At 40.3% G+C, this 250326-nt stretch overlaps 5 protein-coding genes and 1 pseudogene across 17 annotated transcripts; 4 read left to right on the top strand and 2 right to left on the bottom strand.

Annotated features, from left to right (window-relative positions):
* The first annotated feature begins 35527 nt into the window (after positions 1 to 35527).
* Positions 35528 to 82925, top strand: LOC139450588 (pericentriolar material 1 protein-like). 6 transcript variants are annotated; one of them, XM_071232349.1, is made up of 38 exons: positions 35528 to 35605; positions 37445 to 37642; positions 37915 to 38163; positions 38435 to 38599; positions 39382 to 39480; positions 43698 to 43793; positions 45469 to 45603; positions 46410 to 46595; positions 46864 to 46962; positions 47387 to 47480; positions 48418 to 48608; positions 48742 to 48901; positions 49716 to 49848; positions 49996 to 50169; positions 58818 to 59048; positions 60117 to 60329; positions 61141 to 61273; positions 61724 to 61805; positions 62196 to 62373; positions 62547 to 62668; positions 62832 to 63044; positions 63215 to 63297; positions 64198 to 64357; positions 65151 to 65817; positions 65919 to 65965; positions 66541 to 66721; positions 67742 to 67973; positions 68548 to 68646; positions 69053 to 69259; positions 69754 to 69939; positions 77482 to 77720; positions 77867 to 78002; positions 78127 to 78279; positions 78808 to 78941; positions 79102 to 79411; positions 79687 to 79791; positions 80103 to 80223; positions 80932 to 82925. In XM_071232349.1, the coding sequence occupies exons 2-38, from the start codon at positions 37499 to 37501 to the stop codon at positions 80943 to 80945; spliced, it is 6171 nt and encodes a 2056-aa protein (XP_071088450.1). In that variant the 5' UTR covers positions 35528 to 35605; positions 37445 to 37498; the 3' UTR covers positions 80946 to 82925. The 6 variants fall into 6 exon arrangements, with proteins under 6 accessions (XP_071088450.1, XP_071088449.1, XP_071088447.1 ...); XM_071232348.1 differs by having other exon boundaries at positions 38435 to 38653; positions 69754 to 69933; XM_071232346.1 differs by having other exon boundaries at positions 38435 to 38653; positions 79690 to 79791.
* LOC139450706 (uncharacterized) lies at positions 74903 to 76559 on the top strand (annotated as a pseudogene).
* A 10401-nt stretch (positions 82926 to 93326) lies between the features above and the next one.
* On the bottom strand, positions 93327 to 117427 carry LOC139450589 (BTB/POZ domain-containing protein 17-like). 4 transcript variants are annotated; one of them, XM_071232352.1, is made up of 2 exons: positions 117345 to 117427; positions 93327 to 94925 (listed from the first exon to the last, which is right to left on the bottom strand). In XM_071232352.1, the coding sequence occupies exon 2, from the start codon at positions 94920 to 94922 to the stop codon at positions 93651 to 93653; it is 1272 nt and encodes a 423-aa protein (XP_071088453.1). In that variant the 5' UTR covers positions 94923 to 94925; positions 117345 to 117427; the 3' UTR covers positions 93327 to 93650. The 4 variants fall into 4 exon arrangements, with proteins under 4 accessions (XP_071088453.1, XP_071088455.1, XP_071088451.1 ...); XM_071232354.1 differs by having other exon boundaries at positions 93327 to 94922; positions 117345 to 117414; XM_071232350.1 differs by lacking the exon at positions 117345 to 117427 and adding an exon at positions 106787 to 106958.
* A 108-nt stretch (positions 117428 to 117535) lies between these two features.
* On the top strand, positions 117536 to 125736 carry LOC139450074 (protein FRG1-like). Its single transcript, XM_071231715.1, has 8 exons — positions 117536 to 117688; positions 119139 to 119236; positions 119999 to 120124; positions 121038 to 121207; positions 122058 to 122162; positions 122789 to 122880; positions 123586 to 123696; positions 125519 to 125736. The coding sequence occupies exons 1-8, from the start codon at positions 117627 to 117629 to the stop codon at positions 125553 to 125555; spliced, it is 801 nt and encodes a 266-aa protein (XP_071087816.1). The 5' UTR covers positions 117536 to 117626; the 3' UTR covers positions 125556 to 125736.
* A 1396-nt stretch (positions 125737 to 127132) lies between these two features.
* Positions 127133 to 159545, bottom strand: LOC139449526 (DCN1-like protein 4). Of its 4 annotated transcripts, none has more exons than XM_071230957.1 (10): positions 159515 to 159545; positions 156120 to 156201; positions 151099 to 151247; positions 132661 to 132728; positions 132052 to 132125; positions 131320 to 131411; positions 129907 to 130015; positions 128591 to 128695; positions 128172 to 128274; positions 127133 to 127732 (listed from the first exon to the last, which is right to left on the bottom strand). In XM_071230957.1, exons 3-10 carry the CDS (start codon positions 151170 to 151172, stop codon positions 127671 to 127673), a joined length of 687 nt encoding a protein of 228 aa, XP_071087058.1. In that variant the 5' UTR covers positions 151173 to 151247; positions 156120 to 156201; positions 159515 to 159545; the 3' UTR covers positions 127133 to 127670. The 4 variants fall into 4 exon arrangements, with proteins under 4 accessions (XP_071087058.1, XP_071087057.1, XP_071087059.1 ...); XM_071230956.1 differs by lacking the exon at positions 159515 to 159545 and adding an exon at positions 158291 to 158313; XM_071230958.1 differs by lacking the exons at positions 156120 to 156201; positions 159515 to 159545 and adding an exon at positions 155594 to 155653.
* Positions 159546 to 159728: 183 nt separating this feature from the next.
* Positions 159729 to 247287, top strand: LOC139451133 (cytoplasmic dynein 2 heavy chain 1-like). 2 transcript variants are annotated; one of them, XM_071232929.1, is made up of 75 exons: positions 159729 to 159847; positions 160869 to 161099; positions 161898 to 162210; positions 162820 to 163083; positions 164666 to 164898; positions 165232 to 165480; positions 166093 to 166166; positions 168255 to 168408; positions 169038 to 169213; positions 169994 to 170189; positions 173086 to 173194; positions 174152 to 174300; positions 175475 to 175573; positions 176729 to 176868; positions 177914 to 178142; positions 179868 to 179995; positions 180774 to 181017; positions 181534 to 181683; positions 183524 to 183726; positions 184604 to 184759; positions 185468 to 185579; positions 186978 to 187148; positions 187426 to 187584; positions 188355 to 188578; positions 189002 to 189134; positions 189497 to 189727; positions 190131 to 190244; positions 191281 to 191558; positions 192820 to 192959; positions 193716 to 193834; positions 194862 to 195044; positions 195731 to 195954; positions 197030 to 197136; positions 198676 to 198890; positions 199249 to 199513; positions 201077 to 201284; positions 202243 to 202372; positions 202496 to 202651; positions 203313 to 203411; positions 204703 to 204863; positions 205419 to 205665; positions 206249 to 206400; positions 207196 to 207340; positions 207905 to 208175; positions 208665 to 208814; positions 209580 to 209812; positions 210529 to 210751; positions 211803 to 211945; positions 215330 to 215569; positions 217343 to 217480; positions 218976 to 219250; positions 219774 to 219897; positions 220202 to 220323; positions 221235 to 221448; positions 222034 to 222285; positions 224287 to 224307; positions 226382 to 226604; positions 227218 to 227381; positions 228512 to 228631; positions 228982 to 229116; positions 230087 to 230230; positions 237820 to 237975; positions 238495 to 238605; positions 239642 to 239846; positions 240476 to 240636; positions 240783 to 240908; positions 241026 to 241136; positions 241672 to 241827; positions 242389 to 242470; positions 242605 to 242798; positions 243515 to 243736; positions 244245 to 244460; positions 245726 to 245925; positions 246581 to 246779; positions 247092 to 247287. In XM_071232929.1, the coding sequence occupies exons 2-75, from the start codon at positions 160908 to 160910 to the stop codon at positions 247248 to 247250; spliced, it is 12921 nt and encodes a 4306-aa protein (XP_071089030.1). In that variant the 5' UTR covers positions 159729 to 159847; positions 160869 to 160907; the 3' UTR covers positions 247251 to 247287. The 2 variants fall into 2 exon arrangements, with proteins under 2 accessions (XP_071089030.1, XP_071089031.1); XM_071232930.1 differs by lacking the exon at positions 224287 to 224307.
* The last annotated feature ends 3039 nt before the right edge of the window (positions 247288 to 250326 follow it).

Raw genomic sequence — 250326 nt, 5'->3', positions numbered from 1 at the left:
CATAACAAATAACGTTAAAGGAGAGTATTGTATGCTCTAAGCCTTACAATTCGTACTGTAACGTGTTTTATAAATGTACATAAATTTATAACATTTAAAGCCATTAATTTTCTTATCTGTACTGTTAGTGAGGTAAATAATCATCGCTACCTCCACAACTGTTGAAATATATATATTTTTTTACTATGTATGACTCCTACTGGTCACTCTTCACATTGTTACATAGAAGAAACATCGCTATGTGTTTTCCAATATAATATAACCAGGAGACGAACACTGGTCGCGGAAAGGGACAACTACAGACATTTCATATTGCTTGGATATAGCGTGTGAGTAAATAGTGGTCACTACCTCCACAGCTGTCGTAATATATCTATTATTTTTACTATGTATGACTCCTACTGGACCATCTACACATTATTATATAAAAGAAACATCCCTATGTGTTTTCCAATATCAATTAAATGGGAGACGAACACTGGTCGCGGAAAGGGACAACTACAGACATTTCATATTGCCTGCATATAGCGTGTGGGTAAATAGTGGTCACTACCTCCACAGCTGTCGTAATATATCTATTATTTTTACTATGTATGACTCCTACTGGACCATCTATACATTATTATATAAAAGAAACATCCCTGTGTGATTTCCAATATCAATTTAATGGGAGACAAACACTGTCGCGGAAAGGGACAACTACAGACTTTTCATATTGCTTGCATATATAGCGTGTGGGTAAAGAGTGGTCACTACCTCCACAGCTGTCGTAATATATTGATTATTTTTACTATGTATGACTCCTACTGGACCATCTACACGTTATTATATAAAAGAAACATCCCTGTGTGATTTCCAATATCAATTAAATGAGAGACGAACACTGGTCGCGGAAAGGGACAACTACAGACTTTTCATATTACTTGTATATAGCATGTTGGTAAATAGTGGTCACTACCTCCACAACTGTTGAAATATATTGATTATTTTTACTATGTATGATCCCTACTGGACCATCTACACATTATTATATAAAAGAAACATCCCTGTGTGTTTTCCAATATCATTTAAATGGGGGACTAACACTGGTCGCGGAAAGGGACAACTACAGACTTTTCATATTGCTTTCATATATAGCGTGTGGATAAATAGTGGTCACTACCTCCACAGCTGTCGTAATGTATTTATTATTTTTACGATGTATGACTCCTACAGGACCATCTACACATTATTACAAAAAAGAAACATACCCGTGTCATTTTCAATATCAATTAAATGAGAGACGAACACTGGTCGCGGAAAGGGACAACTACAGACTTTTCATATTGCTTGGATATAGCGTGTGGGTAAATAGTGGTGGTCATTACCTCCACAGCTGTCGTAATATATCTATTATTTTTACTATATATGACTCCTACTGGACCGTCTACACAATATTATATAAAAGAAACATCCCTGTGTGTTTTCCAATATCAATTAAATGGGGGACGAGCACTGGTCGCGGAAAGGGACAACTACAGACTTTTCATATTGCTTGCACATAGCGTGTCGGTAAATAGTGGTCACTACCTCCACAGCTGTCGTAATATATTGATTATTTTTACTATGTATGACTCCTACTGGACCATCTACACGTTATTATATAAAAGAAACATACCCGTGTCATTTTCAATATTAATTAAATGGGGGACAAACACTGGCCACGGAAAGGGACAACTACAGACATTTCAAATTACTTGTATATCGCATGTTGGTAGATAATCGTTCCTAACCCCACAGCTGTTGTAATATATTGATTATTTTTACTATGTATGACTCCTTCTGGACCATCTATACATTATTATATAAAAGAAACATCCTTGTGTGATTTCCAATACAATTTAAACGGGAGACAAACACTGGTCGCGGAAAGGGACAACTACAGACTTTTCATATTGCTTGGATATAGCGTGTGGGTAAATAGTGGTCACTACCTCCACAGCTGTCGTAATATATCTATTAATTTTACTATATATGACTCCTACTGGACCGTCTACACATCATTATATTAAAGAAACATCCCTGTGTTTTTTCCAATATCAATTAAATGAGAGACGAACACTGGTCGCGGAAAGGGACAACTACAGACTATTCATATTGCTTGCATATAGCGTGTGGGTAAATAGTGGTGGTCATTACCTCCACAGCTGTCGTAATGTATTTATTATTTTTACTATATATGACTCCTACTGGACCATCTACACATTATTATATAAAAGAAACATCCCTATGTGATTTCCAATATCAATTTAATGGGAGACAAACACTGTCGCGGAAAGGGACAACTACAGACTTTTCATATTGCTTGCATATATAGCGTGTGGGTAAATAGTGGTCACTACCTCCACAGCTGTCGTAATATATTGATTATTTTTACTATGTATGACTCCTACTGGACCATCTACACATTATTATATAAAAGAAACATACCGTTGTCATTTTCAATATCAATTAAATGGGAGACGAACACTGGTCGCGGAAAGGGACAACTACAGACTTTTCATATTGCTTGGATATAGCGTTTGGGTAAATAGTGGTGGTCATTACCTCCACAGCTGTCGTAATATATCTATTATTTTTACTATATGTGACTCCTACTGGACCGTCTACACAATATTATATAAAAGAAACATCCCTGTGTGTTTTCCAATATCAATTAAATGGGGGACGAACACTGGTCGCGGAAAGGGACAACTACAGACTTTTCATATTGCTTGCATATAGCGTGTGGGTAAATAGTGGTCACTACCTCCACAGCTGTCGTAATATATTGATTATTTTTACTATGTATGACTCCTACTGGACCATTTACACGTTATTATATAAAAGAAACATCCCTGTGTGTTTTCCAATATCAATTAAATGGGAGACGATCACTGGTCGCGGAGAGGGACATCTACAGACTGTTCATATTGCTTGCATATACCAAGTAGGTAAATAATCGTTGCTACCTCCACAACTATTGAAATATATTGATTATTTTTACGATGTTTGACTCCTACTGGACCATCTACACGTTATTATATAAAAGAAACATCCTTGTGTGATTTCCAATATCAATTAAATGGGGGACGAACACTGGTCGCGGAAAGGGACAACTACAGACATTTCATATTGCCTGCATATATAGCGTGTGGATAAATAGTGGTGGTCATTACCTCCACAGCTGTCGTAATGTATTTATTATTTTTACTATGTATGACTCCTACTGGACCATCTACACATTATTATATAAAAGAAACATCCCTGTGTGATTTCCAATATCAATTTAATGGGAGACAAACACTCTCGCGGAAAGGGACAACTACAGACTTTTCATATTGCTTGCATATATAGCGTGTGGGTAAATAGTGGTCACTACCTCCACAGCTGTCGTAATATATTGATTATTTTTACTATGTATGACTCCTACTGGACCATCTACACATTATTATATAAAAGAAACATACCGTTGTCATTTTCAATATCAATTAAATGGGAGACGAACACTGGTCGCGGAAAGGGACAACTACAGACTTTTCATATTGCTTGGATATAGCATTTGGGTAAATAGTGGTGGTCATTACCTCCACAGCTGTCGTAATATATCTATTATTTTTACTATATATGACTCCTACTGGACCGTCTACACAATATTATATAAAAGAAACATCCCTATGTGTTTTCCAATATCAATTAAATGGGGGACGAACACTGGTCGCGGAAAGGGACAACTACAGACTTTTCATATTGCTTGCATATAGTGCGTGGGTAAATAGTGGTCCTTACCTCTACAGCTGTTGAAATATAATGATATTTTCTACTATTTATGACTCCTACTGGTCACTCTTCACATTATTATATCAAAGAAACATCCCTATGTGTTTTCCAATATCAATCAAATGAGAGACGAACACTGGTCGCGGAAAGGGACATCTACAGACTTTTCATATTGCTTGCATATAGCGTGTGGGTAAATAGTGGTCACTACCTCCACAGCTCTTGTAATATATTGATTATTTTTACTATGTATGACTCCTACTGGTCACTCTTCACATTGTTACATAGAAGAAACATCGCTTTGTGTTTTCCAATATAATTTAAACAGGAGACGAACACTGGTCGCGGAAAGGGACAACTATAGACTTTTCAAATTGCTTGGATTTAGCGCGTGGGTAAATAGTGGTCACTACCTCTACAGCTGTTGTAATATATTTATTATTTTTACTATGTATGACTCCTACTGGACCATCTACACATTATTATATAAAAGAAACATCCCTGTGTGATTTCCAATATCAATTAAATGGGAGACGAACACTGGTCGCGGAAAGGGACATCTACAGACTTTTCATATTGCTTGCATATACCGTGTGGGTAAATAGTGGTCACTACCTCCACAACTGTTGAAATATATTGATTATTTTTACTATGTATGACTCCTACTGGTCACTCTTCACATTGTTACATAGAAGAAACATCGCTATGTGTTTTCCAATATCAATTAAATGAGGGACGAACACTGGTCGCGGAAAGGGACAACTACAGACTTTTCATATTGCTTGCATATAGTGCGTGGGTAAATAGTGGTCCTTACCTCTACAGCTGTTGAAATATAATGATATTTTCTACTATTTATGACTCCTACTGGTCACTCTTCGCATTATTATATCAAAGAAACATCCCTATGTGTTTTCCAATATCAATCAAATGAGAGACGAACACTGGTCGCGGAAAGGGACAACTACAGACTTTTCATATTACTTGCATATAGCACGTGGGTAAATAGTGGTCACTACCTCTACAGCTGTTGAAATATAATGATAATTTCTACCATTTATGACTCCTACTGGTATCTCTCCACATTATTATATCAAAGAAACATCCCTATGTGTTTTCCAATATCAATTAAACGGGAGACGAACACTGGTCGCGGAAAGGGACAACTACAGACTTTTCATATTGCTTGGATATAGCGTGTGTGTAAATAGTGGTCACAACCTCCACAGCTGTTGTAATATATCTATTATTTTTACTATGTATGACTCCTACGGGACCACTATTTACCCACGCACTATATCCAAGCAATATGAAAAGTCTGTAGTTGTCCCTTTCCGCGACCAGTGTTCGTCTCCCGTTTAATTGATATTGGAAAACACATAGGGATGTTTCTTTGATATGATAATGTGTATACTGACCAGTAGGAGTCATAAATAGTAGAAATTATCATTATATTTCAACAGCTGTAGAGGTAGTGACCACTATTTACCCACGCGCTATATCCAAGAAATATGAAAAGTCTGTAGATGTCCCTTTCCGCGACCAGTGTTCGTCTCCCGTTTAATTGATATTGGAAAACACACAGGGATGTTTCTTTGATATGATAATGTGTATACTGACCAGTAGGAGTCATGCATAGTAAAAATGATAAATATATTACAACAGCTGTAGAGGTAGTGACCACTATTTACCCACGCACTATATGCAAGCAATATGAAAAGTCTGTAGATGTCCCTTTCCGCGACCAGTGTTCTTCTCCCGTTTAATTGATATTGGAAAACACACAGGGATGTTTCTTTTATATAATAATGTGTAGAGTGACTAGTAGGGGTCATGCATAGTAAAACTAATATATATATTACAACATCTGTGGAGGTAGTGACCACTATTTACCCACGCACTATATCCAAGCAATATGAAAAGTCTGTAGATGTCCCTTTCCGCGACCAGTGTTCGTCTCCCGTTTAATTGATATTGGAAAACACACAGGGATGTTTTTTATATAATAATGTGTAGAGTGACCAGTAGGGGTCATGCATAGTAAAACTAATATATATATTACAACATCTGTGGAGGTAGTGACCACTATTTACCCACGCGCTATATCCAAGCAATATGAAAAGTCTGTAGATGTCCCTTTCCGCGACCAGTGCTCGTCTCCCGTTTAATTGATATTGGAAAACACTCAGGGATGTTTCTTTGATATGATAATGGGAAGTGTGACCAGTAGGAGTCATAAATAGTAAAAATAATCATTATATTTCAACAGCTGTAGAGGTAGTGACCACTATTTACCCACGCGCTATATCCAAGCAATATGAAAAGTCTGTAGATGTCCCTTTCCGCGACCAGTGTTCGTCTTCCGTTTAATTGATATTGGAAAACGCAAAGGGATGTTTTTTATATAATAATGTGTAGAGTGACCAGTAGGGGTCATGCATAGTAAAACTAATATATATATTACAACATCTGTGGAGGTAGTGACCACTATTTACCCACGCACTATATGCAAGCAATATGAAAAGTCTGTAGATGTCCCTTTCCGCGACCAATGCTGGTCTCCCGTTTAATTGATATTGGAAAACACATAAGGATGTTTCTTTTATATAATAATGTGAAGTGTGACCAGTAGGAATCATAAATAACAGAAATTATCATTATATTTCAACAGCTGTAGAGATAGTGACCACTATTTACCCAAGCGCTATATCCAAGCAATATGAAAAGTCTGTAGATGTCCCTTTCCGCGACCAGTGTTCGTCTCCCGTTTAATTGATATTGGAAAACGCACAGGGATGTTTCTTTGATATGATAATGTGTATACTGACCAGTAGGAGTCATGCATAGTAAAAATGATAAATATATTACAACAGCTGTAGAGGTAGTGACCACTATTTACCCACGCACTATATGCAAGCAATATGAAAAGTCTGTAGATGTCCCTTTCCGCGACCAGTGTTCTTCTCCCGTTTAATTGATATTGGAAAACACACAGGGATGTTTCTTTTATATAATAATGTGTAGAGTGACTAGTAGGGGTCATGCATAGTAAAACTAATATATATATTACAACATCTGTGGAGGTAGTGACCACTATTTACCCACGCACTATATCCAAGCAATATGAAAAGTCTGTAGATGTCCCTTTCCGCGACCAGTGTTCGTCTCCCGTTTAATTGATATTGGAAAACACACAGGGATGTTTTTTATATAATAATGTGTAGAGTGACCAGTAGGGGTCATGCATAGTAAAATTAATATATATATTACAACATCTGTGGAGGTAGTGACCACTATTTACCCACGCGCTATATCCAAGCAATATGAAAAGTCTGTAGATGTCCCTTTCCGCGACCAGTGCTCGTCTCCCGTTTAATTGATATTGGAAAACACTCAGGGATGTTTCTTTGATATGATAATGGGAAGTGTGACCAGTAGGAGTCATAAATAGTAAAAATAATCATTATATTTCAACAGCTGTAGAGGTAGTGACCACTATTTACCCACGCGCTATATCCAAGCAATATGAAAAGTCTGTAGATGTCCCTTTCCGCGACCAGTGTTCGTCTTCCGTTTAATTGATATTGGAAAACGCAAAGGGATGTTTTTTATATAATAATGTGTAGAGTGACCAGTAGGGGTCATGCATAGTAAAACTAATATATATATTACAACATCTGTGGAGGTAGTGACCACTATTTACCCACGCACTATATGCAAGCAATATGAAAAGTCTGTAGATGTCCCTTTCCGCGACCAATGCTGGTCTCCCGTTTAATTGATATTGGAAAACACATAAGGATGTTTCTTTTATATAATAATGTGAAGTGTGACCAGTAGGAGTCATAAATAACAGAAATTATCATTATATTTCAACAGCTGTAGAGATAGTGACCACTATTTACCCAAGCGCTATATCCAAGCAATATGAAAAGTCTGTAGATGTCCCTTTCCGCGACCAGTGTTCGTCTCCCGTTTAATTGATATTGGAAAACGCACAGGGATGTTTCTTTGATATGATAATGTGAAAAGTGACCAGTAGGAGTCATAAATAGTAGAAATTATCATTATATTTCAACAGCTGTAGAGGTAGTGACCACTATTTACCCACGCGCTATATCCAAGCAATATGAAAAGTCTGTAGATGTCCCTTTCCGCGACCAGTGCTCGTCTCCCGTTTAATTGATATTGGAAAACACACAGGTATGTTTCTTTGATATGATAATGTGTATACTGACCAGTAGGAGTCATGCATAGTAAAAATAATCATTATATTTCAACAGTTGTGCAGGTAGTGACCACTATTTACCCACGCACTATATGCAAGCAATATGAAAAGTCTGTAGATGTCCCTTTCCGCGACCAGTGTTCGTCTCCCGTATAATTGATATTGGAAAACACACAGGGATGTTTTTTTATATAATAATGTGTAGAGTGACCAGTAGGGGTCATGCATAGTAAAACTAATATATATATTACAACATCTGTGGAGGTAGTGACCACTATTTACCCACGCACTATATCCAAGCAATATGAAAAGTCTGTAGATGTCCCTTTCCGCGACCAGTGCTCGTCTCCCGTTTAATTGATATTGGAAAACACATAAGGATGTTTCTTTGATATGATAATGGGAAGTGTGACCAGTAGGAGTCATAAATAGTAAAAATTATCATTATATTTCAACAGCTGTAGAGGTAGTGACCACTATTTACCCACGCGCTATATCCAAGAAATATGAAAAGTCTGTAGATGTCCCTTTCCGCGACCAGTGTTCGTCTCCCGTTTAATTGATATTGGAAAACACACAGGGATGTTTCTTTGATATGATAATGTGTATACTGACCAGTAGGAGTCATGCATAGTAAAAATGATAAATATATTACAACAGCTGTAGAGGTAGTGACCACTATTTACCCACGCACTATATGCAAGCAATATGAAAAGTCTGTAGATGTCCCTTTCCGCGACCAGTGTTCTTCTCCCGTTTAATTGATATTGGAAAACACACAGGGATGTTTCTTTGATATGATAATGTGAAAAGTGACCAGTAGGAGTCATAAACAGTAAAATTAATCATTATATTTCAACAGCTGTGGAGGTAGTGACCACTATTTACCCACGCGCTATATCCAAGCAATATGAAAAGTCTGTAGATGTCCCTTTCCGCGACCAGTGTTCGTCTCCCGTTTAATTGATATTGGAAAACACACAGGGATGTTTTTTATATAATAATGTGTAGAGTGACCAGTAGGGGTCATGCATAGTAAAACTAATATATATAGTACAACATCTGTGGAGGTAGTGACCACTATTTACCCACGCGCTATATCCAAGCAATATGAAAAGTCTGTAGATGTCCCTTTCCGCGACCAGTGCTCGTCTCCCGTTTAATTGATATTGGAAAACACTCAGGGATGTTTCTTTGATATGATAATGGGAAGTGTGACCAGTAGGAGTCATAAATAGTAAAAATAATCATTATATTTCAACAGCTGTAGAGGTAGTGACCACTATTTACCCACGCGCTATATCCAAGCAATATGAAAAGTCTGTAGATGTCCCTTTCCGCGACCAGTGTTCGTCTTCCGTTTAATTGATATTGGAAAACGCAAAGGGATGTTTTTTATATAATAATGTGTAGAGTGACCAGTAGGGGTCATGCATAGTAAAACTAATATATATATTACAACATCTGTGGAGGTAGTGACCACTATTTACCCACGCGCTATATGCAAGCAATATGAAAAGTCTGTAGATGTCCCTTTCCGCGACCAATGCTGGTCTCCCGTTTAATTGATATTGGAAAACACATAAGGATGTTTCTTTTATATAATAATGTGAAGTGTGACCAGTAGGAGTCATAAATAACAGAAATTATCATTATATTTCAACAGCTGTAGAGGTAGTGACCACTATTTACCCAAGCGCTATATCCAAGCAATATGAAAAGTCTGTAGATGTCCCTTTCCGCGACCAGTGTTCGTCTCCCGTTTAATTGATATTGGAAAACACAAAGCGATGTTTCTTTTATATAAAAATGTGTAAAGTGACCAGTAGGAGTCAAAAACAGTAAAAATAATCATTATATTTCAACAGTTGTGGAGGTAGTGACCACTATTTACCCACGCGCTATATCCAAGCAATATGAAAAGTCTGTAGATGTCCCTTTCCGCGACCAGTGTTCGTCTCCCGTTTAATTGATATTGGAAAACGCACAGGGATGTTTCTTTGATATGATAATGTGAAAAGTGACCAGTAGGAGTCATAAATAGTAGAAATTATCATTATATTTCAACAGCTGTAGAGGTAGTGACCACTATTTACCCACGCGCTATATCCAAGCAATATGAAAAGTCTGTAGATGTCCCTTTCTGCGACCAGTGCTCGTCTCCCGTTTAATTGATATTGGAAAACACACAGGTATGTTTCTTTGATATGATAATGTGTATACTGACCAGTAGGAGTCATGCATAGTAAAAATAATCATTATATTTCAACAGTTGTGCAGGTAGTGACCACTATTTACCCACGCACTATATGCAAGCAATATGAAAAGTCTGTAGATGTCCCTTTCCGCGACCAGTGTTCGTCTCCCATATAATTGATATTGGAAAACACACAGGGATGTTTTTTATATAATAATGTGTAGAGTGACCAGTAGGGGTCATGCATAGTAAAACTAATATATATATTACAACATCTGTGGAGGTAGTGACCACTATTTACCCACGCGCTATATCCAAGCAATATGAAAAGTCTGTAGATGTCCCTTTCCGCGACCAGTGCTCGTCTCCCGTTTAATTGATATTGGAAAACACATAAGGATGTTTCTTTGATATGATAATGGGAAGTGTGACCAGTAGGAGTCATAAATAGTAAAAATTATCATTATATTTCAACAGCTGTAGAGGTAGTGACCACTATTTACCCACGCGCTATATCCAAGAAATATGAAAAGTCTGTAGATGTCCCTTTCCGCGACCAGTGTTCGTCTCCCGTTTAATTGATATTGGAAAACACACAGGGATGTTTCTTTGATATGATAATGTGTATACTGACCAGTAGGAGTCATGCATAGTAAAAATGATAAATATATTACAACAGCTGTAGAGGTAGTGACCACTATTTACCCACGCACTATATGCAAGCAATATGAATAGTCTGTAGATGTCCCTTTCCGCGACCAGTGTTCGTCTCCCGTTTAATTGATATTGGAAAACACACAGGGATGTTTCTTTGATATGATAATGTGAAAAGTGACCAGTAGGAGTCATAAACAGTAAAATTAATCATTATATTTCAACAGCTGTGGAGGTAGTGACCACTATTTACCCACGCGCTATATCCAAGCAATATGAAAAGTCTGTAGATGTCCCTTTCCGCGACCAGTGTTCGTCTCCCGTTTAATTGATATTGGAAAACACACAGGGATGTTTTTTATATAATAATGTGTAGAGTGACCAGTAGGGGTCATGCATAGTAAAACTAATATATATAGTACAACATCTGTGGAGGTAGTGACCACTATTTACCCACGCGCTATATCCAAGCAATATGAAAAGTCTGTAGATGTCCCTTTCCGCGACCAGTGCTCGTCTCCCGTTTAATTGATATTGGAAAACACTCAGGGATGTTTCTTTGATATGATAATGGGAAGTGTGACCAGTAGGAGTCATAAATAGTAAAAATAATCATTATATTTCAACAGCTGTAGAGGTAGTGACCACTATTTACCCACGCGCTATATCCAAGCAATATGAAAAGTCTGTAGATGTCCCTTTCCGCGACCAGTGTTCGTCTTCCGTTTAATTGATATTGGAAAACGCAAAGGGATGTTTTTTATATAATAATGTGTAGAGTGACCAGTAGGGGTCATGCATAGTAAAACTAATATATATATTACAACATCTGTGGAGGTAGTGACCACTATTTACCCACGCGCTATATGCAAGCAATATGAAAAGTCTGTAGATGTCCCTTTCCGCGACCAATGCTGGTCTCCCGTTTAATTGATATTGGAAAACACATAAGGATGTTTCTTTTATATAATAATGTGAAGTGTGACCAGTAGGAGTCATAAATAACAGAAATTATCATTATATTTCAACAGCTGTAGAGGTAGTGACCACTATTTACCCAAGCGCTATATCCAAGCAATATGAAAAGTCTGTAGATGTCCCTTTCCGCGACCAGTGTTCGTCTCCCGTTTAATTGATATTGGAAAACACAAAGCGATGTTTCTTTTATATAAAAATGTGTAAAGTGACCAGTAGGAGTCAAAAACAGTAAAAATAATCATTATATTTCAACAGTTGTGGAGGTAGTGACCACTATTTACCAACGCGCTATATCCAAGCAATATGAAAAGTCTGTAGATGTCCCTTTCCGCGACCAGTGTTCGTCTCCCGTTTAATTGATATTGGAAAACGCACAGGGATGTTTCTTTGATATGATAATGTGAAGAGTGACCAGTAGGAGTCATAAATAGTAGAAATTATCATTATATTTCAACAGCTGTAGAGGTAGTGACCACTATTTACCCACGCGCTATATCCAAGCAATATGAAAAGTCTGTAGATGTCCCTTTCTGCGACCAGTGCTCGTCTCCCGTTTAATTGATATTGGAAAACACACAGGTATGTTTCTTTTATATAATAATGTGTATACTGACCAGTAGGAGTCATGCATAGTAAAAATAATCATTATATTTCAACAGTTGTGCAGGTAGTGACCACTATTTACCCACGCACTATATGCAAGCAATATGAAAAGTCTGTAGATGTCCCTTTCCGCGACCAGTGTTCGTCTCCCGTATAATTGATATTGGAAAACACACAGGGATGTTTTTTATATAATAATGTGTAGAGTGACCAGTAGGTGTCATGCATAGTAAAACTAATATATATATTACAACATCTGTGGAGGTAGTGACCACTATTTACCCACGCGCTATATCCAAGCAATATGAAAAGTCTGTAGATGTCCCTTTCCGCGACCAGTGCTCGTCTCCCGTTTAATTGATATTGGAAAACACATAAGTATGTTTCTTTGATATGAAAATGGGAAGTGTGACCAGTAGGAGTCATAAATAGTAAAAATTATCATTATATTTCAACAGCTGTAGAGGTAGTGACCACTATTTACCCACGCGCTATATCCAAGCAATATGAAAAGTCTGTAGATGTCCCTTTCCGCGACCAGTGTTCGTCTCCCGTTTAATTGATATTGGAAAACGCAAAGGGATGTTTTTATATAATAATGTGTAGAGTGACCAGTAGGGGTCATGCATAGTAAAACTAATATATATATTACAACATCTGTGGAGGTAGTGACCACTATTTACCCACGCGTTATATGCAAGCAATATGAAAAGTCTGTAGATGTCCCTTTCCGCGACCAATGCTAGTCTCCCGTTTAATTGATATTGGAAAACACATAAGGATGTTTCTTTTATATAATAATGTGAAGTGTGACCAGTAGGAGTCATAAATAACAGAAATTATCATTATATTTCAACAGCTGTAGAGGTAGTGACCACTATTTAACCAAGCGCTATATGCAAGCAATATGAAAAGTCTGTAGATGTCCCTTTCCGCGACCAGTGTTCGTCTCCCGTTTAATTGATATTGGAAAACACACAGGGATGTTTCTTTGATATGATAATGTGTATACTGACCAGTAGGAGTCATGCATAGTAAAAATAATCATTATATTTCAACAGTTGTGCAGGTAGTGACCACTATTTACCCACGCACTATATGCAAGCAATATGAAGAGTCTGTAGATGTCCCTTTCCGCGACCAGTGCTCGTCTCCCGTTTAATTGATATTGGAAAACGCACAGGGATGTTTTTTATATAATAATGTGTAGAGTGACCAGTAGGGGTCATGCATAGCAAAACTAGTATATATATATATATCACAACAGTTGTGGAGTTAGTGACCACTATTTTATCCACGCGCTATATGCAAGCAATATGAAAAGTCTGTAGATGTCCCTTTCCGCGACCAGTGTTCGTCTCCCGTTTAATTGATATTGGAAAACACGCAGGGATGTTTCTTTTATATAATAATGTGTAGAGTGACCAGAAGGAGTCATAAACAGTAAAAATAATCATTATATTTCAACAGCTGTGGAGGTAGTGACCACAGTTTACCCACGCGCTATATCCAAGCAATATGAAAAGTCTGTAGATGTCCCTTTCCGCGACCAATGCTGGTCTCCCTTTTAATTGATATTGGAAAACACATAAGGATGTTTCTTTTATATAATAATGTGAAGTGTGACCAGTAGGAGTCATAAATAATAGAAATTATCATTATATTTCAACATCTGTGCAGGTAGTGACCACTATTTACCCACGCGCTATGTGCATGCAATATGGAAAGTCTGTAGATGTCCCTTTCCGCGACCAGTGTTCGTCTCCCGTTTATTTGATATTGGAAAACGCAAAGGGATGTTTTTTATATAATAATGTGTAGAGTGACCAGTAGGGGTCATGCATAGTAAAACTAATATATATATATCAAAACAGTTGTGGAGGTAGTGACCACTATTTACCCACGCGCTATATGCAAGCAATATGAAAAGTCTGTAGATGTCCCTTTCCGCGACCAGTGTTCGTCTCCCGTTTAATTGATATTGGAAAACACACAGGGATGTTTTTGTTATATAATAATGTGTATACTGACCAGTAGGAGTCATAAACAGTAAAAATAATCATTATATTTCAAAAGTTGTGCAGGTAGTGACCACTATTTACCCACGCGCTATATCCAAGCAATATGAAAAGTCTGTAGATGTCCCTTTCCGCGACCAGTGTTCGTCTCCCGTTTAATTGATATTGGAAAACACACAGGGATGTTTCTTTGATATGATAATGTGTATACTGACCAGTAGGAGTCATAAATAGTACAAATAATCATTATATTTCAACAGTTGTGCAGGTAGTGACCACTATTTACCCACGCGCTATATGCAAGCAATATGAAAAGTCTGTAGATGTCCCTTTCCGCGACCAGTGTTCGTCTCCCGTTTAATTGATATTGGAAAACACACAGGGATGTTTCTTTGATATGATAATGTGTATACTGACCAGTAGGAGTCATAAATAGTACAAATAATCATTATATTTCAACAGTTGTGCAGGTAGTGACCACTATTTACCCACGCGCTATATCCAAGCAATATGAAAAGTCTGTAGATGTCCCTTTCCGCGACCAGTGTTCGTCTCCCGTTTAATTGATATTGGAAAACACACAGGGATGTTTCTTTGATATGATAATGTGTATACTGACCAGTAGGAGTCATGCATAGTAAAAATAATCATTATATTTCAACAGTTGTGCAGGTAGTGACCACTATTTACCCACGCACTATATGCAAGCAATATGAAAAGTCTGTAGATGTCCCTTTCCGCGACCAGTGTTCGTCTCCCATATAATTGATATTGGAAAACACACAGGGATGTTTCTTTTATATAATAATGTGTAGAGTGACTAGTAGGGGTCATGCATAGTAAAACTAATATATATATTACAACATCTGTGGAGGTAGTGACCACTATTTACCCACGCGCTATATCCAAGCAATATGAAAAGTCTGTAGATGTCCCTTTCCGCGACCAGTGTTCGTCTCCCGTTTAATTGATATTGGAAAACACACAGGGATGTTTCTTTGATATGATAATGTGTATACTGACCAGTAGGAGTCATAAATAGTACAAATAATCATTATATTTCAACAGTTGTGCAGGTAGTGACCACTATTTACCCACGCGCTATATGCAAGCAATATGAAAAGTCTGTAGATGTCCCTTTCCGCGACCAGTGTTCGTCTCCCGTTTAATTGATATTGGAAAACACACAGGGATGTTTCTTTGATATGATAATGTGTATACTGACCAGTAGGAGTCATAAATAGTACAAATAATCATTATATTTCAACAGTTGTGCAGGTAGTGACCACTATTTACCCACGCGCTATATCCAAGCAATATGAAAAGTCTGTAGATGTCCCTTTCCGCGACCAGTGTTCGTCTCCCGTTTAATTGATATTGGAAAACACACAGGGATGTTTCTTTGATATGATAATGTGTATACTGACCAGTAGGAGTCATGCATAGTAAAAATAATCATTATATTTCAACAGTTGTGCAGGTAGTGACCACTATTTACCCACGCACTATATGCAAGCAATATGAAAAGTCTGTAGATGTCCCTTTCCGCGACCAGTGTTCGTCTCCCATATAATTGATATTGGAAAACACACAGGGATGTTTCTTTTATATAATAATGTGTAGAGTGACTAGTAGGGGTCATGCATAGTAAAACTAATATATATATTACAACATCTGTGGAGGTAGTGACCACTATTTACCCACGCACTATATCCAAGCAATATGAAAAGTCTGTAGATGTCCCTTTCCGCGACCAGTGTTCGTCTCCCGTTTAATTGATATTGGAAAACACACAGGGATGTTTCTTTGATATGATAATGTGTATACTGACCAGTAGGAGTCATAAATAGTACAAATAATCATTATATTTCAACAGTTGTGCAGGTAGTGACCACTATTTACCCACGCGCTATATCCAAGCAATATGAAAAGTCTGTAGATGTCCCTTTCCGCGACCAGTGTTCGTCTCCCGTTTAATTGATATTGGAAAACACACAGGGATGTTTCTTTGATATGATAATGTGTATACTGACCAGTAGGAGTTATGCATAGTAAAAATAATCATTATATTTCAACAGTTGTGCAGGTAGTGACCACTATTTACCCACGCACTATATGCAAGCAATATGAAAAGTCTGTAGATGTCCCTTTCCGCGACCAGTGTTCGTCTCCCATATAATTGATATTGGAAAACACACAGGGATGTTTCTTTTATATAATAATGTGTAGAGTGACTAGTAGGGGTCATGCATAGTAAAACTAATATATATATTACAACATCTGTGGAGGTAGTGACCACTATTTACCCACGCACTATATCCAAGCAATATGAAAAGTCTGTAGATGTCCCTTTCCGCGACCAGTGCTCGTCTCCCGTTTAATTGATATTGGAAAACACACAGGGGTGTTTCTTTGATATGATAATGTGAAGAGTGCCCAGTAGGAGTCATAAATAGTAGAAATTATCAATATATTTCAACAGCTGTAGAGGTAGTGACCACTATTTACCCACGCGCTATATGCAAGCAATATGAAAAGTCTGTAGATGTCCCTTTCCGCGACCAGTGTTCGTCTCCCGTTTAATTGATATTGGAAAACACACAGGGATGTTTCTTTGATATGATAATGTGTATACTGACCAGTAGGAGTCATGCATAGTAAAAATAATCATTATATTTCAACAGTTGTGCAGGTAGTGACCACTATTTACCCACGCACTATATGCAAGCAATATGAAAAGTCTGTAGATGTCCCTTTCCGCGACCAGTGTTCGTCTCCCATATAATTGATATTGGAAAACACACAGGGATGTTTCTTTTATATAATAATGTGTAGAGTGACTAGTAGGGGTCATGCATAGTAAAACTAATATATATATTACAACATCTGTGGAGGTAGTGACCACTATTTACCCACGCGCTATATCCAAGCAATATGAAAAGTCTGTAGATGTCCCTTTCCGCGACCAGTGTTCGTCTCCCGTTTAATTGATATTGGAAAACACACAGGGATGTTTCTTTGATATGATAATGTGTATACTGACCAGTAGGAGTCATAAATAGTACAAATAATCATTATATTTCAACAGTTGTGCAGGTAGTGACCACTATTTACCCACGCGCTATATGCAAGCAATATGAAAAGTCTGTAGATGTCCCTTTCCGCGACCAGTGTTCGTCTCCCGTTTAATTGATATTGGAAAACACACAGGGATGTTTCTTTGATATGATAATGTGTATACTGACCAGTAGGAGTCATAAATAGTACAAATAATCATTATATTTCAACAGTTGTGCAGGTAGTGACCACTATTTACCCACGCGCTATATCCAAGCAATATGAAAAGTCTGTAGATGTCCCTTTCCGCGACCAGTGTTCGTCTCCCGTTTAATTGATATTGGAAAACACACAGGGATGTTTCTTTGATATGATAATGTGTATACTGACCAGTAGGAGTCATGCATAGTAAAAATAATCATTATATTTCAACAGTTGTGCAGGTAGTGACCACTATTTACCCACGCACTATATGCAAGCAATATGAAAAGTCTGTAGATGTCCCTTTCCGCGACCAGTGTTCGTCTCCCATATAATTGATATTGGAAAACACACAGGGATGTTTCTTTTATATAATAATGTGTAGAGTGACTAGTAGGGGTCATGCATAGTAAAACTAATATATATATTACAACATCTGTGGAGGTAGTGACCACTATTTACCCACGCACTATATCCAAGCAATATGAAAAGTCTGTAGATGTCCCTTTCCGCGACCAGTGTTCGTCTCCCGTTTAATTGATATTGGAAAACACACAGGGATGTTTCTTTGATATGATAATGTGTATACTGACCAGTAGGAGTCATAAATAGTACAAATAATCATTATATTTCAACAGTTGTGCAGGTAGTGACCACTATTTACCCACGCGCTATATCCAAGCAATATGAAAAGTCTGTAGATGTCCCTTTCCGCGACCAGTGTTCGTCTCCCGTTTAATTGATATTGGAAAACACACAGGGATGTTTCTTTGATATGATAATGTGTATACTGACCAGTAGGAGTCATAAATAGTACAAATAATCATTATATTTCAACAGTTGTGCAGGTAGTGACCACTATTTACCCACGCGCTATATCCAAGCAATATGAAAAGTCTGTAGATGTCCCTTTCCGCGACCAGTGTTCGTCTCCCGTTTAATTGATATTGGAAAACACACAGGGATGTTTCTTTGATATGATAATGTGTATACTGACCAGTAGGAGTCATGCATAGTAAAAATAATCATTATATTTCAACAGTTGTGCAGGTAGTGACCACTATTTACCCACGCACTATATGCAAGCAATATGAAAAGTCTGTAGATGTCCCTTTCCGCGACCAGTGTTCGTCTCCCGTTTAATTGATATTGGAAAACACACAGGGATGTTTCTTTTATATAATAATGTGTAGAGTGACTAGTAGGGGTCATGCATAGTAAAACTAATATATATATTACAACATCTGTGGAGGTAGTGAACACTATTTACCCACGCACTATATCCAAGCAATATGAAAAGTCTGTAGATGTCCCTTTCCGCGACCAGTGCTCGTCTCCCGTTTAATTGATATTGGAAAACACACAGGGATGTTTCTTTGATATAATAATGTGTATACTGACCAGTAGGAGTCATAAACAGTAAAAATAATCATTATATTTCAACAGTTGTGGAGGTAGTGACCACTATTTACCCACGCGCTATATCCAAGCAATATGAAAAGTCTGTAGATGTCCCTTTCCGCGACCATTGTTCGTCTCCCGTTTAATTGATGTTGGAAAACACACAGGGATGTTTTTGTTATATAATAATGTGTATACTGACCAGTAGGAGTCATAAACAGTAAAATTAATCATTATATTTCAACAGCTGTGGAGGTAGTGACCACTATTTACCCACGCGCTATATCCAAGCAATATGAAAAGTCTGTAGATGTCCCTTTCCGCGACCAGTGTTCGTCTCCCGTTTAATTGATATTGGAAAACACACAGGGATGTTTCTTTGATATGATAATGTGTATACTGACCAGTAGGAGTCATAAATAGTACAAATAATCATTATATTTCAACAGTTGTGCAGGTAGTGACCACTATTTACCCACGCGCTATATCCAAGCAATATGAAAAGTCTGTAGATGTCCCTTTCCGCGACCAGTGTTCGTCTCCCGTTTAATTGATATTGGAAAACACACAGGGATGTTTCTTTGATATGATAATGTGTATACTGACCAGTAGGAGTCATGCATAGTAAAAATAATCATTATATTTCAACAGTTGTGCAGGTAGTGACCACTATTTACCCACGCACTATATGCAAGCAATATGAAAAGTCTGTAGATGTCCCTTTCCGCGACCAGTGTTCGTCTCCCATATAATTGATATTGGAAAACACACAGGGATGTTTCTTTTATATAATAATGTGTAGAGTGACTAGTAGGGGTCATGCATAGTAAAACTAATATATATATTACAACATCTGTGGAGGTAGTGACCACTATTTACCCACGCACTATATCCAAGCAATATGAAAAGTCTGTAGATGTCCCTTTCCGCGACCAGTGTTCGTCTCCCGTTTAATTGATATTGGAAAACACACAGGGATGTTTCTTTGATATGATAATGTGTATACTGACCAGTAGGAGTCATAAATAGTACAAATAATCATTATATTTCAACAGTTGTGCAGGTAGTGACCACTATTTACCCACGCGCTATATGCAAGCAATATGAAAAGTCTGTAGATGTCCCTTTCCGCGACCAGTGTTCGTCTCCCGTTTAATTGATATTGGAAAACACACAGGGATGTTTCTTTGATATGATAATGTGTATACTGACCAGTAGGAGTCATAAATAGTACAAATAATCATTATATTTCAACAGTTGTGCAGGTAGTGACCACTATTTACCCACGCGCTATATCCAAGCAATATGAAAAGTCTGTAGATGTCCCTTTCCGCGACCAGTGTTCGTCTCCCGTTTAATTGATATTGGAAAACACACAGGGATGTTTCTTTGATATGATAATGTGTATACTGACCAGTAGGAGTCATGCATAGTAAAAATAATCATTATATTTCAACAGTTGTGCAGGTAGTGACCACTATTTACCCACGCACTATATGCAAGCAATATGAAAAGTCTGTAGATGTCCCTTTCCGCGACCAGTGTTCGTCTCCCGTTTAATTGATATTGGAAAACACACAGGGATGTTTCTTTTATATAATAATGTGTAGGGTGACTAGTAGGGGTCATGCATAGTAAAACTAATATATATATTACAACATCTGTGGAGGTAGTGAACACTATTTACCCACGCACTATATCCAAGCAATATGAAAAGTCTGTAGATGTCCCTTTCCGCGACCAGTGCTCGTCTCCCGTTTAATTGATATTGGAAAACACACAGGGATGTTTCTTTGATATAATAATGTGTATACTGACCAGTAGGAGTCATAAACAGTAAAAATAATCATTATATTTCAACAGTTGTGGAGGTAGTGACCACTATTTACCCACGCGCTATATCCAAGCAATATGAAAAGTCTGTAGATGTCCCTTTCCGCGACCAGTGTTCGTCTCCCGTTTAATTGATGTTGGAAAACACACAGGGATGTTTTTGTTATATAATAATGTGTATACTGACCAGTAGGAGTCATAAACAGTAAAATTAATCATTATATTTCAACAGCTGTGGAGGTAGTGACCACTATTTACCCACGCGCTATATCCAAGCAATATGAAAAGTCTGTAGATGTCCCTTTCCGCGACCAGTGTTCGTCTCCCGTTTAATTGATATTGGAAAACACACAGGGATGTTTCTTTGATATGATAATGTGTATACTGACCAGTAGGAGTCATAAATAGTACAAATAATCATTATATTTCAACAGTTGTGCAGGTAGTGACCACTATTTACCCACGCGCTATATCCAAGCAATATGAAAAGTCTGTAGATGTCCCTTTCCGCGACCAGTGTTCGTCTCCCGTTTAATTGATATTGGAAAACACACAGGGATGTTTCTTTGATATGATAATGTGTATACTGACCAGTAGGAGTTATGCATAGTAAAAATAATCATTATATTTCAACAGTTGTGCAGGTAGTGACCACTATTTACCCACGCACTATATGCAAGCAATATGAAAAGTCTGTAGATGTCCCTTTCCGCGACCAGTGTTCGTCTCCCATATAATTGATATTGGAAAACACACAGGGATGTTTCTTTTATATAATAATGTGTAGAGTGACTAGTAGGGGTCATGCATAGTAAAACTAATATATATATTACAACATCTGTGGAGGTAGTGACCACTATTTACCCACGCACTATATCCAAGCAATATGAAAAGTCTGTAGATGTCCCTTTCCGCGACCAGTGTTCGTCTCCCGTTTAATTGATATTGGAAAACACACAGGGATGTTTCTTTGATATGATAATGTGTATACTGACCAGTAGGAGTCATAAATAGTACAAATAATCATTATATTTCAACAGTTGTGCAGGTAGTGACCACTATTTACCCACGCGCTATATCCAAGCAATATGAAAAGTCTGTAGATGTCCCTTTCCGCGACCAGTGTTCGTCTCCCGTTTAATTGATATTGGAAAACACACAGGGATGTTTCTTTGATATGATAATGTGTATACTGACCAGTAGGAGTCATAAATAGTACAAATAATCATTATATTTCAACAGTTGTGCAGGTAGTGACCACTATTTACCCACGCGCTATATCCAAGCAATATGAAAAGTCTGTAGATGTCCCTTTCCGCGACCAGTGTTCGTCTCCCGTTTAATTGATATTGGAAAACACACAGGGATGTTTCTTTGATATGATAATGTGTATACTGACCAGTAGGAGTCATGCATAGTAAAAATAATCATTATATTTCAACAGTTGTGCAGGTAGTGACCACTATTTACCCACGCACTATATGCAAGCAATATGAAAAGTCTGTAGATGTCCCTTTCCGCGACCAGTGTTCGTCTCCCGTTTAATTGATATTGGAAAACACACAGGGATGTTTCTTTTATATAATAATGTGTAGAGTGACTAGTAGGGGTCATGCATAGTAAAACTAATATATATATTACAACATCTGTGGAGGTAGTGAACACTATTTACCCACGCACTATATCCAAGCAATATGAAAAGTCTGTAGATGTCCCTTTCCGCGACCAGTGCTCGTCTCCCGTTTAATTGATATTGGAAAACACACAGGGATGTTTCTTTGATATAATAATGTGTATACTGACCAGTAGGAGTCATAAACAGTAAAAATAATCATTATATTTCAACAGTTGTGGAGGTAGTGACCACTATTTACCCACGCGCTATATCCAAGCAATATGAAAAGTCTGTAGATGTCCCTTTCCGCGACCAGTGTTCGTCTCCCGTTTAATTGATGTTGGAAAACACACAGGGATGTTTTTGTTATATAATAATGTGTATACTGACCAGTAGGAGTCATAAACAGTAAAATTAATCATTATATTTCAACAGCTGTGGAGGTAGTGACCACTATTTACCCACGCGCTATATCCAAGCAATATGAAAAGTCTGTAGATGTCCCTTTCCGCGACCAGTGTTCGTCTCCCGTTTAATTGATATTGGAAAACACACAGGGATGTTTCTTTGATATGATAATGTGTATACTGACCAGTAGGAGTCATAAATAGTACAAATAATCATTATATTTCAACAGTTGTGCAGGTAGTGACCACTATTTACCCACGCGCTATATCCAAGCAATATGAAAAGTCTGTAGATGTCCCTTTCCGCGACCAGTGTTCGTCTCCCGTTTAATTGATATTGGAAAACACACAGGGATGTTTCTTTGATATGATAATGTGTATACTGACCAGTAGGAGTCATGCATAGTAAAAATAATCATTATATTTCAACAGTTGTGCAGGTAGTGACCACTATTTACCCACGCACTATATGCAAGCAATATGAAAAGTCTGTAGATGTCCCTTTCCGCGACCAGTGTTCGTCTCCCATATAATTGATATTGGAAAACACACAGGGATGTTTCTTTTATATAATAATGTGTAGAGTGACTAGTAGGGGTCATGCATAGTAAAACTAATATATATATTACAACATCTGTGGAGGTAGTGACCACTATTTACCCACGCACTATATCCAAGCAATATGAAAAGTCTGTAGATGTCCCTTTCCGCGACCAGTGTTCGTCTCCCGTTTAATTGATATTGGAAAACACACAGGGATGTTTCTTTGATATGATAATGTGTATACTGACCAGTAGGAGTCATAAATAGTACAAATAATCATTATATTTCAACAGTTGTGCAGGTAGTGACCACTATTTACCCACGCGCTATATGCAAGCAATATGAAAAGTCTGTAGATGTCCCTTTCCGCGACCAGTGTTCGTCTCCCGTTTAATTGATATTGGAAAACACACAGGGATGTTTCTTTGATATGATAATGTGTATACTGACCAGTAGGAGTCATAAATAGTACAAATAATCATTATATTTCAACAGTTGTGCAGGTAGTGACCACTATTTACCCACGCGCTATATCCAAGCAATATGAAAAGTCTGTAGATGTCCCTTTCCGCGACCAGTGTTCGTCTCCCGTTTAATTGATATTGGAAAACACACAGGGATGTTTCTTTGATATGATAATGTGTATACTGACCAGTAGGAGTCATGCATAGTAAAAATAATCATTATATTTCAACAGTTGTGCAGGTAGTGACCACTATTTACCCACGCACTATATGCAAGCAATATGAAAAGTCTGTAGATGTCCCTTTCCGCGACCAGTGTTCGTCTCCCGTTTAATTGATATTGGAAAACACACAGGGATGTTTCTTTTATATAATAATGTGTAGGGTGACTAGTAGGGGTCATGCATAGTAAAACTAATATATATATTACAACATCTGTGGAGGTAGTGAACACTATTTACCCACGCACTATATCCAAGCAATATGAAAAGTCTGTAGATGTCCCTTTCCGCGACCAGTGCTCGTCTCCCGTTTAATTGATATTGGAAAACACACAGGGATGTTTCTTTGATATAATAATGTGTATACTGACCAGTAGGAGTCATAAACAGTAAAAATAATCATTATATTTCAACAGTTGTGGAGGTAGTGACCACTATTTACCCACGCGCTATATCCAAGCAATATGAAAAGTCTGTAGATGTCCCTTTCCGCGACCAGTGTTCGTCTCCCGTTTAATTGATGTTGGAAAACACACAGGGATGTTTTTGTTATATAATAATGTGTATACTGACCAGTAGGAGTCATAAACAGTAAAATTAATCATTATATTTCAACAGCTGTGGAGGTAGTGACCACTATTTACCCACGCGCTATATCCAAGCAATATGAAAAGTCTGTAGATGTCCCTTTCCGCGACCAGTGTTCGTCTCCCGTTTAATTGATATTGGAAAACACACAGGGATGTTTCTTTGATATGATAATGTGTATACTGACCAGTAGGAGTCATAAATAGTACAAATAATCATTATATTTCAACAGTTGTGCAGGTAGTGACCACTATTTACCCACGCGCTATATCCAAGCAATATGAAAAGTCTGTAGATGTCCCTTTCCGCGACCAGTGTTCGTCTCCCGTTTAATTGATATTGGAAAACACACAGGGATGTTTCTTTGATATGATAATGTGTATACTGACCAGTAGGAGTTATGCATAGTAAAAATAATCATTATATTTCAACAGTTGTGCAGGTAGTGACCACTATTTACCCACGCACTATATGCAAGCAATATGAAAAGTCTGTAGATGTCCCTTTCCGCGACCAGTGTTCGTCTCCCATATAATTGATATTGGAAAACACACAGGGATGTTTCTTTTATATAATAATGTGTAGAGTGACTAGTAGGGGTCATGCATAGTAAAACTAATATATATATTACAACATCTGTGGAGGTAGTGACCACTATTTACCCACGCACTATATCCAAGCAATATGAAAAGTCTGTAGATGTCCCTTTCCGCGACCAGTGCTCGTCTCCCGTTTAATTGATATTGGAAAACACACAGGGGTGTTTCTTTGATATGATAATGTGAAGAGTGCCCAGTAGGAGTCATAAATAGTAGAAATTATCAATATATTTCAACAGCTGTAGAGGTAGTGACCACTATTTACCCACGCGCTATATGCAAGCAATATGAAAAGTCTGTAGATGTCCCTTTCCGCGACCAGTGTTCGTCTCCCGTTTAATTGATATTGGAAAACACACAGGGATGTTTCTTTGATATGATAATGTGTATACTGACCAGTAGGAGTCATGCATAGTAAAAATAATCATTATATTTCAACAGTTGTGCAGGTAGTGACCACTATTTACCCACGCACTATATGCAAGCAATATGAAAAGTCTGTAGATGTCCCTTTCCGCGACCAGTGTTCGTCTCCCATATAATTGATATTGGAAAACACACAGGGATGTTTCTTTTATATAATAATGTGTAGAGTGACTAGTAGGGGTCATGCATAGTAAAACTAATATATATATTACAACATCTGTGGAGGTAGTGACCACTATTTACCCACGCACTATATCCAAGCAATATGAAAAGTCTGTAGATGTCCCTTTCCGCGACCAGTGCTCGTCTCCCGTTTAATTGATATTGGAAAACACACAGGGATGTTTCTTTGATATAATAATGTGTATACTGACCAGTAGGAGTCATAAACAGTAAAAATAATCATTATATTTCAACAGTTGTGCAGGTAGTGACCACTATTTACCCACGCGCTATATCCAAGCAATATGAAAAGTCTGTAGATGTCCCTTTCCGCGACCAGTGTTCGTCTCCCGTTTAATTGATATTGGAAAACACACAGGGATGTTTTTGTTATATAATAATGTGTATACTGACCAGTAGGAGTCATAAACAGTAAAATTAATCATTATATTTCAACAGCTGTGGAGGTAGTGACCACTATTTACCCACGCGCTATATCCAAGCAATATGAAAAGTCTGTAGATGTCCCTTTCCGCGACCAGTGTTCGTCTCCCGTTTAATTGATATTGGAAAACACACAGGGATGTTTCTTTGATATGATAATGTGTATACTGACCAGTAGGAGTCATAAATAGTACAAATAATCATTATATTTCAACAGTTGTGGAGGTAGTGACCACTATTTACCCACGCGCTATATCCAAGCAATATGAAAAGTCTGTAGATGTCCCTTTCCGCGACCAGTGTTCGTCTCCCGTTTAATTGATATTGGAAAACACACAGGGATGTTTCTTTGATATGATAATGTGTATACTGACCAGTAGGAGTTATGCATAGTAAAAATAATCATTATATTTCAACAGTTGTGCAGGTAGTGACCACTATTTACCCACGCACTATATGCAAGCAATATGAAAAGTCTGTAGATGTCCCTTTCCGCGACCAGTGTTCGTCTCCCATATAATTGATATTGGAAAACACACAGGGATGTTTCTTTTATATAATAATGTGTAGAGTGACTAGTAGGGGTCATGCATAGTAAAACTAATATATATATTACAACATCTGTGGAGGTAGTGACCACTATTTACCCACGCACTATATCCAAGCAATATGAAAAGTCTGTAGATGTCCCTTTCCGCGACCAGTGCTCGTCTCCCGTTTAATTGATATTGGAAAACACACAGGGATGTTTCTTTGATATGATAATGTGAAGAGTGCCCAGTAGGAGTCATAAATAGTAGAAATTATCAATATATTTCAACAGCTGTAGAGGTAGTGACCACTATTTACCCAAGCGCTATATCCAAGCAATATGAAAAGTCTGTAGATGTCCCTTTCCGCGACCAGTGTTCGCTTCCCGTTTAATTGATAACGGAAAACGCACAGGGATGTTTCTTTGATATAATAATGTGTATACTGACCAGTAGGAGTCATAAACAGTAAAAATAATCATTATATTTCAACAGTTGTGCAGGTAGTGACCACTATTTACCCACGCGCTATATCCAAGCAATATGAAAAGTCTGTAGATGTCCCTTTCCGCGACCAGTGTTCGTCTCCCGTTTAATTGATGTTGGAAAACACACAGGGATGTTTTTGTTATATAATAATGTGTATACTGACCAGTAGGAGTCATAAACAGTAAAATTAATCATTATATTTCAACAGCTGTGGAGGTAGTGACCACTATTTACCCACGCGCTATATCCAAGCAATATGAAAAGTCTGTAGATGTCCCTTTCCGCGACCAGTGTTCGTCTCCCGTTTAATTGATATTGGAAAACGCAAAGGGATGTTTTTATATAATAATGTGTAGAGTGACCAGTAGGGGTCATGCATAGTAAAACTAATATATATATTACAACATCTGTGGAGGTAGTGACCACTATTTACCCACGCGTTATATGCAAGCAATATGAAAAGTCTGTAGATGTCCCTTTCCGCGACCAATGCTGGTCTCCCGTTTAATTGATATTGGAAAACACATAACGATGTTTCTTTTATATAATAATGTGAAGTGTGACCATTAGGAGTCATAAATAACAGAAATTATCAATATATTTCAACAGCTGTAGAGGTAGTGACCACTATTTACCCACGCGCTATATCCAAGCAATATGAAAAGTCTGTAGATGTCCCTTTCCGCGACCAGTGTTCGTCTCCCGTTTAATTGATATTGGAAAACACACAGGGATGTTTCTTTGATATGATAATGTGTATACTGACCAGTAGGAGTCATGCATAGTAAAAATAATCATTATATTTCAACAGTTGTGCAGGTAGTGACCACTATTTACCCACGCACTATATGCAAGCAATATGAAGAGTCTGTAGATGTCCCTTTCCGCGACCAGTGTTCGTCTCCCGTTTAATTGATATTGGAAAACGCACAGAGATGTTTTTTATATAATAATGTGTAGAGTGACCAGTAGGGATCATGCATAGCAAAACTAGTATATATATATATATCACAACAGTTGTGGAGTTAGTGACCACTATTTTATCCACGCGCTATATGCAAGCAATATGAAAAGTCTGTAGATGTCCCTTTCCGCGACCAGTGTTCGTCTCCCGTTTAATTGATATTGGAAAACACGCAGGGATGTTTCTTTGATATAATAATGTGTAGAGTGACCAGAAGGAGTCATAAACAGTAAAAATAATCATTATATTTCAACAGCTGTGGAGGTAGTGACCACAGTTTACCCACGCGCTATATCCAAGCAATATGAAAAGTCTGTAGATGTCCCTTTCCGCGACCAATGCTGGTCTCCCGTTTAATTGATATTGGAAAACACATAAGGATGTTTCTTTTATATAATAATGTGAAGTGTGACCAGTAGGAGTCATAAATAATAGAAATTATCATTATATTTCAACATCTGTGCAGGTAGTGACCACTATTTACCCACGCGCTATGTGCATGCAATATGAAAAGTCTGTAGATGTCCCTTTCCGCGACCAGTGTTCGTCTCCCGTTTATTTGATATTGGAAAACGCAAAGGGATGTTTTTTATATAATAATGTGTAGAGTGACCAGTAGGGGTCATGCATAGTAAAACTAATATACATATATCAAAACAGTTGTGGAGGTAGTGACCACTATTTACCCACGCGCTATATGCAAGCAATATGAAAAGTCTGTAGATGTCCCTTTCCGCGACCAGTGTTCGTCTCCCGTTTAATTGATATTGGAAAACACACAGGGATGTTTTTGTTATATAATAATGTGTATACTGACCAGTAGGAGTCATAAACAGTAAAAATAATCATTATATTTCAACAGTTGTGCAGGTAGTGACCACTATTTACCCACGCGCTATATCCAAGAAATATGAAAAGTCTGTAGATGTCCCTTTCCGCGACCAGTGCTCGTCTCCCGTTTAATTGATATTGGAAAACGCACAGGGATGTTTCTTTTATATAATAATGTGTAGAGTGACCAGTAGGGGTCATGCATAGTAAAACTAATATATATATTACAACATCTGTGGAGGTAGTGACGACTATTTACCCACGCGCTATATCCAAGCAATATGAAAAGTCTGTAGATGTCCCTTTCCGCGACCAGTGTTCGTCTCCCGTTTAATTGATATTGGAAAACACACAGGGATGTTTCTTTGATATGATAATGTGTATACTGACCAGTAGGAGTCATAAATAGTACAAATAATCATTATATTTCAACAGTTGTGCAGGTAGTGACCACTATTTACCCACACGCTATATGCAAGCAATATGAAAAGTCTGTAGATGTCCCTTCCGCGACCAGTGTTCGTCTCCCGTTTAATTGATATTGGAAAACACACAGGGATGTTTCTTTTATATGATAATGTGTATACTGACCAGTAGGAGTCATAAATAGTACAAATAATCATTATATTTCAACAGTTGTGCAGGTAGTGACCACTATTTACCCACACGCTATATGCAAGCAATATGAAAAGTCTGTAGATGTCCCTTTCCGCGACCAGTGTTCGTCTCCCGTTTAATTGATATTGGAAAACACACAGGGATGTTTCTTTGATATGATAATGTGTATACTGACCAGTAGGAGTCATGCATAGTAAAAATAATCATTATATTTCAACAGTTGTGCAGGTAGTGACCACTATTTACCCACGCACTATATGCAAGCAATATGAAAAGTCTGTAGATGTCCCTTTCCGCGACCAGTGTTCGTCTCCCATATAATTGATATTGGAAAACACACAGGGATGTTTCTTTTATATAATAATGTGTAGAGTGACTAGTAGGGGTCATGCATAGTAAAACTAATATATATATTACAACATCTGTGGAGGTAGTGACCACTATTTACCCACGCACTATATCCAAGCAATATGAAAAGTCTGTAGATGTCCCTTTCCGCGACCAGTGCTCGTCTCCCGTTTAATTGATATTGGAAAACACACAGGGATGTTTCTTTGATATGGTAATGTGAAGAGTGCCCAGTAGGAGTCATAAATAGTAGAAATTATCAATATATTTCAACAGCTGTAGAGGTAGTGACCACTATTTACCCAAGCGCTATATCCAAGCAATATGAAAAGTCTGTAGATGTCCCTTTCCGCGACCAGTGTTCGCTTCCCGTTTAATTGATAACGGAAAACGCACAGGGATGTTTCTTTGATATAATAATGTGTATACTGACCAGTAGGAGTCATAAACAGTAAAAATAATCATTATATTTCAACAGTTGTGCAGGTAGTGACCACTATTTACCCACGCGCTATATCCAAGCAATATGAAAAGTCTGTAGATGTCCCTTTCCGCGACCAGTGTTCGTCTCCCGTTTAATTGATATTGGAAAACACACAGGGATGTTTCTTTGATATGATAATGTGTATACTGACCAGTAGGAGTCATAAATAGTACAAATAATCATTATATTTCAACAGTTGTGCAGGTAGTGACCACTATTTACCCACGCGCTATATCCAAGCAATATGAAAAGTCTGTAGATGTCCCTTTCCGCGACCAGTGTTCGTCTCCCGTTTAATTGATATTGGAAAACACACAGGGATGTTTCTTTGATATGATAATGTGTATACTGACCAGTAGGAGTCATGCATAGTAAAAATAATCATTATATTTCAACAGTTGTGCAGGTAGTGACCACTATTTACCCACGCACTATATGCAAGCAATATGAAAAGTCTGTAGATGTCCCTTTCCGCGACCAGTGTTCGTCTCCCATATAATTGATATTGGAAAACACACAGGGATGTTTCTTTTATATAATAATGTGTAGAGTGACTAGTAGGGGTCATGCATAGTAAAACTAATATATATATTACAACATCTGTGGAGGTAGTGACCACTATTTACCCACGCACTATATCCAAGCAATATGAAAAGTCTGTAGATGTCCCTTTCCGCGACCAGTGCTCGTCTCCCGTTTAATTGATATTGGAAAACACACAGGGATGTTTCTTTGATATGATAATGTGAAGAGTGACCAGTAGGAGTCATAAATAGTAGAAATTATCATTATATTTCAACAGCTGTAGAGGTAGTGACCACTATTTACCCAAGCGCTATATCCAAGCAATATGAAAAGTCTGTAGATGTCCCTTTCCGCGACCAGTGTTCGCTTCCCGTTTAATTGATAACGGAAAACGCACAGGGATGTTTCTTTGATATAATAATGTGTATACTGACCAGTAGGAGTCATAAATAGTAGAAATAATCATTATATTTCAACAGTTGTGCAGGTAGTGACCACTATTTACCCAAGCGCTATATCCAAGCAATATGAAAAGTCTGTAGATGTCCCTTTCCGCGACCAGTGTTCGTCTCCCGTTTAATTGATATTGGAAAACACACAGGGATGTTTCTTTGATATGATAATGTGTATACTGACCAGTAGGAGTCATGCATAGTAAAAATAATCATTATATTTCAACAGTTGTGCAGGTAGTGACCACTATTTACCCACGCACTATATGCAAGCAATATGAAAAGTCTGTAGATGTCCCTTTCCGCGACCAGTGTTCGTCTCCCATATAATTGATATTGGAAAACACACAGGGATGTTTTTTTTTATATAATAATGTGTAGAGTGACTAGTAGGGGTCATGCATAGTAAAACTAATATATATATTACAACATCTGTGGAGGTAGTGACCACTATTTACCCACGCACTATATCCAAGCAATATGAAAAGTCTGTAGATGTCCCTTTCCGCGACCAGTGTTCGTCTCCCGATTAATTGATATTGGAAAACACACAGGGATGTTTTTGTTATATAATAATGTGTATACTGACCAGTAGGAGTCATAAACAGTAAAATTAATCATTATATTTCAACAGCTGTGGAGGTAGTGACCACTATTTACCCACGCGCTATATCCAAGAAATATGAAAAGTCTGTAGATGTCCCTTTCCGCGACCAGTGCTCGTCTCCCGTTTAATTGATATTGGAAAACGCACAGGGATGTTTCTTTTATATAATAATGTGTAGAGTGACCAGTAGGGGTCATGCATAGTAAAACTAATATATATATTACAACATCTGTGGAGGTAGTGACGACTATTTACCCACGCGCTATATCCAAGCAATATGAAAAGTCTGTAGTTGTCCCTTTCCGCGACCAGTGTTTGTCTCCCATTTAATTGTTATTGGAAAACGCACAGGGATGTTTCTTTTATATAATAATGTGTAGAAGGTCCAGTAGGAGTCATACATAGTAAAAATAATAAATATCTTACGACAGTTGTGGGGGTAGCGACGATTATTTACCCAAATGCTATATCCAAGCAATATGAAAAGTCTGTAGATGTCCCTTTTTCGCGACCAGTGTTCGTCTCCTGTTTAATTTATATTGGAAAACACACAGGGATGTTTCTTTTATATAATAATTTGTAAACGTTCTAGTAGGAGTCATAAACGATGCGGTTGTACGATGATTCAAAGGACGTGTGGCAACTATTTTCATGCAGAGAACATGACAGAAATCTGCAAAGAGAATGTATTTCAAACTTTAAAGGTCAACAGAGAGCTTGCTATTTTGGCACTTTTGTACGACGTTGCATATGTTTTGCATCACAGTGAGCAATATGACATGATAACAGTTGACCCGTGATTATCCAGGGTAGAATAGGTCTTGGGCAACCCATTCTTGCCCTAAAAGACGACTATGCTTGTCATAAGAGGCGACCAATGGGATCGGGTGGTCAGGCTCGCTGACTTGGTTGAAGCATGTCATCGATCCCAATTGTGTGGATGATGCTCATGATATCAATGACAAGAATAGGTTGTTGAAGACCTAATCTACCCCGGGGGTCTTCACGGGTATGATAAGTTTGTGTGAAGTATTACAGTGTAAAGGAACTGCTGGACATATAGAGCACCATATTGTGTTTACAGGCTGTTGTCAGGGATTCCGTAAATTCAGATCAACAACCCACTCAAAATACTGGACTCAACCCATGCCACTTCACTCAATATATTTTTGTAATACAAAAGAGTTGGCATTTCATTTAGTCGTGGTAGAATGGAGATTTAATATTTGAAACCTCATGCTGCGCTTTTGGTTCCAAATTCAATTTAGCATGGTTAAATCTACAGGTAACCTAGCTCTACATTGAAAACACAGTTTGTTTATGTCCTAAATATGATGCGCTGCCCTTTTGAAGCTTTTAGGTCAGGGGTATAAAAATATTTCTAAGTTCAAAACATGAAACAAGATACCGGTATATTTTCTGAGATAATCCACTTATCAAACTTTGCACTGCACCTCCTCTATTTTAGTATGGTAACTGTTCCCTAAAATTCAAAAGAATGCATGCAGTGCTTAAAATGTTTAAGTAGAAAAAATATAAGTAACCCAATGAAACACAGTTGTATTTTTTCAGAAAATCCAAAAATTGAAATCGAACCTCACACAGCACCTGTCCTATTGATACAAAGTTTGAGGAGAATCTATGCTGTAGTTTTCAAGTTATAAGTCACACTAGAAAATGTGCTCGGAAAGATTAAATCCCCGACCTTTTATGGTAAAGAAACCATTAATTTCAAGTAGGGCTCATGAAAATAACATTAAGGTTGCCTGACTGGCTAACTTAATTTTCTTGTGAACTATAACACATTATTCAGTTGACAAATATGAAACGAGAATATCATGTTAAAATTGTCACAAGATAGATATGATAAATACCCGAGTTCTGATATTAAGGATGTTCTGTAATATTTGTCATGCTTGTTATGATCCATTGTTGAAGTTCTGCAAGTGACAGAAACCCAATTGAGTTTGACTGTATTTCAAACAAAAGTAACATTCACTGAAACTTGAATACCAGATTTTATTCCTTGTATTTGGAAGTGTAAAAAGTGCATTAACACTGTCACACATGCTTTATTTATAAATTTAAGTTTAAAGCACAGATGAAATGAAATTAAGCCTTAAAACTAAGTCCCATACCACATTAAAACTTTTCACAGTTTGCAGTTATTGAGGCAATTAATTTGAGATATATTTGCAGTGGGGCTGGGACGAGTTCAAATTTACTACCCGGTTAGCCGATCCCCTATTACCCGGGTACCCACTGCAAGTCTCAAGAGTAGGTAACAAAATGTCAGATTGGATTTAATTGCAGTGTTAAATGGTAGTGTTTTCTATTTTGGAAACAGAACACAAACTCAACATATGATTGTTAGAACATAGAGACTTTCAACACATCCTTTTGTCTAAAATTGTGCATGATACACAAAAAATAATAACGGGTGGTATGAAATGATTTCACAAGGTTTGGTTGAAAAGTTCAGTGCCGCTTATTGTTAATGGCTAAAATGACAATACATGATCAAACTCGATTATTTACAGACCGCCGTCATTTAGTTGAAATATTGGTGAGTACTTCGTTAAACAACAACAAATAAACAAATCTGACACAACTAACCCAAAGGATCTAAGAGGCACGCGTGGATAACATAATATGCTAAAAGATATGTCTTGAGCCATATCGATTTTAATCATACTTGGTGGCAAACAAATTTTTGCATTCGCACTGTTAACACAACCACAATAAAACCGACCATAACCCACCTAAGAGACTTCCTGGCAGTTATAGTAAGCGATCTGTACGTTAATATAACAACAAGCCGACCTTCGACAGAAAACAAATGCGTAAACAGATCCGCCATGACAGTAGCACTGAGCGCAAGTAATTAATGGGAAGAGTCGCGTCCCTTGCAAGATGTATACCACTCGATAAACGTAGCGCTGTGGCCTGGTCTGGGAAAGGGACGTATACTGACTCGACCCCCAAAATTGACAGACACCCTCCCTCTGAGAAAACCGGAAGTGATGTAAAAATTGCCGCTGAACCAAACAACGTTCTGTCTGGATCCACTGAAAATAGTTCCCCTTAAAATACGTGATATCTAAACTGGCATGTCACCTCGATATATATCTTGATCACTGAAGTAGTAGAAGTGATTGATCCACATGTTTCATGATAAAACCTAATAATTGATTTTCACATTAAAACGTTGAAGGGCGCACTGGTGTATTCTTTCGCAGGCGTCCAAAATGGCGACGAATTCTGCAGCTCTGAACGCTGGTGCTTGATACCGTTTCGTGTTCTGAACACTTTCATTCAAGGTACATGACCCACCAATGATCAAAACAATGTTGTATTATGTGCCATTGATGTTCAAAAGGGATATTACTGTTGATGACATCAACTGCAGAAGATATTTTGTCTCCTCGTCTGAAAAATGCAGACATTCCAAAATGTGATCTGACATGCTCCATGTCAACCAACACGGGATTCAGCTTAACGGCAGTTGATGTGAATGTAACACACAAAAGCAATGCAATATTTTGTATTCAATTTGTAGTGATTTTGTTAAATTGAAATACGAATACTTTATTTCACGATAAATGTAAATAATGCCACACCAGACACTATTGTAAGCATACTAATCGCCTATGTCTGTTTGCATGTAGAATGATACACATGCAAGACGCCATTCGAGATCTATCGTTGCGGTCTCTATTTATATACATGGTAGCCATTTCTCATTCGATACTATTAGACATGTCAGATTGGGATCTACATTTGTGACACTCCGTGATACTAATTGCTAATCATAATACAAGCACTTGTTGAAGCAAGTATTAATAAAAGGGTACTGCACTTTACTGGGCACTCTTTTCGGATGTCAATAAGTACTGTGAGCAGTGGAGGATCAAACTCGCATTACCAGCATAAGACTAAAGGAAGTTGAAATCCTAGTCAACTCATTCTTTATAAGCAAAGCGATTGAGACAGTCTAATTAGCAAACACTTTACCACTACTGACAAATAATGACTGCTCATTTGCCTTGTGATCAGCACCTGATTGATTACCTTTCTGCACATGCACGGTAACCCCATTATTACTTAAAATGTTTTACATATTTACCTCAAATTACATTGGATTAATTCATTAAGATGGGCGAATCAATGAAGTCACTGATGCCGAAAACCTGATATATTTAGTTGCCTCTTATGATCATGATATAACCATTTAGATTCATAGATGTGTTAGGGAAAAATATATGACACTTAGAATCAATTTTCCTTCAGCAAGACTGTGTGTATTACAGAAGCACCATTAATCTTTTATGTATCTACAAGACTCATAACTACTGTTTTTTGTAAGGTTGTGATTCTCAAATTATTTATTGTCTGTGAAAATTTAGTATATATAGTATACACAATGGTTGTTAGGTGCAGATGTAACGAGAAAGAAAGGTCTTTAATTAAGAATATTATATCAGATTTTAGAGACAAATAAAATGTCATTTATATTTTAAAAGTCTCATTACACAGTATCCCATTCATTCCTTGCTCATAGTCATAGATTTTCTCTGGTATAGACTATCTTCTAGGGTAACCATGGTGACCCTGATGTTCTCATATAATATTATCATGATGTAAATTGATGTAAATAATATAGGGTTTTATGAGGTGCACAAATGTTGAGAATGGACGCAGAAAAAGAAAATACTGCTCCTCAAGGGATGCACATTAATATCCATTGTACCTACAGCGCATCAAGATCAGTTATGGGTGTCTGTCATTTCATCCATCAATCATGGCCACTGTCCACTGGATCCAATACATTCCAGGCTCTAATGTAATTATCAAAACGTACAGTACACTACACCATTTCGTTTTCAACAGAACCCTCATATTGCCAGCTTGGACCCTCAAAGTTCATTGGCAACCCCATTGTTGTAAGTCAAGGGAAAACTCTGAACAATATATACAACAACTTATTATGTGTAAATAATTGATTTGTTATTATGTGACAAGAGATCTGTTCACTTTTTGTCGCAAAATGTCAATTGACAGACTCAATGGCTATTAGCATAATATTAATAAGGAGAGACAAAAGTTGTGTTTTGTTGTGAATAGAACGTCTGATTTTAAACATATTTCTTGTATTTCAGCAGCTCTAAGGTTTGAGATTTCCTCAGTGAAAGGTATACCCAGGGTATGACTGGATGAATATGGCAACTGGAGGTATGCCATACTCAAAGAAGGACTCGAAACAGCGAAGTAACTGGCAGAGATCTACCAGCTATTCAGATCGAGATGATGCCCACAGTCTCAATAGTGTTCCAAATGATGTGCGCATTAACAACTGGGTATGTGATATTTGCATATTTATGTTGGTGGTGCTATGATCGAGCCACAAAGTTCCAGCAGCTTGTGTATTCAAAATGAATATGCGTATGAATAGTATGTGGATGGGTGACACAAGCAAAGAATGTACCAGCAGAGACCCTGATGATAATGCATGTCCCTGTCCTTTCAAAAGTTGATCAATGTCTCAGTCTATTCTCCTGTTGTTCATGATGCCTATCAAGATTTTATATCTGCCAGACCTTTTTAGACATTAAAATGATTTATTTTGTAGGACTTCTCTGATTGGCGACCTAATTCCCAATCTGTAGATGTAAAGCGTCGAAAGAAATCAAAAGGTAATCCTGAACGAGAACGTGAACAGTCACTTTCACTCGACTCCCCACCTCACAGAGAAGGTGAGAAGAAGCAGAGGACGCCGTCTACTTTTCCACGTACAAAGTTTACGCCATCCACACCTACACAACAGAGGGTTGCATTGGAGAATCTACGTCAACAGCTCACGTTTAGCGATTTTGATGATGTAAGTACACAAGACATGCAGATAGACCTCAGACAAGACATGAGGCTAATCCATAACAATGAAGTTCAGAGAATGTTTTCCTCAGTTTGAAGTCCAAATAAGAACCGTGTAGTTTGAGCTTATCAAGAATGTCTAAAGTTTATTATACAAACACATTGAACATGTTCTTTGTTTCTTGACAATCTTCTGATATAGTGTGCTTTAGGAACCCTGTTTTGTGAATTTATTTTTATTAAGCGTTCTAATCTTGTTGCTTTTGTGTGCTTTGTAGCAATGCAGCACTGATGGTGAACCAAACAATGAAAGAATAATGAACACACGGAAACGACATGGCTCCAACTACTCCCATCCAGAGAGTGGGAGTCGTGGAGATGGCAGTCGTGGTCAAAGTGGGAAGAGCACTGATGCTGCTGCTGCAGCTGGTGGTCACAGGGAGGTGAGGAGCAACAGAAATAACAACAGAGATGATGCAACTACCAGAGATATTGGGGTACGTAAGATGGGCAATGGCATTTCTCCCCAAAAATACACAACCTTGCAGAATATGGCATTAGAGAGAAGCAATAGGTTTTGCAGTCGATATGTATGATGACAATATTTTGCAATGGGGTGGGTAGGGTTAAACTGTTGTAACATGGCATTTCAATAATGCAGGAAACTTGTGAAAACTTTGAGGTACTGAGCATTTTATCACACTATTGTGTTGGAAGTGTTTTATGTCTTAAAGTATGAATATAAGTAATTTGTACATATTTTTGGGGTGACTGTTTTTAAGATGAGTTACCTAAAATGAGGGTCAGGTTGTTTCAATGTGTGTTCTGTGTGATTGTCACCATACCCTGACCATGCTGACAGCGTTGATTGTTCATGCTATCATCATGATCATGACTAGGTTATTTACAGGTCACCATGATGTGCCTTCAATATTGTTGAATGCATATCATAGTTTATAAAACATTTATTGACTCAAGCACAGGTGTAGTGTCAGATTAATGATTAAAAATGGGTGATGATTATGCTTATGGATTGTGAGATCTCCCATTCCAACCATAGTGTTCAACCTTTTACAGTTTGACACATTTGAACCACCAGATTTGTTTGCAGCAATCTGAATCCCATAACCAGAATGAATAAATGTTGGTATTCATGAATAACCATGAAAACAGCTGACTTTTTACGTAATTGATATTAGATACTGAATGGGATGCTCTCTTTCAGCCTGATAGCAACCAAATCGTTGGGCGACTAATGCAGATTCGAGACTACATCAAGCAGGCCAACTCAATGATGGACAACCTGAAGAAGAGAGGGGACCCTGTAAGTTGGAAAACCCATCTTATGAATACAAGTTGACACTGATGAATTTGATGAGAGTATATTTAGAGAATAAAGAGCTCTGAAGAATAACATATGATCTGTTTAGGCATACATAATCTGTGTCAAGTAGGTTATTCTATGTATTCCTTGTGTTATCCATATATATGTGAAATTTAAAAGTAAGAAAAATGTATGTTTGCAGCTCATGAGATGACAGCTTGGTCAATTTGTTGTTGTAACTAGGTGGCAAAACAAATTGAGATGTTATGATGGTGTGGCATTGTTTCCCCAATCATTGAAAACAATGGAACCACTGGCGTGAATTTGCCAATCAGTTTTTCAGTACTATGTCGCATTTGGATTTATGAAAAAGGTTGTTTTTTTCCCATCTCTTGTATAGCAATATGGTGAAAATATTGATATTACATCATCTGCATATGATATGTATTTACAATCGTCTACAAAACTGTTCACATTATCAATAAGGTTGATTACAAGTGTTCGAGGAATAACATGATAAATGGAATTATTAAACTTATCCTAACTCACACTATGCATACCTCATTTGTCGTTCGATCCTAAGTGGAAACATGACTAAACAAATCTCTACAGCTTCACCTGATCACACTCTAGCATCACCTTGGTCACCTCCCAACAATCTGGGTCATGCACGCTTTTCATATCGGTCGACTTACATGCACTGAACACATGATTTCCCCAGCCAACTATTCTCTTTCTAATCGTCATGGTGTAGTGATATGCAAATTGCAAGAGAATCTATTTGACTTTTTCTTTGTTCATTTTTTCTCTCTTTATTTCTTCTTCTTTGTCGTTTTTTCATCATGGACGAACAGTCTACTCATCTTCCCTCGTGTCTTACCTCCAGACGGGTCCTCTCTCCAGCCGACCAACACAATGTTTGTTCAGACTGTTGTGGACCCTGTGTCAAATGCATTGACTTGCCTGATGAATCCTTCAGTATTTACCTTCACAAATGTTGGCATCGAGGGCATAAGATGCTCTCTTAATCTGCTGAAAAAACGACAAATACAAAGAGAACTCTTGAGGAAGTCCCAAAAATCAGCAAAACTATCAACATCTTTGACAATAAGGGAAATGTCTAACCCCGCGCTTCCCATATTATCTGTTGACAACGGCAGTGCATCTGGCAGCTTTCTGACAGAAGAACTTTCCGCCTTGACCACTCAGCCCATCACAAAGAATGTAACCTCGTCAGCTATGGTGAACCAACCTTGGGGTTTGGATGTATGGAAAGTTCTGTCGTATTGGATCCGACCAAACCTGTATTTTTCTGAGTCGGCTGCGATGCCTCTAGCTTCTATGAAGCCTACTCTAGACCCCCTTTCTTCATCGCCCATGCCGAGGGTACTCGTATGACACCGCTTAACTGAAGTTCCATTCTGTCGAGCTACTATCCCTCTCCTTTATGTGATTTTTCTTCTCCTGATCGTTACAGACACAACCCTCGTAGCTCTGCTACTAATAGCAGATGACCTTCCCCAAAAGACATGCATTGCACGCTTTCTTCTACACACCGCTTGGGTTTCCCGTCTCTGCTTCTGGTTTGAAGTCGCCTTCTGTGACTGTACAAGATCATTTGGTGACACTAAAGTCTTCCACACAGATACTTCCTACTTCGTGGAATCCTATTGATTTAACCTCCATCCCAGCACAACAACTTCAGTCTCTCCTATAAGCTGGTACGTCAGCATGCCTCCCTCAGACTGGTCCTCCTAAGGATACAGTAACTTCTGTTCCAGCTTCTCTTCAACCTTATTTCACTGATAGTCGCACCTCCTCCTGTGCCAGTGGATGATTCAGTTGATCGTCATGCCTCCCCTGCTTCTTCCTCAGGTAGTTTGACACTGCAGATCCTTAATTTGGATTCCAGCTTCGAGGACTTCAACCAAACCTTCTGCAACTTCGCCAAATATTACACTCCCTCCCAGGCCAGTTTTAGAGGATATGGCTACAAATCTGGATAAAGCCTTTGCGTCTTTTCACCAGCTATACCATCAATTACAGTCTCGTTTTGTGTTTTGATGCTGGCACTCATGGCCTATCAGTTTCTGCTCCTGAATTAGACAGTGACCTAGTGACTTAGCGACAGGCACCTAAACGTCCGTTGTCCTTCTCTATGGTGAACGATAGAGAAGTGCACCTTGACATTACTATTCACCAAACTCTACCCCTGGTCTCCACTATTCTCTCGGCGACAGAGGCTCTTAACACAGTTTTGGATCATGCATCACGCTAGCTTGCTTTCGATGTGTTGATGGTCTTATCCAGGACAAGGTTACAGCCATTTTAGATCTTCTTGCTCATCACACAGGGTTAATTGAGTGAGGTTCATGCATTAGACGTCAACAGAGTTAGCTTCGATTGTACTTTACTTAGGAAAGTTTTTCTGGGCTTATGATGGAATTTTATTGCCAAAAATCAACTTTCTGGACAATCTGATTGGTTATTTACTATCCCGCCTTTGACGTCAATCTTGAAGACGTATCCTTGTGTCCCATATGTGCGCTTCAGATCTATCTTGTTGCGGCAAAACCTCTTCTGCGTTCCCGTAAGAGACTTTTTATCTCGCTTTCTGCTACAGCTGTTACGGAAGTTTCCCGTACCACAATTTCGGTTATTCTCCCAACTTATACTTTTGCTGGCCTACCTGCTCCAGTCGCTTCCAACCCTCACGAAACTCATGCTGTTGCCTCTACTGTGGCTTTGCACAACCTCCGTGACATATCTGTGACTGAAGTCCAAGTTCTGCATCAATTTGGGCCAATGGTTCTCACACAACAAGTCTCCAGGGCACATCGGCGCAGATAGGGCGAGATGTGTACCCGATCGAGTTCCTTGTACTACGTCTCTCTGTGGATACAATAAACCTTGCCTTGATTCTTTGAGTTTATTATAATATTTCGTGTTTTCCCAGACAGTTTCCCATTGGAGGATACATTCACTCACCTGCAGAGACTTTGGTCTTCATCTGGAAGTCCCTGTCCGGCACGGCCGGGTCCCGGTGTCACGATCCTCTATTCCACTAACCTGTGCTTTGGGCATGTGTTGAGGGGTATTTTGTGGATGTGGTTGATAGTTGCTCTTCTCGTCTGAACCTATCGATTCAAACCCTGAGGCATGATTGATGGTTTTGATGAAGCAATGCCAAGCTTGCTTGTCCTATTGTCCATTAGAGATAGTGAAAAAAAGCTTGCTTGTCCTATTGTCCATGGGAGATAGTGAAAAAAAGCTGGCTTGTCCTATTGTCCAAGGGAGATAGTGATTTCCCTGTCTCGTAGAGTTCATTTTCTGGATTCCATTTCCAAATCGATTATGAGTCGTACATTGTAATGTCTGGCTTTACATTTACACTCCTTTACATGTTACACGTTACACATAACGTGCCCCACTTCAACTGTTCAGGTATGAGGGTCACAACACTCTTTTGGAGTGTTTCTTCCCTGTCCTCAAGCTTTATGTTATGACTCAAGACGGTGTTACTTCATATGGTTCTGTATCACCATCCAACCATGGGATAAATGTATACTATGAGATAGGCTAAATATTAATTGTAAAATTATTTTTTTAAACTTACTCTATCTCACACACTATATGCCCACCCATTCATCCCCACATCACAAGAACTCTAGCCTATTAGCTCTAGAAAGAGAATGAGTTGGCTTGGGAAATCCAGTTTTCAGGATCGAAAAAAGTGCATGGTGTGAGATAGGGCAGGAAATTGGCACTAGTCCTGTAGTCCTTGCCTAACAGGGGCGGTCGGGTAGCCTAGTGGTTAAAGCACTCGCTCGTCATGCCGAAGACCCGGGTTCGATTCCCAACATGGGTACAATGTGTGAAGCCCATTTAAATACAATGTATTTAAAATTTACAATATGTCCAACCTTTTGTTACAACCGACTGTAATCAAAATTATCTCTTTAACCTTTTCACTTGAATGTAAGACAGCCATCAAGTACAAACTTAAAGGTAGATGGAGAGGTCTTGTTTTGTTGCAAGCTTTAAAAAGATTCCTTCAAAGAGTTTGTCTTGTTACATTATAGGATGACCTACAGAAAGCCAGTAAATTATCACAGGTGATCTCATCCCTCAAGGAACAAGAGTTTACATCACTGGACAACTTGCAGAAGCTCTGGGTTAGTAGTACAGTTATAATTGGTTGTGTTCATTTGTTATAGAAATCTTGTAAGGAAGACTTGGAAAAGTTGAAAACCCTTATAGACAATCTGAAAGAGCAGGAACGAGGCTACATGGGCCTGCTTCAGAGGACTCTGGTGAGTAGGGGAGGGTTATAGGGCAGAGTTCTATTGCAAGTAAATCTACCTTCTTTCATCCTTACATATATGACACTTTACCAAAGTTACTTGAAAGTCTTCCTGAAGAAAACTCTAAAAAGCATGAAATTATGAAGGGTTTGTTTAAGTTGATTTTGTTTTTATTTTATTTGGCATGAAGTTCTTAGGGTCAGTTGTTGAGTTTGAAAAAATAAATGTTAATTCTGATTAATTGCAGGATGTTAAATAGTTGAACTGGCATGTACATGTATTTACTTCTGAGGAGGCGTTCTACAAGGTGTTTACAATGGCCAAGAGCCTTCATACAATATCTTGTATGTAGCTGTTTTTTTAGTGTTAAAATAAGAATAAATTTCAACCTTTTTCTTTCTTTTCTTTCTTTCTTCTTTCTTTCTTTTTTTTTTGATTGTGGCTTTTGGCTTTGGTTGGTTGAATTTGTAAACTCAGAAGGTTAAGAAAGTGTCGCCTAACAGTATGAAGTATTGTGGGGGACATATTAGTTAACTGGTTATACTGGTTCAATAGAGAATACCTTGATCAAGTTTTCAAATCTAACTGCTGTTACTGGTTTTGTTCTTTGCCTTTTGTTGCAATGTTTTAATCATTGCTTATTTTGAGTCCAGAGACCCTTGATCATATGTGAGAAGTTATATGACATTATTTCCAGATTGATAAATCAATGTGTATATTCATTAATGTTTATAGTCATGAAAGGGGCAGTACGTTATCCGTAACCCCCCGAGCATACTCTGCTCTGCTCGCCATGTTCTGCAAGAGAAGTTTCTGCTCCAGTGAATACACTGTGGGTGCTTATTATTATTAATGACCAACATATTCTGAAAAATGAACACTTTTTGGTGCACTTTCATATTGTTTTGCATAATTATATAGATATGCTTCTACAATTGCAACAGTGTGGTGCATGACAAAATAGCTTTACACATCGAATTGACAGTGTCGCTAACTCTGTGTAGGGCTTCTCTGACAGCATGTTGAGCCATAAACCAATGTAAACAGTTTAGAATATTTTCTCACTGAAAGTTAAACATTTCTTGGCATAAGTTTATCTAAATGTGTAGACTCTTCAAAAACAAGTAAAAAAACATGCAATATCTTGAATGGACTGTGTTCAATGTGACAATGTGGCACTGGGCTGGTCGCAAGAAACTGTGGCTAGTAGTGTTCTGCAACGAGATTGGCTTCATACGACCAAGGCATTTATATGGTATTCTAGGCTTTGATCAACGCTGGCTTCTATTCTCATCAAGCTGACAATTGGTATCATCTGTAAGAAAAACACAGGTGGTTTCTCTTCAATCTGCCTCCAATAAAAACATGACTGGAGCCAGAATCTTCTGAGCAGTGCTTGGGTTGTTGGCTTCACTGTGCACAGCCCTATATTGTTTTTGTTTGAGATTTGAATCATGCACGAACTAAAGGTGTGACTTCACACAAAGAAAATATTTCATTCATGATTTAAGAACACCCAGAACAGTTGACATACAGGCACTTTACCTGTACTGTGTGTAATGCATTTATTGTTCTTTATCTTTTATTTGTTCATTGAATAAGAAGTGAAATGAGAAGGAAATTATCACTTGTAGTGTTAGAAAATGATCAATGTTGGTAATATAAAGCATGCAACCACATACAGGCAATGAGAGATGAGTCTGGGCTGCTGGAGAATGGAGCTGTAGCCAGAGCAGAGGCTGATGGAGGCAACAAGCGGGATTCAGATGACACAGCATCAGTTGATCTGGATGTTGACACTGATGCTTCTGAAACAACTGTAAGTACTTGTGTTATAGACGTAATGGGCCGTCTCCGTGGTCTAGTGGCAGAGTGCTGCCTGGAGAGCAGAAGGTCCGCTGTTCGATCCCCGGCCATGTCATACCAAAAGACGTTAAAAAGATGGTACTTGTTGTTACCCTGGCTGGCCCTTGGCATTAAGGGGCTAAAACAAGGACTGGTCTGCTCGGAGTCAGTATACTGTGTCTGAGTTGGGTATTCATGTTAAACCGTGGCATGGTATGTCAGAGGGTTAGCACTTTAAATCAGCATCAGTCCGGACTAGTACAAGCAGCCACAGACACACACATGCATGCACATTGCTATATAAGTGCAATAATCTTGGACGTGAGTTTCACCTCACCTATGGACATAATAATGGTTAAACACACAACCATGATTTGTTTATGGTTAGTGCATTTTGTCGAGGTTGGGGTTAAGTTTTTCGCTGTATTCAGTTTAGTAAGCATGGAAAGTGAGGTGTTTTAATTTATCTACGTGTCTTTTATCAATGGTTGACATGAGTTACACTGAGAAAAAATAACTGCACTAAGAGTTTTATCTGGAAAATAGTGAGGAAATTTGATCAATCATAGAAATGTTATGGAATTTGAGTTGTTGGGTAATTGGGTTGATTAAGATATTTGGGGGTAATAGGTGATTGTACAAAACAGTTATGTGGTATGGTTTTATCATCCTTTATCAAATCATCTGATAATTAAAACTAACGTACCAGTACTTGTGCTAGTTTAGTTATTTGAGTTAAGTAACACAGAAGTCTTAATGTTGGTGTTTTGTTGCATTAAGGAGAATACACAGAGTTCCTCATCACGTCCTCGCATTGAAGACAAACTTGGAGCAGATTCTGAGGCAGAGGAGAGTGGTGATTCCAATACTTCTCATGGAGATTCCGATAATATGGATAACACAGTTATTCAAAGTTTGTCTGGACGAAGATCAGACTGGGGTGGTGTTGAGGAGAGTGGCCAACAGGTGGGTGTAGGAAAAGAGCTATTTTAGAACATTATAGAGGCTGCTAAATTATGAACAGTTAAGTGATTGTTTGGTCCAGACTCCGATCTTTTCAGACCGCTGTCCTAAAGTAGGAATATTGGTGAGTGCTGCATTAAGCAACGAACTAATTAACCACTGAACTGATTGCTCACAGGCTGTTTGGATCAGCTACAAAGTTACACACATTCACTTACTAATTGCATGAAGAATTATGGGAAGTGATTTTTATTCAGTGGTTGTTTTTCAGATGGATGAGCAGCAAGCTTCTCTTGCCAGACAGGGAGAACTTGAGAGTTTGAGGAGACAAGAAGAGTTGCTCCAAATTCTTGTAGAAAAACAGGATCAGGTAGTTACAGATCAGTTCTATCCCAAACTGCAACTATTTTTCAAAATATATGCTGTGAGCATATTATAGAACATCATTTACTATCTACCATCCTTCCCTAAATATGTCATTCTTCTGTCGGGAATATAACACATATGACTCATATCAGTTCATGGGATTAAAACATATATTCATGTTTCCCTGGCATGATTAGGGGTGAAAAAAGTTTTCATATTTTCTCATAAACTACAATACCCAGAAAAACGAAACTTTAAGAGTATGTAAAAGTGAAGATGTTAATTATTTAAGTAAATAAAATCTCTGTAAGCATGGTAAGAAACTAATAACTCTTAAGGAGTTTATGAGAAGAAATGGATTTTGAAAATAACCAATGTATGGTTCTTAAAATGTTTTCGGATTGATTTGAATGAGATTTCCTTTTCAGCTGCAGCAGTTGCAGGACCGCCAAGAAAGTCTCTTGTCCATGAAGAATAAGTGTGAGAAGAAACTGGCCATGGCACAGGCCAAGGAAAGAGCAAGTTAGTTTGACTTGTCTTTGTATTTGTTTATTGTTCCCATGAGATGTGTGTTGATGTTACAGTATTGGCCAATCTCACATGGATGTGAAATCGCCGCGGAAACACGTAAAATCACGTTTTTTAAAACAGTAGTCCTCGGAAAAAAATCATCTTCCGCGTAAAAATTAAATCAATGATAAAAAAAAAAAAACTCAGAAAAATATGATCGAAAACTGGACAAGCATTGCGGATTGCCCTGTTTTCGATCAGAGCTTTCACCAGCTTAGTTTTTCGGACATCATACGTTTTCTATCACAAATACTTGCACTATAACGTGGGGTGTGGCGTCACACAGAAATTGTAAATACTCAGTCAGCTGATGGCTTGTTAATGTTGTTTTTAAGATAAAGTTGTCTTTTAGCCTGTAAGTGAATGAGATGTTTTACAGTTGTTCAAGTGATTAGCGAGAAAACTATGAATGTTTCTTCAGCGTCCAAAACCCCATAACATGGGGATATATGTTGTATTAATGTCTTATGTTTGCCCGATTTTTTAAAAGTGCTGATTTCACTTCGAAATTTTACTGCATCTGCCATCTTGTATATTTGACTTATTGACTTTTGCCTTGACTTATTACATTTTTTGGTGTGAATGTTGTCCAAACTGCACGAAATTGCTTGAAATGCAATCAAATGTTTAAAAAATTTCCCCCAGACCCTCCCTAGACTTTTCATCTTTTTCACATCCCTGAATCTCAGGAGGATTGAAATATAGTTTAAGACCAGATAAGGAAACATTCAATTGTTTGTCATTGAGCCTTTGCCAAATAGTCTCTACCAAATTTGCTCACATATTAGCCTTCAATGTTAAAACAAATGTAATTGGAAGGGTCCCTAATGAAAAGACATAGTAATAATTTGTAGATGTCCTTTTAACCTGTAGATGCATGTTGTTGCAGTTACGGACCCTGGTGCATTTGTAGCAGCTGTGTCCAGTGCTGCTCATCCGGAGGAATCTGAAGCCAAATCTAACATTGTTGGCTACCCTGAGTCAGAGACAGAGGAAGAACCTAGCAATGACCTTCTTCCGAAGGAGCTGCTTGAGCTGCGAAGACATCTAACAGTCCTCAAAAATGAACTAAAGGCAGAGGTGTGTAATCTGAATGCTGATTGACTGTTGTTCTGAAAATGTAGAAATTAATGTTACTACATTTTGACATAGTGACTGATTCTAAAATGTGATTTTTTTATAGGCTCATTATAAGAGACAACTTTCATTTCAGCCCAGTGACAGTGTTGAAGATGCTGAACCATCTATGGTTGCTGTTGGGGAGCAGATCCTCGAGGATAAACTCAGGGACTTGCAAGACAAGAAACAACGAATGGACAGTTTACTTAGAGAACTGCAGGGATTACGATCTCATAGGCTTGATCTGCTCCATGGTAAATGATTTACCAAAAGTGTTTTTCTGTGAACTTAAGTTATTATCCCACGTTTTGAAAAACGATGGGATATTACTATCAGCATGTCCATCTGTTTACCGTTTCCAGAGCAGAACTCCTAAACTGTTGAATGTTTCTTGTTGAAACTTGCTATACAGATCAGTCTAGTGGTGAATTGGTGCCTTTTGATGATTTGGGACATTGAACAGCATTATTTTTTCTTCACTTAACTGAAGGTATCCAATGGCAATGAGCCAAACGTTGGGGTATAAGTAGCCATACTCTGTTTCTGAATTGCACCAGACCAGGGGGATATGTCATTTTCATATATTATTATGTGGCTAGTTATCAAGTTATCCTTGAGGACAAATTATCACCAACCCCCTGTTATAGAGCGCATGTGATAGCATCTCATTTTACTTTTTCTTGTTTTCATTAGAAAAGAGAAGTATATATCCGAATATAATGAACAAAACTGACGTTTGTTAGAAAATATTAAAACCACACCATATAAACACCTTGCTCCAATACAACTTCAGAAAGGACATGCAAACAGCATTATGTGTCAATTCTTAATTTGAACCAATATGTTAACCCAGAAATATGTTAATAAACGAACTTAGTATGAAACCAACAAACAACCAATAAGTTATTATGAATGTTTGAATACCTAGCTGAAAAGCTATTAAAAGTGACAACTGTCCATACCTATCGAAAATATGTAGTTTTTTTGCTTTTGTTTTTGAATTCTTCTTCTCACTTGAGTTCTTAACAAAAGTCATTTCTCTAATAATTGTATTGTGTACTTTTACAGAATCGGATATGACAGAAGGGGCTTCAGAGCAAGTAGCTGTTCCTGAATCCTTGGCTGATGTGCCCGACATTGATCTCAGTACTGTTTCGCCTCAGGGTGCTCAGCAGTTGAGAGAAGCACAGGACAAATTGGGGTCAGTTCACATACCTGACAGTTATCACAGCTTTCGAAAACAAAGTCTACTGTTTACAGTCATGATGAACCAAACATATTGATGGTAAATGAATTATGGAGCCTCTGTGGGGCATCTTGATTATCATTTCTACTTTTAACATTTTAGTAAACTGCGTGAAGTTCGTGAGAGGCTGAACCAGCTGCGAGATTTGGTGTCCTATTACCAGACAGTGAAGGGTGAAGGTGACGTGGGAGCAGGTGGTGAAGGTGCAGAGCAGTCTTCAGCAACAGCATACAGTGACTATGGTGCCGACATGGACCCACAAGCTATGCTGCAACAGTAAGTTGATGACATCTCACTCAGTCAGTTATCCCCATGGGAGATAAGGTCTTCAGTAACCCTTGTTTATTGTAAGAGCCAACCAGTGATGGTTATAATGTGTGACCCAGAGGTGTACAGTATAACTGATGCTATGGTGGCATGATTTTCCATACTACCTTGTCATTAGTTACATATCCAACTTTTACATGCCACTCACAGATTCAAATGAGATGTCTTTATTACGAAGGGGTCAAATGGAGGCAGTAAGGTTTAATAGAATAAAAGAAATGGTTTTCAGGCAATGTTTTGGGTTTTTTTAAATAAAGTGCGGGCAGTGGTTGTTTTTTTCTTTTCATTTGTTGTTCAAACTAGTATGTTACCAAATAAACAGTTGTGTAACCAAATAAACAGTTGTGTATCATCAACCTGGGAAAGGGCCTCCCTACATAAATGTATTCACTGTAATACAGTATTTGACTACCATTGGACTTGGCTTCTTTTTTTTTAACTCTTTCAACACCGTAGGCCGGTTATCCGGCCAAGAAGCATTGAGTCCCAAGACACCGCAGGCTGGTTATCCGGCCAAGCCGTAGTCACATCAAAATAGTATATATTTTTATGGACCTACCTGTAATGTCATTCATTTATTAAATCTTTCACATTTCACAATGTCTGAAATTCATATTCCATTTCAATTTCACATTTTTTATCGTTAAATTAAAAATTTTTTCACTATTTCTCGCGATGTTATTGAAAATAAAATTCTCGGACACACATTTCGACAACGGGTCCACATCGAACACGCCAAAGAGGAAAATAAAGACGTTTTAAACAAATCTTTAAATATATTATACAAAGTAATAAATAAAATCAACAAAAATATATCTAAAAGTAATCAAACTTACATCTAAGTTATTATTTCTATCTTTTCGTGCGATCGCATGTATTGTAAGTCAAATGACATCTCGGCTTTCGTCGCCTTGAATTCTCGGCTCGGACACGATGTTTAATGCAAAAATATATGCATGAAAAATCTTTGTCACAGCTCGTAACCTAGCATGATACATTCACGAAGTTCCATATTTTTAATATATATCGTGATTTCCTGCTCAAAACGTTCAGAATAACACGATTTAACAAAATTCTTTCGCAAACTTCTGTAATTTATCGAACACGAGCTTGGTACCACAGCTGTATTCTCTTTCTGATTAAATCCTCCTTGGGGCACTTATTGCATTTTCCTTGCTCAAGAAAATCTACATGACATAGTTGTAACCATTTTCCTTTATAAAAAATGTTACCACACAAAAAACTTCGTTTTTTGTATGATATACGACCACCCTTACGGGGCCTCACCACCAATGGCGCCTCACGCCAGGGGGAGCAACTCTCACCCAAATCACTTTCCTTATGTCATCTGTAAGAGACAGACGTGTTGATTTTTCACACAAGACAAATAAGAGAAATCTATCGTTCGACAAGAACCATGGCTGACCAAACTGTATGTATGGTACATTTCTTTCATTGCAAAGGCGTAATACCTCGCATTGTGAAGATATAGAGTTGTAATTGACGCCACGTGCACGGTACCTTTGAATTCAAATGGCCGTAATGGCGTCCATATTGTAGTTCCACGGGCTGATACATGTAACACCAAGGCCATTAAGAAACGGCTTGGGGTTTTGTTATATCATACAGCATTGGTCTACAATTTTTTCCTTTACAAAACCCAAGGTGGTGTGTTAATTTATAAACTACACTTACCTTTTTTACGGGCTTTACACCTTAGCGCGTAACACGCCCCTTTGGTGTTATAATTATACTACGACATTGGCTATTAGTATCGCGTTACAAATTGCATTCTACATTACGCCTTTGCTTCTAGTTTCACAATTTATGCACGTATCTTTCCAATCTTTATATCGCACTGATACACGTTAATACCCTTCCCGCCCATCTCAGAAATTACGGTCTTGTTTACAAAGACCTTCAAACTGTGTACGGGTTGTTCTAAGACAGGCACGAACGCTGCCTGATATGTCTGGCGGAGGACATTGCCTTTACCCCCCAAAAGAGACAAGTTGACTTGTTCCACTTTAAAGAGGTCTATTAAAGGCCGGGGTAGATATCAGATCTACTAAGACATCCCCCCCTCCCCATCTAAAAAGGGTAAAAAAGCTGCCGAGATTGTCTCCCCCACTCCCTCTCCGGGGGCCGGGGGAGAAGGCTCGAGGGTCCCCGTAGTAAGCACTGCACCCTCTCCTGCACTGTCTTTGGCAGACTGTTCTGTGTTACTTAAGTCGCCGATGGCGTCCGTGATGGAGGAGGTGAAGTCTCGGCTCCGGCAGGAGCTACGGGCTGAGCCTTCCCCGTTGTCGGCGCCGGTCGCGGCTTCGAGATCTGTGTTATGCCCGGCGTCGGCCGAGGCAGGCCACTTGATCTCGGGGACGATCCGAGACCGGGCTTCGGCTCCCACTCGAGGTCGCTCCCCAGCGGAGGGGTGGCGGGCGCCGGCCCGTGCACTACCGACGCACAATTTTCCCTAGCGGAGCCAGACGCCTCTTCCGAGGCCGAGGCTTTCACTAGTGGATACCTAGCCCGGTGCCAGGTGGGTTCCCTTGAACCTCCGGCACCTCGGCAGGGGGACTCGGCATCGGGCCGGGTGCAGAGGCACGTGCGGGACAAGATTGTCCAGGTACTGCCTCAGGTGGCTGCGCCCATGCCAGAGTCGGAGACACCCAACTTGACTAAGGTCAAGCAGGGCTGGCGGTTGCCCCCCTTTTCCCGCGTGCGGTGCGGAGTTGAAGGCTGCTTACATATGCTTCGAGGAGCAATATCATAATGCATGCCAACAGCTCCGTGTGTCCGTACACTCCGCGTATCTGTCGGCTGTACAGAGGGAGTTAGCGGGAGAGGGGCCGGTCGACTCTTCGGAGTTGGCCGCGCAACTAACGGAAGTTCAGTTATCTTACGCGGGACGCTATTCGTAGCTGTCCTCGCAGATGATGTGCGCTGTTATGGGCATGCGCAGGCGGTGGATGTCGGTATCTAAATACTCGACTTACACACGCCAAGACCTACTTGCTTTGCCGTATAAGAGGGTGCCACCCTCTTCCCTGGGGCTCAGCAGGTGGTCCGAGAGGCCGCTCAATTGTATACTTCCATCAAAAACTCATAAGGCCATGTTGGAGGTACCAAGCGTTAAAACCGCGTAAGCAGGCCTCTCCAATTGTTCCCTCCTACGCTAACGCACGGGTCAGACGTCCACACCTGCTTGGAAGCCGCCGCTTCCTTCAGTTATAAGGGCGCCGGGAGGAGCAAGAGAGGCACGGGCCGGGGCAAGGCAGCTGGTCGAGACCAACAGCTTATTCGCGGGGCTGGGAACGATGAGTTCCCATTAGCGCCCGAAGAGCCCCGGGTGAACCCACAGTCGCAAGTTATCGAACTGTCGACAGCTAGGGTCCACTGCCTCCAGCCGGATGTCCCCGTAGGCGGCCGACTGGAATTGGAGACAGTTACATCACAATCCCCGGACCCCATCCATTTTAAGGGATGGCCATTTGCCTCGGTGGAAACATCATCCGCCCCTCCCCTTCTCCGGGATAAAGCACACTCCGGTGCCTGCTACCCGAGAGAAGGCGGAATTCCTCCTTGCCGAGGTCGACGCACTTATGAAAGCTGCAATCGAACCGGGTCCCGAGGGACAGGAAAGCGAGGGTTTCTACTCGACTTGTTTCCTAGTCACCAAACAGTGATCTCACCTGTCGAGACAGGAGAATGGCTAACGTCAATAGACTTAAATACGCATATCTCCACATACCAATACACCCCGAGTTCAAGAAATACCTGAGGTTTTCTTTCGACGGGAGGTGTTATCAGTTCAGGGTTCTACCATTCGGGATCTTCACGGCCCCGAGGGTGTTCACCAAGCTGATGTTGATTCCCGCCCAAGTGGCCAGGTCAAAAGGTCGGTTCTGCCATCCGTACCTCGACGACTGGTTACTAAGAGCTCTATCGCAATCCCTGAGTCAGATAGCTACACAACAAGTGATAGATATTCTGATCACTCTAGGGTGGATGGTCAATATCAAGAAGTCAGATCTGAGCCCCACTCAGAATCTAGTCTTCCTAGTGGCTAATTTCAACACGGTGAGAGGACGTGTATCTCTGTCACAAGATATCAAGTCCCTTAAGCGCAAGTCACACTGCTCGTACATAGCTCCAGTTACTGGACAACATGGCGGCTACAGTGGATTTGGTCTGGCGGGGCGCTTGAGAATGAGTCCCAGAATGACTGTGCTCGAGACTCCGTAGTGGCTCATTACACACCTCCAGTGGTGGACCGAGGTCAGGAATCTGTCCTGGGGGCTCCCCCTCGACACTCCCGTTCCGTCTCTCACAGTTCAAACAGACGCGTCACTCTCCGGCTGGGGAGGCGTTCTGAATGATCACACTGCCTCGGGACTATGGTCCCAGCAGGAGATCAAACTGCATATCAATGTGCTAGAACTGAGAGCGGTCAGGTGGGTGTTCCAACGCTTCCCGGGTCTGCTTCGTGGCCAAGTGGTTCGTCTAGAGATGGACAACCAAACGGCGATGACTTACATCCGGAAGCAGGGGGGAACGGCGTCTCCGTCGCTTCGACGAAAGACGTGGCAGTTCCTACAATAGTGCGACTCTCACGATATCAGGGTGCTACCTGTTTATCTCCCGGGGGTGGACAACGTCCGTACGGACACTCTGTCTCGCCGGATCCTCGCTCCTCACGAGTGGAGGCTCGACCCGGGGATATTCGGGATTTTCTCCCTGTTATACAGGCCGTTACAGGTGGATCTGTTTGCGTCTGTGATGAATCACCAGACACCAACGTTCTGCTCCCGAGTCCACGACCCGAGGTCGGTGGCACCGGACACCTTCCAGCTAGATTGGACGGACAGAATTCTGTGGGCATTCCCCCCAGTACCTCTGATTTCCAAGGTCCTGTCTCAGCTAAGCACCCAGCCTGCGCGACTAATTGTGCTCCTGGCACCTCTTTAGTCGGCGCAGAGTGGGTTTCAAGTAATACTCAGGTTTCTGGCTCAGCCTCCTGTTATATTACCTTTATGACCGGACCTCCTATCCCAGAACGGGGACCTCCACCCGAATCCCAGGATTCAATGGGTGGCTTGGCCACTGTCAGGAATCGCCTCCAGAAGAACGGTATTCCTGCACGAGTTGCAGACACAATACTGGCTTCGCGGAGGGATTCGACAAACGTTCAGTACGATAGATAGGCCTGCTATGCGCCCTGGTGTGTCGATAGAGGGATTGCAGATCTTTTTTTCTGCAGATCTCGTATCCGTGCTTGAGTTTCTCCAGTCGCGACTAGACGACGGCCTGGCCGCATCAACAGTCCGGGGGTACTCTACAGCTATCGCAGCTTTTCACGTCACTGTTGACGGGGCACTTCTGGGTGCACACCCATTAGTGCAGCGCTTTTTAGCAGGTGTGGACAGGATCAGACCGCCAGTACGGCGGATCAGTCCCCCTTGGGACTTGTCAATCATTCTCGATTGGCTGTCCGGTCCTTCCTTTCGGGATCTGTCGTTTCTCTCTCTTCAGCTGTTGAGCTGGGAGACGGCGTTCCTTGTGGTGGTAACGTCCGGCAGACGGGTAGGCGACATTCGTGTTATGTCAGCCGATCCCGAAATAACTGTCTTCCATGCGGTCGATAAATATCACCGGGACAGAGTCAGTTTTCGACTACCGGACTCTTACCGTCAAAGGGTTGCACACGCTTCCACGTGAACGGCTCCTATTGAGCTACCTGCTCTTTCACAGCCTTCCTCGTCGGGGACCACTGCAAGACATGCTCATGTCTTGGATGTCCGCACGACTCTCAAGGCCTATATCAGCAGAAATATTGGTGTCCGTAAGGATAACCAACTATTTTGCTGTAACGGCGGTAGGAAGGTTGGCTCACCTGCGAGTAAACAATCTATCTCGAGGTGGATAGTTTCAACCATTTGTACAGCGTATACGCTTACAGGCAGGGACCCCCCTACCAGGTTGAAGGCTCATTAGGTTAGAGCAGTGGCTGCGTCAAAAGCGTACGCCGCGGCTCTGCACATTGAGCAGATCTGCTCCGCGGCTATTTGGAGCCAGCCGAGCACGATTCATCAAACCTTACCAACTCGACAAACACTCAAGCGAGCGTACTCGGTTTGGTCAGTCAGTTCTCCGAACGGGGCAAAGTTCTAATCTCTAGCCGATTGAGCATTCGAGATTTTAGACAGTCCTCCGGTTATACTGCTCAGTAATGGTCCGGATTTTATCTTCTGCGGTCGATAAATATCAGTCCTTACTACTCGATAATACTCGTATTTTGCGCACGTGCTCCTTCGATCCACGGGTACCCTCTGGCCTAGCTCAGCGCTGGTTATGGTCTCTCGTGATCTACGCCCCTATATCACTTGTTCAAAAAAAGTGTGGGGGTGGGAGGTGTTTCGAGTTCTCAACTTATGACAAGCCGCAAAAACAGGCTTTATCATAATATATGGTCGACCACGCCCTGTCTCTAGCCCACGCCTTTCGACGGTGGTGCCTCACGATAAGGTTGCTTCCATTTATTGAACTCAATATTTTATTCTGTTGAATAATCAAATACGATGTATTTATTTACGCCTGTTGCTGACGGATGCCACTTCCTAGATTATCTTTGGGAGTCTGTCCTGATGCAATAAGTGCCCCAAGGAGGATTTAATCAGAAAGAGAATTTTACAAACCTGTAGAGGTTATGAATTCTCTGATGAAATCCTCCTTGGGGCACGGCCACCCACCTCCCCACATTCCGTCAGCATTTGACATATGGAAAGTGATTTGGGTGAGAGTTGCTCCCCCTGGCGTGAGGCGCCGTTGGTGGTGAGGCCCGGTAAGGGTGGTCGTATATCATACAAAAAACGAAGTTTTTTGTGTGGTAACATTTTTTATTAAGGAAAATGGTTACAACTATGTCATGTAGATTTTCTTGAGCAAGGAAAATGCAATAAGTGCCCCAAGGAGGATTTCATCAGAGAATTCATAACCTCTACAGGTTTGTAAAAATTTGATTGGCTGCCTTAGGTCACGTGCTCAAAATTGACCAATCACGAAACTTGTAGCAGATTTCAGCAAGAAAGCGTCATTAGAAACCAATTTTAATCCAATGAAATCGCTTGTTATAACTACGGAAAAAAAAACAGTCGATGTTACGAGCGTGTAGATGAAGGAATAAGCTTTCCAGCGATGTGTCATATGCCATTCTTCGACGAACGTGTTATTCATACGAAACCTCGAAAACGGGGGTATTTCTTCATTTTACTGAGCGGACAGTCGCTGTTATCGGGAAATGGGTGATGACAGAAACTATTTATCATTCTTTTTTAAAGGGGAAGTGTACACGCAAAAATCACTTTCTTTTTCTAAACAAAACGCAATTTTAGAATTAGTTAGTATCTGTGTTTGAAAATATACACTCATTTTTTTTCACAGTGAAAGTAGGAAGCTCACAATAGTGTGAAAGTGATATGCCGTTATGAGGCCTTCGTTTTACGAGCGAAATAGGCCTGAGTTATCCCCCTTAGATTATGACGTAATTGGTGCCAATTCAACTGGGTCCCTGTCTATTCTCAACGCAAAAGATATCAAGGACCAGTTTGCGGTAAAACAACATGGTCTATGACACACTCCGGCGCAGTGGTGACTCAGCATAACACAATTCTGGCTGGCATCTGAGATGCTAGAATCACAAAACTGTACCTACACCACGTGAAGCGGCTCTAACAAAGCATGATGACGTCATAATGTTTATCAATTGGCACCAATGACGTCATATTGCAAGGGGCATAAGCCATGGTGTTTTTGTTATGGAAATAGAACACTTGGTAAATGTGAAAAATATAAATCGTTTTAGTGCAATAAATATGTTAATTAAATATGATGTTTTTATATTTTTGTCTATGATACTTCTATGTTAACACTTTTAATGTGGAAAAAGTACAAGAAAAAATGGTTCATTTCCGTGTGAACTTGCCCTTTAAATGATTTTCCAATTACATAAACAATGAAAATTAAACAGAAATAGGTACGTGGATATTATGAAATCATATATTTGCAGAAAATCGTCAAGTTTTCGCTTCCTTGGTCCTTAATCTGGATGTTAACAACGTGTTAGCATACATTTTTTATTTACAACGAATTTAATTAAGTTGTACATGCATTATTTTAAATAATGTGAAAAACATAACTTTCATATTTATAAACCATAGGATCAGACCTTTCAAATGGTGTATAACATGTAGTAGCAAATATATTTTACAAGCAGGTATTTTCTATGATAAATGTTGGCTTCATCTATCACACAAGAGTCTCTGGGAACTCGGTGTCCCAGCAGTAAACACTTCTGGTTGACTGGTGTTGAAAGAGTTAAAATGGAAATAAAAACAAAACGTGCCTGAGAACCAAGACTATTTTATTTCTTTAGCCTAATGGACTCCCAGAAAATTTGGAACCCAGACCATTTATCTGTTCACATTTTCAAGTCTGTATTGCCTGATTGCTGCTGTTGTCTCTGTGATGAACATTACTGGTTAAAATGTTTTGGTAAGATGATAATATGTCCTATATGCCACCTGTGTCTGTTGTGATAGACTGCTGCAGCAAGTTGGTCATGAAAGAGGTGACCGAGGTGGCCGAGCTTTGACAACAGATGCAGCAGGTGTGTTTGGAGCTGGTCAGATTCTTGTCAACCTGCCTCCAGGACCAGCTCTAGAGGAACACTCAGATGAAGAGAATGCATCCGATTCAGAGTCAAACAAGGAATCTCAGCTGTCCAGTCTTGGGCCATGGGGGGATGACCCTGAAATACAGGAAAAAGTTCAGTAAGTGTAGCTGACATTTCACATAATTTTTTTATTGATTTGTTGTGACAACAGGCATATAAATGTTAGCTGTTAGTGCTAGACCCATGGGCAGGCACTTCATGGTTGTCTTGTAAATGTGAACATTTGTCAAGTCTGTGAGAATGTCGATGTATCGCAGAGTTATCTCCCTTAACTGTGGTATCTATTGATTGTGGTTTCTGGGTAATCAGCACTATTTATCTCACCTTACATTAAAATACCAGCTTCTGATTGGTTAAGGAGCAGGCAGTTATTTTCCATGCAGCCTGTACATGTAGTCTCCTGAGGAATCCATAGGAGCACACATCTTTGGTAACTTGCATATCTGGAATAAGTATTGCTGAGTTGAAGAGAACTGGAGTACTTCGGTTCACTTGTGTCGTCTGCTATGAGTTTTTCTAACTCATTGAAACTGCAAACATATATTCAAGACCAGTATGAATAAATGTCAGTAAGATAAATTGAATTGACAACTTACAATGTGCACTAAGTAGCAGAAAAGATTGCTTGTTATGGACTTTGTTTTGCTGACAACCTTTACTCCTCACACAGCCATCACTAGTTACTTATGTTAATGCATTCAACTGTTCCACTTTTCATGGGATATTAAATACAGTTTTTACATATATATGCCCTGTGAGGATTGCAGGTTAGAATAGATCCCCAACAACCTATGGTAGTCGTCAGGGGCAACCAAATGGATTGGGTGACTTTGTATATTATCATCATACTCCAGTGGTGTGTATCACTATATTGTCTGGTTCATACTCAATTGTTTACAGGTTGTCATATTGCTGAGTGCAGCATTAAACCTGAAATACTGTTCAATGTGGCATTAAAACCAACTCACTCTTAAGATTGATGCAGGTGGAATAAATAAGCCATGAAAAAAATGCTTGAAGCTTGTAATGTCAGTGAAATGTACTTTTTTAATGTTTAGTCTTCTTAGATCTGTGTGAGTCCTATACATGCATTTAATCTATAAGTACCTATTGACATGTATTGTAAAATAAATATGATGCTTATAATTGATAATCTTGTGTCCAGGAAGCTACGTGCTGCTAAAGAGAAACTGCGTCAGCTGCAAGATATTGTAGCAATGGTGCAGCAGTCTCCCAGTGGTGCCGCAGATATACCAACCACCGTGATGGAGTTGGCTGCCAGTGAAGAAGGCGAAGTCATCTCCCAAGTTGCTCAGATGAACGACCATAACATGTCTGTCAGTGAAGGAGAGATCCCAACACAGGACAAACACTCACAGTAAGTAACTTCCCGGGTTTTGTTTTGATATTTCATGCTGTAAGTATATTACCTGAATGAAATTCTGCATCAGAGAGCTTTGTTATCCCCCCGGCAAATAATGCGGGGGGATATAGCGATCAGCCAGTCTTGCCGTCTGTCTGTCCATCCGTAATCATTTCCTTTTCCGGGGCAGAATTCGAAAACCATTCAGTGTATTTGATCGAAACTTGGCAAATCTATCAGGCACATACTGAAGTGGTGCCTTTTGATATTTGGGGATTTTTCTAAAAAAAAAATTTTTTTAATTTTTATGGAATGAAGTTGGACATAGACTCAATTGGGGAACGGGTTCGTTTCCGGGGCAAAATTCGAAAACCATTCAGTGGGTAAACAATGTATGCTTCTTAAAGTACATTCAACTGTTGACTCATTACATACAGAATTGCACATTTACTAGTGGTTACTTTACAGACAGCTGTCGGGGGGATATGTCATCTTTCTGATGACTCTTTAAAATATTTATGGTACCTGCATGTGACAATGGGTGGGGGTAAGACATGTACAAAGAACATTCTGTGTAAGAATGTCAGTTTTGCATTTCAGTAGTTAATCTTAGGTTTGTCATGACCTTCAAAACTCAAATAACAAAAACTGATACCAACAGTATAGGAATTTGAAGTTATGTTCATGCTTGTCTGTTTCTCTCAGCCGTGAATTGTGTGAAGCCCATTCTCGATATCCCCCAATGAATAGTGTCAAAATCAGTGTTAAATATACAAACTTGTTTTCTCGGTTGTGGCTTAGAACTTATTCTGAATGTTTATTTTAGAAGAGAAGAAGCAAGACAACTGTCTACAATTGAGCAGCAGAGAGAGGAACTGCTGGGTTTGCGTGAGGAGCGAGAGAGACTGATGGCTGTCCACTCAGCACTTCAGAGTCTCCAGGAGCAGTTCCAGTTGGCGGTGTGTATTGTGTAACACCTGTTGATCAATGTCCAAGTCTCACAAGGACACTAAAAGGCTTTCATTTTTGCAGTAAGGTCTTGAAAGGTCATCAATTTGAATCTGCCTTGAAAAGGCCTATTTAGCATCCGTAGTTGTTAATCGATTAAATATATTACACATGTTTTTCTCTCATTATGTTGCAAAAGAGGTCTGTAAGGTGTTATTGAATATTATAACCCTGGTATGTTTTAATAGTGTAATTGGATGTATAATAAATACTGTATGAATGTCCTAATAATCTGTTCGAAAACAAATCAGAGTCATACTTGAACCCTTGAGTAGTGTGTGTGTGTGATCTTTGCCTTGAAAGGACCTTCAGTTTACCTAGAATGTTCATCCTCATGAAATATGTTCTGTTTAGGAAACTATGTTCAATGTCTTTTGGTCACAAACAGCTTATATGTTCAGGAAAACGAGGAACCCGATGCCAAGAGACAGGGTAAAGATGGTCGAGGAGCAGGTCCATCAGGCAGTGCACCAATGGTTACCTGTAAGTTAGTAACACGACAGAGGAGAGCATGTATCTATATGTATTGATGTGTTTTCTGGGGATAAATGCAAAGAAAGGACTGACAATACTTATGTGAGTTATTTTTGAAGACCTTGATTTGTCTTGTATGGTATCCAACCTGATTATGATCTTTGGTTCATCAGCTACATTCCCATGCTCATGGGTTTCGCCTATGGTAAACATCTATCAACATCATTACTTAAGACTTTCCTCTTAAATTAAGCTGGGTACTATGATATAATTATGTGATATCGTATAACTGCAATACTGTTGCTGGTGACTCAATTCACTGATTTGTAATCATGACACTGTGGAAGATTAATGATTGCACTGGTAAATACAAAGTTTAGTATCTGCTTTTATTTTTAGTTGCCTCAAATGATGAGCTATACAGCAAAATGAGAAAACAAAGAATCCTGCGAGAGGAACTGCGACAAAAGAAAAAGGAGTTGGAGGCAATTATGAGGAAGGATAGAAACAAGAAACAGTACTTCCGTAATCAGGATAACCATAGTGATACAGTCTCTTACTCAACTGATGCATTTGCGTGAGTTTACCACCCACTTTCTATGTTTTGTGTATTCCTATAGAAAAACTTGCTTTGTAAAAGTTTGTAGTCGATTACCTTACCTTTTCTTACAGTTTCGTGTATGTATGAAATAGCCAGAAGCCGAATACACTCTGTGTTTACTTGTGTTAATAGTATATCTTTCAATTCAGTGCCAGTGCCAGTGCTGATGCCACAATGGCAACATGGGGTGGTTCAACTGTAGATAATCTAGGAAGCATCACAGAGGATGAAGATGGCAATGACCCAGAGGCTGGACAGGAGGACGATGATGGTGAGATCTCCATTCTAACTCCTCTGACTGTAAATTGATGGATTGCTGTCGGTGATCTGTGTCTGTTTTTGAAATATTGTGGTATTGTCTCAAAGTATGTGCTTGATATGATGTATTGATGCCTGGATGTTGTTTCTGAAGTTGAATATGTTATTGTGCCCAGGATACCCAAGTGATGGCATAGTGCAGGTTGAGGAGGAAGAAGAGGAAAATGACTCTGATGGAACCTACACTATTGAAGATGATGCCAGACAAAGGAGGTCTGAGAGATCCCATCGCTCTAAACAGCAGAGTGCTCGTCCGAAGCTGACAAAGGCATCCGTCATTGCAGCAGGAGGAGGACATGGTTGTCCCAGACCAATGAGGAAACAAGAAGGTAAGGGTCAGAATGACTTTACCACCTGGATTATAGTTCAATTGTGGTACTTTGTCATCTTCAAGACCTGATAATCTGAAAGTTCAGGGCAGTCTTAATCCCAACATACTCACAGGTATTCCTGATTGTTCATAGGTTTCTGTTCAACTTGAATGACTCATTCCTTTCAGAATCTGTACGACCAAAACAAGCAACACGAGTGCAGAAGAAAAAGGGCAAACTTGGAAAGAGAGATGTTCGAGTCAAACAAGAAGTGAGTTCCTGAATTTCACATTTTACATATGATATTATTTTGCATGAAAGTTTCTTTGATATTTCTTCATAAGGTATTAATCTATTTGCATCATATGTACAAAACCTTCAGCTGTAAGTAGCAAGGTACCTGGTATAATCATAATTATTATATCTGTCTTTGCCCCAAACCCCAACATATTATTTTTGGCTTAGTTCCCCTCGTCATCAGTGTTTCCTTCCTATTCCAAGCCATGACATAAAAATTGCTCATCAGCTTAACTGCTGCCCTATACTGTTTTGAAATTTGTCATCTTTTATTTTTTTTTATGGAAATATTTTCGACTTAGTCTCAAACAAGGGTAGGGGCCATAACTTAAAAATCGTTCAAGAGTTTTCTACTAAATTGCACATGTATATTGCTCATCGGCTTCACTGGTGCCATTTGCTATTTTGAAATTTTCTAAATTTTATTTTATTTTGTTTCAAAGGTAACAATTTTGACTTAGTCTCAAACAACTCTAGACTTTATTTTCAAGCCTTAACTCTCAAACTAATAAATATTTTTGCATGAAACTATACATGTGCAATGACCATATGCCCAACTATTACCTTTTCATATTTTTAATTTTTTACAATCTTTTAATTTGGTTTCATGGAAATAATTTGGTCTCAAACAAGTCTCAAACAAGTAGCGTTTCTTTTCTGCCAAAACTGTACAGTTAATGAATATTTTCTGCAATTATCTTTCTAGACTATGATTTGCTATTATTGTTGTTCGGATTTGCAACACATTTACAGTAACAACTTGAACTAATGTATCAACAAAAAGGAAGGGGGAGACATGTTTTTTAATATAAACACATTCTAGTATTAAAGTTAATTTACTTTTTAAGTCGGGGTGTTATGCTGTAAATTTTAGAATTACCGGTCAGCTGAGGAGATAGTTCAGGAGGAGGAGCAGAGTGGTCAGAGTCTGGGGATGCTGCAACAGCAGCTCGAGCGAACATCTCAGATGTGTCAGGCTCTTCTCCTGGACCAACAATCTGCCAGCCCCTCACAGGGAATGATGTCGCCATCAGGTATTTGAAAGTTCAAGATAATGTCTCACATAAGATAACCTTGTTTTAAGTAAGGATAGACCCATGTTTTGATCATTCACTTATCAGGGCTTATTCCACAAAACAATCTTAGTGCTATGACTGTTGAAAGTCCCATACCGTAACAAATTTGCGATAGTGGAAGTGCTTAGGTCACTTGGGGAACGACAAAGCCATCAGCGCTATGATGGTCATACCTCAAATAATTTAACATAGACTTACGACAGTCATTGAGCTAACTTTTCTCGAACGGACCCTCACATTTGGGAATTTCCGGAGCACAATTTGAAAACCGTGAAATGAATTTCATCCAAACTTGGTACATGTATTAACCATTTTTCACTGTTTCTATCGAAATAAAGTTGACGTTTCTCGGGCAGAACTAAAATACTATTCAACATTTTTCATCCAAAATTGGTACATATATTAATCAGGTGCTAAACTGGTGCCTTTTGCTAATTTAGGAATCTTAATATATATTTTTTACAAAATTCCTCTTTCTGCGGCAGCAAGTTTGACTTTGACTCTGTTCATCGTGGTGTTTGCCAGAAATAAAAATACGAAGTTCCAAATCCCAATTCCATGGTATTGTTTCTTGTATATGGACAGACAGATTTGAAAGAAATTCTCTCATCAAGTTGAACTTAAAGTAACAGTCAGATGATTTGTTCTTTCAAATTTGTTTGGCCTGGGGGGATTTGTCATCTTCTGACAAGCTATTGGTTAAAGCATTACATATGTGACATTGACCCAACATTCACCTTTACCTCTTCAGGTTTTTCTGTACCTATGCGTGGAGGGAACCTCATGCCTGACATGTTACAACAGCAAATCCAACAACAGCAGCTGATGCTGTGCCTGAACCAGTGCTACCAACAGTTGGGAGTACAGCAGGTGGAGATGCAGAACATCCAGCAACAACTACAAGGTCTTACCCTCCAGGTGACCGATTCCTGCCCCCAGTCTAACCCGCAAATCAACGATGGACAGGAAAACCAGCGACCAAGCCCGTCACAGACATCACGACTCACTACACCAATGACCACTTCATTTTCAACCATTCCAAATAGCACTGCCAGCATCAATATGCATTCTTCCCGACAGACAACATTCACCCTCAACCCTCACTTTCCCTCGAACTTCTCCTTCACGCGCCATCCTGGGGGCAGACAAGCCAACTACTACAATGAGGAACGGAAATCACATAGTCCACAAACTGATATGAGGCCCAGTGATCGCCAGAGTACAAGCAGTGAAACTCACTTCAACAACTTGCGTCCTGTCCCTCCACCGAGGATTGACTCGTACCTACAGTCAGAGGATAGATCCTACTTGAACCAGCAACAGAACAACTATCTCAGCACTGGACGCAAAGACAAAAACACAGATGCGTCCAAAGCTCCCAGACTCAACTTACAAGATATGCTCAACTCCCGCAAAGTGTAAGTAATTTGCAGTCATTCATATTTCATTTGTGCGCTTTGGGGTATAGTGGTGAACTAACAAATGTCATTTTGTTTAATATGTTTTCCATTATTTGCAGAAAACAACATGCAACGCAAGGACAGTCCACAGGAGTGTTTGAAACAGGTAATTACAAAAGTGACAATATTCCACAAATCTGAGGAATTCAGTGAACTTAACATGCTTAAAACAGCTGTAAACTGTCCAATCAGTTTTTCCCCAAGCTTTACTAGCATTAATCTAGTCATTGTCAAAATTAACCCAGATTTATGAGTGTTGTTATTACTCATATCAAAGTGTTCGCTCGTCACGCCGAAGACCAAGGTTCGATTCCCGACACGGGTACAATGTGTGAAGCCCATTTCTGGTGTCACCCGCCGTGATATTGCTAGAATATTGCTAAAAGCGGCGTAAAAACCATACTCACTCACTCACTACTCATATCAAAGAACAAAGAGTCTTGGAAGAGTATTAGTTTACTTAATGAAGATCAGGATGTATAACCCTGCTGACAGTTTGTCATTGCTCGGAGATGGTATGGATCATTGTTCGTGCTGTCAACCACTTACTTGATAATTTACAGGCTTCTGTGATATATCTGGAATATTATTCTCTTGGAAGTAAAACCTGATTCACTCTCTACCAAATTAAGTGTCAAAGTTCAGCTTTGACGTTTGTCTATTCCTTACTACTGTTTACAGTTGACGGTATGCATCGCTACTCTTCACCCAATCAAACTGCTGGCACTGCTGATCGTCTAGGAAGCAAGTACCGGCCAGGTTTGAGTGCTGGCATCAGTGGTGCAGGGTTCCATGACAACACTAGTCTCTCCAGCATTCTGTCCACTCGCATGTCAGATGCTGGACAATCAAGGAATACAAGGTATCTTGTGGGAATAATGATGCAGTTCTACATTGATGTTGTTACTGGGAAAAGCCCTTTAGGGATTCCAGGTTACAATAGGTCCCCAACAACCTCAGGACCCCTTGACTTTAATGCTTCATTTCGAACACGAAACATTATGTTTGGGAAACTATCCATGAGAAGTATATATGTTTAAGAACAACTTCCTCTTTCAGATGGGTCAGAAATTATTCTTTATTTTCTCAAGTCAACAAAAGTTATCTGCAGCACAGTTGTCATTTATGTTTTATCCCCTTATAATGCATATAATGCAGGAGAATATAGTCATCATCTGGTCTGTCTGTCAGTCTGTCCATTCATAGTGGTGTGTTTGTCCAGACCATATCTTTAAAACTAATAGATATTCTTTCATGAAACTTTGCACACACAAAGACCAGGCTGTCAATTGGTGCCTTTTGCTATATATAGGGATTTTTTTCATTTTTCATTTTTCTGTTTCCATACAACAAGTTTGTGAATTTGAATTAGTTCATAGTGGTGTGTTTGTCTGGACCAAATCTTTATCACTAATAAGTATTCTTTCATGAAACCTTGCAAACACCAATACGAGGTTGTCAATTGGTGCCTTTTGCTGTTTAGGGGTTTTTAGAATTTATTTTTCTTCCATTTCCATGACAACAATTTTGACTTTGTTCATATTGGTGTGCACCTGACATAGAAATACAAAGTTCCAAATCCTAATTCCATGGTATTGATTTGTACCTCAGTAACTACTCTTGTATACGTACAGACAGATCTAGGTAGAAATTCTCTCATTAAGTTGAACTTACTGTAACAGTGGGATGATTTGTTTGTTTGAATCTATTGGGGGCTGGGGGGATTTGTCATCTGTTGATGACTCTCGTATGGTAAAAGTGGTAATCCTTATTCCTTCCTGAATTTTTAAAGTCTTGGACTTATGTTAATTTTGAACACTTGGGTCTACTGACTGTTACTGTTAGTTCAGTCAAGCCAAATGATCAGAACAATCTTTTCCAGGGATGGGGATGCTGGTGGTGATCTATCACTGTTTGAAGCACTGAGGGAAACCATCTACTCGGAGGTAGCAACCCTTATCTCCCAGAATGAGAGCAGACCACACTTCCTTATCGAGTTATTCCGCATCCTACAGGTGCTTAACTCGGACTACCTGCGACAACGTGGCCTCTATGCTATACAGGATCTTGTGTCTAAGACACTTACAGAAGAAAACAGTGACTCTTATGCTGCGGTAAATATCAACATTTACAAATAGTGTAGTTTATGGTTGAGGTGAAATGGGGTTTACCGTCGCGTCAAAGATTATTGCACTTATATTGAGACGTGTGTGCTTGGGTGGCTGCTACTCTTCCGGACTGATGCCAATTTTAAAGTGCTAGCCCACCGAGATAGCATGTCATAGTTTAACATGAATACCGTGCGTGCGTGCATGCCTACTGAGATACCATGCTTCTTTTTAACACAGATACCTCATTCAAACACAGTATACTAACTCTATGGAAAACCAGTCCTTGTTTTACCCCCATAATGCCGAGCACCAGACAGGGTAAAACAAGTACCATATTTTAATGTCTTTTGGTATGAAGCAGCAGGGGATCGAACCCCGGGCCTTTCACTCTCTGGGCGGACACTCTACCACTAGACACTGAAGCGGTCAGTGTAGTTTATAACTCATCACAGTTGTGTATTCATGTGCCAAGTGTAAAGTATTTCTTGACTTTGATTTAGGAGTAATGATTATCTTGACAGTGGTAAATTCTTATCTTCACTTATAGACAATTTTATGGACAACGATATATTTGTAGCCACCACCACCATGGTTGACAGCCACAGCAGGAAATTGTACACCTTCAGAACTGACTCCCAGCGAAAGTCTTGCCACCTCGGATGATGAAGACGTTAAGGTTAGTACAAAAAATTAAAAATAACACTTTCAAAATTGGAGTATGGTTTGTGGTTTTACGTGCGCAACTTGGGACTTGGAACATCAAAACTGCTATTGTTATTAATGAGATACTCTTTACTACTAATATCAGTGTTACATGCTTCATTCTGTAGCATAGAGCTACTGATATTTCCTCCTCCGATTGTCTTAGCTAGACTTAACATGTTTGCATGTCATTAAAAGGCATTGCACAGAATTATTCTGTCTGATGTGACAAGAGTTTGGATCTATCAGTTGGACAATATTGTTCTGTTTTGCGCTATGATTACTGATGATTTCTAAAGTTAATCCGTTTGATATCCTGAGTTGCAGCAATCACGACTCCATGTTATTTGAGTCATTTGGGTATGTTCTATTTTCATTAGGCACGACTCCGAGAACGTGTTGCTATGGTTCAGAGAAGCAAACGTCCTGGCCTATTGATGGAAGCCAGTGGTGCTCTTAGGAATGGAACATTTGACTATGCAGAGAAAGTTGAAAACACTAGCTCCCTTTCAACGCCGTCTACCAGCCTTTGGGATTCCCCTTTCGCGCAGGATTCACTAGGCGATACTGTCATTCATTTTGACAAGGTAAGTGCGTCAGTTTATAGATTGCTTGGCATTGTTTGGTGTTTAATAATGAATTATCTAACCTGACATTAAAGAAACCGAACAGAAATACTTATGAGCTGTTTTCTGCAGGGGATAATATTTGGGGTTGTTCTAAGGAGCTGGGATCAAATAAAGTCCAAGTTTGAGCAACTTGTGTGAGAGTATTTCAACACAAAATATGATGACACTGTGGTTTACTGTAATTTCATGATTATTCGTTTATCTAGCCTCAGAGCTTTACATCTTGCATGAATAACTCTGATCAATGGTTCGTCAGCCTTGAAATGGGCAGCCATGTGTTCTGTGGTTCTTCATTTTAACTCTGAACAGTTTGCTGGACAAAATATCAGCTTGGAACTCCCCTAAATTTTATAGAAGCATGAGAAAGGGATTTTCTGTTTTCTATTATACCTACAACTACAGAAAGATGTGTTTGTGAAGCAAACAATGTACCGAATATTTGTGTTCACTAGGCCTTGGAGAAGATGAGAGAGTATGAGAAGCTGAAGGCAGAGAGTGAAAGGGCAAGAGGTGTGTTGAGTGACAGTGAAGCTGTGAGAGGACGAGATGGACGACCATCACTCACAGACCACTTGCAAGCTAATGGTGGCACCATGGACCAAGGCAGTGAGAGCTCAGTGTCAGACATGCCGGTCAGTGTTAGTATCATTTTTCATTCTGGAGACTGTCCATATATTTTTTTATGTATGCATGCCAAAAGAGGACAAAGGATGTTTAATGTAAAACATTTCATTTGCCTGATCTTATTCATGTGCAGTACAAATATTTTTATCATGATTTCTCCTTCAGCGTTACATGGCAATATGGTTGGAATAGTGCCAACCACAAAGTGATGCTATTGCATTTTTATCACTTTGATAAATCAGCATTATGTTTGGATAACAGGTTTAGGAAAAGACTCATTTTGATTTTCTCAGATATTGTTTATATCAAATGTTCCTCAAAAGTTAGAGCCTGGTTATTTACAATGCCAACAGCTGCATTTTCACTGCACTGAATTTTCTGACAATGTTTAGTATTCATGGGTAGTGGAAATATGTGAACTACCGTATATCGCTGTGTATAAGGCGAGTTTTTCGTACCTAAAATGAGGGGGCTAAGAAGGGGGGTCGTCTTATACACGGAGTCGAAGATCTCACATTTTTTTCCACTGACGATGTCAACTGGCGTCCGATAGCCAGCCCAGCATTTGACAATACAACTTCGCATTTCGTCCTAAATAACTGTTCAAATAATTATTTCCCATACATAAACATGATTTGTATCTCTTTTCCTTGAATAAAGTTTAATAATTTCTGCAAATAAAGTGGAAATGACCCTCACCTCGATGCAGATTGTCAAACCAGCTGACACGGTAAAACAATCAACATCCGTGAGTAGAGAGACGGAAGTACCGGTAATCATTTGCATATTGCACATGTGACCTAACATGTGATAACCGGTGAAGCTGAAATCAATTCCCGCTGTTTTTACAGTTGTATTAACAAGTGTTGGAGACGGTGTGTACAAGTGATTGTGGAATAAACACACTGAATGTGAAGCAAACATAAGCCTAGTTAGTTACAACATAGTTAATTGGCGATTAAATTACTCACCATTGTCTCTTATATGTTATTACTTCATAAATGAATTTTATTTTACGGGCACCAATTTGGTGTTGTACCGTGTAAACACAAAATGGCGACGTGTGCCGGAGTTACAGACGCGACCTATCATTGTAGAAAAAAAACAACGCAAGATAAACATATTTTTATTGCATATATAAGGTTTGTGTGCGCACTTGTGATATGTGCGAAATACGCATCAGTCGGAAAGCGCACATTAAATCTCCAAAGTAACTAACTAACTAATTTTTTAACTTATCCTGCATTACTCCGTATTGCATTTACTGCTGTCTTTGACAGAGAGACGAACTGTGTGAGATCCAGCTGCTGAAGAAAATTGTTTCCATCTGTCCAGGAAGCAGCGCCCCCTCCCACACAGTCGGCACGTGACCCGGAAGACATGACGTCATGTCAAAACACATAACTGCTTTGTCAACCACATGGATCGGACGTGAACTGTATCCCTCAGTGGAATTATTAAAGCTTTATTGGTCCTGACTTTCTATCGTTTACTACGACAAAAGTCTGCTGTGTTGTTTCTTGTTACCTTTGCCTTCATTATATTGTTAATTGGTAACGTTTCTCGCTCGGGTTGTGACTCTCGTCACGGCCTTTCCGAGCGTATTGTTGTTTCCCGCCATTTTGGTTCCCGCCATTTTTTCCCGCCCTTTTGCGATTCACTACGTGTCCACGTACTTTCGTGTTTTGTGTCTTGAATTCGCTCTATGGTTGGAGTTTTACATTAAGCTTTTGGCGTGTTTGAAGCGTAATTGTTTAAGCGTAATTGTTTGCTCTTATTAACTTTGTAACAAGAATAAGTTATGTTGAGTTACATTATGTTTCACGTTGTGTGTTTACACATCGTTATGCTTTTGCTTCAATTCCAGTATGTCTCGCTGCTCTCGCTGCCGCGGGAATAAATCTGGACGGGACCCCCACCCCTGCTGCCTGGACTGTACAACCCCCTGTACCCTCACAGAGCGTTGCAGTTATTGTAGTCCCCTGTCGCCAGTCTCCTTCACCGCCTACCTACGAGTGTCTCGGAGACGCTTCACCCAGCGTGTGCGTCGGCACTCCAACATGCCATCCAACGTAGAGTCTGCCTCCCATGGCACGACATCCGACCGTACACGGTCTCCTACACCACCCTTACCATCGCCTGCTTCGACATCCTCGTCTGCAGCATCGCCCGTTTCGGGTTTCCTGTCACCTCTACCATCTACGTCGACAACACCGGCGCCTCCGATGTATCCGACGTATCCGGCGCCTCCGATGTATCCGGCGCCTCTTGGTCCGGCGCCTCATGTCTTCGATGTTTCCGGCGCCTCTGATGTCTCTGGCACCTCCGATGTATCCGGCGCCTCTGACTACTTCGGCGCCTTTGACTTGTGCTGCGCCTCCTACTTATGGACATGCCCTTCCGTCATCGTTTATGGATCCATCTTGGATGCAAGCTTGGATGCAGTCATTGTTTGCGCAAGCTCCACCCACCTCAGCGGCGCCGACGGTGCCTCCTGCGACGCCGGCGACGCTGACGGCCCCGACTACTGTTACTTCGATTCCTGCGGCCCCCTCCACATCGGGTGCTCATCGGTCTCGAACATCGTACACCTCGTCGCCTCCGACTGTTTCTCGGCACTCGTCCAAGTCAGCTCGTTCCCGTCGTCGCTCTCGTAGTCGCTCACCAGTACATAGACGACGACGTCGTTCCTCCTCCTCGGAAGGATCATTTCGCCCAGATTATGACCTTCCATCGCCCGAGATTGATACACACTTGGGCCTATCACAGGTTGCTGATTGGTTGGCGGACCGTTTGGCCTCCGTCGCTCCCTCCCCGGGCTCCGATGTGAATCAAAAGTCGACGATTTGGTCTAATCCGACTTCACTACCACCCGACCCAATGTTGACTGACCTGGTTACGGCGTTGGACGAGGACTTCGCTAAGTTGTCCCTCACGCCGTCGTTCAAGGCTCCTCGTTTCCGGCGGGATGATTTCCCCGTCCACTCCTTCGACGTGACCGACGGTGCACATATCCTTGACGAGGACTTACATCGAATGACCGGGTCTTCCCAGTCCGTCACCATACGTATGCCGGACTCCCGACTCGCTTTCGTAGAAACGGAACTGCGGCGTACTTTGAAGCCACTATCTACACTTGCCTCTTCTGCCAGAGCCATTGACCAGGATCTCGCTGAATCCAATCCTAACAGGATCGACCACCTTCGCACGGTTATGACATTCCAACTTCGCCAGATCGATCACTTGCGCAATCACCTGAGAGCTGCGCTTGCGGAGATCACCACTACTCGACGGTTGGGTTACTTGACTTCCACGGACTGGGATTCCGAATTCAAGCGTTCCTTACTACGACAACCTTGGTCGGGTCCTACCCTTTTTAATGGTGCTATCTCCGCTACCCACGCCCGAGTCTCCAGCTTCGCCAGGGATGAAACTGCTCTCAGAGCCTTGGAGCATGTCACACACCAATCAGCGGCCAAATCCTCCAAAGGCAACTATAAACCACGCCGTTCCTCCCTCAAGGTCGCCTCCAAACATACCTCGCCCTTTCGTGGCCAGACAGGGCGTGGTCGTGGTAGATCCCGTGGCACCTACCAGCCCCGAAGGGATCGTCGCCCCGGCAAGGGTGCCGATTCCACCTCAAAGCGTTGACCGGCGGGACCTCAACGACTGGGACCTCCCACCCCCAGCCGTTCCGGTCACCGACACACCTGTAGGTGGGAGACTAGGCCGGTTTTGGAGAAACTGGTCCATACTGGAGGACCCGTTCGTCACCAACGTCCTCCGTCAGGGGTACCGGCTCCCATTGGCTGCGCTGCCTCCTCTGACGTCTACTCCGTCAACAGCCGCTTATTCACCCCACCAACTTCGGCCCCTTCACGACAGCATCGTTTCCCTACTGCAGAAGGAGGCCATAGAGATCGTACACGACCCGGCTCGACACCCAGGATTTTACTCTCCGGTGTTTCTGGTGCCCAAGAAGGGGACCACCAGCTGGCGCATGATACACAATCTCTCCACTTTCAACCGGCACTACCTGGAACGTCCTCCCTACTTCCGAATGACGACGTTGCGACTGCTCAGAACGAGAATCTCAGCTGGCGATTCCCTGATCAGCCTCGACATCCAGGATGCCTATCTTCATGTACCCATCCACCCCAACGACCGGCGCTTCCTCAGGTTCTTTTTCAATGGTACCCATTACCAGTGGGCGGTCCTACCATTTGGAATTTCAACGGCCCTGTGGCTTTTCACACGGATCACCCGACCGGTCGCCGCCTACCTACACCTGAGGAACATCAACTTCGATCCATACATCGACGATTGTCTCCTCAACAATCGGGACTCGGCGTTGCTACTGCGTCACAGGGATTTTACCCTGCGGCTCTTCAATCAGTTGGGTTGGATCGTCAATCAGACGAAGTCGGAGCTGACCCCATCGTTCCGTCTGCAGTTTATCGGGGGCCTGTTTCTCACGGATCAGGACCTCCTTCAAGTCCCCAGAGCCAGGTGGTTGAAAATCCTCGCTCATCTCTTCCCTGCCCTCCAACAGGCTCGAACTCTCCGCCAATGGCAGGTTTTATTGGGTCTCCTTACGTCGGCTCAAGACCTGACTGCCAGAGGTCGCCTCCAACTCCGTCCAATTCAACGGTTTCTCGCACCCTTCATCCGGCAGCAGGATCCGGAGTCCCTCATCGTTCTCCCAGTCCACCTCCACCCCTTCCTCCGATGGTGGACGGTGGAATCGAACGTCTGCGGCGGCGTCTCCTTGACCGTGCTACAGCCCTCCCTCCACCTGTTCGTCGACGCATCCAAACAGGGTTGGGGGGGCTCATCTGGGGACTCAAACAGTTGCAGGGCTGTGGTCCGGAGATTGACTCCACTGGCACAGCAACAACCTCGAACTCGAAGCTCTCATACTGGCCGTCTCCCACTGGCAGAGCATTCTCCGTCACGCCCAGTTGACCATCTCCTCGGACAACATCACCGTGGTGTGGTGTCTGAGGAATCAGGGTACTCTCCACTCTCAGTCCCTGCTCAACCAGACCTTCCGATTCTTCGACCTGGTGGACCGCTTAGACCTGCAATTCCTTGTTCAGCACATTCCAGGTTGCAAGAATGTTCTGGCAGACGCTCTGTCCAGACCGGACAAGGTGGCTCCCACCGAATGGCGACTCCACCCAGAGATCTTCACAGTTCTTTGTCAAACGATCGCCTCTCCAAACATCGATCTGTTCGCCACGTCTCAGAACTGTCAGCTGCCGACTTACATCTCGCCGGTCCCGAATCCGGCCGCTGTAGCAGTCGACGCCTTCAGTGTTCCCTGGGAGGGATTAAGCGCGTACGCTTTTCCGCCTCCGGTTCTCCTTCCCAGGGTTCTTCAAAAGATCCAGGCCACTCGACACTTGACACTGATTTTGGTCGCGCCTTGGTGGCCGGCCAGAAGTTGGTTTGTCTACCTCCGAAACGTCGCCAGAGACAACCCTCTAGAACTGCCAGCGTGGTCCAACCTGCTGCTACACCCACACAGTCGGTTGCCCCACCCAAGTCCCGCTCGGTTTCATCTGCACGCCTGGCTCATCTGCAAAAAGCCCTAGGAGCCAAGGGCTATTCGACTAGAGCGGCCAAGGCTATTGCTTTCGCCCATCGTCCATCTACACGGGGACTATATGATGATAAATGATCCTCGTTCCAGGCGTTCTGCTCTGACAAGCATCAGGATCCGATGACGGCATCACCGCAGTTCCTGGCTGAGTTTCTTCTGTACTTGCGCAGCACGCGTCGATTAAAAGGCTCTACCATCTCCACGTACCTGGTCGCCATTAACTCCGTCCTTGCCATCCCGGACGACCGGAGAATGACGAAAATTCCCGAACTCCAGGCGTTTCACTCGACGACCAGAAAGCCAAGTTCAGACCACCTGCGTGGGATCTCAATGTGGTCTTAAAGGCTCTTCGGGAGGCTCCCTTCGAACCACTCCACACGTCTTCCTTTTACGACTTAACGAAGACAGTGTTTCTACTGGCCTTGGCTACGGCCGCCCGGGTTAGTGAGCTCCACACCCTCGACGTCTCTCGGGTCCGGTTCGAACGCGGGACTCATGGAGCAGTTCATCTTGGGCTGTGCTGGGACTTCATCGCAAAGAATCAACTCCCCGGACAGCCTGATAGATCCTTCACCATCCCTCCCCTTTCGTCGATTGTGGGTGCCGACGACGTGGAGGAGCTTTTATTATGCCCAGTTAGGGCCCTGAAGGTTTTCCTGCGACGGTCTAAAGCCTGCCGTAAGTCTAGGAAACGCCTTTTCCTACCGGTTTCCCCTTCGTCGCTGTCGGAGGTCAGCCGGAATACTATCTCCCTGTGGCTCCGGGCGGTCATCCTCCAAGCTTATAAAGTCGCCGGATTGGACCCCCCCAAGGCTAACAACCCCCACGAGATTCGGGCGGTCGCGTCTACCATGGCTCTGCACAGTAACTGTTCCCTCAAATCGATCATGGAAGGCTGTTTTTGGCGATCCGACACCGTTTTCGCCAACCACTACCTCCGTGATGTAGCCTTGGAAGATGTCGCCGGCGTTCATAGCTTTGGTCCCCTGGTGGTAGCTCAACAGGTCACCAACCCCCGACGCCACTGATTCTCCGTTACCCTGAGCGGGGCCCGTCGAACTCTCTGGTGTTTATCACCCCAGATTAGAGGGCTCTACTGCGTTCCGCATTCGCTCTTAGGTCAGTTCTAGTTTTGGCATTCCCGCCTCATACTATTTCTGTCATTTCGGGTTCCCTCTTTTGCATCGACTCTCGTTTCCTTCGACAGGAATGGTCGCTGGTGTTCCGGTCATCTCTTGTCCCTGCGGTGCGATTTCATCGGACCTTTGTCGAGGGTTTTCTTCTGGCTCACATCTGAAGGTATGCCCACCGGCCGTGCCGTCTGATAAAGATGCAATACGGAGTAATGCAGGATAAGTTAAAAAATTTAGTAAAATCTAAATATTTTTTACATTTGTATACTTATCCTGCATTACGAAGTCTAAGTGCCCCCCCTGCGCTCCGCTTCCTCCCCACGAAGTTTCCGATGTTATGTTAAAGCAGTTATGTGTTTTGACATGACGTCATGTCTTCCGGGTCACGTGCCGACTGTGTGGGAGGGGGCGCTGCTTCCTGGACAGATGGAAACAATTTTCTTCAGCAGCTGGATCTCACACAGTTCGTCTCTCTGTCAAAGACAGCAGTAAATGCAATACGCAGTAATGCAGGATAAGTATACAAATGTAAAAAATATTTAGATTTTACTAAATTTGTGATGTCCGTGTGCGAAATACGCTACAGTCGGCAAGAGCACGTTAAATCTTCTACCGGTATATCAGTCAGACTTGTGATGTGTTTCATTCCAGGTCGCCTTATACACGGAGTATAGCTTTTTGGGTTGATTTTTAAGGCGTGTACAGGGGGGTCGTCTTATACGTGGGGTCGCCTTATACACAGCGATATACGGTAATTGGTGTGAGTTTTAAATTGCTTCTTCCTACACCACTGTATATGTTACTGTTGTATTATTCAGTACCCACGGATTGACACTAACCAGCTGGACCAACAGATAAAAAGCATTATGACTGAGATCATGCCAGTGATTAAAGAGCATATGGATGATGCCTGCTCCCAACAGTTGCTGGCATACATCAAGCGTCTTGTGCTCTCTCTCACAAGGCAGCATGATAATGGACAGGAGTTTGCTCGATTCTTCCACAGACAGCTGGGATCTATACTCCAGGACTCCATGGCTAAATTTGAGGGCCGCAGGTAAGGTTGATGATACTCAAACTATTTACTGTCAACTGTGATAATAGCTGAAGTATTGGTGACTAGCGTTAAATAGAAATTGATTACTCATGCAAAACATTTCAACGTTCATGGACTGATTGATGTTTTGTTTTTGCTTCATTTAGAATGCGGGAATGTGGAGAGGAAATGCTAGTGGATATGTCAGAGGTTCTTTTCAATGAACTGGCTTTCTTCCGGCTCATGCAAGATCTGGATGAACCAACCATAGCAGACAAGATCCGAACAAATGCATGGTTTCAGGTCAGTAACAGCCTTTCTCTTTGTGGCTCTGAAAAAATTCTTCATTTGTCTTTCGATGCAGAGCGTCATCTGTTGCATTAGTTGTCCACTCATTCAGGTATCATGAATTGTGTTTGATTTGCAGTCTGTCTCTGATAAGTCTGCCTCCAGCAAGAAAATGGCAATCCTTGTGGGTGAGGAATCTGATGGTAACGAGAGCAGTTCAGAGCCTACAGATGATGACCGTATTCCTTCCACACTCAGGATGACCACAAATGAAGAGGAGGATCTGGGAAAGGTAACCACAGACATTGTTTCTTTGTGTGATGCTGCTTGTGATAGTCACGGGGCATGGGTGGCCCAGTTGTCTACGGCGCCACGATTCATTCAAAGTTGCGTCCCTTTGGCACGCCATAAACCTATGATTGTGGGTTCGAATCCCAGTTCCCCCCAATTATGTTTCTAGGTTTGTCAGCACCATACCCATGCTCATGGGTATCACCGAAATGGTTAACGTCTGAGACCTGCATCACTTCGGGCTTTCCTCCCACATTAAGCTGACACGCCAAGATATAACTGGAATAATGTTAAAAGCGGCGTTAAACCCAACTCACTCACTGACTGTGATAGTCACTCTCTTCATTCCAGTGCTAGCTTGTGGTAGTAGCTTGTTATTACTAGGAGGTTAAGAGCATTGTTGGAGCAAATGGCTTTTGGCATTCAGATTTTTAGAGGTACATGGTATGTTCATTATAATAATATCGAACAGCTAAATGTTTCAGTTGGTGAAACATTAACTTTGTTGATAAGGATGTTGATATTACAGGACCGGGATGATGAGCTGGCTAGTGAGATGCCAATACAGGATGCAGAGGAGAAGGATGAAGATCCGGAATCCCCATACAAAGCTGCAGGACTGCAGATAGAGCTGGCTGTTAGTGAGACCAAACCATTTACCAGGTCAGTTACCACCATGATCAGTTCTGAAAACAAAATACAAGGGGAGGCAGGATCAAAACGTTTTGAGTCGGGCTAGCTCAACTTTATAAGAATGTTGACAGTTTTTTTATTTTGTCATGGGAATTTCATTTATTTTTGCATTCTTCTTTGTTTCTTACAGAATTGGAAGTGATGAAGATGAGGATGAAGCAGATGAGTCGCAAAGTATGGAGGACCCATCTGAGACTGCTGTGTCTCGGGATAACAAACTGGAGCATTCACAGCCAGTTCACGAGTCATCAGCTAGTGGAGAATCCGAGAGTCAGCAGAGAGAAGCAGAATCAACTCCTGTGAAGGAGAACAATGCTACTGCAGAAGAAGAGAAGGAGGCTGACACACAACAACAGCCAGAGACATCAGAGGCAGATGGCACAGTAACAGGGGGGACAACTCCAGTAAAGATAGATGCATTACAAGAGGAGGTCAGCCAGGTACCTGATCTCTCACTACTTTGTGGCTGTAGAATAGCCAAGTGTGAACTCTGAATATAAGGGTTTGATTTACACATATCTGCAAAACTATTCTTCATATGAACCGTTATGGCTTCTATTAAGTGAATAACAACTTACTATACATGGTTATGGAGTATTATATAGGAAGTAATGTTCAACAGTTCTACAGCTAGCTAAAATGTTAGTCTTGTTTCCCTGTATCAGACTAAATCTGTCTGAGTGGACCTTCCTGTTAAGTACATTTTGTCTACCAGCAGGTTGAAGGTCATGTCAATGGTGAAGTGCACATTAATGGAGATGTATACATTGAGGACATCTGTCTGGAGGACCTTCCTGCCGCACTCACAGTTGGCAGTCCAGTAAGATTGTTTTCTTATTAACCAAGTATTTTAAAGTGTTGACTCGCTTCAGCAAAGATCCATGTTCAATTCCTGACATTAGTACAAATTGTGATTCTGTGTCTTGTGCTATAGAAATTTATTTATTATTATTTAACCAATGGCTCAGTGACTGAACGAGTAGAAGATCATGTTTATATTATATTGCAACATACATTAAATACTTTTTTATCACTTAATACTTGTTATGCAATGTATATATGGATTGATGTATTCAGTAAAACAGACTATGTTTGCAAGCCAAAACTGGATGTGTATGGATTGTATTTCAGGCTGACCTTGAAGAGAGGTTAGAAGAAGAGCAGAAGCTTACTACTGGTGCTGCCGGTATTCTAACAACGATGGAGTCTTCCACAGAGCTGGTTGGAGACGGAAGCGCCCTAAAAGAACCAGGTACCAATATTGTCCAGTTCTGACTCCCGTACCTCTGCATCTGTTAGGAATAAACACAGTACATTCTTTCGTGCTCTTTGATCAGTTACTTCTTTCTGTATGTGTGTTTGTAAATAGTACGCTACTAAGATGGCAGGATATTTGTTTTATGAAGTGCTTTTGATGTAGGGTTGTTTTGCTGATGATTTTCTAAATGATATCCTCAGTTCTTACACTGTCAGTATATCACATTGTATTGCAACTATTGTTGCTTGTCCCACCACACTGGGAATCCTGGGTAGTATTGGTCTTGGTGGACAGCCTCAATGATTTGGTTGATTGTGTGTCTTTGTACCCAAACAGAATGGGATGTTCATAATATTATTAACATGATTAACTGGTCCAGATTATTTACAGGCGATATTTTTTAAGTTATATTATGTACAGCATTAAGCAACAAAGAAACAAAAGTAAGTAACAAAATATTGTAGCTCCAGTATGAGGTATGACATTGCAATGCACTATTGTCATTTTTTATTTTGTTTATTCATATAGTCGTGCTATTTGAACCTGATATTCTCCAAAATTACCATCTGTGCTTGTTTGTCTTTTGTGTCCAGAGTATGATGAGTAATTACATATTCATTGCAACCATGTTGTTATCTTTTTTCATAAACGTAGATATGGCAGTACAGGTTCTAAATCCTGTCCTATTTATTTCTGTTTTAGAGAGTGAAGCATAACAACATCATTCTACTGATGGAAGACTTCAACATCAGCAGTCAACACATTTTCACGTTCACCACTTACTGATTAGACAATACTGTTGTTGTTACTGTTGTGACTATCAGCATATGCTGACAACCATGTTTACCACTACAATCACATCCAAGCCAAACTGAAGCATTACTGAGTTGCCTGTCCATTGATACTGGCCTCAGTTTCACACAGGCCGTAGTAACACAGCCTCACTGTGATCTAACTCACCAACTGCTGATGAGATGTAGGTTGCATTGTTATTCCATCCATCATTGTTGTTTTCTTGTTGATATAGATGATGTTTCATAGCTTTATATTTTCAGGATTATGTAATTTATTTTATGCCAATTAACAAGTTATATATTTTGCCAGTTAGTAATTGTATGCTGAAAAACAGCTTTAAAACATACCATTATCATGATTATCATGCTATAGAAGTCACCACCACATAACACATTGGAAAATCAAAGTCAGGACAGTTAGTAAATCAAACAATGAATAGCTGTGTTATCTTTTCAAACTGCTACCTACAGTAAAGCATTTAAATTAACAGGTTGACCAGTGTAAGTATTTAGTGTGTGCTCCCAACCCACCTTGACACAGCCACCAAACACAATGATAGATCATGCACTTGTCTCTGATATTACAGTGTGCTGTGTAAACCACTTCAGGGTCTCATCTCTATCATTCATACTATGTCCATGTTTCCAGCCCTACCAGGTTCAGTAGTAGTTCATCTCTATCTTGTACCAATGCTATATGCAGTCGGCTTTTCATTATCTCAAAGTTTTTGAAATACTAAGGTTTTTTCTGTGCCATGTTTTTGGTTGACTTATAATCAGGAATGCAAAAACCTGAAACATTTACAAGTCCTGGTTACATATAGCAACACCTGCTATTAATCCTGAAATTCTGCTGGTTGTTATACCTTTAACAGGAGACAAATGACACCTCTAGTTGGCTAGTGCCAAATTAAAAACCTGGTAATCCCTTGTGAGTAAGTTCAAAGTTAATGTTGCATCAGCAATATTCAGCCAATATTGTCACAATGAAAAAAACTAATCCTATGTACGTTACATGACATTACAGATAATTTCAAAATTTACTGAAAGGTTTGAACATTAGATAAGAAATACATGGGTTTTTTTCATCACGCCTGTTCCTCTGCTATGCAAGACCCTATTCTCTGTTTATAAATTGATCTGTAACTTTAGAGATAATGAGAGATGACTGTAAATCCAAACCTATCCACATGAACATTATCGTTCCTAATGTAAAATTGATTTATTTCAAAACTATCAGATATTGGTTAATGATCACCAATAATCCTCTCTCCTGGCTTGTCCCCATACATTTGTCACTGGAGTGAGATGTTATTTGTACACATGCTATTATCAGGCAGTGAGGTAAATAGGAAAGTGTAATGGTTGAAGACAGGTATCAAGTAGCAACTGAAGTAACACATATTTTGCAGATGAAATGAAATAACAAATTGTGACTATACAAAGCTTTGCTTGTCAATTATTGAATTGCAGCTGGTTTGAAAGGATGCAAGACCTGTTGAATGGGAGATGAAAGGTACCATCAGTTAATGACATTGACACTGTAAGCCGATGAACCATAACTTTCCTTGTATATTTTGATCCCATCTAACTATTGTCCTAGTGCTATGGTACATAAACCTGCATGTTGTCTTTGAAATCTCCAGCATTAAAATGTAAGAATGTCAGCTGATGAGAAGTGACATGAAGTGGACCAAACTGAGGAAAGTGTCTGTGATTTCTGCCTGTGATTGTGAGGACAGGGAGTTCCCCAAGGGACGCTCTCTGTTGCTGAGCATAAGTGTATAGTGACTGAGAAGAGGGCTGATGAGAGATGTAGGCAGCAGGCCACAAAGACTGCCCATGCTGTAACTGTGATGTGCTTTGCCACTGTTTTATCAATAAACTGATATAGCATCATAATTTAGTTGTATTATTTTTGTCAAATGAAGATGCACAGGTGGCCCATGTGTCTAACATGTCTAAGGCAGCACAAGTTTGCTGTGAAGAGTAGCATCCCTTAGTCATGCCAGAATCCAGTGATTGCTGGTTAGAATCTCAGGTTCACTCTGATTTTGATTCTTGGTCTGTGAGTACCATATCTCCTTCAGTGGTAGAAACTAACATTTTTGGTCCACTAGTCCTTACAATGATAACATATAGCAAAACCCTTAAAAATGGCAAATTTCTTCTAGTCCTTATGATCCCTTAACTAGTGGGCAGTTTGGCCAGGACTACAAGACTAGTGCCAATGATGTGATGTAACTGCAGTACCCATGGGGATTCCGGTCCATAGCAACCTATGATAGTTGTAAGAGGTAACTAAATGGATTGGGTGGGCTGACTTGGATAAGAAGATTGCATGTCTTCATTCCCTGATGGTCTGGATCCTTCCTTGCAATATCAATCACTGATTTGTCTGGTAATTTCTTGATTATTTATAGCTGGGGAGTTGCTGAATGTGGCATTAAACAAACATACTGTTCAAAGCAGCATGAAACCAAACTCTCTCATTACTGGTATATTTTGTAAGTTTAGAAATGGATTGTGATTGAATTACAGCTGGTTTATGTGCAACCTATTTTTGGTTGGATAATAAACCTCAAACAGACACTTGCATCCTTATGCATATAGCAACCTATGATCATGGGTGTGAGGCCTGGTTCACCCTGAGTATGTTTCTAGGTTTGTCAACACCATTCATGCCCATGCTTGTGGGTTTCACCAAAGTGGTAACATCTTAGACATGCATCGCTTTCTTCCTGCATCAAGCTGATATGCCATGATATAACTGAAATACTGTTCAAAACGGTTATAAACCACACTGATGTATTGAGAGATGTGATTGTCATGGTGTATATTGTTCAACCGACAAAGTGTGTCATGAGATTTATGAAAGTACTGGTACTATTGCAGACTCTATTTTTTTAACAGGTGTCTGTTGTACAGTCGTGCCCCGCTTATACGGACTTCAGATATCCGGAAACCTCGGTTCCCGGACGATTTTCATTCAAAACGAAATAATTACTATATAAATTTACCCGTATATACGGAAATTCAGTTTCCGGAACCGGACGGTCATTTTCATACACAAAACACTGAAATGCACACAAAATTGTCTCACTTATCCGGACAATACACTTCCGCTGGTGGTAATTCTTTGATTCGTGAGAAGTCAATTAACCAAGTGACACATTATTGTTTAAAATTCAAACCTCAAAATGTGGTAAAGTTAAAACTTCCATGACAGACTTTTTGAAACGTGTATGAATAAAGATTGAGTGGATGTATCTGTTTGTTCTGTCATCTGTCATGAATAATTGAAGGGAAGTAACTCTTCCAGTAAGAAGCTGGTTTCAGTTATACGGAAATTCGTTTATACGGACGAATTGTGAAATGATGCAAGTGTCCGTATAAACGAGGCACGACTGTATACAAACACAAACTACCATATTCGACGTAAAAAGCACCCAATATTAGAAATAGGGGGCTCTTATTAGAATATTATTTTGGTGGAAAAAAGAGAGTTGAAAGATAAATTCCGTGGTTTATGCTGACACACTGAAATGTTTATATGCCACAGATACATTTTTCCAGAATTTAACTGCCCATAATTAAGAATGCATATTACACACGAGTGCGTATTATACGCAAATAAATAAGTCTTGTGTACATTGATCAATCGGAAGGAGTGCTAATTAGGATTGTTCACTAGCTAATATATTAGCAATTATCGCGGTTAGCGCTTACAAGAGCGGGGCGCTTATTATGTCGAATACAGTAATTATTTCATCTGTATAGTGATGCATGCGTGTGTATTTTTGTGTGTGTGTCTGTCTGCTTCTGCTAGTCTGGACTTATGCAAATTTTATAGTGCTAGCCCACTGAAATACCATGCTGCAGTTATAACAGGGATAATCCAATCAGACACGTTACACCTACACAGAGATGGCCTGTCCTTGCTTTGTCCCCATAATGCTGAGCACAATGCAGGGTAACAGCAAGTACCATCTTTTAATGTTTTTGGTAAGAAGTGGCCAAATGCTCTTATCCACAACACCACAGAGGCAGTATGCACACACACTGAAGAAGGTTTATAAAAGGTGAAGGGTTGTTGGGATTCTGAATCATGACACGAGTAGATTCACCCCATTATAATCAGGTCATACATTCTAACCACACAATTTTTATTAGCTCTCTGGCAGAGTAGGACCTGACTGATCACATGTCCAAAGGTATGTATCATACTACCCACCATTGAAATCCCTGACCCAAGACTCTGATTAGCAAGAGGCTGGTGTGAAGTAAAGGGACACGGCTGGTCCAGTTTGCTGTTAAGACTTGTGATCCTCAGGTGTGCCAGAATTGTATGATGATGAGTTTGAATCTCAAATTTGCCCTGATTATGTTTCTAGGTTTGTCAGCAACATACCTATGCTCATGGGTTTCAGCAAGTTGTTTGTCTAACTACACCTGTAGTACTTTGAGCTGTCTTTCCACATCAAGCTGACAGGCCGGGATATAACTGAAATACTAAAAATGGTGTGAACCAAACCAACCAACCTCACTGTGATATGCCTGCGAAAAGGCAGACTGGAGCAAGTACATTCAAACATTAACTCCATGTATTCAAAGATGAGGATACAAGGTGAGTTGAGGGTTGCTTGTAGTTTCAATAAAGAATATTTTTCTGAATATATTTGGTTATCTTCTTTAAACAATGCGACCCGTAAAGATTCCAGGGTAGAATAGGTCTTCAGGAACCCATGCTTGCCGTAAATGGTGACTATGCTTGTTGTAAAAGGCGACTAACGGGATCGGGTGGTCAGGCTCGCTGTCTTGGTTGATACAAGTCATTGATCCTAATTGCGTGGATCGATGCTCATGATATCAATCACTGGATTGTCTGGTCCAGACTCGATTATTTACAGACCGCGGTCATATAGCTGGAATATTGCTGAGTGCGGCGTTAAACAACAAACCAACCAACCTCACTGTGATATGCCGGGGAAAGGGCAGACTGGAGCAAGTACATTCAAACATTACCTCCATGTATTCAAAGATGAGCATACAAGGTGAGTTGAGGGTTGCTTGTAGTTTCAATAAAGAATATTTTTCTGAATATATTTGGTTATCTTCTATAAACAATGCAAAGCAAAACCTCTGAGGTAACAGTTTATTCTGTCAATGGCAGCATGAAATGAAATGACAAGGGTGAAGCTGTACACAGGTCACAGACAGGGGAACTTAAGAGATATACAGTATCAAGTAGGCAATTAAATACAAGGTGTGTTATGTACATTACATGAGGTATACTCAGGCTTGCTGAAATCTGGCACAGTATTATGGTGATATGACCAGGTGTAGACACTGACACTTCAATACGTCAGGACGAGTATCTTTCTCAAAATTTGTAGTCTGAACTAGTTTCATTACACAAGTCTGATCATCCTTGATATCCAGTGTATCATATTTCAATTCAGTTATTACAATAACCTGCACCCATCCCCTACCATAGCTTTTTGGGGGGCCCAATTTGAACAACAGTCCTGAGAATTTCCCTTGGTAAATGTTCCCAAACTCCCCTAAAAGTTTTTCTGTTCTACCAAAAATTTAAAATTACTGTATTTGACGTAATAAGCGCCCAGGGCGCTCTCAAAATTAGAAATAGGAGGCTCTTATTAGAATATTATTTTTGTTGAAAGATAAATTTCGTGGTTTATGCTGACAGCCTGCAATGTTTATATACGACAGATACATTTTTCCAGAATTTAATTGCCCATACTTAAGGGTGCATATAACACTCGAGTGCGCATTAAATGCGAATAAATAAGTCTTGTGTACATTATTAGAGCGGGGTGCTTATTACGTCGAATACGGTATCTCAGGAGCAAATGAAATTCTGTGTTTGGACAGCAATATGAGCAATTTAGATGCTATTGTGACAAATGGGTCAAGGGTATTAATCCTGATATGATGGAGATATGATACACTGGATAATTGAGGCTGTAGTCTGATGGGGACAGGCTGAATGCACCTGATGAAAACAACATTGGATAATGAAATTACAGGAACCAACACAGGAAAGGACTGTCTGATGTAAGGCTTTGAACACAATGGGCTATCCAACTCTATTCAGAGAAGAATAGATAATATGTCCTATGTTATCGTAACAGATGATCTCCAGATTACAACTGGAATGACTTGATTATTTGGCCCAGAACCATGTTTAGGTGACACTTTTTTTAATTTTTCGATTTACAGATTTGACAGACAAGAGCCAAAAGCCACAATCAATAAGTAAGACAAGTTTCAATTTATTTTTATTGAACTGACAGTTTCATCTTTAATCCATTAGCAAATAAAAAGATACAACTAATAAAAATCATAAAGGAAATAAGAAATGATAACCTTTTTATAAGAATTAATCTAATTATATGTTACCATATTAACAATACACAAAGCGTTCTCGTTCCACAAAGCGATCTGAACGCTAAGATGATCGTAGCCTCATACTTTAACATAAGCTTACAATAGTCGTAGTGCTGAGATCGCTTTGTTGAACGGGGCCCTGAACTATAAAGAACATTAGCTTTAGGGTTTTTTCCAACTTAAATGGCTGACCCATACTCTCATGCCAAATATATTAAAAATACTGAGCTCCATATATTTTAACCTTTTTTTCAACCAACACATGGTAATTCGTAAGCAAATATCTTTTAACAGAATACGTGAAAATGTGGCTCAAGTGAGAGAATATTGCTTGGTGGAAAAGCAGACAAGCAGATTCGAAAATCTGGCGATAAAAGAATGGCAGGCTTATTTACTGCAGAACCGAGATAAACCAAAAATATCAGCTTTTTGTAACTGATATAAACTAATATTGTGCTAGGGATAAGTGTAAGAATTATTCAATTACCGGTATATTGTTCATCCATTTCATACAAAAACATTTTTGTGTATCTTTGGTTGTTGCTCTCAAATTGTAAAAAAAATATCAACATGAAACATGTTTTGTCAAGTAAATTATAAGGTGACTACTAAAATAATCACTATGACATCGTGCTTTTCACCAGTCATATGGTTGAGTTTCATGGCATTTAGCCAAAAGTCAGCAAGCTACTTCACCAAAAATTAAGGCTGAAATATACTTGAAGAGTTGTTCAGATCATTTAGTTCTGAAAGGGGAAATTCCAGTGGCCAGTCCTCATCTGTCTGCACAACAAAACAATAACATTGATCAATACACGGTCAGTGCATCAACATAAACCCATCCTCAGTCTTCCAGGGTACTATATCTCCATTCAATCAGATAAATACCCTGGACCAAGTCACCACTTTGTTTGAAGCCCATTCAAATGACACAACATAAATAATTCCTTTTCAATGAAATACTTTCCTGAGTGAGAGAAAGTTTGCTCTGAGTTAATCGTAAGAAAGATAGCAGTAGTGACATCACTTCCACAACAAATCTTTGGTGGAAAATGGGTCCAGGGTATTTATCCTGATAGAGACCCTGGATAACAGAGGATGGGTTAAACCATGCAGACGATATTGCACGGCTATGTCAATAAATAAATCAGACAGATGACTGAACAGAATGCAATAAATACTATACTACTCAAAAGAAGTTAAGGATCAACTGATTCTTTCATATTACAATAGTTAATCTCTCATGACATGACAGATTAACTTTACCAATATGAAAGAATCGGGTGATCCTTAACTTCTTTTGAGTAGTATATATACATAAATATGTAGCACCTCAGAGCACTGAACAAGAGCTGGAAATCACAAATCTGTCATGTCGCTCTTTAACATGGAATCACAAAGACTGATGTCTTTTGTAAAAGGACAAAATTGTCCCAATTAAAACAAAGTTATTAATATCAAGTTGTTGTCTCCTACACTCTTCAAAGAAATATATAACTGTAGCCCCATACCAAAAGCATTTGCCGATGAGTCTGTTTTATTTTTCTTTCCGCTTATTAGAATCGCAACATATTTGCTAAAGAATTTTACTTTCATCGACCAAAAGTTGCTGAATTGAATTCAAACCAGTCAAGAATTAATACTGGCATTTGATTTACCAAACTTAAGTCATTTAGAAAACCCAGTCATAACTAATTTTACTTTGGAATGTTGGTTTTCGCATGCTCCCTAGGACCAATCTATGTGCTAGGCACATACTATTGAACATTCATAACATTTAACAATAATCGGATGCTTCCTGAATTCTGTAAGCTAATAAATACTAAATGATCAATTTCTGCACGTTTTGTACAAGTCATACATAATGTGGTACAGTCTGGTACACACAGGTAAGTCCTGCTTCCAACAGTGTGTGATTACAAACTAAGTATGCCTTTGTACCTGTCGTATCTTCGATCACTAATCTAATTCAAGGTACAGGTTGTCCACAGTTCTATCTAACATATCTGCTGATTCACCAGTGACCAAACTACAAAGATGGGTGAAATATTTATACATAGCAATTATCATTTTGCTTTGAGTGTGTTTGGGTAGACATCAATTTGAACAATTTCTTGGTTAAATCATGATCACGGGCATATGTGTCCGGCTAGCCTAAGGGTTGCACATCTGTCCAGAACATTCTGACGCCTTTGACAACTGCGCCACCAAATAACCCCGACGACATCTACCACTCTTTTTTTGCCGCTTACATGTCGGCCTAGAAAATTGGTAAGACTAGATTTGTTTTTTGTCGGGCCTTAATTAGTTGGGTTTTTTTTATGAAAAACTACCTGCTCCTGTATACAATGGTATAAATATCTTCAGCATCTTCATCAATGAATTGCTGCTCCTAATAATAGTGTTTGCACTTTCCACAAAAAATATATTGTGGCTACTGATAAATTAAAAACAAACTTACCTTACAATTTTAAAAATATAAATAGAAACAATGTTGCAATTACACTAAAAATATAATTTTGTATTTGAATGAAATAAAAATATAAAAGAAACCAACATTTTGTACAAAATGTCAGTTGTCCAGCTAATTTTCTGTCAAACTATTATGAAAGGATTTTTTAAATTTATCATTTATCATTACAAAACTGACTGACGTGTTGAATGCTGAAGTTATACCTCAAACTTATACCAACACTACATTCAATGTCGTGCCAAGATAAAACATTTTTCAATTATCAAAAGTTTGTAAACCTACCAAAAAGAAAGTAAATTCCTTAGCTGAAGAGATTTACTAAAAATCTTAATCAATAAGCAAACAACATAGGGTTAGGCATATAGAAATAGAAACAATGTTGCAATTACACTAAAAATATAATTTTGTATTTGAATGAAATAAAAATATAAAAGAAACCAACATTTTGTACAAAATGTCAGTTGTCCAGCTAATTTTCTGTCAAACTATTATGAAAGGATTTTTTAAATTTATCATTTATCATTACAAAACTGACTGACGTGTTGAATGCTGAAGTTATACCTCAAACTTATACCAACACTACATTCAATGTCGTGCCAAGATAAAACATTTTTCAATTATCAAAAGTTTGTAAACCTACCAAAAAGAAAGTAAATTCCTTAGCTGAAGAGATTTACTAAAAATCTTAATCAATAAGCAAACAACATAGGGTTAGACACAGCCACTCATCCATTGACATGAGTGAAAATACAGGGACAAGTTGTTTAAACTACAAAATCTATTTTGTTCACAGACAACACCAGTCTGAATGCTCTGTGGACCAGATGGATATGAACAATGTTGTATCCCTTGACCTTGGGACTGTTTAAGATGTGCAACCATTTCTCAACAGAATGACCCAATGAAATGTTGAAAACATGACATCAGAATACTAAACATGCACAAATGCAGACGGTGCTAATAATATCATATAAATCACAGGAAAATCATAAACTCTCACCACATGAAGCATGGAATGTGTATAAAGCTTGATCCCGTGTTTTGACCCACGACTTCATGAATGTTTGGTAAATACAATCGTAGAAATGAGCTATATTCAAGAATAGTCCAGTAAACCTTATTTCACTACAGTATTTCCTTGATTAAATACCTGGGCAATATTTTTTTCAGACACTCTTTACCCCCGGCTTTTAATCACAAAGATAATAATGGGGAAAATTGCATGCACTAAAACATAAAAAACTAGCCTGTGTTTAATCGAGACCCCAGCATTTATTCGAGGCCTGGTGTTTACTTGAGGAACTATGGTAATCTTCAGAGTTTGTAGCTTGTCCAGCTTGAAAAAAAAAAGATTACTATGTTTACATAGTCTGTCAGTATTGTTCAGTTTGTGATGCTTAGAGAACTGGTTCAGAATTTTAGCCCTCATATGCTACTAGTCAATGAGGACTACCATCATTTGATTTACACTTGTCCTCAGCACAATTTAGTAGCCTCAGGCTGGCAGACCAGCATGAAGGTTGTGAATAATGTTAATAGACTTGTTCCATCTTTTTGAGGCTGTGACAAATATTCAACACAAGTTTTGAACCGCTTTGAAGTTTTATCACAGATTGTCAGCTTGATCTGGAAGAAAGCCCGAAGTGATGCACATTTTAGACGTTTACAACTTTGGTGGAACCCACGAGAACAGGTTGGTGCTGACAAATCTGAACTCTTCTAGTAAAAACATGATCAGCGCAAACCTTTGATTCGAACCCACAATCAGGTTTCTGGCAAGTCTAAGGCCCTATACTCTTCACAAAAAATTGCTGCGTCTAAGACTGCTGGGTCACCCGTGCCCCCTAAAATGTACGTGAAGACATGTTGTTACCATATCAGAATGTTATAAATCATGTTATATAGACTACTGAGTCTTGATACATTGTTATAAATGATTGTTACAATTTAAATTGATATGCCATTGGAAGACTTGTTCTTACAAATTCATGAAATAAAGCCAAAATGTTTTGTCACCATTTTTTTCTTCAATTTTAGGAGTTTTAGGAGGTACAAGAACTAAAACCCTATCTCTCTACCAAGACTCAAGACAATACTTACTAAGAGCATCTCCTAGCATCCTATTGTCTTAACATCTTAATATCAATCCACATCTATTTACCATTTTTCAACCGTATTAAACCTAATAAAAGCCTCAACCCTTTCATCGCTTCCATGAAACATTGACATTGATATCATTTACATTTATCATTGATGCCATGTAAGTCTGGCAAACCCTCTTAACTGTTAAAAATATCTACATTTATGGAAGGGACACTACTCCATAACAATGGCGTATTCAACCCAAAATTTCTAAAAGCCTTAAAATTTTCACTTGTAATTGTACCATCTGGGCTGTCCTGTTCAATGAATCTCCTCCAAATGTTAATGTCAGAATAATATCATTCAGGTTACACTATCAAACGTGTAGCCTGGAGCTGCAATAAATAAATAAATAATTCATGACGCATAAATAAATACACTAGCATAATGATATAGTCATACATTGTCATCTTCAAGTGTAATTCGGCTGTAGCTAGCAGAGATTCTAACTGTACCCAGGTCTTGTTAACAAGTCAAACAAATCATTGGTCATGTAAACATGTCCGGCAAATCAAGAATTCAGCAGAATTTATCATGAACCTGGTTATCTCGAAATAATGTCGAAATATTGAATAACCAGAGTTCATTATAGAGATGTAACATTCTGTAGCTTACATTTCATCTTTAAACTGTTGTTTTTGGAGGCCATGAATACTATTAGCATCAGTAGTTCTTCAGCAACACATTCATAATTACTATTGATGAATGCATGTACCTATATTGGGACTCTGACAGTTGCAAAGAGGAGCAAACTGTTTGTTATGTCAACTCCTTAGCTATACAGCTATACAAGTTCTTTCAAAATCAGCAAATATGTAATTACTAATACAAAAAGGACATTAATTGAAATAATATCACCTAAATCTGTTTCTGGCAACCCTTCATTACAAATGTATTTGATATGACTTGAGTTGCCTCTGTGGGAAGAAATTGATCATATTCCACTATGAAATATGAACAGACTCACATCGATAATTACTGCTCCCACGTGTTACAAGTAACTGTACCCATAACACATGAGTCAGGAGATAGGTACCTCTCTGATAAGGTACACCATCCTTGTCACAAGCTGCTAAAATAGGGGTCAGGAGTAAGTGAGTGTGTTTTGTTTTATGCCACTTTTAGCAATATCACAGCAGAGGACACAAGAAAAGGTTTTCATTGGGATCAGGAGATTGGTGCCACTATGGATAGGTACCTCATCCTTGTCACAATAGTTACTAAAATGGGGATCTGATGGCTACAATGGCTGCTGAATGTGGACAATCCTTTCACCAAACCCTTATGTTGATCAGTTCTCACACTTATAGACCCCTGGTTTGCCTGCTCCAGAATAAAACCTCCTGGCAGGTCAATGTCATATTCTGAAACATGTCTAAATATGGTGTAGAGTAGCCACATTGTTACTAATGTCTTCATGAGACTACAAGCAGATCACAACTGTTCATATACTAATAACCAGTAATGCTATTTTTTAAAAGGACAAATTAGAAATTTGAAACTCTACTCATCGATATTAGAAGTATATTCCAATTGTTCCTATATTTATTACCAGCAATGTTATTTCTGAAACAGACAATCAGTAATTTGACACTCCATGTCTATTTTGGTACTTGTTTGATGATGACCCCCATTGCCTTTGCCTCCTCCGAGGTCGGGAGCACCACATTCATACTAAGACTGTTGCCACGGGAACAGACATAGGTGTCCGACCTCTCCACTTGTATGACCTTCTCTTCTTCATCACAGATGACGAGCGTTGCCTGGATCCTAGCCTCGCCGTTGATGAGGGCCGACTCATGAGCGTAGATCTGTATTGTCCATCCCTCATTGTTTGTGTTTGTCTTTCTGTACGTGATCTTCCACTCTCCGTCTCTGTTGTCTGAAGGCACAGGACCAACGGACGTACGGACATCCACCTGAATTCCAAACCTGAGCGTGTTCTGCATTCGGACTGTATCCACAGTCAGATCGGTGTAATCCCGAGGCAAGAAATATGGCTTCACAAAAGAGATTTCAAGTTGACTTTGCGCTGGACAGAGAGACCGGTAGCGGTAGGCTTGACTGATGAGGTCCTGAAGTTGGGACTTACACTGCTGATCATCAAGGTCAAGGTCAGCATCAGTTTCGATCTTATACAGCTGGTCGACCAGCATCTGTGGGAAGCGGATCAGAGGAAGGAGTTCCTTGGCGTAGTCCGAAAAGTTGGGCACATGGTTCTCATGAAGCAGCCAGTTCCTCACAGCTTTGTAGAGATGGAACTCGCTCGATACGACTAGATCCGAGTTGTGTAAAATGTCCGACACAAACTCAATGTCCATGTTGTACCACTCCGGCAGCATGAGCAGCGTCTCCATGTTCCAGGCTATCGTCTTGGAACACTGGTCAATCAGCTCTTCCATGTTGAGAGCCTTGGCCCATGAGTACCAGTTCAATGCATTCCGGACCTTGGGTGAGCGTGTGTTGTCCACCATGTAGCGTGTGCACAACTGTTTCAAGGACAACACACTGTACTTGTCAGCCAGACAGAGGATTCCCACGGCAGAGTCCACACTGATGTTCACTTCCGCTGTGTACAGGAAGCGGAGGAAGCGGTCAAAGTGTTGCTGGCATTCCGGGCTTTCGTTCAGCTCCACTTCTGGTTTAACAGGCTGGGTCCATCTGCTCTCGTACAACATGGCCCGGAACACCTCACTGGACTTGGCCAGCACAAACTTGTGTGCGTAGTAGGTGTCTTTCCCTATTTTGAGCTGGACGTCACTGAGCGCCTCCTGGTTGTAGAACTGTGACACCCCCTTGATGAAGTCCCCCTCGTCCCGCAACACGTAGTTGTCATGCTGCTGCAGCATCCCCGGGGAGGACTCACTCTCCATCTTCTGAAACAGAACATGGTCATGTAAATAAAATAAAAACTTTTATGCATTTGATTGTCTAACCAAGCAGTTGGGGGTGGGGGATCGGGTTTCCATAAACCAAACAAAAATAAGACCACGCCCACTAATTGACAACTAATTCCAGAGTGGCTGATAACAGAATGGGTACGTCTTGTTTTGCATTATTGCACTGGACGATGTCACTGATTTTGTACTGTTTGTTGTTAATGATTAAATAAAAGTTATTACTGTTGACATGTTTATTTATAAAAATTGACATATGTTTTTACATAAACATCAAAAATGGTGTGGACACATTGCATAAATCGACTTCGCAGATCTAAACAGTATTCATACTGGTTTATACACTGAAACCAATGCCAAAAAAATAAATGAGGTCAATTCTTAATTAATTCTCTGCATGTTAGGCTAAAAAAATAATAGTCTTGGTTCTCAGGCACTGCCCACATAAAGTTCATTGCATGATTTGTTTTTGTTTCTGTTTCAGTTTTTTGTGTGCATTGTGTTCAAGTATTAGGATTTTTATAATTTTTTGTAAAAGGAAATAAAAACAAAACGTGCATCAGACTTTATGATGATGTGGGTGGTGCGTGAGAACCTAATCTCATTAAAATCAGATCTTAGTTCTCGCTGTCGCTAAACAAAGATCTGAGGACATCCCATTACGGGTCACGTCAGACCGACCTTTCACAAACTCTGACCGACCAATGGAATTACTGACAAGAAGTCAACATTAGCCAATCAGAAGGCAGCTTTCTCGTGCTTTACGGCACTAATTTAAAATTGGCGACTACGCTTCGAAACATATTTTGACAAATTCTCGCTTAAAAATTTGAAACCTGAACAAAAGAACATTCTAGAATGGCTAATACATGGTCTAGATTGTATAGATTCAGTCGTTGAGCCCGTAACTATTGTTCGGAATATCCCGTTTTAACGTTTTCGAGGCTGCATGATTTATAATCACATTCTGACTGTCACTTTCATAATCTGGTAAGCGACGCTCTGATTGGTCGGATGAAAGGTCGTTCTGGCGTGAACCCTATTGGATGTCCTCAGATCTTTGTTTAGCGGTAGCGAGAACTAAGATCTGATTTTAATGAGATTGCCTGAGAACCAAGACTATTATTTTTTAGCCCTCGGAACATTTCATTTCCATTTGAATCAGACCACCTCCCAGTGGTATGTTTTATCCAGTGTAAGACTTAAGCTCCTGACTACTGAATCTCTCTGAGAGTATACTCTTGCTGGCTTAGTGGAAAATTCATGAAGAAATACTGAACTTATTACTTGAATGAAACTTGATGAAACAGTTGAATGAGTGAATGTTGACCGATTAATATCCAGACCAGGCAGATCAGGAAGTAAGGGGATGGTACCGAGGCCTGGGGATTGGGGATAACATAGTTCGCCTTTTAAAAATATTTTCTTATCCCCAATCCCTAATCCCCTGGCCTTGGTACCATCAGGTTGTGTTTTTCCATTATGACCACGAAGATTAATCAATTTTGAAATCATATTTCAAATTCTGTTATGTATCTCTAATGAATCGACTTGAAATGGGTAGAATATTACAGTTTTCATGTTCCAGCTGTCACACTGGTTAGAGAAAAATCAATTATAGATCTGCTTTGGAAATGTAGCTTGGCTGAGGAGCAAAGGCACACACACACATACACGCACACACACACATGCACACACACTCGCACTCACACACACGCGCACATGCACATACATGCACACACACACACATGCACGCACATGCACACACACATGTACACACGCATACAGACACACGCACACACCCACTCTCACGCACACGCACACGCGCACACACACACACACACACACTATTAACATATTGAAAGATCTTATCAAAAAGAAAAAAATCTTACCAAGCATTTCAGATCTTTAAAACTTACAGAACTAGTATACAGTTCCATGATCCGGAATGATAAAATGGATCTGGGTGTTTAAATGTTCATGTCCAATGTGTGAACTGCCCACTTAAGGCATCCAATGTGTGGAACTGCCGATCTAATGGTACCTTTTGTCACAACGTAAACCTCTCCCTTTACCTCCGGCAGTCACCAAGACAAATTGTACATGACTTTATCAATGACTCCTGTCACAATCATTGTGGGTGTCCATTACAAGCCATATATCATCCGACAGGCTGCCTGCCAGAACGTCAGCTGATCATCAGCTGATATGGTGTTGGTTACATTCAATGAGCACTTACAGATTCCTCTTCTCAACAGAAACCCATAAAACCTTTTGTCATCGGCGACTCCTGGGCAATTGTGTGTGTTCAACAAAATTTATGTCAAGGGTACTTGTTGCTTATAACAGTGTATACTTAACATATGTTATTAGGTCAGACCAAAATAATTTATTGTTTGACAAGCCCATCTAATATTTTGCTAACGTAAACACAAACTGTATTTTATTGAATTATTTTCTTCTTATTCATTTTGGGGTTGGTGGGGAGTATTTATTTCATAACCTTAATTCAGCCATGAGTGAGGATGGTTTTACGCCGTTCTTAGCAATATTCCAGCAATATCACGGCAGGGGACACCAGAAATGGGCTTCACACTTTGTACATGTGGGGAATCGAACCCGGGCCTTCAGCATAATGAGTAAATACTTTAACCACTATTCTAACCCACCCCCCCAAATAAACCCTGAAATCATGTTAAATTTTCCTTTAAATGCATATGTGCATATTCTGTTAAACAAGAAATAATATCATGTGTATATAAGAATTAATATCAGTCTAGCCTCTAGATTCTCTTCAGCTGGTAAACAAGACTCCAATTATGCAAAATAAAGACAGAAATCATTTCTTCAAGAAAATTGCGTTTCCTGCGATACAATGCAGAGGGATCGATTTGGCTGATCATCTAAATGTGAGCTTTGTGCTACACATATCGGATTCCTCTGACAAGGAAACACACAGAAGCCACAGCTATTGACCCTGCTTCAAACACTGAGTGTCTAAGTCTAATAAACTACAACTTAAAGGATTAGGGTTATCCGACCTGAGAGAATTAATGTTGTAAGTTCCAAGCAATATTCATTGATATTGAGCAACTTTAAACATTAATTCACAAAGGAAGTTAATCCATAATCCTGAGTGCAAGTAGGTTAATATTTTTATCACCCATAGTCATTTTACTGAGAGAATGTTGAAAAATCTGTCCGCATTAGAAATTAGCACTAGTCCTGTAGTCTTTGCCAAACTGCCCAATAGTTAAGGTATCACAAGGACAAGTAGAAATTTGCTACCGGTATTTTATGGGCTTTGCTATATGTTATCATCATAAAGACTAGTGGAATAAAACAGTTAGTTTCTACGGCTGTATGTGTTTCAGTCTCAAGATGAAACATCGGATCAGTTACTCTATTGTTTGAACAATGGCATAGGAAATTTTTTGTGATGTCATGAACAATAGATATGCATTTACATGCAACAGTGCATTCACATGACGACATGTTGTTATGGGCTTCTTTGTAACAATGTAAACAATTGGAACAAATTAGCAAATCAGCATGAAACAAAAGTTATAATATTCATATTGAGAATTATTAAATATCACCTATATCCATGTCCTATGGTTAATATTCACCCTCTACCAGAGGCACACCCACTATACACATATTCACTACAGGACCTTGAACAATGGCATTAGTACATATATATGCGTGAATGAATAGAGTTCATGTGCATTGAAAAATGATGTCATCCACAAGCATAGCTCTGTGGAGAAGACCCTGTGTACAAAGGAAGATATGCATGGGTGACAAGCAACAGTCTCAGCAATTGAAAGCGCAAACAACGGCTGACATCATCGTTGTAGCAGACTAGGGCTGGGACAAGTCCAAATTGACTACCCGGGTACCCGACCCCCTATACCCGACCCTACCCGGGTACTTGCTGTAGGTCATAAGTTGGGCACAAAATATTCAATTGGGAATTGTTTTACTGGAGCCCTGGCAAAAAGTGTTTAGATAAAGTATAAAACGATCTGATTGTACATACACTGAAGTTGAGTGAAACTTTGTCTTAACTCAAACATTTTAAAGTCAGAAGGAATGTGTGCATAGTCAAAAAGAAATGCGAACATTAGCATGATTAGCGACTGTACTAGTGTAACCATGAAATTTAATGTCATTGTCATTTAAGCGTATATCACATGAGAAACCATGGGTCTGGGTAGTCCTGTGGGTACCCGGGTCCTACTCAGGACCCACCCGACCCGAGTACCCGAGTTACCTATCCAAGCCCTATAGTAGACCATGGAAAGAAAGTCAGTGTTTGGGTTCTCTCGTACATCACTGATGACCTTTTGACATAAGTTACTTGAAGCTGTACTTGAGACTTTCTTGATGTGGAAACTAAACAGTCATTAAGGACTTAACTGATTTATAAGTTCTTGAGGTTTTGTTTAGTTTGGAGAAACATACATTAAACAGATTATTTCTGAATACTTACTCCGTCTCACAAATCGCTAGCTTACATATTTAATTTTACCTTGTGCTTGGCATTAAGGGGATAAAACAAGGTGAGGTGTGGTGAAATGGGGTTTAACGTTGCGTCCAAGATTATTGCACTTATATAGAGCGATGTGCATGCACATGTATGTGTGTGTGGGTGTGTGACTGATGCCGATTTATAGTGCTAGCACACTGAGATACCATGCCGCAGTTTAACATGAATACCCCACTCAGACACAGTATACGGACTCCGAGCCAACCAGTCCTTGTTTTAGCCCCTTAATGCCGAGCGCCAGACAGGGTAACAACAAGTACCATCTTTTAACGTCTTTTGGTATGACGCGGCTGGGGATCGAACCCCGGACCTTCCGCTCTCTGGGCTGATGCTCTACTATTAGACCACGGAGGCGGTCCGGGATAAAACAAGGACAGGTTGGATTGGAGTCAGTATACTGTGTCTGGGTTGAGTATTAATGTTAAACGGTGGTGTGTTATCTCAGTAGGGTAACATTACGAAATCTGTATAATTCGGATGAGTAAGCAGCCACACACACATGCATACCTGTTGCTATGTAAGTAAAATAATCTTGATTGCCATTTCACCTCACCTCACCTCACCTCAGCTCACCTGTTCAATACAGAATTTATTCATGACATAAATTATATCCATATGACTTTGTGAAACAGAAACTGTATGTAACGTATCTGAATGAATAAATGCACCCATCATATATGTTTTAAGCTCCCCTATAGACAGTGAGATTTTAGCACAATCTCCCCCCTTATCAACATGGGGGCACGGGTGCCCAGTTGTCTAAGGCACTGCGATTCACTGTGCAAGATTGCGTCCCTTGGGCACGCCAGAAACCTATGATTGTGGGTTCAAATCCCGATTCGCCCCGATTCATCACTTCAGGCTTTCCTCCCACATTCAGCTGACACGCCGTGATTTAACTGGAATACTGTTAAAAGCGGCGTTAACCCAACTCACTCACTCACACCCTTATCAACACACTTCTAAAGATGGAAGCCCTTTCTACTCATGTATAATTGTCAGCCAACACCTCATTTTGTCAAAAGACTACTGCTTTAGAATATTTGCCTGCAGTGAAAACAAGTTCTTTGAACTTCACGCCAAGTTAAACATTGTTCTGATGCTCAAGTATGTTGATGCAGTTTGGAGAGTGTCGGGGCCACATCCTTCTTGGGGCATACTAATGTATGAAGAAAATTAACTGAATCATTGAGTGTTATGTTTTCAGCAAAACAAACTAATAAACAGACTACCACATTGTCTCCTATATATTTGCATTTTTCAAGCATGTTGTATGTCAAGTGCACTTGAAATCCCCACTAGGCCATACCAATTCATCTAGGTACTTGTTTTACAGATTTTGATAGTGAATGCGGAGGGAAATAAATTTATAGACAACAGTGCTTCATACTTTGGAGGGGAAGAGGTAGCCCAGTTGTCAAACTTCAAAGGTGATGCAATTTGCTGTGCAGAGTTGCATCCCTTGGGCACACCAGAAAGCTATGATTGTGTGTTTGAATCCTGGCTCACCCCGATTATGTTCCAAGGTTTGTCAGCACCATACATGTGCTCGTGGGTTTCACCAAAGTGTTAAATGTCTAAGACCTGCATCACTTTGGGCTCTCGTCCGAACTTAAACTGACATGTCGTGATATAACTGGAATAATGTAAAAACGGCGTTAAACCCAACTCACTCGCACAGAAAAAGTGCTATCTCTTTACTTCAGGCGACATCAGGATCAGGTGAAAAATCATAGCCAAAATATTAATGTAACTTAATTTTGAGATAAATGACTAATAGACACAAATATTTCCTGTTACAAATCTTTTGGGGGGAAAATGACTAAAAGGTGACAATTGAATCTTTAAAATTAGTCATTAAACTGGCCTTACAATATATATCTGGACAGTAGTGACTTTACAAATGTCCCCTTTACAAATGTGCCGTGTACCTTCTAGATGAGAGGATTCATGCCCAGATACATTAACTGTGTGCTTATTGGTAGTACTACCACCACCCCGAGTCTGTTACATTTCACAGGTAATTGATGTGATTAAAGTTTAATTCAACATAACAGTCCTAAAGATAACATTACAGTAAAACCTGGGTTATAGTCACCATACTGTACTCAATGAAATCAAAAGAATAAACACATTTATGAAATAATTAATAAGGAGGACAAAGTAATTTCCTTCGTTTCAAACAAGACCATCCAGAAAGCAGGGTTTCTGACAAAAGGGTCCAGACTGTCAGGGACCAGAGTGACAGGATCTAGACTACCAGGGTCCACAGTCACAGGGTCTAGACTACAAGGGTCCACAGTACCAGGGACCAGATTATCAGGGTCCAGAGTGACAGGGTCCAGACTATCAGGGTCCACAGTACCAGGGACCAGATTATCAGGGTCCATAGTCACAGGGACCAGACTATCAGGGTCCACACTACCAGGGACCACATTATCAGGGTCCAGAGTGACAGGGTCCAGACTATCAGGGTCCAGACTGCAAGGGTCCATAGTCACAGGGTCCACAGTCACAGGGTCCAGACTATCAGGGACCAGAGTGATAGGGTCCAGACTATCAGGGTCCACCATCACAGGATCCAGACTACCAGGGTCCACAGTCACAGGGTCTAGACTACAAGGGTCCACAGTCACAGGGACCAGACTGCAAGGTTCCATAGCCACAGAGTCCACAGTCACAGGGACCAGACTATCAGGGTCCAAAGTCACAGGGACCAGAGTGACAGGGTCCAGACTATCAGGGTCCACACTACCAGGGACCAGATTATCAGGGTCCAGAGTGACAGGGTCCAGACTATCAGGGTTCAGACTGCAAGGGTCCATAGTCACAGAGTCCACAGTCACAGGGAGCAGACTATCAGGGACCAGAGTGATAGGGTCCATAGTCACGGTCCATAGTCACAGTCCACAGTCACAGGGACCAGACTATCAGGGTCCAAACTCACAGGGACCAGAGTGACAGGGTCCAGACTGCAAGGGTCCATAGTCACAGGGACCAGACTATCAGGGTCCACACTACCAGGGACCTGACTAAAGAGGTTTCACTGTAAACCCTAAGGATATACATCTTCTACATGCCACTACCGAGGCATTAGTTAAATACACCTGTCGTGGTAATTACAGGTAGACTAATGGCTGTTACCTGGGTCAGCTGGAAGGTCATCACTTCAAGTATCATTAATTACCTGGCCAGATAACACACAGCAGCCTGCAATAGCCACCAGTACACTGAATCATGTCTGCAAGTATTACCTCCAGGCAGCTGAACATGTCAACAGGGTTGAAGGAAGTATTTTTAAATATGGGGAAGTGTTTGTATTAATAGTTTCTATTGAAAATGTGAAACAGATTCTTGGTGGAAATTAAATCATAAAATGAATTACTGCAGTGAATCTACTTGATCAAGTTAGCACAAAAAGAGAGTTCCTTCTTTTGATGGCAAGTTTCTTGTGTGAAACCAGTGTCACATTCCTTTGTTTTTGCTGACCCAGTAGTTGAAATATTCAAATCTTTTCATATACATAACAAAGTCAGCCTGGGAAAAGCTTATAGCCCCAAAGTCATCTGCTTCATTTTCTAAAATACATTTTTCACAGAAATAATCATGACAAAAAGCATATATTTTAAAATCAAACATTATATTAAGGAGACAAAATTAAATGTCAGGCTTCCTTTTTTAAACAAATGTTTCAACAGGTGCATATCAATCTGTACTAGACCTTCAACTCAGCCGGGGATTATTGTTAGACACAGACACATGCAGACACACGCAGACACACACATCAATTGCTCAGTCCCTCAGTCTAAGAACTATTAAAGAATTTATATGAAGACTAGAGTAATCTTACTAGTTCACTGATTAACTTCATGATGGAGCCGATGCCACTGCCAAACCTTGGTAAGAAGAACGCCAATGCAAGGTAACCAACAACTTTACTCTGTGTTGCAGTTCATGATCTGCATATTGTTATGCATGTTCTCCTTTCTTTTGTTCCAATAATAGTCTCTCATGGTATCTGACAACACCAGAACAATACCAGGAGGTGTAGCTATGAGTCACACCCTAGACTGAATCATGTTCTCTTCTCATTATATGAATGACAATATTTGACCATCATATTAACACAAAAAAAGTATGAAAAGAAAGAAGTAAAAAATCAAAAATTATTTTGATACCATTGAAACAAATAGACTAGTTTAAGCACCTACTGTTTATTTGTCACTTTAGTAAACAAGCCTTGAAGCAAGCCTAAGCTTTACCTGTCACATGAAGAACACTGAAATGTAGAATGACATCTGATGTCACTGTATTGCCCATTCGTACACCAAAGAACTTTTCTTTAACTGGCTACTCTGTCTTTTAGTTGCTACATAAACAACTCATACACGTGTCAACTAGTCAATCTGCTTAGGCATTCAACACTGACATACAAAGGTGATCCTCCATACAAAGCCTGTTATGAGTACCTGGGTGGCTCACTGCTACAACACATCAACACATGCTAGAGTAATGAACTCTGGAGACTCACGGCTCACTGCACCGGTCCCACCCTAGAAGTCTGTAGTAGCTAGTTTCACACAAATCAGACTAACATTAAACACTCAAAGTATAATTCATAACCTTAAATGGCAACAAAGACAGACACTTAAATTTTTCTGAATAATTACTGAAGACTGGAGAGGTGTGTCTGGACTTGATACTGATACTATTAAAAACTGTGAAAATATTTTTAAGAAAAACACCTTGCAACAATGTAATTTTTGTGGCAGATAAAAACATTTTCTCAACAATTTTTCAAATTCTTTTTTTATATATAAATACTGTTACTGTCACATTTTAGTTCCAAAATGACGGATTTGACCATTAATAGACCTTTTTCAATATGGCAGCTGTGTTTAACTATAGGTTCAGTAGATTTAGGGGTCACCCATTGGTGGGAACAAGCATTGTGAAGTTTCAGCTCAATTGGTCCAGTGATTTCTGAGCTGATGATGTTTACAGTGAAAGGATATGTATTTTAAGACAATTTAGAAGCATGTCAAACTGAAAAAAGTCTGATAAGGTTCATATCTAAAATATCTTTTAAAAAAAAACATATATGGGACCAATCATGAGACACCATATTTGACGTTGTAAGCGCCCAGGGCGCTCACAAAATTAGAAATAGGGGCTCTTATTAGAATATTATTTTGGTGGAAAAAACAGAGTTGAAAGATAAATTTTGTGGTTTATGCTGACAGCCTTAAATGTTCATATACAACAGATACCTGGTATATTTTTCCCGAATTTAATTGACCATAATTAACAGTGCATATAACACACGAGTGCGTATTATACGCGACTAAATAAATCTTGTGTACATTGATCAATCGGAAGGGGTGCTATCTAGGATTGTTCACAAGCCAATATGTTAGCAATTATCGCTGTTGGCGCTTATTAGAGCGGGGCGCTGATTACGTCGAATGCGGTAAGAGACTTAAAGGTAAAAAATCACATTTTGACTTCTTTTTTTTTTATTTTTAAAACTGCAGTATCTTAGGATCACAGAAATTCAATTAATGAGCTACAATTCATATTTGCTACAGAGATGCATAGCATCAAACATTTGGACTGACTTTCTGCAAAGTCCCATTTTCAGACTTATAACTGTTTTTGTAACCATTGCAGTTTATAGATAATGTCTCATTAAACACTGTTAAATAAAAGTATATTTTGATGCTGAAATGTCTTGCAATAATGTTTGATTACATAACCGACAAACAAGCGAAAAATAAGATATTTTCTTACAGTCTGCACACATGGCGATTTTTATGGAAGTAAGTTGACATCAAACATCTTTATGACGTCACAGTACAATTGTATCCTAGAACCAATAAAGTATGTTTTCTCATGGTGAGTCACATAATTTGATATATAGTAAGGTTAAAGTGCAAAGGTCAAATCGAGATGAAAAACAATACTAAATCTATTTGTAGAGAAATGGCCATTAATATTTTTTTTCGATATGCCTGCCATATTCAGTTGGTTTGTTGTTTAACGCTGCATTCAACAATATTCCACCTATATGATGGCGATCTGTAAATAATCAAGTTTGGACCAGACAATCCAGAGATTAATTCTGATCTTCATGGGTCACCATATTCAGATTTGAATCTCTTGAACAAAATGGATGTCATCATTAGTGAAACGTGAAGTTTCAGCTTCACTGACTCTGATTAGAAGATGCTGACGACACATCAAATTCACGATGGACGATGGAAACACTGGCCACTTGAATTTCAGTCAGATGAGCAAATATTGTAGGCCATGCTATTCTGCATACCACATGCTTGCTGCATACAAATCTTCATAAACTTACCATAGCTAGGATAATTCATACAAAGTTTCAGCTTCATCACGTCCAACATATGACCATTAACACCAGACAGTCTGATGATGGATAGGTGAGGTCAAAATTTGAAATTGTTTGTTTTGCACATTTATTTTTTAAACAAATTCAGCCACAACAAAAAAAATAATTAGATCAACATTATATTTTCTTTGCCCAATTGCGACAGATTAGAGAAGTACAAGCTCAACACTTTTTAAATAATAATTGATCAATTTGTTTTTTAACAAAGAAAACTTTGTGGTCCTGTGAACAACGCAAGTTAAGGAATGGTCTCAGAGAATATTTGGATGGGTGACCGTGTTCGGCATCTTGACTACTGAGAGTTTCTAGGGCTTCGGTCCTGCCCCACACTGAAGCACATGTACATGTGGTGTATCCTTGTGGGTGACTTTGTGACTTTGTTCGAAATGTGTCTCTGTTGACCTAGCAGTGAATGGGTACACAGTAGGATGAGAATGTAATGTGACTGTTAACTTTTGAGCACCTCACAGGCAGCCTGGGTTGTATACTCCCCAGGGAGCTGAGAATGAAAATCAAGTGATCCAAAGGCCGGGTAATAATGGTTTCAAGCACTATAAGTATTCAATATATAAGTGGACTTATTATCATTATTATTGTAATTTATTTCTTCATCATCATCATCATCATCATCATCATTAGTATTATTTATACATGTCTTCTGTGTCTTCTACCAATATGTCCATCTACCAATGTCCTACCTCTCTATCCATATACCTGTGTCCCGCTACCTGTCAATCCATCTGCCATCAGCCTGACATCCATCTGTCTCTATGACATGTCCTACCTCTGATATAACACAGACACGATGTGAAAACCTGCAGTCACCGTCCCCCTGTTCAGCTGTCACTGTAAGTTCCACTGTACAAATCTCACCTGTAAGACCACTGCCGTCCCCCGATCAGCTGATAGTGAGTCAGAGAGCAGCACGTCTTCCGTCTCATCTCCCTCAGTTTCTGTTGGTCTAGGGGGCTGGGCTTCAGCCATCTTGGCAGTGTTTAATTACTGATTCAGTCAGAACGTGACGAGCAGACGACCCACTGGGCTAGTTCGGCCACTACCCGTGGAGAGGACATGATGTTAGTCAGCCAAAGATGCTAATCTACGGCTATCACAGAGCTGCATCGATCATCCATGACGGCCTAACCAGGTCACGTCACGGTGGTTTGGTTACAGTAACAATACAGTAGAACCAGGTGTCTATACCTGCATCATAGTATTACCATTAATCGATCCGAGTCACTGGTGGCCTTAATTGTCTGATTCGGGGCTTTACAAACACTTCATTGCACCAATATTGGAAGGGAGACTGTCTATCATATGTTTGTTGCCTAAACTTGCCTTACCGAGAAACTGAGGCACAATGTCCAAAGATTTCTACTACAACTGATTTCAATTTTTTCAGTTTTAGAAATTGATACTTAATTACCTCAAATGACTTGAAATAATATCGAACAATTAAATAAAAAAAACTTACTCAATACATTTATTGTGTTCTTGTTCTTTTGGAAAATATAATAAAAAGAACTTGTAATGAAAGTTCAGACAAATGGCAATATAATGTTTCAAAGCAAGTTCTTCAAAGAAACATTACCTATTTCATTATTTTACTTTTGCTACATATTTGGGGAATCTGGTCTTTAAAAACCATGTTAGACAAAAGTATATATCTTTTGTCTAACAAAAACTACAACTCATAACTTCAAATTCAATTAGAAATGATTAATCTTTTATTAAGAGGCTACACTTATAAAAGTTACAATAATGTCAATTAATAACAGGTTAAAAAGAATGTTTTTGCTTTAATGAATCTTGCTAATCACAAAAGGGGCGGTCGGGTAGCCTAGTGGGTAAAGTGTTCGTTCGTCATGCCGTAGACCTGGGTTCGATTCCCTACATGGGTACAATGTGTGAAGCCCATTTCTGGTGTTCCCCGCCATGATGTTGCTGGAATATTGCTAAAAGCCGCGTAAAACAATACTCACGCACTCTAATCATGAATGGCCTTGACACAAAAGTGTCTAACACACCATCAATCATCACCTACTACTAGGCACTCAAAGTGACTGTGAGTTTCACGGACGATGTATCATCACAACATCACGCAAACTTAACAACATCTGTCAATCTAAACAAGGAGGAATTTCTCGGTCAGCTACGTTTACATAGCAAGGCGTAATAGCTGTAATAGCTGACCCACTGACCCTCGATGCTGTTGTCATGGTTACCAGGTGTTGTCACGACAAGTTAGTACTCGAATCAATATGTATGTGTTGTTTGCTTAAGTTTCATCGCGAGGAGGTGTTTGATGTGACTGGACCTGTCTGGATTAATCATGTATAATGTGTTATTGGTCCATCAATCTTGGCCTTAACAGCAAGTTGAACAATCGTTGTCATTCTGCGGAACCTACAGTTACCCATGGGCCATAACATATTGGCGATGCAATTATCTCATATTATGTACATAAACTTTATATACATATTTTGAACAGACCAATGATTTTTATTTGGTAGATAAGCCTTAACCAATTACTGCAAAAGTAAGTAAGCAAAAAAACACAGCACTATTTTGGATAAATAAAAAGTGGTAATAAATCTGTTTAATTCTACCTAATCATTTCATAAACGACCATCATCCAGCTCTTTTCAATAACATTTTCCCCACCCCCTCCTCCCCACCTACATCAATATATAAACAGAAATTCGTTTTTTATCATTTTTTATGAACCTGACACCTCAAATCTTTACATATATTCTCATAAGGAAATGTACAAAACGTATTGCTACTACAAGACATTTTTTGTCGTTTAACAGAGATTTACTGACTTTTGCAAAAGAACTTTGTTTGTAATTTTGTATTTATAAAAGATTTACTTCCCTTACAGTTTTTATTTTGGTACCTGCCTCTATTTGGCAAAAAAATATATAAACATACAAAAATGAATTCATCTAGCTCTGTAAAATGTTTGGCCATATTTCATAAACATTTCAGTAATTCAATTTATCACTACCAAATGCGATCTTATTCTCACATCATACTTCAAAGATTTTCTGCTACCAAGAAAAATAAAAAAACTATAAAATAATACAATTCTGACAGTACAGTAAGTACCTGATCAAGTGTAACAGATACATTAACATAGAAACACTTTTTCTTTTCTATGACATAGATATGTTCTCCTTCAAAGATTTGTCAACCTGATTTTCCAGTCTGCTGCCCTGTCGTCAAGGTATGCAAGAATGTACCTCAACCAAAAACAAACAAGCAGTAACCTGGTTAAACTGGATTCAACTGCCCACAGAAAGATTCAACTGAACCATGGCCAACTCAATACACATTCAGTACAGATAATTCATGTAGGAACACCCAATTCTTATCACAGACGACTTAGTCTATGATTATCATATCCTTTGACACTGAATATAGAACATTATGAATATGTATTTGGGAACTGGACTGTTTCTGTTCATCACAATGGTTGCCAAATGATATTCCGTCCTTCTCTGACCCACTATGTAGATGTTTATGTGTCAGTTGGTGCAGGCATAATGGGAAGACGAGCGCTAATTTTAACACTAGTTCATCGTCTGTGTGGGTCAACGATTGAAAGTGGGCCATCACAACGAAAAAATTGTGTGACTTACATCAGCAAGGAACTGGGTTACCTCTAACAATGAAAACTAGGTACAATACAAGAGTGCTACGTGTTATATACTCACTGCCAAAAGAAACGCCAACCATAGAAACATATTGAGAAGAATGTATGTTAAGAAGAGATGTTTCAATGTGTACCAATTTATGACAAACTAACAATCAGCCAAGTGTTACCACACAGTGACTTTTTTCTTGTTGCGAAATGCTGCACGTGATTTCCATACTGAACACACTAATCCTACACGAGACAAATGGTGCATCTCGAGTCATGGATCTATGACGTCACATGTGATGCGTTCATCAGCGTTGATTCACACAACATACCAGTATGTTCATTTGTGCATCAAACAATCTAATATCTCTTGAATATGAGTAATTCTCCATATATTAACCAACATATATGTTTTTTTTGTCGTTTTGACCTATTGATGTCATTAATCATTACTCTAATCATGCTAATAAGTATTCCCACATACCAAATTACTTGTCGAAAACTTGGTTCAGTTTTGAATTATTAATATGAACATAGATCATTATTATAATACAAGTTGTCGATGTCATATCATATCTAACTCATCACCTGAGTTTATTCAATCAATAATTGTGGACGATGTGACCACAATTTGAATAATATCAGTGAAAAATTTGCCGTAATAACTCAACATTGTATGAGTCTGTTCAATCGATAATGGTTCTGATAACTTAGTTGGCCCCTGAATGAACATGCAATGAAGTGAGTGTATATGAATAATACATCATAATTAGAGTGAAAACATTGTGACAGTATCTAAACATCAAATGAGTTTGTTCAATCAATAGTTTATTGTAAAATGAAACACGAATGAGAAAATTCAAAATATTTGTTTACCAACATGGGATCAATTCTGCAAATAACACTGATTCAGGCCAACATCCTTATATTAGACTCTATGAAAACACACTTGTCTTATCACCAAGCAGCCCTATTTATATTAAAATAATTGCATTTCCAGATTTTTATTAATATTTTCCCTTCCGAAGCTACGCTTTTTTATGTAATCCATCTTGACGACCAGCCATGTTTAAGTTTGAAACCATGGATGAGTGTCATTGCTTTTACATTGTATAATAATTAATTAAGGTTAAGGTATTTGGGAAATCAAAACAAAAACAAAATTAAAATTTAACCTTCTGATTTTCCTTCTTAAAAAGTTATGAGAAACACAAATATTTTACTCTTTTTTTAATTCTTTTTTTTAATAACTTTTTATTTCTGTTGCATTTTTACACATGAGCTATACAATGTAATACATAGGCAGTAAACAAAAGTTGAGAACAGAATTATTGTGTGGGAAATAAAAGATGACAAGATGACCAAAAGTTGTAGAATTTATCGATACTATTACTTATGAGAGCTGTGTATTTTGTAAGCATGTAATATTTGTAAATCTCTTTTTTTTTTAAACTGGAAGTTCGGTACCTTTTTTGAATATCTATATTTAAAAATTACGAATTTGCAAAGTAAGAAAATTACATTTAAATAGGATCAATGAATAACACAAATATTGAATATATAGCCTACAAGCAACAAATTCTAGACAGCCTTCAGCATCTGATTTGGTAAAGTAGGACGGTAATCACATCAGTTACGTTTTTTCCCAGCTGGAACTAATCGTATATGATATATGTGCTTACAGATTACCTGATTTACATAACTATTTGGATTACACCTGGGTACCGCATAGCTACTGGGGAGAAAGCAGCTGTATCAATATGAGTTTGATCCCACTACACTTCAATGGTTATATTTATTTATAACCTACCATGCAGGTATAGAATACTGGATACTCTGTGAATCATCTTCCATTCATAGTTGGCAAATATCAGTGGTATGGCACCTTCAGTGTACATATTTGTTGTCATAATACATTGACATGAAAACTGTATGTCAGTAGAGGGTTCCAAATAGTTCCCATGTTTATTCAGTCAAGGAAAATTAATGTTGCACTTTGTCCAAGTACTTTCAGATGTTATGGTTTAAAATGCTTAAATGTTACATTACATTATAAAAGTATCATATTCATAAAAGTATATTACATTTAAGTATTATTGTATTCAGGGCAGGGACAGGTGACACAGGTACTCGGGTCAGGTGGGAACTGAGTAGGACCCGGGTCCCCAAAGGACAACCTGGACCCGTGGTTAGTCATGTGACATATTGTCTAAAGACAAAAATATAACTCTGTGAATACACTACAGGTCACGAATGTTCACATTTCTTTCAGACTATTCACACATTCCTTCTGAAACATAATTTTAAATAAAGATAAAGCTTCAGTCAACTTCAGTTATGCATGACCAGATCGTTTTATAGTGAACCTAAATACTTTTTTTGCCAGGGCTCTGGTCAAACAATTCCCTATGAGACATTTTGAACCAATCTCTTAAGACCTACAGCGAGTACCCGGGTTGGGTCGGGTAATAGGGGATTGGGTACCCGGGTAGTAAATCTGGATCCGACCCATCCGTAATTGTATTTGTTTTAACCAATATGTGATATTTACACTGTAGCAGTATCTGAAAAAGGTAACTTTCATCATATTTCTTTTACCATTTAATTTTGCAATATTCAAAATGACACTGGGCTGTGTGCAATTTATCGAACTACCTGAAGAAGCTCTATATCTACAATCTTGTGTGTAAAGATGACTCTCCTGTAAATAAAACCAGACAATTCCAGACATTCCGCACACAAGTCCTGACACAATGCTCAATCTGGAGACATGACACTTGATATATATGCCACACACCTTGGAGGCCTGGAACACATCAAAGGCTCTCATTACCTGACTGACACTTATGGGGACATTGGAAATACTATTTAGGCCAGGCTAATGTTGTATCTCGTTTTACGGATTTTCTAGGTTAATATACAAAGTTTAATCTTTTACCATTGCTGAATTACAAAGAGAAAAGTGATGGTTGAGTTTTGAGTCAGAGACCATATACCGATCGGTATATGGTCTCTGTTTGAGTGCAGGATCTTACTAAGATGAATATTATAAGGGTAACGGTATTTTTCAGGGCATTATCATTTGCAGAAGCCCGAGGTCTTCCATTAACTGCCTGATGACGGAGAGCAGCTGAAAAGACAGGGGGCTTCTGCAAATTAAAAGGGCCTTGAAAAAATAGCGTTACCTGCATAATATCTAAAACAGATAGAATTTGGTATCAAATAAATATAAACAACAATATCGGTTTTGAAACATTTACTGCAGTCAACACACAATGAATGTCACTCATCCACTTTTACAAATATGTAAATGTCACAGAACAGACCAGATCAGACATCACTATTAAACATCAGTATGACGTCACCTAACAACGGGCGTGATAATGGCCTGTTGTCATGCAATATGAGGGCATTATCAAGCTACAGTGTCCTGCTCATCTCTGATAACATGCGGGCGGTTTAATGATAATTCTATCCATTTTAGCTATAATTATACATATTAAAGTCTTTAAAAGAAATAAAATGATTTGAAACAAGCTTAACTTGAGCTAAAGTTTTCATGATATATGTTTGATACTTTTGACAAATTAAAGTTGGGTCATGTACAAAACAAAACGGTCTTGGCTGCCATAAAAGAAACTATTACATTTGCTGATGCATTGTTCAGTGTCTTTAATTTCATGACTCAAACACTTGGAATGGATTTGCTATAACTTTGTAGAGGGACCAGGTGTTATAAGGGACATAGGATTGAAAATGTTCACTGAGAAAAATCATCAAAAAGTACATCAAATATTCTGTACATTTAAAATATGTCACATTTCGGGGGGGAGGAGGAGAGAGAGACACAGAGAGAGAGAGAGAGAGAGAGGGGGGGGGGGGGGAGGGGGGGGAGGGGGGGGGGGCACAGACATTAGGTCACCATTCTTTACTTTCATATACACACATAACGCATACATGGCAGTGGAATTCCCTCTGCACATATCATCATCATCATGCCAGACAGGCTTGGTAAGTAAACAATTGACACAGTAAACAATGTATCTATCAACATCAAAGTTTATCACACAACACAGAGACATCAATTGAATGAATCAGCATGATGGTGTCTATCCACTGCAAACAAATTCTACAGGTCTCAAATTCCCGACTTGGAATGAACAGTATTTGTTCCAATATTTTATTCATGTAGTGACAACATGGCACGCAATAAAATAAATATATAATCAGCTATACAATCAGATCTCATAAAGAGTGACTGCCAACATGGCTAAATGAACAATGAGTCAAGACGAATTTCTTTTTAATTGAGCTGAGTCCTTGATGGAAAACTGTAAATTCTTAAAATGTAAATGCAAAATAAAATGAAAACCTGAGATTCTTCAACATTAAACATTAAAATATTTATTTATTTTATTTATTTATTTGCCCTATTTTCTAATTTACCTCAGATAAAACTGTAAAAACATAAAATAAGAGAATCCGCTCTGTTACAAACGCTATGCACGATGGCAGATCACACAACAGCATTTCTGCCAGACTTGCATAATAAACACAAATAACAAATAAACATACATATATAAACCATACAAACCCTTTTATGAAGCCTTAACCAGTGTCTTCAGAAAATCTTGCATACCAAGTACAAGAAAGTGCTCCAAAACCACAAACCTCATAGGGTATAGCAATTTCTATGGTCCATACACCCTTCATCACTTAAGCGATATGCAGTCAATATTATCCAATACAACACACTCAATAGTAAAGAAATAAATTTCATGCTCTATTGTATTCCAACCTTATACGCAAGACCTTTATCATTACCTGCAGGGACGAATCAATGCTCTTTCAACCAGCATCAATATATTAGCTTGATCACACTAGAGCAATTGGTGATGGGTGAATGGCTGGATGAACTAGATTCAATTCGTGATAGGCTTCATGTGCAAACATCATTAAAAAGGTGTTTCTCTCTCCGAAAGATACTGCAATGAATATGAATATTTGTACAAGACACTTCTATGCTTGATATCCATATAATCAATTGCTGAGTGAGAAACTGTGTATGGATTTACAGTGGTGTTTGCCTTATTCCAGCCATATCACGACAGGGGCCTTTATGGCTACGAACTGTACCCACATGGGAAATACACCCTGGTCTTTGAATATGAAGCAAGTTAGGGCTGGGACGAGTCCAAATTTACTACCCGGGTACCCGCTCCCCTATTACCCGACCCTACCCGGGTACCCACTGTAGGTATCAGGAGATGTCTCAAAATGTCCGATTGGGAACTTTTTTTAGCATAGCCCTGGCAAAACTTATTTAGATACATGTATTAAACAATCTGGTCATGCATACACTGAAGTTAACTTAAGTTATGTCTTTATTCATCCATATGACAAATCAGAAGGATTGGGTGCATAGTCAGAAAGAGAAACCAACATTAATGACTTGTAGTGTAACCATGGAGTTCCAGATAATTTTAGTCATTAGACAATATATCACATGACTAAACACGGGTCCGGGTAATCCTGTGGGTACCTGTGTCCTACTCAGTACCCACCCGACCCGGGTACCCGAGTTACACATCCCAGCCCTAAAGCAAGTGTTTGGTCTCTAGTCTACCCCATTACCTCAGATTCTGAGGGGAAAAATCAGATATCATTGTTTTTCAAAGATAAAGGTTGAGTTAAACTTTTCCTGTCAGGTATATATAATCTTAGGTTTCTGGACCTCAAACACCTATACAGTCTGGACCTCCTCAGTCTGGAAACCTCACTCTCAGCACAAATTCTAGACAACTGATCAATTTGACATGTGTTGATGGTTCTGAAAACTGTTTTCCCTCGGTTTTAAGGAAAGTGTATTGTCTAGATTGCCAAGGTTGTAATAGGATGTGTTTCATCCAGATTGCCAATGTTGTATTAGTACATGTAGTGTCTGGATTGCCAAGGTTGTATTAGGACGTGTACGTCTGGATCAACAAGGATGTTTGGATATGTAGTGTCTTGGTTAACAAATTTGTATTAGGATGTATCATTCAGATTAACAAGGTTGCATTTGGATGTGTACTGTCTTGATTAACAAGGTTATATTAGGATGTTTAGTGTCAGGATTAACAAGGCTGTATTAGGATGTATTGTCCAGATTAACAAGGTTGCATTAGGATGTGTAGTATCTGGATTGACAAGGTTGTGTACTGTCTGGATTAACAAGGTTATATTAGGATATGTAGTGTCCATCATTATTTTTGTAATCAGCATGTGAATTTATGTAATTACATTTCATCTTTGTTTCCTCTTCATTCCATGTATTCTGCTAACAGATTCACTTGGGCAATTGGCAAAACAACATAATATTTCAGTCATTTTACAATTTTTTCCCCGTCAGATTGACAAACAGTTATTGAGAAGTTTCAAAGGGTTTAAAAACATCACAACAGACTAATTGTACTGGGACTAGAAGCCCAAATATAAACAAAATATACATTGACCTTTATTTTCTTTTAATCCTTTCATTTTCGCTGACTGAGTGATGAAATAGAGCATAATAATGTTTGGAATTTGTTATCATAATATAATAAATGAAACAAAATAATTGTAAAATCACTCAAATATTTTGTCATTTTGTAAATTGTCTAAGTGAAAATTTCAGTCATGTTACACATTGACTGTACCATATATGGTTCCACTAACCGTTCAAAGGGCACTATGTAAAAAATAGTCTGAAATCTTATATAGGTTAATTAGAATACCATATTCAACATATTAAGCACCCTGCTTCAATAAACACCCCTTGCCAAATTTCAGGCCAATCTTTAAATAATCCCTATTAAGACCAAAATAGGCAGTCCTATATTTTCTAGTGTATATTGCAGAAGTCAGTAGCTTAGAAGGGGTATGTAATAACAATGTAACTATATCATCTACATTTCAGCTAACATGGATCACTACCGCTCAATGTCTGAAAACAAATTTAATGTGTGTTGTATATGGCTTAAACAAGCCCCCTCCCCTCACCCTTTGTCAACTTTCTAAGTGAGTGAGTGAGTATGGTTTTACGCCGCTTTTAGCTATATTCCAGCATTATCACGACGGGGGACACCAGAAATGGGCTTCACACATTGTACCCTTGTCGGGAATCGAACCCGGGTCTTCGACGTGACGAGCGAACACTTTAACCACTAGGCTACCCGACTGCCCCAAACTTTCTAAGAGTCCAGGGCACTTATTACAGTGAATATGCTACATAGATTTCAATGTCCACATAATGACTTCATACAATGTTCAAATATCAAGAAATATAGAAACATATCTGCAACTTGTTTGAATCTCATATCGTATGAAATTATTAATATATATATATTACAATGATTCATGTCTGTGGCACCTGTCATTTGAGAATATATTTGAGTTTGTGATGATGTCATAATTATTTCAGGCAAAGACATTACATTTCAGGATGTTTGAACTTCAATATCAAAACCAAAATTCACTTTTGTTCGTTTATCTAATTAAACATATGTGATGGTTCAGTGACATTGTTTATGAACCTTTGGATTATTGTTTGATTGATCTAGTTAGGCCCTGCTTGAATTCAAAACCTAGTCATAATATGTGCATATGTTGCGAAGTCGTTGTCACATGGCTGTACTACTGAACTCAATGCACTGTGGATACCGTATTACCAGCTGATTACTGTTACATATGAATGGAAAAAAATCAATCTAAAACATTATCTAAAAAATAAGAACAATTTCATATGATAAATGTTCATTAACTTACATTCGAGATGAATGAACTGACAACTTCAGATTTTCTTTGTTAGAATTTCCCCTCTCAGTGACATCATCTTCTCTTCATGTGCGCAAAAAACACGCTGTAGTATGATAACAACAAAAGCACTAACCACCTGTCAAAAAGTCACGTGGTCTGTTTGTTTACTTCCGATTGTCATCAGAACGAGAAAACGCGAGATGAAACATGGCTGCGCCCATGGATGACGCTTAACCTAAATATTTTAATCAAATATACGAATACTGATCTAACTTTACATTGGTCTTACACATGGCTGATTCCTACTCTAAGGTTAAAGGTGGAAAACTAAAATTGAAAGGTCACAAGGAAAAGTGAGTTGATATCGGAGGCACTACAGTAATAAAGCGGGGCTTTGCGTGTGTTGAATGTTTTTCGAATCGTACAGAAAACGAATTCAGTTTTCGCTCATTTTCAGAACGTAAGCTAATCTAGCGTACACGTACTGTACACAAATACTGCCCCGTAGACCAAATAAGGCTAGACGTACATATGCATGGTTTGTAAGATAGTATATTACGGTTTCTAAATTACTTGGTTATTGTGTATATTGGTCGAATTTGACAGCCGACTGGACTGGTGGTCGGAGTGTTAGGAAATGATTTGTGTGTTGTGGGTTTTCGGACGCTTAAGAAACAGTCGTAGTTTTCTCTCTAATCTTATGAACAACTGTTAAACATATCATTCACTTATAAATGACAACAACTCTTAAAAACATCTGAGTATTTACAATATCTGTATGATGCTACAACCCCTGTTTGATGTACAAAAACCTACGATCCGACGATACGTCATCCCACACTGAGGGTGATGGCTGCTGCTAATGCTAACAACCCTTGTAGTGCCAAGCCAAGACTCAATGTTTTTAACACACTGCACTGATATAGCAGGAACGTTACTGGTTAAAATGTAAAACAACTAGTTCAACCATGTCTATATTAGACCATGGTAGACCACATGTTCTTTATTGGATATTGTATCATAATTGTCAGGGAGCTGCAATGGGGTCAGACAGTCTAGACATAACTCTCCATGTAGGATCATGTTTTGACTGTCAAACCCCATCTCGGCTCTCGGCTATATCTGGCTGTAGCTGTCATCTTCACACGACTAGAACATTGCCCATGCTCTTTATTGAGTAAGTTCAAACAGTGGTTTGCCTGGTTCAGCCTTAATTATGTCCAGGTAACCATGGTAACAGTAATTTTGCTTGAATATTGCAGGCTGTGTCATTCTAAACAACATTCACACTATCAAAGGAAGATTATGACCTTTGCCCATGGGTAGGAAATGTCTTGTCCAGCAAAAATAACAAGTTTGATACATCAATTATCATGATAATGTGTGCTTGTTGATTTTGTTTTGCATTCTTATTTGGGTACAACGATGTACAAAATTCTGTTAATCATCATGATCTTGTAATCAGTAATGAATAAACATGAGTTAGAGTCTGAAATAGTTTTGGTTACCTGATAACTTTTAAACTACCATGACTATAATACCAGATCATGTCATGTGTCAAAATGATCATTGTTACTCTGTGGGATTTGTGTAGAGGAACATGTGGAACTTTTGACAATGATGTAATTCATTTGATTTACCTCCCTTAGGACTTCTTCATTGTTATCACGCGATTGAATTGGCTCTTACTACTCATGAAAAATATGGTACTTTCATGCACTTTACAAGAAATACAGCAGAAAGTGAATTGCATGATTGAATCTCCTGAATTATTCAAAACTGTTTAATTGATGTGTTTCTCAGGCACAAGAAACACAGGAAACGTAAGCATGCTGATGGAGAGGGAGGTGCAGGGGGAAAGAAGGTTCATCCGTCACTCACTGAGGACACCACACGTCATGGTAGGGGGTACCTTTAGCCACACTTTTCTGTTTTATGGTTTATTAATGTTTGCAAGCTAACTAGCATGATTGGTTTTGGATGGACAAATTGAAAACAAATTTGTCTTTCAGCCATCGGAGCCATGGACCCGTGAAGATTACAGGGTAGAATAGGTCTTCAGCAACCCATGCTTGCCGTAAAAGGTGACAATGCTTGTCGTAAAAGGCGACTAACGGGATGGGGTGGTCAGGCTCGCTGAGTTGGTTGATACATGTCATTGATCCCAATTGCGTGGATCTATGCTCATGATGTCAATCACTGGATTGTCTGGTCCAGACTGGTACACAAAGTATGTGATCTAGACTACCAGTTGTCAGACCTTCATTTTTTGTGGAAGCCTCGGTGGCTGAGTGGGTTTGGTCACTGACTTTGTGTGCAGGTGATTGAGTGCCTTACTCTGAGAGTGTGGGTTTTAATCCTGGATGGGACTCCACCCCGAAAAGTACGAGAATTTGTAGTTTATTGAGAAAGTGTTACCCCTGATAACACCTTACAAATGTATGTATCTCAGCGTGTTGTAAATTATATTTAGTATGATTGTTTGAGTTGGTCAATTCATGGTAAAAACAATTGCTAATTGTATTTTATATCATATAGAGGGTTTTGAATATTTAAAAAGTAATATATGTGTAGCATGTTTTCTATTTCCTGGTATTAGTTATCCCATTAGATGAATCTTTTAGTTTTACATACTGTAAGAAAAGCTACTGGTTTGTTCCCAGGTGGCTGGTGGATTGTGGAAAAATTTGAAGACATCACAGGAAACATTGCTATTGAGATTGGGGTGCAGACATACATGAACGCCCTTGACAATGGAAGGCTCAATCTTGGCCCCGTCAGAGATACAGGTAAACACGGATCCCTCCTGGACATGCCTGCTAGATATTTACTGCCTAGGCAAAACAAATATGTGTGTTTCCCAGCCAACTCTCAAAACTATAATTTAACACAATATTTTGCAAACCAATGTGTTTTGTTTCTGTCATCACACTGATAAGAAAACCTGATTTATCATTAACCATGGTAACTTTCAGTGTTTATCTGAAAACTTACAACAATGTCACAATAATATAAATATCAAATATTGATGTAGGATTCATTATGTTTGTCACAGTCTTCTGTTTGATAAAGCTGGCAAGATAGATGCAGTATTTGATGGTGATAACCTAGTTTATGTACTCCATTAACTACACAATTATGGGATTAACTATGGGAGTTGCGTCCCTTTGGGGTGGACTGCCTCCGTGGTCTAGTGGGAGAACGTCCGCCCAGAGTGCGGAAGGTCCGGTGTTTGTTCCCCGGACGCGTCATACCAAAAGACATTAAAAGATGGTACTTGTTGTTACTCTGTCTGGCGCTCGGCATTAAGGGGCTAAAACAAGGACTGGTCGTCTCGGAGTCCGTATACTGTGTCTGCGTGGGGTATTCATGTAAAACTGCGGCATGGTATCTCAGTGGGCTAGCACTTTAAATCGGCATCAGTCCGGACTAGTACAAGCAGCCACACACACACACACACGTGCATGCATGTTGCTATATAAGTGCAATAATCTTGGACGTGACATTAAACCCAATTTCACCTCACCCTTTGGGGTGCCAGATGCTTATGATCATAGGTTTAAATCCCAGATTCGTCCTGATTGTTGGTGTGTCTGCACCAAACATATTGTGGGTTTCGCAGAAGTGGTACATTTCTCAAAGTCTTAGCTTTATCATGTATTTGGAGTGTAACTGTTACCATTCCCTCCTTTCTTTCTTCAGGGGATGCTCCAGATGCCACCGAGATTCTGACAGCCATTACTTTGGGGGATTCAAAGATTGCACTGAAGTCAGGTTATGGAAAGTATCTCAGTATTGACCCAGAAGGTCGGGTAACAGGGAAATCAGATGCTATTGGTAGCAGAGAACAGTGGGAACCTGTGTTCCAAGAGGTGAGATTTGTGGGTTTGAAGTGTATCCCTTATCTGTATCTAGGATGTTTTAACTTTAGTTCTGACTTGTATCATGTGTCAAACTTATGCCATATTAATTCATGTTTAGTATCCGTAATAAGAATTATCTGTTCAGGTATATTATGTAGGAATCAGCAGGTCCCTATTTCTCAGATTGCTGCTTTGTCATGTGACTTGGAATTTCCAGGCAGCACCATCAGTGGCTATTATGACTTATGTCCCTTCTATGTCCCTCCTATTGACCAATCAGATTCCATCTCTCTTATTACTTGCATTTGCTTCAAACAACATGGTGGTGCCCAGTCAAGACAATCTGATCGATAATCATGATCTTTATTGTAATAAAACAGAGTTTACCCCACAAACTGCATCAAATCTCTTGAGCACCTTGATTAAACACATGAACAAATTTGCAAAATATCTTATGATGCCCAGTTGGTGGTACTCATGCTTTGCATAACCTGCAATTGACCGAAATCTGCATGTTGAAATCCAAATTGCTTACAAACCGGATATCTAGTTGGTTACACGATTTAGATTGGACTATGCATAGACTTGTTAGTCCAGCCAAAATGTAAGCCTAGTTTGGTAAGGGTTGAAACTGTACTTCTATAGTCAGTGGACGCCCTTGCCTCGGGAAGATGTGTTTCAGTCTGAGTAAGTTATCAGCACAATACCCCTGCTTATGGATTTCATCAAGGTAGTAAACATCTAAGTTCTGCATCACTGGTCTGTCCTCCTTCAAGCTGCCACGCTGTGACATAACAACTTTTAACAACTGTGAACCTGTGTGATTTGAAAATGTGGTGATTGTGATATCTGTTTACAGGGTAAAATGGCCATTAACGGTTTCAATGGCTGCTTCCTATCAGCGAATGATGATGGTGAAGTAATGTGTGAGAGTCGCAAGGCAGGGCCTGAACAGATGATCAAGGTTAGAGGTTATTCTTTACTGAAACATGCTTAAAACGATAGATCAAGTCATGTACTATTTATCATGTGATAAGTGTAGTGTTTGTAGTTTCAATGTATGTACACAAGACCGCACATTTCTTAATTTATGGTAAACAGATTTTTTAAATGTTAATGCTGTTTGAAATTTTTGCAGTAAGTCATACAGTATTAACTTTTTAAACTAACATGATAACAATTGATCAAATGTATTATATGTACCCTCGGGCAGAGAACATAAGTAAATATGTAATACATATATACAGTACCGGTAGACCAATTTTGTACTTGGCCAGATGTATGCCAGTTTTAGTGCTAGCCCGCTAAGATACCATGCAACAGTATAACATGGATACATCACAATATACCGACTCCAACCAGGCCTTGTTTTATCCCCCTAACGCCAAGCGCTAGGAAGGGTAACAGCAAGTACCATCTTTTAACTTCCTTTGGGTAAGACTTTGGCCAGAGGATTGAACCACCGAGCTTCCAATTTCCACACAGGAAAACGCTTTTCCCTCACCACTCGGTTATTTTGATAAATATATTGTCTGCTTGCATGTGGATTTTCTGGGTACATGATTGTAAGCTGAAAATATATCATTTCAGATCCGATCTTGTGCAGAAAGTGAGGAGGACCCACTGGGTAATATTCCTAAGGAAGAACGAGGTTCACTCAAGGACTCGGAGGTCAACTATGTGTGAGTACCCATGTGCAGTGTGCAGGACCTGTTGGAGTTATCTCCCCTCAATGCTCAGTCTGTTTACCATGTTTACATCACCAGTTCTGTTAGGTTTGCTTTTCTGCTCATTACATCCTTGTGTGACCTTAATTAAGTACAGACTAATGTAGACAGATTGATACAGAAACGAAAGTAAGAGATTAAAGAAATGTGATATGAAATAGAAACCGAAAGGTTTTGCAATTTGGGCGTTCATAGCCTCAGCTGTGTTAAGGTCTGTCTAGCATTTTCTTAGTGATGAAATGTGGTTTGTGCAATGTCATGAATACCCAGTGTAAACCACATGCATTATTGTCCCCACGGCCATTTCATTGACTTTGTGTCCTTGCACCCCCACAGCATTGGATGTTGCTTGATTATTTACAATGATATAAAATTATTGCTGGCCATCATAACAAAGCTGTAATATTGATGAATGATGTTAAAACAATTAGTAATTTGGCAACCTGCACTGTAACCTCAGGCAGTCATCAACTATTTGATTGGTTGATGTGATTAGACAAATAGTCACCGATGAGGTGGTTTGACTAATACCAGTTTGAACAGACACCACTTTCATTTGTTTTACTTTCTTCTCATTGTCAGTTTATTTATCATGTTTACTGGCATTGGGCTGGTATTATGTTCACAGACTGAGATGAAATGTTTATGTTGTTAATCCAGGAAGAAGTTCCAGAGTTTCCAGGACCGGCGCCTGAGAGTGACAGAAGACAGTGTTAAAGCACTTAAGACGGCCAGACAAGATGGAAGTCTGCACGAGACCATGCTGGACAGGTGGGTTCTCATAGATTGTGGTAGCTGCAATAGGTGAGGTGGGTGGTTCGGGTGTTGGCTCACCACCTAAACCCTGAGTTTGATTCCCAAAATGGGGTATGTGATGTGGCTGGAATATTGCCAAATGAGATGTGACCTCTCATTCACTGAGGTGCATTTCCATGCACTCACACATGATGGTGAAAAGGCAGATATGGCACAAGGGGGTGCAGGTTGTCTCTTGACACCTCTTTGCACACGTCTCCACCAGGGATCCGGAAACGGTCATATGCGCCGGACATGTCTGATTGGGAATCTCAAATGTCCGATTTAAAATATTGCTTACCGGACATTTTATTTTTTCTGTCCGGACATTTTAAAAAACAAACAACGCTACCATCAGGGTCCAAATAATTGATGAGCGTTATCATATCCCTTCAGCGAATTCAGGTGAATAAACAGGTAAAACAAACTTGGTCAATATAAAAGTATCAAATTTGATATAAGACATCACTAGACATGATGATTTACCATTTAAAATGTATTTCCTGCTCTCCAAGGCAATGTTTTATATGTAGAGATTAAGATTACCGTGTGTATTTTCTCGTAAACTAAGCCGGAAATAGCAATCAGCTGTGCACACGTTTCCTCCCAATCTAAAAGGTGATTCAGTTAAAACGTACCCAATGATCTCAAAGAATTTTGAGACTCTCCACCCATCTCCAATTGATCAGACCAGACTTGTTGCTGTTTTTGAATGTTCACATTTCCAGTGGTATGCCCACATGATGGAAGTTTTATCATACTTCCTGTTGTCATGCTTGGCATCATATCAGTTACTGATGTATATGGAAGATGTGATTAATTTTATAAACCTCCAGTGACGACATCCTATTGTTCTTCAGTGAGTTAAATCTCATAATCAGGGATGTTGTAATATCCCTGGGATTTTATGAGCTATCCAAGGCATATTTCCTGCATAATGTGTTATGATATCCCAGGTATTTTATTAATACAACTTCCGTTTACATTGTAACATATGAATGTTTCTCGCTAGAAATATATTTTGCATTTGAACACAATGTAATGAAATGTGAAATAAAATGACAAATGTTTTCTTTATATTCACGTGGATCGAACACGCAGCCTTCATATCTGTAGCCCAGTGAGGCTACATAGGCACTGTTAAATCACAGTGCTTTTTAGACGGTCTGATTCAAGTACCGTACGCCAGCAACAGATATTTTACGCCCATTTCCTAAGGTTTATGGAAAGAGTGTTTGAAACACACAAAAAGTTGATAAATGTTGTTTTGTTTCTTTTTTCGGTTTAAAAGTTAGATAAAACACTTCCACTCAGGTTTTTATGATATTCAAAACCCTTATCCTCAGGAAAAAAACCTAATGCCTCTCAGTTTTATCCCGTAAATGTGGGTCATCTAAAACAAAACTTCGGACGTGCTTCCTCACACACATATCTTGGTGTCAAAAACCCAAATGTGATTTATTTCATATACTACTGGTACTGACCATCAATCAGCTGAGAAGTCATGTTGAATCCTGAGTAGATAAAACACATGGTCTTTCTGTTATCGTTTATTACATCAATATGTCCAGTCAGACCCTGTTGTGTTGAATTCAGATGTGTCAATCTAGCAGCAGAGCAAGCTAGTTAACATGGTAAAGAACCTAGCTCATCTGGGGGATTGGATGAGATGCTTCTACTCCTCAGACAGTAATAATGTGTCAAACTATTTCTCTTGTTGCCAGGAGTTTGAGTACTTTGACTGTATCTGTTTCTCTTTCATCATCGTTAAAGGATTTTTTTCTGACATTTTTTTCAGGCGAGAGAAAATGAAGGCCGACAGATACTGTAAATAAACTGCATGGACCGATTCTTGATGCGTATCATAGTTTGACACAGGCAGCTGAATTCATTCTTGAAGACAAGTCTGGGAGTACACTGTAGATAGTTCATCTGTACATATGAAGTGGTCATCCTGATCAACCTTATCACCTGTGTATCTGTAATTTGTGTTTCAATAAATATTGTTAGTCACAAGCTGTGTTCTGTTATTCATTGCAAGAGTGGGTACAAGGTCATTTAATCTCATTTTCATCATTACCGAGGGACACTCGTACGGAAGCCTTTTAGGGCCATTTGTTTTTTGTTTTTTTTTCGATACTATCTTGAAATTTCAAATTCATTATTACTTTTATGTGTTTTGACATGTTCATTCGTAGTATGTGATGGTTATTAAAATTACTATTTTCATACTTTAAGGCGTACCGACCTATCATTATAATACGGAAGCCTTTTAGGGCCATTTGTTTTTTTGTTTTTTTTCGATACTATCTTGAAATTTCAAGATACTAAGTTGAAATTTCAAGATACGAAGTTGAAATTTCAAGATTATTCACTTCAAACGTATTTTTACATCTTAGGATGTCATTTGTTTTTTTAATTTTTTTCGATACTATCTTGAAATTTCAAGATACTAAGTTGAAATTTCAAGATACAAAGTTGAAATTTCAAGATACTAAGTTGATATTTCAAGATTATTCACTTCAAACGTATTTTTACATCTTAGGATGTTAAAAACTTATTATCTTGAAATTTCAACATAGTATCTTAAAATTTCAAGAAAGTATCTTGAAATTTCAACTTAGTATCTTGAAATTTCAATATAGTATCTTGAAATTTCAACTTAGTATCTTGAAATTTCAAGATAGTATCGAAAAAAATAAAAAACAAATGGCCCTAAAAGGCTTCCGTACACTCAGGCAGCAGTCTATTTCTTTCCTGGCAGTATTTCATGGTTTTGCAAGAAAAAGAATATATGTAGGATTTTTTAATTTCAGCAACAAAACTGAATGTGTGGTGTTTTATTTGATTTTGTTTTGTTTGTTTGGAGTCACCAACATTCCTGCAGTAACATGGCAGCCAGTAAATAATCAATCAGGGAAAATCAGTCTTCAACATTATAATCCATTAGAGTATGACAACACATAGTCAATCAAGATCATGTTAAGATCCGGGTCAGAATTGGTCTTAGCAACCCATGCCTGACTAACAGGATCTGGCTCACTGACGTGGTTGATGCATGTCATCATATCAAAATTGCGTAGATCAATTATGTCAATCACTGATTGTCTTGTCCAGCCTTGATGATTTACACGCCGTTGACATAAAGCTGGAATATTGCCGAGTGCTCGCGTTGAACAACAATCGATCCTGAATCTGATCATTCAACTGATCCAATTTTGCTGGCCTTTACAACAAACAGAAGAGTGTTGGGGACCTTGTAACACCCTGGTCTCCCATTACATTTGTCACTTGTAGGGTTTCCTGTAAGTACGTAAAATGTCCCCCATAAAAACAATAGTATGGTCCATTAAATCATCCTCCATTCCATCACAGACAGCATTGCAAACAACAAAATTCAAGTTTGGTGTGATTTTGTAGTTATTAAACCTTGAACATTTACAATAAAAGTTGTAAATAACATGTATGGTTTAAGAAATCTTATGCTCCTATTCACTGGCATTGGTACCAGTGATAAAATATCTTTCACTCTCTTGCCCCAAACCCCATCCCACCCAACCCCACCCCTTACCAGATCATGTTAATATCAACAGAGTGATTGCTCAGTACAAGTCTCCCAGGAACATGGACAACCTGTAACAACAGCACCGTTGCCATGGTTACAAGACATGGAATAAAGCACAAGTAGCTGGATGGGGTGACCCGACAGTCATAATCACACTGCGGGCAAGATCATGTTCGTAATGCCTTGCAGCAGGTCACATGACCAAAGGATTGCATTGCTTCATTGACCAACTGTGGTGGCAAGTGAAAGACAAACACATCTGCAAACATTCATCCGTTGCCATGGAGACCCGACACACAAGTTTATGTTTCTCCACATATTGTCAAATCAGTGTAAAACATCTGTCGATGACACATCTAGCACTCTTGACTGAAGCCATCCAACCTCAACTTGACATCTTGTTTTGTTCACGAAGCCATTCTACAAACTCATCCAGTAAAACTGGCCCTGGAATGAAAAGAAACAGTCTAATTAAATCTATGGAAGAGTCTTACACTATGAACTACCCACACAATTCAGCATAAAAGTTTATCACAGCACAGGAATTAGGAGCTAAATTATCATTGTATCCTTCTGCCCCATCAGATATGAGTAATGAAAATTGACTTTTGTACAGGTTAAAACTCCTGTGAATACAGTCTCAGACAAATTACCAGAAGTGTTCAAGAGATGGCGTTTTGCTTCATCATCATCATCATCATCATCATCAACATTGTATTTTAATGCATTAATGTCATCAGAGGAAACATGCAAATGGCCAAACCACATATTAAGTCGGGAACAAAGTTTGGTCGATCCTGTCTTGTCGTTTTATTTATCACACTAACTGGCTTAAACAACCTAGTCCTGACTGGTTGAAAACTTGTATGTTTGGATTGTAACTCACATGCCCCGTCTTCGTCATAGTTGGCAAGATCTGGGGCTATGGACCTGCTGAACTCAAGAATGTTACACCATTGGTCCTTATTGATTACTTTGTACTTGGATTGCTGAAACAAATAGTAGCACATCACTTACAGGCCATCAGTAGAAGTTGACACAAAGAAACTTGCACATTGAGAACCACAATAATGTGTTCACAATAATTAAAAGATTCACCAAACAGTCCATAACGCATATTTGTTATAAAATTTGAAGCTCAACATGGATGTGAAACTTATATCTTTGCCATTTTAATCATAACCCTCTTCCACATGGTCTCCATATGTACAATGTCAGCTATTACATGTAAGACATTCAATCATTCAATCTGTTCTGTAGCCACTAAAATCCTCATCCTCATCCTCATCCTCATCGTCGTTGTACCTCAAGAAACTGGTGAAAGGACCCGTACAAACACCAGTGTTTTCCAAGGAGCAGAGACAACATTGCCTTGGCCGTCTCAATGTCCATACTTCTCTGATCTTTTTCCTGCAAGACATGTGACAGTGATTAGGATATATCTACTGAAACTTCATATTACCTGTACCTGGTATTCCAGAATAAAGCTTTAGTTTCACCCCATATGCATTTATTCTGAATGTTAGTAAATGCATTTCTAGATGGCTGTGTTTGCCCCACTGAACTCACACACATCATCTTTCCTTGTGAATATCATGTTGATCTAACTCAGCTGTGGGAGTGAGTTTGGTTTAACACAGTATCTTAGTTACATCACAGTGTCAACTTCCTGTGGAATGAAGTTTGAAGGGGTGCAGGTCTTAAATGTTTACTTCTTTGGTGAAACCCACAATCATGGGTATGGTGCTGACAAACCTAGAAACATGCTCAGGACAATCTGGGATTCAAACCCTCCATCATAGATTTCTGCTTTTCATAAGCGTCACACAGCAAACAATCTCATTAAAATCAGGTCTTAGTTCTCGCTACCGCTAAACAAAGATCTGAGGACATCCCATTACGGGTCACGTAAGACTGACCTTGCGCAAACTTGACCGACCAATGGAATGACCAATCAGAAGGGAGCTTTCTCGCGCTTTACGGCACTAATTTCAAATTGGTGACTACGCATTGAAACATATTTTGAAATCTGAACAAAAGAACATTCTGGAATGGCTAATAGATGGTCTAGATTGTATGGATTCAGTCGTGAAACCCGTAACTATCGTTTGGAGTTAAAGTTTTTGAGGTTGCATATGATTAGAAATCACATTCCGACTGTCACTTTCATAATCTGGTAGGCAATGCTCTGATTGGTCGGATGAAAGGTCGTTCTGATGTGACCACTAATGGGATGTCCTCAGATCTTTGTTTAGCGGTAGCGAGAACTGAGGTCTGATTTTAATGAGATTGCACAGCAAATTGTGGTGCTTTAGAAGAATAAGCCACCTGTTCCCCATCTAACTGTAGTGTGTGAACTATTGCCAGTTAACTGTTTCACCCGACTCACTTCAACAAGTGAAGATTAAGTTCCCAAGACATCATAACATGCATCCCTGATGAATTTTCAAACATAATCAGGAATGAGTGACCATGGTTACATGTGTCATAAGCAAGGAGCATATAATCTAAGAGCTGAAAGTTGTTGCATACCTGTACACACCTTATTAATTCATTTCCGATTCATTGATTCTTTCCTATCCAATAAACTACCATCCAGTAATAATGTCGAGGAAACATACCCTGGCAAAGTCAAATGCAAAGCGGTAGATATTCTTGAAATGTACAGTATCATCCAGAAGAGACTTGAGGTAGTCGAGTTTCTGTTGCACCTTTTGAATACTGTCACACCTGTAGAAACATAGCAGCTGATAGAATCCTTCAGACAACTTGTAAAATAAACAACCCTTATTACATTTAAATATAGAACAGGTAAAACCATAGAAACTATGTCAAGGTGGCATGTTCGAACTTTGAATTTTGGTCAACTAAATGGTGACCTATAAACAGTACTTGAAAAAGCTGCCTGCTAGGCATCAGTATCAGTATACTTCACGACGAGCAGTAATTATGCAAGTTTCCTATCCCATATGTCAATAACACTGACATGAATTTCAAATTGAAGTTTCAGTCACCTCTATTGTAAGCTTGTGATTTGTGCTGTGTAATAATGCTACTGAGGAGCTACTGGTCTGCCTGATCTTCAAACAATCTTTTCATGTCCTTTTCCACACAAACTGTATTTACCTTAGGGGTGAAAGGATACATCGGTGCATCATGAGTTTTCATGTAATGATACGATATATGATACATTTTTTTCTGTATCAATACACTTGTGAAAATAAATTGCTTACTACTTAATGACACCCACCCCCACCCCAATATTTTTGTTTGTCAAATATTGCAAAATGTCTTGGAATTAACGTTGCAAGTTGACCACTAAAATACGAACATGAATCTACAGCTAGCTTTTCATTTAGAACCTGCTCTGAAATATCAGTAGTTTTTCAAAGACGTTTTCACGAGATTGGATGTAAATATGCGTATTGCGATACATATCGCATCATGACCTATTTATCTTGATATGTATCGTATCGTGATATGTATCATATCGTGACCCTACTGTGTTGTTTCACCCCTTATGTACCTTCAGATCAAGAACTGACAAAGCAGGATCTAAAGGGCATTTTTGCACAGTACTAAGCAATCCGTCACCTGACTTCGACAGAGTAGGTGAGTGAATGTTTATTAACACTTTTTTCAGCAAATTCAAGCTATATCATGGTGGCCAGTTGGTTGTAAATGCCGGGTAATTATATCTGGCCTGGCAAACCAGCGACAAATGGATGAGCAATGATCTGTGTCATTGGGTAGGTGAGCTGCAGTCAGCCAGGACACAGCCTGACCAACCAATCACTCTTAACCAAGCCATGATGACAAGCATTAGGTACATGTGATGTATTCTGACTGAAGCCTCACAACCTCTTGCAATAGAAACAGCTGTCGGTGAATACATTTCTTGCCACATCAAGACGGCAAAATGTTCCAATGTGACCGACAGCAAAGACAACAGACCTCACTTCACCACAATGAAACAAACTCATCCAAACTGGTGTGACATGAAGAGAAGATAAAGTAATGGCTGTGCCACTCACTGTAATGATGTCATTCCCTGCAGCCATTCTTCCAAGGTGAAGAAACCCATATTCTTAGCCTGAAGCTTCCAGGCTAGAGACAGCATCACAATCTGGAAAATAACACACAATAATTACTTTAGACTAACATATAGTCTATGAAATCTTATATTACACAATACACTTCTCTCCTCTAAAATTAAAACAAATAATTTTCCTGATGCTGATTTCATGAATGAGCAGGCTGGAGCTGGCTAGACTTGCTTTTATATATATATATATATCTTGATGGGTTTTGTTTTGATAAAATAAACATATTCTAGTCATGGTGCAGGACTATAATTACTTGATATATAGAGGATATTCATTCATTCATTTCCATATTAGCTCAGCAATTATCAGTAACACATTCATAACAAGTTCATACAAACACATTCTTTTCCAGGATGCATACGAGACCACAAAGTATACACACATGTATACTACTCAACTTCTGGTATGGAAATTTCTATTATGCTATGACCCTGATGATACCAAACTGACTTTAGAATAATTTGGATGTCATTGGCCCAATAAGTCTTTCATACTTCTGTATCCTTTTCAAATGTTGAAAATATTTTGAATAGTGCTAAGAGTGTTTTGAACGCTGCGATGAACTTCCAGGCAAACAGACCACAACATAAGTTCACTTGAGTTTCAGTCTGGTGAGCTCAAAACTAACATTCCAAAGTCCATATCTGAATAGAAACCTACATTTTCTGGTTCAACACCAATATCTTCACAGAATTTCTCCATGCCTTCCGGACCAATACTATCTTCGTCTGGACCTGATGTACATATAAACATTATGCAATGTCACAGAAAACACATCAAATTCAGTCAACACAGGTCAGATTTACTGGTCTGCAAAAATAGTCATAACAAACAAAATCCTAACCTTTGAAGCCATTGTAATTGATGTGCATGCGAAGAATAAATGATGGAGCGACTCAAATGCTTTTTTCTGCCACACAGAACAGTCTTACAGTTACGTCATGACTGTCAGCTTAACGTAGACAGAAAGAACAAAGTGGAGCTGGTCTAAGATGTTTACCACTTGGGTGAAACCCATGAGCACAGGCATGGTGTTGACAAACCACATGATAATTGATTTAACGAGTTGACTCTGCTTGAGAAATAGTTCTGATTGTAATAATAGTATGAAGAAAGAAGTAAGACACAAGAAGCAGTTTTTTTACAATACATTGCAGCAATTGCAGTCAAAAAGGAAAACACATCACATTAATAATCAACATGTTAATCAAGACTCAGCACAATGTAGGAAGTAATCAATTATTATTAATGTCATATTTGGGTTAATACCTGTATACTCTTGGAACCATGTGGTACATTTCTTGACATTGAAGGCACTCTCTGGCTCACGTCTTGACCTGCAAGAACATTGTAAATTGGAGATTATTGACAATGTTGTCTGTAGGACTTATTTCAGTATCACAATAATAAAAGATCACAAGTCATCTATACCTAGAAAATAACTTTTGCATTTTGCAAACAATCCATGATCTCCTCCCCATTATGGGAAGGAAACCTAGAAAAGGTTCTGCATTCAAGTCAGTTTCTCTACATGTTGAACTGTACTATGTAATACATGTTGTGAACTGAGAAATGTCAATATCATAAAATTATGTGTATCATGTTTATTATGTCATCATATTGTGTGGGTGAGTGTTTATGATGTCATCAATTTGTGTGCACTGACTCTGATGTCATTATGTTTAATGTGTATGTCTGTGATGTCATCACATCACGTGTATTATTCTATGATGTCATAAAATTGTGTGTATTTCTCTATGACATGTTCACAGATGTGTATTTCTGTATGACATCATCATTACATGTGTATTTATCCAAGTCTGTGAACAATTTTCTGCCATCAATCACATGCTGAATTTTAATTTCATAACTTTATGTTTATTTGACCAAGATGACAATATCATGCACATGTCCATATCTTAACTTCTATATTTTCTATGCTCCAATCCAATGGTAATGATCAAATTGTATTGATGAAACAGTTGTCAATGATGTCATCACTTGGTGTGTAGTTGTCAGTGATGCTAGTGATGGTCTTCGGATTACTGAATCCATCACATATGACGAGACATTACCAAATTTGAAAAACATCTTCTGGACAGTTTGGATGAAGATAAGTCAATGTCCTAGAAAATACACTGATCAAAAACACTGAAAACACTGTTACATTTCAAGGGTAGACATATATTGTTCATGTAAAGAATCTTTATATTGAACGTTTTGAAGCTTGGATTGTCCTTGCAAAACAATCAAATAAACATTTCACAGAGTTCATTCAGAGCCACAGATAAGCTGTGTATTTGCATAACATACCCCCCCACCCCCACCCCCCAAAAATATTCAAAAACCCAATGACTTTCAATTAACTTGGATACAGAAATGCATGCATTAAATGAAAAACTCAAATGTATAAAACAGCACAAGAAAATACCCAATGAAGCTTTTTCAGCATGTGTACAAAGGAGCTAATTTTCAAAACACAATTACAAGCTAATTTACTTTCCGAGTTAAACCTATATATTGAGAACAGTTATATACATCTAAAACATTATTTACTTTTTTTTAAATCTTTAAATGTTCACTACTTTTGGGAAAAAAAACAAAAAAGTGATGAATAGATGAGTGAACAAATATTGGTTACCCAATGAAAAATGTAATAACCCAATTAAAATAAAAACCCTAGAGTAAAAACTCAAATTGCTCAAGAAGTTATCAGGAGCTCTGTTCATACTAAACTTAATCCAATAAAAATATAAGGCAATCATCATACCTTTCAAAGCTACCCTTTTATTTCATGCAAATTATTAGAACATTCTTATTTAATGTCTTTGTCAAAATGACTGTTTGTACATTCAATTACACCATAGAAATATTCAAGTCCACACACCAGTTTTTCAATATTATTTAGTTGCCAGTCGTTTTTAAAGCCAAGTTGAATGTTACATCATTACAATGTACTATTATTACAGCCTTGTTTGGAATACTGAAGAACATGTGCCACAGTAGTATTGTTTTGATAGCATAAATACTACGCATAAGAATAACAACTTTCTTGTTTATCCTCACAAGCTGAGCAAATATCTTTTGAGTTTAGAAAATTTTGCTCGATTACATAATGTAAACTAACTACTATCAATCAAATGTTCAATATCAGCACAGCTGGTTATGGAAAGTAGAGTATATCACTTCTGAATGAGAATGATGGTGTATTTCAATATGAATGTCCTGATGGAGCTTGTCATTAGTCTGCAGGCAGTGGTAAGTATACTTAAAAAACAATTCCAAATGGCTTTTTAAATCTTATTTATTGGAAATGGGTGAACACAGTTGAAGACAGTGTCAATTACTCCTTATTCTATTCTTCATTTTTCAGATTGCACTTATCATGCTTATTGGAGCGGAGCACTTAACAACGGAGAATGCTGTACATCATTACATGTGCAGTGTTCGAAATGAAGCATGATCGTCAAGTGGTGCTTGTCACTCTCCTTATGCGAGCTGGACAAATTCTTTGGTAAAATTATCAACATTCTGCAGTAAATTACAAAATTCTGCAGTAAAAACAACCATTTTCCCCTAAAAAATTTATACAAAACTCATTTAAAAAACCCCCTCTAATCCAAATCTGAAGTGAAATGATTCCCCAAACTGTCATAATAAACAGTTATCATTGGATGAAATACACAATTATACAAACAAATATGCATTGTGTCACAGATATTTGGTTTGGGTAAGATGTAAATATGGTTTATGTAGTCATAATTCCACGAGAACATTTAAAAGTGAGAATTATTTATTTCAAATTTCATTTTATTGCAGGATTTATATTTTGTATGTTTGAATCACATGGTAAATGTCTGGGTATCATTAGAGCAAAAATTGATAGAAAAGCTTGAAAAAAGAAGAAGCAAATTAGTGTCTTGACTGATAAAATAACAGTTCAAGATTCAGAGAGTCTCTAGGTTCAAATACTATAGGAGCAATTGTCAAGGACCCCAAGACCCCCTTAATTTCGAACACTGATGTTACAAACATCATCATTCCAACATTTGCGCTTTTCAGATCCTGAGATGTCAGAGAAACCAAAATTGTCATTGACACCTCCAGCGTACTGATATCCGGCACATACAAACATTAATCAATCTCACTTACTAACAGAAGCAGTTTGCTTATCAGATGAACTTTCCAGGCTTGAAGTGTAAACTGACTGGTACTTCATGATATTTCTATAAATTAGTAATCAAATTCATCAACAGCAGGGATCTTTACATTGATCAAACCATGATTAATAATCCTTGGATCAAAAGTGACATGAATGTAATTTTTAAAAGTATAGGTCCAATCACTGTTCTGATTTGAAACCACTGAAGTCACATTAATATTTGGGCTGGAAGTGTTCAATGTAATGATGAAAGTCAAGGGTTCCTCATCATAACCCTCATATGAAAAGCAAAAGATTGAAAAGGCCTCTAGATACCAGTGGCTATTTCTTGTGTCCAAACTAAAATTGTCAGGAAATATTGGAAGAGTAGTTCAACTGTCTGTATGAAGGTTTGACACCTAGTGTGAAATTGTGGTCAAAATAAAAACATAGTTTTATACAGTGTTCCCGCTGGCTATTGAAAGTGACAGTCCTGGAGGACTGGCAACTCTAAAAATTACCAGTCCCCCAGTAGTTTTTGTCAGTGGCAACTTTCAACAAATAAAACAATTTATTACTTGCCCGTGAAGATCACCCGTTTAATAAACATACAGCTGTATTACACATTGTGTAATACCAAAACGCGTGCTTATGTACTCTCGGAACACGTTTCACGAACAAATATTGAAAGCTCTCAACATCCCTTGGCTTATTCAACGACATTGCGTGTGGAGATGATAGATCACTGAGAGGAGCTTATGCACACTCGATGACCCCAGCAACCTTGTTGCTAGGTTGACGTCACATGGCATTGTTTCGCTGTAGGATCTTGCAACACAATTCCACAAATTACGTCATCGGTATTGTGACGTGATTGTAAACTTTGAGGTGCAAGGCCCCGTTCCACAAGGCGATCGTATGGTAGCGCAACGACAGTCGGTCTAAGTTAAAGTATATGAGTTGCGATAACCTTAACGCTACGATAATTTTGTGGAACGGACGCCTGAATTCTAAAGGTGGACCGTTGGATGGTATAAAAGTCATACATTTCAACTTTTGACGTATTTGAAGTATTACTGTGTTAAACTCAGTTGGATTATGCCGTGGATCGTGTAGGTGTCAGCCTATTTACACTCAACAGTATAATTCTAAAAACGTTATAAATAGCAAGTAATAAATAAAATACTAAACTCGCTCCCGTGTAAAACCAATTTTATGAAACTCGTGAATAGCCGTGGTATCTGACTCGCTTTCGCTCGTCAGATACCAGAACTATTCACTCGTTTCATAAAATTGGTATTACACGGTAGCTTGTTTAGTATTCTATATGTATGAAAATTCCTGCTTTTAATTCTTTCAACATCATGTTCAATTCATCTCTGAAGTATCTTAGTTAGATCAACACATCATTCACACAAAGTGCAGTCACAATTTTCTCTTTTAAATATTTCGAGAAAAAGTCGCTTCAAATATATATTTAACCTCGAAGCAAAGCGAAATATTATTCCTTTGCACTAAAATAGACAAGAGGAAACCCGATGGTATCAGAAAAGCTGTAAAATATACCTATAAATGAGAATATTGCTGATGTTTTTTGTTCAACAACTAAGATTTATGAGGTACTTTATTTGCCAGTCCACAGGGACTGGCAGTCACATGAATTACCGGTTCAAACCTAATTTTACCAGCAAAACACTGGTAATTACCGGTAAACGGGAACACTGTTGATAACAACATGTCTACAACATTCATTAGAAGAGAAAGACCTGATTGTGATGAATATGATGTAGGTAAAGCCAAATAAACATTTGATGATGATAATTCCAACACATGATAGCCTTCAACACTCTTCATCAACAGGACATTCTCAGATCTACTGCGTCATATTTAGGGCTAGACTTTAGTGTGATTTGTTGGTCAATGAACAGCACAGAGAAGTAATGACAACAATGACTCATGTATCACAGCAGTGCAAACAGCAAAGTGAATAAATAGAGTGTAATAAATTGGTCATATTGGCAGTACTAGTGAAACAGCGGATAAAAATACCTCTTTTCCAGACTATCTACCAGACTATGGAACAACACCTTCATATTTGATGGACTTGGTACAGTTTCAGTACCAACCTGTTCGAAGCCTCAGACCTGCTAACAAGCTCTGACAATTTGCTTCAACTTTCAAATTAAAGCCTTTTGGTTCCAAATCCTTAATTATTATTATACAGTTATTGAGTTTGGTTTACCTTTGAAAAGTATTGCAGTTTGTGCAGTTTGTGACGACTGGGCCACCAGTGCTCCCAAATAACATGCAACACAGCTTTTGGGACAAAGCGCATGAACTTGATGGAAAAGCCTATTCACCACATGGTTACTCTTTCTTGGTGCTATTTTCTACCACCTTAAAATGACTTGTAATTTTGAGAACCACAGACAATGGGTCAATCTCATTAAAATCAGATCATAGTTCTCGCTACCGGTAAACAAAGATATGAGGACATCCCATTAGGGGTCACGTCAAAACGACCTTTCATCCAACCAATGAGAGTGTCGCTTACCAGATCATGAAAGTGACAGTCGGAATGTGATTTCTCATCATGCAGCCTCGAAAACTTTAAAAACAGGGTATTCCAAACGATAGTTACGGGCTTAACGACTGAATCTATACAATCTAGACCATATATTAGCCATTCGAGAATGTTCTTTTGTTCAGGTTTCAAATTTTTAAGTGAAAATTTGTCAAAATATGTTTCGAAGCGTAGTCGCCAATTTGAAAGTAGAGCCTTAAAGCACGAGAAAGCTGCCTTCTGATTGGCTGACTTCTTGTCAGTAATTCAATTGGTCGGTCAGAGTTCGCGAATGGTCAGTTTGACGTGACCCGTTATGGGATGTCCTCAGATCTTTGTTTAGCGGCAGCGAGAACTAAGATCTGATTTTAATGAGATTGACAATGGGTCAACAGATTCTTTACTACTGTCAGACATAACTTAGCAGGACTGTAGTTCAAAGAACAGAAAACTTCCATAACTATCAGCTGACTATACCAATACGACTTGTATAATATATTTGCTTTTATTTCAGATTAAAATATTTTGTTTGATCTAAACCATCTCGAATAACAATCATTATGAGGAACATGTGCACCAAACTTAAATGTCATCATTCAAGTGGATGTTTTTAGGACTAAATGTTTAAAGCACTGCAACAAAATTAAAACTAACAAACGAATCACACATGATCTTTGGTACTGTCATTGTGGAAGTACTCATACCAAGGTTCACAGTGTTAGAAATTTGCACTAGTCCTATAGGCCTTGCCAAACTGCCCAATAGTTAAGGTATCAAAAGGACGAGCAGATATTGGCTATTTTTAAGGGTTTTGCTATATGTTATCATCATGAGGACCAGTAGACTAAAACAGTTAGTTTCTATCGCTGGTTCAGATATATTGGTCAGGCAGTTTCAAAGGCAAAAATGGTGATGACATGAGTATGATAAAAAGACTACACCCTTTGAAATAACCTCACAACCCTAGATGTGCTATAGAGTATAACAAAATGTATCTAACCTCATTAACATGTTAAAGTCAGATATTGATTAGCACAGCTGAACAGGAGAATTTCACATCTGGTTTGCCATTATTAGCAATCTACAACAAAAGTAGTCCACTGGAACAGAGAAATGTTTACTCTAGTTAGTCAAACTGATTGCTGAACTGTTTTTCATTCACTTATTACCATTAATACATTTTGGTTGTATGAAACTGTCAGAATCCATCTACAGGGCACCGAGAAACTAAATATAAACAAATAGGCTCTTAGAATTGTCCTTCAATAACAATGCTTGAAAAATAAGATCGACACGTTTCACCAATGGATGTGAATTTAAACCTGACGATAATATAATACACAATTAGCAAACCCATGTATCCAAGGTCTTAATTCAGCATCAATTTTCAAAATACTATTTGCTAAATTTGGTAGTAGCTCAGTCTGACCGCTAAAACTGACTTCATTACTCTATGAGAACAAACCTAAATTAACCAGTCATGGAAGTTAAACACAAACCAATTGGTAAGCAATATTTATGTGTCCCTTAATAAGACACAAAATTTACATCAGTCTGTATATTGTCGATATTACCAGATTACAGATTTGTCTACAGAAACATAGGATTATATAATTGCCTGGCAACCATTATCGGAAATGGTTTAGTTCATCAACATTTGAACAAAGTTTGTTCACTGCCGCTTGATCTAAACAAATTTAACTCTTGTTTATGGTTTTGATAAATGCTTTTTTTGGTCAATTTTCTGAGTGCTCAAAGTGCCTTTTACAGCAAACAAAGTATGACTCAGCTATCACAATATGTATTGATGAGGTAAACGCAGTGACATCTATTTATAAATATCCCTGCATCATCAGATAAACACCTGTCAGTTTGTGCACAAGTGAAGTACCATGTAAACACAGTGGAAACAGTTTCTCTCGAGCCAGCCAGATGGGGTTGCTTGTCAAACGTGTTCCTTGCCCGGTTGAAAACAGACTTACCCTGCTCCTTGACGCAAATTACCATGATACTCAAACTTCCCACTGTATGAAATTAGGTTACAAAGTGGACTTGCACACTAACAAGCTTATCAACAAGCGTTTGACTAAAATATTTATTTGAAGCACTAAAACGAGGATCAAACCAAACACTATTGTCATAGGTCAGAGAGATCTGGCAAGCATCAGTTAAGCAGTTAGGATGTTCAATGGTTCATCTGTTCACAACTTACTGAAAATAGATACCTCATGAAACATTCATTCCTTCTCTACCTAAACATATTCAGGAATTTCAGTCTGTGCCATCAATACTGGAACATTACAAGCCTGGATAAGTCATATTTTTATGATATGTTCATAAACTTTCAGCAGGCAGGTCCCAGCAAACTCATACTATATTCACTGCTATTTTAACCATGATACATGCATCTCAAACTCGAAGAGCCAATTCCCGGTTGTCTAGAACTGAATTATCAGTCCTTGGTGTTAAAAATATCTCAAAACTTACCCTAGTAAGTCAAACTCAAATCTTTTAAAAGCACTGCTTAGAATTTGTATAATCTGAATAAAATGCATACAGATGCATAAATGGAAGTATGACAAATACTTGTTTTTATTTCCTATTATATAAATGTTATTTACCTAACATGCACAATGTACTCTGTTCACTTTCTGTTGTCTGATGGCTAGGTCAGACTGTCATAAGGTCACACTCGATGTGTCGAACCCAGGATAAGTCAAACCATTTACCCTGTCCCCAGGGCCCCGTTCCACAAAGCCATCTTAGCGCTAAGGTGATAGTAACTCCCATACTTTAACACTGGCTTACGATAGATTGGTGCTTCAGTCTTGTTTTAAAATGCATACACTACACATTGGTTTCATTCCATCGCTTCATTCGATTCTGACTTAAATTAAAGGTAGTGTGATACTGACAGGAAAACGGGATCATAAACATGATACAGAAGCATTATTTACCGTATTCGACGTAATAAGTGCCAAGCTCTAATAAGCGCCCACGGCGATATTTGCTAATATATTGGCTAGTGAACAATCACAATTAGCACCCCTTCCGATTGATCAATGTACAAAAGACTTATTTATTCTCGTATAATACGCACTCGTGTGTTATATACACTCTTAATTATGGGCAATTAAATTCTGGAAAAATATATCTGACGCATATAAACATTTCAGGCTGTCAGCATAAACCACAAAATTTATCTTTCAACTGTCATTTTTTTCACCAAAATAATATTCTAATACGAGGCCCCTATTTCTAATTTTGAGACCGCCCTGGGCGCTTATTACGTCGAATACAGTACTATTGTTTTAACTGGCATGACAGATCAAGTATAGTAATACGAAAGAATCAGGTGGTCGTCAGCTTCTTCTTGAGAAGGATAATACATCACGAACATGCCACGTAACAACATTAACCCTTCAGCACTGGCTGAAAAGTTCATCTTTACTATAGGTCTGTGTTTAAAACAGAAAATGATAGTAACACTCAGTCGAACCATAATTCTTTGAACTGAAGACATTTCTGTTGTAAAACCTACCACATACTCCCTGTTGGTAGAGTCACAGTCTACAATCCACAGAACGACAATCCACAACACAATCCACTGAACAACAATCCTCTGGGCTGTACCAATGTTTACATATCTATACCATCATGTCAGGTTCAGGAAGTAGACAATTCTCTTGTACAGTAACGGTACACTGAGTACTACTCAACATCAGTGAGAGTTATACCCCGGAGCAGGTGTTCATCCTTGTGTTCACTGCTACATATGGCTGTATCAGCCCTGAGGGTATACCACTATACCACTATACCACGATATATCCTTACACCACTGTCTATACGACCATTTCACATCTGGAGCTGGTCCACCAAATTCTGTTCTGGTCGCTCACAGCAGGGCACCTGCACCCTGCATGCTGTCACTACCCTACTCCTGCTGCTGTTCCTTGTGATGGTGTACTAGGCTAAACCTGGGCACTCTGCCCAATGCTTCAGTATCCAGGAGATACCTTGCACTATCTGAATACCATCTGTGTGCTGGCTGTGACTGTTCAAGCATTAGCTAACAGACAATTACAGTGCCGAGCTGCACACTCCAGTCAAAGTACATCAAGCAGGTAGACAGCCCCTCTGACAAGGAGCATGCATAGAACAGAAGAAGAAAACTAGATGCAGACAGCTAGTGTAAGTGGTGAAAATGATACCACCACAAGCAAGCCCTTATCACGGCACCACCACTACAATGATGCATATATATATACCAATCCTGAGGCTCCCACTTGGTTGGATCTACAACCTGTAACTGGTCTTATGGTGCAGTCCCAAGTTTGTAACTGTGTAAACCCTATGTTGTTAGCGCTGTTCACCCACCACTATGACCTTTCACTGACCCATCACTGACAATGCAGTGGGTACAGCTGATTTCAAGTCAGCTTGAACTAATAACCTTCTATTAGTATTACCCACACTGACATAATGTCCACTGGGAAATGGCCCATATGCTGGGAAATCAACAACACACCTTCATACACTTTACGGCAAATTCGCACGGGATACCCTTCACATGATCCACTGGACAGACATATTTTATAACTCACAAAAAACTTGCCTTTACACTAGCATTATTAACTTTTTAAACTGTGGTAATTCCAATATGGTAGATCTGCCTTATAGCAAAACATTGGATGTAGGCGTTATAATGAGGAGGTTGGAAAGCAGTGGCAGAGATGTAACTTAATACACATACCAGCTGTAAAGGGGAATGGAGGGATATCTAAGAGGGACAGGGAGGGGGGAGAGAGGGAAGAGAGATGGGAATCAACACTTGCAAGAAAACCAATGATACAATTTGAACATCTCTGATACACACATAATAAGCTTAAAAGAAAACTATGGATGCATGGCACAAATCTGCGCATAGAAAGTGGAAAGGGAAAGATAGACTTACATGGATCTATGTGCCAGCTTGGCGTCAGCCCACATCAGCTGACTAGTATTTACATACACTATGTGTTGTCAGGTATCAACTGTTGCTTGGTCATACTGACCCAGCTTGACCCCAGGTCACAGGTCATCTTCAGTCAAGAAACTTAACCACCAGCACTGATTCTATTGTACTAATGACTACCAGGCATATGAAAGTCAGCAGCCTAGGACGGCCAAGCTTGGGCGCCTTCACATTTTCCGAATCATTAATATGATTAGTTGTTTAGTTTTGTTCAATCTGCCAAAATGAATTCCCATTATCATAAATCATGGGTTTTTATGTAATCACAGTGAAACAATGTTACTGTCAGTGATCATGTGCACCATCCTAAACAAATGTCTTGTCAAATATTGGCTAAAACTATTGATCAAATAGATAGCACATAAGGATTATAGGGTTTGTTTTTTTTCTTTGTTTTTCTCTTATTGTTTATAACAAGAAGTACCTGTAAGATAAAATGGGCTTCTGCCCAGGATAGAATAAAGCCTATGACATATAGCACAACTTATCAGTACATTTTAATTTTTTTTTTATGGATATGATATACTTCTCACTCACACATTCACTCTAGTAATACACATATACTGCATACATCAAGTATGCATAAACTATTAAAGCTTATATATCATATTGCAGTGCTGGAAAGTACATGGTCTCTAACACTAATGTCTTAAGTATAAAACTGAAATTAAAATGAAAGCTGCTACGATAACAATTATAGTTGATTGTATTGAAAATAATTCTGAAAGACTTCCTTAGACTAGTAAACTGAGACTATTAAGATTGTGAGAATCATATAGGATACAACAGTATTAGAAATAAACCTTTTACTGGTAGCCATGGGCTTATAAACGTTTCTCAGTAATAGAATAGTGTAGAATGCCAAACTCACAGAAAACATAGCATTTTACCTTCCCAGTGAAAGTTGTTTTTATACAGTTCTTTGTAAATTTGTATTCATTTGGATAACTTCTGGATGAAGGAATTAACCCATTATTTATGAAACAGCTTGGTCAGAAATGTAGTGGGGATTTTTTATCAGGGTTAATTGAAATTTGGATATATGCAGCACTGAATCACCATAGACATTTTAGATGAACTGGGAAATGTTTGCAACAGATAACAAAAAAAGATAAAGAAAATAAAACAATTAATATGTCATGACCAGTGTTGAGTTTAAAGGAAGCCATCAAGCAATATCAAAGGCTGGACGACCTTTAGTAACACATGACCTAAATATGTCACAATGGAATTCACATGACACCAGCGTTGTTACAAACACAACATGTTGACTGAATGCATCTTGCAAAGCAACGTAGAAAACTGATGCTAAAAATAGCAAACTACCATTAGCCTGGTTTGGGATTCAGAAAAAATATACATTCTGGATTCAGCAAATATATACATTCCATATCATGATGCAGGACAAGGATAAAAGCAGTACTTGGAATTAAAAATCATAGGCTTCCTCTGAAACACATCAATAACAACACAACAACATGGTAACTATAGCATCCCTCAAAGTTTGATATATTAAAGTAGTCTCCCGGCTGAAATCAAGACTATTGTTATTTTCTTGGTTGCCCAAAATAACAATTTTCAGAAGACAACAAAATTTCGTAACAATGGAGCCAAATATAGAATGAAAAAAAAAAACACCCACAATACAACTCATTCTTCAGATTAATTTCATATGAAGGGCTGCATGGGAATTAACACATCACCAAATTATTTGTTAATACTCAGTCACAGTAGAAATCAGGAGTAAATCTGTCCTCTGACATGTCTGAGAACAAAGGAAAGTCTCCCACCAACGAAACCAGTAGACCGGAGAAAATGTGTAAATCACTGATGCATCTAAATCACCCAATTTGCACCCAACTTTATGCCCACATGTTGCCTGTAAATCAGGTACATGTTAATACCTGTCATATACTGATATACATAATGATCATTTTTTCATAAACACTGCAATTCATCCATGAAAGTGCTGACAAGCTGATAGTTAAACTTTCTTTTTTGGTAACACAGTGCATGAAAAAAGCACCTGCCCGGGAGCCCTTGGCTACTCTCTTTTAATTCTGGCTGGTGAAGTATGTGAGTGAGTATAATTTAATGCCGCTTTTAGCAATATTCCAGCAATATCACGCCGGGGACACCAGAAATGGGCTTCACACATTGTACCCATGTCAGGAATCGAAGCCGGGTCTTCGGCGTGACGAGCAAACGCTTTAACCACTGGGCTACCCGGCCGCCCCTTCTGGCTGGTGACCACAAAAATCTAGATAGCCGACTGACTAGCTTACTTTTCTATGCAGTGAGCTATTAACACATGAACTTTCTCCCCATCTCGAAAAGAACATGTTCATTTGAAAATTGGGGCAGTCGGGTAGCCTAGTGGTTAAAGCATTCGCTCGTCACGCCGAAGACCCGGGTTCGATTCCCGACATGGGTACAATGTGTGATGCCCATTTCTAGTGTCCCCCGCTGTGATATTGCTGGAATATTGCTAAAAGCGGCGTAAAATCATACTCATGCACTCATTTGAAAAATGAGTCTGATTTCTCAAAACAAAAATATAGTTGTTACTAAGTTGTCACAACCTACTTGAAAAAGACAGCTTTCTTTATTTGTAAGTATTTTGTGTTTCCATTGTCTATTGCTCAGACATATCAATTGATATTGACTCAGACTGATTTCCCAACCTTATTGAAACTTGACACAAATGATCATTCTCTGCTACCAGATTCTTGCTTGTATTGGTAGGGTAAAAACTAGTGTATACTTAAATCTACAATTGGCTTATAAACAAGTATCTAGCAGAGCCAGGCTGGCTATTTCTGTTGGAACATTATTCCACACACTGAATACATCAACATCTGCACAGGTCAAAGCTAAAATGACCCAATATTGATATGACAAGTTATGTCACCCATTGGTAACAATAAACAATATATCCAAACCATGCAATTCCATGGAAAATCCCTATATATACGTCTTAATGATATAACTTTGCTGTGAACAACCACCAAGTCTCAGGATTGTGGAGTGAGTGAGTGAGTGAGTGAGTGAGTGAGTGAGTGAGTGAGTTGGGTTTAACACCGCTTTTAGCAGTATTCCAGTTATATCACGGCGTGTCAGCTTAATGTGGGAGGAAAGCCCGAAGTGATGCAGGTCTCAGACATTTACCACTTCGGTGAAACCCACAAGCACGGGTATGGTGCTGTCAAACCTAGAAACATAATTGGGGAGAACCGGGATTCGAACCCACAATCATAGGTTTCTGGCATGCCCGAGGGACGCAACTCTGCACAGCGACAACTGCCCTTAGACAACTGGGCCACCCGTGCCCCCTCAGGATTGTGGAAATAAGTGTTCATACCATGACCTTAACAGTACAGATAGTCTGCACTAGGTGACACATCTTGGAGGGATCCTGTGTATTTGATTTACCGGTAAGTCCCAAATACTCCTAATCATATTTTCAAGGAGTCCTATTTGATGAAAAGCATTTTTTTCAGTAAGTTCTAGTTCATACAACATTCACTAATCAGAATGGAACCATGGAAACAGCAATCATTTATATTTTTAATGTAACATTTTGACATCAACAGAACTAACTATTCATGAAGCTATTCTTGGTGATCAATATCACATAGATCCAACGTTCATGAAAGATGAAACCCTGTGACACTGAGGGGCATCCCGGACTCCTTCAGGATTACTGCTGTAGTACCGGGTATTTGAATCTAGGGATCCCCCATATCTTTTGACCATTCTGTCCAGCATTACACACTAACAGTTTTAGTCCACTAGTCCTTACGATAATAACATGTAGCAAAACCCTTAATAAGGGCAAAAGTCTACTGGTCCTTATGATACCTTTACTATTGGACAGTTTGAAAAGGACTATAGGACTAGTTTCTAAGGCTGCTGTCACTGTAGAAAAAAACAAACCAGAATTGGTTCAGGGAATTTGTCATTATGTTAACAGAATTGAGCTATAATACACCAGACGTTCAAGGATGGGTTCACGTAAATATTTTATTTCGAACATTCCGCCCCTGATTACCCATGGGGTGTTTTTGTCCCCCCGAAACTGTGGAAACACATTGCTAACATCATACATCATATACCTGATCATGTATGCAACACCAACAGAAGCTTTTGTCTGTTCACCCAGCTTAGAAAGACTGGAAAATACTTAACATGCTTAATGGATGAAAAACAATAAGCACAATGGATATTTGTTACAGCAAGACACAAGCAAATTGATATCATTTGTAAAACAAGGCTAACACTGTGATAAAACTGTGCCGTTGCTGAAACTTTCTGATGCAATAGATACAGCTGCTTTGCACTCAGCAAGTCTATATACAGCTTGTTATGAGACTCATTAGTTGGTAAGGATTAAAGTAGTGTCAGAAACAAAACTGAAAATGGTTTCAGTGGATTTATCTTCGATATAAGCATCATCCTAAATCCCCCAAAATGTGTTACTGATTCAACTTTACTCATAAAAATATCATGAACTGATATACTTCCACCTTGATAACATTAATCAGTTGACAGTGACGAATGTTGGTCAACAGCTGCCTGGTAACAGGGATCATCTCAAATGTTTCGATGACTCAAATGATACCAAAACTGTATCTCTGATTTACTCTCTCATCTGGGTTCATCTGGTGACCTTCACACTCCACATATTATCACACCATTTTTCAATTAACCTTTGGTTTTCTTCCTGTCAGTTTGTTATGTAACTTTTGAAACAACCCCTACTTTCGAGACTGCATCAAATACTGTAGGTAGGAATCGTGCAAGAATACTAAAAACAGTTGTGAAGAGCTTACACATTACTATACATAACTATCACACTATTTCATGATGTAAATATATCAAAAATTAGTTCTGATTAATCACAGGGGGATAAACATTAACATTTATTATAGTTTCAGTTTGTTTCCGTAGTTTCTCAAAGTCATTATTATATAGCAGTGAACAAATCAATATTTATCTGCTTAATAGTTGCCATCTACCTAATGGTAAAGTGGTAGTCCTCGAGGAGGTCTCAGTAGTCCTTCCTCAATATTACTTGTCTCTGACCAGTGGACTTATGTCAATTTCGAACCTTGCATAGAAATTTTTCTGATCATATTTCAGTTTGCTTATGCAAATTTCTACTGGCAGTGTCAATGATTGGTTAAAGCAAAGACATGCCCAGGTGCAATTCCCAACAATTAGTGAAGCCCATTTCTGATGTCCTTCACCATGATATTGATGGAATATGGCTAAAAACAGCATAAAACCATCCTCACACATTTTAGTGACTGAGTTTGGTTTTACGCCGCTTTTAGCAAAATTCCTATGTTACGGCAGGGACACCAGAAATGGGCTTCACACATTTTACCCATGTGGAGAATTGAACCCGGCACCCTCAGCGAGATTATCTAACGCTTTAACGACTAGGCTACCCGACCACCGCCACACTTTTGAAAGGGGCAAGCACTGTTACCGTATTCGATGTAATAAGCACCCCGCTCTAATAAGCGCCCATGGCGATATTTGTTAATGTTCACAAAACTTATTCATTTGTGTATAATACGTGTGTTATATAGATCTTTAATTATAGAAATTAAATTCTGGAAAAATATATCCGTCGTATATAAACATTTCAGGCTGTCAGCATAAACCACAAAATTTACGATCTTTCAACTCACCAAAATAATATTCTGATAATAGCCCCCTAGTTCTAATTTTGAGAGCTTCCTGGGCGCTTATTATGTCGAGTACGGTAATTTTTATTTTCAATAGTGATCAAGTAGCTAAATGTTGAGGACACCTTCCATTAACATGTAACTTGGTTTCCCATGTACATTTGATCAAATCTTTAGATGCATATGGCAGAGTTCAGGGCAATTGACAGAACTAGTCTTGTTGGCTTGAAATCCTTCTCCCAATGTGTCCAATTAACCTGTTTCTTTAATAATCAGCCAGTAAATTAAATTTTGGGCTGAAAATATGTTTATATATATAAAAAGTTACACTAGTGTTTTTTATTTATCACTGATTTGTAAAAGTGGTATGAGAAAGCGCCGTAGCATTATAGTTCACTTCAAAATTTCAAATCATTCAAAACATTAAGAAGACTCAACCTACAAAGATATATCAAATTGTTTTTGCTATCGTATCCAAGGATTTATCTCAGCATTCTCAGCCACAGAAAGTCAGCTAAAAGTCCACAAATGTCAGTAGAACTTCCCAAACTGGAATAAAGATTTCCTAATTCAGGTTATCATTATGTCTTGTCACAGCTTTGCAAGGTGACACATATCTCACTGATAACAGGGCAAAGTAGAGAGAACTACTTTTTAAATGCAATGCTAACATAAATAAGTTAAGAAGATAAGAATCCAATTATAGACCAAATTTCTTTGCCCAATTGGCCTGCCATAGGCACTTAGTTTGGAATCCTATATAAATCAATGCATGAGAACATTCCTGTAATCACTGTTTGTTTTTTATTTGTTGCTTATTCTGTACTCAGCTATATTCTATTTCTATCTATATGACAAATACCTGTAAATAAACAAGTCTGGTGTAGACAAACCAATGATTGGTATGATTGGTAAATTCTATCTGAGGTGAGGTGAGGTGAGGTGAGGTGAGGTGAGGTGAGGTGAGGTGAGGTGAGGTGAGGTAAAATGGGGTTTAACGTCGCGTCCAAGATTATACACTTATATAGCGACGTGCATGCATGTGTGTGTGTGGCTGCTTGTACTAGACCGGACTGATGCTGATTTATGATGCTAGCCCACTGAGATACCATGCCGCAGTTTAACATGAATACCCCACTCAGACACATTACACTGACTCCGAGTCGACCTGTCCTTGTTTTAACCCCTTAATGCCGAGCACCAGACAGGGTAACAACAAGTGCCATCTTTTAACATCTTTTGGTATGACGCGGCCGGGGATCGAACCCTGGACCTTCCGCTCTCCGGGTGGACGCTCTACAACTAGACCACGGAGGCGGTCAATTCTAACTGAGAAGTCTCACAGGGTAATCAGAAAGTACAACATTGAAGCAATCATATCAGGCAGACTCTTTCAGCAAGTGAGGACCATACCTTGGCCACAGTCACACAAAGCAATGACACACGAATGGAGAAATGGCAAAAACAGCGATACTTGTCTGTGAAAAAGAATGTGACGACTCCATCACGTATCATATCTTCGTGTTTTAATAACACACACTCATCGTGGTAATGGTTAACAGAAGTAAAGCCTCTTAAAACAAGAGTGCACAACAACCCCCACATGAATTTTTGTAACAAATTTATGTTTTCTTTGTATTTTTTTATGAAGCTCCATAAAAAGGGGCAGCAACTCTGTCAAAATTAGTCGAAATGAAACGGGACTGCCATATGCGTATCATCAACATGTCGACATCTTGTGTGTAGAGTATCAGGGATATTCTTTGGAAACTGTAGGAGGAGTTGATTTCACAAGCTTAGTACCCTCTCTCACAATTAGGCAAATGAAGCTCCATAAAACAGGGGCAGTAACTCTGTCAAAATTAGTCGAAATGAAACGGGACTGCAATATGCGTATCATCAACATGTCGACATCTTGTGTGTAGAGTGTCAGGGATATTCTCTGGAAACTGTAGGAGGAGTTGATTTCACAAGCTTACTACCCTCTGTGGGACGGACAGATGGACGGACATAATCCCCCTTCGGCCATTCTGGCCTGGTGGGGGATAAAAATTATTTTTAAAAAACAAAAAAAATATTCTCTGTTTGGGTATATGTCCGAACACAAGGCAATAGAATTGAGAATGCGGGTGCTAGATATGTCATGTGATCAGATCGCAGGAGTCGTGTAGCACGGGATTGCAGTGGTGGGTGACCCATGATCACAGTGGTGATTTGGTGATGTGTGGGATGTGTTGGGGTGATTGGTGACACTTCCCCTACACCAAGAGGGAAAGGAAGATAGATAACTCACCACATGTTGACCCGAGCTCGTTTAGCATGTGATTCTTCTACTGGAGGGGAGCGCCTTCGCCTGCGAGTCGGCATCGTACACAAGCTATCTTCACCGCAGTCCTCACTCAAGGGAGGTAATCCACAGCTTGACCGACCTTCACTCAAGGTCTGTAAAGGAAATACGTTTCTGGACTTAACTTTGAAAAGTCAACAACGGTTAAGTTGGTGTGGTGCACAGCGCCTTATCATGTTCATGTTGCTTTATATTGCCATGGGTCATTGATCCCAGAAAGAAATTACCTTCCTTTTCTGAGAAATCTGTAGTAGTGAGACAATTCACATACGCATCCCCTTATTTTTTACATCTCAACACAAGTATTGATCACAATGTAAGTAAAAAGTATTGATTCTTACCTTAAATGTATTATTTAATAAATGTTAAACCAAACTAGTGAAAATGAGTAGTGAAAACGTAAATATTTTTATCCGTTGTGCCATATTTGACACTGCCAACTGTAAATTGTTAGTGTGACAGGTATTTGACCATCCTGTCTATGAAAAAGATGTCTCACACACCACAGATAAGTGAGTGAGTGAGTGAGTATGGTTTTACGCCGCTTTTAGCAATATTCCAGCAATATCACGGCGGGGGACACCAGAAATGGGCTTCACACATTGTACCCATGTCGGGAATCAAACCCAGGTCTTCGGCGTGACGAGCGAACGCTTTAACCACTAGGCTACCCGACCGCCCCACCACAGATAAGAGCACATGCATGGATCAAGATACATATCAGATTGTGAGCCAGGTATCGTGATACATATCTGATAGTTAGTGTATCGTCCTAGCCCTAGTATTCTGATACCCTAGCTGCTCAATAGTACTGTAATCTGACACATCATAAACAAATCAGTCTGAAAATACTTGGTATATATTACAAGATATTGGACAGAATTTAGCTCAAATTGTTAATCATTACAGCCAAAGAATTTTCAACAGGCTCCTCACCATGTCCACATCGTATACTGTATAGGACAACATTCAACACTCAGGTCCATAGTAGAATGGCAGCTTTTAACTACCATTTCAAGATATGACGGTATCAGATCAACTTACATCATTGTTGCATAAACAGAGAAATCAGCTGACTCAGGTCAAACTAAGGGATTACTGGTTTACATGGGTGTAAAGTTCATGTAATGCTGTCAATGGAAACTATAGCAAACATCATAATCTGCATATTAACAATGGTCACATTTGATGACTATATGCAAATCATAACTCTGAATTATGTATCAATACACATACATGATAATCATCATATCAAGTTGGCTATCACTCAAGAGGAAAACATTCGGTTACTATTGTGGTTTAACAGAGAATGACGGAAACATATTGATCCGACACAAAACTCCCTTTTGAAATATGTGGTATGCAAACTATGCTTAACATTAATCTTTGATGCTCTGTAGATTGTTTTGTGCTTCCCAAGGATCATTCATATCAAGGGCAGAACCAGCATTTTTAAAATGGAAGGGTAAAAAATATCAAAATCCTCTCTCAGTGGAGAGTTTACTGCCTACAACATACCACATTTGGCTTGTAAAAGGGGAGGCGGGTGAAGGGTGCAAGGGAGTCCGGACTCCCTGGATTCCCCCTATGGATCTACCTATGCATATTACACTACTCAAAAGAAGTTAAAGAACACCCAGTTTATTTCAAAAGACTATAGCAAATCTGTCGTGGCTAGTGGATATTGCAACATACAGCCTTCCAATAGTGGACAGTCTTTGCCAAAGACTTTGAGTCTACTAGGCCAAACATGGCTTTTAACATCATTTTCAGTAGCTTTACCGTTATTATATGGACAATTATTAGCTGGGCTTACTGGTCTGAACAGAATTTTACTAAGCTCAGGATTTGGTCTAGTGGCCAAAGTTGTAGTGGGGGGGTATTCTTTAACTTTTTTTTAGTGAGTGAGTGAGTATGGTTTTATGCCGCTTTTAGCAATATTCCAGCAATATCACAGCGGGGGACACCAGAAATGAGCTTCACACATTGTACCCATGTCGGGAATCGAACCCGGGTCTTCGGCGTGACGAGCGAACGCTTTAACCACTAGGCTACCTGATATATATATACATATATATACCTAGTAATGTCGTGCCCCGCTTATACGGACTTCAGATATCCAGAAACCTCGGTTCCCGGACAATTTTCATTCAAAACGAAATAATTACTATATAAATTTACCTGTATATACGGAAATTCAGTTTCCGGAACTGGACGGTCATTTTCATACACAAAACACTGAAATGCACTCAAAATTGTCTCACTTATCCGGACAATACACTTTCGCTGGTGGTAATCCTTTGATTCGTGAGAAGTCAATTAACCAAGTGACACTGAGTTACGTTTGAGACGAGCTTGTTTATTGTACATGTAATCCCCTTCGATAAATATGGCGTCTGTGGAGGTCAGAGGTCAAAGTTGACCTTGATTACGTATTACGAGAACATGATGAGGCATTGTTTTATATCTAGTGATTAAGATTACCTTGTGTATTTTCTCGTAAACTAAGCCAGAAACAGCAATCAGCTGTACACATGTTTTCTTGGAATCGACCGGTGATTCGGTCAGGACACACCCAATGATATAACTTTATAGGATTTTTAATGCAAGGATCGGCAACAATTGTATCTGAAACTATTTTTTTATTATCAGGAATAATATATTATTTTCTTAATTATATGCAGCCTTTACTAAACATATTTAAAATAATAATAACCCTAAGCGAAGCAGCTGATCGCTATTCCCGGGTATTATTTTTTACATGGAACCAGTCTGACCAGTCACCGTCAAGGCTCACGCACACGTGATCGCGTGATCGCGTGATCGCGAGAATTTCATGTTGACATAGAATCGTCAAACTAAAACAAATATGACTCTTAATGAGTCACAGTATGTAATTTATGATATATGTATCCATTCTCTGTCAACTAAAGTTCGTTTCAAGGCGTCAATAGCGGTATTCTGACCGTGGTTGCTGTTAATAATGGTGAGTTGTGCGATCTTTCGATCGCTTCACACACGATTTCGCCGAAATTAATAAAAACATTATTATAAGGAATCATGAGTTGCATAATTGAAGGGAAGTAATTCTTCCAGTAAGAAGCTGGTTTCAGTTATACGGAGATTCGTTTATACGGACGAATTGTGAAATGACGCAAGTGTCCGTATAAACGAGGCATGACTGTATATATGTAGGACTCATATGTAGGTAGGACTCTGATCCGTGGTGGATTCAAAGATCTATGGCAGATTCCTCAAATTGGGCAGATCTGATGGCATATACTCAGATCTATGTCAGATTATCATAAAATATTAATAATTCGCAATTTCTATAGCGTAAACGTTGTGAATTCTCTTGATTATTTTTTATCATTTCCCCTTTGGCACAGCATTGTCAGGGGTAGGGATTGCATATCAGTACTTTTCTTAAAAAGGTTCCCTGAAGTTTCATCATAGAAATAATTTTCTTAGACCTTCAGCACCATCCTCTCATTAGCCGGAGTTGAAAAATCCTGCATATTTTCAAGCTTCCCTTCTATGGATTCAGAGCCTTAACATAGTAATATCATGGATTTCATCAAAATCATCTAAAAATTTCAGCATTAGGGTCTTTTTCGATTCTGGCTTCTTCCTCTGCCAGCATGAATTCCCATTAGAAAACCTTCATTTTCCATGGTGCCGTGTCATCATTTTGAAATGATCAGAGTGTCTATCAGTAATAGATGAAAAATGTATATGACATCACAGTCGTGACGTCATCTCAAGCATGACGTCTTACAACATTTGAACTGATTATCCATTCATGGATAAGACATTGTTTCAAACATGACATCATATAACAATGAGAATCTGCCACGGATCTGAGAATATTCCACAGATTAGAGTTCTGCAATAGATCTGAGTCGGACATATATACTTTTACATGAATACTTCATGCCAGCGTTCGAAATATTTTAAAACCCAACAAGACCGTCGGGCAGGTGACCCATTAGTGCTGCATTCCCCTCTTCAAAGTTTCCTGTTCGCATTCAGACATTATAAATACTGAAAAATTGCAACAACAAAAATAAAAGAGAAAAATCTCATATTGATTCAGTTGAAATAATGCGACCAATTACTTGAGAATCTACAGGGAGTTATAATAAAACTGAATACGTAAGTAGTTTTACATTTATGTGCCAGACAGTAGGGCAGGTGAAGGAATATTTCATGCAGCCTGCCAGAAACGTTACCAGCCATGCGCAAGCGGGCAGGCATTTACTTTGACACTGCTTCATGCCAATGTTGTGCAAATTCAGTGTATATAACATCTGCTTGCAAAGTATATTTACTGTGAACAGCTTTTATCTGAAGAAAGTCAAGTACATTGTAGTACTAAGGGCCTTCCCTCATTGATGGAGGAAGATTCTTCCTCATTTCAATAAGTTCATTGATAACTTACATGTTCAATATAAACGGTATGTTCAAACAGACGTGGATTTTCATAACTGACATGGCAGAATCTCACCTTCCTTTTCATGAGTCACTTAAACTAACCTATTAACTGCCTGAAGAATGCAAAACATATTCTCAAGGTTAAGTATTTGATAAGGACTGATAGGAACTGATTAGGGCTCTTTGCACAACTGTGATTGTCTACAACTGTCATGTCATCAGTGTAATTACTAGTCTGCGACTTCAGGCACGTGTCTCGAGCCTGTGTCTATTAAAATGTCTTATGGTCCAGTAAGATCGGCTTGTACTAGTCTTTTGCTGAGACACATATCTACTGAATATAAGCTCACAGAACAACTTGGGACACAGACTGAAGTTCTGATAAGCAACTGGTAAACTTCATCAACATGAAAAATGATTATATAATTATAATTATAATATAAAACTAAATTTACATTTATTTGTCATGTTAGTGACTTGATAATTGTCAATTTATTGTTGACAGCAGTAAAGACAGCATGAATTCAACTGACCAGTGTGTTGAAAGTATCATACAGGGACTTGTTCTCTCCTCCTTGCTCCAGTGTGCCAGTCGCATGCACTACAGCAGCATACCTGAAACATAAATGGAGGAATATAGACTACAGTCAGTTCTGGCTGTAGGTGGGATCATAGAGAAGCTGCTTATGTTGAGAACAACCTCCAAGCTAGGTTGGTTGGTTTGTTGTTTAATGCCACACTCCGCAGTATTCCAGCTATATGACGGCAGTATGTAAATAATCGAGTCTAGACCAGATAATCCAGTGATTAATATCATGAGCATCCATCCCTCCAACTGGGATACGATGACATGCATCAACCAAGTCAGCGAGTCTGACCACCCGATCCCATAGTCACCTCTTACGAAAAGCATGGGTTGCGGAAGACCTTTTCAATACCCAGGTCATCACAAGTCCTACTGATAATGATTCCAAGAACCATGCCTGGGCTCATCATGGTCAAAGGTTTGGGGCAAATTTGAAACAGAAAACTGCTGCGTAGGAAGAGTAAATAAATATCTAGTAACTATTATCAAAAAGGTTTAGTTTCATTGATGTTTGAACTAAGATTATTCACTACCGCTTGATTTCAGAATACAAATTTATATATGTTTTTTTTCTTTTTTTCATCATTTTGATGATGGTAAAGTAGCCACACTGGACAGCATCACTATTTGAAAAATAGCATGATAAAGCTCAAAATGAACAGAAGAAATTACTACGCTTGTTTTTGAAAAGTTTAATATGATTAAATCTCGACAGTGACTATCAAAGCATTCCATAAACATTAAAAAACACTGGACATCAACATTGAAAAAGTACTCAAAATAGAAGTTCCAAAACAAGTGTGACAACCTTACCCTTGACATCCATCATGTCCACATTTCAACAAACACGTATTGTATAACTTTGGCCATTAAAAATTACATTTACTTATGAAATTATTTAATTGAAGATGTTATAAGGGATCAATCCCCTCAAACTCTGCTAGCAAAGCGACAAAAAAGTGTGCTAAAAATCATGCGCAAGGTGTCCAGTATACTGTATTCTTGCCGTAACATGTTGTCAAAGCCCCACACATTCATAAAATTCAACATGTGACAATACATTATAACTTGCAGAAACATAATATGTTTTTTCAAAGGAAGTATCGGTGTGCATGCAATTAGTTCCCTGTAGAATGTGTGATAGGTGCATTACCACTTTGATCTCCATGATATTAAATGCATATAAAAAATTCATGGAAAAATGTCAAAAATCATAATTTGGGCAGGATAAACATAACAGCGAAATTTTTGGCTAAAAAACGTAACAGTTGGCAGCTTGGAAATATTACAAAAATTTGAATGTGTTTTCAGAGCGTGTCAGTATACATTTTAAATATGTTATGAAGTTATCTATACACAGTTTCCAACTAATCATGGCAAATAAATAAATATTTAACATTTTCCTGGGTGACAATGTCATATAAAATATCCCTCCACATTCCATTTGTCTAGGAAATGTATAAAAAAATATCCTACTTGCAACTGTGGGAATCCATGTGAGAATACAATTGTAGCGAATCCTACAGTCAACAGTTTACTACCATTATATTGACGGAAATTTTCTTAAAACTTTACATGATTGTTATTGACAACTGTGAACCTTCATCATGTTCAGTTAATGTCATAATGTAGTTCTGAGTTATGGATTCATGTGGCAAAACATAGATAAGACAAAATAATCTGAACTAAAATAATCATTATTTCAAAATAACTAGTTTACAGTTGATCACATTATTAGCTCCTATCCCTTATTTACCCTGTCCTTAGATATGATGAATTTTGTAAATGTTTAGAGGGTCATACATGGCCATTAGTCAGCTGGTCCTAAGGCTAGTGAATGTCTGCAAGGAAATGTTTCATAAACTACTAGTAATTAGTAATGAGCTAAGGACTAGTTAGTCCAAACTCATGGTGTTTTGTCATGGCCTCAGGATTTCAAATCAGTTCATTTTCTAGGACATCTGACGGATTGTTATTTAAAATGTCCTGAAGATATTTTTCAAATTTGTTAATTATATAGAATAGAAGAAAGCAGTCTTTCACTGTAGCCACTAGTCTTAAGACGAGTCTAGTGCAATGACTTTCAGTCCTGTAGGCATTGCTGACATAAGTCCATACCTTAACATTAAGATCTGCTGAAAAGATGTATTTCTAGAGACATGTTCAGACCAGTCGACTCCAAGGGTTTTGGCTCAGATTGAGAATGTCTTATCAAAAATTGATAAAATCATGAAACTATCCAACATGTCTCAAGCATAATCACTGCAGCCTGTATACAAGTTAATATTTAATGAATGGTTGAGGCACTAGAATGTCAGGCCAACAAAGTTGTGATAGTTAATGGCCAATTCTTTTCATGAGAAACTATAATATTTCTAAACAAAATACTTTAAGGAAATAGTTTTTGGATAGTCACTCATTACTTTCCATGGTGGTAGGCAGTGATGGATTACATTGTGTCTGCTCATTAACATGATTAGACTATCAGCTGCAGCCAGTGAGGATAGCAATTTATCATTCTAGTTAATATAGTTAATCGATCAAAGACAGTATAAGTCATAAATAACCCAGTTCTCTCTTTTTTTTTTTTTTAAATAATATTTATGCTATCAGGAGTCAGAAGGTTCATAATTGAGGCTGACAAACAAATAGTTGTTGCAACAGTGGGTTTGAGATCTGAAGTATGTTTAGCTTTGCTGTTTCTCCCTTATCCCTTAAGTTTACTCATTCTGTGTCAAAATATTCATCAACAGTGTATTCAGACACAAATCAATAATATATTCACATATTCACTATAGATAAAAGACTCATATTTAGAAGTGACATCAACAGCTACTTCACGTATGTGCTTTGATGCACATAATAAGTAACACACTACAATAAAGATACCCAAGTGTTGCTTGGATCCTGTAGTGACAAACTCGCATGCAAAAGGGGTTGTATCCGCGTTCATTGTCCACTTAAGCGGAATGTTAATTTACAGCTCAATGTCGACAGTTTTTTTCTAAAGAGAGTCTTTAAACGTTTAATGCTTCACATTTGGTTCACTGCAACAACGAAAGTAAAACACAGTTGGTTTGATGTGAAAAAGGAATTTGTGCAAAAAGACATTTTCAATTAATAAAATTGTTTGACTATGTCGTTGACAGCAAAAGCAAATGACCCCCGTCGAAGGGTCAGGTCAAACTATAAACCTAATTTCTTGCGTTAAATGATTTTGCAAAATACCGACGATTCGCTGTAAAACGGACGGATATTCTATAGTGCTGTTAGCATATTCACCTAAAACACACTTCAACAAATTATTTGAAATATTTGAGAAAAACACAGAGCTAAGCTTACTTGGCAGATCTCTAGCGTGCGTAACAGGAAGACTATCACTGCGCATGACGGACAGGAACATAGTCCAATGTTTACATTTTGAAACAAATCGTTTCATTGGCTTGTCGGAAAAACATTTCTACACGCCATTGGTCGAAAGAATTTAACCAATCAGAGGAACCGGTACATAGTTGTTGTAGTATCCAGCGGCATACCTACGCTTGGTGTTGCTGTCATTCACAGATGTCTGACTAAACCTGAAGAATTGAAGTTATTTTCAGGACTTTTGGTTTGTCAGCAACGCAAACACTTTTATTCATATACCTGGAATCAACAATTGTATCATCAGCACAGGTATTAGCCTTGTTGTAGTAATCTATCATTGCCAAACCGGGTTTGAAACACTGTTATAGCATAAAGCTGCTTGGTCACCCTTTCACTGTAGAAAGGCAAATACTAAATTAAGAAATATTTACGAAAATTCTGAATTAATTTTGAATTGTTTCTTTCCACATCATTGACTTGAATAATGTGCATCACATATTTGAGTCTTTATTTCTTTATTGTTTAATACTATTATTTTTCTTGTTGATAATGTCAAAAAGATGGATACAGATTGTCAAATGTTGCCAAAAGGCTATTGAACCTTGTTTCTTAAAGACAATGCTGCTCTTATATCATCCTACTGTCTAGACAAGGTAATTACCCTGTGTGATATCGAGAAGGTGTCATTCTTCAATTAGTCATCAGCTACTGCTCAGTTGTAATAGATAGTCAAAATTGAATAACCAAGCAGGTTAAGTGTTGTTTCGATTGTTTCAGTTAGGTGATAGATCTACTTAATCCAGTTATGCAATACCTGCAATTGTGCCACAGACTGAGGCAATGAAAGATATCCACGAGGGACATACATATGTTAATATTTTGATGGTCATAGACAACACGTATCCAAGGTTTGTGTTGTTACCAGGATAATTATTTTATTTGAAAGTTCTTGGAAGTAGCTTGAATCAGAGGCCATATAGTAGATGGTCTCTGCTTGAATGTTACAGTCCTAACTGGTACCTGTAGCTATTAACATTAAAATAAATAGTTACTAACATACAGTTAAATATTGTAATATTGTGTTAAAGGCTCTGCTTTTTGTCAATTATTTTGTTAGGTTACTTCATAGCTTATTTGCCCAAACAGCTCTATTTGATAAACTAATGTACACCTTGATTGGACAGAAAATAATTAATGTAGCTTAGGTATTTGAGCAGTTTAGTGGAAAAATAAGTTGAAATCTATATATCTTGTGTCTCTTGTGAGAGTTGTATAAAAAAATTACCTTGTATCACTGGAGAAAGTAAAGCTTATCATTTCATGGTTTCAGATAAGATGATCTTATGACTGTGCAGACAATTTCATCAAAATGCCAGGTGACTCAAGAAAAGAATTTATCTTGGCAACAACAGCCAATTATTTCTCCCTGTCTTTGGAGAATGTACAGTCATTGCAGAACGCTTCAGCTCTAAACACATTCCTCGACGATGGCAATGCTTCCATCTTGGCTGCTAAGATTGATGCAAGAGGGGGAAGGAAGTCGGTTGATTTTCAAAACAGAGTAAGTGAATAATGAATGATGCAGAGATCCAGATTAGCTGCGTATCTGCGTAAAAAAACGCATCAGAAATGCAGAAATACGCAGTAAAATAATATCCAAGCGTATCAAATACGCAACGAACATTACAGATACGCTACAAAAGTAAAACTTGTGCGTATATACAAAATATTGTGAAGTAACCCTGCGTATTCGATTGGCAAATCAACAACTTATTTTGAAATTATAAACGGGCATTCCGTCAACCTTGCCAAACTCCACGATGACAGTTACATCATGATCAATTGCCATCACACTTTCTTGTGGAAGTATCGTGGTATTTTTGAGTCCTATAAAGCTCTCGAACCCACACATCACCAGTTTGCAGGGACTAGATGAATAGTGTTTTTAAATATTTAACTTAAATACCCACATGTGTAAAAACTAGTGGGTAACAGAAATTTGAATACCCAGATAGAATAGCTGATACGCAGTGATTTTAAAATGCATGGGTAAAATACCCACAACACCAAAAGCTTATCTGGAGCTCTGATGATGTGTACGCTACATACGTTTTTAATTTTATTTTTCATGATCAAGATCCTTATGTTTGATAGCCATGGGAACATGTCCGTATTCATTTTGTATCCATCTGATACTTGTCAAATTCAGGAAGGTCAAGTGACATGTCTTTGTGGACTACCACCTTTACCAGTAGGCTCATGGTTATTCATATCATTATTGCAGGATAGTGGAAAACAAAATTAATTTCTAACCCTACTCTGAGGGTAATTTCATGATAATGTTATATATATCATCCAGGTTGAACCAAGTGAAAACAAGGATCAAGTGATTGTTTTCTTCAAAATCCGTCCTGATGTGATCACTCCTGACAACATTCACAGCAATATTGTGGTGTCCTCCATGGTGGAATCCCCACTCAGCACATTGTTCCATGTTGTGCAGAAAGTGTATGCACCTCTACTACTTCAAGATGGCAAGTGGTCGCAAAACCTTGACCCCAAAGTTCAGAGTCTGTTATCTGACCTTGAGGCAGGCCTTGGCAGTGCTATCAGGAAGCAAGATCCTTCTGCCCGTAGCAGAGCTGGTGATGGTGGTGAGGAAAGTCTTGGAAGTGAGTATGAAATGCCAGGTCGATATGACTTAAATTTGAATTTTCCATGATATTAGGACATTTTTCAGTTGCTATATTGATTTTGTTTGTTAATGCAGCGTTAGAAATTGGCACTAGTCCTGTAGTCGTTGCCAAACTGCCCAATAGTTAAGGTGTCATAAGGACTAGTAAAAATTTGCCATTTTTAAGGGTTATGCTATTTGTTATCATTATAAGGACTAGTGGATAATTTATTTAGTTTCTACCGCTCTAATGATACCACAGAGTGTATCCCAGTCAGTGTACGCAATATATTTTAAAGTTTTGGATGAGTTATGCATGAACTTGAGCAAGTTCTACCCTGTTACTGGACATCAAAGCATGTGTAGAGCAGGCAGCCATAAAGCTATGATACATGCTGCACATGTCAAGCAAGGAATATTGTCATTCATGCAGTATAGGCTGAGTGCTTATTCCTTCTCTCTGGAGCCAGGACTTTGCCTGATTATTTGTTAAAACTAGAGACTTCACTGCCTGGCGGCCATATGTATTCACGGATGATGAAGGGATGTAATTAATACTAGCCACGAAGTGATACTATTGTTGATGTCATTTTGCATTAATTCACAGGCATTCTTAGCCCAGTGGAGGAATTTCAGTACTGGGATGACATGTCAAGATCGGCATCAGGCAGAGATGCGAAAGACCAAGCTGCCAACTTCTGTGATTTGTTCAAGCCTATTTCAAAGGAATATGGTGGACTGGATGCCATGTCTTTACAGGATGCACTAGAACTGGTGGAAATTACCCAGGATACACTAGATGATGTGTGGAAACAGACCGACTTTGATCCCTACCCAGAGGCTCGCATGAGGCATCTCATGGATATCATTGGTAAATTGATAAAGCAACAGTTTCATTCATTTCATACACATGTATTTGTTGCATGGTTGTTTCAACATTCGAATGCCAGGGTTAACCCAGAAATCGATACATACAGAACTAAATTGTGAAACCAGTAAATGACCACACACGATCAGTGAATAATCAGTGAATTATATTGAAACATACAGTTTTAGGTTTACAATCAAACAAGGCAGTACACTGGGTCAAGTGAGAGTCAGCAGCAGTAAGTAACAGGCTGTAGAATTATAGTCAGTGCACTTATGAATGTTCAGAATTTTGGCACTGTCGAATGTCTGAAAAAAGGCCAGTCTCTGGGCTTTGGATCCCAAACAGTGTTGGAAGCTAGCAGGAATTCAGTGTTTTAAATAGGTATCCAATCTGCATTTGACAAGTAGATAAGACTCTAGCCAATGTTACATAGGTACAGCCAGCCTTCTAGAAACTGTCCCATCCAAAGCATGCCTTGTCCATGTATACAAGGCGGTGCTCTAACTTCCACTAGCTGCCTCCGACTAGCTGTCCCTTTATATTTACAGACGAACCAAACCTGGTATAATTTCACAGAGCATTTGTGAATCATTTCAACCTTAATTATACCTCTTATTGGTCTCTCCTCTTCTCTCCGCTCGACTGGTCTCTCCTCCCCTCTCCTCTGGCTTCACCTCCTCTTTTCTCTTCTCTTCTCTCCACTGGTCACTTCTCCTCTACTCTCTTCTAAAATGGTCTCCTCCTCTCCTCTGGCCTCTCCTCCTCTCCTCTGGCCTCTCCTCCTCTCCTCTTTGGTCTCTCCTCTCCTCTAATGGTCTCTCTTCTCTGGTCTCTCCTCTCCTCTAGCCTTTACTCGTCTCCTCTAATGGTCTCTCTTCTCTGGCCTCTCCTCCTCTCCTCTGGTCTTATCCTCTCCTCTCCTCTGGTCTCTCCTCTCCTCTCCTCTGGCCTCTCCTCTCCTTTCTACCCTCTACTCTAATGGTCTCTCCTCTCCTCTGGCCTCTCCTCCTCTCCTTTCTATCCTCTATTCTAATGGTCTCTCCTCTCCTCTGGCCTCTCCTCCTCTCCTTTCTATCCTCTACTCTAATGGTCTCTCCTCTCCTCTGGCCTCTCCTCCTCTCCTTTCTATCCTCTCCTCTAATGGTCTCTCCTCTCCTCTAGTCTCTCATCCTCTCCTCTCCTCTTTGGCATCTCCTCTCTGGCCTCTCCTCTAATGGTCTCTCCTCTCCTCTGGTCTCTCCTCTCCTCTCCTCTAATGGCCTCTCCTCTCTAATGGTCTCTCCTCTCCTCTCCTCTAATGGTCTCTCTCCTCTGGCCTCTCCTCTCCTCTGGTCTCTCCTCTCCTCTCCTCTAATGGTCTCTCCTCTCCTCTAATGGTCTCTCCTCTCCTCTGGTCTCTCCTCTCCTCTAATGGTCTCCCTCCTCTGGTCTCTCCTCTCCTCTGGTCTCTCCTCTCCTCTAATGGTCTCTCCTCTCCTCTAATGGTCTCTCCTCTCCTCTGGTCTCTCCTTCAGTCAATAATATAAACTTCAAATTTAGATTAGAATTTGTCTCACATTCAATGAATGTTGATGTATTTCAGCTGGCTCCATTGGTCGGTATGTCCAGAGGAAACTGTCTGATGAAGATTTGTGGACAGGTCACTTTAGTAGTATACGCGAGGACATGCGATCTGGCATCACTGTGTGCGAGAGATGGCTAGGTGTTTGTGAGACACTCACGGTGCAGTTCTGGCGCCGATATGGTCCTAATCCTTGGAAAGGAGAACGCTTCATTCCAGAGAACATGAAGAAACTGGTCGTACGTCTGGAGGAGGTAGGCTAAAGAAGGATGTGCTGCTGATGTAAAACATCCCAGTTTGCCGTTAGCATTTACTGTTCTTAAAAGTTACTAATGGGATCAGGTGGTCAGGCTCACTGACTTGGTTGATGTCATTGTATTCTAATTGCATGGATCTATGCTCATGATATCAATCACTGGATTCCCTTGTCCAGACTTGATTATTAAAAGAATGCTGTCATATAACTGGAATATTGTTGAGTGTGGCATTAAACAAACAAACAAAAATTTATCTTCTTACCAACAAATAGAAATCTGAATTAACAACAGCATGATCTGATTATTGAACTATACATTGTTTCTGTGTAGATTCTGACGCTCCGGACAGTTCATGAACAGCTGTTGAGGTTGCTGGGTGGGCAGGATGAGAAAGAGTTGCGAACAGCGGATGCCTTTTCACCATTCCTGGGTTTGAATCCACTTCAGTACAACCCCTACACACAGCCATTGTGGGCAGCAGCTGTAGCTCAACATGAGAGGGCAATGGCGCCAGCAGAACAGAAACTAGCAGGGAAACTCCGGACACAGTTCCGTGCACTGGATGGTAATCCTCAGCAGGTTGGTACCGAAAGACGTTCAGTCACAGTCTTCCTTCATTGAGGGTCCAATAATTTCTACATCATGGATCGACTGGAAAAACGTGTTCACAAAGATAGACTTATCATGCTTTGTAAAGAGTCTGAACTAAAATGATGTTATCTTGCTCTTTACTCTTTTTAGAGTTGTCATGAACTCAATTCGTTATTTTATTCAGTGGCAGACTTCTATCAATTTCATGCCATGAAATCTCCTTAAATGGTTAAAATTTGGGGTTTTAGGATATTGGAAGCCCACCATGTTTTTTTCCCTTAAATACTAAGCCAATAGTAGTTGGTTAACAAATGAGACTATTGTAGTCACAGTTTTGTTGTACACTCATGTATCAACCCAAGCACCATCCCATCCATCCCAATAGTAACTGATCCCTTTGAATAATATATAGAGATGACCATTCCTTTTTCATGTTTTTCAAGATGAGAGAGACATGCACATTTCCTGATTCTGTTGAATATACTTAAATATGATGGTATCTAATGAATATTTAGGCTGAAATAATGTTTTAATGTTTTGGTTATCTAAAAAAGTGTTCCTATTAAAGACTTGTTATGATTGCACACTGCAATGTTTCAGATGCTGAGAGAGTTTCAACGATACAAGGATCTGATCCGTAGGCCCACTATCAGCAAGGAAATGGTGTCGGAAAGGTAGAAACCTTGCACATTGTTTCAATTCTTTATGTTATATCTTTTTATGTGGATTACGAGTCCCCAGAACTAGAATTGGTATCGCCCTTGCTTCCACTTAAGCCGGAGATTCTGCTGCTGCTTCTGCCTAATCAGTCACCGAGCCATTATCTACACCTTCTCAGGCAGTGCCACCCTTGATGTCAGCATCAGTGCCTGCGCCACCCGACTCCAGCACCTGCTGCTTTCAACAGGGGTATGGTCTCCTGCTCCACCTTGCTTCCCAAAAGCACTTACAGTGTACTCGCAGACGACAATGTTGTGGTTGCACTTGCTGCGGTCGCTCCTTTGTCGGGGTCTGGTCACAGCCCGCCTCCATTCCTCCAGATCCTATGCTCAAGGATATGATCACTGCACTGGATGAAGATTTCACTTGGCTCTCCTCACTCCAGCCTTCAAGGTGCCCAGGTACAAGAGGGAGGACTTCCCCATCCACGCTTCTCAGGTGGCTGACTGTGCTCACATCTTGGACGAAGACCTAAATCAGATGACGGGGTCCTCAAAACCTACCACTCTCAAGATCCCTGATACCTGCATGGCATTCATTGAGACAGACATTAGACACTCCTTTAAAGCCTTGTCTGCTCTGGCATCTTCATCTCATGCCATAGATCAGGATCTGACTGAGATGAACATCAGCCTAGTGGATCATCTCCAGACACCCATCTATTATCAACAGAAGCAGATTGACCATATGCAGAACCTGCCCTGGCCAAGATTACTGCTACTCGACGTCAAGGCTATCTGGCCCTCATCAACTGGGATTCCGAATTCAAGTGCAGACACCTCAGCCAGCTCCGGTCTACGCCTTCCTTCTTCAATGGCCAGATATCGACACCCATCCCCGGGTCTCCAGTTATGCGCGAGATGTGATGCCCCAATAGGCACTAGAACATGTCTCCTAGATTTTGGCTCAATGCTCTTCTCAGACTGGCAATTACTGTGCTTGTAGCTCCTCCCTGATTGACCAAGCTCCAGACCAATCACCTTTTCGAGGGAAGGGGCGTGGAAAAAGGAAGTCCCGAGGCTCTTTATCAACTCTGTCATGGCAAGTTCCAAGGCAGTGGTGGGGACAGGAAGGGGAAACAGTGAACGCCTGGACAACCATGACTTGGCTTTGACTACGGCATCGCGGTTTAGCAAGCTGCATGCACGAGACATCAACAGGGTCTGATTTGAGAGCAGGGCCCCATTGAATCAACTCCTTCACCATCCCAACTCTTTCCCCGATTGTGGGCGTAAAGATGAGAAGGATGAGAGTTTTCATCCACCGCTCCAAGAGTCTAAGTGGTGCCTAGAAACGACTTTACCTTCCGTCTCCAAGACATCCATGGCTGAAGTCAGCTGCAATACCATATCCCTATGGTTATGCGCCATCATCCTTCAGGCGTATGAGGCCGCTGGCCTTGATCCTCCATGATGGCTCTCCACAGTAATTGCGCAATCCGATCCATCATGGAAGAATGCTTTTGGAGATCCGACAGTCTTTGCAAGCCTATACCTGAGGCTGTATTACTATGTTCAAGGGGCCCACCTGTCACAAAGCTGCCTCCCCCCAATGTCTTCCAATGTTACATTCAAGTTGTAATGTGAAGATATGTGACGTCATCACGTCCGTTGTCACATGGGCGCTGTGTGATTGGGTCTGCCTCACAACTGATTAGAACAACATCTTTTACAGCTGGACCTCACACAGCTTTGTATTTCTGTCAAAGGAAAGCAGTAAATGCATTAAGGAGTAATGCAGGATAAGTATACAAATGTAAAAAATATTAAAATAGTTATGTAATGATGTTAAACTGCAGCATCGTACCTCAGTGGGCTAGCACTATAAAATTGGCATAAGTCTGGATTAGTACAAGCAGCCACTCACACACACACACGTGTGCATGCACGACTCTATATAAGTGCAATAATCTTGAAATTGACATTAAACCCCATTAATCCTCACTTCACACACACCCACAAAAAAATGAATTGTTGAGTACTTTCTTTGTATCATTTTCTTTCTATCACTGTGGTTAATGATGAGATTGATTTGGTTGCCAGGGAGACACTGCTAGGTCAGCTGACTGTCAACATCCGGCAAATCAGCGAGGACTTCAACAATCGTACTGGAGGGCGTGGCAAGGGAATGCCCAAGGGGAAGAACCTCCCTGATGTCGTCAACAGTATCATATATGTCAGGCAACTCGAGGCTAAGGTTTGTCTCGCATCAAATACTTGCCGCAACATTAATAGATATTTTGTAATGACCATTATAAGCTTTTCGATCACTGTTGTCACAACGCAAGACACATTACATGCTAGAAATAGCTGATTTGCATTTATATTGTGAAAGGAGTTCATATGCTGCTTGGTTTAAGTTAAGTCATTGTATGGTATCGCCTACGTGGTCTGTGGTACGATCCTCGGACATGTCATTTCAACTTACCTCACTGTATGTCTGAACTGCTGCAGTGTTCAAAGTTCTTGCAACTCACTGTGCAAAGTTGCATCCCTTGGCTTCACCAGGATCTGCTGGCTATGAATATGAATCCAGGATTTGTCCCAATTATTACCCTTGGCTTGTCAGTAGCAGATCACCCTTGTTTATGGCATACAACGTGAACCACTTTGTTTTTCCTCCCACATCAAGCTGACAAAGCCATGATATAACTGAAAGGAGACATTATTCGATACTTTATTGAACCTCTGTAGGTGCATTGTTGAGCAGCTGGTCAGAAAGTGAAAAAGGTATTCATCACACATAGGTCACTCACTCAGACACCTGCAAACTTTGACTCACTTAAATAGGATACCACTGACTACCAGTAATTATTTACTTTGTAGGTTGATGAGACGAAACAAGTAGCTGAGGCCCTTCTTGGTGATCTGACCGGGTTTGAGAAGTTCCGTCGGGATGCTATAGAGTTACGTGATGAACTTGAGAGCTGGAGGAAAGATCAGTTTGATGAGTGGACCCGGGATATACAAGCTCTGGTAGAGGACACCAGGCAGCCACTAAGGTGTGTGCAGGGTTCATCATCCAGCAGCTGGCTCAGTCGACTAAGATACAGCAATTATCTGCCAGAATTCTAAGATCATGGGTTCGAATCCTATATTCGACAGATTATGACTATTGGTTAGTCTGCACCATTAAGATGATCGTAAACGTGAATGTGAAGGACCTCACTTCAGGATTCTCCCCACATTAACCTTAGACACAATAATGTCACTGAAATACTGTACAAAGCAGCATTAAACCCTACTCATGCACTCGTCTGACAAATCTGTTCATTTAAGACTAACCAGTTGTACCTTGTGGTACCTTGTGGTAAGTTGTTTGTTGATCACCGTGATCATCCTGAAAACTTTGAATTGATTACCCAAACTGGTCCAGTGATATCAGTGAAAATGAAAGATTATTAAAAAATAGAACACATGATTTGATCATTTTAGAGTGAGTATGGTTTTTACCCCGCTTTTAGCAATATTCCAGCAATATCACGGCTGGGGACACCAGAAATGGGCTTCACACATTGTACCCATGTGGGGAATCGAACCCGGGTCTTTGGCGTGACAAGCAAATGCTTTAACCACTAGGCTACCCCATCGCCCCCCATTTAATTAGACAATAACATGGACAGATGGATAAGGTTTGGTGGTGTTTAGTGAAGTTTTATTGCACTGGAAGATTTGTTAATCTCACCTTGAGATGATGACTTGTTGATTCAAACATTACTTGAAGGGGGCTTTAAAAATATCCTTTCCTGCCAAGTTGTGACATTGTGTAATTTGTCATTCAGCTTGGAGACGAATGGTCGACTCATGGAGTTGAACCAGAGGGATGGTAAACTGCGGGTGAACTACAGTGATCGCCTGGTTACACTGCTGCGTGAAGTGAGGCAACTGTCGGCCATTGGGTTTGCCGTGCCAGCCAAGATTCAGCAGGTGGCCAACACAGCGCAGAAGTTCTACCGTCATGGAGTCATCCTGAAACAGGTAGGTCAATAAGACATTTTACCATATATGTTTCTGTGCATGATTTGACTTAAACATGCATCATATATGCAAATACCACACATGTTGGTTAATAAATATTCAAGAGATATTAGATTGGTTCGATGCACGAACGAACATACTGGTATGTAGCTGATGCATGACTGCATCACATGACGTCATTGATCCATGACACGAGATGCACTATTTGTCTCGTGCAGGATTAGCGTGTAAAGTTTGGAAATCATGTGCAGCATATCGTGAGTTTTGTCATTAAGTGGTACACATTGGAAACATCTCTTCTCAACATACATGCTTATCTATATGTTTCTGTGGTTTGCGTTTCTTTTGGTTGTGAATATACATAGAGGTTATCAGGCGAGTGTGTTTGGGGATGGTAAATATCCTTTATCATATAATGGGTAGGTTTCTCGGCAGGATAAAGCCAATGGATAAAAACGATATCCGTTGGGGTCATATGCGGATAGAGATGCAAATATCAAAGGTCAAGTAGGGACTACTTTCAGTGTTTATAAACAAACATGGAGTCGCACTTGTCATTCGTCGATCGAGTCAGAATTAACCATCGTGAATCTGGATAAACTACAGGGATAATTGATACAATTATTAAAAAAAACAGTCTTATATACTGAAAGTCAGTGTCGAACTGTGACGTAACTAAGGAATTTTATAAGTTTGGGCAACTTTGGAGATATAAATTTCGAAACAATTTTGCGAGGGCACTAGGCCTAGCCGAGCGGGATCAGAAGCCATATCTGTGCTTGTAGACCTCTGCGGCTTGAAACTTTTTCCACAAATAAAAATAGTTGGGTTTAGGCGAAATATGTATGAATTGTTACCTTGTTTCGTTTTGGCACTGTGTATACATCTGACTATACTTCTTAACGTTAGGACAGAACAGGCCGACTGTGAACAATCACTGGCCGTGATGTCTCATAGACTAGGGTTAGAGTAGCTTCCCTTTGACAAAGGGCAGTTACTCTAGCGGACAGACCGATGGATTGTCGAGAAAGGCAAGTTAAAACAATTGTTGTTTTGCGTATATGTTGCTTCGCCACTGTATAAGAAACAGATTTCAGTTGGAACTATATTGGCTACTGTCACTGTCCGACTGACACATCACCTACCCTGTGACGTAATAAATATTAATGCGCGCATTCCGGGAAAACTCGCAATGTTTAGGTAATGTTTGTGAGTGAGGGGAAGCGATTTTCAAGCACAGAATTGAAGAATGACATTATATGATAAAGAGGTTATCACGCTTGTGTGTTTAGGGATGGTAAATATCCTGTATTAGGAATAAACACTATGTATTTAGCTCGCCAAGGCTCGCTAAATACAATGTTTATTCCTAATGCAGGATATTTACCATCCCCAAACACACTCGCGTGAGAACCTCTATGTATTAGGAATAAACATTGCATTTAGCGAGCCTGTTTATCATATAATGTCATTCTTCAATTCTGTGAAATCACTTTCCATCTCTCACAAACATTACCGAAACATTGCGAGTTTTCCTGGAATGTGGGCATTAATATTTATTATGTCACAGGGTAAGTGATGTGTCAGTCAGACAATGACAGTAGCCAATATAGTTCCAACTGAAATCTGTTTCTAATACAGTGGCAAAACAACACATACGAAAAACAACAATTGTTTTTACTCGCCTTTTGCGGCAATGATTTGCCTGTCCGCTAGAGTAACTGCCCTTTGTCAAAGGGAAGCTACTCTAACCCTAGTCTATGAGACGTCACGGCCACGGTCAGATGTTGTTGACAGTCGGCCTGTCCTGTCATAACGTTAGAAGTGCAGTCAGATGTACACACAGCGACAAAACGAAACAAGGTAACAATTCGAACATATTTTGACCAAATCCAGCTATTCTAATTTGTGGGAAAGGTTTCAAGCCACAGAGGTCTACAAGCACAGATATGCCCCGCTTGGCTAGGCCTAGTGCCCTCGCAAAATTTTATATCATATTTATATGAAATGCCTTAGCTACATCACAGTTAGACACTGATTTTCAGTATATTAGACTGTTCTTTTGATAATGATAGCTATTATCCCTGTAGTTTCTCCAGATTCCCGTTGGTTAATTCTGACTAGATCGCCGAATGACAAGGGCAACGCCATGTTTGTTTATAAACACTGAAAGTAGTCTTTGATATTTGCATCTCTATCCGCATATGACCCCAAAGGATATTGCTTTTATCCATTGGCTTTATCCTGCCGAGAAACCTACCCATTATATGATAAATAGTATTATCTAACACTGGTTTGCCTTGATTATGTTTCTTGGATTGTCACCAACAAACTGTTGCTCCTGGGTTTCGCTAAAGTAGTGGACGCTCTGCATTATTCTGGGCTTTCCTCCCACATGAAGCAGATGGGCTTTGAAATAACTGAACTACTGTTCAAAACAGCTTCATGCCAAACAGACCGCCTCCGTGGTCTAGTGGTAGAGCGTCCGCCCGGAGAGCGGAAGGTCCGGGGTTTGATCCCTGGCCGCGTCATACCAAAAGACGTTAAAAGATGTTACCCTGTCTGGCGCTCGGCATTAAGGGGCTAAAACAAGGACTGGTCCGCTCGGAGTCAGTATACTGTGTCTGAGTGGGGTATTCATGTTAAACTGCGGCATGGTATCTCAGTGGCCTAGCACTATAAATCGGCATCAGTCCGGACTAGTACATGCAGCCACACACACACACACACACACGTACATGCACGTCGCTATATAAGTGCAATAATCTTGGACGCGACGTTAAACCCCATTTCCCCTCACCTCACCAAAGCAGCTTCATGCCAAACAGACACACTCACTGTTGATTCCAAGAGGTTACATTTGGTTACATCTATGTCCTGTGCTCTCATCTGGCAGGTTGCCCACTTCTACAACACCATCGACCAGCAGATGATCGCCAGCCAGCAGGCCATGATGTTGGAGTCTGCTCTCGCGTTTGAGAAACTTGTCAAAAATCCTAAAACAGGTAAAATAAGATTCATTGATCTTTACTTAACATTGTTTCCACAGCTCTAATGTCTTTTAAACATGGGTACATCATTTGTGCCTGATGAAGGAGCAAGAAGTAGCTCTGAAACGTCGTTCAGAGAATAAAAGAAGTTGCTATCCATAAAAAAGTGTCATGTGTTCATGTTATCCCAACTAAATGCCTATCAAAGACTTCATCATTTGTGCTGATATGTTCAGTTTGAAAGAAAAGTGAGTTGGCAGGACTTCTTGCTATTATTGGTGACACATGAGACTCCTCAGAAGTTGTGGCATGAAATAGTTCCCTTTATTGAATCTGTGTAGGATGCCTGGATTTCCCAGTGGTTGCAGGTACAGGTGCAGTTCCCTGATGGGTACAATGTGTAAAGCCAGTTCTTAGGGATTGGAAAATTGCTCAAAGTAGTGTTAAGTCATACTCAGACAGTTGGGAACAACGAGGCAGTCATGTAGCCTGGTAATTAAAGTGTTCACTCGTCATGCCGAAGACCCGGGTTCGATTTTCAACATTCGCACTCTCACTCACTCACTCACTCATTCACTCACTCACTCACTCACTCACTCACTCACTCACTCACTCACTCACTCACTCACTCACTCACCCACCCACCCACCCACTCACTCACTCACTCACTCACTCACTCACATCAGGATCAGCTTTTACATGCAGTACACCATTTAGCCAGGAATTTAACATACATTGAGATTATAACATGAGTGTATGTGTCAAACACAATCGAGTGTCAGAATTTGGTGTTCATGGTGTTTTTGGCAGGCTCTAAGTCCAAGGGCGATACTCACTCGCTCACTCACTCACATCAGGATCAGCTTTTACATGCAGTACACCATTTAGCCAGGAATTTAACATACATTGAGATTATAACATGAGTGTATGTGTCAAACACAATCGAGTGTCAGAATTTGGTGTTTTTGGCAGGCTCTAAGTCCAAGGGCGATGGTGTCCAGGTGACCTGGGACAACCCGGAGGAGCTGGAGTCGTACATCAAGAAGCTCCAGGCATCTGCCGACAGACTGACCACGGAGAACAGGAAGCTCCGCAAGTCTCACAACATGGTCTGTGAAAAGGTATGTCCCATTGTGGAGCAGCTTTTGGATTCTGTGATGCTGCTAAGTGAATTGTAAAATTATTCATTGTTTTCTGGAATGGACGGTATATCAAATGTATTGTGGAACTCATTATATCATGGGGGACACGGGTGGCACGGGTGGCCTAGTCGTCTAAGGCGCTGCGATTTGCTGTGCAGAGTTGCGTCCCTTGGGCATGCCAGAAACCTATGATTGTGGGTTCGAATCGCGGTTCGCCCAGATTATGTTTCTAGGTTTGTCAGCACCATACCTGTGCTCGTGGGTTTACCGAAGTGTTAAAAGTCTAAGACCTGCATCACTTCGGGCTTTCCTCCCACATTAAGCTGACACGCCGCAATATAACGTGAATACTGTTAAAAGCACCGTTAAACCCAACTCACTCACTCATTATATCATGGAGTTTCAATGTAGAAGAGTGATGTCAATACCATGACTTTGAGCTTTGATACCAGTTAACTCTGACCTATGTGGATTCCCTTGGTTAGAATAGATCTTAAGAAGTGTCTTGTTTGCCCAAGTGTGACTAAATTGGATTGGGTGGTCAGGTTCTGAAACATTAAACAAGAACTGTCCACCAGATCAAGCAAGAGCTGTTGCTTTGAGGCAAAACTGGTAACATTTAATTTAAGAATTGACTTCAATTATTTCTGTGTTCATGGAGATAGGAACAAAAAATCTGGTGTGCACAGTCTTTTTCACGTTTATGACTCCATAAATGCAAAAACATTTTGAAGTCAATTCTTATTAATAAATATGTCCACAACAAACTTCACAGTCTGTTTGTGTGTGTTAATGAATAAATAAGCAATGTTGACAACAATAAGAAATCAGTGACATCGTTCAGTGCAATTTTGCAACACAAACCCCACCCAGTTGTCTGTTATTGGGCATGACCCAATTGTTTTGTTTTTTCAGTTGATGACATAATCCCAAAAGAATTTGCTTGGTTCGTCAGTCAAATGCCACAGAATCACCTGCAATTTCTTTATAAAAACTTACCTTTTTACGATTCATTTCCAGATTTCAGTAACTGCAGTAAGTGTTACAATAACTGTATTGATTGCTTATAGATTTGTAATAACTAATAACAGTGAAGTAAAGTTTCTTTGTTAAAATGATGGGTAACTGATATGTCTCCTTGCTTTTGATACAGGTTCAGAATCTGATGTCGGTGGATCTACTGAGACAACAACAGAAGTGGAAGGATGGACTTATGGACATACGCCACCTCATGGCTAGCCTTGTCCAGCAGGTCAGTCTGCAGGATAGTTGTGTCAGCTCTTTTTTGTAAAAGTCAGAAAATATTTTGATTTTGGGTTTCGAAACTTCTTTATTCACCCTGATTATAATCTTTGGTTTGTCAGCACGATACATGTACTCCTGGGTTTCATCAAAGAGTTAATTGTCTGAACACCTGCATCATTTCAAGCTTTCTTCTACCATTAAAGCGGAAATGCTTGGTATAACTGAAAGACATCAGTGGCATCAAACCTAATTTGGTCACTAGACCCATTCAATGGTTGATATTTTCCTTGAAGAAATAAATTGTGTGAATACTGTGTACTCGTAGTAAGATGCAATGTGGTATGACCGGTGGATTCAGTCTTCAACATGACTACGTGCCAGTGGCCAAACATGGGAAGTTAAAATTTTGATAGTTGACATCTCTACATTCTTGACCTTGTGTATAATTACAAACATACGTAAAATAAATCACAACCCTAGTTAACACATTACATTCATTTCCATTTAGAAAATTTGTCACAATATGGCTGAAATATTGCCGATGTGATGTTATATTAACTTACTCACTCACTCATTAAGAAAATATTCAGCAGCTTACAAAAACATTAAGAGCTATCTCCTTTAAATCTCTATCAAGTTCCCTTGAAATCTACCAAAATAGGAAAAGGATGGATGTGGTAGACTTGACTTCGTGTAGAGTAAATCTAGGAAATATGAAGATTTGTAAGATAAAGATTCTCGGACTGTAATACAGAACACTCTAATCAAAATAGTGCTTTAACTAATCACAATACTATTGTAATAGTTCCAATGCCTAAAATAGCCACCCCTACTTATATGCCATGGGATAAAATCTGTTACTTGTCATCATGTTAAGTAGCATCTAAGGACGGTCTGATTTTTCTAAAATAGGCTCAGTATTATGTGCTGATACTATTTATCAAATATTGTCACCTCATTCGTTGCATGTTTGTAAAGCAAATGAAAAACATTATTTTCTCTAGTGTGTTATGTCATCAAGAGTTATCTACCTTTGAAACTGTCATATGAGAATGATCTCCCTTGCATTTAGCCACCCAATCAAATGATCTGTTAGATCTTGGTAGTCCTATGGATGGATGTGAACCACTCCTAATGCAGCAATTATTGCATACCCTGACAGGGTTTCTCCAGTGAGAACATGAAGCCATGGAAGGCCCACTGGGACAGGCAGATGTACAAAGCCCTGGAGCACCAGTACCAGATTGGTCTGGAAGCCCTCAATGAGAACCTGCCGGAGATTAAAGTGGAACTTACATATAGGTAGGTGAATGATGGTTGGTTTGTTGTTTAACGCCGCACTCAGCAATATTCCAGCTATATGGCGGCGGTCTGTAAATAATCGAGTCTGGACCAGACAATCCAGTGATTAATATCATGAGCATCGATCCACGCAATTGGGATCGATGACATGCATCAACCAAGTCAGCGAGCCTGACCACCCAATCCCGTTAGTCACCTTTTACGACAAGCATAGTCACCTTTTACGGCAAGCATGGGTTCCTGAAGACCTATTCTACCCCGGATTTTTACGTGTAGTAGGTGAATGAAATGAAAATTGAAAATGTTAGGTATTATTCTGAAAGCATACCATAAAGTCTTGCTTTCGTTAATCTAGTTATTTCAATTAGGCTGTTGCTTTTTGTAATTTCTGTAAAAGGATATCCCTAGTTGTAACATGAGATTGGATGATCATAAGGCACTACCTGGTTGATAGAGTCTCATGATGCAACAGTGTGGTTCATTGCTTGTGCTATCAACCACTGGTTTGCAAAACAGTTATACTCACTCACTCAATCTTATTATAAATCCTTATTCCCAAATACATCTTCACATTTACTTCACATATTTTATTATCCTTGTCACGAAGTGGAAGGGGGATATATGAATGGGTGCTGTCAGTCCTTCCGTCCGTCCGTCCGTCCGTCCATCACGTTTTGTTTCCGGAACAGAACTTACAAAGCATGAGAGATATCTTAATCAAACTTGGCACATAGATAGATCTAGCGGTGAACTTGTGCCTTTGGATATTTTGGGATTTTTGAAAATATATTTGTTGAGTTTCCATGCAACAACTTTAACTTAGACTGAAAATGGTGGTGTTGGCAGGGAGTATTTCATGCTTGTTTTATTTTTTGTTAATCTTAAAGTTTTCCTTTGTGTTGTTTTAACTAACAGCTAATGTTCAACCCCTGTATAGTTTGCTCAGGAGATAAGTCTCATGAAGTGTCATTCTGTTGTGATTGACGTCGACTGTCACAGTATTCTAATGGTCAGGAGTAATAGTAACGGTCCTCTTCCACCACAGACAACAACGCCTCCAGTTCCGTCCACCATTTGAGGAAGTGAAGGCCAAGTACTTCAGAGAGCTGAAGAAATTCATCAGCATTCCAAACAACTTCAAGGGTGTTGGTGAATCAACAGAGAATCTCATCTTCCCTGCTATGATCGACCGCAACGCTGAGGGTTTTGTCACCTGTTACAAGAAGGGCAATGCCCTCCTACACCGGCTTCATACAGTCATGGACCAGTTTAAGGTAGACAAATCACTACGACATAATGCATTTTGCCAAACTTGCTGGTAAATCATCTAACAGTAGAATTATAAGCAGGATGTCACTGACATAGGCACATGTTTGAGAACTACAGATCACACTATCTTGATGCTGGTTGCCTATTGAGCCACTTGTCTGACGTCAGAGACAAGTAACATTCCTTTCAGTCTAGCAAGGTTAAAGTTAACTAAGTTGAAACAGAGCTCCAGATAAGCTTTTGGTGTTGTGGGTATTTTACCCATGCATTTTAAAATCATTGGGTATCAGTAATTCTATCTGGGTATTCAAATTTCTGTTACCCACTAGTTTTACACATGTAGGTATTTAAGTTAAATATTTAAAAACACTGTTCATCTAGTCCCTGCAAACTTGTGTCGTGTGGGTTCGAGTGCTTTATAGGACTCAAAAATACCACAATACTTCCACAAGAAAGTGTGATGGCAAATGATCAAGATGTAACTGTCATCGTGGAGTTTTGCAATGTTGAAGGAATGCCCGTTTATCATTTCAAAATAAGTTCGCTAATTCGCTAATTGAATACGCAGGGTAACTGCACAATATTTTGATGATACACACAAGTTATATTTTTGTAGCTTATCTGTAATCTGGTAATGTTCGTTGCGTATTTGATAAGCTTGGATTTTATTTTATTGCATATTTCTGCATTTCTGATGCGTATTTTACGCAGATACGCAGCTTATATGGAGCTCTGGTTGAATGCAGTTTGTGTTGTGACAGCCATTGAGTGTCTGTGGTTGTGTGCAGGACTGGGTGGTGCTGGGGAGTCTGGACCTGGATCAGTTTGTGTTGTGACAGCTATTGAGTGTGTGTGTTTGTGTGCAGGACTGGGTGGTGCTGGGGAGTCTGGACCTGGATCAGTTTGTGTTGTGACAGCTATTGAGTGTGTGTGTTTGTGTGCAGGACTGGGTGGTGCTGGGGAGTCTGGACCTGGATCAGTTTGTGTTGTGACAGCCATTGAGTGTGTGTGGTTGTGTGCAGGACTGGGTGGTGCTGGGGAGTCTGGACCTGGATCAGTTTGTGTTGTGACAGCCATTGAGTGTGTGTGTTTGTGTGCTGGGGAGTCTGGACCTGGATCAGTTTGTGTTGTGACAGCCATTGAGTGTGTGTGTTTGTGTGCTGGGGAGTCTGGACCTGGATCAGTTTGTGTTGTGACAGCCATTGAGTGTGTATGGTTGTGTGCTGGGGAGTCTGGACCTGGATCAGTTTGTGTTGTGACAGTCATTGAGTGTGTGTGGTTGTGTGCTGGGGAGTCTGGACCTGGATCAGTTTGTGTTGTGACAGCCATTGAGTGTGAGTGTTTGTGTGCTGGGGAGTCTGGACCTGGATCAGTTAGTGTTGTGACATCCATTGAGTGTGTGTGTTTGTGTGCTGGGGAGTCTGGACCTGGATCAGTTTGTGTTGTGACAGCCATTGAGTGTGTGTGTTTGTGTGCTGGGGAGTCTGGACCTGGATCAGTTAGTGTTGTGACAGCCATTGAGTGTGAGTGTTTGTGTGCTGGGGAGTCTGGACCTGGATCAGTTAGTGTTGTGACATCCATTGAGTGTGTGTGTTTGTGTGCTGGGGAGTCTGGACCTGGATCAGTTTGTGTTGTGACAGCCATTGAGTGTGTGTGTTTGTGTGCTGGGGAGTCTGGACCTGGATCAGTTTGTGTTGTGACAGCCATTGAGTGTGTGTGTTTGTGTGCAGGACTGGGTGGTGCTGGGGAGTCTGGACCTGGATCAGTTTGTGCTGGACAACCTGGTGGAGATCTCTGACTGGGAGAAGAACTTCAAGGCACTCAAAACTCGGGGAAGAGATGCAGAGAAGCTCCCCAGGTAACACTGTCATGTGTCTTGTCCTATTATCTACAGCAGGGGCCACAGGCTGTAGCATGCTTGACCAACATATGCCTTCTGGGACCAGTAATTGTAACCGCACTGTGCCAACATAACTTACATGGATTTCTTTCTGGCAATATCTGCAAATTTTCATATCACTTATTAAATGAATCATTATGATTTTGCCCCATTTGGATGTCTGTTGTTCATATTCTTCATTTTTGTGTAAACAACTTCATTTGAGGATCCACTGTTTATATATGTTTTGCTAAAATTTGCTTGGGTAGGTTAAATAAAAATTTAAAATGAAGTAATGGAGCAGTTTTGTATTTGGTTTTTTTGGTGGGTTGAAAAACAAATATGCTTGTTCTGTTTAAAGTGCAGTTTGATACATGTTTGATACATATTTGCAGTGGACTGATAGTTGTATACAATGCAATTGATCAATTATTTGTAAGGTTTCTGGCACCTAATGGTTGATGGATGTGTGAAATGTACTGGGCTGTTGACTGTCCCTAAACTGACTTAGGCTTCACTGATATGGTTACCATCTTAGCCTTTGGACACCCTTTTTGTCTTCAGGGTTGTTCTGTTTTAGGTTGAGGGTAAGGGGCCCATTAAAATTGAAAAAACATAAGCCTGGTAAAACTACTTCTATGATTTACAAAAGTGGTAGATACATCACTTTCCAGTAAGCTCATGTGCTGTGATACAACTGAAACACAGCTGAAATCAGGGTTAAACCCACCCCACTCACTCACTCACTCTGTTACAGTCAGATCAAGGTGGACTGCATCACCGTGAACACCACACCGGTGAAGGCTGTAATCGATGATCACATCCAGCGACTGTTTGATGCCCTGCTCAACTCCCTTAGGAAATCCATCGCAGCTGATGTCACCCAGATAGACTCCTTCCTCAACACAGCTATGGAGACCCTGTCCAAACGTCCCAACACTGTGGAGGAGATTGGCGATGCCAACTCCAAACATGCAGAGTTTGCCAAGAGTAAGAAAGAGGTATGTGACAATGTCCTTTGTGTCAGAATAGCTGGCTCTGTTGGGATTCCAAATAATTAGGTCACCAGCTCCCCATGGCTGATGAACTGATTAATGAGAATTAGATTGTGACAGTATGTGACCAGTCTGATTGTGTCATTGTTGCTCATGCTATCAACCACTGGTCTGCTCGACCTAGGCTTGAATAGCCATAGGCTGCCACTACATGTCTTGAATAGTGCTGACTGCGGCATCAAATAATATTCACCACTCACCCACAAGTGTCTTGCAAACACTGACTGCTTTGTTTTGAAGTATTGTGTTTGTTAAAGGAATGAACTATTTTACTGTCAGTTTGTTTCACAATCATTATGTGTTTAATGTTAAGCTCTTCTTCATGCATAAGATGCTGAGTAGTACATGTTTTTTCATCAAATACCTTCATGAAAAAACTACTCAAGACTTTTTCCATTCAGAAAAAATACACATGCATCTTTTCAATGTATGCATGCACTGATGTGATTTCTTTCCTCACAGATACAGCCCCTGTTTAACAAGACAGAGTCTAAGAACAAGCTACTGCGGTCAGTGGCTGGGGGTGGCGTGGAGTCACTGGGTCAGCTTCAGGGGCGGTGGGACAAGTTCGAGCTGATGATGGAGAGCCACCAGCTGATGGTCAAGGAACAGGTCAGTTACACATCATGGTAGATGCATGAATTCAGAGTTTATGGTGTTTGGGGGTGTAGAATGGTCATGAGCTATATAAAGCGCCACAGTTTCTTGGTCTGTGATCAGCGCAGTACTGTGCTTTTTGATGGTGATATAGCTGAAGTAATTTTGCTACTGTGACGTTATTTTACATCTTATCTCTGGGGTAGGTGGAAGGGATCCTCCATGCTACTCTATTGACAGTAGCAGGTGACCTCGCCTAGGTGAACACTACTAAGCTGACTGTCGTTCATTATTCTCCTTCTTATATCTGGGGGTAGGTGGAGTAGGTGGAGGGCATCCCTCATGCTACTTTGACGTTATTCTACATCGTATTTCTGGTGTAGGTGGAGGGGATCCTCCATGCTACTTTGACGTTATTCTACATCGTATTTCTGGTGTAGGTGGAGGGGATCCTCCATGCTACTTTGACGTTATTCTCCTTCTTATTTCTGGGTAGGTGGAGGGCATCCCTCATGCTACTTTGACGTTATTCTACATCGTATTTCTGGTGTAGGTGGAGGGGATCCTCCATGCTACTTTGACGTTATTCTCCTTCTTATTTCTGGGTAGGTGGAGGGGATCCTCCATCCTACTTTGACGTTATTCTCCTTCTTATTTCTGGTGTAGGTGGAGAGGATCCTCCATGCTACTTTGACGTTATTCTACATCGTATTTCTGGTGTAGGTGGAGGGGATCCTCCATGCTACTTTGACGTTATTCTACATCATATTTCTGGGTAGGTGGAGGGGATCCTCCATGCTACTTTGACGTTATTCTCCTTCTTATTTCTGGTGTAGGTGGAGGGGATCCTCCATGCTACTTTGACGTTATTCTACATCGTATTTCTGGTGTAGGTGGAGGGGATCCTCCATGCTACTTTGACGTTATTCTACATCATATTTCTGGGTAGGTGGAGGGGATCCTCCATGCTACTTTGACGTTATTCTCCTTCTTATTTCTGGTGTAGGTGGAGGGGATCCTCCATGCTACTTTGACGTTATTCTACATCGTATTTCTGGTGTAGGTGGAGGGGATCCTCCATGCTACTTTGACGTTATTCTACATCATATTTCTGGGTAGGTGGAGGGGATCCTCCATGCTACTTTGACGTTATTCTCCTTCTTATTTCTGGTGTAGGTGGAGGGGATCCTCCATGCTACTTTGACGTTATTCTACATCGTATTTCTGGTGTAGGTGGAGGGGATCCTCCATGCTACTTGACGTTATTCTACATCATATTTCTGGGTAGGTGGAGGGGATCCTCCATGCTACTTTGACGTTATTCTCCTTCTTATTTCTGGTGTAGGTGGAGGGGATCCTCCATGCTACTTTGACGTTATTCTACATCGTATTTCTGGTGTAGGTGGAGGGGATCCTCCATGCTACTTTGACGTTATTCTACATCATATTTCTGGGTAGGTGGAGGGGATCCTCCATGCTACTTTGACGTTATTCTCCTTCTTATTTCTGGTGTAGGTGGAGGGGATCCTCCATGCTACTTTGACGTTATTCTACATCGTATTTCTGGTGTAGGTGGAGGGGATCCTCCATGCTACTTTGACGTTATTCTACATCATATTTCTGGGTAGGTGGAGGGGATCCTCCATGCTACTTTGACGTTATTCTCCTTCTTATTTCTGGTGTAGGTGGAGGGGATCCTCCATGCTACTTTGACGTTATTCTACATCATATATCTGGTATAGGTGGAGGGGATCCTCCATGCTACTTTAACCTTTCCTACATCTTGTTTCTTGGGTAGGTATAGTGGGTCTTCCATGCTACTTTGACGTTATCCTACATCTTGTTTCTGGTGTAGGTGGAGGTGATGAAGAGCAACGTGGACTCCAGGGTCAAGGCCTTCCAGCAGGAGGTGGAGAAGTTCTCGGCCCGCTGGCACCAGCTGAAGCCCGGCGACGATGCCCTGGAGGGCGACCAAGAGAAGTGTGAGCAGGCCGTCCAGGTCATCAACGAGAAGAAGCAGGAGTTTGAGGAACTGATGGAGTCCAAGACAAAACTCATGTGAGTGTTGCAGTGACTTGTGCTTCTTCCAAGGAAGACATGTTCTGAGTTTAGGGTGGTCCAATCTAGCAACATACCCATGTTTGTTGTTAGAGGTGGTTAAAATAGAAATTCCCTGGATGGCCACTATGTCATATGAGTGGAAAAGTTCTATGAAATACTGAAGACAAGTGATGTGAATTTGCAGATTTAGAGTTGTCATAGGATGTGGCTTGACATGCAAGGCATTTACCACCAGTAAATCACTATGATTGAAGATGTTGTGACAATGATTATCATTGTCGCTCACTCCTGCTGTCAGTATTCATCTGTTCACACAGCAGAGAATGGGTACCAAGTAGGCTGATATGGTCATGTGTTTGCAAACCTTCTGGTGCTGTACATACAGGTCGGATGTATAATCCCTGGGTACCTGAAAATAGAACATAAATGTCCATTTACATGTTAAATGGAGTTGAAAAATATGATGCACTTAGTGAGTGAGTGAGTCTGGTTTAATACCACTTTTAACAGTATTCCAGTCATATCACGGCGTGTCAGCTTAATGTGGGAGGAAAGGCCCAAGTGATGCAGGTGTCAGATGTTTACCACTTCGGTGAAACCCACGAGCACGGGTATGGTGCTGACAAACCTAGAAACATAATCGGGGCGAACCGGGATTGGAACCCACAATCATAGGTTTCTGGCGTGCCTAAGGGATGCGACTCTGCACAGCGAATCGCAGCGCCTTAGACGACTGGGCCACCCGTGCCCCGATGCACTTAGTGAACAACACTTGTGATAATATGATATGTTACAATAATATTTTAATATATTATTAAATCTGAAGATGTTCCTGGTACAGCCCTGTCATCTACTTCTGATCTCGTACTTCCAGGTCAGACTGTGAGCACTTTGAGATGGAACAACCAGACTTGTCTATCGTGGATGAGATAGCCAGTGACTTGAAGAACTATCAGAGCATGTGGAAACTGTATGAGGAGTTCAATGGTGGACTGCAGGAATTGGCCAAGGAAGATTGGATATCATTTAGGTAAAACTTTACTGGAATAGTGTCTCTCTTTTCAGTTTGTCTATTTGAAGAAAGACACAAAGATGTAACTTTGTGTGAATGATAATTATCACAAGTTGTTTTTAAATTGTAGGTCATTTTTTGAAAACCCCCTTCTCTATTTCTTTTGTAGAACTGTAACTGCTGAAATTCGTTTCTGAAATTTGTGTGTCTTAAACTGAAACAAAAGTTGAATTCAGCATTAATATATTATTTTTCTGTGATGTGTTCTCAGAAGCCAAGAAATCTGAAACTATGCATGAATGATGTGTGGAGGGGCAGAATTTGTGTGAGTGTGTGTTGGGTTTAATGCCACTTTTGAGAGTATTCCAGTTATATCGTGGCGAGTCAGCTTAATGTGGGAGGAAAGCCCCAAGTGATGCAGGTCTCATACGTTTACCACTTCGGTGAAACCCACGAGCACGGGTATGGTGCTGACAAACCTAGAATCATAATCGGGGCAAACTGGGATTCGAACCCACGATCGTAGGTTTCTGGTGTAAGTTTTGTTCTCTTTGCTTAAACACCATTTACAACATACATTGGTGCTTTGTCGTAGTTACAGCTACCTGCCCATGAAGCAGCATACGCCTGTCACATACAATCTAGTAGACAAGATGAACATTATCACAACGTGACAATTGCCCTCCACACGAAGCAGTCCCATTGACTGACTGTGCCATGTTTCAGGAGCAAAGCGTACAGATTCGAGGAGTTCCTAGGTGGCTGGTACGAGAGACTCAAGTCAGAGGAAACCACCACAATGACAGTTAGACTGCAGAAGGACATTGACAAGTACAAGGTAGGCAGGCATAACACACTGGGCTGTTGTATGTTTGGGCTGACATGGTTGTTACCGTATTCGACGTAATAAGCACCCAGGGCGCTCTCAAAATTAGAAATAGGGGGCTCTTATTAGAATTTTATTTTGGTGAAAAAAACAAAGTTGAAAGATAAATTTCGTGGTTTTTGCTTTATGTACGACAGATATATTTTTCCAGAATTAAATGCCCATAATTAAGGGTGCATATAAAACACGAGTACGTATAATACGCGAATAAATAAGTCTTGTGTACATTGATCAATCGGAAGGGGTGCTAATTGGGATTGTTCACTAGCCAATATCTTAGCAAATGTCACCGTGGGCGCTTATTGGAGTGGGGCGCTTATTACGTAGAATACGGTATGTCATGATTTGTGGCAGGTAGCCTTCACATGACAGGAGCACTGCTGTGCATTGTCAGGCTACAAACACATACTTTTTATACAAATTGTGTGAATGACAGGTGCTTCTAGTAAGGCGGGACATGCTAACCCTTTTCTCGAAAACCTAGTGTTATCAGTGATGTCTAGTTCGTTGTATGATTTTGATTGGATTATGCGTAGACTCGTTAGTCCAGCCAAAATATAACTCTGAAATTCCAAGGGTGGAAACTGGCCTTTATAGTCAGTTAACTCCCTTACATCAGGAAGTTGTGTTGCAGGCTAAATTTGTCACTGTTTTATGTTAATCAATTATGTCACAATCTTTTCATCATACCTTTCTGGCAATGGCAACTTCTGACCTTTGAGGTCAAATTGCTGTGAATATTATGACAGGGACAACTGAATCACATGACACCTCACCTACAACACAGAAAACATGGTTTAGCGCAAAAGACTTGATGTTATGCTAAATATGACTGTTATTTATTTATCAATGCCTGTATTAATACAAGGTCTTACGTACATGTATATGTAAAATTAATTGAAATGAGTCATGCCTGAGAAGAAATATCTTCAAGTACTTATTAATTTCTCCTGATTATTTTAAAATCTATGTAGTTTGAGTTACGATGTAATTATGCCCCACCTCGAAGTGGAAGGGAGATAAAGGAATGGGTGCTGTCTGTCCGTACTTCCATCTGTTTGTCATGTTTCGTTTCCAGAGCTGAACTAAAAAATCATGAGAGATATCTTAACCAGACTTGACACATAGATAGAACGAGTGGTGAATTGGTGCCTTGATAATTTCGATTTTTTAAATATTTTTTTTTAGTTTCCATGGCAGCGACTTTGACTTAGACTGAAAATGGTGGTAGTGCTCCTTTCCAGAGCAGATCTTGAAAACCGTACAATATTTCTTGTCTTGCACACAACCTGATATTTAATATTGGCGTCGGATATGAGTATTTCATGCTTATTTTAACTTTGTCTATAGAATGTGCTGCCAGTGCTGAAGTGGGTGCGAGGCGAGCCCCTCTCCCAGGATCACTGGATGGAGCTGTTCCGACTCCTACACATGCCCAAGGGAACGACGCTGGAGAAACTCACCTTCGGACACATCCTGGCTGTCAGCGACAACATCATCATCAATGCAGATGCTCTCAAGGTCATCTTTTGTACAAGATTAAACTGTTGATCTAAGGGTGATAAGTTCATGCATTAAATCATGTCTTAAGTTGGCATGTGTCTGATGGTTTCAGGAAATAAATGATCTCCAAATATGAGGATTTCACATTAACGTATGTCCAAGTTTGTGGTTAGTGGCACATGCTTTCATGTTCATTGGTTTCTGACTTAAAACCATTAAGAGTATTTGTGTGACTGTTTGTTTGGCATAAAATTAAAAATTCATTCAATCTTTCTTTGACTTGTATTGTCTACAGGAGTTGAACCAGAAAGCTCAAGGGGAGGTAACTATCCGTGAAGCTATCCGAGAGCTGGAGCTGTGGGGTGCAGGGGCGGTGTTTGCGCTGACAGAATATGAAGACAGCAACAAAAATACCATTCATGTCATCAAGGAATGGAAGGATATTGTCAATCAGGTGAGTCTTAACGAGAAAGTTTATTGGCATACATGTGTAGGATCTTAATTTGATAAACTAACCTATGTGATTGTTATTTAAAAAAATATACAAGAAATTGCTTTGGATATTATCTGTTACTAATTCTAATTTTGTTTCAACATGTATGTCGCCCTAATGACTATTTCATAAGTACTTAAGGCATACTAAAAGGACATGAGTGCTTCAGTGGTATAAAATACAAATCACTGCGCAGAGTTGTTTCCCTTAGCAATGTCAGGATCTCCTTATAGTTAGTTTGAATCCTATATAACTCAGTCTATAAGCTTTAGTCTTTCCTACCTGACATGCCATAATGTAACTAAAAAGCAGCTCAGAACGCATTTCAATCGCCCACTCTGTCACCCTCTCATGTTTATATTGAGTTAGGACTGCCTCCGTGGTATAGTGGTTGAGCCTCTGCCTGGAGAGCGACAGGTCCGGGGTTTGAGCCCTGGCCGCGTCATACCAAAAGACGTTTAAAGATTGTACTTGTTGTTATCCTGTCTGGCGCTCTGCATTAAGGGGCTAGAGTCAGTATACAGTGTCCGAGTGGGTTATTCATGTTAAGGTATGCACATGGTATCTCAGTGAGCTAGCGCTATGAATGGGCATCAGTCTGGACTAGTACAAGCAGCCACACACATACACACATGAGCATGCACGTTGCTGTATAAGTTCAATAATCTTGGACGCGACATTAAACACCATTGTACCTCACCTTATGTTGAGTTATGTTTTTTGTCCTCTAGGTAGGAGACAACCAGTGCCTTCTGCAGTCCCTCAAGGACTCTCCATACTACAAGAGTTTCGAGGACAAGGCATCAGTGTGGGAGCAGCGCCTGGCTGACCTGGACGAGTTCCTCCACAACCTCAACCAGATACAGAGGAAGTGGGTCTACCTTGAACCCATCTTTGGCCGTGGAGCTCTGCCACGAGAACAAGGTCGTTTCAAGAGAGTGGATGACGACTTCAGGTTTGTGGTTGATTGTAATTTTGTTCAATATAAATATTGTGTGTTATAATTTCTGAAGTTTTGAAACAGAAAGTTTAATGTGATCCAGCTGATCTAAAAAATGAAAATTTATGAATATCTTAGTACATTTGCATGTAGTCTAATCTGAGCCATCCAAGGGAATTCCTGGTTACAAAATATCCCTGGTAATCTATTGAGAGCTGACTTAATGTATGGGTGGACTCAGTGACATGTTTAATTGGTCAATGCACCCTGACAACATGCTCATAATGTCAATCACTGGTTTGTCCCCTCCAGACTCGATAAGGGAAAGTACAGGCAACCCAAATATAGCCTAAATATTGCTTCCTGTGGTGTCAAAAACATAGGAAATAAAAAGGACATATGTGAGCCAGTAGTTGAAAGTTCAGTCCTTCTATGCAGGAACATCATGATGGACGTGCACCGAGACAATCGCGTCCTGTCACTGGTGAGCAAGGCGGGGCTACGGAACCTGCTGTCTACAAGTCTGGACCAGCTGCAGAGGTGTCAGAAGTCGCTCAACGAGTTCCTGGAGGTTAGGACATATGAGAAGCACTTTATTAGAATTTATTGCGATGCCATTTAAGTATAATGAGACCCTGTTACTTCTGCATTCCAAATCATTACTGTTAGAAATTTTACATATTAATGGTTTAACACTTAATGGTCCAGAAATATTTCAATGCAAATCTCACTGATAATGGTTCTGTTTGGATTACCAAGGTTTCATTGGACTTGATATTACTTATATGCAAGAACCAGATGTACTTTCAGAGTATCGTCTTTGGCTCCTTTGCATTTAAGTAATGTGGTAGATATTTTTCTTCTTTATAAAGATATTTTGTTTCACATTCACGATCAGGTCCCTCCACTCTCCAATATTTATGTTGTTACCAGGAGAAGCGTTCGCTGTTCCCAAGATTCTACTTCATTGGTGACGATGACTTGCTGGAGATTCTGGGTCAGTCCACGAATCCCAACGTCATCCAGTCCCACCTGAAGAAGCTGTTTGCTGGAATACACTCGGTACAGTTTGACGACACCTGCGAGCACATCCTCGCCATGAAGTCCCTGGAGGGGGAGGTGGTTCCTCTCAAACGCAAGGTCAAGATCATGCCAGAGGTTGAGGTACGTAGTGATGAGACTATCTGTTGTCAGTGGTACTTACTTCGCAGACCTTAGACACACACTCCCTCACATACTGATTGTTTTGGCATTGATAAAAAAAGAGTCACCTTCGATTTCCTTCAGTAAGAAGAATTTTGTTCTTTAAATGATTTGCTTGAAGTCTTGAAGTCTTGGCTTTCTACTTCTTCACTTTACTTCATATGTGTCTCTGTCTGTCTGTGTCTGTGTGTTTGTCTGTCTGTCTCTGTGTCTGTCTGTCTCTATGTCTATCTGTATGTCTTTGTCTGTCTGTCTGTCTGTCTGTGTCTGTATGTGTGTCTGTGTATGTGTGTTGTGTGTCTGTGTTTGTGTGTTATATTTAGTTGATTTAAATAATTATTTATCCTCGTCCATTCCTCACCAGGTCTGGCTCAGCAAACTGGCAGAAGAGATGAAGGACACGCTGAGAGAGTTGCTGAAAGACTGCCTCAAGGACAACAAATCTAGTGGCCTCGACCCCAACCGGTACCCATCACAGGTAAGGCGTGTTAAACAACCATAGCACATCACAGATGGTGACAGTGGTGTAGCTTGGTGATTAGAGCATTCACTCATCACCCCAAAGATTGCCCACATGGCTACAATGTGTGAAGCCTATTTTCTGGAATCTCTTGCTGTGATATTGCTGGAATATTGGTAAAAGTGGCGTAAGAGATAGTGACAGATCTCTGTAGGTGCTTAGTATTGAAACTTGTCCAAGGCACATTTAAGATAGGTTTTCAAAATAAACTAGATCATAAACTAATCATATAAACTATGTTGTTTCTTACTTCTTTATTGTTAGATTTTCCTGACTTTGGACTTAATGGAAGTTGTTTTTTATCAAGATCGGTGGCTCAAGGATCTGAGACGCTACAATTTTATTGAGCACAGTTTGTGTTTCACTAAGCAGTAAACATCTGCATCCTGTATTATATTGGGCTTTCCTCCCACAGTAATCTGTGATGGCATGGTGTAACTGAAATACTGTAGAAAGCAGCATTAAAGGGGCGCTACACCCAAACAAAATGGCAGTCTCTAATTAATCGTTCAAACACCACTCTGTACCAACTCCAATTTTGCTATGTATAACAATCTAATGAATTATGACATTATTACATCAAGACAATGTCTCATGTCTTCATACAAAGCCTTATTACGTCAATACTTATGCTGAAAATTATCACGAGACCAGTGTGCATAGTCTCCCTTCAATCATCAATTTGTGTTATGGTCCTGTCTCTGTTCCTTCGCCACCTCCGTGGTCTTGTGGTAGAGCATCCGTCCGGAGAGCGGAAGGTCTGGGGTTCGATCCCCGGCCGCGTCATACCAAAAGACGTTAAAAGATGGTACTTGTTGTTACCCTGTCTAGTGCTCGGCAATAAAGGGCTAAAACAAAGCTGGTCAGTTCGGAGTCAGTACACCTCACCTCACCTCACCTCACCTCACCTCACCTCACCTCACCTCACCTCACCTCACCTCACCTATGTTCCTTCATTGTGGAGTTACTGTACTGTCTTCACCTTCTTGTACAGATCCTGTGTCTCGGGGAGCAGATCCGCTTCACAGAGAACTGTGAGGAGGCGTTGAAGCGAGGCGGTCTGCGGTCTTTCCTGGCGGAGATTGAGAACCAGCTGGAGTCGTACACCAGCGTGGACCTTGCCGGCGCAGGCAAGGAAGGGGAAGCCCATGTGCTGGAGCTGAAGCTCAAGGCTCTCATTCTGGATACCATTCATGCTATAGATGTCATCCACTTCCTCATGAACAGTGGTATCAAGAGCACGGCTGACTGGCAGTGGCAGAAACAACTCAGGTAAACCCGGGAAGCTGCTTGTGGGGAGAATCTGTGGGTCTGAGATTCACTGTAGATTGAAGGCTGGTGAAGGGGAGAGGGAGCAGGCAGGAAGTTCTCTAGGATTACATACTAGGTGACCCTGACAGGCAAACTGGGAAAAACTCTTTCAAACTTGGGATGTTTGTCAACGAAATAGTGTAAAACTAAGCACTGAAGCCTTTTAGATCCTCTATTTTGTTCCTGTTGTCAGTGAAGTACAAATCACCTCTGCAATATTGGTTATCGTTGCTTATAACTATAATTACATGAAATGGAAATTTGTAATTTTAATTTGTTTTTGTTCTTATTTCTAACATTGGATGCAGACTTGGAACTGAATACCAGCCTCTGAGTATATCTTGATAAATCCCTGAACAGGGTCATACATAGAGAATTAATCATGTGGGGACTATTGATGGAATCTTAGTTCAGGTTGGCTGTGTTCTGTGAGGCATCACATACTTGTAAAGCCCTTTAACGGTTTGTGCCCAATGTGTAACATTTTATTCTCTTTTCATGTCTTTTCATCCAGTCAATTGTTTAATATTTTCTTCTGTCACATTATTCACGAATGCTACTCAACATTTCATGGGGATATACAGATATCTGGTCATGGGTAGGTGGACCATAGTGGTCTCATTGTATTAGGTGACAGAATTTGCTTTACAGAGTTGCTTCCCTTAGGTGTGCCAGATTCCTAGGACAGTGGATTCAAATCCAAGGTTTGCCTGATAATGATTTCTGGTTTTTCATCACCATACACATACTTGTGGGTTTTATTAAAGTGGTAAGCATATACCATATTCGACGTAATAAGCGCTCATGGCGATATTTTCTGATATAATGGCTAGTGAACAATCCCAATTAGCCCCCCTTCTGATTGATCAATGTACACAAGACTTATTTATTCGTGTACAGTACGTGTGTTATATGCATCCTTAATTATGGGAAATTAGATACTGGAAAAATATATCTGTTGTGTATAAACATTTCAGGCTGTCAGCATAAACCATGAAATTTACGATCTTTCAACCCTGTTGTTTTTCATCAAAATAATATTCTAATACGAGCCCCCTAATTTTAAGAGCGCCCTGGGCGCTTATTATGTCGAGTACGGTACGACTTGTATCACTTTGTTTACATACAGTGTGTGTATCATGGGTTTTTTGGTAGTGAAGTCATCCTCAGTCAGGTGTTATGCAATGTGGTCACACTGAAGTTGAGGTCTGTGATCTTGCAGATACTACCTGAGACGTGATGGCCTGTGTTGTATGAGGATGGTTGATTCTGAGTTCGAGTACACCTACGAGTACCAGGGCAACGCTCAGAAGCTGGTCCACACTCCGCTGACAGACAAGTGCTACCTCACGCTTACACAAGGTAAGACTAGATCCCCAGCAGGCTTGTTGTAAGGGAATTACATGGACCGGGAGGTTAGGCTAGGTGGCTTTGTTGATTGCTTTTCATCGAACCATGATGTGTCATGGGATGATGCTCATAATAATCACTGGATTGTCTGGTCATTAAACAACAAACAAACATGGTTGGGGACATTAATGTCCTTGGCTGTTGGGTAAACAAAATTAATTCTTTATTCATTTTGTTTATCTATCTGAAACAAATGACTTTGTTTCAGACAGAGAAACGGAAATATCTTTGTTATCAGACAGTTACATGATTTTGTTTGCTTTAAAAAAAATACCGTATTCAACGTAATAAGCGCCCAGGGCGCTCTCAAAATTAGAAACAGGGGGCGGTTATTAGAATATTATTTTGATGGAAAAAACAGAGTTGAAAGATAAATTTCGACATATATAAATACGACAGATATATTTTTCCAGAATTTTATTGACCATAATTAAGGGTGCATATAACACACGCGTGCGTATACACGGATATATAAGTCTTGTGTACATTGATCAATCGGAAGGGGTGCTAATTGGGATTGTTCACTTATATATATTATAATGTATATTATCAAATATCACCGTGGGCGCTTATTAGAGCGGGGCGCTTATTACGTCGAATACGGTATGTGATTTTTTTTTTTTTTTTCAATTTATCTTTGTTGAAATCATTTTCACCATAAACAATACCACATGTATTTGTGTTGTACTAAGGAGATGTGTTGTGTAGGTATGCACATGGGTCTGGGAGGTAACCCCTACGGCCCTGCCGGAACAGGGAAGACAGAATCAGTGAAGGCCCTCGGTGGGCTGTTTGGTCGACAGGTTCTTGTCTTCAACTGTGATGAGGTAGGTCTTAGTTTTATTGTATTGTTTCACTGGCTAACCCTTCCAGTGAAAATGGGCACAAGTGGGCTTGTTGTCCAGGGTGCCATTACTTGGTGTGAATTTTTGCAGCTTTTGCTGTGCCAGGATCTGCTAATGAAGGACCTGTGCTAGTGAGTTTCACCAGAATGGTAACGTCTATGACAACTTGGGCAGTTTGCGTGGGTTTGTATACAGCCTTATTCAACAAGACACTTTGAACACGTTTTATGTGGTTATAGCTGCATGACTGCGCCCAAGACTTTCAAATGCCTATTACAGAGCTCCAGATAAGCTGCGTATCTGCGTAAGATACTCATCAGAAATGCAGAAATATGCAGTAAAATATAATCCAAGCGTATCAAATACGCAACAAACATAAAAGATAAGCTACAAAAATAAAACTTGTGAGTATCATAAAAATATTGTGAAGTAATCCTGTGTATTTGATTAGCAAATCAGCAACTTATTTGAAATTATAAACGGGCATTCCGTCAACCTGGCCAAACTCCACGATGACAGTTACATCACGATCATTTGCCATCACACTTTCTTGTGGAAATATTGTGGTATTTTTTAGTCCTATAAAGCTCTCGAACCCACACAACACCAGTTTGCAGGGACTAGATGAATAGTGTTTTTAAATATTTAACTTAAATACCCACATGTGTAAAAACTAGTGGGTAACAGAAATTTGAATACCCAGATAGAATTACTGATACCCAATGGTTTTTAAATGCATGGGTAAAATACCCACAAAACCAAAAGCTTATCTGGAGCTCTGTCTGTTAGCCCCAACTTGTCACTTAACATCGTTTTGCGTAGACCTTTGTGGTAATGTACAATTATTAGCAAAGCTTACTGGCTAAAAAGAAATTAAACTAGACTCAGGTCTTTGGACTGCAGATAGATGTACTGTATTGCATTTTCTATACGTAAGGTCAGTCTGAAGCTTTTGTAACAAGACGTGTGATTAGTGTTGTCTTTTAACTGAACTCTATTTCTATTTCAGGGAATTGATGTGAAGTCCATGGGCCGGATCTTCATTGGCTTGGTCAAGTGTGGAGCGTGGGGATGCTTTGACGAGTTCAACCGACTGGAGGAGGCGGTGCTGTCTGCGGTGTCGATGCAGATTCAAGTCATCCAGGATGCCATCAAGAACAAGTTACCAGGCATTGAGCTGCTCAACAGAAACGTGAGTCTTTGATGCCACCAACTTGGACAGAAGCTGACCCACTTGACTACAGTCATCCCTCGCTATAACGCTGGCCTCGGGGCCCATGGATTAACCTCCCATTATTAGGCACCAGCATTATTGCTAGTTTGGAATTAGGTGTAAGCTACATTCGGTCAAAAGCTACATTGTATCACTTCAGGTGAACGAACTGGAGATAACGAAGTTCGTCAATGAAAAAGTGAAATTATACAGCTATGATTGTCTTGTGTCTGTGTAGCTGTAAGGACAGAACATGCATATTGCATTAATTTATGTTATTGTGATAAATAACTCTTAAGGAGCATGGGGGGCACGGGTGGCCTAGTCGTCAAAGGCGCCGCGATTCGCTGTGCAGAGTTGCATCCCTTGGCCACGCCAGAAACCTATGATTGTGGGTTCGAATCCCGGTTCGCCCCGATTATGTTTCTAGGTTGTCAGGACCATACCCATGCTCGTGGGTTTCACCGAAGTGGTAAACGTCTTGGACCTGCATCACTTCGGGCTTTCCTCCCACATTAAGCTGACACGCCACTATATAACTGGAATACTATTAAAAGCGGTGTTAAACCCAACTCACTCACTCACTCACTCACTTAAGGAGCATGATTAAGCAAGCAAAATATTTTTTCATTTTGCTGTATAAATATCTTCTTCCTTCCTTCCAGATTAACATTGACCATAACTCTGGCATCTTCATCACAATGAACCCAGCTGGGAAAGGCTACGGAGGCCGACAGAAACTACCTGATAATCTCAAACAGTTGTTCCGACCAGTGGCCATGTCCAAACCTGACAACGAACAAATTGCTGAGGTCATCCTCTTTTCCGAGGGTTTCAAAGAGGGCAAGGGTCTTGGCAGGAAACTGGTCGCCATCTTCAATCTATCCAAGTGAGTTTAGACATGATAAGGACAGTGTAGTAGCCCCTTGGTTGAAGCGTTTGTGTCGTACACTAAGGACCTGAGTTTGTTCCTCATGGCGACTCGTGGGGATTCTGGGTTAAAATAGATTCCCAGTAAACGTTCTTGTCACACAAGAGACTTAATGAATCAGGTCATCAGATTGGGTGTGACTTGGTTGATTGCGCGTTGGTTTACCCTGATGGCGTGTGATGTTGCTCATAATATCAATCACTGGTTTGTCTGGATCAGGCCTTTGTCATAGTTATGGTTGGTTGGTTGGTTGGTTGGTTTGTTGTTTAACGCCACACTCAGCAATATTCCAGCTATATGACGGCGGTCTGTAAATATTCGAGTCTGGACCAGACAATCCAGTGATTAATGTCATGAGCGTCGATCCACGCAATTGGGATCGATGACATGCATCAACCAAGTCAGCGAGCCTGACCACCCGATGTCGTTAGTCGCGTTTTACGACAAGCATAGTCGCCTTTTACGGCAAGCATGTTTTGCTGGAGACCTATTCTACCCCGGAATCTTCACGGGTCTGTCATAAATATAGCTGAAATATTGTTCAGTGTAGCATTAATTACATTAAGTAATACGTTACCACTGTTATACCGAGGCTGTTGTCTCCCACAACTGCTGCTATAGCGAAATCTACCACAGAGATCTCAATTACCTCATGCAGCACGTGCGTAGCCACCTAGCTGCCATGTGACACCCTTCACTCTTGTCTCTTGCGATATAACAGTGGTAACGTATTACTTATAGAATATTCCGAATAGGAAAATTCTACAAATCAACAAACACCATGATACTGCTGCAGTACTGATGAAAGTGGGGTAAAGCGAGTCACCAACTCAACCATGGTATGAAAGGGTGTGAAAGCAGTGTGTGATCTACATAATGGTGAGAATTTGAAAGACATGTCAGTATCATCTACTTCCCTAGTCTCCCACATCAAGGGTCTAGTATAGAAGGGGATAAATACACCAACGAAGTGATCATATTTATTACTTAGAAGCGTGCTTGAATGTACCCTGCTACCTGCTTGTGTGTTCAGGGAGCTGTTGACCCCCCAGCAGCACTATGACTGGGGACTGAGAGCCTTGAAGACAGTACTCAGGGGGTGTGGCAACCTGCTGCAACAGGCCAAGAAGGCACAGGGAGGTAAGCATGGCAACAACTGTTGACTCCTCATCACACTTGGATGTAGTGTTAATTTGATGTTGGATTTGGTTTATTAGGCTAAAAAAATTTGATAGTATTGGTTCATCATCACCTGCATCATCTTTAAGTCCGCAGCACATTTCGTTTATATGTCCATTTAAAAACAAAAAAATCCTTGAATATTCTGAGTCTCGAGCACACAATCCTGGCAGTGAAATGCTAGAATACTTTAAAAAAAAGTGATCCAATATAGTTTGCAGTTACTCACCTTTCATGCACACTGCTTTATTGCGGCATCACAGCTATGCACACACTGGAAGCCCAGTGGTAATCAAATACTGTATTCCAGTGTTCTACTCATCAAGGAATACCTTTATGTTGGGAGGCCATTTCCCAGGTTGATTGTACACAACTGTTTATTTGGTTACCTACTAGTTTGAACAACAAAAGAAGACACCCCCCGCCCACACTAAATTTTCAAAATTCATTGTCTGAAAACCAATTCTTTTAATTTTTTTAGCCTCCATAATATTATTTTGTTTTGGTGATTACTTTTTCATGTTTTCATTTCGTGGCCTCTTTAAATATGATATATTTCTGTGCTACATACATATGTGGGGGATGATTAGAAGCATTGTCCTCAGTAGTATATTGATGGACTTTATGAAAGCAAAGTGGATGGCTTGGAAGTTTAAACAATGTTTACATGGTTAACACCAGGAAGTTGAGCTCTCACTGCCCCCTGAGTGTATCTGTAGTTGTTCACTTTTTCACCATGTACTTCTGACACGTGAAGATCCGGGGCGACTATGCTTGTCGTAAGAGGCGACTAACGGGATTGGGTGTTCAGACTCGCAGACTTGGTTGATGCATGTAATCGTATCCCAATTGTGTAGATCATGATGTCAATCACTGGATTGTCTGGTCCAGACTCGATTGTTTACAGACCGCCATCATAAAACTGGAATATTGCTGAGTGCAGCGTTAAACAACAAATAACCTAACCATAACTGACCACTTCTATATCTGATCCAGGATTGATTACTTGTGGCTTCAGAGATACATCGTTAAATCTCATTCATTGAGACCGCCTCCGTGGTCTAGTGGTAGAGCGTCCGCCTGCGGAAGGTCCAGGGTTCGAGGCCCGGCCGCGTCATACCAAAAGACGTTAAAAGATGGTACTTGTTGTTACCCTGTCTGGCGCTCGGCATTAAGGGGCTAAAACAAGGACTGGTCGGCTCGGAGTCAGTATACTGTGTCTGAGTGGGGTATTCATGTTAAACTGCGGCATGGTATCTCAGTGTGCTAGCACTATAAATCGGCATCAGTCCGGACTAGTACAAGCAGCCACACAAACAAACACACATACATGCACGTCGCTATATAAGTGCAATAACCTTGGACGTGACGTTAAACCCCATTTCACCTCACCTCACCTCTCATTCATTGACTTACTCAATGTTAAAGTGTTGGAAGCCCTCAATCAAATATGCGTAGATAAACGTGACATTGTTGATTGATAATCCATGTGTGCTTCAGGTAAGGTTGATTCTACACTGGAAACCAAGCTGGTTGTACAAGCTCTGAGGATCAACACACTGTCAAAGCTGACCTTCTCGGACAGCTCGCGCTTTGACTCCCTCGTCAGGGACGTGTTCCCCAATGTTGAGTTCAAGGACATCGAGTACGAGCAGCTGGCTGAAGCCATACGAGAGATCTGCAAGGAGCTCAACCTTGTCATCAATGAGAACCAGGTAACATTGGTCTTCAGATGACTAAGGCACCAGTAGAAGATTTGGGGCTGTCACCTCTTTTCAACACAAACTAATTTGATCCTGTATTTCATGTTAACTTATTATTTATTTTTTAGATAACAAAAGCCATTTATATTTGTATTCTTATTGCTATTTTTCATGTCAGCAGATCAGTAAAGCAACAACAAAAATGTAATCACCTATCGGATCGTGGAAAAAACAATGTGTGGCTGCATATAGTTGTGACATGCTTTCACTAGGACATACATGTTTCAGTAATGCAATATGCCTCGGAAATGAGAAATGTGAGAGATAAGAAATGAAGCATCATAATTTCACAGTACTATGTTGGTTACAGATCAAGAAGGCCCTGGAGCTGTACGAGCAGCTGCGTCAGCGTATGGGCGTGGTGGTAGTGGGTCCGAGTGGGTCGGGCAAGACCATCCTGCTGAAGTTGCTGCGCCTCGCCCTTAACAAGTTGAGCAAGGAGGTGAAGCAGTATGTCATGAACCCCAAGGCCATGCCCCGGACACAGCTGCTGGGTCAGATAGACATGGACACTCGGGAGTGGACAGATGGCGTCCTCACATACAGTGCCAGACAGGTGGTCCGAGAGCCACAAGGTGAGTCAGATTGGCATGGAGAGATGATGTCCTTTTATTCAGTGGGAGACAGGTGGTCCGAGAGCCACAAGGTGAGTCAGACATGGACAGATGGTGTCCTTTTATTCAGTGCCAGACAGGTGGTCGGAGTCCTTTTATTCAGTGGGAGACAGGTGGTCCGAGAGCCACAAGGTGAGTCAGACATGGACAGGTGGTGTCCTCACATACAGTGCCAGACAGGTGGTCCGAGAGCCACAAGGTGAGTCAGACATGGACAGGTGGTGTCCTCACATACAGTGCCAGACAGGTGGTCCGAGAGCCACAAGGTGAGTCAGACATGGACAGGTGGTGTCCTTTTATTCAGTGGCAGACAGGTGGTCCAAGAGCCACAAGGTGAGTCAGACATGGACAGGTGGTGTCCTCACATACAGTGCCAGACAAGTGGTCCGAGAGCCACAAGGTGAGTCAGACATGGACAGATGGTGTCCTCACATACAGTGCCAGACAGGTGGTCCGAGAGCCACAAGGTGAGTCAGACATGGACAGATGGTGTCCTCACATACAGTGCCAGACAGGTGGTCCGAGAGCCACAAGGTGAGTCAGACATGGACAGGTGGTGTCCTCACATACAGTGCCAGACAGGTGGTCCGAGAGCCACAAGGTGAGTCAGACATGGACAGATGGTGTCCTCACATACAGTGCCAGACAGGTGGTCCGAGAGCCACAAGGTGAGTCAGACATGGACAGATGGTGTCCTCACATACAGTGCCAGACAGGTGGTCCGAGAGCCACAAGGTGAGTCAGACATGGACAGATGGTGTCCTCACATACAGTGCCAGACAGGTGGTCCGAGAGCCACAAGGTGAGTCAGACATGGACAGATGGTGTCCTCACATACAGTGCCAGACAGGTGGTCCGAGAGCCACAAGGTGAAACAGACATGGACAGATGGTGTCCTCACATACAGTGCCAGACAGGTGGTCCGAGAGCCACAAGGTGAGTCAGACATGGACAGGTGGTGTCCTCACATACAGTGCCAGACAGGTGGTCCGAGAGCCACAAGGTGAAACAGACATGGACAGGTGGTGTCCTCACATACAGTGCCAGACAGGTGGTCCGAGAGCCACAAGGTGAGTCAGACATGGACAGATCGTGTTCTCACATACAGTGCCAGACAGGTGGTCCGAGAGCCACAAGGTGAAACAGACATGGACAGGTGGTGTCCTCACATACAGTGCCAGACAGGTGGTCCGAGAGCCACAAGGTGAGTCAGATTGGTATGGAGAGATGGTGTCCTTTTATTCAGTGGGAGACAGGTGGTCCAAGAGCCACAAGGTGAGTCAGATTTGGACAGATGGTGTCCTCACATACAGTGCCAGACAGGTGGTCCGAGAGCCACAAGGTGAGTCAGACACGGACAGATGGTGTCCTCACATACAGTGCCAGAAAATCCTTCTGTCATATTTCAAAATTTGTTTTGAATGTCTGCAGTAATTTTTATTATCCCTGTTGAGAGATTTGTCCTGGTAAAAGCAGTAGTTTTGTTTTGCTATGATTGAAATATGTTTGTTTTGTTTTTTTCAGAAATCCAGTCATGGATTATCTGTGATGGTGACATCGACCCCGAGTGGATCGAGTCTCTCAACTCTGTTCTTGATGACAACAGACTCCTGACAATGCCATCAGGGGAGAGAATCCAGTTTGGTCCCAACGTCAACTTCCTGTTCGAGACCCACGATCTGAGCTGTGCTTCTCCTGCCACCATTTCCAGAATGGGCATGATCTTCCTCAGGTGAGTCTCAATGTGGAGACAGGTAGATTTACTTCAACAATGAAAGGAAACCACAACGATATGTCAGCTTCTACGTTATCCAGTCACCCAGGTATATTCTTCTCAACCAGTCAGCTATGCTTTCAGGCCCTTTTAGGCTGTGTATGAATACTTTTTTTAAGGCCCCAAAAACAAAAAAATATTATCTCACCTTACATTAAAAAACTGGCTTCTGATTGGTTAAGGAGCTGGCAATTATTTTCCATTTAGCTCACTCATGTAGCCTGCTGAGAAGTCAGTTGTAAAACACTCTAAGTTACTTGCTTTTCTCGCATAAGTATCGTTGAGCTGAAATGAACCAATGTTTTTCCGAATGCATTGGGTAAAGGGAAGTAACACGGTTCGGCTGCATCCTCTGCTAGCTGTCAATATTGCTGAATCAAAGCATTTTACTGAGGTAAACTTCAGACATATTTTCTGGGTCAGTATTAATGAATGTCGGTGAGATAACTTCGTTGTCAAGCGATCCCTCGGGGCATATGGTGTGATGTACCTTGACAATTTGACAATTTATAATGTTTCTCATCAGTTCCAGAATTCAAAATGACAAGATACATTAGGAATGGCTGAACAGGGAGGGGGACGTGCTAGAAAAACAGCATTGTTCCTCTAGATTAAAATGACCCACACAACGATGAGAAACTTCTCTTTTTCTTTGATTTTTAGCCTAAGTATCCCAAATTTGAAAAACCTTGCACATGGTACGACTACAAGAATACTGTATCCAGTGTATATTCGTGTTTGATAATATTCCAGACTGGCCCCATGTATGTTTGAGTACACATTGAAAGGAGAGAGTACTTTTGTATTTACACCATTAATTCCAAATAAAATTTTGGGTGGTCAAATGCCCAATAACACCCTCAAATCTCAAAACACAGAATGTTATTTTCTTAGAGTGACTGTTTCACTGTTGCAGTGATGAGGATGTTGATGTGAAAGCCATCGTCAAGTCCTGGCTGGGCTCCCAACCTGAAGCTGACCAGAGTTTAGTGGGTGGCTGGATTGAGGACTACTTCTACAGAGCGCTGGAGTGGGTGCTGAAGAAGGTGGGCCAATGCTGCCATGTCACTTAAGATGGCATAGGAGGCAAAAAAATTCAGTATACAAATGCTTGTTGTTTTTGTATCATGTGGAAAATCAAACAGTCATTTTCCATTTTCCTCCCTCAGAATGACTTTATCGTGGACACGAGTCTTGTTGGTAATGTCCTGAATGGTCTGTCCCATCTCCATGACGTCAAGAACAAAGCTCACTTCTCCATCTCGCTCATCCATGGACTTGGTGGCAACCTGGGCGAGGGAACAAGGGAGGACTTTGCCAAAGAGGTTGGCACTTGGCATTATTTGTATTCTGTAGTACATTTTTTAACATTTCTGTGTGTATACATGTATACCCACTTGTACTTCCATTTTTTAACTGCGACCAGATGCTTAAAAGAATTTGTGGGGTTATTCTGTGAGTAGAATTAAATCAAGATAATAACTATTATAATGTACCATTCTAGGGTGAATTTGGGCTTTAAACAAAATTAAAAGAATTCTCAGGCAATGGCTTTTGAAAAAAATCGGGCGGGCAGGTGGACAATGTTGTTTTTTTTGTTTTTTTTGGTGGGGGATGTTCAAACTAGTATGTAACCAAATAAGCAGTTGTGTACAATCCACCTGGGAAAGGACTCCCTACGAAAATGTATTCCTTGATGAGTAAAATACTGATATAAAGTATTTGACTGCTGTTGGACTTGGAATATTTAAGAATTTGGGGTTGTTTTTTTAAATGGAAATAAAAACAAAATGTGCGGCGATCTTATGATGATGAGGGCGGTGCCTGAGAATCAAGACTATTAATCTTTTTTTTATGTTCACATATATATCCATTCAAATTTGTTTCCTAAAGCCTAAAAAGAAAACTTTGTCAATAACATGTTTCATTTACGAGGTCCATTGTTCAAGTGGATTGACCTGTGTTGTAAACCAATGCTGTGTGTAGGTGTTCTCGTGGTGTGGTGAGATGCCCCCTGACAGTCGGCGCCCCCTTGACACGTACTATGATGAGAGCCTTGGCCGCTTGCAGACGTACAGCCTGGAGGTGGGTCTTCAGAGTACCTTGTACTGTAATGGAAACTTACTATATTTAGTAGCCCATAACTAATTTATGCATGATCCCTAATGAGAACTGTCAAAGTTGTGAACTTAAATGTTCAGAATCACATTCTAAATATCATTTGTATGTTTAACTGTGGGGATTCTGTGTCATTTAGGTCCCCCATAAACTCATTGTCATCATCAGTGCCGACTATATTGAGGGCAGAGTTATCACAATGTGTGACCTGGTTAATGCGATGCATCATTGACCCGTGAAGATCAAGGATAGAATAGGTCTTCAGCAACCCATGCTTGCCTTAAAAGGCAACTATGCTCGTCGTAAGAAGCGACTAACAGGATTGGGTGGTCAGGCTTACTGACTTGGTTGATGCATGTCATCATATCTCAATCATGTAGATTGATGCTCATGATGTCAATCACTGAATTGTTTGGTCCAGACTTAATTATTTACAGACTGTCGTCATATAGCTAGAATATTGCTGAGTGCGGTGTTTAACAACAAACTAACAAAGGATGCATTATTATATACTTATCGTCTGGCCCACACTTGTAATACAGGACAGCTTGATATATTTGACATATAGCCAACTGCAGTCTCACTGTTTTGTAAGGCTAGACCTTGGTTCGTTTTCTGTTCACCCTGTAATCCTCCTCAGCTGTTGTCCTAGCGCTCTAGGTGCTGTTTTCAGGTGCTGGCATTCATCGAAGGGGTGGGTAGTGTGGAGGATGTGGAGCTAGAGACTGTTACTGCTGGATTAGTTGCTAGCTGTTTGTTATGTGTTGCAGCATTAGTTTCAGCCAAGATGATTGCTGAGTAACTGTTGTTCTTATCATCAAGAGTTTGATGGTGTTTGCATTTTTCTTCTTTTGAACCAAATGTTTGTTCTGATTATGTTACCAATGTTCTCAAATGTTTTTTAACAAATTTGAACAATTATAGTCTTTTCTTTGTTAAATGATGACCAACATCATTCCCGCCATTTTTTTAATGATCTTTATGTTTTAATGAGTCAATGATTTTTAACACCAGGAGTACTGTTCAAAGTGGTGTTAAACCAACTCACTCTGTGAGTTTTAAGGAACTGGTCACTGTCAAAAGCTTTTGGGGTCTACTACTCATTAACAAATGTTGGCATCAAAATTTGTTTTAATACATAGAGATTAAGTTGAGATTCAATTTTTAATGTAGTGACAAATGTAGCAGGCAGTATATATTGTGTGTATGTATTCCAGAAAGTAGTCCCGTGTTTGATGGTGTGAAATGTTTGCTGCAGGTGCCAGAGATCCCATCAGCTGATCACTTCATGTCCGGCTCCTCGCTTCCTGTTATCCGGACTGGGGACGTGCAACGCGGTCTTGATTACTTCACTCCATGGCTCAGCATGGACAACAAGCAGCCCTTCATCCTCGTCGGACCAGAGGGATGCGGCAAAGGGTAGATAACTCTAATCTATATGTCGACTTACATGCAAGGACCAACTGGACCACAATTCATTCCGACTGCTTGTTTGATTACTAATGCTTAATATCTGTCAACAATATTTCATAAATTTAAGTAAGTTTAACTAAATTCATAAGTTTTAAGGAGAGTATTCAAACATCTGTTCAGCAGAGATCTTGAGTTACAAGCTCTGAATGTTTGGTGTTGAAAGAGTCCCTTTACATCAGGCATTAACACAAAATGTGTGCATTACTGTGGTAAATGAAATATTTAATGAAGTTCTGTCATCTTATTCTTCAATATTCACATCGCCCCCATAAGACCACATCAGATCATTTATATTTTTTCAATCTAGGATTTGAAATGTCACAACTATTGTTTTCTTCTTATTCCCAGCTTAATGAGTTCAAACAGCATTATACCAATGTATGGTAAATGTCTAAAACCTGCGTAACTTCATACTTTCCTCCAAAATCAGGCTAACACATCGTAATATAACTGAAATACTTCTCAAGATGGTACTAATCACAACTCACTCCCTTGTCCCAGCCTGTTGCTGCATCACAGCTTTGAGAACCTGAGGTCAACATCAGTGGCAACAGTCCACTGCAGCGCGCAGACCAACCCCAGTCACGTCCTGCAGAAGCTGAGTCAGACATGCATGGTACTGAGCACCAACACCGGCCGAGTGTACCGCCCCAAGGACTGCGAGCGACTGGTGCTGTACCTGAAGGACATCAACCTGCCCAAGCCAGACAAGTGGGGCACCTGTCAGCTCATTGCCTTCCTGCAACAGGTGCTGGCTTTGTCATTAGGGCACCGTAAATTAATGATATAAATTTCAAAACAAAATGAGTTGGAAGATGTTATATTTTATATCTAAAAAATATTTTATTAAACAAGATGTTCAAGGCATATGTATTCATGTCAACAGCTAGGATTCACTTGTATTTCATTAAGAAAGGAACACACATGTTGTGATTTCCTTCATTTTTATGTATTTGATAAAACGATGTAAGGTCGGTAAGTGAGGCCAAAGCGGATGAAATCTGATAACTAATTCATTGTGGCCTCTGTGCAGATTCTATTCCCCTGTTTACAGAGTACAGGTAATAAGCTTTACCTTTGAGAATATATAGAAACAATTTTGACTTGGACAACAATATTACTTAGATTTTAAACAAATATGTGGACAAAAACAGTTTCTTTGAATTCATAGTGATAATTCAGAATTAATTCTCAGACTTTTAATTCAAACTTGTTCATTCCAATTTTTAGAAGCCTTCAAAGATGACTTAGTGTTGTGCTTGAGGGTCTTCCTCGCTTCCTCATAAGAATGAGTGTTGAATGTTGTATTGATAACCCGATCTGTGCTGCAGGTGGTGACCTACAACGGATTCTACGACTCCAACCTGGAGTGGGTGGGCCTGGAGAACGTGCAGATTGTGGCCAGTATGGGTGCAGGGACAGGACTTGGGCGACACAAACTCACCACTCGCTTCACCTCCATAGTCAGGATATGTGTAGTCGGGTACGTCCAAAATACTCTAGGAATTTTCAAATTTTCTTCACTGAACGCAAGGTATCAAATGGCAATGAACCAAAAGTGTAGCCTCCATTTCCGAATTGCACCAGAGTGTCATCTCCTGATTGCTCTTTTTAAATCAGATCTTGCTACCGCTAAACCAAGACCTGAGGACATCCCATTACGGGTCACGTCAGAATGACCTTTTGCGAACTTTGACCGACCAATTAAATTACCAACCAGAAGTCAGCATTAGCCAGTCAGAAAGCAGCTTTCTCAAGCTACATGACACTGGTTTCAAACTGGCAACTTCCATTCCAGGCTTCGCTTAGAAAAATACTTTTACGAAGGTCTCTATTCAATTTTGAAAACTGAACAAAAGAAAATTCTGGAATGTCTAATAGATGGCAATTCAAAAGCATGAGACAGACAATGATTTTGATGGAATAAGAGGTACAGCCCGTTACTGTCGTTTGGAATACACCGTATTATCTTTTTTGAGGTTGCATGATTAGAAAATACATTCCGACTGTCATTTTCCTGATGTGGTAAACAACACTCTCGTCGGTTGGATGAAAGGTCCTTCTGACGTGACCCGTAATGGGATGTCCTCAGATAACTGTAGTGAGAAATAAGTTCTGATATTAAATCTGATTAGGTTTCTGGGTTGGCAGCACTCTGTGGTCATTGGTTTCACCATGCTACCTGCAACACTTTGTGCTTTCCACCCACGTTAAGCTGATACAACTGGAATACTGTTCAGAGCGGATGTTAGAGCCAACTCACTGATTATGTATTCAGGTATCCTGACCGAGAGCAGCTGCAGACCATCTACAGCGCGTACCTGAAGCCGATCCTGCACCGCCAGCTGTCTCATCATCCAGTCTGGGGCAACATGTCCAAGGTCCATGCTCTGGCTGGATCCATGGTCCAGGTGTACGAACAGGTACGTGGCAATCTCAAAATTGATGGGGTGGTGGGGTAACCTAGTGGTTAAGGTGTTCGCTTGTCATGCTGAAGGCCTGAGTTCGATTCCCTACTTGGGCACAATGTGTGAGCCCATTTCTGGTTTGCCCACCATAATATTGCTTGAATATTGCTAAACGCAGTGTAAAATCCAACTCACTCACTCTCACAAGCTAATACAGGGAATAAAATATTTCTTGAATTGATCAAATAGAAAATGTTTTTATCAAGGATGTGTTTATGAAGTGAAAACAGTCAAGTGTTTGTTCTGTGTCAAAATAGGTGTCTATTATATTGATTAAAATAGGAATTAGGTAGTTGTTACCTATTTATTGTCATTGTACATGAATTATCTACTTGGGATGTCGATTATAAGCAGCCTCATTTCATAATTTGACTAAACTTTTCATCATTATTGCACAGCATTATTGGTTATAGAGGACACTTTCTAATCGCTACCTCTCTTTAAATATGTGTAAATACACTTTGTGTTTCTGTTTTCATGGTGACCGGCGTACACTATTATGTTTCATTGATGTTTCAGCTGAGGTCAAGGTTCACAGTGGACGACTACAGCCACTATTTGTTCTCGCCCCGAGATTTGACCAACTGGGCCATGAGCCTGCTGCGGTATGACCTGATCGGAGGTGCCAGTGAGAATACCAGTGACCACCTGCTGGAGATCTGGGCTTACGAGGCACGAAGACTCTTCAGGGACAGAATCGTGGGTCAGGACGGCCTCAACCGATTTGACAACATCTTAATGAGCATTGTACGAGCTGACTGGTCTGGAAACATATTTGACAACATAGACTGTGAGTATTAATAATTCACAATAAAGTATTTGTTTATCAGAGCCCTGTTCCACAATCGATCGTAGTGCTTGGACAATTGTAAGTTTATGTTAAAGACTTACGAGCTTTGTGAAATGGACCCCAGGCAAACAAGACATTAATTATCATGGCATTCAAATTTACACTATTAGTCTTGACCATGGATTTGGCTGTAATAGTGTTGACTGTGGTTTAAAACATCCTATGTAAGTTATCTAATGTTAAATTAATGTGGTAATGTAATGACCAGATTTCTGCTAAGAACTTTCCTTTACCCTCTGTTATGTTGGTCATGGCAGAAACTTTGATGATATCTTAAACCATTATGGGTCTATTGGGAAAATTCTCATATCAAAGTCTGTGGCAATGAGAGTTTGGCATTAGGAGTGTGGCATTATGAAATGTGTTAAAATTATTATGTAGATTTGTATATCATGTGAGTGTTGTCACTTTGTCATAATTTCCCCCCAGCCATCTACTATGTGACGTGGGGGGCCAGGGCCGATGCAGGGGCTCCATCAGCAGCAGCAGGGGCTCCCCTTCCACCCTTTGGGAAACCCCTCGGCAAACTGTCAGATGATGATCTCAAGGCTGTCATTCAGAAGGGTCTTAGGATCTACAGTGAGTTGGAGAACAGTGTTTCAAACTCAGGCATAAACTAATATTAAAAGCTGAAGAACTAATATATTAGAGCCAGGAACCTGTTGGGCCCTGGAACTTTTAACCCTGTACCACGAATTTCAGTTATTCATTACCAGCAGTCAGCAATCTCATTACAAACAGATCTTTGTGCTCGCTACAGCTACACGATGATCAGAGGGCATTCTATTTCAGGTCACGTCAGAACAACCTTTTGAGAAGCAATGAAATGACTAACAGGAAGTCAAAATTAGCCAATCAGAAAGTAGCTTTCTTGAGCTTCATGGCACTTGTTTCAAATGTGGACTTCCATTTTTGACAAATATTTTGACACATTTCTGAAGTCAAAATTTGAAAACTGAACAAAAGAATATTCTGGAATGTCTTACAGATGACTGAGATTGGGAGTAGTTCCCACGGGCTATGGAAAGTGTCTTCCCTTACAAATGTTTAGCTTATTGAAGCCAGAAATTCATAATGGGCCATGTTTACCTTTTATCATTTGGGTCTTTCCCCCCTCCATTAAGCTGACATGCTGTCATATAACTGGAATACTGTTAAAAGCGATATTTAACCAACTCGCTCACTAAAAATGTTGGCCAACAAAGATTGAGAAAGAAGTACTTTTCTAAAACTGGCTTCTGGCATGATGTTAAGATCAGAGGTGGTAAGTGTGATTTGAAACCTCCAATGTCATTGAAGAACACCAAATATTGCTTGTGGTCATTGATATACAAACCTTTTCAGGTCATGAGAATCGTGAGCTGGATGTCCTGATCTTCAGGGAGGTCCTGGACAACATGGCTCGTGTTGATCGTGTCATCACCAAGCCTGGAGGATCCCTGCTGTTGGCAGGCCGCAGCGGTGTCGGACGGCGCACTGCCGTCTCAGTAGTAGCTCACATGCATCAGATGCAGATGTACTCGCCAAAGATCTCACGAGGATACGGCATGAAACAGTTCAAGAATGACCTGAAACATGTGAGGATTTTATTATGTTATTTCTTTAGTAAGTTACAAACCTATAAATCTATCACGTGATCTCCTGTGGCCACGCCCTGTAAAGGGACAAGTCTGAGGCCATGGTGATCAATTTGGTTGCGCTGCAAATCTGTCACACTATGGATAGCATGGCATGAGCAAAGAGTCAGAATCTATTGCAAAATCAACATTGGAGTTGAAAAAGTCATGACGATCACACCATAAAATTTTATCAATTTTCAACAGAAGTCCTCTTCACTGCCAACATATCTAATAGTTTTGAGGAAACCCCTATACTCCGCAGGAAATGCAACTGCACATGCATGAGGTGGGAAACCATCACTTCTTTCCTGATTCCTGATGATGTTGCTTGGTTGTAGCACAGAATCCTGATGATGTTAATTGGTTGTAGCACAGAATCCTGATGATGTTGCTTGGTTGTAGCACAGAATCCTGATGATGTTGCTTGGTTGTAGCACAGAATCCTGATGATGTTGCTTGGTTGTAGCACAGAATCCTGATGATGTTGCTTGGTTGTAGCGCAGATTCCTGATGATGTTGCTTGGTTGTAGCACAGATTCCTGATGATGTTGCTTGTTGCAGGTGATGCAGCTGAGTGGTATAGAGGGGGAGCAGGTGGTACTTGGTTGTAGCACAGATTCCTGATGATGTTGCTTGGTTGTAGCACAGATTCCTGATGATGTTGCTTGTTGCAGGTGATGCAGCTGAGCGGTATAGAGGGGGAGCAGGTGGTGCTCCTCCTGGAGGACCACCAGTTTGTGGAGCCTCAGTTCCTGGAGCTGATCAACAGTCTGCTTTCTGCCGGGGAGGTTCCAGGACTCTACACCCCGGAGGAGCTGGAACCCATCCTTGCCCCACTCCGAGACGACATGTCCGAGACAGGATTCCGTGGAACCCTCATCAACTACTTCGCATCTAGTCAGTGACTTTTTTCTTATCTACCATTTTGTTATAAGTTCATTTTTTACTCACATAGTCATTGCTTTATAAAAACTATGCTTGCCAGTGATTCTTATTCAATGGCATAACTGTTTTTGTCAATTGTCTATAGGGTTGAGTGTCACACAGAGTTGCTTATGTTGGGGGTTGACTGTACAACGAAACCCTGTTAATCCACACCTTGTTACTCCAGAAGTCTGTTTCCCCGACAGTTTCTTTTAATACCAGTAACATTTAAAATATTCAAAGGTAATTACTCAGTACTCATGATTTGTTATTTAGGAAATTCACGACAATTTCAATGGCTACAGCACCATAGGGAGTTACATGGTTTCAGTGTAGATGGATGGTTGTGCGGAATAATGAATATGCTTTGAATCAGAATCACAAAAGTCTATACTAGACAAAAATGAGGCATCTCCCCCGACCCTGTGGAGATCCTGGGTCAGAATGGGTTGCCAGCTACCTATGCTTGTCATAATAGGCAACCTAGTGAATCAGGACCAGGCTTGGTCACATGATTCATGGCATGTCATCGTACCCATCGTTGCTCATAATATCAATCACTGGTTTGTCTGGCCCAGGCTCGTTTTTTTACAGACCACCATCATATGGCTGGATTATTGCCGAGTGCTAATTTAAACAACAAACAAACAAACACACTGCCAAACAGTCCCTAGCTGGAACAGCAGGCCTGTAGAGGTGAAAGTGTTAACGTGCTGTTCCCATGTTGCGGGGGCACGGGTGGCCCAGTCATCTAAGGTGCCGCGATTCGCTGTGCAGAGTTGCGTCCCTTGGGCACGCCAGAAATCTATAATTGTGGGTTCGAATCCCGGTTCTCCCAGATTATGTTTCTAGGTTTGTCAGCACCATACTCGTGCTCGTTGGTTTCACCGAAGTGGTAAACGTCTAAGACCTGCATCACTTCGGGCTATCCTCCCACATTAAGCTGACATGCTGTGATATAACTGGAATAATGTTAAAAGAGGTGTTAAACCCAACTCACTCACTCACTGTTCCCATGTTGCAGAGATCCTGTGCAACCTGCACATTGTGCTGGTGATGGACTGCAACAACTCGAACTTCACACTGAACTGTGAGAGCAACCCGGCCTTCTACAAGCAGTGCGCCGTCCAGTGGATGGAGGGCTGGAGTCGGGAGAGCATGGTCAAGGTCGGTACCAGTGAACAATAGGGCTTGGGGTTACCTGTTTGTAGTTTGGGAAGTGCATGGGCGGATACAGCTTTTTTGAAAAGGGGGGGTGCACAATTAAGATCTATTTATTGTCTTTGGTGGTAATTTATACAGAAATAAAGATTTTTTTTTAAATAAAAGGGGGGGGGGGGGGGGGGGGGTGCGCACCCCCGCACACCCCTTCTGTATCCGCCCATGGAAGTGTATGTGTAATAATGGCTTCATGTTCCATACAACAATGTGGTCAAAATGCTGATGATATTGAGGGTGTAATAATCTGAGGACATTGCAGTTTATGATTGTTGATGTCATATGGACATTGGTGTATCTCTATTAAGAATCTTGCAATGTCATTGGTTAATTCGTATCACATTACGAATCAACACCTTTTAATGTGGACCCCCAAATCACGTGACTGACACTTTTACTGAATATAGACTTGTCACATGATCAGTATTGTTCTTTCACGTAATGAAATATTGACTCATCTGCTAGAAAACAAGATGGGGTCATTTCACGGTTCGCATCTAAGTTACTGTAATGAAACAGAGGTACAGTTTAAAGGCTTCATTAATGTTAAAGTGAATTTAGTTATAACAAATAATTACTCTTGACAAGGTCATTATGGAAAAAAGAGTCCCCTGAGGACCTGACCCCTGAGATGGTCTGACTGCCAAAGGGTTCAGGTCAGAGGGTCTTGTTTTCAAATATTGACCTCATCAGGAGTAGTTATTTGTACAGATGTATAGTGTTAGCAACACAGTTTCTAATTATGGTGAGGTGAAATTGGGTTTAACTTCGCGTCCAAGATTATTGCACTTATATAGTGATGTGCATGCACGTGTGTGTGGGTGTATGAGATTGCTTGTACTAGTCTGGACTGATGCCGATTTATAGTGCTAGCCCACTGAGTTACAATGTCGCTGTTTAACATGAATACCCGACTCAGACACAGTATACTGACTCCGAGCCGACCAGTCCTTGTTTTAGCCCCTTAATGCCGAGCGCCAGACAGGGTAACAACAAGTACCATCTTTTAACGTCTTTGTATGACGCGGCCGGAGATTGAACCCCAGACCTTCAGCTCTCCGGGAGGACACTCTACAACTAGACCACAGAGGCGGTCGTTTCTTATTATAGAATACACAACTTCACCACAGCTTATTATTAAGTGGTGATAATAAAGACATATTTATATCCGTGTATTTAGCATACAATGACCTTACAATTACAGCATAAACGAAATACAAAACTAGATAGATAAATTTGCCATGAAAAATCAGAATGTATAATATGTGTGTAAGCTTAGTCATGAGAGCTGATGGATAAGGGTCCATGCTAGTTCTGGTTGGGAGTTGGCTCCATCACTCAATGTCGGAAGTGTGAGGAGAATGACATGGAGAGGTGCCAGAGAAGAGAACACATACTTTTCATGTAACCATGGTCGTATTTTAGGAGTGAGTTAATATTTAACTTCACATCAGCAGTATTTCAGCCATATCGTGACGAGAAGTTATACGTTAAGAATACATATATTTAGATTAAAGAAAAACCTGTCATCGGTGGACAATAAACTAACTAGAATATCACAGATTAATATTTAGAACTAGCATACAACCATAAAAAGATATCCCTATATGTAACAATACATAATAAAAAAGGGCTACAGATGGCCAGCAGCTGAAGGTAGATCACCATGCTAGGGTCCATGGCGTATTTTAGGAGGATTTATTCATTATACATAAATATGTAGGAGGACACACATTCACATGAAGTCATAGTTATATCCATTCACATCGTCACACCGACGACATCATAGAAATAGATAGAACTGATGTTTTTAACAAATACATTGAAGGATGTGTTACAATAACAATGATTACAATAACAATATACATTTGTATCCCTATACATGTGTAATGATATGATAAATATAATTATTGATTACATTCATACACAAGAAAATACAGGCATACCCTGTTGGTGAACTGTAGGTCACCAAACACAAACAGACAGGACTATGATGCCTGCATCTAAATAGAAATACAAAGACCAATATACTCACTTAGGAAAGACTGGTAATCTTAGCTAACACGAATTATGTGTTACATATAACATACCAATGAACAGTATACATTATACATAAATAACATTGTCATAACCAAACACATACATCATAAATGCATACATACTCACCCATTCTCAAATGAAACATTTCGGAAAGATTGAGATACACAGTGCTGTATTTCTCTCGGAAGTTATTGACCTAGTTAAAACATTTAAGTGACTGCAATTATATGACTATATGTGATGACATATCTAAATAAGTACTAATACTTTGTAACACTACAACTGATTACACAAACAGATACAAGTACATTATGACAATACGTATAAAAACATTACTAACCTGTTTGGACGATTTCATGAGATGAAAATATGACACATAGGAAATGTTGTTTGTTGTCAGCATGGTCAAGGTGTAGTGGCTGGTGTGCTGGTTAAATGCTGGGTGTTAGTATTTTAAACAAGGCCAATCAGGCATAAGCTGAATTAAACAAAGGACCAACCCAAGCTACCCCAAGCTACCTACCCTAACCCCCCAAGTTAAATAAAAGAAAGCTTCAAGCAGAGATTAGGTCATTACTCTGCAGCAGTGCTGTAGAATACAGCAGCTATACATGTTTATTTAATTTAATGCAACACAATAAAATGTCAAAACATTATTTCACTACCAAACATTATATGTAAACAAATATATAAAATACAGAAAATGTACATACATGCAACACTGCCACATTCATGAATGAATGAGTTGGGTTTAAGTCCATCGGGGTAGTAAGACGCCATGAGTGAGTGAAGGAGGGAACAGTGTTGTTTTATGGCGCTTTTGGCAATATTCCTGCAATATCACGGCAGAGAGACTCCAGAAATGGGCTTCACGCATTGTACCCATGCAGGGAATCGAACCCAGGGCTTCACCCCACCACCCCACTGTTGATATCACTAAAATAGATGAAGGTATTTCTTCTCTTATGTGTACCTAGGCTGTGTAAGACCATGTGGAATTTATTACTGGACGGTTAGGTAGCCTAATGGTTAAAGCGTTCACTTGTCATGCCGAAGAAACGAGTTCAATTCCCGACATGGGTACAATGTGTGAAGCCCATTTCTGGTGATCCCCAGTCATTATATTGCTGGAATATTGCTAAAAGCTCACTCAATCAACTCAATCAACTCACTCAATCAACTCACTCAATCAACGCACTCAATCAACGCACTCAATCAAACAATCAATCAATCAATCAATCAATCAATCAATCAATCAATCAATCATGTTAAAGAGAACATGGACTGTTTTAGGTGCCCTTCATGCTGCTGACCCGACCCCCCAAGATTGAGGGTGGTTCTATCGGGGAGCAGAGGCAGCACCAGCGCAAGTTGTCAGGCGGGGAGGAACTGTGCCGGTGTTTCCTGCAGGTCCACGAATCCTGTTCCAGGTTTGGCGCCACCCCACGGCGCTACATGGTGTTCCTCAACACCTACAATCAGGTGTACACTGCCAAGAAACAGAGCATTGAACAGAGGCAACAGCATCTGCAGGTACATCACAGATTGTCATCTGATCCTCATGTATTCTGTTTTGTCCCTTGATAAGCATGTCAATCTCATTAAAATCAGATCTTAGTTCTCGGTATTGCTAAACAAAGTTCTGAGGACATCCCATTATGGGTCACGTCAGACCGACCTTGCGCGAATTTTGACCAACATGGAAGGACTGACAAGAAGTCGACATTAGCCAATCAGAAGGCAGCTTTCTCGTGCTTTATGACACTAATTTCAAACTGGCGACTACACTTCAAAACATATTTTGACAAATTCTCGATTAAAAATTTGAAACCTGAACAAAAGAACATTCGAAATACCCCATGTTAAAGATTTCAAGATTGCATGATTAGAAATCACATTCCGACTGTCACTTTCATGATCTGGTAAGCGATTCTCTGAAAGGTCGTTCTGACGTGACCCCTAATGGGATGTCCTCAGATCTTTGTTTAGCGGTAGCGAGAACTAAGATCTGATATTAATAAGATTGTAAGCATGTAGGAACAAAATGCAGTGAGATCAAGATTGGAAATATATACTCAGGGTCATTATTGACGGGTTATGCAGATACAGTAAACTACGTTTATAACGATCACGCTTACAACAAACAGAACCTTTATAACAAACTTATTCTTTAGCCCTGCCATTTGTTGTATATATACTGTAAATATGCTTATAACGAACTATGGTTATTACGAACTAAAATTAGTGGTCCCTTTGAGTTCGTTACAACAGTAGTTTACTGTAAGAGAGAAAATGTCACACTAATAAATTCCAAGAGTTCAGCTCAGTTTTATCTGGAATTAACCATGATCTACCAGCATTGACTGTTACTTATCATGCATTGCACATGCTTGAGCTAAACCACTGATTGCATTCTGGCATGTGTTTTGGATATTTTTTCCATCATTTTCGACCCCTGAAGATTCCGGGGTAGAATAGGTCTTCAGCAACCCATACTTGCTGTAAAAGGTGACTATGCTTGTTGTAAAAGGCGACTAACAGGATCGGGTGGTCAGGCTCGCTGACTTGGTTGATGCATGTCATCGATCCCAATTGCGTGGATTGATGCTCATGTTGTCGATCACTGGATTGTCTGGTCCAGATTCGATAATTTACAGACCGCCGTCATATAGCTGGAATATTGCTGAGTGCAGCGTTAAACAACAAACCAACCAACCAACCAACACATGCACCGAATACCATGGCCAGATGTACTGACAAATGGGACTCTGAGGGATGATTCACTGTTAAAAACACATTGTGTTTGACAGCATCTCTGTGATAAGTACTAAAGTTCTTTAATCAAATAACGCCATATCTAGATACTGTCTGGGATGGACAACACTGTCATATAAAGGTTTTAGTCCAGCCCTTATATTAACAGTGCCATTATGATTTCTGCCATCCAAAATACAATTACCGTATTCGACGTAATAAGTGTCCACTTTGACATTTGCTGATATATTGGCTGGTGAACAATCCGAAATTAGCACCCCTTCCGATTGATCAATGTACACAAGACTAATTTTTTCGCGTATGATACGTACTCGTGTGCTATGTGCACCCTTAATTATGGGCAATTGAATTCTGGAAAAATACATCTGTCATACATAAACATTTCAGGCTGTCAGCATAACCATGAAATTTATCTTTCAAATAATATTCTAATAAGAGCCCCCTATTTCTAATTTTGAGAGCCCCCTGGGCGCTTATTATGTTGAATATGGTATGTTTGATTCTGGAGGTTATGTGCTTGTTGTTGCCCAGGCTGGTGTGTCCAAGTTGAATGATGCCAAGCACCTGGTGGATGAGCTGAAGCGGAAGGCTGCAGACCAGAGTCAGCTCCTGGCACAGAAACAGTCAGAGGCTGATGCCGCTCTCCGCGAGATCACCGTCAGCATGCAGGTGGGCAGTCAACAGTCGACAGTCAAGCATGTGTACTGCAATGAAATATGATTATATGCTTTGAATTTTTTTATTGTGACAGAATGCATAAACATGTGTAATTGTCCTTTCAAGAGCAGAGTAAAGTCAGTTGCTTCCTGTGAAATTGCAACAAGATAACCATAATAGTGTTTCACTCGACCTCAGAAAGTTGTACTAGGAGGACAGTGTATGAAAGTGTGAAAGTTTCTTCATGTATGATTCTTATTTTCATTATTTGTTTTCAACTGATTTACCCTTTGTTACCTGACACAAAATGTTGTGTCCCATTTTGGGAAAATGAATCATTATAACATTTACATAAGAACTACAAAATTCAGACTCTCCATTTCTGCTTTTTTTAACTCAATCACCGAGTTTTGTTTCAAACACAATGCACAGTTTTATATCTGTAATGGGGGCAGTCAGGTAGCCAAGTGGTTAAAGCATTCGCTCGTCACGCCGAAGACCCGGGTTCAAATACCGACATGGGTACAATGTGTGAAGCCCATTTCTGGTGTCCCCCGCCGTAATATTGCTGGATATTGTGTAAAACCATACTCACTCACTCACTATATCTGTGACGTGAGTGGAGTTGAGTTTGCCACATGTCCCTAACCTGTAGACGTCCAGGAGGTCACAGTGTCAGCTCTCTTTTAATCTTTTGCAAAAGTAGTCCCGAGAATCCCCAGGACTGACATAGAGAATCTCACCCGAGTGTCTTTTGATATCAAATATATCAACACGAGTTGATGAAAGTGGAAAAATTCCAAGGCTTGCCGAGGATTTTTGCCACTTTAATCAACGAGTGTTGATATATTTTATATCAAAAGACACTCAGGTGAGATTTTATTTATCATCTTTTTCAATTGGTAGACAGTAATTAGCAGTGTCTTCAGTGTAAAAAAGTACTGCTAACGGCTTCAGTAGCAGAGCCATTAGTGATGTCATTTGATTGTGACGTCATGGTAACCAGTGATGTCACATAGGTCTGCAAAGCATTGTGATGTAATTTCATTGCAGCGATATCTACAGTGTAGATATCGCTTGATCTAATCCAAGCGATATCTCCTGTGGGATGATAAATGTATATACTGACACACTATGAAAATGTATAGTGGAATTTATGAAATAGATTTCAGCAAACTGACACAAAAAAAAAAGAAGTGGTAGTGAGGCCTGAAGTCATGCAACATTGCAATGATGTTTTCTGAGTTTGAATCCTCATTCACGTTGTCATGCCTGGACATAAGCTTTCAGTCACTTGATACTTATCAAGAGTCAAAATCCATTATGCATTTTCAAAAGGTTTCAGTGTCGATAGACCCAGGAAAATCTCTTGTTTTGTATATAAATCCTGATGCACATTGCTTAGAAACTGTGCATAAAGCAACATGGTCACTTTACCTCCTCCTCCCTACCGATGCATTCATGAGCAAGAGGCTTCAAGTGAGTGTTGTGAGTGATGCTGTTGCAGAACGCCAGTGACCAGAAGAACGAGATGGAGGTGTTGAAGCAGCAGGCTGCGGAGGAGAACAAGCTGCTGGAGAAGAGGAAGAAGGCCATCGACGTGGAGCTGATGGATGTGGAACCCCTTGTCCAGGCCACCAGGAAGGCTGTCGGAAGCATCAAGACCGATTCCCTGTCCGAGATCCGCGCCCTGCGAGCCCCGCCAGAAATCATCCGCGTCATCCTGGAAGGGGTGCTCAGACTCATGGGGATATTTGATACATCCTGGGTCAGCATGAAGAGGTGAGAACATAGACATGTATAATTGGAGATTTGGGGGGTTGGGGAATTTGGGGAATTCCTGGCCCCCAATTGTATGAGGTGACGCAGTGGATCCGGTGGTCAGACTCAGTGACTTGGTACATTGTGTGTCAACATACCCTGATAGGGTGGGACATTGCTCATTACATCAATCCCTGGTTTGTCTGGTGCACACTTGATTATTTACAGGGCTACAGCAATAGTGGGAATATCGTTGACTCGAAGTTAAACAACAAATATAATGAAGATTATCCCTCAAGCAGTACATCATTATTCTGTCTTCAGTATGATGAACTGCAGCGGTTAATAATGTAATAATTAGCCATAATAAAAAGAGACAGCTGCCCAATTCCAGTCTTGACAAGGAAATGCAGTAGTTTGATGTGTACAGAATTAATTTTTTGGAAGACAAATGCTTGTTTATCATTTCAGCCTTATCATGTGTGGATTCCTAAACCATCTAAAGATAGCATTAACCTGTAATTCTGAATACTCACCTCCACAGTTTTCTGGCCAAGCGTGGTGTGAAGGAGGATATCCAGACCTTCGATGCGCGGAAGATCACGGCAGAGATACGCAAGAGTGTTGAGGATTTGCTGAAGAAGAACAAGGATTCGTTTGACCCTGTGGTAGGTCTCTAGCCATCGAGATTTCCTTTGTAAAACATTTCCACTCCAAACTGGCATTTGAAATGTGCATAGATATGTTTCAGGCACCTCTTAAAATTTGTAGAGGAATATAGCACCAACAAGTAGGAATATGTCTTGCTTATATAATTTATTCTTAGGACAAGATATTGTTTGTTGTGAAAGGTGATTGGTAATGATCTGTAGCAATGACTGCTGAGAGGGTCTAGGTGCTCAACTACCAGTTTGTATATATTATATTGTCTCTATAGTGTCTAAATGATATGTGTTGTCCTGTGCTTGACAGAATGCCAGAAGAGCGTCTGTGATAGCGGAGCCCCTGGCGGCATGGGTGAAGGCTAATGTACAGTACTCCTATGTACTGGAGAAGATTGGACCACTGGAGAATGAACAAAATGAGCTGAGAAAGTAAGTAAAACAATAACTTCAAGGGCTTTTGTCATGGAGTGAGGGGTGAGTTGGATTTAACACTGCTTTGAACAGTATTATATTGGTATCATGGCATGTCAGTTTGTGGGAGGAAAGCCCGAAGTGATGCATGTTGCCACTTTGGTGAAACCCAGGAGTAAAGATGTGGTGCTGACAAACCTAGAAACATCATCAGGACAAACCTAGAAACATCATCTGGACAAACCTAGAAACATCATCTGGACAAACCTAGAAACATCATCTGGACAAACCTAGAAACATCATCTGGACAAACCTAGAAACATCATCAGGACAAACCTAGAAACATCATCTGGACAAACCTAGAAACATCATCGGGACAAACCTAGAAACATCATCAGGACAAACCTAGAAACATCATCGGGACAAACCGGGATTCACACCCATGATCACAGGTTTCTGGGGAGCAACAGTGCACAGTGAATTGTGGTGACTCCGATGTCTGGGCCATCCGTGCCCCCTTATGTTAAGTGAAGTCTTCCTTTGCCTGATTGTTGATGGATTGAGCTGTTACAGATTTTAAGGGCACTCAAGTATCTTTGAGTCATTAAATGTCAGATTTGCCCTGATTGTTGTCAGCCCCATACTGGTATTCACGAGGATCACTCAAGTTGTAAATATAAGACTGCATCACTTTGAGCTTTTCTCCCACATCAAGCTCACACACTGTGATATTATTAAAATACTGTTATAGCTGTGTTAAACAAAACTCACTAAAATCAATAAAATCGACGAAACTGAAAAATTTGAAGTTTATCATACTCACTCACTCACTCACTCACTCACTCACTCACTCACTCACTCACTCACTCACTCACTCACTCACATATGGGCAGGATCCCATGACTATTTACCTATTTATGTGTTTATAGGAACCTGGAGAAAGCAGAGTCTCGCATGAGTCGACTTAGCGGTGCCCTGAATGAGGTCGACAACAAGGTGGCCCAGCTCCGCAACAGATTTGAGACCCTGACAAAGGAGGCAGCAGAGTTGAAGATCAAGTTGGACAAGGAGAACGAGACCATACAGGCTGCAGAGACCCTTGTGTCCAAACTAGATGGGGAATATCAGAGGTGGAACACCCAGGTGAGGATACCCACGATCACATCTCACACCTTGTTCTTGGGTTGAATTCATAATAGGTAGTTTACCATGGGATAGTGAAGGAACTCTGTTGTACAGGGGTACATACAATCTCCTTATCCTGTTTCTTATCTGATGGACAACCTTGTTGGTCTAGTGGATAGAGCGTCTGCCTGGAGAGAGGAAGGTGGGTGGAAAAACTGATGTCATTTCACCATGACTGTCTAATGTATCTCCACATAGTCTACACTCTCTCTCTCTCTCTCTCTCTCTCTCTCTCTCTCTCTCTCTCTCTCTCTCTCTCTCTCTCTCTCTCTCCTTTCTACCTCTCTCTCTCCTCTCTACCTTTCTCTCCCCTCTCTTCTCTCTACCTCTCTCTATCTCTCCTCTCTCTACCTCTCTCCTCTCCCTTCTCTCTCTCCCCTCTCTACCTTCCTCTCTCAGTTAGTTACAAGGATTGATCAAGGATTTTTTTAAAGAAGGGTCCATATTCTGGCATTTGCTTGTTCTTCACACCTTTGATCACCTCTGCATAGCTAATATGTGATGTCCATTTACATGCCTGTTTGGTATTTTTTAAACTGCCAGGTTGGTGGGCTCTCCACAGTCCTCAGCGAGCTACCCAAACAAGCCATGCTGGCATCAGCGTTCATCACATACATGTCCTCCGCGCCTGAAGACGTCCGCAAAGACACCCTGCAGGGTTGGATGGACACCATCGGAGTCGGGGAGTTCGATCTCCGCCGCTTCCTCAGTACCGAGAGTGAACAACTGATCTGGAAGTCAGAAGGTCTCCCGTCTGATGATCTGTCCATGGAGAACGCCCTGGTCATTCTGCAGGTATGTCCTGATGGAGGCAGAGTTACTCCAGCGTGGGAGAAGACCATATCATTCCCATGTCAACTCATTCTAATAGTCCATGCACAAACTATTATGATAAGAAATGTTTTAAAACATCTGATTAGATTTGTCATGGCTGTCATGGTTTGTCATGATTTGTCATTTGCATGAAGTGACATTGTTTAAATACTGACAATGAGACTAAAAGTTGGTCATGAAGGGTTTTCCATGTAATGACTTATATCATGATGTGTACATTTTTTTAATATCACTATTCAAGAAGCTGTTGCTCAGCATAATTATTGTGAACTTGTATTATCACAATTTGATTGTGATTCTTAAACACATGTTCATGATATGGTTGGAATCGTACAATGGACTGTTAGCAGAGATTACATGACTTTGGAAATGTTTTTCGTTGCTTTTATTAAGAAGACATATATTTGAAAGATATTATTGATGAGAATTAGACTTACTATTTGAAAGATGTTATAGATGGGAATAAGACTTACTATTTGAAAGATATTACAAATGAGAACTAGACTTACTATTTGAAAGATATTATTGATGAGAAATAGACCTACTATTTGAAAGATATTATAGATGAGAAAAGACTTACTATTTGAAAGATATTTTAGAAGAGAAATAGACTTACTATTTAAAAGATATTATAGATGAGAAATAGACCTACTATTTGAAAGATATTATAGAGGAGAAATATACTTACTATTTGAAAGATATTTTAGAGGAGAAATAGACCTACTATTTGAAAGATATTATAGATGAGAATTAGACTTACTATTTCAGAGGCATTAAAGATAAGAATTAGACTTACTGCTTGACTATTTTTAATTGTGTGACACATCCATTTTTTTAAATTTATTTTTGAATGAAGATTTATTTTGTTTACATGAATGAGTGTTTAAGGCTGAGACTGAGAATGGTATGTTACAGGATGAGAGGAATAAGTTGGTTTTCAGTCGTAAGAAGGTAACCGAGGCAGTTATGTTAAAATTGTTGGAGTTTGTTATTGTTCCTTGCTACAGATGTTTTTTTCATGATATAGACATGGTGTTATAAATGTTCACGATGATTCATCATCTAGGGAGTAGTTGCCAATAACAGCACCACATGTGCCTGTAGACTGAAGATGCATTAACACTTGGATTAATCTCTGCTTCTGTGCTGTGCAACTGTGTATTGACCACACTACAATACCGCTGTAGGTCACTTGGCATCTTGTAAACATGACAACAGGCTGTAGGATGCTGCTTAGATATTGTTACCATAACAACAGGCTCCATAGCAATGCATAGATATTGTTACCATAACAACAGAATGCAGAGCATTGCTTAAACATTGTTGCCATATCAACAGGCTGCATAACAATGCGAAGATATTGTTACCATAACAACAGGCTGCATAGCAATGCATAGATATTGTTACATAACAACAAAATGCAGAGCACTGCTTAAATATTGTTGCCATAACAACAGGCTGCATAGCAATGCGAAGAAATTGTTACCATAACAACAGGCTGCATAGCAATGCAGAGATGTTGTTACCATAACAACAGATTGCAGAACACTGCTTATGTATTGTAACCATAACAACATATTGCAGAACATTGACCGGATGTTGATTCATTCAGCCAATGCCTTGCTCAGACAGTCCTTGGAAGGTATTCCTTGTAAGAATTGTAACCATGACATCTAGGTGCATAGTCTACCCCATTGACACTGTTTCCGTGACAACAGATTGCAAATAGTGTTATACCTGCTCTTATACCACAGCTATGACTAGTGGCACAATGCAATCAGTATACTGTAACTGACAAGTGGCACAACTGTAACTGTAACTGAGTGGTTTTATGCCATTTAAGTGTACACTGTAACTATGACAACAGGTGGCACAATGTCATCACTGTTACTATGACAACGGGTGACACAGTGCCGTGCTCATGCACTGTAACATAAAATAACCGAACACTTTCTCTGCCAGATCAACAACCTACCAGTTGGGGTAAGACACTTGCTAAACCTGTGCACTGCTTCCTGATTGAGTTCTGCCACCACCATCGTGTGAAGTCATCACATCTCTCACCTGCCTCGTTTCCTTCATCAACCCATTAATGATACATCTTGCACCCATCACTCCTGTCCCGTTTCATCACCAACTGTATTGGGTTCCATGGGACAGGCTTTTTCATTTGTCCATTATGGCTGATGTTAACAAATATTTTTTCTCGAAGGTCCTGCTCGGGCCGGGCGCTTTTATTGCTTCAACCACTTCCTAAATCCACTTTTTTCTTTGCACAAAGGAGGAAAGCTACATGCTGTGTTTTTTCTGTCAGTTCTTGTGTTGCGGTATTAGTTCTATTACCTGTTGGATTCCTAGGTAGCTTACTGCTTTATACTGCCATCATTGTGCTGTTGTCTCAACTCATCCACACACACACAAGGAAAATAAGTGGATATAACAATAATTGAGTGTTAGCACATTAGATAAATATAGTCAAATCAGGTAAACTTGTTTATGGTTATTTCAATATCAAACAGAAGTGATAATGGTGAAGCCTTTTTAACTCGGACTCGTGGAACTTGATATATCATTTACTGGGTTCAAACTTTAGCATGGGGTCTTTGTCGTTACCTCCATGTTAAAACTTTCAGATTAAGTGAGTCCCCAGATTCAAATACAACAGCAGGAAGTGTAAATGCCCCTGAAACCTCACTTCATTTCTAACACCGTCTCCATGGTCCAAGGGAATCTTTATCGGTCTTTTAATGGTTTCGAGGTCCCTAGGACTTTGAGTAAGCAAGGTTTCACTGTAGCTATATGCATACAAGCTGTAAGGAAGTTTGAGAATCTAATCCAAATTTAACATCTACAGACTCAATAAGTCTCCCTACTCTACAAACATTTATTCAATAGTCTTCACTTTTATTGGATGTTGCATACTTCCTTTTATTGATATACGTCCTTTCTTTTTATTGGTCATTTTACTGTACTTGTTACATCACAGTGTTGAATTGTTGATTTTCGGAACAGATTATTTTTGGAGGTGTTTTTTTTTCAGCCTATGAGTGAAGTTTACCGGTATTGGCTTTTCACAATTGTTTAATTTTCAGCATGTGTTCTTTTCTTGTTTGCGTTGCTGATTCTATCGTTTGTGTGTTTGTTCATCGTGGTATGTTGACGCGCTGCTTTATTGTGTATTAGAATAACATCTTACTTTATCTGATTAATATAAAATGATTTTGAAATCGGTTACTTCAAACCATCATCATTGTCTTCATCGTAATAAAAAGTTATTGTTGATGACTCATGCTGAGTGGACAAGGTAAGTTGACAAATATATGTGTTGACAGTTGGGAAGTCAATGCTGCACGAATGTGTGGCATTACAGCGTGATGATATGTTGGTAGTAATCAAAGTGTTCACAAACTGTGTTTAGTACTTGTGTAATACCAATAAGACAAGACTTCTTGAACATTACGGAGGTAGTTTACAGATTGTGCCAACCGTATAAAACAAGAACAGATTTTTATTCTTCTGAAAATCACTTTTTTCTAGTTTACTGAATGCAAGTTTATGTGCTTACTACAATAAATTATGCATACATTATATTAACCTGCTGGATCAGCAGTCGAAACTATCATTTTTAGTCAACTAGTCTTTATGATTATATCATATAGCAAAACCCTTAATAATGACAAATTTCTACTAGTCCTTATGATGATATCATATAGCAAAACCCCAAATAATGACAAATTTCTACTAGTCCTTATGATGATATCATATAGCAAAACCCTTAATAATGACAAATTTCTACTAATCCTTATGATACCTTCAGCTATTGGGAAGTTTGGCAAGGACTAATGGACTAGTGCCAATTTCTAATGCTGTGGATGATAGGTTACAAGGTAAACAAGCTTAACTGACACTCCACACTTGGCAATATGTTCACATAACTGTGTTTGGCCTCACTCATTCATTGTATAAAATGTACCCATATAGTGTCTGTTAAATTATCACAGAATATGCAAAAGACTGCTTCATAGGTGATGTTCCTTAATATGTCTATTATCTGCAGAGTTCACTGCGTCCATTCTTGATTGACCCGTCGTCGCGGGCGACAGAATGGCTGAAGACGCACCTGAAGGAGAGCCGCCTGGAGATAGTCAACCAACAGGATGCCAACTTCAGCACTGCCTTGGAACTGGCCGTCCGCTTTGGCAAGACTCTTATCATCCAGGAGATGGACGGCATTGAACCGGTTCTGTACCCACTGCTGAGGGGCGATCTCACAGCTCAGGGTGAGTTGGCAGGGAGAATTTCATTATGTGTAGACCTTGTTGACTGGCTTGAAGAAATTCAACCAGCTTTTTAAGAATTTGATATTGATGGAGATAAAGTATAGGCAGACTTTTGGTATACTCTAGTCTCACCTCCATTCCATGACTCCATATTTCAGATCCTATTCAAATGTTAAATTTCCCTCTTTCATCACACATTGTAATACGACTGAATATAATGTATACAATATCGATTGTTATGATACTACAGTCTACGAATCTTGAATGAAACCAGAAGAACTATGTTATGGAATTAAAATATGAAAGTAGATAAGTCAGCATGTCATAAACTGTTGATACTACTAAAAGTACAATTTAGCAACTGTACAACTTCTGTACAACCCAAAATTAGGCAACATTCTGCCGATCAAATTTACATGTGATGCAGGTGATTTCTCATGTACTTGCATTGTGTCTTTTTCATGTCAAAACACATTGATGACAAGTTTTTTTCAAATACATTTTGGGATTTGGGCCTTCAGATCCCAATATACCATGCTTTGATGTTTTATTTAGGATTCAAGCTCCTCAAGCATGTTTTCAGATTTCATTTGAAAGTTTCTTCTCGTGCCAGGCCCTCGCTATGTTGTCCAGATCGGAGAGAAGACAATAGACTACAATGAGGAGTTCCGACTGTTCCTGACCACGAGGAACCCAAGTCCTGAGATTCCCCCGGATGCAGCATCGGTCATCACCGAGGTCAACTTCACCACCACAAGGGCCGGACTCACTGGCCAGGTCAGTGGATGGACACTCAATCTGAGTCCACACATGTGCTCTCAGCTGATCAAACATATTGTCTACCATTGTGTCTGAGTGACCAATTATCCCTTTGTTCAATTGTCCAACTTGAAAGTTTTCATAATGACCAGTCAGTCAATGCTAATGCAGAAGTTAAGTTAAGTGTATGCTTAATGAATGTCTGTCCACAATGACCAATATCAGTCAGCTGTGCAAGGCCAATAGGCAGACTTGCAGACTCATGTTTGAGATACATGCCATATTGTAGCAATCTCATTAAGTCTGATCTTTTACTCTGACATATTAGATAGGGACGCAATAAATCCCAAAGACCACTGAAGAAAAAATTGTGGTTTATTTCACGATAAAACATCGATCTATCATGACGTCATTTCTGGAGATTCGAACATGCACTTGCAACTTGATGACTTCATAAATTGGACAACGTTATTTTTGAGAGGGGAGTGTGTAGTGAGTTGTTCCCAGTAGACGAAGCTGGGCAATGTAGATAAATGTGATGCCGAATGATCGCATAAAAAAGCAGGAGAGGTATGACAATCAGTATTGGGAGAAAAGGTACAGCTAATAGATGTGAGGATTGTGAGAAGAATGCGGGAAGTACCCACCTGTGCATAAAATGGACTTGTCTGACATTGCTGATGTCGGATTTTATTTTGGGAGTGATCATTTTTAAAATAGGAGTAATTATAATAAAGCTTATACATTTTATCATCATCCTTAAACAGGCTGTACATAATGTTGATATCCTGTATGAGAAACAAACAACTTGTGGTCGTTGTTTATCGTACCCCTCAGTGCAACAACTCCCACTCATCGTTTATTTTTCATAAATAATACCTCTCTGCAGGAAGATCTGAAAACAGTACAGGGGTGAGCCCTGAACAGTGAAAGGTTTGTCAGATCTTTACACAGAGATATAGGATATGGGATTAAGAGATCTGTATGATGATATCACATACTTCCACAGGATGTTGTGTCAGGTGAATCATGACTTCCTATTGGGGGGATGTCCGACCCATGCAGAGAAGTATCCTATAGGATTATGAGGTCAGATTTTACTGACATCGCATATTGTTGCTACAATGTCTTGTGAATGTCTGCTCCAGCTGCTGGCGATGACGCTGCAGCACGAGAAGCCAGAGTTGGAGGTGAGGAAGACGGAGCTGCTGAAGCAAGAGGAGGACCTGAAGATCCAGCTGGCCAAGTTAGAGGACTCCCTGCTGGAGGTGAGGGGCAATGATAACAGTGGGGCTCCACTGAGGATTTTCATGTCAGGAATGCTGATATATGAAACTCACCCTGTTGGTTCCAAATGAAATTTGCAGTCGTTAAATACCAGTACTCAGTGTTTGTTTATTGTTTAATGCCACACTGAACAATATTCCAGCTGTATTATGTCAGTCTGTAAATTATTGAGTCTTGTCCAGACAATCAAGTGATTTACATCATCTGCTCTCGGGGAATGAATCAATGTTTTATTTCAGGTTTCAGATGTAATTGTATGACTGACTGATGTCCATCTTCACACAATACCCTGGCGTTGTGTTAAGTACATTACTCTTGTGTTGCTATTCAGGAGCTGGCGAGTGCCAAGGGGAACATCCTGGAGAACAAGGAGTTGTTGGACTCACTCAACAAGACCAAGGCCAGCAGCATCACCATCTCCGACTCCCTGCACGAGTCCGTCAGACTGCAGGCATCACTCGACCAGGTCAGTTTAACACCAGTGTATTTACACCAGACCAGTTACTTTCTTCTTTTATGCTTTAGTTCACACTAAATATTTCAAATAAATGGCATGAGAAATTCATTTGATTGAAAATAGGCTTTTTGGTAGGTTTGTTAAATGTTCATTTAAGAGGTGTTTAACTTTTTATATTACCTGCAAAACACTTTTGGATTTACTGCTTCATTTTGGTATTTTGACCAAGAGTATCTAAAAAGCAAAAAGAACATTACAAGAAATGCTATTTCCATTTATGCACTGTCTTTAGTTAAGCAGGCTTCTGTTTATGCTGACAGTTGGGATAGATTCCAGTCAAAATGGATTAATGAGACTTCACTAATAGTGGGAATATTTCAGCCTAAATTTCTTTTTTCACACGTTTTGAATAAAGCAAAGAATTTGGTTCTCCTGTCTATCAGCAGGACAAATCTCTGCTAGGCTGTTCATGTATAGCATCATACATTCAGGCATGCATTTATCCCACACCTTACCACACCACTTGCTCACTGCCTCCCTGGTCTAGTGGATAGCGCATCTGCCCAGAGAGCAGAAGGTCGGTGGTTCAGTCCCCTGGCAATGTCATACCAAATGGTATGCGCTTGGTATTAAGGGGATGAAACACAGACTGGCCTGCTCAGAATCAATAAGTGTCTGAGTCGGGAATTCTGTTAAACTGTGGCATGGTATCTCAGAGGCTGGCACCAACATAAGTTTGGGATAGTACATGCAGCCACACATAACACATGCATGCATGTTGCTATGTAAGTGAAAAAATCTTGAATGTGAAGTTAAACCCCACTTCACCATGCCTTCATGCAAGCCTTCTATAGCTAAAGCTACATGACTAGGATTAAATCATTAACACCGCTCGCTCTCACTCACTCACTCACTCACTCACTCACTCACTCACTCACTCACTCACTCACTCACTCACTCACACTCTGAATTGATACAGGAGAGGAACACGTATCTTGGACTGGCAAAGAATGGAAGCATGTTGTTCTTCGTCATCAGCGATCTCTCCAAGATCAACAACATGTACCGCTTCAGTCTTGCTGCTTTCCTCCGAATCTTCCAGCGAGCACTTCAAACGAAACATGTAAGTACTATATCAGTTGACACAATTTATGGATAACAACTTCTTTAATACTGTGTAAAAAGAGCGTTTCGGTATAGACCCTTATACCGTTGTCAAGCAAGGACAACGGTATAAGGATCTATACCGAAACATCGCTTTTTACAGTATTAAAGAAATTATTATCTATAAATTGTGTCTACTTTGTCATCCGTCAATTTCTAAGTAATGCCTATCAAACAAAATAATGTATCAGTTGTTTACATTATGATAGCACTATTTACAGACACTGATGTTTACTCAAAGTAGGACAATGGTAATATTTTACATTTGTTAATCATTTTGATGTTTGGTTTGGATGAGGTTGTCCAGTGTAAACATCAATAAGTATTTTTTTAAAGAAACAAATGGCTTTAGGAAATTTTCAGCAACTTTTGATATCATATATCTTTCATATCATAAACAAGATGGATGACTAGAAATAAGACAATCTGAATACTATGTTCATATGTGTCTTTTATGAAATTGAAAGACATTCTTTTCATGAGGAATTTAGTGACAACATCTGTCCTGATACACCATAGTTGTTAAAAAAAGGTTTGGTGGACATATTGTTTGTTTTGGGGATTCTGGAGTGAAATACATGCCCAGCATCCGATGCTGGTAGTAATAAGGAGGTTGTAACAGTGTCAGCCAGCTGATCAAGTGTTGTTGTACACTGCTGTGTGGATCGTGGCCTAGAGGTCAACAACTAGTGTACCTGGGACACACTCAGTTGTTCATTTTATGGCAGGATATGATTGGAGTATTGTTGACGACAACACAATATCAACTCACTCATAACACACTCCCTATTCTCTTTCTGATTAAATCCTCCTTGGGGCACTTATTGCATTTTCCTTGCTCAAGAAAATCTACATGACATAGTTGTAACCATTTTCCTTAATAAAAAATGTTACCACACAAAAAACATCGTTTTTGTATGATATACGACCACCCTTACGGGGCCTCACCACCAACGGCGCCTCACGCCAGGGGGAGCAACTCTCACACAAATCACTTTCCTTATGTCATCTGTAAGAGACAGACGTGTTGATTTTTCACACAAGACAAAATAAGAGAAATCTATCGTTCGACAAGAACCATGGCTGACCAAACTGTATGTATGGTACATTTCTTTCATTGCAAAGGCGTAATACCTCGCATTGTGAAGTTATAGAGTTGTAATTGACGCCACGTGCACGGTACCTTTGAATTCAAATGGCCGTAATGGCGTCCATATTGTAGTTCCACGGGCTGATACATGTAACACCAAGGCCATTAAGAAACGGCTTGGGGTTTTGTTATATCATACAGCATTTGTCTACAATTTTTTCCTTTACAAAACCCAAGGTGGTGTGTTAATTTATAAACTACACTTACCTTTTTTACGGGTTTTACACCTTAGCGCGTAACACGCCCCTTTGGTGTTCTAATTAAACTACGACATTGGCTATTAGTATCGCGTTACAAATCGCATTCTACATTACGCCTTTGCTTCTAGTTTCACAATTTAAGCACGTATCTTTCCAATCTTTATATCGCACTGATACACGTTATACCCTTCCCGCCCACCTCAGAAATTACGGTCTTGTTTACAAAGACCTTCAAACTGTGTACGGGTTGTTCTAAGACAGGCACGAACGCTGCCTGATATGTCTGGCGGAGGACATTGCCTTTACCCCCCAAAAGAGACAAGTTGACTTGTTCCACTTTAAAGAGGTCTATAAAGGCTGGGGTAGATATCAGATCTACTAAGACATCCCCCCTCCCCATCTAAAAAGGGTAAAAAAGCTGCCGAGATTGTCTCCCCCGCTCCCTCTCCGGGGGCCGGGGGAGAAGGCTAGAGGGTCCCCGTAGTAAGCACTGCACCCTCTCCTGCACTGTCTTTGGCAGACTGTTCTGCGTTACTTAAGTCGCCGATGGCGTCGATGATGGAGGAGGTGAAGTCTCGGCTCCGGCAGGAGCTACGGGCTGAGCCTTCCCCGTTGTCGGCGCCGGACGCGGCTTCGAGATCTGTGTTATGCCCGGCGTCGGCCGAGGCAGGCCACTTGATCTCGGGGACGATCCGAGACCGGGTTTCGGCTCCGGCTCGAGGTCGCTCCCCAGCGGAGGGGTGGCGGGCGCCGGCCCGTGCACTACCGACGCACAATTTTCCCTAGCGGAGCCAGACGCCTCTTCCGAGGCCGAGGCTTTCACTAGTGGATTCGTAGCCCGGAGCCAGGGGGGTTCCCTTTGTCTCGGGGACGATCCGAGACCGAGCTTCGGCTCCGGCTCGAGGTCGCTCCCAAGCGTAGTGGTGGCGGGCGCCGGCCCGTGCACCACCGACGCACAATTTTCCCTAGCGGAGCCAGACGCCTCTTCCGAGGCCGAGGCTTCCACTAGTGGATACCTGCCCCGGAGCAAGGTTGGTTCCCTTTGTCTCGGGGACGATCCGAGACCGAGCTTCGGCTCTGGCTCGCGGTCGATCCCCAGCGTAGTGGTGGCGGGCGCCGGCTCGGCCCGTGCACTACCGACGCACAATTTTCCCTAGCGGAGCCAGACGCCTCTTCCGAGGCCGAGGCTTCCACTAGTGGATACCTAGCCCGGTGCCAGGTGGGTTCCCTTGAACCTCCGGCACCTCGGCACCGGGACTCGGCATCGGGCCGGGTGCAGAGGCACGTGCGGGACAGGATTGTCCAGGCACAGCCTCAGGTGGCTGCGCCCATGCCAGAGTCGGAGACACCCAACTTGACTAAGGTCAAGCAGGGCCGGCTGTTGCCCCCCCTTTCCCGCGTGCGGTGCGGAGTTGAAGGCTGCTAACATATGCTTCGAGGAGCAATATCATAATGCATGCCAACAGCTCCGTGTGTCCGTACACTCCGTGTATCTGTCGGCTGTACAGAGGGAGTTAGCGGGAGAGGGGCCGGTCGACTCTTCGGAGTTGGCCGCGCAACTAACGGAAGTTCAGTTATCTTACGCGGGACACTATTCGTAGCTGTCCCTCGCAGATGATGTGCGCTGTAATGGGCATGCGCAGGCGGTGGATGTCGGTATCTAAATACTCGACTTACACACGCCAAGACTTACTTGCTTTGCCGTATAAGAGGGTGCCACCCTCTTCCCTGGGGCTCAGCAGGTGGTCCGAGAGGCCGCTCAATTGTATACTTCCATCAAAGACTCATGAGGCCATGTTGGAGGTATCAAGCGTTAAAACCGCATAAGCGGGCCTCTCCAATTGTCCCCTCCTACGCTAACGCACGGGTCATACGTCCACACCTGCTTGGAAGCCGCCGCTTCCTTCAGGTATAAGGGCGCCGGGAGGAGCAAGAGAGGCACGGGCCGGGGCAAGGCAGCTGGTCGAGACCAACAGCTTATTCGCGGGGCTGGGAACGATGGGTTCCCATTAGCGCCCGAAGAGCCCCGGGTGAACCCACAGTCGCAAGTTATCGAACTGCCGACAGCCGGGGTCCACTGCCTCCAGCCGGATGTCTCCGTAGGCGGCCGACTGGCTCTATTCCTGAAGGAATCGGAGACAGTTACATCACAATCCCCGGACCCCGTCCATTTTAAGGGATGGCCATTTGCCTCGGTGGAAACATCATCCGCCCCTCCCCTTCTCCGGGATAAAGCACACTCCGGTGCCTGCTACCCGAGAGAAGGCGGAATTCCTCCGTGCCGAGGTCGACGCACTTATGAAAGCTGCGATCGAACCAGGTCCCGAGGGACAGGAAAGCGAGGGCTTCTACTCGACTTGTTTCCTAGTCACCAAACAGTGACCTCACCTGTCGAGACAGGAGAATGGCTAACGTCAATAGACTTAAATACGCCTATCTCCACATACCAATACACCCCGAGTTCAAGAAATACCTGAGGTTTTCTTTCGACGGGAGGTGTTATCAGTTCAGGGTTCTACCATTCGGGATCTTCACGGCCCCGAGGGTGTTCACCAAGCTGATGTTGATTGCCGCCCAAGTGGCCAGGTCAAAAGGTCGGTTCTGCCATCCGTACCTCGACGACTGGTTACTAAGAGCTCTATCGCAATCCCTGAGTCAGATAGCTACACAACAAGTGATAGATATTCTGATCACTCTAGGGTGGATGGTCAGTCTCAAGAAGTCAGATCTGAGCCCCACTCAGGATCTAGTCTTCCTAGTGGCTAATTTCAACACGGTGAGAGGACGTGTATCTCTGTCACAAGATATCAAGTCCCTTAAGCGCAAGTCACACTGCTCGTACATAGCTCCAGTTACTGGACAACATGGCGGCGACAGTGGATTTGGTCTGGCGGGGCGCTTGAGAATGAGTCCCATTCAACAAGCACTCTGTCGACTTTGGGCGAACTCGGAAGATCTCGAGACTGTGCTCGAGACTCCGTAGTGGCTCATAACACACCTCCAGTGGTGGACCGAGGTCGGGAATCTGTCCCGGGGGCTCCCCCTCGACACTCCCGTTCCGTCTCTCACAGTTCAAACAGACGCGTCACTCTCCGGCTGGGGAGGCGTTCTGAATGATCACACTGCCTCGGGACTATGGTCCCAGCAGGAGATCAAACTGCATATCAATGTGCTAGAACTGAGAGCGGTCAGGTTGGTGTTCCAACGCTTCCCGGGTCTGCTTCGTGGCCAAGTGGTTCGTCTAGAGATGGACAACCAAACGGCGATGACTTACATCCGGAAGCAGGGGGGAACGGCGTCTCCGTCGCTTCGACGAAAGACGTGGCAGTTCCTACTATAGTGCGATATCAGGGTGCTACCTGTTTATCTCCCGGGGGTGGACAACGTCCGTACGGACGCTCTGTCTCGCTCCTCACGAGTGGAGGCTCGACCCGGGGATATTCGGGATTTTCTCCCTGTTATACAGGCCGTTACAGGTGGATCTGTTTGCGTCTGTGATGAATCACCAGACACCAACGTTCTGCTCCCGAGTCCACGACCCGAGGTCGGTGGCACCGGACGCCTTCCAGCTAGATTGGACGGACAGAATTCTGTGGGCATTCCCCCCAGTACCTCTGATTTCCAAGGTCCTGTCTCAGCTAAGCACTCAGCCTGCGCGACTAATTGTGCTCCTGGCACCTCTTTGTCGGCGCAGAGTGGGTTTCAAGTAATACTCAGGTTTCTGGCTCAGCCTCCTGTTATATTACCTTTATGACCGGACCTCCTATCCCAGAACGGGGCCCTCCACCCGAATCCCAGGATTCAATGGGTGGCTTGGCCACTGTCAGGAATCGCCTCCAGAAGAGCGGTATTCCTGCACGAGTTGCAGACACAATACTGGCTTCGCGGAGAGATTCGACAAACGTTCAGTACGATAGATAGGCCTGCTATGCGCCCTGGTGTGTCGATAGAGGGATTGCAGATCTTTTTTCTGCAGATCTCGTATCCGTGCTTGAGTTTCTCCAGTCGCGACTAGATGACGGCCTGGCCGCATCAACAGTCCGGGGGTACTCGACAGCTATCGCAGCTTTTCACGTCACTGTCGACGGGGCACTTCTGGGTGCACACCCATTAGTGCAGCGCTTTTTAGCAGGTGTGGACAGGATCCGACCGCCAGTCCGGCGGATCAGTCCCCCTTGGGACTTGTCAATCATTCTCGATTGGCTGTCCGGTCCTTCCTTTCGGGATCTGTCGTCTCTCTCTCTTCAGCTGTTGAGCTGGGAGACGGCGTTCCTTGTGGTGGTAACGTCCGGCAGACGGGTAGGCGACATTCGTGTTATGTCAGCCGATCCCGAAATAACTGTCTTCCATGCGGTCGATAAATATCACCGGGACAGTCAGTTTTCGACTACCGGACTCTTACCGTCAAAGGGTCGCACACGCTTCCACGTGAACGGCTCCTATGATTGAGCTACCTGCTCTTTCACAGCCTTCCTCGTCGGGGACCACTGCAAGACATGCTCATGTCTTGGATGTCCGCACGACTCTCAAGGCCTATATCAGCAGAAATATTGGTGTCCGTAAGGATAACCAACTATTTTGCTGTTACGGCGGTAGGAAGGTTGGCTCACCTGCGAGTAAACAATCTATCTCGAGGTGGATAGTTTCAACCATTTGTACAGCGTATACGCTTACAGGCAGGGACCCCCCTACCAGGTTGAAGGCTCATTAGGTTAGAGCAGTGGCTGCGTCAAAAGCGTACGCCGCGGCTCTGCACATTGAGCAGATCTGCTCCGCGGCTATTTGGAGCCAGCCGAGCACGATTCATCAAACCTTACCAACTCGACAAACACTCAAGCGAGCGTACTCGGTTTGGTCAGTCAGTTCTCCGAACGGGGCAAAGTTCTAATCTCTAGCCGATTGAGCATTCGAGATTTTAGACAGTCCTCCGGTTATACTGCTCGGTAATGGTCCGGATTTTATCTTCTGCGGTCGATAAATATCAGTCCGTACTACTCGATAATACTCGTATTTTGCGCACGCGCTCCTTCGATCCTCGGGGACCCTCTGGCCTAGCTCAGCGCTGGTTATGGTCTCTCGTGATCTACGCCCCTATATCACTTGTTCAAAAAAAGTGTAGGGGTGGGAGGTGTTTCGAGTTCTCAACTTATGACAAGCCGCAAAAACAGGCTTTATCATAATATATGGTCGACCACGCCCTGTCTCTAGCCCCCGCCTTTCGACGGTGGTGCCTCACGATAAGGTTGGTTCCATTTATTGAACTCAATATTTTATTCTGTTGTATAATCAAATACGATGTATTTATTTACGCCTGTTGCTGACGGATGCCACTTCCTAGATTATCTTTGGGAGTCTGTCCTGATGCAATAAGTGCCCCAAGGAGGATTTAATCAGAAAGAGAATTTTACAAACCTGTAGAGGTTATGAATTCTCTGATGAAATCCTCCTTGGGGCACGGCCACCCACCTCCCCACATTCCGTCAGCATTTGACATATGGAAAGTGATTTGTGTGAGAGTTGCTCCCCCTGGCGTGAGGCGCCGTTGGTGGTGAGGCCCCGTAAGGGTGGTCGTATATCATACAAAAACGAAGTTTTTTGTGTGGTAACATTTTTTATTAAGGAAAATGGTTACAACTATGTCATGTAGATTTTCTTGAGCAAGGAAAATGCAATAAGTGCCCCAAGGAGGATTTCATCAGAGAATTCATAACCTCTACAGGTTTGTAAAAGTTTAGCCACAGACTTACCTGCTCCAGAATTCATTGACCTAAGTCAATATTCTTGGATGTTGTTTTTTTAATTTGAAGTTTACACGATATACAACTTTTCTTTTAGACAAGAGGTTGGTCACATGACCGCGAAAATGACGTTTATGAACAACAAAATTTGACCTTCATACGTTTTTCACGAGACTATTCTTGAAAGGACGTAAACACTGAAGGACCACTTCCACATTCTTGGGGAAAATCCTGGGAATTCCCTAGCATGAATACTCACAGAAGCATTGTTTCTGATCATTTAGATCCTTTAATCTTGGACTCAGTGTTAGTAAGGTCCCACGTTCATACAGTTTGGCCCTCACTCTATGAAGGTTCAAACGCCAATGAATTCACACAAAGTGAAGGTCAATTCTTCAGTGATGTTTGAGTATGTTTCAATGAGTAGTTAGTATAGGCCGTATCTGTCTGTGTGTTCCAGGATGGGAGTGGGACGGAGATGAGAATCAACACCCTGTCACGCAAGCTGATGCACATGGTGTATGAGTACGTGTGTCGCTCGCTCTTCAAGGCCGACCGTCTCATGTTTGCCATGCATATGGTCCATGGCATGAAACCAGATCTCTTCAAGGAAAATGTAAGTTAAACACAGTAACTGTTAAGTTTAGAATATTGTATAGCTTCAGAGATAGACCTATCCTTGTGCAATATTATCAAATATGCCACACCAAAATATGCCGTTAATGGGGGATAATTTGTGCACAAATACAAACTGTCATGCATGTTGCGTAATACACAACCAATCGTCTTTAAATGCAATCTCAACAATGAAAGGGGGGAAGATTTATGGATTATTTGTTGACTTCTCAACAAAGACATAAAATGCTGCAAATATGTAAACATCTGCCATTAAAGTCAGTAAGGATAAGGAAGTTATCAAAGCAGCCAATGAGAAAAGTTGTCATGATACTATTTATGATAACATAACTGCAGCCGAAAGAAGTCAATACCTTACGAAAGTGTCAGTGTCTGGTATTCTACAATCGAGTATGTCTTTATTGATTTGTGCACTTGTTTTTTGTGTGTATTTCAATATGTTTGGATAAATATGAAACTATCTAGAATATGTATATTTGTACCACATGCTTTGTTCCAGGAATGGGAGGGCTTCTCGGGCACGCTGGTTGCGGACATCAAGTCTGACGCGCAGCGCAGTGTGCCGTCATGGGTGGACCAGGAGAGAGCTGGTGCTGTAGCCTCACTCAAGGTGGGTTGCCTTGGTGATGTTCATCTTCAGTATGGAAACAATCCTCTTTGCTTGAGACCTCAAGCAGATTTTTAATTTGTATTTTATTAAAGACTTATGAAAAGTCTTATTTAGGGTCAAGGGTAGCCTAGTGGTTTAAGTGTTTGCTCCTCAGGCTAAAGTCCTGTGTTCAATTCTCTATGTTCAAAAATCGTTCTTGTGTCCCCCAGAGAGATTTATTGCTGGAATATTGCTGAAAGCAGCTATTCAAGTTTTATGGTTTTCTATGCATAGGTCAATTAAGCTAAGCAATATTAGAACTGGTATGGTAACTTCTGATGTGTGGATAATGCGATATTACTAATCAACACGATCAGTGTTTTGGAATTGAGCATGAAAATCAACAGGTAATATGTAAGCAAAGCTACTTTAAACACTGTCAATCTTTAAATCAGCGTTTCACATAATCAATCATTAGAACATCACCACTAATTACAAGTGAAGGTCATTGACTAGTGAGTGTACTTTACTGATGTTTTCATCTTCCCGAGGCAAGAGAGTTAACTGACTTAAAAAGCTCAGTTTCCACCCTTGCCAAACTAAGCTGGAATTCCTGGGCTCGACCAGTGGTTATTATGAGTTATGTCCCTTGTTAGCCTCTCCTATGGACCAATCAGATTCCATCACTTTCATTTGTTTCAAACAAAATGGCGGCGCCAAGTCAAGACGATCTGTTTGATTATAAAGATCTATTTTGTGATAAAACAGGTCTTACATTGCGAAGTGCATCAAATAACGCGAGCACCTTGATTAAAAACATGAAAAGGTTTGGAAAATGTCTGTTGACGAGTTGGCGGTGCATATGCTTTGCAAATCCTGCTATCAACCGTAATCTCGTTAGTCCAGCCAAAATGTAACTCCATAATACCAGTCTAATGCGGCAAGGGTGGAAACTGGACTTTTATAGTCAGTTAACACTCTTGCCTTGGGAAGATGTGATGTTTGATGCTCTATTGCCTCGTGTGGAGATTCTGTAACTGATGTCCCTCCCCTCCAGGCCAACTTCCCTGACCTGTGCAACCAGCTGAGTCTGGACGACTCTGGGCTCTGGTCTAACTTTGCCCGCAGCAGCAACTGTGAGCAGGAGCTGCCATCCATGGTCACCAAGAAGACGTCGCTGTTCCAACACCTGCTGGTCATCCAGGCTGCCCGGCCGGACCGCCTACAGAGTGCCATGAGCCAGTTCGCGTGCCAGGTCCTTGGTCAGTCGATATTGCTGATATGCACAATTTTGAAGGACATTTTGAGTAATATATTTAGAACCTTAAGCCAGGACACTGACCACGTTTTGAAACGAATTAATGCAGTAATGACTGGCAAGTTGCTCTACAGATGACTGAGTTGTATGCTAGCATTTGTGGTAGTTTTGGCTCTTGAGGGGGAAAAGACTTTATTATCTGTCTGGTTTATATGAACACCTCTCTACACAGCTGGGGCAGTGGGGTAGCCTAGTGGGTAATGTCTGAAGCTCATTTCAAGTGTCCCCTGACGTGATTTTGCTGAAATATTGCTAAGAGCGGCGTAAAAGCATACTCACTCATTCGCTCACTCACTCTACACCACAGCTGTATTTGGGAGGGGGGGAGAGATGTACATCATTAACAAGAAACAAGGTTACTAGTTTGAATATATTGAATTAATTGAATAAATTGTAAGTGATATCGTGTGTCGTCTGCTGTCTCCTGATGTAATTTCACAATGCATGTGTTTCATTGTTCAGTAGTAGTGGTTATCAGATTCCCATTTGATTTATTGCCTACCCTGCTGAATTATGGCTATATTTATGTTTTCAATATTGGTTATCAGTACCAGAATTTATTTCCAAATACAGAACTGCGTGAGTTGTCTCCTGCAAGTGTGAGCTTGAAGAAACTGTATCAGGAGACGATAGCGACTGAGCCGGTGCTGATCCTGATATCACCCGGAGCTGATCCCTCGCAGGAGCTGCAGGACATGGCTGGGGAAACAGTCGGACTCGACAAGTACCACCAGGTCAGTGACTGAACGCTATACATGGAGCCAGATTCCAGTTTTGTTTCATGGTGCTGTTAGGTTCTGTTTATGAGTTTACCGTTTAACAGTGTGTGTGTTATAAGTATATGATTACCTCCATTAATGTCCTTGACCTTATGTTACAGGTTGCTATGGGTCAAGGTCAGGCTGACATTGCCATGCAGTTGCTACACGAGTGTTCTCAAAATGGAGACTGGCTATGTCTGAAGAATCTTCATCTTGTGACTGCTTGGTTGCCTCAGTTGGAGAAGGTTGGTTGTAGTTTGGCCTACTCTCTATACACCAGTTGTTGTACCTAATAATCTGTATGTAGATTCCAGGCACTGGCGTATTATCATTATTACATGCCCGCTATTTCAATGTTGCAGGAGATGAATACGCTGAAGGCTCACGCTGACTTCCGACTGTGGTTGACAGCCGAGGTCCATCCTCGCTTCCCCACTATCCTACTCCAGTCCAGTCTCAAGGTCACATACGAGGTGAGACTCCATCAGAGTGTGGAATTAATAAGGGTGATGATGATAATAATAATAATAGATATCGATGATGATGAAGAAGATGATGATGATGATGATGATTATGATGATGATTGCAGTCTTGGTAGTGTTGCCTCAGAGTGTGGAATTAATTAAAGTGGTGGTGATGATGATGATGATAATAATAATAATCATGATTATGATGATGATAGATATCGATGAGGTCGATGATGAAGTAAGGATGAGATATATGGATGAACAACGTATTACAATTTGGAGCGACGTTTCAGTGTAGAATGTAACACCGTTATCAAGAAAGTGATGATGATGATGATGATGATGATGATGATGATGATTGATATGTACATTTGTTTGAGGATAACTCCACACAAAGCCTGCATTAAGCACATACAAATTACCCCAGCCAACAGATCAGTGTCCATTCAATTTACATTCTCATCTCCCTCAGTACCTTGTTTTTGTAGTCATTCTTTGGTAGTATATGTTAATGTAAGTGTAATGATTCCTCTGTTTTCAGGCTCCACCAGGTGTGAAGAGGAACTTGATGCGAACGTATGAGTCATGGTCACCAGAATATGTTAGTCGAGGCGGTAACGTGACCCGGTCACAGGCCCTGTTTGCCCTGGCATGGTTCCACGCCATCGTACAGGAGAGACGCATGTACATACCACAGGTAGGACAGTCCAGCTACTTCAACAAACAGTAGAAATAGACCATAGGTTCCATATCTTCTTGTGTACAGTCCACTAGCCCCTAGCCTGATTCTAGTTAAATTTCTTCTGGTCTACTAAGATCAGTTAATACAAGTCGATAAACTGATACTAAGATCTACTTAAAAGTGTTCCAGAATACAATTCCCAGGCTCAAACGTTTTTGGCACTGACTGTGTGGATAATAGACACTTAAGTATAATAGAACCAAATTTTTTGGTTACATCGTGTGTGTGTGTGTGTGTGTGTGTGTGTGTGTGTGTGTGTGTGTGTGTGTGTGTGTGTGTGTGTGTGTGTGTGTGTGTGTCTGTCTGTCTGTCTGTCTGTCTGTCTGTCTGGGTGTTGGTGTGGGTGGGTGTGGGTGTGGGTGTGTGTGGGGCGGGACTCAGTGGTCCACCCAAAACATCATATTGTTCATGGAGGCCTGTTTTTAGAGGGACTTACATTTGAGTACTGTGAGGAGGGTTTATGGAGGTGTTTCAACCACAGTGTCAGTGTGTCTGTATTTACACATTACTTCACAGGGATGGACAAAGTTCTACGAGTTCTCTCTCTCGGATCTGAGGGCCGGAGCCGACATCATTGATCGACTCTGCAGCAGTGGAGGTACGTCACAATCAGCATCATCAGTTGATGTTTAACACTGGTGTGTAGTTCACCACTTCAGTAGGGATGTCGATTGGTTGATCATGTCTGTGAATGGTGCTTCTGTTTGCATTTATCCTGCATCTCCCTTACAGGTCAAGACTTGAACTACCTCTTCATACATGGCTTGTTTGAGTTCGCGATCTACGGTGGCCGTGTCGACAACCCATTTGACATCCGGGTGATGGTGTCCTATCTCAAGCAGCTGTTTGACGTCAACGTCCTATCACCACAGGGGCGGAATAAACGCCTTGGACCACTCAAGCTGCCCAACTCCACCAATGCTCGAGTAAGTAGGCAGGAAATTAAGGAATCTTCTCAGATGGGGATGGGGATTCCATGCAGAATAGATCCCAGGCATCGCATTTGTCATTGGAGCCATCATGTGAGGGTCATTTAGTTACAATGTGTGACCTGGCTGGTTGTGTGCCATCATGCTGTGATGAGCTGGATCATTGACCCAAACCTTAGCCCCATGAAGATTTGTAGGCAGACTAGGCCCCATATCGCCCATGTTTGTGTAAAGTGTCGACCGAAGATGTCATGTGGTTACAATGAGACCTGGTTTGTTGTCTCCCATCTCGCCTTAATGAGGTGGGTCGTTGCTCATGCTATCAACCACAAGTCTGCCTGATCTAGACTTGACTGTGGTCTAGACTTGATTATGTACAAGACACTTGTCAAACTGCTGATGTATTGTGTGTAATGAAATATTTATACATTTTGTCATTCTTGTCATCCTTTCTACCATGGATTCCCAGACCTTTCTCCACAATGGTGAATCGAACTCGGGCCTTCAGCATGACGAGCGAACGCTTTAACCACTAGGCTACCCGACTGCCACTTGTATTGATGAACATATGTTAAGTATATATACTAGGTACCAAGAGAAATTGTGCAAAAGATCAAATCATTTCAGTTTCTTTTGGTGCCTAGTTAATCTATATCAGACAAAAAACATTATTCTAAAACTGTTCTTAAAAATCCAAATCATTTCACCTACAGGACTATATCGACACCATCGAGTCCCTGCCTGAGTTTGACAAGCCATCCTACTTTGGTTTGCCGGAGAACATTGAACGTTCAGCCCAGAGAATCATCAGCTCACAGGTCATTACCCAGCTGAGAATCCTGCAGAGAGCTGACGTCAAGGCCAGCAAGTTTGATAAGGAAGTGTGGGCCAACGAGCTCGGACCAATACTCAACTTGTGGAAGAAACTGAACCAGGTGAGACACTGGAGATTTATGAGTTTAAAACTTGTAGGTTGTTATTGATAAGATAATCTTGAGAGCAGTCCGTTATGAAACCTGTTGTAAGAGGCAACTAATGGGATCAGGTGGTCAGGCTCTCTGACTTGGTTGATGCATGTCATGGCATCCCTGTTGTGTAGCTCAATGCTCATGATGTCAATCACTGGATTGTCTGGTTATCGTCATAAAGCTGGAATATTGCAGAGTGCAGCGCTAAACAACAAATATGCAAGGCATCAGTCTCAGAATTGTTAATGGGCTATTTGTAGAGGTGCTTGCTGAAATAATTATTCTGGACTCACACAGGTGCCTAAAGTAGCAGACTGTTTCAGTGAGCTGTTTAGTTTTTTATGAAAGATGTGCATTTAAAACATGTCCAGAAAACTGTTTATGAGCGTGTGCTCATCTGATCCAGACGACGGTGTCCTCAAGGTTTGACAATCTTTTCTCCTATGTTGCTGATGCGCCAGTTCTTTTTCCCCAGGGCTCCCAGTTGATCCAGATGAAGGTATCTGCCCCAGGTGAGAGGGGTGGGAAGGATTCCCCCATCCTCTCCTTCATCCAGCTGGAGTTCTACAACGCCGTCAAGTTGGTCCAGAAGGTGCATGCCTCCCTGGCATCGCTCTCCAAGATCATCAGGGGCACACAACTCTTGACCAAAGAGGTGCAGAATCTGGCAGCAGCTTTGCTCAACCAGGAGGTAAATAACACACATAACTAATGGTAGAGGAAATTGTTCTTGTTGAGGATTAGTTCCGTTAGATTATTTCCTTTTTTTTCTCAGCGCCAATGCATCTGAAAGAACATCTTTAACCATTCATTACATTCATGTCATGTATAGGGAATGGGGGCTCTCCATCAGTCAATCTTTCCACCTCATAACTCAGACTGTTCAATATTTCTTGATCCAGGTTTACACAGACATCAGTCTGGCCATGAACTGGTGCCTTTTGCTGTTTAAGAATTTCAGAAACTTTTAATGATTTTCCATGTCTTAACAATGAAAGCATAACTCATGAACCATTTGTATCTACCCGTTAATCAGTCAGAGGTGAACTGGTGATTTATATGGTTCTGGAAGTGTTTCTGATGAGAACCACTGCTTCCAGTGACCTTATGGTAACACCTTCCTACTGAGAAGTACTAATCAGCTAGCAACATACATATTACCGTATTCGACGTAATAAGCGCCAACGGCGATATTTGCTAATATATTGGCTAGTGAACAATCCCAATTAGCACCCCTTCCGACTGATCAATGTACACAAGACTTATTTATTCGCGTATAATACGCACTCATGTGTTATATGCATTCTTAATTATCGGCAATTAAATTCTGGAAAAATATATCTGTCACATATTACATTTCAGTCTGTCAGCATAAACCACAATATTTATCTTTCAACTCTGTTTTTTCCACCCAAATTATATTCTAATAAGAGCCCCCTATTTCTAATTTTGAGAGCACCCTGGGCGCTTATTATGTCGAATACAGTAATGCGTTTTATTCAGTGTTTGTACCTCTTTAGAACAAGTCCTAGATGGATGTTGTGGTCATGAGGTGAGCCACTGAATACAACTTCTCACTGCAAGGGATAGGAGTATTTAATGGTTGTTTTATTCAGCTTTAGGGACACAAAAAATGGTAATACAATTCTGCACAATATGCCAGCTACTTAAATGATTTATGACAATTTTTTGCTAGTGAACAATGTTGTTTGTCTGTAGGGTGTGGGGGATGTTGTCACATTATTTTTGTTGTTTATTTGTGGAGCCCTATTCATGCTGACAAGGTAACTATGGGATACATTTTGATTCACTTGTACAGTTGGTGTATGAGAAGTTAAACAAGTAAAGTCATCAGGGTGTATTGTAGTACACAAGATGTCCTTTTCAGATGTGCCAATTATCCCTGCTTAACACTGAATAAATGTGTGGCTAGAGTTTACTGTTTGTGTTGTGCAGACCCCCATCAACTGGCTGAACCAGTGGGACGGCCCAGAGGACCCCATCCAGTACCTGCGCGGCCTCGTCACCCGCACCCAGGCTATACAGGGCTGGGTGGAGAGGGCACAGGGACAGAGTCTTCTCAGCAGCACCCTGGACCTGTCGGAACTCTTCAAACCCGACACCTTCCTCAACGCCCTCCGACAACAGACCGCCAGGTGAGGAGCACCAGCGTTCTTGTGTTCTCGTATAGATCCATTTGTCTTACCTTTCACATGGCGGAATCTGATTGGCTGAGACCCATTCCATTATTTTTCAATGTACCCCTATAACATGTAAGGTAAATTTCATATGTTCCCCACTCAAATTGCCAAACTGTTGGCACTACATTTGCAACAATCCAGCTGCAGTTTGGTATCTCGAATTAATGATGTAAGACCCCATTCTCTGGATATTTACAATACTTTCCGAAGGGTATAGATCAAGGGGGAATAACTCTAGCTTTGTTTTCTGTCGTTTTAAATGTGGAAAATGAATTAAGTGGATAAATACCTATCTGTGGTATTCTTTCAAGTTTGGACCAAAGCATGCATGCATAAGACATACTTACAATATAATAAGGCTTGCGGTAAGATACATTCGTTGTCCACTGGTGCTTTGGGTGACATGTATTGATGTACCCTCTATGTTAGTTCATGTTTCTGGACCAAAGATTCTGGCTTGGGGAATATAAACTGACTAGAGACCCGTGGACAAGTTATAATGGACCCACCTTTTTTTGTAATGATTAGTCCCTTCATAGACCCAGTGCTGTATGTCAAAGATGCCTGTTGATGAACCATGTAAGCAGTGCCCATGTCGCTCTGTTTCCAGAGAGCTGCAGTGTTCCATGGACAGCCTCAAGTTCGCCTGCAGCTGGCGCGGTTCCATACAGGGGGCGCGCACCTCGGTCAAGATCGGGGGACTGCAGTTAGAGGGATGCAGCTTCGATGGGTCAAGATTGTCTGAGAACCAGCGAGACTCCCCCAGTGTTGCTGCCATCCCTGCATGTGTTGTTGCCTGGGTTCCTAAGGTAAGGGCTGTGTGACAGTTTGTACAGAGACCTGTTGCATGGTCAGACATCGTCATCCTTCATCTCATGTTTGCCCTCCGGTGATTTTTGTTTGTTTTGATTTAAACATATTTATTCAGAAGAAGTGAACAGGATTGGGGGACAATTTCTTCCAACTTAGATTGCCCTCTCCCTGGTATTTACAAAATTTCACAATTTCAAATATATATACATGTATTTATAGTTTTTTTTATACATACAACACTATAGAAGAGACATAAAAGATTTGTGTAAAGAACTGTTCATTCAACAATGAATCTCTCTTTTTATCAGGATTCCTCCGACCCATACAGCCAGGATGAGAGCATCTTGGTCCCCATCTACTACAGTAGCGCCCGCGACCGCATCGTTGCTCGACTCCACATCCCCTGTGGCGGCAACCAGAGTCAGTGGCTGCAGTGTGGTGCAGCGCTCTTCCTACGCAACCTGTAGAGCAGACAAACCACCCACATCAACACACATGGTCTGACATCACCACACATGGTCTGACATCACAAGTCAAGATCTAATATCGTCAGACATGGTCTAACATCAACAGACATGGTCTAACATCAACAGACATGGTCTAACTTCATGTTTCATGATGAGAAATGTCCAAATATCCTTTTCTGTTATCCATTAATGAGTTAACAAGAACACTAGGTTTAGAGCAAATATTTTCTGCAGATCTTTCTTTTTTTACTGTAAAACAACTTAAAACCCCACACTGAACTGCCTTGAGAAATGGAATGTGAGTCTTGAAAAATTAGTTGATAATATCATGAGTCCCACATACTGCACACAGTCGTGTTGTGCTGTAATGACTGTTTGGGCAGATAAATGTCAACAAGATCCTTTTCAGAAACTTTCTCATACACTGTACTTCCCATGTATTCATTTTAATAAACATGGCAAGTCTTCATTTGAGGTAAATGCAAAGTTAACTGACACATTCATCCATCTAGAATCATGAATTCCGTCCATTGTTATGTTCTTCATATATATGCTTTAACTTGCAAAGATATCTCAAGCTTTTGTTTAATGTTGATGAAACTATTTTCACAATTTACAACCCACTGTTTAGGGTGTGTTCTTATTGTGCAACATTCCAAGTGTATTTGAGTGTACGACATGAAATGGTGACTTACAAATTGTAAATAACTGAGTATTGTTAAGGTTCTGACTATGATCTGTACGTCATGAGAGTTGTAGCGCTTTTTTATGTTCATATTGTTGAAAACTTCAGATCTATTTCTCCGTCCATGGTAGATATTGTAATTTATTGAACAGCAAATGAGGATCTCACCGTCCATTGTCAATCTGTGATATGCTGACATTAAAAGATTTCATGTACTTTGTTGTGTCGGTTGAAATTCTTCATTGCAGAAAAGCTGCTTATAATAATGAAACACAATGATTTTCTTATGCCAAAATACCTAGAACAACTTAACTTGGCTGAATATTACAAAAAATCTATATACGTTTTAAAAGTGTCTCAGTATACATTTCAATACTTGCATGTTTGGGATTTTTAACAATGCTAAATGTACAGGTGACACGAGCAAGATTTTGCACCAAGCTGATTTTACAGTACAAATATTTGTTATAAATATGCCTATGTTAGATTTACAAAAGGTCCTCGTCAGATTATGGCTCAAGGTTTGTCACCGACATACCCATTCTTGTACATGTTGTAGGTTTCACTAAAGTGATGAATGTAAGAGTTTACATGACATTGTAATAGCTGACACCTGGAGGATATATACAAACCCTTAGGGTGAGGACAGGTCCACAGCAACCTACACATGTTGTAAGAGGAGACTAATTGGATTGGCTGTGTGTCATTTGATCCATTTGATGTGGATTGTTCACTGTATTGTCTGATCCAGATTTGATAGCGTGGATTGCTGCCTTCACTGTCAACTTTGTGCACCTTGTACTCGGCCTATTATTGTGACCTGGCCGATGTATCGCATCCTGATGGCATGGATTGGTGCTCTCACTATCAACCACTGGTGCATGTCACTGTGACCTAGATGACATATCGCATCTTGATAGCATGGATTAGTGCTCTCACCATCAACCACTGGTGCATGTCACTGTGACCTAGACGACGTATCGCATCTTGATAGCATGGAATAGTGCCCTCACCATCAACCACTGGTGCATGTCACTGTGACCTGGCCAATGTATCGCATCCTGATAGCATGGATTAGTGCTCTCACCATCAACCACTGGTGCATGTCACTGTGACATGGCCGATGTATTGCATCTTGATAGCATGGATTAGTGCTCTCACCATCTACCACTGGTGCATGTCACTGTGACCTAGACGATGTATTGCATCCTGATAGCATGTATTGGTGCTCAAGTAATCAACCACTGGTGCATGTCACTGTGACCTAGACGACGTATCACATCTTGATAGCATGGAATAGTGCTCTCACCATCAACCACTGGTGCATGTCACTGTGACCTAGACGATGTATCGCATCCTGATAGCATGGAATAGTGCTCTCACCATCAACCAATGGTGCATGTCACTGTGACTTAGACAACGTATCGCATCCTGATAGCATGGATTAGTGCTCTCACTATCAACCACTGGTGCATGTCACTGTGACCTAGACGACGTATTGCATCTTGATAGCATAGATTGGTGCTCAAGCAATCAACCACTGAAGCAGCTTGTACTCTGCACGCCTCTGTTGTAGTGATGACACGAACAAATCGCTGTTTGATCATTCTCAAATATGAAAGAAGATTGAAAACATAAATCTAACAGACTTGTTTTATTCAACAGTAGCGTAGAACATGTAGATAATATCACAGACAAGTGCTTCATACAAATGTCAACATCACTAATGGAGGACATACCTGGACGGAATACATTTTGATTTGCAAACTCTGTAAACCACAAAAGTAAATGGTCAGACAAAATTCAAAAATATAATCTTAACATGCATCTGAATGTGACCTGGCCCATTCGAAGAGATCTTAATTAATTCTATAAACGTAAAACAAAAGAACATATCATTTGTACAAAGCATTCTACAACTATTGATCTTGACTAAGTAAAAGGAAAAATATCAAAATGAACAAACTCCAAGGCATTAGTAATTGCTACTGACAAAAAATTAATGGAAAAGCTACTTATTATTTAAAAAAAAACATACAATAACTTATGAAATATTTATGCTATTTAATTCTGACTAGTGAGGAGTATTTCAGTGTTGATTAATGATCGAATATATTAAGAGTGATTATATTCTTCTACTTATAGATATTTTTTGCTGGGAACACCAGAAATTGGCTTCATATGTTCCTTTTTCAGGTTTCAAACTAGGCTCTTTAATGCTGTGAATGAACACTTACCACTAGGCTAACCTACTTCCCCTACATATTGGGGACATAAGGTCACTTGGTGTCTGGACTATTGCCACCTGTCTATCAAACAGTATAACTGACCGATCAGAAAGTCTAAAGTGTGGGTTAGAATTAAACTCAAAAGCTTCACTTGCCTGCATAA

This window comes from Haliotis cracherodii, unplaced genomic scaffold (assembly GCF_022045235.1).
Source record: "Haliotis cracherodii isolate W230 unplaced genomic scaffold, xgHalCrac1.p SCAF_8, whole genome shotgun sequence".
NCBI classification, from domain to species: domain Eukaryota; kingdom Metazoa; phylum Mollusca; class Gastropoda; order Lepetellida; family Haliotidae; genus Haliotis; species Haliotis cracherodii.
This window is presented reverse-complemented; position numbering and strand designations above follow the sequence as displayed.

Excerpts from the sequence above, each read along its gene's own strand:
- LOC139450588 (XM_071232344.1), top strand. The coding sequence starts at position 37,499 with ATGAATATGGCAACTGGAGGTATGCCATACTCAAAGAAGGACTCGAAA. Across the intron at positions 37,643-37,914 it reads ATGTGCGCATTAACAACTGG|GACTTCTCTGATTGGCGACC; the intron begins GTATGTGATATT and ends TTTATTTTGTAG. Across the intron at positions 60,330-61,140 it reads ACACAGGACAAACACTCACA|AAGAGAAGAAGCAAGACAAC; the intron begins GTAAGTAACTTC and ends TGTTTATTTTAG.
- LOC139450589 (XM_071232350.1), bottom strand. The coding sequence starts at position 106,897 with ATGGCTGAAGCCCAGCCCCCTAGACCAACAGAAACTGAGGGAGATGAG. Across the intron at positions 94,926-106,786 it reads GGACGGCAGTGGTCTTACAG|AAGATGGAGAGTGAGTCCTC; the intron begins GTGAGATTTGTA and ends GTTCTGTTTCAG.
- LOC139450074 (XM_071231715.1), top strand. The coding sequence starts at position 117,627 with ATGGCTGATTCCTACTCTAAGGTTAAAGGTGGAAAACTAAAATTGAAA. Across the intron at positions 117,689-119,138 it reads TTGAAAGGTCACAAGGAAAA|GCACAAGAAACACAGGAAAC; the intron begins GTGAGTTGATAT and ends TGTGTTTCTCAG. Across the intron at positions 119,237-119,998 it reads TGAGGACACCACACGTCATG|GTGGCTGGTGGATTGTGGAA; the intron begins GTAGGGGGTACC and ends GTTTGTTCCCAG.
- LOC139449526 (XM_071230956.1), bottom strand. Across the intron at positions 132,126-132,660 it reads ATGGTTCCAAGAGTATACAG|GTCCAGACGAAGATAGTATT; the intron begins GTATTAACCCAA and ends TATGTACATCAG. Across the intron at positions 131,412-132,051 it reads TTGGTGTTGAACCAGAAAAT|ATTGTGATGCTGTCTCTAGC; the intron begins GTAGGTTTCTAT and ends GTTATTTTCCAG.
- LOC139451133 (XM_071232929.1), top strand. The coding sequence starts at position 160,908 with ATGCCAGGTGACTCAAGAAAAGAATTTATCTTGGCAACAACAGCCAAT. Across the intron at positions 166,167-168,254 it reads AAGGAAATGGTGTCGGAAAG|GGAGACACTGCTAGGTCAGC; the intron begins GTAGAAACCTTG and ends TTTGGTTGCCAG. Across the intron at positions 242,799-243,514 it reads CCAACTCCACCAATGCTCGA|GACTATATCGACACCATCGA; the intron begins GTAAGTAGGCAG and ends TTTCACCTACAG.